This window comes from Sphaerodactylus townsendi, linkage group LG16 (assembly GCF_021028975.2).
Source record: "Sphaerodactylus townsendi isolate TG3544 linkage group LG16, MPM_Stown_v2.3, whole genome shotgun sequence".
Taxonomy (NCBI): domain Eukaryota; kingdom Metazoa; phylum Chordata; class Lepidosauria; order Squamata; family Sphaerodactylidae; genus Sphaerodactylus; species Sphaerodactylus townsendi.
In genome coordinates this window covers 30,268,784-30,555,291 of record NC_059440.1, presented here as the reverse complement: position 1 = coordinate 30,555,291, position 286,508 = coordinate 30,268,784, and the positions used below count along the sequence as shown (strand labels likewise).

The following is a 286,508-nucleotide window of genomic DNA, read 5'->3' as shown; positions in this document are numbered from 1 at the left end:
TCTCCCCCAAACTTTGCTCCTTCTCTGTTGACCTCTAAGTGGCCAAGGCACGACAATTCCAGGCAAGCAAGACACATCTCTGTCTTTAGATTAAAGCACTCATCCTCCACTTAAAGCATGTTTGCATTGTGTTTGGCCTGAGTTGTGTGCATGTAAACCTGGCCTCACTAGAGTTGCTAACTTATTGGCTTTAACCTAAGGTGACCAGATTTTAACATTGGTAAAGTGGGACATCATTGACCGGGCTAAGTAGGCGGGGGGGGGCTCTGGCCCGAACTGGCCTCTCGCTTCTGCTCCTCCCCGGGCCTGGATTGACACGAGGTCGCGGCTCCTCCCCGCCGCGCTGGGGCCGAGCGAGGGGAGGCGGCAGGAGTCAGAGAGAGAGACCGCGGAGGGGGAAGGAGAAGCCGCAGCCGCCTAAGAACAAGTCTTATTAGACCTCTCCTCTAAATCTGTCATTTGCCCAAAGTAAGAACGAAACAAAAGTCAGGAGAGCTCAGAGCATCTGTTCACGCACCTAGCTGGCAAAGCCCTTGTTATAAGCATCTCATCCCCTACAATCTCTTGCCTCCAAATGTGCTTATTCTTTGCACAAAATATGTTGTGTTGATTGGTTTGCTCACACTGAAGCAATTGAGATTCTAAATTCACTTTACCAATGCAAGTAGTGGTCATACATTCTTTTTAACATCAATGCCTCCATTGACTAATCTAAACACTTCTTTGGCTTGCCGGTGAAGAGTCTTATTAAGTTTCTTCCTTTACAAATCAAGTTCTTGGTATTCCAGGAAACTTTACTGTAAAAAAACTTCTATATGTGCTCTCCAGAAGGTAAGTCTGAGGGAACTAAGCAGCAATGACTGGTTTTATTCTTGAAAGTACAAGTGTCCAAGAACAAAATGCTACCTACCTTGTCTGACGTGATTAGCTTGTCCAGGGATAAAGCTCTTGTCTTCTGGAAGTTTGCCCAGGGTAAAGCTTCTATCTTCAGCTTCCATACTCCAACATTAAGCAAGAGCTGAGGGTAGTGAAACTCGTGCAAAGCTGAGCTTCTGTGCAACACTATGCTTTTCCAACCTACTTGATAGACCAAGTAGGACGGATAAGAAGCTCTGCCCTGGAAGGAAAAAAATCTCAGTCACTCAGATGTGAGCTGTCCCAGCATCCAGCCACCTTGGAGAAGGCTTCTGGAAAAGGGATACAGGAGAAGAGAGTGCTGAGTCTCTGCCTCAGGGAGACAGCCCAGATCTGGCTCTGGTAAAAGAGCAGATAGAGGGATGGTAGCTCTCCCTAGTAGTGTGGGAGAGCAGTTTATCCTTGGAAGGGAAATAGAGTGCTTGATTGCTCCACTCCGGCTCTGAGCAGGCCTCTGTACACCTTAGTCTGACTCTGAGGAAAGAGCAGGCTGCTGTAGGTGGAACTCAGGCGAAGAGAAGATCAAACCCAAGTAAACTAGCTCACTAAAATGCATGTTTGATCCAGCTTCAGCCACAAGATCCTAGAAGTCCCTTTTATTAATAAGAGCGCAGGAACCCCCAACCCCGGTTTATTGTCAAAGACTTTCACGGCCAGATTCAACTGGTTGTTGTGGGTTTTCCAGGCTGTGTGGGTTTTCCGTTGTGTTGTGGATTTTCCGGGCAGTTTCTGCTGCACTGCTACACTTTTAGGATTCATAAACAAACGGTTATTAAGCATTCTCTGAAAAAGAGGAGACTTTTCTTGGTTGGGTTACAAAAGGACACAACTAAGTTCTAATCAGTATTCTATAAGAAAGAAAAGAACTGATGAAAAATTCTCCATTTAAAAGTTACTCACTAAGGCAAACAGAATTCATTGCATTCACTGGGTTCTGCAAAATGCCTTACAGGAACTTTCGTACATGTATAGATTACTTTGGACTTTTTAAAGCATTCAGGCAATTTAATGGTCTGACTGGTGTATAAAAGCAAAGCAGTCAAGATTATTGCAACAGGCTGCTTACTACAAAAGTCTGTTTAAAGATCATGACAAACTTTCACAGGATTTGATGACTAGTAAATTAAGCTGCTTAGCAAGGCAATTTCTTGTATACTTACATAGTTCATGCTACTTCACAGAACCTTTTTTCTTACAAGGAAGTTTGGATTTGCAGGGTTATAAACTGAGGAAGGGGCTAAAAGCAGTTTGAGAAAGCTTTCTCTCAGTTGCTCAGCAAAGGCAGAACGCTCCTCTTTCTGTTTGTATTTACTTGAGGTCAGGTGAAATCAGCTATTAAAAGGCATTTGTTTTAAGAGAAAAAGGCTGGGCAGGAGCTTTAAAAGGAAGACAAGCCACTTAAAATGCCAAGGAGCCATCTTAAATAACCTACTAGCCAGCTCCTTTTCCTCATGGATTAGTAGAAAAAAGTATCAGTGGCTGATGGGGGGAGGGGGGAGCCCAAGCGTGGAGATCACGCTGAAAGTCTCTTAGCCGACTGCCCTGCCCTTCCAGCAACCAGCTCTATGCTTCTTAAAGGGGCAATTCCCCAAAGATTGCTTAAAGGGGAAAGCAACCTTTAAGAAATCTTTTTGAAGAATTGCCCTTTTAAGAAAGTCATGATAGAAGCAACAAGCGTCTTGATAGAAAGTCATGATATAGAAGCAACAAGGAAGTCCCGGCTCACCGGCTCACCGCCTCCCCGGCTGCCAGCAGCACTGATTGTTGTGTGTTGTTTCAAAAATCGGGACTTTATTAAAACGCTGCGGGACGCGGGAGGAATTGTAAAAAATCGTGAGGGTCCCGCCAAAAACGGGACTAATGGTCACCCTACTTTAACCCCTAGGCCTTTAGCTGTGGCTTGATGTGCAAATGTTCACCCATGACAGTGACCATCTCCATGCTGAGCAACACAACCCCTTGCAGTTTGGACACATTAAATACCCTTGCTGATCCCATTAGACAAGTGCTGGCCGATCCAGAAACACCCCCCACCCTCCAATGCCCCAGGTCAGTGGCCAAGTATATTTACAAGGCAGAGACAACTGCCTTTCCCTGGCCTTTCATCCGATGTGGTAGCATTCATTTCCCACTCAAGGAAGCGGTGATGTGTGGAGGGGAATGTTGTGGTTTTTATAACAGTATCAATCCCTCCTTCCCGTCACATGAAACCATAACAAAGCACAGTTTCACATGGGCAAAAGTTTCCCAAAGAGATATCAGTAAAAGCGGAATCTCCCAGTCCAGATTGGTGGGAACAACCAAGGACAACACACACACACACAGAGTCTTGACATTCTGCCCCTTCTAAGAACTCCCCCCTCCCGGTTTGTCAGGAAAGGCCTTATGAAAAGCTGTGACCAAAACAGGGGCGTGGACATCCGTAGCATAGACCCACTGGCCAGTGGGAAATCCCACACAGGAAACCAGATATTGAAGATGTTTGCGATGCAGATGGCAGGTGTGAACAGCAGGGGGCGCCCCAAGCATGGGTGAAAAAAGCAACCAGGACTTTCCTTTTGCAAGCTAAAAAACTGAATCCCTCAAATGCTGGCTGATCCAGGAAGCTTTAACAGCCTCAAATGATGAAAAGGTGTTGTTGGTAAAGTGTAGGCCGGCTGAATTTCTGCCTGCCTTTGCAGCTCTTAAAGGCCCAGGTTTCTGGCCAGCACAAGTTCAGTTCTACCAGCATTTTGTAATGGGGTCCTTTGCTTTCCCCTGATGTGACACACAGTTGTGGCACGGACCTTCCACATGTCTATCCTGCCTTTCCTTCAAGGCAACCTCGAAAGCAATTTTATCCTCTCAGGCTGTGCTGAGAGAGTGCAGATTGGCTCCAGGGCTACACAAGGGCTTCAAGGTGGGCTTCTCCAGACCTCAGCAGATCTGCCATCCACTGCATCACACTGGCCCTCTTGGGCTATTCTGGTCGATGGCTCACCTTCAGGGCCACCCTAGCCCTGCTCAACTGTGAAACTCTCCTAGCTCCACAGAGCTCTTTACTAGTGCTGAAATCTGAGAAATTCCCTTGCTGCACCAGGTCTTCTGAATCTAGTCACAGAAAAGCCAACTGGCCTTTCTCTTGCCCTCACAGGGCAAGGCAGAAAACACCTCTTTCCAGGGGAGGGGGCTCCGTGGCCTGCAGTTCTGAGCCCCAACCCCCTTCTGCTTAGCTGGTGCTTTTTGCACCAAGCTCAGACAGCAGGGCCAGCCGCCTTGCACCGGGGCCGGAAACACTCAGTGGCCTGCAGCAGATGGCCATGTGGCCACCAGCCCTTTGTGCTTATATAACCTCACCTTGTGGGTTTTGTGGGGCAGAACTTGGAAGGAGTTTGCAACAACTAAATTTTAAACAAAAAGGTTTACTTTCTTTAACGTATGACAATTCTCAAACACTAACATTTAACTTAACACTCCAAGGTCCCATTCAAGTTTCATTCCAAGTCCTTCTAATTACAGTCTGATAATGCCAAGTCCATTCTTCCTGCTGGTGGTTGGCTCATGGAGACTCCAGAGGCTTGGTGAACTGGATTTGAGATGATGAAGGTCCCCAAAAGAACTCTCACCAATTACATATACTAAAACCCTTATGCTGACCTCCCTTAGAAAAGAAGAAACGAATTACTGCATTTTTGTTAATAATTGCTTTGTCTTTGGTTATTTATTTATTTTTGCAATGACCAAAACATCAAACGTTAGGCTTTTCAAAAACAGGTTAAGCTTTTCACAAATTTAGGTCTTACCTTCCAACGTTTAAGAACATAAGAACATAAGAACATAAGAACAAGCCTGCTGGATCAGACCAGAGTCCATCTAGTCCAGCACTCTGCTACTCGCAGTGGTCCATCAGGTGCCTTTGGGAGCTCACATGCAGGAGTCATGAAAGCAATGGCCTTCTGCGGCTATTGCTCCCAAGCACCTGGACTGTTAAGGCATTTGCAATCTCAGATTAAAGAGGATCAAGATTGGTAGCCATAAATCGACTTCTGTCCAAGCCCCATAAATCTGTCATAAGAACATAAGAACATAAGAACAAGCCAGCTGGATCAGACCAGAGTCCATCTAGTCCAGCTTTCTGCTACTCGCAGTGGCCCACCAGGTGCCTTTGGGAGCTCACCTGCAGGAGGTGAAAGCAATGGCCTTCTGCGGCTGTTGCTCCCGAGCACCTGGACTGTTAAGGCATTTGCAATCTCAGATCAAAGAGGATTGTTTGATCCACAGAGGCATTGAATTTAATGTATCATCTGGTCCGACAACCGCTGTTAAATTGGTAGTATTTTGCTCAGCGAAGATTTTCCTAAAGTGATGCTCTCAGACTTGCATCCGGGAGCAATACTTTTAAAAGAAGTAGTCCCTCTCACAAGGTACCAGGAAAACCTGGAATCATTCTTTAGTGAAGCTTCCCTTAATAATGCCCAAGTATGATCTTGATGGATTTGTTTCTTAATTTTTAGCAATTTATAGTAGTCTTTATTCAAGGTGTAATATTCATCAGGTATTTTAGTAATCCCAAGACTCCTGAGAGAGTAAAAGACTGCATTTAACTTTTCCTTTAACTCCCCGTACTCCTTGTCATACCATTTGGGCCTATCACGTACCATCCTCTTTGTGTTATCAATCCTAACCTTGAGTTTAAACGTCAAATCCATATGCAATTGGTCCATTAAATTCTCATAAGCAATTAAGGATTTTTCCGGGTGATTCGAATTTATAAAATAAGGTTTAAGCTGAATGATTTGATTAGTATTCATGTTTTGATTAGTATTCTGACCCCAGTGCAGAGTGGATGCCAACAGTTCGGGACAGCACCAGTCTGACCGTCGCCTTCGCACGGGACCTCATGTGCAGATTGTGGGAGCCCCGCTAACTTTCTGAGGCTCTTTGGCCAAGGAGCTCCTGTACAAAAGGGATGCCAGCTTCTCAGGGCGCCGGCTTCGCACGAGACCGCAGGTGGAGGTTGTGGGTGACTCTGCTAACTTTCCAAGCCTCTTGGAGCTGGCAGCCTCTTTGGACAATGGAGCCGAGAGCCTAGGGCGGCCTTTCTCAGGCGCCGCCTTCGCACGAGGCCGCACGTCGAGGTTGCGTAGTGTCGGAGCCTCTTTGGAGCAAAAGCCCCTTTGCAGAGTGGCGCCCAGAGTCTAAGACGTGCTTGTCGTTCATGCCTTTGGCCACCGGAGGGCAGCAGCAGCCCTTTTTCCCGCACAAACCATCAGTAATATCAGTGCAAGTGCACCCCCCTCCATGTGAACCAGAAAGCAAAACATGCAAACAGTGAGATAACATGCAAGACCGTTAGAGTTGACCTTGGCCAACACCTGCTGGAGAGAGTGGGCAGAAACACACTACATAATAGGTCACTATTAACCCTTTCCCGCAAGCAACAAGCAGCCCCATAGGCATCCTGACAATAGCCTTTTGAAAAACACATCCCTAAAGATGTTTTTAAGAACCAGCCCTATACAGAAGTTAACTGAGAAACAGGGTGCTGGGTTGGAGCTAGGAAAAGAAGAAGAAGAGTTTGGATTTATATCCCCCCTTTCTCTCCTGCAGGAGACTCAAAGGGGCTGACAATCTCCTTGCCCTTCCCCCCTCACAACAAACACCCTGTGAGGTGGGTGGGGCTGAGAGAGCTCCGAGAAGCTGTGACTAGCCCAAGGTCACCCAGCTGGCGTGTGTGGGAGTGTACAGGCTAATCTGAATTCCCCAGATAAGGCTCCACAGCTCAGGCGGCAGATCTGGGAATCAAACCCGGTTCCTCCAGATTAGATACATGAGCTCTTAACCTCCTACGCCACTGCTGAGTGAACCTGTTGCCCTAGAATCATAACTGTTGGACTGTAATCACTGTGATTGTTATCACTGTGACTAAAGATCTGTGCTATTCGAGGGGGCTCAGTAGGAACACAGTCCCTTTTCCCCAATTTAACGCAGCCAGAATTAACCTTGAATCAGGAGTTAAGAACTGCAGCCTGTTGATTTCTCTTCCCATGAAGCGGCAGGGGAGATGTGTGGTCGCATCTCTTCCAGAAAGGTTCATTCACCAGACCTTTTCTTTTGGTCTTGCCAGCCCAGATGAGACGGGAGCTTCCAGCAGTCCTGCCGAAGGCGATTTACATAAACCCTTTATTAGACAGACACCCAATATAACAACCAGCATTATTCCAGGCGTACGTTCCATACATAAAACCACCACAGGTGTTATCTTCAAAGTTCCTAAAAAAGGAACCCAGCCTAAACGGAAACCAAAATCACAGCTGATGACATGTTTAGTAGGAATGCAACCTTCCCAGCAATGGTTATGAGCATTCCTTAAACTTAGCATGGTACAGCAGTCAAAAGCCGGTTTACAGGTTCCATGGACTGCACCACTATAGCGCCAGGTGGGGCATTTCCGCTCTTGCGAGCCCATCTTTTACAAAACTCCCTTGGATGTTAACCATGGGAGCTGAATGCCAACCATTCCTTGCAATCACCCGTCTAAGCCTTTGGCACTTGAAGTATACTGGATAGTCCGCCACCGAATAATGGTTTTGAATCTGACGTTGTTAAAGAAGGAAACCAGTTTACCAGCGCTGGATCTTGCAAACTCTGGCAGGTCTCTGGCCTGGAGTCGCCTTTTTAGGCGAAAAAAGAGTTCTGATGGAGGTAGCATTTACAAAAGGAGTCCCAGGAGAATCCCCAGGGAAAGTATTTTAATTCTGAACTGCCCACCACCACTTCAGATCCATGGAGTTGTGGGAGGAGCATGATTTGACATGCCTACGCAGTGGGTCCGGAGTCCTGTTTCTGGTTACTGAGGCAAGAGATTCCACAGCATAAGCTGCTTTTATTGATCTCTATAACTCCCAGAACATTCAGTCTTCTAGCATTTCTGCCCCATAAATACAGCAAGTGTCCCTGTCCTTTCCTCTGAGCGTTTTGGAAAGTTCACGGAATCCCCCAGATGAACGCAGAAGGATCCCCTTTTTCCCTTCTGGCTCCTGGTCGGAGGCGCTGACCCCTCTGCCACGGAAGCCAAGGTTTAGAACAGGATAGGTCACCAAGAGGAGTCTCTTAGGAAACCTCTTGCTACTTTCTTAACACTCTCACAAGGATAGGCGCGGTGGCGTACCTAGGCACACCTGAGCCCTGGGCAAAACCTGAGTGTCATGCCCCCCCCATGGGTGCCCACCCTCCCCCACCACGACCAAACAATGATTTTTTCCCACCAGGTCATTTCTAAATCATCATCATATGATAGAAAATGGCTTAACTCGCCAATTGGAACACAGCGATAGTCCGTGCCGCTCAGCAGAAATCAAAAATGTTGACAACATTCTCAGTGTTTTTTAAATATTTATTTACTGCTGTGAAAACTGCTTTAGGAAATAAGTTAATAACTTAGAAAACTTAGGTCACCAAAGGCAGACGGCAGACGCCGCTCCTATTTCCGCCCCCCACCCGCCAATCGCATCTCTTGTCCAAAACTGCCCTTTTACATTCTCCAGTACAAATCCTACAAAGAGGGCTTTCAGTTGTTGCAACTGGGAGGGGGGGGGGGGGGGAGATAATTCCCAGAACTGAATTTGGATCCCAGTCACTGAGATAGCCCCATTCCTAACTGACAGGGATCCTACAGGGGCACCAGACTCCAGTAAGGGAGTGTCCAACTCTGGCACTTCAGATGCTCATGGACTACAATTCCCATCAGGGGCTGATGGAAACTGTAGTCCATGAACATCTGAAGCGCCAGAGTTGAACACCCCTGATCTAATGCAATGCTTGTTCCTGTGAGCGCATCTGACTACTAGGCAGATCAGACAGCAGAATACCAAACGTGCAGCCGCATTTCAACAGGCAAAAAAAATATGTCAGGGCACTGCAACCGCTGACACCAACGCGGCTCCACAACTCAGAGTGGGGCAACTGCAAGGCAATGGCAACGAGCCCTGAACGGAGCCAGGGCAAGCAGGTCTACTCAGAAGTTAGGCGCTACGTTGTGCAAGGGAAATGACTCCCGAGAAAGTCTGCGAGTCTCCAAATTTATGGATCCTCAAAAGGGTAGCCCCCATCTCCTTAGCAAAAAATGGGGGATGGGGGACCCCCTTTGAGAGTCCATAACTTTGGACCCCCTAAACCAAACTGCACCAAACTTGGGGGATCCCATCAGGAGAGTTTCCAGATGATACCCAGAAATTTTGGTGCCGATACATCTAAAAATGCGCCTCCTGCAGGAACATCCCAGAAATTTGCCTAAGAATCTTTGTTCTGCATTGAGTTTTCTGCATTCCTGTCAATGGGGGTTGCAGGCTGGCTGGGGGAGCACATTTCTGAAGGCACAGTCTCAAAACTTTCAGGGTCTCATCAGGAGACTGCCCTGATGATACCCCCCAGGTTTGGTTCAGTTTGGTTCAGGGGGGCCAAAGTTATGGACCCTCAAAACTGTAGCCCCCATCTCCTATTAGCTCCCATTGAAAACAATGGGGGATGGGGCACCCCCTTTGGGAGTCCATAACTTTGGACTCCTTGAACCAAACCTCACCAAACCTGGGGAGTCGCATAAGGAAAGTCTCCTGATGATATGCTGAAATTTTGGTGCTGATATGTCTAAAAATGCACCCCCTGCAGGCACCAATGTCCTGGTGCAAAAAATTGATCGTGGTGGAGTGGCCCCTCATGGGTGGGGGGGGGCATCCAACTCAGGTTTTGCCCAGGGCTACAGTTTGCCTCGTTACGCCCCTGAGTCTATTGGTCAGCTTTGGACTTATGTTTTGGGACCATTTAAATTGGACCCTTGGCCAAAGGGTTGCAAACTTCTGCTTTGAAGTATTCTGTCACAGAATAGTGTTTTCGTAACAAGAGATTGCTGGTCGCTCTCCATTCAGAGTTGGATCTGGAAAGTTTCCACGTTAAGAAACAAATCTTGGTGGAGACTAAACCAAAATCTACTACACCCATGCCATTTTTATTAGCAAAAGTCTATTCACCTTTGTGATCAGTTGTTCCATTTAAAACAATTAGATGTAACCTATGACAGAAGGTAGCCAAACAGTAACTTGCATAATTATTTGGTCTTTTGATGTTCTCCCTAGGGATATATCAGTACCAAAGGATGATAAGGATGGAAAATTTTCATTTAGAAATTTATCATTTGGTCCTGTTTGAGCATTGAGGTCACCCGTAATGGTAAGATCGTGGTTGGTAAATTTTGGAATAATATTGAGAACATATATTCGAATTTATTCCAAATTATTACAGTTAATTGCCTTTAATGGGGGACTATATACTGAAACAATGATATAGTTTTTCTTTTTTAGCTTTAATTCTACACCACAAGCCCTCTTTTCATCATCTTCAATTCTATGTATTAAACTATTTAATTCATAGGAAATTAAAACAGCAATTCCACTACATGGGAGACCATTTTTGCTAAAACGAGCAGCTTTTAAATCATAAGAAGAGTTAGATTTATATCCCACGCTTTCTCTCATGTAAGGGGACTCAAAGGGGCTTACAATCTCCTTTCCCTTCCCCCATCCCCACCACAACAAATACCCTCTTGAGGTAGGTGGGGCTCCCAAGAACTGTGACTAGCCCAAGGTCACCCAGCTTCAACAATTGTACTGATTACCCCCCCCCCCAAATATAATTAGCAAAATAATTAGGAAAAGGACATGAGTGAGCCTGTTGCCCTAAAATATAATTGTTGGACTGTTATCACAGTAAATCCTGGCTCTGTGACTAAACATTTAAGTTATTTTATGCTATTCGAGGGGGCTCAATAAGAACACAGTCTGTTTCCCACAATTTAATGTAGCCAGAATTAACCTTGAAGAGCTGCAGCCTGTTAATTATAACAATCAAAAACTTACTTACAATGAGCAATTTTGAAGCAATTTTGCTCATTGTCAGTAAGTTTTTGATTGTTTATTATTGATGTAATAATAACTCCATGGGTCAGTAGACCATAAATTGTAATTATTGAATAGGTGACTAAACAAAATAATATGTTAAGCTAATATGTATTTTAGGTAAACAACTGTATGGCAGTCAAAAACGTATGATAGATTCCCATGAAGAAGATTCTCATTGAAAACGCAGTTAAGCGAATGCGTTCGGATCTATATTTTGGATCTATATTACAAGCCTAATTGCTGAATGGATTTAATCTTATGAATGAACTTGGATCTGATTCCATGAATGAATTTATGTACATGAATGAATCTCGAAGAGAAGCTTATGAATTGACGGAGGCTTTCCCGCACCACGACTCGCCTTGAGAGGGACGACTCCATTTACCAACGAGGTTTACTTTTAAGGTGGATCCGCAGCAGTTGCTGTGTGAATGCCTATAGACACGAACTCTTATGTGTCAGCTGGTTTACCTTTAGAAATATGAATGATGCTTCAATGATGTATATATCATTTTGAAATAAGAATGTTTGTACTGACTGACTCAGAAGTAATATAAAAGTATTGATAAACATTGAAGAATAGTATTTTCATGTTTGTTTTAGCCTGCCTTCGGGAATTGCTGATTAGTTACATTGCACACCTTTGTGTTTATGGTGTAGTACTTCCCACGGCAGATATGCCACTGGTTGGAGTGGATGGCAGGGCCTTATTGGTGATTTTCCTGCCGAATGGACTGTAAGGTCAACCTTTCCGGTGGAGCAGCAGTGGCTTAGGAGGTTAAGAGCTCGTGTAACTAATCTGGAGGAACCGGGTTTGATTCCCAGCTCTGCCGCTTGAGTTGTGGAGGCTTATTTGGGGAATTCAGATTAGCTTGTGCACTCCCACACACGCCAGCTGGGTGACTTTGGGCTAGTCACAGCTTCTCGGAGCTCTCTCAGCCCCACCCACCTCACAGGGTGTTTGTTGTGAGGGGGGAAGGGCAAGGAGATTGTCAGCCCCTTTGAGTTTCCTACAGGAGAGAAAGGGGGGATATAAATCCAAACTCTTCCTCTTCTTCTTCTTTGGCTTTGGGTCAAGAAAACGTTTATTAATGTACCACTTTTTACTTATTATGGGCCTTGTTTGCATGTGTCCAACTATCTAAAATGCTACATGCAGCACCTCCACGCGCACTGACGGTGCATCTCTCCCTTCCTTTACCTGCAGTGAACAGTTTGCATCCAAGAATAGCGCAGCTCCAACGCCTGGCCTATTGAGCAGACTTTCCCGGAGGTGGCGGAGGTAAATGAGTCCCTGTCGTCTCTCCTGGAGAAGCAAGATGTACTAGGGAAAGGGACTTCCACTGATCAATGATTGGTGTGTTGTGGGGTTGTCTTGTGCAGTTTTATATTGTTGCTGTTTATTTAGTTCTCTGCTGGTTTAAATTTTTTTCAGCTAAATAAACCATTCTTGTTTGATTTCTTGGTGTTATGTTTGCCGAATCAGTCTGTCCCATAGGTCAATGTTCTAATCTGTATTTTCTGCTGGGTGATGTTTCTCACCGTAATTGGCTGGACCATGTCGTGGAAGAGCCATTCCGGTTGTTTGCCAAATCTTGTGACACGTGGTGCACTTGTCGCAGTTCGGGTCAAACATGGCACCATCGCATGATGGTTCTCCTCTATTTAAAAAGCCACCTCTAGGTCAACAGTTACCAGTTCCTTGCAATTCAGGGCTCCCCATTTTTTGCAGTACTGAAATTGCCGCTGCTGGGTGGTGTGGAAATGATTTTGTACCATGGTTGATTCCATACCCTTGTTGGGATAAGTGCTCCTGGTAGTTGGAGATTACCCCTTATCGTATTTAGCAGAGCGCCAGGGGTGGCTAGAACACAGCAGAAGCCTGACCTGTGCGGCAAACTTACACAAAAGAAAGTCGGAGTCAGTTGTAGTTTCTAATCTAATAAAAATAGTATTTATTAGTGAACTCCATTCTGGATAGAAAGGTAGGTAGGTAGAGTCACTCACTATGCTATCCTAATCTAGCTGGATGGAGATGGATGCACGGAGCATCCATCCTCTCTCTAGGCATGGTAGGAAGAAGAAGGGAGAGGGGGTCGAGGAAGAAGCCGGAAGGAGTCCCTGAGAGTATCAGTCTAACATCAAAGGGATAGCGCCAGCATGATAGAGTAAAGGTGTCAAATCCCGAGGTCCCTATCTAGCCACTGGTTCTCTAGTAAAAACCCCTCTGTAGATTGAGGCAGGAAACAGCATAAAGTCCTTCACTTCCAACAACCCTCAGCAACTGCTGTTTATTTTAAGGAGGCCACATCACGCATTTACAGCCCCTCCACAGTGGGAGCGTGTAGGGGGATGTTGTGTTGAAAAATTGTGTGTTCCTGTCAAGAGAGCAATGAATGAGCTATTGGCACCCTCATTTCATGATCTGGTGTGGAGACTGTCCTGCTGACATCACCATGATGGTTCATTGCACATTGCTTAATGGTGTCCTGCATTATGAACCCTCAAGAGAGGAGGCATCATGTACAGGTGGCTTGCATTTTCAAACATAGCAAAGGAAGATAAGAGGAGAGGAGCGCGCAGACGGGAATAATGGGGAGGGGGGTGCTACTTGCAGAAGTTGGTGCCTTGTTTTGGGTCTTGGCTGTTGTGGGAGTTACTGGGGTGCAAAGGGCTTTGGACCTCTCCCCTTCCCTGCTCCTTCGCCCTTCACGGTAGATCTTGGGGGCGGGGAAGAAACTCCCCTTTTCTGTCCTTTCCCAGAGCTGCCCTCTGGTTTTGTTTTGGCCTCTTCCAGGAACAGGATTTTGTTGTTGTTTAAACGGTTTTTTGAACAATCCTCTTCCTCTGTAACGAACCAAGGAAAGTCCAGTCAAAAGTAACTTTAATAGCTGGCAATCAGTTCTGAAAGCATGACAGGCGAATTCTGGCTACCCAGAACTCAAGCAGTAACTTAAAACAGCCCGAATCCCCCTTCCCACTGCATTAAAGAAAACAATTCATTTTCACACAGAGAAAGTTTCCCAGCAGATAGCAACCAGATAGTGAGTAACCAGGTCTGGGCTAACCGCCAAAACAGCATTTTGGCAGGCCAAAGAATAAGATCCAGCACCTGACATCTGTGGCTGCTCAGACAAGAGGGACTTGTGGACTGGTTTGGGCAGCAGGACTTCACATTTTCTGGAATCAGGATTTCAATGTTTATCTCAGAACTCACCCATCCCCGTCAAATGTAAACTCAACCACTGCAATTAAACAGCGCCCCCTCAAAATCCCTCTTCTAGTCAACCAAAAAGAACCCCTTGAAGTGCAAACCTGGAAGCATATACTCTGAAGTAAATCCCACTGAATTCAGTAGCAGTTGCTCCCAAGTAAGTGTGTTTAGGATTGAGCTGGGCTGTTGAGAGGGGGTCAGCTTTTCTCCTTTCATTCTCCCCTCCGTTCCACACAGGGCTACACTTTGTAAGCAACATAAATAAGGGTTCAAATAAATAGACGTGTTTCCCTTAAAAAGGAAAGGTAAAAAAATGTAAGTAAAAAAGAAACACACTGTTCCAAGTGGTTGTAATATAAAATATTTCCACTTTCCCTCTGGGTGAGAGAGTAGAAAAAATTGGATGTGTGGGATCTTGTTGAAGGAAAAACACTCCCAGATAGGCCAAGCTTTCATTTTTTATTACTATTACAGTTCATTCTGTAACTAAAAATCTCATTGCAGATGAAATATTAATTGCAACGGGTCTGCATAGATAAAAGTGAAACACCCACAAGTGGTTAACCACAAGAAGTTCGCATTTAGCATCTTTTTGCTCAGCTGTTGCTAGGCAGATCCTTGGAAAGGATACACATTGGCTGTGTATATATGTGGGGTGGGGGGCTATGTTAACAAAATCACACACATATATTTTTTTTTAAATGTAGGCATATGCAATATATATATTTGTGCCATGCTTTAAAAATAACTTGCATGTGATCAATAAAGTTGGTCATGTCAGCTTGCCACATGATGTAACTTTGCTGGGGGAGGGGACATTTATTGTTACCATGGTACCCATCATTAGCAAAAAATAAATTAAAAAAAACAGAGCCCCCCCCCCCCATCTCTGGGGACCTGAAATGGCCTTAACATAACTTAGACGCAGGCAATTTGATGTGTGATCATAAGAATGGTTTTTCTTTTTCGATCCCTCTGGACTTGAATTCCATTTGGATCATGAAAGTGAGTGGTACTTCTTTCCATATCCTGTTCTACAGGAATCAAATTCATAAGTGCCCAAGAGGCTGTTTTTAAAATCAGAGATGTCTGGGGTGAATAACTTGCCTAAATAGGTTCCACATAAAGCCCCCTGCCCTAGGCCAACACAAATGTAGTTATGCCAGATTTCAATGGGCTAAGAGGGTATAGTGGTCAGAGCATCAAACTTGCACATGGGAAACCCTGGTTCAATTTCAAAACCTTGGCCCAGACCCTCTCAAGTAGGTTCTAGCTCACAGAGGGTTGCTGTGGAAATAAAATGGAAGAAAGAAGGATAATGTAAGCTGCTTTGGAAACCCATTGGGGGAAAATGTGAAGTATAAGTGAAGTAACTAAAAGGGAATTCAGAAAACATAACTAGGTTTCAGAAACCTGCAGTGCCTAGTTATGTTTTCTGAATTCCCTTTTATTTATTTATCCATATCTGTGTCTGCGTAGTTATCTTCTTTAGGAAGAAAGACTTAAATCCTAAGGGCAAAATAAAGGTCGACAAGGTCAAGAATGGTTTTAGAGATGGCAAAGGTGTAAAGGGATTGCATCTGAACATGCAAGCACATCTATCTGTTGGAATGGGTGAGTGGTAGGTTTATGTCAAGCAAAATAAATGTCACACATGAATAAAGCTTGCAATGAATCTGGAGGACTCCTTGCCACTGTTGCTCAAGTTGCTCTTTGAAAAGACTGATGGCTGCTCACAATTTGTTTGAATGAATGTTAACTTTGCCAGAAGTTCCCTTCCTAACAGAATTAGTTATGGCTAACATACATTGTCTCTGGGACTGAAGCCACGGACAGCAGAGAGGCAGTGTTACATGGATCTCTGTCTGTTTCAGGAATCTTCCAAATCTTTTCCCAGAATTAAAAAAAATCCAGCTTTTTTAAAACCCAGGAGTTAATGCGACTTTATCAAGAGACAACCATGATACTAGTGAGTTCACTATTTGACTTACATCTATTTTTTGTCAGAAGCATGCACCATCAATAAAGATAGGCCCTGCCTTCAGCACTTTGAAGAGGAAAATACAAGAATACTTCGCTTCACAAAGAAATGTAGGAACTTTGCGTATGTGCAAGGAGTATGCTTTGTGAAAGGTTCTTGTCAAAGAGTTTTTTCACCTCAAGAATGTCAGAACATGTGTAGATGAGCAAAATCTAAATGACAGCTGGACCCTCCTTCTAGCACTGTTTTGCACATGCAGAAAAGCCACCCCTCACCCCCAATCAGAAGTGTGCAGAAGTCAGGACTGCTGCGGAGTCCTCTGCCTTTATGGAGGGGAAGGAAGGAGAGAAGTTTGGGGGCATGACTCAGTGGAAGAGCATCCCATTTGCATTCAGAAAGTCCCGAGTTCAATTGCTGGCATCTCCAGTTAAAAAAATCAGGTAGGAGGTTATGTGGAAGGTTCTTATCTGTATTTATCTGTATTTTTAAAAGTTGGTTTTCCAGTCTTTCTCTTTTTGTGATGTGCTGATAAATTGGCAATTTGGTCAAGCCAGTGTGTGCGTATGTGTAGTGCTTTGGCTAGGCCAGGGGTAGGGAACCTGCGGCTCTCCAGATGTTCAGGAACTACAATTCCCATCAGCCTCTGTCAGCCTGGCCAATTGGCCATGCTGGTAGGGGCTGATGGGAATTGTAGTTCCTGAACATCTGGAGAGCCACAGGTTCCCTACCCCTGGGCTAGGCAAATGCCCATCCTGTTGGTTTCGTGACGTGTATGAACTGTTCTTGGGGCACTGTGGCATTTGCAGAATGATGCACTTTCAATCAACTTTCACAATTGTTTGCAAGTGGATTTTGCTCTTTCGCACAGTAAAATCCAGCTGCAAAGTGCCCGTTGTACTCTGCTAACTAAGAAAGGAATAATCTCCAACTACCAGGAGCTCTTATTCCCAATACAGAACAGCTTGCGATACAAACAGATCCCACAAATTGCATGCAGAACGATGACCCTTGTCCCTTGAACCAGTAGTAGATCCAACTGTCTTCTTGTTTTCTGTCCAACCCACCCTGACCATCTTGGTGCTGCTGCCTTGTGGCTGGTTCTCAGAGAGAGAGTTGCACTCCAGCCTTCTCCTTTTTTTTTTAACTGAGAGAGGATCCCACTCTGGCTTTAAAAAAAAGCTCTACGGCTGGAGCATCCCTCTGCAAGCCTCCCCCCCCCCCCACATTTCCAGCACACCTCCCTGCCCATGGATCTCAGGGTTAGGGTTAGTGTCATACAGAAAAACAAATGAAAGCCATTTGGAAGTTCCTTTTTGGGTCCTTTTATTTTATTTTAATATTTTTTTCTCAGCAGTAATAAAACATTTTGAAAGCATTTTGAAAATATCTGTGCTACAGAGGTCAGTTCTATCAGTTACAGACCAGGAAAGGGATTTGGGCATCTTAGTCAATAGTTCCGTAGGAATGTCAACTCAATGCATGGCAGCTATGAAAAAGGCAAACTCTATGCTGGGGATAATTAGGAAAGGAATTGATAATAAAACTGCAAAGATTGTCATGCCCTTATATAAAGCAGTGGTGCGACTGCACTTGGAGTACTGTGTTCAGTTCTGGTCGCCACCTCAAAAAGAATATCGAAGAGATAGAAAAAGTGCAGAGAAGGGCAATGAGGATGATTGAAGGATTGGAGCACCTTCCTTACGAGGAGATGGAGAGGAGACGTCTGAGGGGGGATATGATTGAAGTCTATAAAATTATACATGGGGTAGAAAATGTTGACAGAGAGAATTTTTCTCTTTCTCACAATACTAAAACCAGGGGGCATACATTGAAAATGCGCACGCGTGCGTGCGGGGGGGGGGGGGGATTAGGACTAATAAAAGGAAACATTTCTTCACGCAACGTGTGATTGGTGTTTGGAATATGCTGCCACAGGAGGTGGTGATGGCCACTAACCTGGATAGCTTTAAAAGGGGCTTGGACAGATCTATGGAGGAGAAGTCCATCTATGGCTCCCAATCTTGATCCTCCTTGATCTGAGGTTGCAAATGCCTTAACAGACCAGGTGCTCGGGAGCAGCAGCAGCAGCAGCAGGCCATTGCTTTCACCTTTTGCATGTGAGCTCCCAAAGGCACCTGGTGGGCCACTGCGAGTGGCAGAGAGCTGGACTAGATGGACTCTGGTCTGATCCAGCAGGCTCCTTCTTATGTTCTTAAGGCCCTTGCTTTCATCTCCTGCATGTTTGAGGCTCCCCAAAGAAAGGAGGCACCCTGGTGGGCCACTGCGAAAGTGGCAGAGAGCTGGACTAGGATGGACTCCTAGTCTGATCCAGCAGAAGCTCCCTTCTTATGTTCTTAAGGCCACTTGCCTTTCATCTCTCCTGCATGTGAGCTCCCAAAGGCACCTGGTGGAGGCCACTGCAGTGGCATGAGAAGAGCTGGACTAGATGGACTCCTGGTCTGATCCAGCAGAGGCTCCCTTCTTATGTTCTTAAGGCCCTTGCTTTCATCTCCTGCATGTGAGCTCCCCTAAAAGGCACCCTGGTGGAGCCACTGCGAGGTGGCAGAGAGCTGGACTAGATGGACTCTAGTCCTGATCCAGCCCAGGCCTCCTTCTCTTATGTTCTTAAGGCCCTTTGCTTTCATCTCCCCTGCCATGTGAGGCTCCCAAAGGCACCTGGTGGAGCCACTGGGCAGTGGCAGGCAGAAGAGCTGGACTAGATGAGGACTCCTGAAGGGTCTGATCCAGCAGGCTAGTTCTTATGTTCTTAAGGCCACTTGCTTTCATCTCCTGCACGTGGAAGGCTCTCCAAAGTTGCACCCTGGTGGGCCACTGCAGTGGCAGAGAGCTGGACTAGATGGACTCTGGTCTGAGTCCAGCAGGCTCCTTCTTGCCCACGTTCTTAAGGCCCCTTGCCTTTCATCTCCCTGGATGCTTGAGGCTCCCAAAGGCACCCTGGTGGAGCCACTGCGAAGGTGGCAAGAGAGAGCTGGACTAGATGGACTCTTGGTCTGATCCCAGCAGGCTAGGTTCTTATGTTCTTAAGGCCCTTGCTTTCATCTCTCCTGCATGCTTGCCAGGCTCCCAAAGAGGCACCTGGTGGAGCCACCATGCGAGTGGCCGAGAGCTGGACTAGATGGACTCTGGTCTGATCCCAGCAGGCTCCCTTTCTTAGCACGTTCTTAAGGCCCTTGCTTTCATCTCCTGCATGGGGAGCTCCCAAAGAGGCACCCTGGTGGAGCCACTGCAGCTGAAAGTGGCAAGGAGAGCTGGACTAGATGGACTTCCCTGGATGCTGATCCAGCAGGCTCCTTCTTATGTTGCTTAAGGCCCTTGCTTTCATGTCTCTCCCTGCATGCTTAGCTGAGCTCCTAAAAAAAAAGGAGTTGGGCACCTGGTGGGCCACTGCAGTGGCAGAAGAGCTGGACTAGATGGACTCTAGTCTGATCCAGCAGAGGCTCCTTCTTATGTTCTTAAAGGCCCCTTGCTTTCATCTCCTGCATGTGAGGCTCCCCAAAGGAGCACCTGGTGGAGCCACTGCGAGGTGGCAGAGAGCTGTGGACTAGATGGACTCTGGTCTGAGTCCAGCAAGGCTAGTTCTTATGTTCTTAAGGCCCCTTGCTTTCATCTCCTGCATGTGAGCTCCCCAAAGGGCACTCTTGGTGGAGCCACTGCAGAGTGGCAGAAGAGCTGGGACTAGATGATGGGACTCTGGTCTGCAATCCCAGCAGGCTCCCTTCTTACGTTCTTAAGGCCCCTTTTGCTTTCCATCTCCTGCATGTGGCCCAGGCTCCCAAAGGAGGCATTCCTGGTGGGGCTGCCACTGCAGTGGCAGAAGAAGCTGGACTAGATGGGACACTGGTCTGATCCAAGCAGGCTAGTTCTTATGTTCTTAAGGCCCTTTGCTTTCATCTCTCCCTGCATGTGAGCTCCCAAAGGCACTCTGGTGGGCCACTGCAGAGTGGCAGAGAGAGCGGGACTAGATGGACTCTGGTCTGATCCAGCAGGCTCCTTCTTATGTTCTTAAGGCCCTTGCTTTCACATCCTGCATGTGAGGCTCCCCAAAAGGCACCCTGGTGGAGCCACCATGCGAGTGGCAGAGAGCTGGACTAGAGCTGGACTCCTGGTCTGATCCAGCGGAGGCTCCTTCTTATGTTCTTAAGGCCCTTGCTTTCATCTCCTGCAGGTGAGCTCCCAAAAGGCACCCTGGTGGAGCCACTGCAAGTGGCAGAGGAGGCGCTGGGACTAGATGGGACTCTAGTCACAGTCCAGCAGGCTCCTTCTTATGGTCTTAAGGCCCTTGCTTTCATCTCCTGCACGTGAGCTCCCAAAGGCACCTGGTGGGCCACTGCGCAGTGGCATGAGAGCCTGGACTAAGATGGACTCTGGTCTGATCCAGCAGGCTCCCTTCTTATGTTCTTAAAGGCCCTTGCTTTCATCTCCCTGCATGTGAGCTCCCAAAGGCACCCTGGTGGGCCACTGCGCAGTGGCAGTGAAGAGCTGGGACTAGATGGACTTCTGGTCTGATCCAGACAGGGCTCCTTCTTATGTTCTTAAGGCCCTTGCTTTCATCTCCTGCATGTGTGAGCTCCCCAAAGGCACCCTGGTGGAGCCACTGCGAGTGGCAGAGAGCTGGACTAGATGGACTCTAGTCTGATCCAGCAGGCTCCTTCTTATGTTCTTAAGGCCCTTGCTTTCATCTCCTGCACGTGAGCTCCCAAAGGCACCTGGTGGGCCACTGCGAGTGGCAGAGAGCTGGACTAGATGGACTCTGGTCTGATCCAGCAGGCTCCTTCTTATGTTCTTAAGGCCCTTGCTTTCATCTCCTGCACGTGAGCTCCCAAAGGCACCTGGTGGGCCACTGCGAGTGGCAGAGAGCTGGACTAGATGGACTCTGGTCTGATCCAGCAGGCTCCTTCTTATGTTCTTAAGGCCCTTGCTTTCATCTCCTGCATGTGAGCTCCCAAAGAGGCACCCTGGTGAGGCCACTGCAGTAGCAGGCAGAGAGCTGGACTAAGATGGACTCTGGTCTGATCCAGCAGGCTCCTTCTTATGTTCTTAGAGCCCATGCTTGACTCTCCTGCATGTGAGCTCCCAAAGGCACCTGGTGGGCCACTGCGAGTGGCAGAGAGCTGGACTAGATGGACTCTGGTCTGATCCAGCAGGCTCCTTCTTATGTTCTTAAGGCCCTTGCTTTCATCTCCTGCATGTGAGCTCCCAAAGGCACCTGGTGGGCCACTGCGAGTGGCAGAGAGCTGGACTAGATGGACTCTGGTCTGATCCAGCAGGCTCCTTCTTATGTTCTTAAGGCCCTTGCTTTCATCTCCTGCATGCTTGAGGCTCCCAAAGAGGCACCCTGGTGGGCCACTGCGAGGTGGCAGAGAGCTGGACCTAGGGATGGACTCCTAGTCTGGATCCAGCAAAGAGCTCAGCCTTCTTATGTTCTTAAGGCCCTTAAGCTTTTCATCTTCCTGCACGTGGAAGCTCCCAAAGGCACCTGGTGGGCCACTGCGAGTGGCAGAAGAGCTGGACTAGATGGACTCCTGGTCTGATCTCAGCAGGCTCCCTTCTTATGTTCTTAAGGCCCTTGCTTTCATCTCTCCCTGCATGCTTGAGCTCCCAAAAGGCACCCTGGTGTGGGCCACTGCGAGTGGCAGAGAGCTGGACTAGATGGACTCTGAGTCTTGATCCCAGCAGGCTCCTTCTTATGTTCTTAAAGGCCCTTTGCTTTCATCCTCCTGCCACGTGAGCTCCCAAAGAAAGGCACCCTGGGTGGGCCACCATGCAGTGGCAGAGAGCTGGACTAGATGGACTCTGGTCTGATCCAGCAGGCTCCTTCTTATGTTCTTAAGGCCCTTGCGTTCTTAAGGCCCTTGCTTTCATCTCCTGCACGTGAGCTCCCAAAGGCACCCTGGTGGAGCCACCATGCAAGTGGCAGAAGAAGCTGGACTAGATGGACTCTGGTCTGATCCAGCCAGGCTCCTTCTTATGTTCTTAAGGACTCCCTTTGCTTTCATCTCCTTAACGTGAGGCTCCCCAAAGGGCACTCTGGTGGAAGGGCCACTGCGTAGTGGCAGAGAGCTTCTTGGACTAAGATGGACTCTGGTCTGATCCAGCAGAGCTCCCTTCTTATGTTCTTAAAGGCCCTTGCTTTCATCTCTCCTTGCATGTGAGCTCCCAAAGGGCACCTGGTGGGCCATCACTGCAAAGTGGCAGAAAGCTGGACTAGATGGACTCTGGTCTGATCCAGCAGGCTCTCCCTTCTTATGAAATTCTTAAGGCCCTTGCTTTCATCTCCTTAGCACGTGAGCTCCCCAAAGGCACCTGAGGTGGGCCCTCCTGCAGTGGCAGAGAGAAACTGGGACTAGATGGACTCTGGTCTGATCCAGCAGGCTCCTTCTTATGTTCTTAAGGCCCTTGCTTTCATCTCCTGCATGTGAGCTCCCAAAGGCACCTGGTGGGCCACTGCGAGTGGCAGAGAGCTGGACTAGATGGACTCTGGTCTGATCCAGCAGGCTCCTTCTTATGTTCTTAAGGCCCTTGCTTTCATCTCCTGCACGTGAGCTCCCAAAGGCACCTGGTGGGCCACTGCGAGTGGCAGAGAGCTGGACTAGATGGACTCTGGTCTGATCCAGCAGGCTAGTTCTCATGTTCTTATGAATGAGCCTACTTTGTGAGTATGAGTGTGATCATGTGATTGGTAGCCCCCCATTCAGAAAAAGAAGGAACAGGTTTGGAAAATCAGTTAAACTCTATTTACTAATTCAACAATTACTCAAAATAGCGACCCCAAAACCTGCAAAACTCCCCCAAAATCCCTCCACCTGACCATCACAGAATGAACCCAACCAAAATTTACAAAAATAACTGTGCTGGTGGGATCACATTAGAGGTGCAACCATAGCGGTATGCCGTTCCGTCTGCAGTGTCGGATGCTTCCTCAACAGCTGCAAAATATTATCGATTTGCTGTTCAATCTTTGTTACCCGCTGATCTATCTTTAAAATCTGCTGCTTGTCCTTTGCCCTCTGCCGCTCCACTTTGACGACTGGAAGGGAAGAGGGGTTGCTTCAAACAAAGTAACAATCAAACAGATGAACACAGCTATCATTGCTTTTACATTGGTTGTGAACGGATGTGACACGTTGAAAGGCCTTGGAGGGGGCTGCCAGGAGATGCATCATTAACAGACCTCATGCAGCTGTGTGCCTGGTCACAGCCTGCTTGCACCTGCAGCAGAGGCATAGTTCAAAGGGGCGGGCGGGGGGGGGGGTATGCAGCCAAAATTTCTGGTTTGTTTTTTGTATTTTTTAGTGTTTTCAGTTTTTGGCCTGCAGGTGGTGCAATTGTTAGGCTAGCTGCTAGCAGCACCAAACTTTCAGGGAGTTTTAGGGGACTCTCCTGATGATACCACCCAAGTTAGGTGAGGTTTGGTTCAGGGAGTCCAAAATTATGGACTCCCAAAGGGAGTGTCCCCATCCCGGATTGTTTCCAATGGGAGCTAATAGGAGATGGGGGCTACACCTTTGAGAGCCCATAACTTTGGACCTCCTGAACCAAACTTCACCAAACTTGGGTGGAATCATCAGGAGAGTCTCCTAAAGATACCCTGAAAATTTGTTCTTATTTAAGTTTTTTGTTCTAATTTAAGTGTTAATGGTATGAAATAATAAACTACCTTTTGGTATTTTTTTAATACTGAAAACGGTCATTAGGACAGCAAACCCGTCGTTAAATGATTTGAATCCCACCACTGGAAGTTCAGAACCGGTTGTTAAATTATTTGAATTCTTCCAACTCTCCCACCCACACAAAGACAAGCACTTACGACGGTGGATGACCATTTGGCTCAATGGGGTTATGGCACGGGGGGTTCCACTTCTACGGGGAGTTCCACTTTTACGTGGTGTGGACACTGCAGGGATGGCTATCTCTCCTGAGGGTGCTGCGAAGAACAGAAAACTGTATTATGATCAGGTGGCAATCAGGTGAGTGGCCACGCTCTCCATAGTTTCAGTAACAAATGACATGACAAATGCATGAGTGAACACACCAACCCCTTCATCCCCATACCTATCACTCACACACACCCACCAACCCCTTCTTCCCCATACCTATCACTCACACACACCCACGCATGGTCTCAGCCCCCAGGCATCCACTCACCTTCTTCTGGTTTGGATTGCCACTCCTGTGGTTGCTCCTCTAATTCTTGCTGCAGTTCTCTGCGAAATGCAGACCCTGCAAAGAAGGGCAAGGGGAGGGAAAAAAGGATAATAAATGAGTGAAAGCATGTGCTGGACAATTGGGCTCCGGGGGCACATTTTAAACACAGGCCACTCCAAGACACCACTGCACAGAGCAGAGCTTTCCTCCTGTGCCACCAGCCTCTTGCTCAGCCTCCACTGGGCGCTGCTCCGGCCCAAGACGATCCATCTCCTCTTCCAGGATCCCTTCCTTCACTCATTCCCCAGGGAGCCAGGATGCTGGTGAGCAGGATCCCCGCCCGCTTTGCTCCCCTGGAGGCGCACGAGGCTCCTGCCGCTTGCTTGCTTTTAACAGGGATCTTGCAGCTTTGGCGAGCCATAACCAGTGCACACCTGGGGGCTGGGAGGGAGAGAAGGAGGCAGGGGGGCACTTGGGGGAGTTTAGGGTCAGGGAGAGGAGAGAGATGCAGAAATCGGGATTCGGATGTGGGAATGGGAAGTGCCAGTTTGAGAACAGGTTCTGTGTGGAATGGTTGGCCAAAGGCTGGGCCACGCCCCCTCCTTGGCTGAAGGCAGCCACGAGTTTAGGGTAGCAATTGCAAAAGTTCAAGCTTGAGAAGCTCTGATTGGCCCGATATAGCGGCTGGGGCAACTGGCTGATTGTTCCTGAATGAAAACTGCCCCGTTGCTCAGGAGGGAAGAGCCATGCAATGTTTCCCCACCACGGGCTGCGCTTATAATGGGCAAAATGCAGCCAGAGGTGAAAGCAAGTGGTGGTGGTGGAGCCTCGTGGCTAGAGATGTGGGTATACTCAGAAGTAAATCCCACTGAGTTCCGTAAAAATCTCTTTCATTGCCAAGTGCTGATAGAGAGGCTTGCACGAGAGTCCTGCACACTGTATTGTTGAAGGCTTTCACGGTCGGAATCACTGGGGTGCTGTGTGGTTTCCGGGCTGTATAGCCGTGTTCTAGCAGCATTCTCTCCTGACATTTCACCTGCATCTGTGGCTGGCATCTTCAGAGGATCTGATAGGATCTGATACATAGGAACCACCTAATGCAGCGCTCAGACACGAATCAAAGAACACGAAAGGCACTGCAGACTATTTCAGCCAGAAAAATCAGCAATAGCAGAACACATAATTTATTTGGTCATGATGGGGGAGGGCAGCTGTGCGTGGGGGGGCGGAAAACTCAGATTTTGCCCCGGACTCCATTTTCCCTAGCTACGCCTCTGCTTAGATTACTCCTTGGCTATTGGTGACCCAGTATTCAATTAAGTCAATTAAACTCACCCCATCACCAATAATGTATATGTGTTAGGAATAATTGCAGGTCAAAATGTTTCCGCCAGGAAAATAAACAAAATATTTTCCTGAAGTCAGGTTGCCTGGCTACACTGGCTCCATGCCCGGACGCAGAGACTTGTGTGGTTCAGAAGCCTCCATAAGGTTCACAGAGAATGCATATGTATGTTTGTGCCAATGCTATACGGTTTCCCTCTTGTTTATGCCTTTCTAGGATGTAATAAAAGCTCCTTTTAAGTTGAATTTATGATGTGCCTGCAGTTTAGGATGTTAGTTTAGTTAGGTTCTTCAGTTAGTTTAAGGTTTTGTTATTGTTAGATTTAAGAAAGCCATGCCAATAAGTATCTGTAAAGCCTTGCCCATAAGTATAAGTACATGCTTATCCTTTAAGCCTACGCTAAGCTTTAAGTTTAGAAATATTATTTTTGACATTTGTGTCTGATGGCCAAAGCAGTGGCCAGAAAGGTTGATATTAAGGGACAAGGAAGTTAGTCCTGGAATTCAGTTTGGACCAACACCCAGGTAATCCCATCTTCACCAACAAAAGGGCCTTTTGACTAACAAAGGATGTCACCCTGTTTTGCTATTGGACTGTTTGAAGTTTCACTCTCAGGATCCAGAAGCTCATTGGACTGTTCACATCCTTACTTTCAGGATCCAAGAATTCCTTGGATCATTTAAATTTGTCTCTGTCTAACACTCCCAAGGAACCACCTCAGGCAAGAAGGTGCAAGCTTTTCTTCTGGGATTTGATCTCATCAGCATGTGCAAAGGGATTGTTTTCTCCCTTTGGCGTTCTAGGATATTTTCTCTGTATTAGATGGAAGGAGACCGCCCCCTTCCTGGTTTTTGCACTATGGGGGTGGGACTGCCCTACACCCCCTTTCTGGGTTACTGGGGAAATGTATAAAAAGGGCTGTGTTTCATTCTGTGGTGGGCAGTCTGGCCTGGAAAGAGCTTGAAATCACAATAAAGAACCTCTGCTCTGAAGGCAGCCTGCCTCTGCATCCACTCATTGCTGCCAAAGCTGAAATCACTCTGAAATCACTATCGCTCATTGCTGCCAAAGCTGAAATCACTCTGAAATCACTTTCTAGTTACCCCTGGCAGTGGGTAACAAAAACTTATGCTTCATATTAACACAGTATCAGAAGGAACTACAAGAGTTAAGTGGCTTTCTGGATACCTGATACATTCATAAAGCAAATATAGGCAACAGAAGCTAACAGTGTCTTTAAATCTTGGCGAGGGGGCTAGTTCTTAGCTCCTTTCTCAAAGAGCGGTCCGTAGTTTTGTATCTGGGCTACAGGCCCTTGTATCCCTTATATAACTGTGAATTTTGCTCAGAGCAGAGTGGTCCCAAGTTTTACACCTGGGCTACAGGCCCATCTATTCCCTATGGAGGCGTGGCACAGAGAGAAGTATCAGCAGAGTATAAAGCGGAGTCACTCTGGTAAGATGAGAAGATTTAGTCTTCTTGCACTCGCTGCAATCTTCTACCACACTTGGAAAAGAATACTCTCCTTGCAAGATGTTCTTTCCATAGGAAAGCTTTTACTTTAGCAGTTGCAAGGTTACACAAGTCTATCTATACAAGACTATCAAACTATACAGAACACTTTAGCTACAACAAAGTTCAACATATACAGAACTTAACTCAGACTCAACTCGATCTCAGCATATACAAATCCATACATCTGGGATACTTTTCCCCGCCCATGCAACAACCTCTCATTAGAATTAAAGTTGAATTAGTCATATAAGTTCATTATATGATTAATGAACTGAAATTTAAAAATAACTTTATATTAGTGGTATAAAGATGATGATGAACCTTTTTTTTCTCTGACTCACTAACTTGTTGTAGAAACCTAGAATAGATTGAATAAGTAAGACAGAGGCTGCAATAATCATATAAGAGAATGTGAAAATGTAGTTAGCTTCTTGAAAAGCAAGAGAGATCCAAGGTTGAAGGAGAAGTCAGTAAACCGCCCCACCTTCTTTCGACTATCTTATCTTTATACCTCTTTCTAGAAACCTACCTTCCTTCCCTCCCCCCTTCTCTCTCTACCAGCAACTAAAGCGGTTTAGAAAATAAGTTAAAGAAATTGATTTAACATATGCACTGTTCTTGTAAACAATTGCTGGAATATGATATAATGAGTTATTATTAATCGTTAATGTGATTATTTACTACCTTTTGACTCATTTTCCTCTCTCCTTTTTTGTAACTTCTTTTAAAAGTTTTTCAATAAAGTAAAAAAAAAAGAAGAATTACAGTTGAATTCACCAATCATGTTAAAGGTTAATCTTTGCTACATTTTGCCCCCAGGCTGACTGTCTCTGTTCTTGGGTTGGGCAAACCTTCTGCTAACTTGAAATGACCTATCTTGTGAACTTTTCACTGTTTTTTATATATCATGACAAGAAGGGCGTTAACACTGTGTGCCTCTGTGGCCGGCACCTGAGGTTTCCTTACAGAGCAGACCTACCCCTTCTCTTGAATCCCGGATGCAAGCGCACCCATGCCATATTTCTCTCATGAAATGATCTCCACCAGCCAAAAGAAATTCTCTTCTTGAAGCCTAGAAGAAAAATATCTCAATGTTGGTGTATAATGTAGACTCCAGGTATGTTGTGCCTTGTGGGCAGGACAAAGGGGATTAGTGCCTTCTTTCTTTTGCCCTAAATGGAAGAGTCCATTGCTTGTTGGGGGTGATTTTTTTATTGAAGTGTGGAGATCCACTACAATACTGTCTATTTTGTTTGTTAACCTGTGGGCTTAGTTCTATTGATCTTCAAGATAGTTTAATTTTACCCTGTAGAACCCTTTTCCCTTGTTAAAACATACTCATGGCTCCAGCAAGCACAGCTCCACAGAAAAGACACGAGAGGGTTCATTTTTAAGTCAGAGCGACCTAATGGTGATGGCATATCTTTACAGGAATTCAGGCCTTCACAGGGCCTTTTTAATTTCCCCTTTTGTCTTCTGAAATCTGAGTTGCTCTTCAGTTTTTGCACCAGTCAGAACAAATAGCAGTAGCTTTTGCAGTTTAAGCAGGAGATTTGTGGAATAATTTCAGGCAACTGAGTTAGTTAGCTCGTACTCACACAGGGGAAAAACAGTATACTGATCACATCTTCCTGTGACATGCTTCTGAAGATGTGAGCCATAGATTTGGGCAAAATGTTAGGAGCTAAAACTACCAGACCACAGCCACAGTGCCCAGAAAACCCACAACAGCCAGGTGCATGGATAATAAGGGGCTCTTTTTTGAGATGCTTAGATTGTCTCTCTCATAAACAAATGTACTGGAAGAAGAAAAGGCAAATAAACATTCACTGTGTTGAGTTACTCCTGCAGAGTTCCTGGCATTTTATCATGCCACCTCAGAAGGCAAGTGCTGCATCATGCAGGGGCGTAATGAGGCAAACTGGAGCCCAGGGACAAAACCTGAGTTTGGCCCCCCCATATGGGTGGCCACCCTCCCCCACCATGACCAAACAATGATTTTTTTGCACCAGCTCACAAAACACCTCTCACCCTCACCAAAACATACATGGCTCTCTCCCCATCAACTCTCTTTCCTAATTTTGTCCTCACACCAACCCTATGAGGTAAGTTGTTAGCAGTGGTGGGATCCAAAAATTTTAGTAACAGGTTCCCTCACCAGCCCCCCCTCAGCAAAGGGGGCAGAGGCGTACCTAGGCAAACCTTAGCCCTGGCCAAAACCTGAGTTGGATGCCCTTCCATGGGCAGCCACCCCACCACGACCCCCCCAATTTTTTTTGAACCAGGTCATTTCTAAATCATCACATTATAGAAAATGCCCCAACTCACAAATCTGAACCCAGCAATGGTGAAACACACAGGTTCTTTGATAGAGACTGGTGAGATAAAAGGTACGAAAGGCTGAGATTCAATGAATTGCAGTACCTGAAAGGGATTAACCCAGTTCAGGGAGTTACATTATTAGTCGCAATTGCTATATGGAACCTTCACGTTCAGAGGCAGCATGCCTCTCGGGGAGGCAAGGGCGTGGAGACGGAAAAGCGGACCTAATTAGTAACCCCCTCTCGGCACACACAAATAATTAGTAACCCACTCTCGGGAACTGGTGAGAACCTGCTGGATCCCACCTCTGGTTGTTAGCCTGAGAAACAGCTGCAAGCCAGTGTAAGTGGGTATTAAGCATGTAAATCTCTCACAAATCACCCCCAGCAAAACAATGACCAAACAAATGTCAGCATCATCTCTCACAAAACATCTCCAGTGGAATTCACCCCCAAACAGCATCACTTATCGAGCGCTGTAGGGAGTCGTTAGGGATAGAGGCTGTGGTCTGGTGGATCTTGTTCCTAACATTTCGCCTGCATCTGTGGCTGGCATCTTCAGAGGTGTATCACAGAGGGAAGTCTGTTACACAATGTGTCCTCTGAAGATGCCAGATGCCCGAAGCAGGTGAAACATTAGGAACAAGATCCACCAGACCACGACCACACAGCCCGGACAACCCACCATAACCAGTTGAATCTGGCCGTGAAAGCCTTCGACAATACATTGAACACGTCTACAGGGAGGAAATGTTCCAACAGACCCGGAAAATCTTGTTCTGAATTCCTAAGAGTAACATTAAGCCAGCTGCACTTTCATCTGAAATATGTTGAAAGCCTAGAAGGTAAGAAACTCATCCATGAAACTAAGAAGGCACTCCAGATTATCTAAGAAGCCCAATTCAGAACTATTCCATTCAGAAAATTATATCTCTACAAAATGATTTGGTGCTTTTAATCATTTAGTCCATCTTAGCTCCTTCCTGGCCACATATATTCATTATAAAATAATTTTATGCCACTTTTCGAGACAAAAGGTGCCTGAGGCAGCTAGAAAACCAATTCAAAACAACACCCTCAATAATAATAATTTAAAGCAATGTTGTAGAATGAAACCAGTTCAAGTCCACTGAAGATTTTCTCAACATTAATTTAAATTTAAAACTAACTTCCAATCAGCAGCCAACAGAATTCCAATCAGAAGTAATGTGGTCCTGCTTTTACAACACCAAAACCCAGAGACTTCCACTGGGGCCTAAGTTTACTTATATCAAAAGGAAGCACTCTGAACAACACTAAAGCAACCCAGGAACACCCTGCTACAAGATGTGGCCCCTGACATGGCTGTCAAAGAAGGGGGGGGGGCGTTGATGAAAATACGAAGGGGGTGGGGCGGGGAGAGATGCAGCACAGTCCTGCCTCCAACAGTTGAATTTTTTAACAGGATATGTTGGGGATCAGTGGCAAACAGACTACGGAGGAGGAAGATTAACTCCCCCAGTGGAAGTCTAGAACCAGGGGGCATACTTTGAAAATGCTGGGGGGAAGAATTAGGACTAATAAAAGGAAACACTTCTTCACGCAACGTGTGATTGGTGTTTGGAAAATCCTGCCACAGGAGGTGGTGATAGCCACGAACCTGGATAGCTTTAAAAGGGGCTTGGACAGATTTATGGAGGAGAAGTCAATCTATGGCTACCAATCTTGATCCTCCTTGATCTGAGATTGCAAATGCCTTAGCAGACCAGGTGCTCAGGAGCAGCAGCAGCAGAAGGCCATTGCTTTCACATCCTGCATGTGAGCTCCCAAAGGCAACTGGTGGGCCACTGCGAGTAGCAGAGAGCTGGACTAGATGGACTCTGGTCTGATCCAGCAGGCTTGTTCTTATGTTCTTAGGATCTATGCAAGCAACAGGGAGAGACACAGCAAAATGCTGATCAAAATTTCAGTTAGGAAGGCAGAGGACCACTACGAGGTCCTTAGTCTTCTGATTAAACAGCAGAAATGTTGCTGCAACAGGATTTTCCCTAAGGAGCAAAAGCTGAACCTGCAAAACAGGAAGGACTTTGGCTGGGTGAGAAGGAAATGGAGAGTCAAACTACAGGAAGCCCAATCTCCTGGTACTACATAGGCCAGTGATGGCGAACCTATGGCACGGGTGCCAGAGGTGGCACTCAGAGCCCTCTCTGTGGGCACGCACAAACAGTTGCCCCCCCCCCCCACATCTAGGCTGGCCTGGGCCACTGGGCTCGATTATTAGCATTAAACCTAAGATCTAGTTTGGGGGAAGCAGTGTAGGTAACCCTGTTAAGCGCTGTTAAACCCCACTGATTTTCATGCGAAGAACTAAAGCGCAATCCTTTACCTGGGAGTAAGCTCGGTTGCTGGTAATGGGACTTGTTTCTGAGCAAACCCTCCTAGGGTCTTGATTTACCCGTGGGAAGAGTTGCACGGTTGCTTCAAAGCAAAGCCACCGACTACTACCAAGCTTACTCCCGAGTAACACACACCTGGGAGCCAACCGTTTTTTCTAAACTAAAACTTCAGTATTCAGGTTAAATTGCTGTGTTGGCACTTTGTGATAAATAAGTGGGTTTTGGGTTGCAATTTGGGCACTCGGTCTCGAAAAGGTTTGCCATCACTGACATAGGCAATCGATTATATCTACATCCAATTACACAGTAACTGACTTATTGCATTCATGCGTATTGTAGGATGGCAAAAAATGCTCTGCCTGCCCCCTCCCATTATTGTAGGGTTCCTGAGTCCGACAGGGTTCTTGAGCTTTTTAACAACAGTATGATTGTGGGTTGCCATAAGTCTCTTGCAACTTGATAGCACTTTTCACTTCTGTATAATAAATAATAGTTCACCTTTCTCATTGAAACTCAAGGTGGACGACACAGTGTGGTTCTGTGCAATCAATACAGTAAGACATCTGATAGGTTAAGCAGAAATCTGCAGAAATCTGAAATCAGAGCATATGTATTAAACATAAGGTGTTAAAAAAGCCAAACACTGTAGATAACAATAGAGTGAAAGCAAGATACTGTGCGGTGCTGGATCAGACCAGAGTCCATCAGCTGGATCAGACCAGAGTCCATCTAGTCCAGCTCTCTGCTACTCGCAGTGGCCCACCAGGTGCCTTTGGGAGCTCACATGCAGGAGGTGAAAGCAAGGGCCTTCTGCGGCTGCTGCTGCTCCCGATCACCTGGACTGTTAAGGCATTTCTCAGATCAACCACTGGAAGTTCAGAACCAGCTGTTAAATTATTTGAATCCTATCACTGCTCCCACCCACACAAAGACAAGCACTTACTACGGCGCCTTCGGGATCTCCTGCCATGGGGGGTTGCCTTTCCCCCAACCGCAGCACTGTGTGGCTCTTCCGAGGGGCCTGCCAAGGACGGAAAACAGTATTACGATCTGGCAATCCCCCTTATGTACCTATGTACATATCACTCACACACACATCCCCCACGCATGGTGGGCTCAGCCTCCAGGCACCCACTCACCTGCCTCGGCCTCGGCCTCCTGCCCTTGATGTTCAGAAGCTACAAAGGGAAAGAAAAGTAAAAAAGGCATCTTCAGAGGTGTATCACAGAAGGAAGTCTGTAACACTGTTACAAGTCTGTTAGAGCTGTTTGTCTAGATTAGATCTGCATGTGGGGATTTTCAGTCCCCTTCCATCCTTTCTCTTCCCCCCTGCTTTCCCTCGTTCTGCAAACTATTCTCCCTCTTCAATTCTTTCTATCTTTCTTTTATTAACCACGTTTCCTCTCCCTTTGTGTACTTTCCACTCCTTTCCATGTTACCCCAATTAGAGGGAACAGGCTAAGTTACCCAGTTCTTGTTTAGAGAATCAAAGAAACTGACAAAGACAAAGGATCTTAAGAAGTTAGTAAGTTTGGGTGCTGTGTGGTTTCTGGGCTGTATGGCCGTGTTCTAGCAGCATTCTCTCCTGACGTTTCGCCTGCATCTGTGGCTGGCATCTTCACTTAGTAAGTTTATTAAAGAAACAGGTTGCAGTAGCATCCCAGGAGGAAAGACTCAACTTTGGCTTTGGGACTGTCCCTTTTTATAGACAAATTTCACATGGTAAGTCATTAAATTCCTATACATCACAGAATTCTTGACACCTTGGAATAACATACAAAGTCGCCAGACAGACAGACACATGCATATCACTGTGTGGAATTCTTGACAGGTTAAAGATTCCTTGTTCATCGGCACTTGGACTTTTCCACTTCGTTAGGCTTCTGCTCTTTGCACGCTTGCACATAATGACAGAACAAAGAAGCTAAGAAGAAATATTGTGAAGCCCAAAACAAAATGCAACTTTCATCTTCTCCTCAATGCTAATGATCCAACATATACCTCTAAGCTACCTTCCTCCTACGGGGCCTGCCTGATCAACATTCAGCTTAGATATCCATGCTGCTTGACAACTCCTCATTCAGCTCAAATTGAGAATCAGAACTTTTCTTGTTTCTAAAAGTGAGCAGCTACAAGTGACTAATAAAAGTAAGCAATTAATATAAAATGGAAAGATTGGTAAATGCAAGTTGAGATAGGTAATCAATGAATGTGTGCTTTCTGGGATGCTTCCGTTCCAGAAGCAATCTTGTAGTGACTTCCTGCATGAAGAGGGGGAGTCGGCAGAAATCCTCCCCCACCTTCAGCACCCATTATATGAGCAAAGGGAAAGCTCATGTAAGAGGAGATTTTTCCTTGTGGAAGCAATCCCCCCATGCAGTGGCGTAGTGGCTAAGAGCAGTGGCTAAGAGCAGGTGCACTCTGATCTGGAGGAACCGGGTTTGATTCCCAGCTCTGCCGCTTGAGCTGTGGAGGCTTATCTGAGGAATTCAGATTAGCCTGTGCACTCCCACACACGCCAGCTGGGTGACCTTGGGCTAGTCACAGCTTCTCGGAGCTCTCTCAGCCCCACCCACCTCACAGGGTGTTTGTTGTGGGGGGGAAGGGCAAGGAGATTGTCAGCCCCATTGAGTCTCTTGCAGGAGAGAAAGGGGGGATATAAATCCAAACTCCTCTTCCTCTTCTTCTTCTATTCCTGGCATTCCTCTGGCCTTCTGGAGCGTGGGGGGGGAGAGGCCAAACTACAAAGAGACAAAAATAGCAAAGACCTTTTGTACAAACTTGCTCCATTCAAAGTGAACTGAGATAGTTTGCAGAAAGCTTGGATCCAACCCTCTCTGAGTTTATATATAAGGTGGTTGCTATAATAAACAATACAGCACTGAAAAAATATTTTACATGTATTACAAAAATGTGAATAATTCATCTGTGCCAAATACTGGTACTGTCCTCTGCACAATATATCTTGTTTTCTTGTAACCATCAGAGTAACTGTTACATCTTTGAAGTGCTTGGAATTAATTCATTTCACAGCAAAATCTAATGAAACCCACTGGCCTTGCTTCATGTTAATTGCCCTTATACGAAGAAGAGGGCTCTATTCCGGAAAAGCTGAAAGGAAACCTTGTCAGCCTTTGGTGCTTCTGAGCTGTCCTTATTTATGTTGGAACAGACTCATACAGCTCGCCCTCTTATTCAAAACTGGATTGTAAACCTATCGTGAATGCAAAAGTGTGCTGGTGGGGAAAGATCCAAATCAAGCAAGTCTACACCCCAATCCACTTCCTTGGAAGCAACCCCCCTCTAAATGCATGAAGGGGCAGGCGAGGGAAAGCTGTGAATCAAACAAGCCGTGAATCAAACAAGCCCCAGGCAAACAGAGGAGGTTCGCTTCCAAGCATGCCTACATATATTGACCCAGGAGCAGGTGAGGACCAAAAATTTTGACTACTAGTCCTTGTACTTCCGTCTTCCTAGGATTCACCTGCTCTCATGCAGCATCTCACCAAATCCAAACCCCTCCTCCTCTTCTTCCTCTGACAATCTATTCTGTGGTTCCACTAAAAGGCAGTAACTTGTCAGTAGCTTATTGTCATGGGCCAATGTGTCTTGGAACATGTTTGTTTTTCTGCTCCTGCATTTTCCTTAATCTTCCCTGGTCTGTGATTAAAGTTCTGTTTATTTTCTCAATGTGTGGCGTCAAACTCAGTGACTTTGGGAGCCCCCTTTGAAGCAAGCCCAGCTTGCCAACCCACCTTTGCCACTGCAGCGGTTCAGCAGTCAGCACGTCAAGCAACTTAGACAGACCGGCAGCTCTTGGCCCCCATCCCTTCTCTCTGTTGGAAGTGAAGGACTTTACACTGTCACGCTGTTTCCTGCCTCAACCTACAGAGGGGTTTTTACTAGAGAGCTAGTGGCTAGATAGGGACCTAAGGATTTGACACCTTTACTCTATCAGGCTGGTTCTATCCCTTTGATGTTAGACTGATACTCTCAGGGACTTCCTTCCTTCCGGCTTATTTATTTATTTATTGTTTGGATTTGTAGACCGCCCCATTCCCGAAGGGCTTCTTCCTCGACCCCTTCTCCATTCTTTTTCCTACCATGCCTAGAGAGAGGATGGAGGCTCCTCGCATCCATCTCCATCCAGCTAGATTAGGATAGCAGAGTGACTCTACCTACCTACCTTTCTATCCAGAATGGAGTTCACTAATAAATACTCTTTTTATTAGATTAGAAACTACAACTGACTCCGACTTTCTTTTGTGTGAGCTTGCCGCACATTGGGATCCATCACGCGCGCGCACGCACACGAGGTCAGGGCTTCTGCTGTGTTCTAGCCACGTGCCGCTCTGCTAACTACGATAAAGGGATAATCTCCAACTACCAGGAGCACTTATCCCAACACTCTCCCCCCCCTCTGCCCCCCCTTCAACTTTCCAGCGGGATGGGGAGGAATCGGGGCAGACGGGGTCCCTTACCTTCCCCCAAACAGCCCAGAGAGAGTGCCCCGGGGAGTTAGGTGATGTTGCAAGGAAAAGTGAGGTGCGTTTTCACACCATCACATTATACCACATGCCCCAACTCACAAATCTTGAAAGACCTCTACCTTAGATAGGACCAGGGCTGCCAAACAAACATTTCACCTGCACCCCCATGACCTTGTTCCAAACCAAACATCATAACAAAACGTATCACTTTGCTTGCTGTTATAAAAATCTATACAAATAAAGTAAGCATTTTGCTTGCTGTTACTTTTGTGGCCCACCCACCCTAGAGGGAGGGGGAGAGTGGAAGGGGTAGGGAGGTGGAAGGGGGCTGTCATCTTGCTATAGTCCACCCACTCTAGAGGGAAGGGAAGCGAGGGGGAGGGGAAAAGATCCTGCCATGTCACAGGTGTACCTGTGAGACCAGGTGTTCTCAAAGCAGGCCACAGCAAAGGAAAAGTTTCATTTCATCCACCTCACCTTGCCTTCATCCCCCCCACACACTTCTTGTGGGTCATCACTTGTTGCTTGGCCATTTCCAGGCTCCCCCCAGCTCCTCTGAGCATGCGCAGGGTGCTCTACAAAATGCCAGACAAATTGATGGCACCAGATAAATCACACAAACCCTCCTCTTTCACTATGGATTGAAGGGTAAGATTGGTAGCAGGACTGGTGAGCTGCCAGGGCCCGTCTGGTTCTCTGAACTGAGGCAGACCCTGGGAGGGAAGGGGCAAATCAGTTTTTGGCTCCTGTGGCCCTTTCTTACATGCTCAAGGTAATGGAGCTTGCTGCTTTGGGGGAAGCAAGACGTTTTCCTCGAGGCCAGATTGGCCCAGGCATCCTAGAGGATTGTTGCCATCTTCTGGCCATGGAGCAGGGGTCACTGGGAGGAGGTAGTTTTGCATTTTTGCATTGTGCAGCGGGCTGGACTAGATGACCCTGGAGGTACCTTTCAATTCTCTGTTCCTATGAGTCTCTCTTCCAAGGAGTCGCCCCCTGACCAGTTTTCAGGAAGGAAACTGCTTCCCATTAGAAAACTGTTCAACTACTGATTACTCAAGAGCCTCCAAGGGAGGGAGTTTTCAGAGATTCAGAAGTGGCCCTTAGATCTGACCCCCTGGATTTCACACTAATGCACGGAGCCTAGATGGGATCACACAGCAGGAAAGGGGAGGCTCTCTGCACACGCTTAAGAGACACTCCTCTTTATTGCTTCCTCCCTTTTTAAGAGGGCAAAGCACAGATACTAAGGGTTTCTGAGCATGCCCACATCACATTTGCACCACTGCTGAACAACCCCCAGTCCACTACACCCACACCGTTGGCATTAAGAGATGCTGTCTGCCTATAAGAATCCCTTGGCCTTCCCTATCTCACAGGGTTGTTGTGATGATATAAAGCAGAAAAAGGGAAAAACCTGAGGTTCTTGAAGGGAGAGTGGAAGAAAAATGCACCAGATGCATATAGATGTGTGCTGTGATGGAGTTCTTATTTCATTCTTGTTTCAAACAGAAGGGAAAAGAAAAGGGATGCTCTGTGTGTGGAAAACCCCCCCCCCCCATTACTCTGAATAGGACCCTTGAGATGTAGAGCAGTGATTCCCAAAGTGGGCGTTACCACCCCCTGGTGGGTGCTGCAGCGATTGGGGGGGGGGGCGGTGATGGCCACAGGTAGAAACATTAATACATATATCTTTCTGTTTAATTGCTATTAAAATTTAACAAAAAATTAATTTCCAGGGGGCGCTAAGTAATATTCTTTCTGGAAAGGGGGCGGTAGGCCAAATAAGTTTGGGAACCACTGAATTGTAGAGTGTTGTGTTAATCTCTCACCCAGAGGAGGGTTTTCAAACATAAGGTCTTTGTTGTTTTATGGGGCACTTAATGACAGTCGGGAATATTAATAATTTAATGGGGGGGAGCAATTGAGGGAGGGTAGATCAGCAGGGATGTTTAGTCGAAATTTGGGAGGGGAACTCACTCTTTAGGGAGAGACTCTCCAGAAAGATCCTTTTCTTCATTTTCCAGGAGTGGGGGACAATTTCTAGGTGTGGAGAACTGACCAGCCCCATTCTTTCAGTTTGGGGGGACAACCTGAGGGGGGTGGCCACGTTCTTGGAAGGGAGGAGAGGAATCATTTTAGATGTGGATCCTCCTAATCCCTATTGTTTGGGCACTAGGGTTCAACAGCTTAATTCCTTCAAAATAAGAGTCAAGAGAACTTTGATTTGCTTTACTCCAAGTTAAACAATAGTTTGGAGGATAAACCAAACCAGAGTCAGCTGAAGTTGCATCAAACGGGGCTGCTGCTCGCTCTCAGGGTTCCCTATGGGAGAGGTTAAGTTGAAATGAATTTGGCAGTGCTGAATTTGGGCTGGATCGTAACCTAAATCTGTTTGGGAGAGAGTTTTTCCACTGGCTTTATCTTCATTAATATATTTCTAATTTTCTTCCCCCGCCTCCAGAAGTCGTATTTTTTCTCTTATCTTTTTCTATACAGAAAATGTCCTTAGTTTACTATTTTTTAAAAAAACTCATTTAAGGCAATTAAAATAAACATTTTGGTTTTCTGGATCCAGCCGAAGCCACAAAAAAACGCTCATGGGGCAGAGGGGCAAGACTAGTTGGTTGGCACATTAATTGTAGGGCCCAGCTGCTTATGAGTGCCCCGAACTTTGCAAAGGAGGGACCCAGAGGTGCCATCTGAAAATTTGGAGAGAGAGGGGGGAAAAGATTGTTGGGGCTTCTTTCTGAAATTGCCAGCCCTGCAAAGAGGTGGCCTGCCAGGTCTTTTTTAGCCATCAGATGCGAGGCTGCCCTTAAATTGTTCCCACACACCCCTCCTACCATTTATTTCATCCTTTTCCCAATTCCCTTCATCTCCCCTACCCTCCATTAAGTAGAACCTCTTGATTTGCTCACTTGATTTTCACAAGTCTTACTCTGTGGATTTCTTCTTTGTATATGGTCTTATTCTGTGGACTTAACAACCCTTGTTTAGGGTAATGTTCAGAAGCAGATATGATGATATCCTGCTTTTCTGCCTAGTGGAGACCCAAACTGGTGTACAACATTCCATTCTTCCATCCTCCATTTAATTCGCACAACAGCTCTGTGAGGTAGGCTAGATAGTGATTGGTCCAAGTGAACTTCCATGGCAGAGTGGGAATTCAGACCCGGGAGTCCCAGATCCTTGTCTGATATTCTAACCACTACACTATGTTGGCCCTGCTGTTGCCCTTTCCTAGGGATGCAGTAAATTAGACAGGCTGTGTACACTTGGAGTCAGTGGATAGAGGAACTTAACATAGAGGAACTTGCACAATAGACTGAATAAAGTGTTGTATAAATGAAAAGGGGGATTGCACAATAGAGTCAATACATTGTTCATAAATAAACAGGTGAATAAACAGCCAGAATGAGTGTCTCTGTAGATAGAAGATGAATGAGACAGTTTTCAGGGACCGTGTATAATTAAAATTTGCATGCGGCCCCAGCTCTTTGCACCAGAAGTTGGAGTTCCTGATTAAAAAGGCAGACTTTTATTGTTTGCATTATGTCATAGGGAGCTAGCATAGAAAAGGAGTCCCACCACAGATCCAAGGAGGTCAATTTTCTCTCCTTGTGGTTCCACCAGTCAGAACGTTGAATCTTGGGGAGAGCCAGGTGGAGATAACTGTGTGAAGAGCCAGGTGGAGATAACTGTGTGAATCTGTGGAAAAACAGAGTCTGATCACAAATTTGAAAGTTAAAAGCCAGGCTCTTGTGACTAGAAGATGCTGGCCTGCTTCTAGACATGAAGAAGAAGAAGAAGAAGAAGAAGAAGAAGAAGGAGGAGGAGGAGGAGGAGGAGGAGGAGGAGGAGGAGGAGGAGTTTGGATTTATAGCCCTCCTTTCTCTCCTGCAGGAGACTCAAAGGGGCTGACAATCTCCTTCCCTTCCCCCTCACAACAAACACCCTGTGAGGTAGGTGGGGTTTGGAGAGCTCCAAGAAGCTGGGACCCAAGGTCACCCAGCTGGTGTGTGTGTGGGAGTGCACAGGCTAATCTGAATTCCTAATCTGAATGTTAGGCAGCGTGGGACTCTGAAAATTTTATATATACAAGAATCTCGACTGGATTTTTTCTAAGGCAGGGGTCCAACCACTAATCCATAGAGCAGTGGTGGCGAACCTTTTCGAGACCGAGTGCCCAAGTTGCAACCCAACACCCACTTATTTATCGCAAAGTGCCAACATGGCAATTTAACCTGAATACTGAGGTTTTCGTTTAGAAAAAATAGTTGGCTCCGAGGCGTGCTTTACTTGGGAGTAAGCTTAGTGGTAGTCGGCGGCTTTGCTTTGAAGCAACCGTGCAACTCTTCCAACAGGTGAATCTTGACCCTAGGAGGGTTTGCTCAGAAGCAAGCCCCATTGCCAGCAACCGAGCTTACTCCCAGGTAAAGGATCGTGCTTTAGTTCTTTGCATGAAAATAGTGGGGTTTAACAGCGCTTAACAGGGTTACCTACGCTGCTTCCCCAAAACTAGGTCTTAGGTTTAATGCTAATAATCGAGCCCAGCGGCCCAGGCCAGCCTAGATGTGTGTGTATGTGTGTGGGGGGGGGGGGGACTCTGTTTGTGCGTGCCCACAGAGAGGGCTCTGAGTGCCACCTCTGGCACCCGTGCCATAGGTTCGCCACCACTGCCATAGAGGGATCCCAAATAGCAGTTGTTGGATGATTTTTGCATTAAATAACTTTAGTGCCGCTGGGATAAATTTGCCCCCTTTGGTGGCAAAAAAGCTTAGGATAGCGGCTGAAGTGGCCTCCTCGGCATTCTTTGCAACAAGTTCTCTACGTTTTGCCCAGGATGCCTTCTTCTCTTAAGTACGCACAGGAGCACAACGGCATCGAGGGGTACGCAGGGGTTGCGTAGGCTGCTTGATGTTTAGCAGGACAAATGTTCAGCCCATTTGACTAACTGGGAAATTAGAAAGGAACCTATCCAACTTTTTTTTCCAGGAATGCTCTCTTACACCGATTCTTGCAAAGCAAGACGTACCCCACCGTGCACAGAAACGAAATACAAATCCGCCAGGGAAAGGGAGAGGAGGATGAGCAAATGAGGAAAGAGCTACAAGCTTTGTGGGTCTTCTTTAAAAAGTTGCAGCTGGGACCGTTCACTGTGCCTCCCCCTCCTCCATCCAGCGACTAGACAGGTGCTCCCCTCTAACACCTTCCCCAGCCAAATAATTAATTAACACCCCCCAAAAAAGTTTGCCTCCCCGGAGGGCTTCTGAGCACGAAACAGGAAGCCCAAAGCAAGCTGTCAGCTGGCGCTCCCTGTGCATTCCAACGCCATCACAACAACCCTATGAGGTAGGTTTTTAGCCTGAGAAACAACTCCAAGCCACTGCAAGTGGGTATTAAGCATGTAAATCTCTCACAAATCACCCCCAGCAAAACATTGACCAGACAAATGTCAACATCATCTCTCACAAAACACCTCCAGTGGAATCCACCCCCAAACAGCATCACTTTCAATGGTGTTTATTGGGGGGGGGGGGTGCAGCCGGAGACCTTTGCCACGTGGCCCCTCCCCACACCTGCCCCCTCTCCCCTCTGCACAACTCAACGCACTGGCCGCAAGGCTAAGGGGAGGGAGAGAGATGCCGGGCTAAGGCCGCCAAAAGCAGCAGAGGGACCAGCAGCACTGGACAGGACAGGTGAGAATGACGGGAGGAGGGCGAGGCAGGTGGCATCAGAGCCAGTGAACGGGCCCTCTCCTTGGCTCTGCCCCGCCCTCCTCCCATCGTTGTTCTCGCCCGTCTGGCCAACAGCTCACGCACCCGGCAGCACGAAGCCTCCCCACCCGTCTTTTCAGGGGGACGACTCAGCCGCCGTCAGCAATGATTAGCCACCTCCTTCCTGCCCCACCCCAATAATAAAGGCTCCTTCCGCACATGCAGAATAATGCACTTTCAAACTGCTTTCAGTGCTCTTTGAAGCTGTGCGGAATAGCAAAACCCACTTGCAAACAGTTGTGAAAGTGGTTTGAAAACGCATTATTTTGCGTGTGTGGAAGATATTCAAAGTGCTGTGAACAATCTAGGGAGGAGGGTGTGGGTCAGACTTACATTTCTGGTGTGGGTCCTGGGGCTTGCCAGCCAAATTCCAGATCTGTAGCATCGCCTGGTAATGAGGAGGTCTGCGAGCTGGGCTTGGATCGCTGCGACAGACCTTCTTCAGGTCGAAGAACCCCTTTTTAAGACTTTTCCATTTGATTTGGATTTGGTTCTGGGTTCTTAAGAATCCCCCTTTATTCATTTCCCCACTGATGAATTCATAGGCGTCGCTGTGGGGCAGACTTGAACTGCCCATCAGGAGGGGGGCAAAGTTGCCTTCTTTCACCGCAGAAAGCATAACCCCTATTTCGTTTTCACTCCAAACCGCTCCTCTGGCCCGCTTCCTTTTCATGCTGCCGCTGAGAAGTGACGCCTTCCCCAGGACAGACGAAAGACGAATGTGAAAATCCAACTAGCGCGCTCAGGTCTTATCAGTCGCTGTCATTGGAGGGGGGGAAGGCAGCGGGGGAGTCGATGGGGACGCAGCTGCTGCCGCCCTCAGGTGGCCCAAGTCTTGAACTGCAAGCGCAAGCGCAGCTGCCGCCCTCCGGTGGCCCAAGTCATGAACTGCAAGTATAATACACACAGCTGCAAGCTTTTTTGCATGAATTCTTACCATTGAATGTCCAGGAGGTTTCTGGACATATCTTGTAGCTGACAAAAACAATGCTCTTTTGGCTGAAAATACATATAAGCTGTTTTTTTAACCAGAAAAGGTGGGCTTTATGTACCAATAGGTAATAAGTAATTGCTCCCAATGGAAAGGTCATTAAATATTGGTAATGTGAAAGAGCCATCTTTTCTTTTGAGTGTTGTGTAGAGGCCACTAAAGCGTAAGGCAGCAGAATATTCACGACTTAAATACATTCCCAGAAACAGGGACCCATAAGCTGTGAGGGAGAAATGCCTGTTACAGCTCTAAAATATATTAATGTTGAGGAATGTCTCAACATTATTTCTAAAGCTATCAAAGGATCACTCCATACAGGTCTCTCTTGCATTGAAGTTAGATCCAAGTGCATGTTGTCATGTGCACCAAAAAATGTGGGGGAAGAAAGGAAGTTGTAGGTTTGCAAAATAAATGCATCTGTCAGAGGGTGGAATGTTGCAAATCCCATAAACTGAGTTAATCATTCTGAATCCACAGGTAAGAGGGAAGAGATGGTGTCAGGTATGTAGGTATAGATTTTTATGGGGGGTCAGGGGCGGGGCCATACCCCCACCCACCCCTGGGGTGTGGCCACACCTCCCCAAGCCCCACCCCCAGCCTCAGTGCTTATAAAAACAGCTATCTGAGGCCAGGGATGGCAGACTCCGCTGCCCCCCGCCCCGCCCCGCCCCCCACCAACTGGGCTCCCAGCCCGCAGCCAGCAGTCCATTCTTCTCTCCCTGTGTAAAATCTGAGTTTTGTGCCCCCTCATGGGCGGCCACTGTGATGCTGGAATCCACCCCCAACAGCATCACTTTCAATGGTGTTTAGAGAGCCCAAATTCTCCTTTTAAATCCACCTTAAAGGGAGAATCTGGGGGCCCTAGTTAAAACAACATTGAAAGTGATGCTGTTTTGGGGTGGATTATCCCACACCCTGAAACAGCATCACTTTCAATGTTTAAACTGGGGACCTAAGGTTCTCCCTTTAACTTCATGCCGAAGGGGGTGGATTTAAAAGGAGAATCTGGGGAAATTTGGGGATGCCTGCTGTCAGGGGTGCAATTGTTAAGCTAGCAGCTCCAAACTTTCTGAGTATCTTTTGAAGACTTTCCTGATGATACCACCCAGGTTTGGTGAAGTTTGGTTCAGGAAGTCCAAAGTTATGGACCTTCAAAGGTGTAGCCCCCATCTCCTATTACAGTGATGGCTAACCTTTTTGAGACCAGGGGCCAGCCTGCTCTAGCCTTCTGATACCACCCAGGTTTAGTGAAGTTTGGTTCAGGGGGTCCAAAGTTATGGACCCTCAAAGGTGTAGCCCCTTCTACTATTAGCTCCCATTGAAAACAATGGAGAATGGGGGCACCCCCTTTGGGGGTCCATAACTTTGGACCCCCTGAACCAAACTTTACCAAATTTGGCTGGTATCATCAGGAGTGTCACCTAACGATAGCTTGAAATTTTGGTGCTGCTAGCCTAAAAACTGCTCCCCCTGCAGGCCAGAAACCGAAAAAACACTTTATAATTAAAAAAACCCACAAACGGGGGGCGGAGCTTCAGAAATTTAATGGGGGTTTTTGAACCCGAGAACCCCCCCCCCTTACCTACATCCTGTGCCCTGACATATTTTTGCCTGTTGAAATGCGGCTGCGTGTTTTGTATTATGCTGTCTGATCTGCCTAGTAGTCAGATGCACCTACAGGAACAAGCATTCCATTAGATCAGGGGTGTTCAACTCTGGCGCTTCAGATGTTCATGGACTACAGTTTCCATCAGCCCCTGATGGGAATTGTAGTCCATGAGCATTTGAAGTGCCAGAGTTGGACACCCCCGTGCTGGAGTACGGTGCCCCTGTAGGATCCCTGTCAGTTAGGAATGGTGCTATCTCAGTGACTGGGATCCAAATTCAGTTCTGGGAATTATATTGTTACCAGCAGGAAAATAGGAAAAATATTTTCCTGAGCCTGCCACCGAACTACACTGGCTAAGGATCAGAGCAAAGAGACCAGTGTTGTCCAAAAGCCTCCACAAGTCCTGGAAAGAACATGTATATGCAAATGTGCTGATATTTCACATGGTTTCCTTCTTGCCTTTGTCCCTTTTAAGGTTTAATGTAAGCCCCTCAGTGTTGGATTTATTATTTGCCAAATGTTTAGGATTATACTTTAGCTAGGTTCTCCAGCTGATTTAAGGTTTTGTTACTGTTAATTTAGGATACTCTTGCTAATATGTTTGTATGGGCTTGTACTGTATTGGAGGTTCTTTGTTATAAGGTTAAGGGATTCTATAGAGTTACTTTAAGTGATAGACAAGAAGAGAAATGGATTGAAACTATTCTTCTTACTTTATTGTATTAATAGAAGAAGCCTCTTAGGATTTTAGTAGTTTTATTTTAGCTAGGTAACAAGGAAGTAGATCAGAAAATGCAAAAGTAAGCACAACTTTACTTACAATCTGATAAGTTTACATCAACCTCAACAAAAGACAACTTTTTTGGACTTACAAGGAGAGCCCTTGGCCGTTTGGAGGACATCACCCTACTTCCCATTTCTTTGACTATTTGAGATTTTCACTTCTTAGGATCTAAAGACCCATTGGAGTATTGAAGTTTCCAGTGCTAGGAACTCGAGCACAATTGGCAGCCTTTTCTTCTGGGACTTAATCCCATCAGCAAAAACAAAAGACTGTCTTCCTCCTCTTTGTTTTAGATTGTCTGTATTATGTGGCAGGGGACTGCCCCCTTCCTCCTCTGATTGGGTGAATAACTGTATAAAAAGGGCTGTGTTTCATTCTGTGGTGGGCAGTCTGGCCTGGAAAGAGCTTGAAATCACAATAAAGAATCTCTGCTCTGAAGGCAGCCTGCCTCTGCATCCACTCACTGCTGCCAAAGCTGAAATCACTCTGAAATCACTTTCTAGTTACCCCTGCCAGTGGGTAACAATATTCTCTCCCCCCGCCCCACTCCCAGTTGCAACAACTGAAAGCCCTCTTTGTAGGATTTGTACTGGAGAATGTAACAGGGTAGTTTTGGGCAAGAGATGCGATTGGTGGGTGGGGGGCGGAAATAGGAGCGGCGTCTGCCGTCTCTTCCTTTGGTGACCTAAGTTTTCTAAGTTATTAACTTATTTCCTAAAGCAGTTTTCACAGCAGTAAATAAACATTTTAAAAACACTGAGAATGTTGTCAACATTTTTTATTTCTTCTGAGTGGCAGGGACTATCGCTGTGTTCCAATTGGCGAGTTAAGCCATTTTCTATCATATGATGATGATTTAGAAATGACCTGGTGGGAAAAAAATCATTGTTTGGTCATGGTGGGGGAGGGTGGGTGCCCATGGGGGGGGGGCATGAAACTCAGGTTTTGCCCAGGGCTCAGGTGTGCCTAGGTATGCCACTGCACCTGTCCTTGTGAGAGTGTTAAGAAAGTGGCAAGAGGTTTCCTCAGAGGCTCCTCTTGGGGACCTGCTATCCTGTTCTCAACCTTGACTTCCATGGCAGAGGTGTCAGCGCCTCCCGACCAGTGGACTGGAAGGGCCAAGATCCTTCTGCGTTCATCTGGGGGATTCTGTGAACTTTCCAAAGTGCTCAGAGGAAAGGACAGGGACACCTGACTTCCGCTGACCTTGCCGTATTCATGGGGCAGAAATGCTAGAAGACTGGATGTTCTGGTAGTTACAGAGATCAATACAAGCAGCTTATGCTGTGGAACCTCTTGCCTCAAAAACAAAGCAGGACTGTGGAAGCTTCAATCTCATCTCATTTACAGCAAGAACAAAAGAAAAGGTCTGGTGAATAAACCTTTCTGGAAGAGATGCTGCCACACGTCTCCCCTGCCGCTGCATGGGAAGAGAAATCAACAGGCTGCAGTTCTTAACTCCTGATTCAAGGTTAATTCTGGCTGCGTTAAATTGGGGGAAAGGGACTGTGTTCCTTCTGAGCCCCCTCGAATAGCACAAATCTTTAGTCACAGTGATAACAATCACAGTGATAACAGTCCAACAGTTATGATTTTAGGGCGACAGGCTCACTCACTCAGCAGTGGCGTAGGAGGTTAAGAGCTCATGTATCTAATCTGGAGGAACCGGGTTTGATTCCCAGCTCTGCCGCTTGAGCTGTGGAGGCTTATCTGGGGAATTCGGATTAGCCTGTACACTCCCACACACGCCAGCTGGGTGACCTTGGGCGAGTCACAGCTTCTCGGAGCTCTCTCAGCCCCACCTACCTCACAGGGTGTTTGTTGTGAGGGGGGAAGGGCAAGGAGATTGTCAGCCCCTTTGAGTCTCCTGCAGGAGAGAAAGGAGGCATATAAATCCAAGCTCTTCTTCTTCTTTTCCTAGCTCTAACCCAGCTCCCTCTTTCTCAGTTAACTTCTGTATGGGGCTGGTTCCTAAAAGCATCTCTAGGGATGTGCTTTTCAAAAGGCTATTGTCAGGATGCCTATGGGGTTGTTTGTTGCTTGGGGGAAAGGGTTAATAGTGAGGTATTAATTATGGAGTGTGTTTCTGCTCACTTTCTCCAGCCAGTCTTGCATGTTATTTCACTGTTTGCATGTTTTGCTTTCTGGTTCACATGGTGGGGGGTGAACTTGAACTGATATTACTGATGGTTTGTGCGGGAAAAAGGGCTGCTGCTGCCCTCCGGTGGCCAAAGGCATGAACGACAAGCACATCTTAGACTCTGGGCGCCACTCTGCTAAGGGGCTTTTGCTCCAAAGAGGCTCCGACACTACACAACCTCGACGTGCGGCCTCGTGTGAAGGCGGCGCCTGAGAAAGGCCGCCCTAGGCTCTCGGCTCCATTGTCCAAACGGGCTGCCAGCTCCAAGAGGCTTGGAAAGTTAGCGAAGTCGCCCACAACCTCCACCTGCGGTCTCGTGCGAAGGCGGCGCCCTGAGAAGCGTCGTCCCGGGCTGCTGGCATCCCTTTTGTACAGGAGCTCCTTGGCCAAAGAGCCTCAGAAAGTTAGCAAGGCCCCCACAACCTGCACATACGGAGGGGTCCCGTGCAAGTGAAAGAAGTGGCAATATTTTCCAGAGAGCAGCTGTCCTGGCCAAGCTGGCATCCACTCTGCACAGGGGTCGGAATACTAATCAAATAATTAATACTAATCAAATAATTCAGCTTAAACCTTATTTTATAAATTCGAATCACCCGGAAAAATCCTTAATTGCTTATGAGAATTTAATGGACCAATTGCATATGGATTTGACGTTTAAACTCAAGGTTAGGATTGATAACACCAAGAGGATGGTACGTGATAGGCCCAAATGGCATGACAAGGAGTACGGGGAGTTAAAGGAATGCAGTCTTTTACTCTTTCGGGAGTCTTGGGATTACTAAAATACCTGATGAATATTACACCTTGAATAAAGACTACTATAAATTGCTAAAAATTAAGAAACAATTCCATCAGGATAATACTTGGGCATTATTAAGGGAAGCTTCACTAAAGAATGAATCCAGGTTTTTCTGGTACCTTGTGAGAGGGGCTACTTCTTTTAAAAGTATTGCTCCCGGATGCAAGTCTGGGAGCATCCCTTTAGGAAAATCTTTGCTGAGCAAAATACTACCAATTTAACAGCGGTTGTCAGACCAGATGATATATTACATTCAATGCCTCTGTAGAGCCCTGTCAGAGAAGAGGAAATTCATGTCTTAATTTTAAAAAATCAAGGAAGGTAAAGCATCTGGTATCGATATGATCCCCTCAGAATTAATCAAAAGAAATGCCCATTGGTGGGCACCACTTTTGGCGGCCCTTTTTTCATCAGTAAATGCTTCCAGATAGATACCAGTCCAACGGAAACAAGCAATAGTAGTAGGGACGTAGGTATAGATTTTTTTATGGGGGGGGGTTGGGGTGGGGCCAGACCCCCACCCGCCCCAGCATATGGCCACGCCTCCCCAAGCCCCGCCCCTGGCCTAGCGCTTATAAAAGCAGCTCTTCGAGGCCGGTGACGGCAGACTCCCCTGCCCTGCCCTGCCCCCCACCAGCTGGGCTCCTAGCCGGCAGCCCGCAGTTTCTTCTGCCCTCCCCTCTGGGCAGAGGCATAGAGGGAAAATGGAGCCCGGTGCAAAATCTGAGTTTTGCCTTCAAGCAGTTTTGGCAGCCGGCTGTGATGCTGAATCCACTGAAACAGCATCACTTCTTAAATGGTGTTTAAAATCTTGAAGAGCCCAAATTCTCCTTAAACTAATCTTAAAGGAGAATCACGGAATCTGGGTCCCCTAAGTTAACATTGAGCGGAGCGCTGCTGACCACACTGGTGACTTATCCCCCACCCTGAAACAGCATCACTTTCAATGTGTAGGCATGTGAGTGGTTAAGAGCAGATTGCATTCTTATCTGGAGGAACTGGGGTTTGATTCCCAGCTCTGTCAAGGATTGTAGAGGCTTATCTGGGGAATCAGATTAGCCTGTGCACTCCCAATACGAAGCCAGCTGGGTGACCTTGGGCTTAGTCAGCAACTTTTGAGCTCTCTACCCCCCACGCACCTCAGGGGTGTGTTTGTTGTGAGGGGAAGGGCAAGGAGATTGTCAGCCCCTTGAGTCTCCTGCAGAGAGAAAGGGAATATAAATCCAAACTTTTCTTCTTCTTCTAAATCTGATAATCTCCCAACACCTCCTTTAAATCCATGCAGAAGGAGAATCTGTGGAAATTTGGGAGGTGCCTGCTGTGAGGGGTACAACACCTTTGAATTTGAAATGTGTGATTTTTTGCAGCATGGCCGTGATGTTGTCTTAGTACACCTTAGTTCACCTTAGTACACCTTAGTACACCTGCCTTAATACACCTTAGTACACCTTAGTACACCTGCCTTAGTACACCTTAGTACACCTTAGTACTCCTGCATTAGTACACCTTAGTTCACTTTAGTACACCTTTATACACCTGCCTTAGTACACCTTAGTACACCTTAGTACACCTTAATACACCTGCCTTAGTACACCTTAGTACACCTTAGTACACCTGCCTTAATACACCTTAATACACCTTAGTACACCTTATTACACCTTATTACACCTTATTACACCTGCCTTAGTACACCATAGTTCACCTTAGTACACCTTAGGACAACTGCCTTAGTACACCTTAGTACACCTTAGTGCACCTTAGTACACCTGCCTTAATACACCTTAATACACCTTAGTACACCTTATTACACCTGCCTTAATACACCTTAGTACACCTTAATACACCTTATTACACCTTATTTCACCTGCCTTAGTACACCATAGTTCACCTTAGTACACCTTAGGACACCTGCCTTAGTACACCTTAGTACACCTTAGTACACCTGCCTTAGTACACCTTAGTACACCTTATTACACCTTAGTACACCTGATGTTATAACAAGATTATATGATGTTAAGACGGCATTACAACAGCGTTACAATGGCGTTACTACTGGACATAGTGGCCAAATTCTTGGTCACTATTATGAAATAACCTCCTGTGCATTTGGTTCACACACATCAAGTTCAGTTGAAGCATGCTCTTTATGATATAGGAGTCACTGCTTTACTTCCTCAAACTGTGTTTGGATTACCTAGTTTTATGTTATGTTTGTTAATGCCAAATAAAGGCCTTTGAACTTGAACTTGAACATGATGACGTGATGTTATAACACCGTGATGTGATGTTATAAACCATCATGTGATGTTGTAACATCATGACCTGATTTTATATTATGACCTGATTTTATAATATCATAACCCGATGTTGTAATATCATAACCTGATGTTATAACATCATGACCTGATGTTATAACAACATAATATGATGTTAAAACGGCATTACAACGGGGTTACAACGGGGTTACAACAGGGTTACAACGGCATTACAACGGCATTACTACTAGACATAGTGGCCAAATTCTTGCTCACTATTATGAAATAATCTCCTGGGTTCCTCTTTCTCTCTGAAGCATGCACTTTATGATATAGGAGTCACTGCTTTACTTCCTCAAACTGTATTTGGATTACCTATTTTTATGTAACTTTTTAAAATGCCCAATAAACTCCTTTGAACTTGAATTTGAAAATCATGATGTGATTTTATAACAACATGACGTGATGTTATAACACCATCATATGATGTTATAACACCATCATGTGATGTTATAACAACATGACGTGATGTTATAACACCATGATATGATGTTATAAAGTCATAGTGTGATGTTATAACATCATGACCTGATGTTGTAATATCATGACCTGAAGTTATAACATCATGACCTGATGTTATAACACCATCATATGATGTTATGACATCATGGCATTACAACGGCGTTACAACGGCGTTACATCATATGATGTTACAACGGTGTTACAACGGTGTTACAACGGTGTTACTACGTCATTACAACGGCGTTACAACGGCGTTGTAACGGCATTACTACTGGACATAGTGGCCAAATTCTTGCTCACTATTATGAAATAACCTCCTGAGTTCCTCTTTCTCTCTGAAGCATGCACTTTATGAGGAAGGATTCGCTGCTTTACTTCCTCAAACTGTATTTGGATTACCTATTTTTATGTTTTAGGATTTAGGATTTTCTAAGATTTACCTAGTTTTATTGAGATTCAGGGTCTCAATGCGTGGATGAGAAGGTGGTGTAAGGCAGAGGGTTTCAGATTTGTCAGGAACTGGGGAACCTTTTGGGACAAGGCAGGCCTGTACAAACGGGACGGGCTTCATCTTAACCAAAGAGGAACCAGGCTGCTGGCACTCAACTTTAAAAAGGTGGCAGAACAGCTTTTAAACTGAGAGCTGGGGGAAAGCCGACAGGAGCTGAGGTGACTTTGGTTCGGAATACAGTATCTATGGGGATGCAGACAGAGAGGGAGGTTTTTCTAAATCAACCACATACAAGCAAGGAACATAGCAATGTGCATGTGACAAGGGATAGTGTCTACAAAAGACTTGAGGGTAAAGCACATAAATCCCAGGTTAAGGACGGAGACAGGGTATACAGGTGTCTTTATGCTAATAGTAAAAGCCTTCAACCTAAAATGGGGGAGCTGGAGTACAGAGTTTCGAAGGAGGAGTTTGATATAGTGGGCATTACAGAGACATGGTGGAATGAGGAGAACCAGTGAGATACTGTTATTCCAGGCTACAGATTCTACAGGAAGGATAGGACAGGGCGCATTGGGGGTGGAGTTGCCCTTTACATAAAAAAGAGCATAGTGTCACATAAAATAGACAATGCAAAGGGAGCTGGTTCCCCTACAGAATCACTGTGGATATCAATACCAGAGGTGAAGCATAGTTTAACATTAGGAATATATTATCGTCCCCCTGACAAAAGTGCACAAGAGGATTCTGAAATGGAAAAAGAAATTAGAGAGGCCAACAAAAGAAAAAACGTAGTGGTAATGAGTGAATTTAACTATCCTCATATAAACTGGAAAAATGCATGTTCAGGGCTTGGACAGATTTATGGAGGAGAAGTCGATCTATGGCTACCAATCTTGATGCTCTTTGATCTGAGATTGCAAATGCCTTAGCAGCCCAGGTGCTCGGGAGCAGCAGCAGCAGAAGGCCGTTGCTTTCACCTCCTGCACATGAGCTCCCAAAGGCACCTGGTGGGCCACTGCGAGTAGCAGAGTGCTGGACTAGATGGACTCTGGTCTGATCCAGCTGGCTTGTTCTTATGTTCTTATGAGGCAGCCGGGTGGGGTCAGCAGTCGCGTTATAATCGCCATTACCAGCGTTATAACGGCCTTGTAACGGCGTTATAACATGGGGGAATGGGGTAAAAGGGGCAGCTGTCGACTGTGCCGTTTTGTAAAGGCCATAAAGGCGGAAGTGTCCTGGATCCCCATGAGGGAAGCGGCTGGCGAGGAGGAGGAGGAGGAGAAGGGCTTTCTGCAAGTGATGTTGCTGCTGCTGCAGCTGGAGCGCCTGGCTGGCTGGCTGGCCTGAGAGGTGCGTAGTCATTGTCGTTGGGGGGATTCTGGCCGCTCTGATAGATGGGGAGGGGCTGACGGTGCTGCAGGAGCAGCCCTTAGTTGGAGTGGTAGGGAGGCAGGTGGGGTCAGCAGCCACGTTATATCAACCATTATCAGTGTTATAACGGCGTTATAATTGTAGTCCATGAACATCTGGAGAGCCACAGGTTGCAGATCCCTGAAGGAGCTGGGGATGTTTAGTTTGGTGAAGAGAAGGTTAAGCGGCGACATGATAGCCATATTTAGATCATTGAAGGGATGTCATTAAGTGAAAGCACATCAGAGACAGAGTTATCCTAGTTCATCTTACCCTCTGCTGGATTAAAATTCTTTCTTTGGGGGGGTTGTTTTCCTAGGGAAATATTAAAAACATGATCTCCTTCCAGCTTGGAGCGGTGCAGCCTGGTTCACGTGTGGCAGCAAAGCCTCGAAGTGGGAAAATGGGCTTCGGACTACAGGCAGAGGAACCCAGTTTTGAATATTGTTTTGCTGTTGACAAAACAAAAACACTGCAAGCAGAAATCTAGAACGCCAGGGAAGAAAGAAGGTGGCACACAGATTTACGAAAGAAATCCCCTCCCTTTCAGACTGCAGGCTCGCCTCTGGTTGCCCACCTTCCCCATCGTGATGCTTGGTTTAATTGGTGTGCCATAGATACAGATGCCATGACAACTATGACACCATTTCCCTGGCCAGGACTGAGAAGCAAAACACACACAGAGGTTGCACCCAGGGTGACGGTTCCAACCTCAGCTCCGCCTCCCCCCACCCCACCGGCCAGGCTCCCTGTGTGTGAACTGGGCCATAATGGAGGGAGGAGGTTGGAAAATGTCACTTTCAAAGCACATTATGATGCCTTTCATCCCCCCCCTCTCAATTACAGGTGAGTCATTGTCCCCCTGTGTCTATTTCTGACTTGCAGTGCGAAAGACGGGATGGAGAGTTTAATTTAATTCATTTATATCCCACTTTTCTCCCCAATGGGGACCCAAAACAGTATTCATCACTCTCCTGTCCTGTTTTGCCTTCACGACAACCTTGTGAGGTAGGCTTGGCTGAGAGAATGTGACTGACCCAAGGTCACCCAGCGAGCTGCCATAGCACAAGTGGGGATTTGAATCTGGGTCTTCCAGATACTAGTCTGACAACCGCTAAGCGCCCACCTGCTGCCTGTCAGTGGAGATCCGGAGGAAGATGTTGTGGAGTGCAAAAGACTGGGTCTTATAGTTTTATTGGTGGAAGCAAACAAGTTTACATTGAGAGAAAGCCGTTCTGCGTAGTTGAAATGTTTGTGAATATTCTGTAGGGGCTCAAGAGCTCAGCCAGTAGCGAGAGAGGTCTCATTTTACTAACGGACTCTTATAGACAAAGTAGCAGGATTTTAAAGGTTGCAAGCGGCCTTCAGTTCATTAGTTGCCCATAATGTAACTTTTCTTTATTTGATTTTTGTTATAAACTGAGGGAGCTACTCTTTCCAGCAAAACTGTGTTGATAGAACACCTCCATTTCTTAGTTAAGGGCCCTAAAATATTATGCAAAGGATACATGAAGATGGATCTGTTACTCTCTCTCCCCCTGCCTCAAGGCTACTGGTGGCTGTAACACAAGATTTTTCTTTTTTTAAAAAAGAGGAAAGTAAATGAAATGTTTATCTTGATTGGTTGTGGTGGGTTTTCTGGGCTGTGTGGCCGTGGTCTGGTGGATCTTGTTCCTAACGTTTCACTTGCATCTATGGCTGGCATCTTCAGAGGTGTATCACAGAGGGAAGTCTGTTACACACTGGCTTCGACACTTCATTTAACTTTTAATAATACCTTCGACTATACATGTAAGAATACATTTAAGCCTTCGACAATACATTTAACTTTATTGTTTTGTCACCAGACAGGAATTAAATACATTTTCGAACACGCTTCATATTTGCTGTCTCATCAAGTGCACTTGAACAAACACCACCCTGGCCAATAAACTGAAATGCCTTTTATAATTGAAAAAAGCACACAGAGCAGTTGCAGGGGGCAGCTGCTGGGGGGGGGGGAGGCGAAGGGCGGGGGGGGGGGGTTTCTGGTCCCAGGAAAGGGAGGCGTGCATGGGGCTGATCTTGGCTCATTCCGCAGCAGGAGGAGGACGGGAGGAAGGCCTGCTTCTGCTGCTGCTCCTCCTCCTCTCTGGGAGACCCTTGCATGGGCCTCCCTAGTCAAGCTGCCCCCGGAGACACCTGAGCCTGCCTGAGCAGGTGAGTGGAGGTGCGCCCTTTTCCCAGGTGTGCGCAAGGGGACAGTCATTGATTGTGGCATGTAGCTGAGCAGCTGCAGACTCTCAGGCCGGAAAGCTCCACGGGGTCCTTGGGGGCGAATGTGGTGCTGGACTAGAGGAATCCCCATGGAAGAATTTTCTGGAGATCTTGGCAGAGGAGCAAAGGCTGACTTGTGGCACCTTCCCTCCAAGGACCACAAGGTGGTACACATTGGTTGGGGTGATCCCCCTTCCAGCTTCAGCTCCCAGGTTCCCCAGAGCTGACCAAAAGACTCAGTCTTTCTTCCCAAAGCTGGATTTCACTCTGCCCACATGATCTCAAATTCAGGAAGGCTGCCCTCTCTATTGAGTTGGTGCGTCCCCTTTCCCATAACAATCAAGAAAAACAAAGCAATGCTCATACAGGTGCCAAGGCCTGAGCGGAGGTGGCTTTGATTATGCACTGATGGAGTTCAAGGAACATTAAGTAGAACAGAAGATGCAGCTAATGGATGTGGACAGAACAGTCCAAGCCTTAAAATACCTCCCAGTGCAGCCAGCTGCGTGGTTTTGGCCAGTGGAGGTGCTGCAAATCACCATTATCAACCCCCAATGGAAGAAGTACCACTTCCCTTCTTGAGATGATAGGATGCTCATAGCTGGTGGTTGGTTGCCTGAAATACTTAACAGCAGGCACTGCATCGTTTGAGCACTGAATTGGGGAGTCTGCAGGGAACTGGGGAAGGAAGTAATTCCATTTAGGCCTCTCTTTGTCTAGAACAGGGGTCTGCAACCTGTGGCTCTTCAGATGTTAATGGACAGGACTACAATTCCCATCAGCCCCTGCCAGCATGGCTAATTGTAGTCCATGAACATCTGGAGAGCCACAGGTTGCAGACCTCTGGTCTAGAAGATACTAATTGTCTTTCAAGACTTTTTGCCAAAGTTTTTCAGCCAGGTAAAAGGGCTTTGCTCTGCCTTGCATGGCCCAGCCTAGCCTAATCTCATCAGATCTTGGAAGCTAAGCAGGGTTGGCCTTGGTTAATGTTTGGATGGGACAACCAAGGAACTCCAGGGCTGTTACACAGGGGCAGGCCATGGTAAACCATCTCTGAAAGTCAGGTGTTATTTGATGCCCCCCCCCCCTCCAGTAAGGCTGTATGTACTAGAATGGTTCAGGAAGAAGCTTTGGGAAAAGTTGTCAAAGGTTTTCATGGCCAGAATCACTAGTGTGTTGTGGGTCTTCCGGGTTGTATGGCTGTATTCCAGTAGCATTTTCTCCTGATGTGTTGCCTGCAGTGCCAACCACAGATGCAGGCGAAACGTCAGGAGAAAATGCTACTAGAACATGGCCATACAACCCGGAAGACCCACAACACATTTTGGGAAAAGATTAGGAACAATGGGCTGCATGACTGTGTGCCGTCTGTGGCCGTAAGTATGCTCTCACTGTGTAATTTCTGCATCGATGGGTGCATCATGTTTTAGCGCTTATGCCTCGTTGCCACATTGTCTCAGCTCCATCTCCAGTTGCTGGCTGTCTTCACATTTCTGCCGTCCACACCCTGCCGCTTAGTTGATTGCATGTCCCGGCCCTGGGTCGTACCAGCTTCCGTCACGTGATCTGCCTGGAGTCTCCATGAGAAAGGTGAACTATAAATCACATAAATCAATAAATATATAAACCTAAGTCACCAGAAGGGCAGATACATACTGACCCGACACATTTCCTAGACCTAGAACATAGGTGTCAAGCTTGCGGCCCTCCAGATGTTATGGACCACAGTTCCCATAGTCCCCTGCCATTATCATGCTGGCAGGGGATGATGGGAACTGTAGTCCATAACATCTGGAGGGCCACGAGTTTGACACCTGTGACCTAGAACATCATGCCAGTAGCATACGGGGCTCAAATGGCACTTGAAAGCCTGACCACTTTCCAGCATCACCCCCCCCCCCCGTCCAGCTCCCCACACACCCACTTACAGGAGCCAGCAGGGAGGATGGGAGAGGACGGGGCTTGGGTGGCGGCTCAGATGGGCACCACAGCGGCAGGCCAGCTTCTGTGTTCCTGGACCTGGGGAGGGCAGAAGCCGGCCTGCGGGGAGACTGAGAGGGTGGGGTGCCACGGCCACTCTCCACTGAGTCTCGCCCCTGCCTCCCTGCAGGCTGGGAGGGGGCGGGGCTTGGCGGCGTGCGCCCGGGGACATGGTATACGCCGTGTCCCCGTTAGTGGTACGCTACTGCATCGTGCAACATGGTAAAGGATCAGTAACAAGACTGCCAGCCTGCAAGGCCTGAGCAATCTGCTGCATGCGCACACTGGGCATCCCTTGAACCAGATTCCCCTCTGGTTGCTGCCTGCTCTTCTCTTCTCTGCACGCCAAGCCTTGCCTTTGGAGTAGGACCGTCCCTCTCAAGGCCCAGGTCAGGTTCACACGCCAAACATGGCCCAACTCCAAAGTGCTTCTTTTGTCTCGCAGGCTCTGAGATCCGGAGGGCGCCCAGCTCCAAGCCAAGCCAGCAGGTATCCTCCTGGTCCAAGTCAACGTTCAAAGCTGGTTTAATGCTGCTTAATCCAATCAGTGAAAAGGTTAACCAAAAGGCCACTGACTGCCACCTGAAATGACACATTTTAGCTGCAAAATCCTGCTGGTTGCCTGCCTGGGAAGGGATTTTGCAGTCTTCAAACGCTTGGCAGGACGTTCAACGATCAGCATCAATATCTTGTTGCCAAAGAGCAGCACAATGTGTGCTTGTGGGGAGGGGCTAATGGAGGGATCTTGCGAAAGGAAGGAGGAGATGCCAAGCATGGTGTGGAGAGCTGGTGGGGTATGGTAGTTAAGAGAAAGTGTACTCTAATCTGGAGAAGGGGGTTTGATTCCCCACTCCTCCACAAGAATGGCGGACTTTAATCTGGCGAACTTGTTTCCCCATTCCTACAGATGAAGTTTTCCAAATGACCTTGAGCTAGTCACAGGGGGAGAGGCAGTCCTCTCAGAACTCTCTCAGCCCCACCTGCCTCACAAGGTGTCTGCTGTGGGGGGAGGAAGGGAAAAGGAGTTCGTAAACCCCTGTGAGCCTCCTCGCAGGACAGAAAGCCGCCTCGAGCCCTTCGGGGATGAGGCGGCCTAGAAGTTTAATAAATGAATGAATGAATGAATGAATGAATGAATGAATGAATGAATGAATGAATGAATGAAGGCGGAGTACAAGTCCAAACTCTTCTTCTTCCTCCTCAAGATGAAAGTGTCCAGGGGTCCGAGATAATCCAGTGAGGATTTCTGTCTGGTACTGAGAACAGGAAGGGAAATGCTCAGGGTCAGGTGGCAAATCCAACTCACCTGGCCTCCTCTTCACTGAACAAACAAACAAATGAAACCACACCAGGCACCCAGTCCTCATGCTTCACTGGATTATTTTGTAAAAAAATATCCATCCCTCTTTCCCCCTCCATGGCTCTGGAGGTTTCAGCCAGCACTGCCCAGTCAGGTCAGCTCCCTCCGCTGCCCATTCTGTCGCTAACAAGGCTTGTGAGAAACTTGTCCCCACGATCATCCCAAAGGACCATGTGGTAGTATATTTATTGTGTGGTCCCTGATTGGCTGGAGTCATTCTGGGAAGGCTGCATTGCCCATGAGCAGCCACTGAACGTCCCTGGTGAGCTGGGACAGGAGCACTGGCTTCTCTAGCCCACACTCTACCCAAGGACAAGTTCCTCACTTCCCAGGAGCAGCAGTGGCGAAGGAGGTAAAGAGCTCGTGTATCTAATCTGGAGGAACCGGGTTTGATTCCCAGCTCTGCCGCCTGAGCTGTGGAGGCTTATCTGGGGAACTCAGATTAGCCCGTACACTCCCACACACGCCAGCTGGATGACCTTGGGCTAGTCACAGCTTCTCGGAACTCTCTCAGCCCCACCCACCTGACAGGGTGTTTGTTGTGAGGGGGGAAGGGCAAGAAGATTGTCAGCCCCTTTGAGTCTCCTGCAGGAGAGAAAGGGGGGATATAGATCTCCTCCTCCTCCTCCTCCTCCTCCTCCTCCTCCTCCTCCTCCTCCTCCTCCTCCTCCTCCTCCTCCTTCTTCTTCTTCTTCTTCTTCTTCTTCTTCTTCTTCTTCTTCTTCTTCTTCTTCTTCTTCTTCTTCTTCTTCTTCTTCTTCTTCTTCTTCTTCTTCTTCTTCTTCTTCTTCTTCTTCTTCTTCTTCTTCCCCACAGCGGCTCAGCTAAATGTCACCCTTGCTCTCACAAGAGCAGAAATATCTGCTGGTGGCTCCCTGCAAGCCCAGCTGCACAGCAAGGGAGCATCCCAGTCCTGCCTCAGGCTTTAGCAGACAGCAGATGGCAGCCGGAGCTCAGAGAGGAGCTCGCTCTGCAGGTCTGGAGGAGAGCCAGGCTGGGAGGAGAGCAACCGGCTTCTTCTGTGCACCCCGGGTATGAAGAAAGGAGAGCTTGGATGCACAGCTGGCGGTGCTCTCTGCTCTGGGCAGGAGGAGGAGAGGGAGGAGAGGGAGAGGTGGACAGGCAGCAGCTGGAGGACCACCAAGCCCCAACGCCCACTCCGCTGACCACCGCTGGAAGCCTGCCCACAACGGCAGAGCGGAAGGGTCAAAGGGACAGCAAGTGCTCACTGGCCACACGCCAGCTGTTCTGAATTGGCACAAAGGAGAACCGTCTCCTGGCTCTGAAGCCAAGCGAGGAAAATCCAGGATTGTGGTTTTAAAATAAAGGAATAAAGGGGAAATTGCACCCCCCCCCCCCCCCCGCTAGGTGAAACAGTTATCTGTGGCCCCACCTGGGTGGCAGGGCTTTGTCTCCTGGTGCTCAAACAAGAGATCACGAGAAAGCTGCCACTTTGAGTTCAACCGTTTTCACCCTGATTTTGTTTCTCTCAAGAGCCTGACTTCCTTACCAGTTTGTTTTTCTGCCCAATTTTCCCTATTAAACTGAACAATTTTCACTGGTACTTTTTTAAAGACCCTGGCATATCAATGGCACACCGATGGTACCAAGAAGAAGAAGAAGTAGAAGAGTTGGATTTATATCCCCCCTTTCTCTCCTATAGAAGACTCAGAGGGGCTTACAAACTCCTTTCCCTTCCCCCTCCCTCTCAACAAACACCCTGTGAGGTGGGTGGGGCTGAGAGAACTCTGAAGAACTGTGACTAGCCCAAGGTCACCCAGCTGGCATGTGTTGGAGTGCCCAAGCTAATCTGGTTCACCAGATAAACCTCCACAGCTCAAGTGGCAGAGCGGGGAATCAAACCCAGTTCTCCAGATTAGAGCGCACCTGCTCTTAACCACCACACCACTCTGGAAACAGACTCTCTCTGCTCACCCCTAGAGAAAAAGCCACCAGGGGGCGCCCTTTCCCTGCCAGGCAGCAGGAGTCTGCAGTGCATCTCTTTGAGCTCCCTGACCCCCTGTCACACCCAGCAGCCTCCATAACACTGGGCACTCCACGAGGCCTCGGCCACAAAGCTCGCTGCCACCATCTCTCCCTTGCAAGACAGCACATGGCTCCTTTGAATGCTGCGGCGGAGGCGTCACAAACAACAGCCGACTAACCTAAGAGCCTTTTCCTCTGTTAATGTGATTGCACGCAGTGACTGTCATGGAGTCAGTTTATTATTGAAAGAGCCCAGGAATTCTGAAGAGGAAGTTGCGCTGAGTGTTAGGCAGCACAAACAGCAGAGTCCGGAGGCCTAGGAACAATGAGACTGAAGTTTCAATAAATGACAGAACATAACTCCAGACGATAGGAAAAGCCCTCGGGATCCAATTAGGGTGGTCCCTCCGGCCCAGCACCCGCCTTCTCCCAATGGCATACATGCTAGATCAGTGATGGCGAGCCTTTTTGAGACCGAGTGCCCAAACTGCAACCCAAAACCCACTTATTTATCGCAAAGTGCCAACACTTTAACTTGAATACTGAGGTTTTAGTTTAGAAAAAATGGTTGGCTCCAAGGCATGCGTTACTCGTGAGTAAGCTTGGTGGTAGTCGGTGGCTTTGGTTTGAAACAACTGTGCAACACTTCGAATGGGTGAATCACAACCCTAGGAGGGTTTACTCAGAAGCAAGCCCCATTGCCAGCAACCGAGCTTACTCCCAGGTAAAGGATCACGCTTTAGTTCTTTGCATGAAGATCAGTAGGGTTTAACAGCGCTTAATAGGGTTATCTACACTGCTTCCCCAAATCCAGTCGGTTCTTGCATCGGGTAATTATTATGCATGCCTGGAGATCGGTAAAAACACCACTCTAGGCCGCTTATTCGCATCGGGCGAAAGGTAACACAGCCGCCGCCGCCTTCGCGCAAATACTCGCCCGGCCGAAGCAAATAAAATTGAAGGCGGCAAGTTTCCCCAGAGCGCTTCCCAGCTTTTGGGGAAACGCCGGCATGAAGCCACTCGCCGAGCTTAATGGCAGCGTTTCATGTTGCCTCCCCACTCGGCATTCACCTCACGCCTCCGGCTCAAGATACCGCCGAGGTTTGGGATTACGTTTCTATTGGTTCTGCGCTACTTCGAAGCAGGCGTACAGGGCCAGGCGTGGTCCCTGCAGGCCTTCGGCGACGCGCCGGAGGCCCGACAGGCCGGGTATTGGCTGGGCGCTGGCGCTCCGCCGCGCCGCTGCCCAGTTAGCTTCAAGCGGACCGCCTCCCATGCTGACGGTCCCAGCTGCCTTCAGGTCGGCGCTAATGCTGTTAATGCGCCGACCTCGCCGTTTCCGCCGCCGTGCGGAAACGGCCTAGGTCTTAGGTTTATTGCTAATAATCTCCCTGAATAATTACACTATTATCACATTACGAACTCTGTGCACATGTGCCCACAGAGAGGGCTCTGAGTGCCCCCTCTGGCACCCGTGCCATAGGTTCGCCACCACTGTGCTAGATGGTTTCACAATGCCTCCAAGCAAGTCAATGCCTTCCCCCTTGCTGTTACCCACCAGAACTGACATTTACCTGACATGTAATTTCCCCAAACATGGAGGTTCCAGACATCTTTATGGATAATAGATATTGAAAGGCCTAATATCCCTTTAGCGCCACCTAATGACTTCTTGAGGCTGTGAGTTCCACTGGTTAGTCTGGCATCTACTGCCCATCAGTTTCAAGGGCTCCCCTTGCCAGGTACACAATTGGTTATCTTCAGTCAGCTGCTGCACCTGCCAGAGCTCTGAGCCCATTGAAGGACCTTCAAACTGACTTGTATTGACTTTTTCACCTTGTACAAAATGTTCCAGAAACCAGGGGCAGCATGAAAGGAATTCTCAGCTGGCATCCCTCATTTCTTCCACGTTAACCCAGCAGAAAAGTACCACCCAAGGGCTCTGCCAAATCTTAACAGCAGTGTTGTAAGTTGGCAGGTCCCCTGCGGCAGAGAAGAATCCTTGGCCTGCATCCAACCATCCGTGGACTTCAGGGAAAGGGATTTGCCCACTTTTCCTTCCCGTGGCAACCCAATGACCTTGGGTCAGTGGCTGTCCAGGAACTGTACAGCGACAAGGAAGGGTCTGCAACAGGAGGAGGAAAACTGTCCCCCCCCCTCTGCGAATGGAAACCCAGTCAGGCAGAAAACGTGCCTGGCTGGATATCTCACAACGCAGACCGTGGGCCTAGAATTCACAGGAGCCTCAAGACGCTTGCCGGCCACCTACCACGATCCACCGGGGAAGGATCAGAGGCCCAAACTGACGGTTGCTGCCCACAACGCAGCTGCTCTGGGGAGACCTTTCCTGCGCAAGAGAAGAGAAACAAGAAACCTCACCGGCCAGCTCTGTTTGCCTCTGACTTCTCCCGCCTGCTCATGTCTCTTGCTCTGCCACTGACAGACAAGGTCTGTGGGTTGGGGGAGCCCAGAGGGCCTGCCGGTTCCTTGTACTGATTGTTAGGGATCACGGCAGAGGAGGAAGCGTGTCTCCAGCAAGCCCACCGAAGACCCCGGCTCTGCCTCCGCAGCCGCTGCAGCCTGACCTTGCGCACCTTCCCTCCCTCTTCCCCCTTGCTTACCTGTCTTGTTTAATTAGAAAATAAGCTCCTCGGGGTTGGGAATATCTTTTATGAGCTATTTGCTCAGCAGGCTTTGGCAGCCTAGTCATGAAACCGGAGTCCTGAGCGGGCTCTCTTGTTACAAACAGGCAGGTTGACATGATCCGTGGGGGGGGGGGGGCAGTGGAGGGAAGATGACTTCATAAGGGGGGGGGCAGACTGCCTAGGGAAGCTTGTGCTGGCCTTCAGCACTGCAGTGACATCTGTCTTCCCGCCAGGATTCCCATGCCTTTGACAACTGGGTGTCAGGCAGAAAACCAACAGGTGTGGTGATCTCCAGAAGAAGATGGATTGGATCTGTCGAGAAGCCCTCTTTTTCCAGAATCATGTGTCCAACAAGGGTCTCTGGGTGACACCTGATATAGATATCGCAGATATGGAATGGGTGACACCTGGCTAGGCAACAGCACATGTGAAAGGGATCTGGGAGTCTTAGTGGACCACAAACTGAACGTGAGTGAGCAGTGTGATGCAGCAGCCAAGAAAGCCAATGCAGTTCTGGGCTGCATCAATAGCAGTACCATGTCTAGAGCAAGGGACATAACAGACCGCACCTGGGATACTGTGTCCAGTTCTGGGCACTGCAATTCAAGAAGAGAGTCTCAAGGAACTAGGTATGTTTAGTTTGGAGAAAATAATGTAAGGGGGTTACAGGATAGCCATGTTTAAGTATTTGAAGGGATGTCATGTTGAAGATGGAGCAAGCTTGTTTGGTGCTGCTCCAGAGACTAATGGGCTGAAGGTACGGGAAAAGAGCTTCCACCTGAACATTAGGAAGACCTTCCTGCAGGTACGGGCTGTTTGGCTGCCCCAGAGGGTGGTGGAGCTTCGAAACAGAGGCTGGATGGCCATTTGTCGGGAGTGCTTTGATTGTGTCTTCCTGCAGGGCAAGGGGAGGTGGACTGGATGGCCTCGGTGGTCTCTTCCAACTTTCTGATTCTATGATTGAATGAGGGAGGCTGGCAGGAGGGACCAGGCAGAATTGGCACAACAGTCTCGCAGCCGAGGAGAGGAGAGGACTGGGCAGGGCAGGGCACTCATCCGGAGGTCACAGGTGATGGAGGCACATTGCTGCACTGGCTTTCCCAGACAGGGGCTTTATGCTTAGAGCAAACCGGGCTGGACTCCTGGGGCTGCAGGAGGGGGAGTCCCTTCCTGCCCCCCAACACTTCTGCCACCTGCCACCTAGGAACTGCCTCACCCCCAGCTCTGCCCCACACCCTCTCTGCACCCTGCTAGGGGCACTATTCAAGGGTTCTTGGTGTGACTGTCTCTCCTTCCACAGGAGGGCTTCTCCTTTCGTGTGGGAACTTCAGTCTGTGGTGGGAACTTCAACATGGACTCGAGTGACAACTCAGGATTAGGTCAGATATGAAACCCTCAGAATCCTGAAGAGAGAAGGCCAGAAAAGAAGAGAGAAGTCAAGAACGCAAACATCCAATTTAAAATGGGCCCCCGCCCCTATGCTAAGTGCCATTTTGGAGAAAATCTGTCCCAGCTTCTCCAGGGAGCTGTCCAAACAAACCCCTCCTGAATCTTGCTGCCCACTCTGATGATGGCAGCAGACGGGAGACCCCAAGACTGCCAAACTTGTACAAAATGGAAACACAATATGAAAGGCATGAGGAATGACGCCTCCTCCTCCTCTCCGCCCGCCCCCATTCCACCTCTGGGCCCAGCTCTAGAAAAAAGGACGAAGGAAATGAAACTGGCAACAATGCCAGGGAGGAATTAAAATGCCAGAAAATTGGATTTATTTGGTAGATTAGCAGGGAAGTGCTGAGGGTGTGTCAGAGAAGCAGGAAGCGGCAGAAGCTCAGAGCAGACCAACTCCTGGAGAATCAGGAAGGGGTAGGAGGTCTCACGGGGGTCCAACTCCTAGAGTAGCAGGAAAATGTGTGACATCCCTAGACAATAAGGGAGTGATTCGAGGTTTGAAGGTCCTGCAGCTGCTGGGAATGGGAGCGGCTGTGAGTCGGGGCAAAGTCCTACAGCAGCAGGAGCCACTGGAAGGAAGGGCATCTGAACAGGAGGCTATGTCCCATTCCCCCCCCCCCCCACACACACACTGGGCCCATTTTTTCTGGCCCCTCCCAGCTCCATAACACTACTTCTGTATCTTCTGGCACCCCTTTCAAGCATCCTGCTTTCCACATATTCAGCTGAAATCTTTCAGGCAAAGAGTGACGGAGGCGGCCCCTTCCAGAGACGGCTTTTCCAGCTCCCGCCCCCGGCAGGTGCAACGCACAATTATGGGGAGAAAAACAGGAACTCTTGGATGAACCCAAATGTGGCCAGTGGCACCCGAAAGTCTCCAAACATGAAGGGTTTCAGCAGCCTAACCCGAAGGACTGCAGTAGGGCCCTATAAAAAGGATCCCTTTTGTCTTTGATTGCTCTATGGAAGAGGAATTTCATGGCGGGCAGGCTTTCCCCCCCTGGTGTGATCCCCTGCACCTGCCAAATACTCTAACATCCCCGTTTGGACATCCAGGGCTCCTGTTTTCTCTTAACACCTGGTCAGCTTTGAAGTCCATAGGTGAATGGAGGAGCCCAGGGCCAGGATATTTCGTGTTCTGAAGGTCTCAGGTCCCACAGCCGGTATCTCCAGCCGAAAGACTCAAAACAGGGCAGAGAAAGATGTAAAGAGCTGCTACTGTTGGAGTAGACAATTCTGGGCAGGGCCAGATGGACCAATGGTCTAAGTGGAAAAACCCAGGCTTTGCATTCAGGTAGGGTTGCCAATTACAGCTCGGAAAATTCCTGGAGGTTTTGGGTGGAGCTGACGGGTTTGTAAGCAGGAATATAATGCCATAGAACCCACCCTCCCAAGCAGCCATTATCTCTGTGGAAACTGATTTCTGTAATCTGCAGTTCAGTGGTAGTTCCAGATCTCTAGGTCCTGCCTGAAAGTCCTGTTTGCAGGTGATCCCTGGTTCACACCTGGCATATTCAGTTCAGATGCTGGGAGAAGATCTCTGCCTAAAGATCAGGTACAGCCAACTGCAGGTAGCTGGAAAGACCAATGGTCTGACTCAAGCATTTTCCCAAATAAAAGGGGAGGGGAAACGTCCCCGTTTTGACAGGCCGCTGCTCGACTGAGCTTTCTGTCCCGATTCCGAACTAACTGGTTGTTCTTGGGTTTGACCTTTAAGCTTAATGAGGCAGGGCGAGCACATCCCACAAGCTGTTCTGTAGCAAGGGAGATGGATGCTGCAGCTACAGGTGTAAGCGAGATCCGTGCCTGCATCAATGGAGTTATGAAGAAGAGAAACCTATGAGAAGTGACGGGTCCGCGGAGAGGGTGGCAGCCTTCCGTGAAACCCCCATTGTGCTCCTTCCTCTGCAAACCTGCTGCTTGTCACAGGGATGTGAGATAATTGCTTTCCTGTTTCCTTCGTTCCATTTGCAGCGAGTTCAGCCGGTGGCTCGTGCGCCGGAGCCCAGGCAGGCCCTTTGCTGGGGGGAAGCCTGCAGTTTCAGTGGCCAGGATTCCTACAGCTTGTGTCACCTGATGGTCTGGGTTGCACCTGTGGGATGAAGAGGGGCCAGTGGGTGGGCATGACTTGGAAGGCTTTCCTCTCTGTTGGAAAGGAGTACAGTGCCTGAGGCACCCCAAGAGTACTGAAGGAGGAACAGTTGTGGGTGTCAAAGTTTCCCACACAGAGAAGTAGCGGATGTGCTGATTAAAAGGGCAAAAGGCAAATGTTTATTGGGAAGTACATTTAGGGTAAGACGGAGGGAGAGATCGCAGGCTGCTCTCTTGCTAGCTGAGAAAAGGTGTCTTTTCTGACTTCCTAGAAGAAGCAGGATATCGGAACTGAGAGCATGAGTCTAAGGTCAGACAAGAGGTGACACAGAAGGACGGAGGGGTCACTAACTTCACAGCCCTCCCCAGCTGACCACTTGCCCGCCCTCGTCTCAGTTCCTTTGCACATTAGACATCACTACATCCAACAGTGGAGTGGTCTTCCAGTTCAGGGGTATGAACTGTTCCCAACCACCATTTATCTGGGCCTAGTCCATGGTTATAAATCTCTGTTGCATATCAGTTATTGGCATGTTATGTACATTATTACAAGTTATACTTATAAATATCACTAGATGTCAAAAACTATTATTTATCAATACTTGCAAATGAAATATGTGTGTGTATATATATATACTGTGAAGAAAACAATAGAATAGAACTAGGTTTGTGATTTAACCCCTTTAATATGACAAAGGAGCAGCAGTGGCGTAGGAGGTTAAGAGCTCGTGTATCTAATCTGGAGGAACTGGGTTTGATTCCCAGCTCTGCCGCCTGAGCTGTGGAGGCTTATCTGGGGAATTCAGATTAGCCTGTGCACTCCCACACATGCCAGCTGGGTGTGACCTTGGGCTAGTCACAGCTTCTCGGAGCTCTCTCAGCCCCACCCACCTCACAGGGTGTTTGTTGTGAGGGGAGAAGGGCAAGGAGATTGTAAGCCCCTTTGAGTCTCCTGCAGGAGAGAAAGGGGGGATATAAATCCAAACTGTTCTTCTTATTATTTTCATGTCACTCCTAAACATTTAGCCTTAGCACGTGTTATCCCTCTCTTTTCTTCTGCATGTAACCCTCTTCCTACATGATCCCATCCCACACATAAGACCACCTAAGTCACGAAAGGGGGAAAAAGTTGCAAAGGGCTGGAAAGAGACCACGCCAGGGTTTTACCATTGAAGGCCGGCCTCCCAGGGGTGCACAGGGACTCCCCTTGTCCTTGGCTCTGGGCAAAACAGAAGACGGTTCACCAGAGAAAGCCAGGCTGGGAGAGATCTTTGGCCTTTGACCCTGGAGGAGGGTTGCCGGACTCAAGGCGGGGAAAGATGGGCCAAGGGCATGCTGCAATAGAAGCCGGCTTCCTGTGTGAAGTTGAACGAAGCAACTTCTTCAAACATTCCGCTTTGATTATAACTTGGTTTTTGAAAGAACCCACGTGTGCGCGGAGGAGCCGGTTATGCTGCTGAATCCTCTTCTCTCCCTTTTAGTGAAGACACTTAAGGAGTTGCCCGCAGGTTGTGCCAATCCCAGCTGCGAACAGAAGGCCAGACAGCACGCCACCGGCTCCGGCGCATTGCTCAGCTCCGGACTCCCGACCGGCACCAGCCTGGATGTGCTGGCTTGGCAGCTTCCAGCTGGTCCCTCCACATCGCTGGGCCCTTTTGCCAGCAGCCACTCCTCACTTTGTCTCCATCCTTCTTCCGTCGCCCGAGCGCTGGAGAGGCTGCCTGGGAGTGATGAAGCATTGCTGGCACCAGCGCAGGGACAGCTGCCGCTGCGCTGGAATTTGCATAGCTGTAAATACAGCTCACCTGCCATGCCGTGAGGGTCTCCCCGCTCCCGCCTCAAAAACGGGGCCGCTGCAAAGAACTGGAAGATGATCCCAGCATCCTCCTCGCATTCCTCCCCCCCTCCTGGAGCCCAGCCTTCCCTCCTCTACTTTGCCTTCTGAAAAATTTACTAGCACCCCTGCGGTCCACTAATATGTTTTAAACTTGCAGAGCAGTATTTGTGCACAGCTATGGAGCTGCTAAGCTGTATTTTCTGCTCCTGTATGCACATTCTCTTTTTAAAAACATAATTATCACCCTGCTGGATCAAACCGGAGTCCATCTGGTCCAGCAATTTCCAGAAGCATCTGAGCGAGCACCAGGCATCAGATGGCTACCCTGACACTGAACGAAGTCCCAGGGCCAACTTGCTGCTCAAAGAGTCTTTCAGGCGGCCGCGTTCTGATCTCGCCAGGAAGGGCTGGAGCTTCTCCAGGTACTGTTTTAGGCAGGGGTTTTTTTTAATTCCTTGTCTCTGAAATGCATAAGAGCCTGTGTTTCAGGTATCACTGAGATCTTACCTTGGGAGCCAGGAGGTCTCTCAGCGTGGGCCCCGGAGTCCTGCCAGCTCTGATCTCCCTGTTGGAGGTTCCTTCAGGTGACCCTGGATGGCTTAAAGAGGGGAGTCCGACTCATTTGTTACAAGGGCTGGAACGAGGACATAAATGTGACTTGGTCGGACCAGGCTTGTGGGGAGGGGTGTTTCATAATAAAGAAATCATCTGAACACAGAGCCTCTTTCTTGAACAGTCCAGGGTTACGACAGGTGGCTGCCTCAGCAGGTGAGCACCCAGCAGGGTTCCCAACCCAAATCAACACTTCTGGTGGCAGGGGTGGGGGGGGGGTCTGCCTGCCTCAGCTAGTGACATTGTGAGAGCTTACCGATCCCATGAGCCAGCTGAAGCAAGCCCCCTCCCCCCCGGCTTGTTCCCAATCTGGCCTTGTGAGCTGAGCCAACTCCAGGTTAGGACATTCCTGCTGATTTGGGTGTGGGGTCCAGAGAGGGACCTCAGCAAGGTCTAATGCCCTAGATCCGTGGTGGCAAACCTTTGGCACTCCAGGTGTTATGGACTACAATTCCCATCAGCCCCTGCCAATTTGCCATGCTGGCAGGGGCTGATGGGAATTGTAGTCCATAACATCTGGAGTGCCAAAGGTTCGCCACCACTGCTCTAGATCCTAGCCTCCAAAGCAGACACGTTCACCTCATCTGATCTTCTCCTGGGATTCTGAATTAATATTTTGTTTCTGAAGTGAATTAAAGATTTGAATTAAGAAAAAAAAAAACCCCACAGGCGTGTTCTGCAGGGGAAGAAATCCCTGAAGTCTGGGGACCCGTTGTCACCAAGCAAGATGTCCAGGCCCGATCGGGAGGTTGGCAACCCCATCTGGAACAAAATTCCTCCGTCTGCTGGAAGCTGTTTGGCCCAGGGTCCTGACAGAAATCCTTGGCAGCGCCATCTCCTCAGGGCCCTGCCAGCGTTTGTCTGGCGGTGGTTCTGTTTTCTGGGCGTCTCCGGGAGCGCCCGGGCCTGGGCCGCCGGTTCCCTTGCTGTCAAGTGATGTTGATTAGTAGTGGATTTGCTTGACTCTCTGGCAGGAGCACGGATTTTGGCTGGGCCTGATCCAGCCCTGCCACCTCCTGGGAGTTTGCTCCAAGCTCCGGCAGCGCTTGGCATCTTTCCTAAGCCCGTTATCAGCCGTGGCCAGTCTGAGAGTTTCTCTAAGCTCTTCCATTCCCTGGCAAATCTGCAGGCTTGTCTGTTTTGCTTTCCGATTGGATTGACGGTTTTTCTCTGGCAGATAATGCAAAAGGGAAATAAGGGCTTTTCTTCCCGCCTCCCCCTCATAAACCCCAATTCACCTGGACCTCCGGGAGCTTTGTGGGTTGGATGTCTGGAAACGGAGGCATGAAAACTGCATGACTTGACAGATGGGCAGGAGATCTTAGCCCTCTCGCGTGTGTAAGGAACGCTTTACTCACTCGATATTGGGATTGATGTGCCTCCACCCCAGTTTAGTGGAAATGAGACTTATCTGATCATTATTCCTGTGTCAAGATGGCAAACCACCCCATCGACATAGTCTGCCTAGCAGTAAACGTCAGCCCGTGGGTCAGTCATGACCTGGTGTTTGGCACAAGGGACTACCTTGACCTCCAAGTTCTTAAAAAGACATGAAATTGTATTAACAAGTAATATAAATTTAAAAAACGATTGGGAGGCCCTAGTCTAAATGCTTGCCTGCCAAAAAGCTCACTGTAATCTATGGTTTATATGTATAATTTATTGACCCATAAATAATGTTCAATAATGTGTACATTTTATGGGGAAAACATGGTGTGTAAAAGCAAAAATGGTGTGCAAACACGGCTTTATGGGGCTGTTCTGCCAGTGGATAACTCTGTTCCTCTGGTTGAAAAACCCCTCCTTTTTTGTCAAATGCTGTGGGGGCTCTTTCCCTCCCTCCATGGAGGGGGCTACCATTAGAGGGGGGGCTACCATGGAGGGGGGGCTACCATGGAGGGGGCTACCATTAGAAGACAAGTCTGCAGGATGCAACTCCAGGGTTCAATTATCTGCAGGAGGGAGAAATCAGATCAGCACGGGGATTTGTGTGTGTGTGGGGGGGGGGGGGGAGCATTGCAGGAGTAAGAACTGCAGAGTCGCCTGCTGGTTGGCTCCTTCTCCACCGGGGGTCTGAGCGGCTGCAGAGGCTCCAGACCTAAGCGGAGGGGTAGGGAGGATGCAGGCCGCAGCCAGGCAGCCACAGGCGGTAATTACCCATGAAGCAGATTGCTCAGGCGAGGCGCCTGCCACTCAGGTGAACGGCCGCCCAGAGGCCGCTCCTGGGAGCCCTGCCCTTTTGGCCACCGCACTTAATGAGCCTGTGATGGAAAATCACCACCCGTCCCATCCCTCTACAGGTGAAGACGTCCATCTTCCGAGGTGGCTCATTGCCAGGCAGGGCTGCTGGAACATGGGGGCTCAGTGGCATCCGTCAGAAGCCCCACAGGGGCTGGCCACAGTTGTGCCCCCCCTCCGATCCCCCCTCCCCCCTTCACAGTGGAAACAGATGCAGTGGCATAGGAGGTTAAGAGCTCGTGTATCTGATCTGGAGGAACTGGGTTTGATTCCCAGCTCTGCTGCCTGAGATGTGGAGGCTTATCTGGGGAATTCAGATTAGCCTGTGCACTCCCACACACGCCAGCTGGGTGACCTTGGGCTAGTCACAGCTTTGCGGAGCTCTCTCAGCCCCACCTCCCTCACAGGGTGTTTGTTGTGAGGGGGGAAGGGCAAGGAAATTGTAAGCCCCTTTGAGTCTCCTGCAGGAGAGAAAGGGGGGATATGAATCCAAACTCCTCCTCCTCCTCCTCCTCCTCCTCCTCCTCCTCCTCCTCTTCTTCTTCTTCTTCTTCTTCTTCTTCTTCTTCTTCTTCTTCTTCTTCTTCTTCTTCTTCTTCTTCTTCTTCTTCTTCTTCTTCTTCTTCTTCTTCTTCTTCTTCTCCTTCTCCTTCTCCTTCTCCTTCTCCTTCTCCTTCTCCTTCTCCTTCTCCTTCTCCTTCTTCTTCTTCTTCTTCTTCTTCTTCTTCTTCTTCTTCCTCCCTTTCTCCACCAGCCACTGAAGGTCTCCTTTGCAGGCAAGCGACATGCAGCCATGGGCATATACTGGGGTACCAAGCTGGCATTTTGCAGTCAATAACATGAAATCCAGCTCCCCTCCCCTGCAGCAGTGGGACCTTTGGGCTTCCTGCAAATGCCCCCTCCCCCTCCTGAAACTTCCTTTCTCCTCACCAAGGGCTGCTGATGGCTCCGAGGGGCTGGGAAGATGTGGGTTCAAGACCAGGCTCTGCCCTGAAGTTGCCCAGCTGCGCTCCCTCCAATTGCTCCCTCCTCCCTCTCCCCGCTCTCTGCCTGAGGTTGTTGGGAGCCCACAGTGGTGCAGGACAGAGTCATGGAAGAGATTCCCTGGAGCAGGAAAGCCACGGGAGAGAGATTGCATAGAAGCAGGGGGATAATGCCTGGGGAACTGAAGGAAGTGGAAGCCGAGGCCATGTCTCCTGCCCAGCACCCTGGGCAAAACTCCAAAATGAAAAAGGAACCATTCCAAATGCAACTTGGGACGGGGGAGGTGAAAGGCTCACTGGCACAGCGCTCAAAAAACCTGCTGAGAACTTTGGAGGAGGCCGCTCAACCTGAGGTCAGCTGTTCCTGCAAGCTGTTGTGGAAACGAGAGAGTTGATGGCGGCCTTGGTCCACGAGGGGTCATCCCTGCACGTTTCCTGAGACAGCAGCTGCTCCTCGCCTGAATGCGGGGGTCCCGGTGGGTCATTTGTCTTCTCTCGCTTAATGCTTTGGAGGTGAAACGCTGCAAAAAAAGTCCTGCCCCTGAACTGCAGCTCCTCCTCATCAATCCTGCCCCACAACACCCAGCTGGTCCCTTTTCAGACTACTTGCTGCCACAGAAAACAAAGGCTGGGCCTCTGCCGCTCCTGCTAGGCAGGCGGCTGGGAAATCAGGGCGGTTTGACTCAGAGATGCGCCCGTCTCCCGTCTCCCGGGATCTCATTTAGGCTGCTGATGGTTGCAGATCCGTTCATTCCAAAATGTTAATGCCGAGTCTTCCGTGGCGGCGTCTCCGCCATCGTCCCACCGGGCAGGTGATGAAGGGCCCCCCGTTTAGGCTACAAACTGTTTCCAATTAGGGGACGACCGGTGCCACTGTGGCTGGAGTCTCCACATTCATTTATATTTCACGGCAAGTAGATGAGAGAATTGTCTTGGAGTCTGAAGGGATGGCTGTTCAGGGCCCTTCCTCGCACCAGCTCTCCTGTTCAGTCAAGTCGGGCGATCCAGACCACTCTCTGCTGCCGGGAAAGGACTGTCGCCCTCTGCTCAGTGAAATGCCGGCAGATCAAAAAGGCCGCAAAGGGCACGTCCTGGGAAACCTGCAGGAGGAATTTCATTTTGCATACACCTGCCTTCAAAGTTTGCAAAATTAAAGGGAAAAAATGGTAGCAGCTCCAAGGGATTTCAAGGGAAGTTAAGGAGGTTTTGATCAGATTCGCAACAGCCCTCATGGGAGCCTCTCCACATACCGATGTCAGCACCAACTTTTGTCTAAAGTGCAATTCAGACTATTTTAATGGAGGCAAAATGTCCAAGGAATTTCAGGCTCTTAGCTTTGATAAGCCTTGAGTGATTTCTCAAAGGAGTGTTGCTCAGTTAGGGGTGAATAGTCAGACAATAATCAAGATTCAATCCAAATCATTTCCATTCTTTGATAGTTCATACAAATAGCTCGATTTCAATAATTTCTGACATTGTGAAACAACTGGAAACATTCCAGTCTGACCACTGCTATAGTATTTTGCTGCCTGCTTTCAGATCCCTGTGTAGCAGGAGGGGCAATGAGGAGAGAGAGTTGCTGAACAGGTGTGTGTATGTGACAGGGACATTGTCCAACCCAAAGAGTTTGCCAATAGCCTATCGACCAATTAGCATTTCTGTGCTCAGCATTTCCACTAGTCACAGCATCATGTCATTGGTCTTGAAAGAGCTTTTTAATTCCATATTGATGCAGAAGTGGCATAGTGGTTAGGAGCAGGTGTACTCTAATCTGGAGGAACTGGGTTTGATTCCCCACTCTGCCACCTGAGCTGTGGAGGCTAATCTGGTGAACCGGATTAGCTTGTGCTCTCCAACACGCGCCAGCTGGGTGACCTTGGGCTAGTCACAGTTCTTCTGAGCTCTCTCAGCCCCACCTACCTCACAGGGTGTTTGTTGTGAGGGGGGAAGGGAAAGGAATTTGTAAGTCCCTTTGAGTCTCTTACAGGACAGAAAGGGGGGATATAAATCCACCCCCCCCCCCCCCTCCTCCTCCTCCTCCTCCTCCTCCTCCTTCTTCTTCTTGTATGAACTATTTCTTCAATGCTAAGCTTGCTTGGCAAGGGCACATTTGCAAACAAGCGGGGCTTCCAATGGATGGAAAGGATAAAAGTAGAGGTCTCAGCTACGGACCCTGGAAACAGGCAGTGCACCTAACAGACGTGAACTCCTTGCGTGCACTAGGGCTGTGCAGGGTGTGTGTGTGTGTGGGGGGGCAGAGACAGTGGCTGAGGGCTTTGTCCCCTCTGCAGCAAAAGCACACCTCTGATGCCAGGGAAGATGTGAGAGATCAGGGATGAGGAAGAATCCGCACTCTTGGCGTGAGAAGGACCCGCAGGTTCAGGATCTGAGATTTCTCTCAGCGTCTTTAATTTCGTGTCAAAGCAGCGAGGCCTGTTCCCTGTGTGGACGAACCCCTTTTAAAGAACTCCGAAGGAAGGCGACCTCTCACCCCTCCTCCTGCGCCTTCCCCGGCTTTGTTTTCCGCCTTCCGCTTCTTTCAGACTTACCTTTCTATTCTCTGTGTGACCTCACAGTTTTAGCTGGCGGAGCGCATTCCGACTTGGAGATTTAGTCATGAGAAGGGGAACTCCTTCTCCCTTTAGAGACGCCGCACGCACACAAACACAAAACCCGGGGCCTCGGCTGCCACTTTTGAAAGTGTGTGTTTGATTCCACTTCCCATTTAGCGGTTGGTGTTCAACGGCAGAGAGTTTTCCTTGAGGGACGCAGGAGCTTGGTTGGCACAGAAAGCAGAACAGCTAAGCCCAAGATCTATTACACCGATGTGTGCTGTATGGGCAATTGTTTTTCGTTGGCTGATAAACTTCGGCCGGCGTGGCCAGAAGTGGATTTTTTTATGTGAAGAGAGAAATCCTTTTTCGTCCTTTGAATTTGGTTCTGTAGTTAGTGAGTTTTAAAAAAAACTTGGTGGCTAGATTTAAAATAGCTAGAATTTGATGACATTAATAGCTTGGATTGCACAGATGAATTAACATGTAGAGCAAGGGTGTCCCACCCTCCAGATGCTCATGGACTACGATTCCCATCAGCCCCTACTAGCATGGCCACCACTAGGGCCCAAGGTTGTTCACAACAAGGCTGTTCAAATAAAAGCTACCTAGATAACCGTGCAAAATGTGAGGGGCCGCAGGTCAGGGGTAGAGGGTCTGCATGCAGGCAGGCTCAGTTTCACATGATTCAACTTTGTGTTAGCAAGAGTGAGCAGCCCAACTGTTCTCGGACACCCACAAGAAGGCCCGAAGGCAAGAACCCTGCCTCTGGTCTACACTGCCTCTGAACATGGAGGCTTCATTTCATTCAAGCAACATGTTCCTGTTGCTCTGAGCCATGCTCTTCTCTAGCCAGGGTTTTTTTTTTCCTGTCTTCATTACCTGTGTCACACTTGCATTTATGTTCCGGTGGGTCAGTATTTCATACCTGCTGTATTTCAGAGAGTTTCATTCATCGAAGCGACCTTCATAGGCTTGCAACGAAAGGTTGGGATGCAATTGGGGACGGGGGTGGGGGGGATGGATTTCCGCCAGACTCCTTTGTGACAACAAGAAAGATGACAAGATTATTCATCTAAGCAGCAGAGAGAAGATTGAACTGTAAAAAGCCGGGCACTTCTGCTGAGGCTGCAAATTCTGGCAGTGTCGGCGGAGATCACCGACTGTTTCCACCTTACAGAGACTTTGGATTAATGCTGCTGAAAATGGCCAGCTCAAAGTGTTTCACTGCCACCGGCAGGTTATCTTCCTCCTCCTCCTCCTCCTCCTCCTCCTCCTCCTCCTTGCAGCAGCAGCAGCAATCTGATGCCAGTGCCCTTTCCTGCTTTTCTGGGCCCAGCCAACAGCTGGAAGGCGAGGGCAAGGAAATACAGTTGCTCCCTCCTGGGCTGCTGCCAGCTGGCTGAGCCTCGGTGGCCGGTCAGTGCCCTCTCCTCATTGAGCTGCTTGGGCAGAGAACTGGCCCTGCCAACTCACCCTTGGCCACAGCAGCCATGTTTGGGGTCAGGCTGGGATTGCCAGCCTGGGGTTGGGAGACTCCTGGACATTTGTGGGTGAAGCCACAGAATCCACTCCCATAAGCTGCCATTTTGTTTCAGGGAATTGATCTCTATGGTTTGGAAATCAGCTGTTATTCCAGGAGATCTTCAGGCCTCACCAGGAGGGGGGCCATCCCAGGTCAAGCAGTGACCTGGAAGCAGCTGCTGGAATAACAACTAATTTCCAAACCATAGAGATCTGCACCTATACAGTGCTGCACCTTCCCTTGGTGTTCCACAGAGAATCCCAGTGCCCATCCAGGGTCTGTGTTGGCATCTGCAGGCACCTGGACCCCAGGGTGAGAGAGCACCCCCTACAAAACTCTATCCACTGACCGTGATCCTAGGGCCCAGCAATTCATCTGCTGGCCACCTTGGTTGGGCACCGGCCCGGCCCAATCGCTCTGCTCCCAGTTCCCATCCAAAAGAACCTGCCTGACCCACTCAGCATCTGGAGGGAGAACTTGGTGGCCTCTTTCAGCAACAAATAGCATTTAATTGGCCTGGGGCATCACCCGATTTGCCAAACCAGGTGGATTGTGGGTCGCATTGCAGAAACTCCCTCCTGTCAGGACCCTGTCTCTACCCTGCAAGGCCCCCAGTCTGTGTCCCGGGGAACCCCAACAGCCTGGAAGAAAAACCTGCCCCTTTCCATTTTTCTAAAAATGCACTGCAACCTTAAGCCCATTTTTTTCCCCTTCTGGCTTTCACTAATTGCCCAAAAGGACGGGGGGGGGGGGGGGCAAAACCCAGCATCTGGCATTCCTTTCCCTGGCCCAGCGTCCTCCATGCAAAGGATAAACAAACGTGTGTTTTCGTCACCTGGCGGATTGTATTTCTGATATGGCGGAGCACGGCCATCACCACGGCACCAAGGCGCTCTCCCTCTCTCTCTCTCTTTAATGACAGCCGGTGAATCAGACGCTGGTGGTGACTTTCGGAAAGCGGGTCAGCCAGGAGGCGGTGTGTAAAGCGCCCACCAGAGCCAGGGCCTGTTTTACGGCTGCGCTCCTTCACTTTCTGTCCCAGCGCCAGGCAGGTTTTAATTAAACAGTCATCCAGCCCGCCATTTCTCTGCCTTGGAAATCTTCCAAATGGCCCTGTTTGTTCCAAAACCGTCACAAAGGGGGGGCATGTTCCCTTTCTCTGCGCCTCTCTTCTCCCCCCACCACCAGTGTGGTCCCTGCTCCCCCCTCGTGGTTCTCCAGGGTTCAGCTTCTACAAATACAGCTAATTATGTTTGCCTGGCGGAGTTCCAGCCTCCCCGATAGCATCTTTTCATTAACACTGACCTCGCCAAGCTTGGAGGTGCTGGCTGACATTCCCGGAGAATTTCCTTCATGTCGGAAGGCTTTTTGCATTACCAGACAACATTGACACTGTCGACCACCACAGTTTAGGGCAATAGGAGTAACCCCGGCCAGTCCAGGGGGAGTACAAGGGTGTGTATATGGGGGAAAGTGCAAGCACTGGAAACACCTTTCCCCCCTCCCTCACCTGCAGCCTTCCCCCTCCCTCACCTACAGGCTCTAACTCCAAAGTCCCTGTGAACTTCAGAGGCGGCTCAACGCTGTACCAGGTCAGGCTGAGCTCACAGTTTAATGCTGAACTTGGCCAGACCCAGCCCAGGACTGAACTGCAGGCCTGGCCTGGCAGGGTCCAACTTTATACTGCTAGCCCCACCTCCAAGGTCCACATGACTTTGGAGGCGGAGTCTGTAGTTTAAGGATGGACCCATCTGGGCATAGTTGAGTTCTTAGTGGGGAGGGAGCCAGGCGGCCAAGGGTGTCCCCTTCAAGAGGCGCCCCAGGCTCATGCCCTGGCTGTCCCACCCTGGATACACCTCTGCTGTTAGGAAAACTGCAGCAGGGAAACAACCCCAGAGGATTCCTTATGCAACAAGCATGGAAGGCTGCCTTTATCACCACGGGATCCTTATTCACCCTGTGGCTGCAGGCTGAGTGCCATGGCCTCAGGCAGAGAGGGCGGATCCTCTGTGCCACGCTGTCCCTTTGCAGGCTGGGGGCGGGATCTTGTGGGGCCTGATGGTGGTTGCTCAGCAGCCCCACCAGGTGGCTGCATGGGGTACTGCAGGAGCCAGGTGACTTGAGGGAACCATAGCGGCACCCCGCTGGGGCTCGATTCTGGCCTGGCTTCTTTCTTGGAGAGGCCTGTCACCCAGGATGAGCAAATAATTTCCTCTTCTGTTTCTCTGGGTATTCGTTGTGGTTTTGTAGGAATTGAGTGTGGTGGTTGTGGTGTTTAATGCAGTGTGTGGCTCTCCCCCCAGTGAAGATGTCCAGTTGCTGCCTGTCTGAATCCTTGTTGGAAGTTGGAATTTGGACACAGCTCCTGGCTAGCATTCAGACCAATGGAAAATAGCCTGTCCAGAAGACAGGCACAACAGTTTTGTGGACAGCACTGGTGATTCTCATTGACTCTTTTTTTCAGCCTGGACAGGTCATGCAGAATTTAATAATAAATAAATAAATAAATAAATAAATAACAACGAACGAACGAACGAACGAACGAACGAACGAACGAACGAACGAACGAACGAACGAAAGAAAGAAAGAAAGAAAGAAAGAAAGAAAGAAAGAAAGAAAGAAAGAAAGAAAGAAAGAAAGAAAGAAAGAAAGAGTTAAGGTGACAAGTCTGGACTGGGGGGACCCGGGTTCCAATCAGCACTCAGCCACGGTGCTGTCAAAGGGAACCTGGGACACCCACTCTTCTCTCTCAGACTAACCTACATTACAGGGTGGTTGTGCCTGTACAATGGGGGGGGGGCACACACCCATGCTGCCTGAAGTCCCTTGGAGGAAAAGTGAGGCTGAAGAAAACCCTAATGAAGGAAAACCCTAATGACGGAAATGAGTGTCAGTCATGCTCGGATGGGTGGGTGTGGGGGATTTTCCGAAGAGCTGGTCAAAGTCTCCTACCAGCTTTGACAAATGACAGAAGTGGCAGGGAAAGGAACATCGGTGGACATGATCTTCCGCATCTCCGGCCTGACTGTGCAGCGAGGCGCTGCCTGTGAATTACAATTATTTGCCTTATTGAAGTGGAAACCTCTCCCCAAATGCGACATTGTCTTTGCTTTGCGCAGCCGGAGCCACGTTGTGATTCTCCTTGCGTAATTGGCTTGACATTTTAATGGGAGCAGTTCACTTAGCTCGGCGCTGTTTATTGTATTATTTCACAATTTATTCTTGTTTAAACTTGTTTGGGCAGGCTTTGAAGACATTTTCTGAGGATGTGAGATACAGGCGACAGGACTGCGCCGGCTATTGCGTGGAGCTGGAAGCCGGCCTGACGGTGCGGCTGGGAACGTGCCCTCCTGCAGCCAGACACCGCGTGCGCCTGTCCCACACTGAGGGCCCAGCATGCAGCCAGTGGTGGCGAACCTTTGGCACTCCAGATGTTATGGACTACAATTCCCATCAGCCCCTGCCAGCATGGCCAATTGGCCATGCTGGAAGGGGCTGAAAGGGCTCATACTCACTGACTCACAGTGAGTATGACAGGGCTGCTATTATGTGCCCTTCCCTGCTTTTAACCACGATGCATTCATGGACCAATTGGCCATGCTGGCAGGGGCTGATGGGAATTGTAGTCCATAACATCTGGAGTGCCAAAGGTTCGCCACCATGGAGCTAAACAGTGAAATTGCTGGGCCAAATAGTGGGACGGGATAGGACTAGACGGAGGTGGGGGTGGGGGGGATCTTCTTTTAAATACACCACTGATGCCCCTTTCTAGAGCACTTTTTCACCCTCGTATAAGTATCTGCACACAAATTCTCCCAGACACATGCATAGGAATGAGGGAACAGTCCCCATTTTATCTTTTCCTATCAATATATCTATTTCCAAACTACACCATAGAGGACATGATTGACAGAGTTGCAAATGGGAGCTAAGGACAACACAAGCCGGTTTTGCTACAAACCTCAAATCCAGGATTGCAGAATAATCTGAAATCTGGGAGGGAGGGAGGGGGGGGGGGATACAGCAGCAGGGGATACCCTCTGTCCAAAAAAAGCAGAAAAAGCACCTGCAGCTTTAAGAAATGAATGCCCACTAAATTCTCAGTGGCTGCCGGAAGTTGCTAGGAAACCACTACAATATTGTCAAGTCTTCCAAGCCTCAGGTTCTGTAAAGCAAAGCCATCTGCGCCTGCGGTGCGCGGGGAGGGGGGGGGCACGGTGCCAGACTTTTCTCAGGGTGAGGCTGGCAGGGATAGGGAAGGAGGGTAGAAGGAAGATGCTCCCCCCCCCCCCGAAACAGGTAGGTTGTCTGGTGGGTGGGAAGGAGAGAAGGAAACAGAAAAAGGGGAGGGGCTATGGGGGCTGCCAGAGAAGAGAAAGAGGAAACAGAGGGGAGGGGGATACAGAGAAGAATGAGATGCCCCCCTGTAAGTCCTTCAGGCCCCCCCCCCCCCGTTTTCCCTTCATATTTCTGTCAATGTATCTGTTTCACCTAGAATGACTTCTTGTCATTCAAGTTTTGTTTCAAGTATGTACTCATGGTGTACGATTGTTACATGCCATTGAACACACCTTCTGCATGTCATTGGCCTGCGGAACGGAGATCTATCAATGCTCAAACCACACAGATAAAGTTCACCGGACAAATTCAGCCAGGCAGGGTGGCTCAGAAATGAAGAATCACAAGTTCACTGAAGGCAGAAGCAAAATCAGACTGTGGATTTTTAAAGCCAAAACTGCAGGGATGACAATACAATATTGGGCTGGAGGGACCAATGGTTAAGTTCTGTGCAAGTGATTTGCATATGTGCAGGGCCTTAACTGGAGGCTGGAGATCCCCTCTGCATGAAGAAGGGTGCTAGTTCCAGTGTTTAAATTATCTCAGTCAGCAAAGAGACAGAAATCAGTTCCCGTGAAGAAAGATTCTTTGGTGCACCACAGATTCTCGCTGACATTCCGCCTCCGATTCCTCCCCCCCCCCCCGGCCCACAAAGCACCACCCCAAATCTCAGGAATTTCCCAGTCAGAGCAGGCAACTCTGAGCAGGTGAAGGCTGAGCTGTCTAAAGAAGGAGTGAAAACTCCATGGTCAAGAGCAGCATGTGGGCTAGAGGCAGGGGTGGGTCTTACCAGGTGGGATCCTAGTGGGCTGCTGCCATGGAAAGCTGAGCCGAGCCCCTGTTCAACCAAGACCACTGCAGGGGGAGGGGGTCTGCTCACCTGGTGCCTCCTCCCACAGTCCCACCTTGAACCTGACGGGGGGCAGCTTGGGGCAGGGGTGAGCCAAGCAGGGGCGGAGTGAGGAGGAACTACTCCTGGGGCTTGCCTGCGTCCTGCGCCCCTGCCACTCCCCTGCACCGGCATCGTGCCCCGTCTTCCCCGCTTGACATTACACCACTGTAGTTAAGCAGCCCCTGTGCACTGGCAGCCCTGGACCTACCTGCCTTGCTCTGCTCCAAAACCCGTCCAACATCTGACTTTTTAAAGAGATCTGGCTGGCCACAGTCAGAGGCGAGGTGCTGAGTCAGCTGGGCTTTGGGGTCCAATCCAGCAGGACGCTTCTTATGTAGACAATCAAAACCCGCACAATTACCGAGCCTTTATAAGGCTCCTGGCGTTCTCAGTGGGTTGGAAGGGGGGAAATGGCAGCTGCTGGGATCGGCACTCCGGATGAATAATCGGTGGTGCTTTGATGAAAATGCATTCTGAGACCCTTGGCTGTAAAACACATTAATGATTATGGCAGGTTTTGTGTCTTAATTATCCAATCTGAGTCACTTACAGTAATGGAAGAAACCGGAGTGTGTGTTTACGCGGCAAAAATTTAGATTAAAGGATGCAGCAGCGGCTGTGTTTGCTTTAAAAAAGAGGGGTCTTTTGTTGCTATTGGTTTTATTTTCACAGTCAAACTCTGAAAAACAGTTAAGGGATTCGATACAGGTAATAGTTGACACACCTGGACCTGGGTGGCCCAGCCTAGCCCAATCTTGTCAGATCTCTGAAGCTAAGCAGGGTTGGCTTTGGTCGGTATTTGAATGGGAGACCACCAAGAAATTCCACAGCAGCTATGCAGAGACAGGCAATGGCAGCACGCCTCTGCAAATCTCTGGCCTTGAAAAACCAACAAAATTGCTATAAATATGCTGCTACTTGATAGGTTTTTTAAAAAGGTTATAAAACCTTGCAGTTCCCACCCCAACCACTGGGTGAGCTGCTGAGGTCTCATGGGGAAGCAAGCAGACTTCCTATTGGTGGAGACAGACTGTCAGGGATAGAACATGGTCAAACACTACATGTTCTATATGCAACTGAAAGGTCTATGGAAAACTTCATTCAGTAGTTAGGATGGAATGAGTTTGAACAGACCAGGAGGGCAGATTTTCCAGGCAAAGAAGGGACCGAGCGCTCTAAGAAGTACGGCAGAACTCCAGATATCGATTTCAACTAGGCAGCCTAATCTCTGCCTGCAAATCTTTCAAGCTTGTACTATTGATGATGAAAACAAAAGCATTAATAAATGAGTTTTCCAGGCCTTTATGTGGGGACTTCAGATTTAAGAAGCATTAATTAATTATGCCTGTCCCTGCATGGCAGGTCATTTAAACAGATCTCCTTTTTAATCTAGTGCAGGTTGTAATTCCTGGAAGGACGGCTCAAGAAAGTCACACTCACACACACACGCGCACACGCACGCACACGCACGCGCACACACACACACACACAAAGATCTATAAGACCAACGCAACCTGGACAATTCCCAATATATTGAGCAGGGTTTGGTTATGCAGGTGGAAGGAAAGATACTCTACACATGTTCTTACCAGTCAGTGTGAATATGTCCCCTCCAACAAAATGAATTGAGGGGAGGGGCCCTTCCTTATACCCACCCAGGAACTCAGAGATGTCACTGAAGAGTCCAAAAGCCTCGTCCTGATCTGGAATCTGGGGGTGGGTCAGGGTGGGGGTTTCTGCAAATCAGACCCAGAGGTTGTATTTCAAAGCAGGGTGCCAGAGGGCAGAGGATTTAAAAACTATGCACGAGGCATCGACAGCATTCCAGACCATGACGACGTGTGGCAGTATCATATGCCATCCAGCCTAGGCAGAGTTTGCCTAAGTTTGCACTAACAAGGCCTGTATTGGCGACTGTCCAAGACCCCAAAGGCTGCGTTTAATTTGCATGCAAATTTACAAGGATTTAAGTATCTCAAAATAAACAGACGCTGCCAACCCGCTTGTAGCTCCATCTCCCTTGACAGATGCGTGGAAATCAGCTAGCAGGAGGAGACTGTCAGTACAGAACCCGTGGAATTAGCTGGCTTTGCCTCCTCAGGACCCCCCAGCGGACTCCGCTGCTGCCGTCAGACCCTCGTTTGTGCCGCCCCTCTGTCAGGCAGCACGAGCGTCACGGGGAAAAGGGTCCCTCTCGGGGAAGGGAAATTTTGTAATTCCTTGGTCCCAAACCGCGGCGAGACATAATCTGTGAAGAAGCGGATATTGAACTGCCGGCTGATGCAGTACACCAGATTATCTACAACGGTACACTGAAAGCAAGCTGGGAAAGGCATGGGGTGGGTGGCACACTCGTACCAGAGCTTCGCCTTGGCGCTGCAGCGGTAGACGCTGATGCCCATGCTGCGATTCAAGTCAAAGCGGTAGATGAAACCGCTGGAGGTCACCATCTCTGTGGTCCTGTCCTTGCTCCCTCCGGTCAAGCTGACCTTCCAGGCGTCTGACCGGCTGATGTACCTCAATAGCATGTACCGCAATGTACCCCCTGTCACGTAGATCTCCCCATCACACACAGTGGCGGTGTGGGCCACAGCAAAGGTGTCATTGGGCAATGGGGCTGCAAAAGTCCAGCGATCCATCCGGGGGTCATAGCGCTCAACGGTGTAAAGGCATTCTCCCCCAATGGCATAGAGGCAGCCATCTAGGGCTACTAGCTTACAGTGGGGCCTAGCTTGATTCAGAGGACAGATCTCTCGCCAGATGTTGGTCAGTGGGTTGTAGCAGAAGACCCGATTGGAAGGTTTCTGGCTCTTCCCTCGGCCTTCGCAGCCAGCCACCACAAAGAGATAGTTGAACATGCTGCACACGGCGCAACCCCTGGAGACAGCTTCCGTAGGCACGTATGTTAGCGGGTGCCAAGTGTCGCTCTGGTCATCGTAGTAACACAGTCTGCTTGTGCCGTGACTGCGATCCTGTGAGCTGACATCCGCGACAGCCACATACTTCTTGCCCCGCAACCTTCTCTGCAGGATCAGGTCCCTCTCCAATGCATTGAGGCGCCCGTAAATCGCATGGGTTCGGAGCACTTGGAGGTAATTCTCACTCATGACCTTATAAACTGCTTCCTGGACCTTCTCCAATTTCTGCTTCTTGGCCATACACAAAACTTCATAGCAGTTCCCTAGATCCAAGTGGATGTCTATGGAGGACTCCGAGTCCAGCGGGATGTTGAAGAACTTGGCACCAGCCACAAGTTTCACGGTGGGCTCTACAGTCTTGTCTGCCTGGAGGATTGGCATAGACCCGGCCAGGGAAGAAACCGGATGGGAGTGGGTGGGACTGATATCGGGAATGCCACAGTCTGATTTCTCAGGTGTTGGAGAACCAAATCCCTCCATCTGTACCTGAAGCTCTGGGTTTTCTGCAATCTTATGGAAACTCTCCTTCCGACTGAAGCCACGCCCTATCTCTGGAGGCTTCTGGTGGCCAGCTGTGTCTTCAGCAGTCTCTTCCTGGTCTACATGTTGCATGATGTTTGCATTATCTTGTGGGAACAGTGCACTAGGAACTGGGGCTGGGCCTTCCTTAAAAGTAGTGCTGCTCTCCTGTTCTTCTGTTGTCAAATTCTGGGCTGTCACTGGACACGGGAGTGCCTCCAGCTCACCGGACAGGCCACTGCTAGATGGGCTGCAGAATGTTTGGGTGGCTGCAGTCTTATGGGAGGATGTTTCATTCAACACTGACTTTGAGATGGACTGCACATAGTAGTTGTAGACTTTGCCCCGCAAGCTGGCCTCCGGTGAAGACGGCTGTCCACAACTCACTCCTTTTGGCCTCTCTTGGATGATGTTCTCTTCTACTTGGACCTTTGCCACAGAGGAGAAGGTATAGGCAGTGGTGGACTGTCTGTTGTACTGGTTTATAGCCAGGCCCATGTCAGAAGTTGCTTGGAACGACTGGATGGTCTCCCGCCCCACCTGGGCTCCTTGCATCTGCGCTAAATTTTGATTCATGCCTTCTCGCAACACCTGCCCCACCGTTTTTTCTGAGGGGGGTCTGTTCCAATCTGTAGGATCCTGCCCTATTTGCTGGTCTCCAGGATGGGGGCAAAGGTCATCTTTCAGACTAGGCCCCTTGTGGTTACTGTGAGAAGCGCCGCTGTCCCAGCCCTCGCTCGGCAGACCTGGAGAAGCTGGCCTCCCTCTTGGCTGCGTCGCAGCAACCCCGTCCGCCGTCCCAGCCCCACCTGCGTTGCTCAGAACTGTACCTGCAGTTTCTTCTTCCTTTGCCGCCTCCCCCTCCGTCTCGGGCAGTGAGTGCTTTTTGTCTGGTTGCAATCCAGTCCCTTGATGATTAATTTCTTTTCTTTGCTTTCCCTCCTCCTCCTTCTCTTCTTTCCCATTCAGAAACGTCACCTCTCTGCCGACAGGTGTATACTGCAGTGTGGACTTTACCATGGCAGCAGGACTGCCCAGGTGCATGTTTGGATTGGCTGGCCCGCCGTTCTCCTTTACCCCTTTGCCAGAGATACGCCTGTGCCTCAGCTCCTGGCCCGCTGTCTCTCTGTCCGCCCCGTCACATGCCGGCTGCTCTTTTGGCCCTGTTTCCTTGACAGCGCCTGTTCCGGCATGACCACCTCCCAGGGTGCTGGCAGACCCCCGAGACCGATAGTACTTGTATGCCAAAGTCAGCAAAAGCAGTCCCGCAACCGAAAGGGCCAACCTGCCGGCCAGCTGCATTGCCGGTGGAGGATCCCCGCTTCCTTCTCCTCCGTTGATCATTTTCCCGTATCACGCCAGTGCCCAGGAATGTGAAAAATCTGGGATTAATGATTGCCAAGCGGGGACCGGCGCAGGGTGGATAAGACTTGCCTCCTTCGACTCTCTGGAAGGTGACTTTTACCTGTTGGCAGGTAAACGAGAACACCGTATGCTCCCAGCTGGTATCTCAGCTCACCAGGTGTCCTCTTACCATAGGTGGTTTGCATATTTGAACAAGGTAGGCTGACCCGGACGCGGGTGAAGAAAAAGTGCAGCAACCAGACAGACAACCACGAGCTGGCCAACGAAACTGTGATATTTAGGAAGCTCTGTAAACAAGGGGACCTTTGGCAAAGCATAAGGAAGTCCGGAGACAAAGGGGGTGTTTTCATATTGGATTAACTAACAGTGATATGAGACACTGTTCCCCCATATGGATTTCTCTCTGTCACGCTCTTCTCTCCCCGCCCATGTAATTCCTCCTTGTCCATAGTCTGTTGTTAATGATACCCGTTACTGAACTGGAGTTGAAAAACTACGTCTTAAGCTAAGCCTCTCTGCCGCTTCAGAAGAAGAAGAAGAGGAAGAGGAGTTTGGATTTATATCCCACCTTTCTCTCCTGTAAGGAGTCTCAAGGTGGCTGACAAGCTCCTTTCCCTTCCCCCCTCCCACAACAAACACCCCGTGAGGTAGGTGGGGCTGACAGAGTTCCAAAGAACTGTGATTAGCCCAAGGTCACCCAGCAGGAATGTAGGAGTGTGGAAACACATCTGGTTCACCAGACAAGCTTCTGCCAGGTGGAGGAGTGGGGAATCAAACCCAGTTCTCCAGATTAGAATCCACCTGCTCTTAACCACTACACCAACCTGGCTCTCCTGCCCAGGAAGATGCCCCCAAATTGTTATGTTTGGGCCTGGCAGGTCAGTCTCATGAGTATTTCGGCACTCATTCAGATTTAGATGAGGCAAGGTCCAATCCTGAACACTGAGAGCCATTCCCTATTTCTTTGTCTCACCCACCAAGCACAGATACCGGCAGGGTGTAAAACAGTGGTGGGATCAAAAAAATTTAGTAACAGGTTCCCATGGTGGTGGGAATCAAACTGTGGCATAGCGCCAATGGGGCTGGGTGGGGCACGATGGGGGCATGGTCGGGCATTCTGGGGGCAGGACATTCCTGGGTGGGGCTGTGGCAAGGACGCAGCCGCTGCGCCGGTCCTTGGGCGGGAAACGAATGCACACAGGCACAGGCTGCCACGCACGCCTGTGCACCACCTGCTAGACTGCTTCAAGTTCTGCGCACTACTGCTGAGAGGAGGGGCGTAACTAAGGCAAAAATCACGGGGCAAAATCACCAATTAGTAACCCCCTCTCAGCACACACAATTTATTTATTTATTTATTTTTTAAGCTTATATACCGCCCCATCCCCAAGGGGCTCTGGGCGGTGTTTTTAAAATAGATCTAAATGATCTATTAGTAACCTACTCTCAGGAACCTGTGAGAACCTGCTGGATCCCACCTCTGGTGTAAAATCTTTCAAACAGCCCCTTAGTTGCTCCTGCCTGAATTTCAGCTGGCTTCATTTGTGCTGCAAACAGTGCCTTCCATCTCTGAGGGCAGGCAAGCTCCCACTTGCGCTGCATCATAGGTTTTGTATTCTCAGCACTGCACAAAACAGTTCTTCTGTCTTAGACCTGTTCTTCATAGGAAACAGAAGAAAGAAGAAACCAGAGGGGGAAAACATTAAGATGTTACAAGAATGCCGATAGCAGGGATATGGAAAGCTCAGTCCGTGAAAGGGAGATGCAGGAGCCCTCTGACCGAGATAACAACACTTCTGTACATCACTCAGCTTTCCATAAATGAGGAATAATTGAATGAGCCGGAGGAAGGGACCTTTCCTTCTTTCCTTCTGTTCTCCAGCCCGGCAGCGAGCCAGATCTCTGGGGCTACCTTGGCTAATTCACAGCAAATTAAAACGGTGCTTAAAAGGGAAGGGGGGGGGAGGTGTGGAGTGAGGGAGACCAGCGGACAAAATGAAACAAACAAACGAAGACAGGAGTGAGACGTAAAAGATAATTGGAAGTCCATTTCGAGCAGCGTGTGGAGTGCAGCCTGCCAATCTCCGTGCGCTGGGCCAGGCGAGAACTTCTGAAGGTTTGCTCAGAGGGGAGGGTGGATCAAAATAGTAAAATCCGAAGGCAAACATGAGAAGTGCAAACAAACCGGATGGGGTGGGAGAAGAATATTTTTAATGGGATTAGGTCCTTGTTGGTAATTGCTGGACTGCTGTCAGGTCTATGATTCATTCAATGACAGACTCTGGATTCCTTCAAACGGAAGTCTTTATTGAAACGAACACTGAACCCCTGGTTTTTGCAAAGCCAGCTCTAGCCCACCCCCCAAATGCCCATCCCTTTATTCCCTCTGTTGTTCACTCCCTCCTCCTGCCCCCAACTACGTAAAGTAAATGCGGGAAAAGTAGAGGAAAGCGAAAGTCCATTCCCAAGGTCTAGGGAAAGATAAAGAGCCATCTGGCTACCCCGCCCTTCACGGAGAGGCCCAGAAATGCCACTGTTATCTACATTGCAAGCACAGTGAGAAAGAAGACATGAATAGAGAGATTCAGTAACCCAAAGAGGCCCCAGACCAGAAGTGGGATCTAGCAGGTTCTGGCAGGTTCCCAAGAGTAGGTTACTAATTATTTGTGTCTGCCGAGAGGGGGTTATCAATTGGTGATTTTGCTACGTGATTTTTGCCTTAGTTACGCCCCTCCTCTCAGCAGTAGTGCGCAGAACTGGAAGCAGTCTAGCAGGAGGTGCACCGGCGTGCGTGGCAGCCTGCGCCTGCGTGCATTAGTTTCCCGCCCAAGGACCGGTGCGCAGCTGCTGCCAAGGCCCCGCTACACAGCCCCGCCTAGGGAAATCGCCCTCCACTCGGAAATACCCCGTCTGGACATGCCCCATCGCGCTCTCCGCTACCCAGCCCCATTGGCTATGCCATAATGCACAGTTTGAATCCCACCACCATGGGAACCTGTTACTAACATTTTTGGATCCCACCACTGCCCCAGACATTAGGCACTGACAACTGCCTCCCTGCTTGGTGGGGAGGAGCTTGTGGGCTCCGGAAGAAATGAGGACAGGTTTTGAAGGAAAGTGGAGGGGCTGGGAAGCAAACCAGCGACTGAGAGGCCATCTCTGCCTGTGTGCCTGCTAGGATGACGGGCCCTGTGCTGGAAACGCAGATCCAAAGCACCTTTGTCATACCGGCATAGCGAGGCTGTGTGATGGGGAGAGGCTGGCACAGGCACCGTACAGAAGCACAGGATCCTGTGTTGGCTGCAAGATGCACGTTTCAAAGATGAGAAGATAATGCAAGAATCTGCCTAGCTGGATTAGCATCTGCCTGCCTCTGACAGTGTGGCGTTCTTGCGGGAGGGGGGGAGGGGGCGGAGCCATGCAGTCAAAACCACTTTCCTACCACGGTTGGAGGGAGATCCCTGCTGTCTTTGATGCCTCAGTGATGTTGCAGTCACTTGCAAGTCACTCAGGTTGGCAGCTAGCACGGGATGGGAATCAGCTCCGGACTCCTTTGCATGGACATCATATATATCTGGCCGCCAGTGAACGTCCTGCAGTCCTCGTGGTAACAGAAATGGATGTGGTGTGTGGTGTGAACTCAACACTGCCAGAGTCACATTGAGTATTTTTGTCTCCTGCTCTGCTAAATTATTGCCCTGTTTGCAATGCTGCAATAAAATGTGTGAGTAAAGTGCTCTCAAAGTCACAGCTGGCTGATGGCAACGCCAGCAAGGGGCTTTTGAGGCAAATGAGCGGCAGAGGTGGTTTGCCGTTGCCTTCCTCGGCAGAGTCTTCTTCGGTGGTCTCCATCCAAGTTCTGACCCTGCCTCGCCTCCAAGTTCTGATAGGGTTGGGCTGTACCACGCTGCCTTCCTTCCTCTTCAAACGTACCGTGCTAGAAAATTGAACGCATTGGGCTCACGACACCCACCTTCTCTCGAGTAAAGCTGCCCACGTTCTTGTAATCAGGATTTGTCTACAGCTACAACTGAGCAGAATCCTGCATTGCTCCTCCCGATGCTTTCTCAAACAATTTTTTTAGTTAGTTACCAGTTTTATAAACTTTCAGGCTTTAGCCCACAGGTGTCAAACTCGCACCCTCCAGATGTTATGGACTACAGTTACCATGATGTAGTCCATAACATCTGGAGGGCCACGAGCAGTGGTGGGATCCAAAAATTTTAGTAACAGGTTCCCATGGTGGTGGGATTCAAACAGTGGCGTAGCGCCAATGGGGCTGGGCGGGGCATGACGGGGGCGTGGCTGGGAATTCCGGGGGCGGGGCATTCCTGGGCTGGGCGGGAAATGAATGCACGCAGCCGCTGCGCTGGTCCTTGGGCGGGAAACGAATGCACGCAGGCGCAGGCTGCCACGCATGCCGGTGCACCTCCTGCTAGACTGCTTCAAGTTCTGCGTGCTACTGCTGAGAGGAGGGGCGTAACTAAGGCAAAAATCATGGGGCAAAATCACCAATTAGTAACCCCCTCTCAGTACACACAAATAATTAGTAACCTACTCTCGGGAACCTGTGAGAACCTGCTGGATCCCACCTCTGGGAGTAGCCGTTCCCTGCAGGCCGGAGAAGTTCAATCTGTGAGCAGAGGATGTATGTCTATAACCCACAGACATGAACCTTCAGGGACCCGGTAGTGTTTGCCCGGGTACTTCATATCCTGGGGGAGCTCATTTTGATCTGCTGATAGCCGACCATGATGCTTTTAGAGCAAAGAAGCAAAAGAACAAACACCCTTTTTGGCTTTTAAAGAGCTGCAGGAGGAGAAGTAACCGAGCAGTCAGCAAACGCAGCAGAAAGGAGTCTTCAGAAATGCATGCAGGGGGAGGGAGGGGGGGTCACCCAGTCAGCACTCCTTGTTCAGAGGGTCATAATTTCATCCTGACACAAGAGCGTCCTGATTTTCGGTGGAAACGTTGGCAGGTGGGAGAGAGTCGCCGGCTTGTGCTGTCAGCACTGCTTTCTTGTGAGATCTGATGAGAGGAGGGTTGGCTGAGCTTCGACAGCGGAATCTGGGAGCTTTGGGGTGGCTCATGGCGGAGGAACCAGCCCCTGCAAGGAACGGGTGGGACCCAGCAACCAAAAGTGACCGTCTCTTTCCTCTTACCTCGCCCACCTTTGGATTTCGTTCTTGGATGCTGAAAGTCATTTCACCCGTTTTCACTGCAGGCATTCCTCCATTTGTTGTTTATCCGTGTTAATTTAATTGGAAAAACCCAGTACAAGGAAACAGAAAACGACATGAACACTGATTCCTGGGGTCATTTTGCACCAGGGAAAAGCAAAATGGTGAGGATGTGAAATTCACCAGCCTCCCTAACTGGGACTCTCTCTCTGGTGTGAGAGCTCTCTCACCTTGGGGCAGTGCTGGGATCCAAAATTTTAGTAACAGGTTCCCATGGTGGTGGGATTCAAACTGTGGCATAGCGCTAATGGGGCTGGGTGGGGCACAATGGGGGCGGGGCCGTGAATTCTGGGGGTGGGGCATTCCTGGGCGGGGCTGTGGCAAGGATGCAGCCACTGCGCCAGTCCATGGGCAGGAAACGAATGCACGCAGGCACAGGCTGCCACGCATGCCGGTGCACCTCCTGCTAGGCTGCTTCAAGTTCTGCGCGCTACTGCTGAGAGGAGGGGCGTAACTAAGGCAAAAATCACGTGTGAAAATCACCAATTAGTAACCCCCTCTCGGCACACACACAAATAATTAGTAACCTACTCTCGGGAGCCTGTGAGAACCTGCTGGATCCCACCTCTGCCTTGGGGCGAGGAACCTCTGGTGACACACAAAACCACACAACCACCATTAACCTCCTTTATCAAAGACTTATGCGAGGTCCTCACAGTTGAACATACATCTTCCAACTAAAAATCCCAGCTGCTGCCGTAGTTGATGCAGAATTCTGCAGAGACGCAACATCTGGTGTGGCCCCACAGTTAAGACACAGACTGCACCTCCACTACAGACTCACTAGATGGGCTTTATTTATTTATTTATTTTATTAAACTTATAGGCCGCCTATCCCCGAAGGGCTCAAGTGTGCAACTTTGCAGAGGCTTTGGTGTGCAACTCTTTGTCTCCCCCACTCACAACATGGGAGCAATAATAATGACCTACTTCACAGGGTCGTTGTAAAGAGTGCAACATGATAAGGTCATGAAAAGAGTACAGAAGAGCATCTGTGCTAGATCAGACTCATGATCCAATTAGTCCAGCATCCTGTCTGACCCCTTTTTGAAAGGACCCCATTATGGAAAGTGTTTCCCCATCACTGCTCTTCATGCCTAGAGGCATCTGGGGACCACCATGTACACTCTTGCAACCAAGGGTCTGGGGAGCTTCCAATCCCTGCAAGGGCACGGCTGGCAAGCACCTTCCTGGCCTTCAGTGGAAGGAAGCCGAACAGCTCCTCATGTGAAGAAGATGATTTTAGATTTGTCCCCTGATTTTCTCAACTGAAGGAGTCTCAAGGCAGCTTACCAACTCCTTTCCCTTCCTCTCCCCACAACAGACACCTTGTGAGGCAGGTGGGGCTGAGAGAGTTCCGAGAACTGTGACTGGCCCAAGGTCACCCCCAAAGGCTTCATGTGGGCAAACAAATCCAGTTCACCAGGTCAGAATCTGCCGCTCCTGCGGAGGGGTGGGGAATTCAGGTTACAGTCCACCGCTCTTAAAAAACTCCACCAGGCTGGTTCCCCAGTGTGGAGAGGAAGGAGGGGGGAGAGCTGGTGTCTGTAATCTTACTCTCAGGCACTGTAGCTTGAAAAACGGGTTCTGATAAACCGCAAGTAAACATGCAAGTTTGGTCTCCGATTTCCCCCCAGGATCCTGGTGCTCAGCTCCCCAGGCTGATGTATTTATTTTAATCCTGCCCTGCTAAGAATCAGAGGCTGGAGCACGCACTGTGCCGCCTCCAAAGTCAGCCCCAGCGGGGACTGTATGCGCAGCCGGCCTATTCAGGTCAACTTGATCAACCTTGTAAAGCTGGAAGTCAAACAAAGGCAGAGTTTGAAGTTGAAGAGAACTCGCTCTGAGTCCGGGAACGTCTTTCAATGGCTAAGCGCCAGTGGAAAGCAGCTTGGACAAATGGGCACTGTACTGAGGGCTCCCGGGTCCCATTTTTTAGCCTCCAAACTTAAACTGAAATGACCTGCTTGTCTCTGAGCCTGCGCTGACTTCCCTGGGATGTCACGGGGACGCTGGAACAGGGGCGGGAGAGGCCTCTGCATAATAGAACGGTCCCCAAGGCTGAAACTTCAACGTGGCTTTAGTTGATCGATTAATCAACTGCAGCTTTGGGACCCCTGTTTCAATCAGTGGGGCAATCAGCGATAGCCCGGGGCCTCCCTGCCCACCCCACTTCTCTTCCCTTTGGTACGGAGGTGCCCCAGAGAATGACAGAAGAGATGTTAAGGATGGCCTTTCTTTGCAGCAGAGCGAGGCAGATCTCCCTGATTAAATTATAAGCTCTCTCGCATGCCCGAGAAGCTAGCTAAATGGCACTTGTGTGTGTGTGTGTGTGTGTGTGCCCACCCCTGCAGAAGGGTTGGAAAGTGCTGGAGACGGCCCTGCCTGATTGCCAACTCCCTGGAAGCCCACGGCACGGAAGGGCAGCCGAAGGCCAGCTCCGTGGGCTCTGCTACCCTACTCTGCAGCCCTCTGCCCCCACCAGCTGCCCCCGGGGTCATCCCTGCCTCTGCTGCTCTTTCATTTCTTTACTTAAAGGCTGAGACATTCCAGGGCTTGCCCCCTCCCCACCCCCTTGGCAGAAGCTCCACCCCGGAACGAAGGGTCGTCATCAGCCTCCCCCGCCTGTTGTTTTTTCAAGAGGCAAAACGGCTTTGATGCCTTTCTCTTGGTTGCTTTTCCCAAAATCCCCATGCAAAAAGTCAGCAGTTTTGTTCTTTGCTTGAACTCCAGGAGAAAAATGTCTGTTGTGTAAAAACGAGAAAATTAAAAAAAAAAAACAACCACCACAAACAGCTTTTTGATGCAATGTGCCAACCAGGCAGTTCTGGCCTGTTGGTGGGTCGGCTGCTTCTCCCTCTGCCTCCCTCTGCAAGATGCAGAGTGGAGCCCAGGGCAAGAAGGGGCCTTCGCCCTCAACAGTTCCGATTCGGACACTGGGGTCCCAGCTGGTGTTGGGAAAGTCCCTCCTGTGCCCGAGGCCTTCCAACTGGACTGGGCTTTGTGGGCCCCTCTGGTTCTGGGCCAGCATCAGAAAAACAGTTTCCTCCTGAAACTGGAGGGCCCAATATTCAATGAGCGAGATCAGCCAGTCACTGACATCAGCTGGGGGGGGGGGGGGGGGGGGGGGCTCGAGGAATCACCTGTACATCAGAGCAGACCTGATTGGGCCAGAAGCACCAGCGCTCAGAATCTGCATAAGGCAGACTCGCAGGTTTTGGGGATGGAGCTATGTTGCTGGGTTAGCCCCACCCACTCTTAGCCCATGCGGGAGGCCTCTGCTTCGCTCCCAGTAAAGGAACTCATCCGCCAGATGCTTCTCTGCACGAGGCCCCGGGGAGCTGCTGCCAGCCAGAGAAAGAGACTGTCTGGTGGGCCAGTGGTCTGACTCTATGGAAGGCAGCTGTGCTCAAGATTAGGTCCAAGAAAGGAAGTTGGGACAGGATTATGACCACAAAACAGAGGAGTGAGCCAAAGGAACCAGGCAAGGCAAAGAGGAAGAAGCAGAGCAGATGAGGTCAGGATCGCTGGAGAACCCTCACTTTCTGTTTCCCAGAGTTGGCCCCTCTTGTCTGTCCATGAGCAACTTCCAAGACCCTTTACAAAGGCTGCTCACGCTCACATGCTGGTAGGCAAAGCTGAAGGCAGCTGGCAAAGAGGAAGGCCTGACGTGAGATAGATGTTCAGGACTCCATCCAGGAAGCCATGTGGTGTGGTGGTTAAGAGCAGGTGGATTCTAATGTGGAGAACCGGGTTCGATTCCCCACCCCTCCACCTGAGTGGCGGAGGCTTATCTGGTGAACCAGATGTGTTTCCGCACTCCTGCGTTCCTGCTGGGTGATCTTGGGCTAGTCACAGTTCTCTCAGGACTCTTTCAGCCCCACTTACCTCACCAGGTGTCTGTTGTGGGGAGAGGAAGGGAAAGGAGCTTGTAAGCCACCTTGAGTCTCCTTACAGGAGAGAAAGGTGGGGTATAAATTCAAAGTCCTCTTCCTCCTCCTCCTTCTCCTCTTCTTCTTCTTCGGCAAGGCTTTCCTTGGCCTGAGACTCTGGCGAGGGGTTGAACTACCTGGGGCACATTTTGGAGGACGCTGATTCATAGGGTTGCTGTGAGTTGGAAGTGACTTGACTGCACTTAACCTGCACACAGGAGGTCTGCCCGGCCCACCATTCCGGTGACTTCACATCCCCCGCCCCTGCCTCCCCAGGAGTTCAGCCTCAAGAACCAGACATCTGTGTATCCACCTGCTGTTCTGTTCCGTTCTCAGAGGGGCAGCAGCCATTTATATTTGCTCCTCCGGCCCAGTGGTCTGTGGCGCATCTTGCAACCTCGTTTGTATCCAGCACTACCTCATCCCATTAATGCTCCCACACACATTTGTTTTGCTGTTTCGACTGAACTTCCCCCTGATGAAGCTGTCTGGGGAACCGTAAAGCTTGCTGAACGTGGACAAATGCACAAGGTTGCCTCGCGCGGAGACACAGCACCGGGCCCCGTGCAGGTCAACCTCTTGCCGGGGTCTCAGGCAGGGAAGGTTTTTCCAAACAGCCGGTCCCCAAAACCCTGGTCGAATCCCCACTTAAAATTTGCACACAGATCCAAACCTGTTCGTTGTGAAACCGTGTCCTCTTCATAGGAGTTTCTCCCTCCCCACCGCAGTGAGCACACAGCAGATAAACCCGGTTGCAGAACTCTTAGCAATCCCCACTACCAGGCTAGCTCGCTTCGCCAGTATCCCCTGATTGGCTGGTGTGCCTTGATGGGGTGGGACCTTTTCCCACTGCGAAAACGTACATTGTAGGGGTGTGATAAAAAAAAACCCAGCGTGTAAAAAGTTTAACGTTTAACTGTTTCAACTGTGCAAACAGTTAATTGTTACCTGTGTAAACCATGAACGATTCAAAGTTACGTGTTTGACTGTTTAACGCTTGCGTCCCCTTCTGCTGGCCGATCGCAAAAGCAGAAATGAAACCAAGGAAAGGCTGCGTGTGCATCGCAGTGCTGATTGGTTGCCCAAATTCTGCATCACACTCCAGGGCGGGAAACGAGTCAGGGTTTCAACCCTCATCCCTCCCCTCGGATCAGCTCTGAACCGTGTTAATGAGCGGTCTATGCTACTTGCAACCAGGTCCTGCCAGAACGCGGATTAACGGGGAGAACAAGCACCAGAAACGGAATCTGCCACGCAAGCAATGGGGAGGTCGTCCCTCAAACCTGGTTAGTTTGTGTTCTGAAACCTGGCTAAGACGGTAGTGGGGATTCGACCCCTGTCAAGGTTCTGCACACAAAACACGTGCTGCACTAGGGAGCCTGGAATTTTTCCAGTTGCAGATTCACGTTGGAATCCACCATTGATCCAGCTAGCCTAGCCTGGCAGCTGATCTCCAGAGACTCAGGCAGAGGGAAACAGTCCCAGATCCTCTATCAAGAAATGCTGGGTTTCGAATCGGTTTGCATGGAAAGCTGGAGCTCAGCCACTGAGCCACGGCCCGTGCTAGTTTCCGTCTGTTGGGATCATGTTAAAAGAGAATATCTGGCACAAGCGATGCCTTTGGGATTTTTCTGTGGCTCATCAACACAGCCCCCTCTAATCTTTACCAAGAAGTCATACCTGGGGCGTACCTGCCAGAGGAACATGGGGTAACCTATGTCCCCGGGAGCCACCTATGTGGTCACGCCCCCCCCAGGCTGAAGCCTTCCGCAGGCCCATCAGCTGCTGCTGCCCCCCAGGCTGCTGCTGCCCCCTGGCTCAAGTGGGCCATGGTGGGGGGCATGGGAGGTGCCTGGAGCAGGTGTTGCCCCCAGGCGCCATTCCCCCCGGTAAGCCTATGAGTTATACGTGTGTTTCGTATGCATGCATGTGGAGGAAGGGTGCATCAAGAACACATTCCAGGCAATTTTGTGCACAAGGATGCAGAATACCAGTTCGCAGCTTCCTTTCCTCCCCCCGCTCCCGCCCCCCCTCCTGTCCAGATAACAGATGAGACCAAATGTGCTTAGTTGCAGCTATTCCATACTCCTCTCAGATCCATGGTGAGATAAAGCACTTAGCGGCCAGCTTATTAATGACCAAACAAGAGGAAGTGGCGGAGGATCTGCGCTTCCACATCTTTAGGAGTGGCCGAGTTAAGGTTTCCGATGAGGATCTGGGGACCCGAGACTCAAGCCTCCACCCTGCCATGGAAGTTCACTGGGTGACTTTGGTGTAGGCACCCCTGAAAAGAAATACCTGTTTTTGTCTACCTCTGGACTCTTCTTTGGGATTCAGGAGCAGACAAGGATATAAGGGGCTAAAAGCCAGGACAGGGGAGGGGGAAGAGAGCCCCCTCTGCACACCAGAAGCAGGTGGAGTGGGCCCAGAGGTGGGATCCAGCAGGTTCTCACAGATTCCCGAGAGCAGGTTACTAATTATTTGTGTGTGCCGAGAGGGGGTTACTCATTGGTGATTTTGCCACGTGATTTTGGCCTTAGTTATGCCCCTCCTCTCAGCAGTAGCGCGCAGAACTTGAAGAAGTCTAGCAGGAGGTGCACCGGCGTGCGTGGCAGCCTGCACCTGCGTGCATTCGTTTCCCGCCCATGGACCGGCGCAGCGGCTGTATGCTTGCCACAGCGCCGCCGAGGAATGCCCAGCCACGCCCCTGTTGTGCCCCGCCCATCTCTATTGGCGCTACACCACAGTTTGAATCCCACCACCATGGGAACCTGTTACTAAAATTTTTGGATCCCACCACTGAGTGAGCCTCAGTTGTTTAGCTCACCAGTTGCCAAGTAACATCCAGCAACTACCAAATGCTCACAGGCCGGTGTGTAATTCCACTTTGGCTTCTCTGTGTTACAGGGCCGAGTGGCGAGAGCTTTGGTGTCTAAGATTCACCATCTCATCTGTCCGACCACAGTGATGTCTCATTAAGGGTTGCAGGAAGTTGCAGCCCTGCATCTCCGCCCCTCTGCTCCTCCGCGAGGCTCCGCGTGCTCTTTCAGTTGGTCGAGGGCTCCGCTCTGCAGCTGTCCGTTGCAGACCCGCGGAAACAGAGACTGTCCAAGTTCGCCCACAGACTTCGGAGCGAGCAGAGAAGCCAGGCTGAACCCTCAGAAGTGGAAAGAAGCCGCCTTTCCCGTTTTTAAAGTCAAGCCTTTGCTTCCCAGACTTGAAAGAAGAGATGACATCAAAGGACCGATGGCTGCTTTTCATGGGCGTCCAGACTGGGCGGGGGGGGGGGGATGGTGGCTTTGAAGAATCAGGAAGAGGATTAGTCTTGCTTTTGCTGACAAGTGTTTTGCTAAGTGAAGGAGAAATTGAAAGTGTTTGTGTGCCGCACTGGCAGGTGGGATGAGGAAAATGGCAGCGCTTTGAAGTGTGGATGATACACGCTGAGGGGGGGGGGGGGCATGCTGCTAATTTAATTTCTAAACCAGAAATTATGAAGGCAAAATCCTTCTCTACCACCAAGCTGGATACTCCACACCTCCAAATACTAAATGGAAATATTCTGCATATGCTCAGAAACATTCCCCTAGCAGTGGTGGCGAACCTTTGGCACTCCAGATGTTATGGACTACAATTCCCAATTGGCTATGCTGGCAGGGGCTGATGGGAATTGTAGTCCATAACACCTGAAGTGTCAAAGGTTCGCCACCACGGCTTGCCACTCATTCCCTTTGAAGACCCTCACTGGGAGAACACTTCACACACACACGCACGCACGCACGCACGCACGCACGCACACACACACACACGAGATGCTGCCGCCACTGCAGTAAAGGACCAAGACAAGGAAAATCCAGAAATGAATCGGCTTCGAAGAATTCTCCTCTGCAGCTTTTGATATCTAACATCTTTGCAGAATATTAGATATGATATTGGACATTCTGCCTTATCTGACAGCCACTTTTTGACTGAGCATTGGAGAGCTGATAGCCGCCGCTGAGCTCCTCTCGCTGATAGCCTTGGACACCTGCCTTATAATGGCATTAAGATCAGATTGCAGAATTTGACATGCAGTGGCATTTAGGAGCTGAGGAGAGCTCAGATTTCACCTGTACGGATATCTAGATGAGCAACAGGTGCTGAGTACGGGGCAGTGGATAATAGAGCCGGACCTGGAAGGCCAGAATTCAAATCCCTGGACATCCTTGAGGTTCTTGGAGTGACCTCTGGGCTGGGCCATTTTACAGCCTACCCACCCCACAGGGTTGTTGTGAGGACAAACTGGGGGCAGCTCTGAGCTCTCTGGAGGAAGGGAGGGACAAAAACAGAGGTGGGATCCAGTAGGTTCCCGAGAGTAGGTTACTAATTATTTGTGTGTGCCAAGAGGGGGTTACTAACTGGTGATTTTGCCACGTGATTTTTGCCTTAGTTACGCCCCTCCTCTCAGCAGTAGCGCGCAGAACTTGAAGCAGTCTAGCAGGAGGTGCACCAGCGTGCGTGGCAGCCTGCGCCTGTGTGCATTCGTTTCCTGCCCAAGGACCGGCGCAGCGGCTGCGTCCTTGCCACAGCCCCACCCAGGAATGCCCCACCCCTGGAATGCCTGGCCACGCCCCCGCCGTGCCCCGCCTAGCCCCATTGGCGCTACGCCATAGTTTGAATCCCACCACCATGGGAACCTGTTTCTAAAATTTTTGGATCCCACCACTGTCAAAAATGTATATATTCTAAAATACTTTGATAGTGAAAGGAAACTTTTGCAAAGTTTACATTCAGAATTTGACACTGGTGCTACGAACAACGAAACCTGACATTCTGAGGAATGTTTGTTCTGGCTTGAGATTTGTCCTAGAAAGGCAGCGCCAACGCCGAGTCCTGGTGGGTGTCTTCTTCATGCAAATATCAAGTCCGGTTATGTTCAGGGATGGTGCTAATTGGCCAAGCTGGGCTGCATATGTTGGGAAGCCGGTTTTAGTTAACATTTCCTGAGCGTTTTCATTTCTGTTATGTGGCCTTTTATTCTTAAAAAAAAAAAGATTCTGCATGCAGAGCCGGGCTGGCCGCATCTTCTTGGGAAGTGATGAATTATGCATCAAATTGTTAGTGGCCCTATGAACTTCGCCTGGCATTTGCTACTCTTCATAATTATATTGTGGAGGTAGGGAAAAGAAGCACGGGAGAAAACGCACCCCTCTTCCCTCTTGAAATCCTGGCTAATGTTTTGAAAAATAACTCACATCACAGACAGGCAGCTGGTCTCGAAGATCACAGGCGGCGGGGGCTCTGGAGGTCTTCTAGACCCACTTTTTCAAGGACAGGAAGAGCCAAGTGGAGAAGGCTGCAAGCGCAAGAGGACTGCGGGTTTCCATTTCTCACCCCTGCTGTTTCCGCTCCCCAAATCCCCATTTTGATTTCATTTCTCCCTCGTGCAAATTGAAGTTGTCAGTCTTTCTCTTGGCAGCTTTTTTTGTTTCATGGGACTGGCGTTTTTTTGTGGGTGGGTGGGAGGGATAAAAACAAGAGCTGGTATTCCAAACCCACAAGCAATAACAGCCAGTGGTGCCTTTCAGCTGAACCCTGACGCTTAGGTCTTGCGTGGGGCTGGTCTCTCCCCATTTTGCTAGGCAGGTCTGGAGGTTTGCCTTGCCAGGTTTCTTCCTACACCTCTTCGGCTGGCCTGTACCTGGAAGTCATGAATAGTCAGGAAGTTTCTGGCTGTCTCTGGTACAAAGTCCCTTCCCATCCAAGGATAAGATGCACCAGAACTTCAGAGCTGCCGTTTGAGACCACACCTGGCAGGCCAGGTGTAAGCAATAAGGATATTTTTTTCTTGAACCTGATGTAGGAATGTAGCTGATAAATGTCTTGCCGAATTGTTGGGAACATGAGAACACAGAGGCTTCTATGGGGCACGGATAGCTTATTGCATGGGCACCTAAAAGGCACTGTCTGGTATGGAGGGCGTTTGCAAGGAAGGAGGGGGCAGCATGGGTGGGGGCATTCTTAACGTCAAACTGAGCGGGTTTGCAAAGTTTGGGCAACTTTGCTTTCCCTTCCGACAGGTCCTTCAGAGGCTTCTATGACTATGTCAACATTGCCAAGGTTGGGGGAAGAGCCCAGTCAAGGCTGTCCCCAAAGGTCTGCCCGTGTGCACTCGATGTTCCTTTTTGAATTATGGCTTGGCCGTGGGCCAGGGATGGAAGTGCTTCTCCGTGTCTTTCTTGGAGGCCCCCAGCCCCAGGGGGAGGGGCCGTCAGCTGAAAGGCAGTCAGGTATGGTGCGTGATTGCCAGCAGAGTTCTGAGGTTGAACCGTAAAACCCAGACTTCCCCGTCTTTATCTCCTGAAGAGAAGAGAGCTGCTTCCTGGGGGAATTTTCATTGACTTGAAAGAGAAATGGCCAAACTCCACAGGAGACTGATAGTGGGAACGGGAGAGAGAACACAGGGTTGATCCCCCCCCCCCCTCTCCAGATATAGCAGCATTAAGGCCATCTGAAGGGCACGGGATTCTGGGGCATCAAAATATATTGCTGAACATTTCAAGGAAATACAGAAGTTGTGTTATGGTGAAATCCGAGTTGGTGCCCGCTCTGTCTGACGGATCGCCTTCTCCATGCCAAGAGGAGGATGGAATGGAAGAAGATTTGTCCGCCAGCTCATTCCTGGCCTGGATGTGATGCTGCCTCCCTGTTCACATCCAGAGATGGCAGGGAGGGGACAGGGACAATTTCTTCTGCTTTATGCAAATCTGGATCATGCTATGTATATTAACAGTATTATATGCATCAATGAACATCAGCCACAGTGGCAAGACTTTCCTTCCAAGGAAGTATTTATTGGCTCTAGATGGGATGTGCAGGAGGGAATGCAGGCAGAGGGGTCAACGGGGTGGGCAGGCACCAAGCCAGGTCTTCATTAGGCTAGAGGGCATGGGCTTACTGCTCTTCCCCCCCCAGAATATATTAATGGCTCACACAGCTGAGTATCTCTGGCCGCCTCTCAGTCTCCTGGGATTGTCGGCTGTCAGATCTTCCCCTTTCCTTGCCCCCTCTCCCTTCTTGCAGTGACATTTGGGCACTTGTGATCCTAATTGAATTTAATTGTCTTCTCAACATTTTGCTTAAACCTTTTCAGAGTCCCCTGCAATAAAGACACATCGATAACGCCGCTCATCAGGGGCGGGCACGCGCGCGTGCGTTTCATCCCCGTCTTCCCAAAGAGCGGCGATTAATTTTTTACAAGCTAATCATCTCGCCGAGGCAGATTGTCAGTGGAGGACCTGTCATCTCTCATCAATAATGGAACAATGGCAGCGGTCCCTGACTCCCCCCCACCCTGTTGCATTATTCAATCCTAGGGCTTCAAATGTTGGGGATGGTGGCAGGGCTGTAATTGATGTCCTCTCAGTAATTGCCCAGCGAAAGTCATGGGGGGACAGGAGGCTCCCGGCTACCTGAGGAGCGGTCCACGGGGAGTGTGAGACTTGAAAGAGGTGCAGGATGAGGGGAGGCATATTGAGCTGTCGGAGTGGTCAGTGCCTTTTTGGGCTGTAGGTGGGAAGGGGGCTGCATTGAGATGATCATAGTGGTGCAAAGGACCATCAAGTCGCAAAGGACTTATGACAACTGCTCATGGGGTTTCCAAAGGAAGAGATGAAAAGTGGTCGTTTGCCTCTGCTTGTGCTGCCTCTGATTGGCTTGGGCTTCCTTGGTGGTCTCTCAGGTCGGAAAGGTGAGCCAGATCATCTGCCTAAGGTTGGAGACCACAAACCACGGAGGCCAGGAAATCACAAGCTCTTCCTCCGCTGTTTCAGTTCAGTCTACAAAAATTCCCACGGGTGGTGGAGGTGGTGGTTAGGGCTTGCTAGTTACACTATTGCCCAGCAAAGAGGAGGGTATATTTAATTAGGCCAGCAAGTAAATAAGGAAATCCCATGCCCAGATCTTGTCTACAAACTGAGAAAGAAACCGACAGAGGTTGAAGGAACACGCAGTCCTCGGTAAACACCAGAAACAGAAATAAAGGAAGTTGCCTCAAACCATTTTTGTCAGTCCCTGGAATTGCAGAAACATGGCTCATTATTGTCACAACATTTTTAATTTTTTTCCCAGCCAACACTGTTTTCTAAGCACCTTGAGCTGTGAACTTGCCAAGCTGGGACGCTACTATTGAATTTCTCTTCCCTGCTGGTTTGACTCAGCAATCCATCTTTCCATTTTGCTTCTCCGTTGTGCAATTTGAACTCAGAGATCCATTTCCCCACCATTGTCTATTATTTTTCAGCACTGTTTTTATGTCATACAAAATTGTGCACGAGAAACATCTCTATTTACTGCTTTTCTCAGCAGCTCTTCATTTTTTTCGAAAGGCACCTCCTTCCTCCAGAGAGTAGCAGCTAGGTATAAGACGCGGCTAAATACTGTTCCCGGCCGATCAGTGCGCCTGCATTGGATTCCTGTGCTGCTCCACTTTGTAACTTGGCTGGCAAGATTAAACCCCATCTCAGAGGCCTTGCAGACAAAAGCAAGAGATGGTTCGCGAAGGCACGGCAGCCTTAATGTTCCTCATTTCCATGGTTCCAGGCGGAAACTGCCACATTTGCATTTAAATGGAGGTCTGGGAGTCTGTAAATCTCCATTTTCTTAGCGAGTGGGCATAATGGTGGTTTAATCACGTTCGGATGAGACCCCCTTGGAGCATCAATCCAGAAAAGAGGAGGATGAGGAATATCCAGGCTCAGAGAGAAAGAGGGAGAGCGCCATCTCATAACAGGCTCGGCTCAACTCCCCCGGGCTTGATAGAAGACAATAACGGAGAACCGAAAAAAAAGAGATGCCACTTCTTGGCTTGGCGGAGATCCAGGGATCTGACTTTGAATGTCAACTTTGAGCAGAGCTGGATATTGCTAAAGAGGCAGGACGGCCCCTGAAAGCAGCAGCCCCGCCTCCGTGTCATTTCTCCATAACGTTAGCAAGTTAGAAATGCGCCGTAAGTGTAGAAATGTGCTATGTGAGGTGGGGGGAGGGATATAAAACCTGATGAGATCTCATCACGTGTTTTTACTCACCAAATATTACAGAGGATGAAGAGATATAAGGCTGTCAGTTTCGGTGTTAGCCAAAAGTCTAAAGGCAGGATAGAGATGTTGACGTGTAGGTTTTAGTAAATCACGGTCCCTTTCTGCTCCAGAGGTCCAGGGGGGCTTTCTTATGCCTGCCAAACACCGGCGTTCATCAGGAAGGTTCCATCAATCACATAACAACTCTGTTTCATGGGACTGTTGTGGCCTTATGATTATATGTGGGCTGTTATTAGTCGTGTGCTTGTTTTCTGATATTTTCCAATTCAGAGAATGTAAAATTGAAACGGAGTCTCAAGTTCCACTTAAACAGCCTGAGGTCAAGAGGTTGCCGGTTCAAGGCCTGATGTCTCCCGACACCTGCGTTAATTGCACACAGCTAATAACCGCCAGATGCGCAAACGTGTATTGAGAAGTGTCACACACCATTCCCCGGCCTGATTGCCTCCCACAAGGGTTTGATCCCTTTGGATTAGTCAATGTTTGCGCAGCACTTTTGAAAGAGAGAGCTCTTGTGCAAACATTCCCGCTTCATTAGGGCCCTGGCAGGAGCCGGCAATCGTTCCTCGCTGCATTCCGCTGGCCAAGCTCTCTGGTGATGAACAGCCAGGTGTTAAACCGTGTCAGTCGGCCAATCAAACAGAGGTTTGACAGATCTTTTAGGCCTGCTCTTTTCCTCCTCTGCTGTGAAACGTAAAGTCATGCACGCAGCTTTCCTTTGAGTGTTCATTTCATTTCAGAGGGACTTCCTTGCTAGGTTTGTCCCAAGACTCCATGGGAGCTTAGCCCCAGAGCCTACTTTCAAGGATCAGACCTAGATCATCTGTAGCCATGCCAAAAAGATTCTGGGTGTCCTTGGGGGGGGGGGGGGTTCCTCTCCATCAGTTTTGGGAATCCTGTTGCCTCCGTGCTCTGAAGGGATCCTCTTTGCCCCGTGCAGCCCATTTTACATGGTGGTATCAGGATCAGCCAATTGGTGGGGGATCTGTTGTGGAGTAAAGAATGTAAGAACCCGCTGGCAGGATCAGACTAAGGGTCCATCTCGTCCAGTATTCTGTTTCCCACAGTGGCTAACTAAATGTCTCTATGAAAAAGAAGAGGATGAGGATGAGGAGGAGTTTGGATTTGTAGCCCACCTTTCTCTCCTGTAAGGAGACTCAAAGTGTCTTACCAGCTCCTTTCCCTTCCTCTCCCCACAACAGACACCTTGTGAGGTGGGTGGGGCTTAGAGAATTCTGAAAGAACTGTGACTAGCCCAAGGTCACCCAGCAGGAATGTAGGAGTGCGGAAAGACATCTGGTTCACCAGATAAGCCTCTGCCACTCAGATGGAGGAGTGGGGAATCAACCCCAGTTCTCCAGATTAGAATCCACCTGCACTTAACCACTACACCATGCCCGCTCTCAATGAAGCTCAAAGCCCATGGCTTTCTGAGGTAGACTGCCTTTGTCTATAGCAACTCAATTCCTAAGTGTCATGGATCATAGGTCAGCTGTATCCAACTGAGATCACTTCTAATCCCGTTTCCAATCCTGGCCAGTTAGATGTTTCCAGGAAGGCTACTACAACCATCACAGACAGGTGAGGTCAGCCTCTAAATTTCCTCAGCATCCACTTCTTGGAGGTAGATCATCTCTGACCGGGGAGCTTCAATTTCTAGCTAGCACAAGTAATCGGCACTCACAGACCCATTCCCCGTGTACTTACATAACCTTTTAAAACCCTTCTTGTGCCTGTGAACAGGAAGTCCCATAACTGAACTGAAGGGATGGAAAAGTTTACCTGCAGGGGATAAAGGTCACGTGCAACAAGCTCGAGTGTGGATGTGGCCAAGTGGTCCCCCACCCATCCGGAGCACCGGGTCACCCCACCCGAGTCCTGTGGGAACACAGGCAAGACTGCCTGGTGCCAAATTAGACCCTTGGTTCTGCAAACTCAGTTTAGGCTCCAGGCAGCTCTCCAGCAGGTGGAGGTTTTTCACACCAGATTGCCTGGGCCTTTGACCTGGCAATGTGCAGCAGTGGCGTAGGAGGTTAAGAGCTCGTGTATCTAATCTGGAGGAACCGGGTTTGATTCCCAGCTCTGCCGCCTGCGCTGTGGAGGCTTATCTGGGGGGTTCAGATTAGCCTGTGCACTCCCACACACGCCAGCTGGGTGACCTTGGGCTAGTCACAGCTTCTCCAAGCTCTCTCAGCCCCACCCACCTCACAGGGTGCTTGTTGTGAGGGGGGAAGGGCAAGGAGATTGTAAGCCCCTTTGAGTCTCCTGCAGGAGAGAAAGGGGGGATATAAATCCAAACTCCTCCTCCTCCTCCTCCTCCTCCTCCTCCCGCCTCTCCCCCTCCCTCCTCCTCCCTCCTCCCTTCTTCTTCTTCTTCTTCTTCTTCTTCTTCTTCTTCTTCTTCTTCTTCTTCTTCTTCTTCTTCTTCTTCTTCTTCTTCTTCTTCTTCTTCTTCTTCTTCTTCTTCTTCTTCTTCTTCTTCTTCTTCTTCTTCTTCTTCTTCTTCTTCAATGTTCAGGATCGAACCTGGCACCTTCTGGCTGCCAAGCAGATGCTCCACCCCTTCCCCAGACATGCCTCAATTTACACCCCCTGAAACCACCAGTGCTCGCTCTTTGAACTGGAAACGTGGCGGCTTCTTTTCCCTCAAGATGGCCACGCTCCCAGCGCTACCCTCCAAGCTCTGCCCCCCCCCCCCCCCCCCCCCAAGGCTCAAAGTGGATTTTTCACAATCACTGTCATGCACAAGTCATCGGGGAGAAAGAAATCTCCCTTTAGCTATGACAACTGTGAGCATGGAAGGCTGCTTAAATTGGGATCAAGGGCAACTCAAGAAAAGCTTTTTATTTATTTAAGAAAGTCGGTAAAAGCTTCAGAACTTAAAAATAACTGTGCCTATTTAATTTATGACTCTATCAATTCATGGACTCTGAAACAGACAGAAGAGAAGAAAAAAAGCAGAAGGAACATAAACAGATGCTCAGCTTGGCCAGAACATTACAGCCGGCCATGTTGGCTAATTGCATATTTCCTATTCATTTATTTGATGCCCCCCTCGACAAAGTGGCAGCCCTCCCCCTCGGAAGGACGACTGACCCTTTCTCACTGCCTCTTGAATGTGGAGGCACCATTCCTAGCTGGATTTAGCCTCTCCCCATGAATTGGTCGAACATTTCCTCAGGGTCTTGAGAATGGGCTAAGTCACCCCAATCCTGAACTGGGCAAGGTCAGAAGACCACCCTCCAAGCGTCCACAGCAGGCAAGCAGTCTTTTGCTCTGTGGTGGGGGAACATTCCTCTTTCCAAACTGCACTTGGACTCCCAAAGGGACTGTTGATGACTGTTTCCTGTTTTATCAAACACTTGGAATGGGGTTCATTTGGTTTGCAAATATTTAGCACAGGTGCGCTGCCTTCTCACCGCTGTCCCCGGCCCGAGTCTCCCCACTGGACACGCCCAGCAGAACAAACCACAGAGGTGGTGTCTTTCTTGCCTGGAGCTTCCTGGGGGTGGGGTAGGGGGGGAAAGATGGCATCTGAGTGACTTTTCATGTCATCTCACCGAAGTTGGCCTGCTAGACTCCCGGCGCTGAGCAGCCTCATTTTGAGTGCAGATGCTTTTACGAGTTGCCACCTGCGAAATGAGACTTGATCCAGGATGTTCTGCGTGTGCAGCCACAGATGCACACATGCTCAAAATGTGATGGACAAGGGGCAGCAAGTCACACGGCGACCTGGTAGGGCTTTCATGGCAAGACATGGCCAAAGGTGGTTTGCTGTTTGGCTTCCTCTGCATAGTAACCCTGGTGGTCTCCCAACCAAGGACTGACCAGGTCAACCTTGCTTAGCTCCTGCCATCCAACACAGCTCCCCCTGTGAGGAGGATTTCTCTTCCAGCCAGCTTGCTAGTTTTACTGTGGAGATGTTGATTTGGAGTTCCTAATAACTGCAGGAAACATGCAAAGCAATCGGCTATTTTCAGCAAATATTTGCATATGCAAATATATGCAAACAAGCGGCAGAGATAGGCCCCAGGGAAGGGAGCCGGAGCCAGCAAATCTATCTCCGGGCATAGAGATGTTTGAAGGCACGTCTGGAAAATTTGAATGAACTAGGTTGAGGGAACGTGTCCAAATGCAGCCATGTATCAAAATGCATCAGGCTGGGCACCGAATTAATGGCAGGACGCTGGTGCTGTGTGGGCTGCATGAAAGGCGGGCCCAGGGCGGGCATCGGCTTGGGAGGGAGACCCACGGGCACAGAGAGGTTTCTCCTCTTCCCATTTGTTTTTATCTCCTTGTCCATTTTTTTTCTGAGCCTCATTTGAAGAAACAAAACATATTTTCGGTTGACTGGAGAGTTTGCCAGAGCAACGAAAGATGAGATGATCCCAGATAAATATTTGATGATATTACAGCAGCTGCCAGTCGGGCAGTTTGCAGCATCGTTACCACTGTGGCAGCCCGCTGTGATGCTCCAGTGCGCCCGGCACACGCCTGCCGGCTTCCGCATGACCCGCTGGTTTGGGGCCAACACTGGCTCCTCGTGGTTGGCCTTCACTGCCAAGGCAGCAGTCCTGGGAGGAGCCAGCGAAGAGCGGAGCTGTGCTGTTTTTTGAATCTGCCATGTGCTGTGGTTGCTCTGCACATGCTCAAGAATAGGTTGTAATAGCCACAGTGTGAAGTTGGGAGGGGCAGGCACCCCATGCTTGACCCGAAACTGTCTGCATTTTCGTGCTCAGTCCCAAACGTTTGCATCTGTTCCATAGAAATGTTTGGAAAAACCCTACATTCCCCCACACATATCGAGGGGCCTGACACCCCGCTTCCATTTTCCCCTCTTTCCAAGAGATGATCCCAAGCTAAAGAACGGCCAACTGTGAGCTGGTTTTTCCAATAGTTTTTGGGAGGAGAAGAAACTACCATGGGGGAGCGGGGGGGGCGGGAAGAGTAACTGGATGGGAGGGAACGGCCCTGGGTGGTTGGCTGCCCTCCTGCCTTGTCTGGGGCTGCGGTTTCCTCATCCTGAATATCTACTTTGTGTGCCAAGGTGCTCAGTCTCACTCAAGAGAAGCAGCTGCCTTTGAAGGTCAGTTGTTGATTTAAGCTGAGGGAGAGGGAGGGGATTTGGGGAGCATGAAGAACCACAGAATTGGGGGGAGGGTCACTAGGCCCCCCTCAGCCACCAGCAGGGGTACAGTTGTCAACTCTGGGTTGAGAAACCCCTGGAGATTTGGGCGTGAATCCTTAGAAAGGAACCTCAACAGGGGGTAATAATGCCACTGAATCCACCAGAGGTGGGATCCAGCAGGTTCTCACAGGTTCCCGAGAGTAGGTTACTAATTATCTGAGTGTGCCGAGAGGGGGTTACTAATTGGTGATTTTGCCCCGTGATTTTTGCCTTAGTTATGCCCCTCCTCTCAGCAGTAGCGTGCAGAACTTGAAGCAGTCTAGCAGGAGGTGCATCGGCGTGCGTGGCAGCCTGTGCCTGCGTGCATTCATTTCCCGCCCAAGGACCGGCGCAGCGGCTGCATCCTTGCCACAGCCCCGCCCTGGAATGCCCGGCCACACCCCCGTCATGCCCCACTTAGCCTCATTGGCGCCACGCCACAGTTTGAATCCCACCACCATGGGAACCTGTTACTAAAAATTTTGGATCCCATCACTGGAATCCACCCTAGTGGTTGGCAACTCCACCAGTAGTCCATGCAGTCCAGCATCCTGTCCCACACAGTGGCTAAACGGTTAATTAGAAAAACAGCCAGAAAAGGTGAATCCACCCCGCACCCCCACCCCACAGGCCCAGCTCTGATCCACTCAGCCCCTCCCATGGCTGCTGCCTTGGCATAAAAACACCCAACCGTTACATTTGTAGATGTTTCAGTGCCTTATCTAGTTCAGCCCGATGAATAACAAATTGCTCTCCCTCTGAGGAGCTCCTCTGGTGTTTTGGGATGACTCCCCCTTCTGAGGATACCTCCTGAATGGAAGGAGGTCAGCCAGCGCAGAGACTCATGCAGAGACTCTCCTGAATTTAATTCCTGTCTCAGGAAGGGATTTGAGTCCCCAGTGCAGAAACAGCTGTGGAAGGATCTTGCTAGGATTGAAGGTCATGCCTTCCCCCAGTCCTGCATCCATCTTCCCTGCTCAGAAATAAGGTGAGGCGCCAGCGAATCAGAACGAGGCACCACCTGTTCTCTCGTGTCCTTGACACAATGGCAAGATGGCACGAGGACCATCCCCCCCCCTTTTTCCACCCAGGGTTGTGGGGGGAAGTATAGCTGGCATTTTAATATTTAAAATGTGTTTTATACACTTTCTGATGTATCATCTGGATATAAATGGCAAGGCATTTTATGGAGCACATAAAATTTTTATAGCACATCTGCACCATGCTGCAGCCATGTTGGAGAAGTTGCAGGCATTAGAATTAAGTGGCGGGGGTCTGCGCTCAGGCCCGGCGCATCTTTCATCTGCAATAAAGAGATGCTGCCATCACGCGCGTCCCTCAGAAGATCTCCCCAAGCCAAGCTGTGGGTGGGCGGCGCAGGAATGCGGCTCATGATTCCGGCGGAGAGGCGCTCCCACACGGCTTTTGTTATAAAGTTGACATATTATTCAGAGCAATCCAGGTCTTTAGGGCGGACCGGGAGTGCATAAAGCCCCTGCTTCCCCCCGTGATCTGACTCCACCGTTCTCACCTGTCAGAACATCTTTTGCTTCCATAAATGACACCACCCCCTCTCGCGGGCAGACTGCATTTAGAGTTGCCAACTTTGAGCTGGGAAATTCCTGGAGATTTTGGGGTAAAGCTTGGGGAGATCAGCGTTTGGGGAGGAGAGGGGCATCCACCCTCCAAAGGAGCCATTTTGTCCAAGAGAAACAATCTCTGCAGCTTGAAGATCAGGGGTAATTTTGGGAGGTCCCTGGGCACTACAGGAGGCTGGCAACCTTACGTGTACTATCTATTTAGAAATACTAATTAAGGAGAAAAAACATAAGGTTGATGACTCATCTGAGATTCCTTAGTTTTATATGGTGGCGGAGGTAGCACGGGGTTACTTTGGAAGTGGATTCTGAATAGTGCCGTCTGTTGAGCAGGTGTGGATCTTGCTGCAGAATTGGTTGCGGTGGGTTGGAAGAGACCCCCAGGGCCATGAAGCCCAACCCCCTGTAATGCAGGAACACATAATCAAAGCACTCCTGAGAGACGGCCATCCAGCCTCTGTTTTAAAACCTTCAAAGAAGGAGACTCCACCACACTCCGAGGTAGTGCATTCCACTGTTGAATAGCCATTTCTGTCAGGAAGTTTTTCTGATGTTTAGGTGGAATCTCTTTTCCTTCACCTTGAGCCCATCACTCCTGGTCCTAGTCTCTGGAGCAGTAGAAGATGTCTTTTGATATGTATTAGCTGTGGTGGCAAAAGTGGAGCCTCCACCTTCAGAGGTAGTTCACCTCTGAATATCAGCTGTTGGAAAACAGTGTGTGTGGGGTTCCCCCCCCCTTCTTGACGGTCTTTAGGGACACCTTCTTGGGCAAGGTGGGAGTCGGGTTTTGGCTGTATGTTGACCCTTCTTGGTCTTATCCATCAGGGTTCAATTGATGATCTTCAGAGGAACAGCGGAGGAAGAATCACTTGTAGACATGATACTTGAACCAAAGATTCCCTGAAATGTTCCTAGATATTAATATTAATGACCTCTGTACTAATCATATTCTTCCTGCTGCTGCTCTCTTTCTTCCTCTCCCCTCCCTCTCAATATTAGGGCTGCAGCATCCGTGGGGCTGGGATCTTCCTGTTCCGATTCTCTGTCAAGTGGTTTTTCCATCCCTTTTATTTATTTATTTATTTATTTATTTATTTATTTATTTATTTATTTATTTATTTATTTATTTATTTGATTGATTGATTGATTGATTGATTGATTGATTGATTGATTTATAAACCGCCCCATCCCCAAGGGGCTCTGGGCGGTGCACAACATTAATATATATACAATTAAATAAGGTTCACAATAGTGACCACACAACAATCAGTATATAACTAAAATCCATTAAAAACTATTAAAACAGGGGTTAACACATCAATGACAGGCGTCCTATAGCCCGATTCATTAAAATCTCCCCAAAAAGAAGAAGGAGAGGCCAGACTCCTCTCTAGGAGGGTAACATAGATAACCAAAATTCAGATGGTAAAAGAATGCATAAAGCATGAGGGGGGGGGGGGGCGCCACTCAGCGACTGGACACTCCAAAGGCCCAGCAGAACAACTCAGTCTTACAGGCCCTGCGGAACTCACCAAGGTCCCGCAGGGCCCGGACAGCTGGAGGAAGAGTGTTCCACCAGGCTGGGGCCAGGGCCGTAAAGTTCCTGGCCCTTGTGGAGGCCAGCCGCATCATTGAGGGGCCAGGAACCACCAGCAAATTTGCCTCTGCTGACTGCAGAGGCCGAGTAGGGGCATATGGGGTAATGCGGTCTCTCAGGTACGAGGGTCCCAGGCTGCGTAGGCCTTAAAGGTCAAAACCCACACCTTGAAGATGACATGGCAAATCAGCACAGGCAAGACTTGGGAGAGAGCAGAAAAAGGCCCAACAGGAGTGTTTGACCAAGAACTGTGGTCCTCCCAAGAATTTCCCTCGTTTTTACCAGAACTCGGTTGACTCCCTTCAACAGTCTGTGGGTGTTTGCCAGGGGAAAAGCTTTGCATTTTGCTTCAGGTGAATTTTCATTCCAACTGCAAACAATTCTGGGAGAAGTTTGGTTTTGTTCAGCTGAGCTGTTGACTTCCTCCCCTTGAAATTCCCCCACTGTTTCGCCTGACAAAGAACTTCCCATTTGCTTCGGATTTTGCTTTTCCACAGCCTGGTTCCCCTCGGAGCTCTCCTGGGAGAATTCTGGGCTTTGTGAGGCTTGCTGAGAACCGGCTGCAGGACACACCGGGCCTGCTTTCCCGCGAGTGGTCGACGTCTTGCCGCAACCTGGCCGGCCGAGCTTTGGCAATAAAAACTGCTAGTGCAGTGCAGTAAAACCCATATTTTGCCTAATATATGCTAATTTGATTTTAATGGGATTCAGATTTTTCAACAGCGGCACAGAGTTAGCTGCGGTAAGTTATAATCATATCTAATTGGTAATTCTAACATAACAAATTTCCAGGATAAATTATTCGTGGTTAATAGCCCCTGGAGAACGAGTATGGTGTGTGTGTGTGTGTGAGAGAGTTTTATATATATATATATTTGAAAATGTCTGTAGAACAAAAAAAACAAGAGATGAATGAGTTCAAGGTGAAGGCAATTTTTAAACATATGAAGTGTATATTTCAGGTGCAGAATGGCAGGGTCGAGCAAATTCAGGCTATAGGATATGGAAATAACGTGCAAGGTCTATCAATAGCTAGTAGCCATGATAACTAAATGGAGCCTCCATGTTCAGAAGCAGTCTCTCTCTAAATACTAGATCAGTGGTGGTGAACCTTTGGCACTCCAGATGTCATGGACTACAATTCCCATCAGCCCCTGCCAGCATGGCCAATTGGCCACGCTGGCAGGGGCTGATGGGAATTGTAGTCCATAACATCTGGAGTGCCAAAGGTTTGCCACCACGGTACTAGATTCTGGCAGCAAGCGACATATGGTGCACCTTACCTTAAAACTAAAAGGACCAGTCCAGGGGTCCATGCTGGCAGGGGCTGATGGGATTTGTAGTTCATGAACATCTGGAGAGCCGCAGGTTGCAGACCCCTGGACCAGTCGATCAAGTCCAGCAGATGCTTCTGAGAAAGTCACAGGCAGGGAGACGACATCCCTGCCTGTTAGTTGCTTCCCTAGAACTGGCATTCAGAGGTACTCTGCCTTTCACTATGGAGGTTTCAGTCCCCTCCCTGTGCTATGTCCCCCCCCCCCCACCTTCCTCCTTGAAGCTGCAGCACAAATCCATCAACACAAGCGCCTTGGAAGTGCATTCCAATGCAAAGCCTGAAGCCCGGCTGCCCATAAATAAGGGTGGGCTGCCCTCCCAGGTGGCTACTCAGAGTGGAGCTCTTTGTGCAGCCGTGAGCTATGGTCCCAAGGAGGTTTCCCCCCCTGACAAACTCTCGCCCCCTGAAAAATGAGAAGTGCCACCAAGACACCAAAAGGAACAAGAGCTCACAAGGGATTGGTTGAGGGCAGGCATTGAGCAACCAGTGCTGGGCCCTTGGGAAGACAGTGAGAAGGAAAGAGGCAGGCTCAGTTGGGTCTGGTGTGCTGGCGGCTTGCAGGCCCAATGTCCCCCCCCCCCCCGGCACATCCAAGATGCTGCTTGTGGCCGTGGCCTTGAAGTGCTCGGACCAACGTCCAACCCTGGCTAGTTCAGGCTCCCTTTTTGTTTTTCCATCTTTAAACCAAAAGCAGACTCGGCTGCACAAAAGGTGCTTTCAGCACAGCTAAATCCTGGTGCTCCCGCAGGGCACTCTGTTCGGGGGGGGGCTGCCTGGAGGGGAGGGGACAAGCCCTGCCCAGGGACCTGTTCAGAGATTCAACAAGCACCCTCTCCTGAAAATGGGTGCGTCTGTTATGCCTCTGTGTCAAAGATGAGAGAACGGTCCCATCATACCTGATGTAGAGGCGGGGACAGAGGGGCCCTTCCTGCCGCAGAGGGAGAACATCAGAGCTGGCTGGACAGAAAGATGAAGAGCCATGCATGCGACTACTGCGGGTTTTCTGGCCCGTGGTCTGGTACTAGTTGCTCCTAAGATTTCACCCACAACGTTAGGAGCAAAAGCTACCAGACCTCGCCCACACAGGCCAGAAACCCACAACAGTCATGAAAGCTTTCGACAAAACCATTCGTGTCTTCCAAATTCTGAGTGGGCTGGACCCAGCAGGGGTACCCACTTGCCAGACCCACGGCCTTGTGCCCATCTTCTGTGCCTGGAGATGCCACACGTGGCCTGTGCTTCCTTTGAAGCACCTTTCCAGGTACGTATTTTGTCTGTGACGGAACAAGGGATACTGTTTGTCCTTCCTTGCGTGCCCATTAGTATGTTTCTGCTTGCCTCAACTTCTTTCCAGCTTCTTCTCAAAAGCAGCAGAATCACAACAATTTGAAATCCCAGAGTGGTCTATCAAGAGCCCCCCCCCCCTCCTCAGGTCCTCCCCTTCCCCCAAGCAGACTCAGAGCTGTTGCAACATGAAAGGAAATCTAAATTCACCTGCCCTCCAACACCGCTGCTTCACGGGCCCCGGGAAGCCAGCTTGGATAAACAGTCTAGGAGCCCGACTACAGCATTTTGTTTGCTTATTAAGGAGAGCGGGCAAAGGCCAAAGTGGCGGTGTGAGCGTGTGTGAGCGCGCAAAGAGCGACCTTTGAATGTCTGGCTCCTTGGGAAGCGTTGCTGCTGGCAGGGTTATGCGGCTTTCGAATTCTGCCTCTTTACGGCTTCCCAGGTCTATCCCACTGGCAGCGGTTTAAAGATGAATCCTGCCACCGGCTGGCAGGCATCACTGAAATTAAGCACGTTTGTATCGTTTCATCTCACGTTGCATAATTTATTCCAGAACCTTTTTTTAAAATAATATTTTGCAGACTTTCTGCAGAAATGTAATGAAAAGAAGGAAACTAGATCCCTCTCCTCAGCCAACCCTTCTCCGCCCCAAGCACTTCTCACCTGCTTTCTAGCACACCTGCACGGCCATAAGGACTGCCCTCTTAAGCCAGAAGCAGTCTGCCTTTTCCCCAGGTGACCAAGCACAGGCGCCCACAACTCTGAACGTACAGGCAGTCTGGGCCGACTGCACATGGGTTGCCCACTCCAGTCCCTGGACAGGGTCTTTCTATACCTGTCCAAACAGCCACCTTGTTCAGGGGCCATCAGGGGCCTCCGTTCACCCTGTTCTGGGCTACTGTCACAATCAAGACCAATTTTGCTCAGTCTTGAGAGTCCCCCTCTTTCCGGCCCTTTCCCCCTTACCTTAAGCCCTGCGCTACTCTCCTCAAGTAGCGTGGTGTCCCCTGGCACTCCCCACTACAGGGGCGGCGACAACGCAGCCGCCCTGACGCTGCCGCCCTGACGCTGCCGCTCTCGCACCCCCTCAGTGTGTGGCATCCCTGGTGCTCCTCGAAACGGCGCCTTTTGATGGGGATGCCCGGGCGCGTGCCAGAGATGCCGCACATTGAGAGTAGCGTGCAGCAAAGGGCAGCAAAGGTAAGTGGGGAAACGCCCTTTCCGAAGTTCTGGTGGCCGGTTCCAAGACGGCTCTGGCAGTCTGTATGCATAGTAACTCCAGGGGGGCAGATTATTCTGTTGACCCAGACTCCAAGCTTGGTGGCGGTGTGTTTGGAGGGTGGGGGCATGGGGTGGAAGTACTTCATTGTGCTCAGATGGTTGAGTGGAACATTGTGGGCTGCAAGCCCGTGATCACGTTACACTTCAGAAATACTGGGTTTTTCCCCCCTTTGACAATACCTGAGTTCTTATGGCTGGTATGGGATCAGTAGAAAGGAGGAATGGTGTCCTACAAAATGGTCTCGGTGGGACCTCTTTCCACGTGGCTTCTTTGGCAGCGTGTCCACTGTCCACTTGAGCCGACTTAAACTAACAGCCTCCATCCACACTACAAAAAGTTTGTAAACTTCCATTCTTTAAAAATTCTTGTGCAAACTGACACTGTTTTGCCTGGGCTCAGGGATTCTTTGGGTAAAAACCACAACTGCCGCTCCCACCCAAAAGGGAAATAATTGCCACGAGTCTCATACCCGGCATAAGTTCTTTTGGTCATTGTTCTGTTTTTAATTAAACTGGATGATAAAGCCAAGACACAGACAGAAAGAGACCGATAACAAGACTGTAAATAGTTTAGAAAAGAAAAAGGAAAGCAAAGCAAAGGAGGAGGAGGAGGAGGAGGAGAAGAAGAAGAAGAAAGAGAAGAAGAAAAATAATAGAAAACCGATCAAGGGAGATGTGGGGTGCTGCCGGGAGCCATTGGGGGGAGGGGGGTCCGGGGCTTGGCGAAGGCTTCACGTCATTTCGAAGACCACTGTTAAGACAAGGGCCAGAACGAGCCTGGAGCTGGTGAGGCCGGGGTCTGCACCTGGGGGGGGAGGGGGGAGAAGGAAATAAAACCATTGGGGAAAGAGGTCAGGTTTTGAACAGGGCAATCTATTCCACACACAGTCGCCATTTCATTGTACTGTTGAAGGCTTTCATGGCCAGAAACAACTGGTCGTTGTGGGTTCTCCTGACTGGGTGGTCGTGGTCTGGTACTTTTTGCTCCTGTTTCACCCACATTTGTGGTTGGCATCTTCACAGGCAGATCACGGTGGGCCCAGAACACCCACAACAGCTATTCTCCTTTCCATGTTGGAAGTCATAGTCCAGCGCCAACCAGCGTGGTGTGGTGGCTAAGAGCAGGTGGACTCTAATTGGGAGAACTGGGTTTGATTCCCCACTCCTCCACATGAGTGGTGGACTCTTATCTGGTGAACCGGATTTGTTTCCCTGCTCCTCCACCTGAAGCCTGCTGGGTGACCTCCTTTCAGAACTCTCTCAGCCCCACCTCCCTCACAGGGTGTCTGTTGTGGGGAGAGGAAAGGAGAAGAGAAAAGGGGGGGGGGTGGAATAAATCCAAACTCCTCCTCCTCCTCCTTTTTCTAGAGCAGTAATGGCGAACCTATGGCACGGGTGCCAGAGGTGGCACTTGGAGCCCTCTCTCTGGGCACACACACACAAAGTTCGTCATGTGGAGGGCGGAAAATCACCCCCCCACACACACATCTAGGCTGGCCTTGGCCACTGAGCACGACCTGTGCGCACTGTGGTGAGCAGGGAGGACTCGCCTGGCAGGCCTGGTGCCTGTGCTCTGGGTGGCTGTTGACCGAGGGGGGGGGGCGCAGAGGAGGCAGAGATGCTAGGGAGGCACAGAGCGGTGCGTGCGGGACTTGCTGGAGGCTAGAGCAGGCTGGCCCCTGCTCAAGCGGGTAGGGCGGAGGAAGAGGGAGCCAACCGGTTTTTTTCTAAACTAAAACCTCAGCATTCAGGTTAAATTGCCAGGTTGGCACTTTGGAATAAATAAGTGGGGCTTGGGTTGCAGTTTGGGCACTCCGTCTCAAAAAGGTTCGTCATCACTGTTCTAGAGGCATCACCAGGCCCCCTTTGGGCACCTGATGGGAGAGTATTATTCTCAGGGTTAAAGATCACATTTCCATCACCGGAAGGGGAGATATTTGTCTGCCTTCTTCTGGGTGGGATCAGGGGTCCACCTCGCCTGGGGTTGCCCTCTCTGCTTGGCAGTGGCTCTTCCAGGTCTCAGGCCGAGATGGGGAAGGCGTTCCTGGCCGCCCTGAAAAAGGCTCCCTTCTGGAACCGAGAATGTTGTCAAGTGAACCAGGGAACTTCCTCATGCAAAAGTTCAGAGAGTCTTCCTCCAAAGAAGCCAGCTGGCATCAAAGCAGCCCTTGGGCTGCCTGCTGGCAGGAGACGGACTCCGTTCCCAGCACTGGCTGCCTGATATCCTGCACTCAAGAGGTTGCTGAAAGAGGCTCTCCCTCTGAGCTGCCCTGGGAAGAAGTCTTGGCATCAGCTGGAGAAAATGGGCCGAGCTTCTAGCAAGCACAGAAGATCTGGGGTGGGGGGGGGGGCAAGAATGGTGGAGGTGGGGGGCTGAAAGTTCAAGGTGGTTGGTGGCAAAGGGATTGGGTCACTTCCCATGACAGAACTAAGCATCAAGGCCTTTTCTTACCATTTGAATCTTCTGTTCCTCTTGGGATATGTGGATTTTCTAAAGAGGAGGAGGCAAGAAAAATAAATAAAATAATTAGGTGGCAATTCTACATAGGAAAAACAGGCTTTCTGTATGTTTCATGCATCATCTGAAATAACTGCATTTAGAGGACAGCCGATTACATGTAGGTTGGGGCAGAGACCACATTGGTCCAGTTTCACCTCTTGCTACCTCCATTCAAACATCCTTTAAAACCCACACTTTTACAGGTGGTAGGGGAGGTGGAGGTGGAGGTAAACAGTGTCATGTGACTCACAATATTAATTCTGGTTGAAAGACCAGAAGTGACATTTTGCTGAGTCCAGTAGTACCTTTAAGGCCAACACAGTTTTATCCTTGGCAAGAGCTTTTGTATGCATGCCCACTTCTTCAGATACCCGAAGACAGGTGTATGAACATGAATACTTATATCAAGAATACACTTTTGTAGGTTTTAAAGGTGCCTTTTTTCTGCTGCTTCAGACCAACATGGCTACTCTTCTGAACCTATTTCTTGCAGTGTGGTGTTCTAGGAATCCTCTAGAACTCTATGGTAATAAAAATAGAGATCTGAAAGGTTTTTAGAACTTGGGCAACGTGGTGATGCTACTTCCCTTTTTTAAAGCCAGAAGTGATGTTGTGATATGGTTTGATGCGATTCCTTTGTCTCCAGCACCCCAATCCTCCAGCCAGTGGCCAGCCGCCACACAGCGTGAGGAGTGTGCGGGACCAAACCAGAGGGCCTTGTGCCCCAGAGGTGATCAAGTGAAGGCCAAGAGTAGTCCCCGTACCAAATACGATCAGCCTGGTGTGGGTGTCGGTGGAGCCAAGCGGGTTCTGTGCTGTGCAGCGGAACATGGAGCCGTTCAGTTCTGCCGGCACTCGTTCTAAGACCAGCTCTTTTCCGTCGTGTTCGGCACTGCCGTCCAGAAGCCGGCTCCCAACTCGGGTCCAGGTGAACATGGGTTCCGGAAAGACTTCATTCTGCGGTCCAAGCCAAGAAGGTAGAATAAGTAGACCCAGGAAGGTTAGTTTAAACACAACCGAGCCAAATGCGTCTTTAGGGTCACCAGGACTGGGGCTCCAAACGTCATCCTGCCCAGGCTCACAACAGAGTCCTTCCTTCGTTGGCAAAGTAGCTACCACAATTCCCCCCTTCGCCTGGCAGAAGATGGTCTCGCCCAACACCCACCCCCCAAGTCTGGAAATGCTGGGGTATGCACTTCTGCATGCAAAGGACCTGCAGAGTCCCAGAAACAGACAGCTCGCCCCAGCAAGAGCCCCGGGGGGTCTCTGAAGCTGGCTTCTCCCAAGTCCAAACCCTTGGTCCGCCAGGCTGAGCATTCCCTGCTCTGGCAACGGCTCAGCAAGGTCTCTGGCAGAGAAAGGTCTGTCTCGCCATCTACATCCTTCAACTAGCCTTGACCCTGGGGTGGGGCAGGGGGGGTTTGCACCCTTCCCTCCTGTGAGCTCTCACTTGCATCTCTGCTGTCCTCCAAGCCTGGGAGGGGGATAGATTGCTTTCTCCCATCGCTGAAAGCCCCACACTCATCACACTGCACTTCACCTGCTCCAAGCGCTGCGCAGATTAAGTGGCAGCGCCTTCTCTGGCCGCCTGCAGCCGCCTCCTAATGACAACCAACTCGGGTGCTGATGAGAAGGCCGCCAAGAGCCCACAAGTCCCAAATAAGATGCTCGCGCAGAGTTAATGGCGCAAGAGGCGGCCTGCTCCCCCACCCTCTCCCCAGAATCTCTCTCCATTCTCTTGCTTGCATGGTGCTCTTTTCAGCTGTGTATAATGAAGCAACCCCCCCATCTCATTTCTCCTCTGGGAGTCAGTTGGGTTCAGTGGTCAGGGTGTCAAGAAAAAAGAAATCAGGGAGACCTTAAGTCGGTCGATCTCTGCCTCACCGGGGGGTGGTGAGGGTAAATTGTGTTGGGGTGGGGGGGGGGGGAAGCACAGTGGTTGTCCTTTGAGGAAGACTGGGATCAAAATGTGATGGATAAAAGATTCATCTCGGTTCTCCTCAAGGAAATCCAGGCTTCACTTCACCACATCAACGTGCTCTACTGGGAAAGGTCACTCTAAGGTGGCACTTCCTGATATCTCCTTCATCCTCTGCTGGGTTTCCAGTCTTTCATCTCCCTTTCATTTCAACCAGCCCTCCAGCAAGACACAACCCAAGACGCCAGTCGGTCCTGACAGGTGGGATCACGCTGAGATGCTGGCAAAGCTGACCGGAGGCATCACTACGCACCTGAAAGCCCTGCACCAGGATGCGAACCGTGTCTCCAACGCGAGCCCTCGTTGGGGTCATGAGGATCTTGGGTCCCTTGGGAGCCACTGCAGAAAAAGAAAGTGGGTGGGTGGGTGGGTCCCACAAAGCCCAGGTTCCCAGCTGTGATCTCCTAGTCCCACCCACCCCCTCCAGCCATTGTTCCAGAAGAAGAAGGAGAAGAAAAGTTTAGATTTATATATCACTTTTCAGATCCTTTAAGGAGTCTCAACACGGCTCACAACTCCTTCCCTTTCTCTCCTCACAACAGACGCCTTGTGAGGTAGATGGGGCTGAGAGAGTTCTGAAAGAACTGTGATTAGCCAAGATTACCCCGCAGGCTTCATGTGGAGGAGCAGGGAAACAAATCCAGTTCTCCAGATAAGACTTTGCTGCACACATAGAGGAGTGGGGAATCAAACCTGGTTCTCCAGATTAGAGTCCACCACTCTTAACCACTACACATGCTGGCCCTCTGGCCTCATCCCCCCCCCCCCAGTAGTTTCTTGCCCAACCTTTGTGGACTTGTGCCACCAGCAGCTGATTCTAAGCCAAGTTCCAGTAATTCTATGAATTTATTTTATATCCTGCCCAATCCCGACTACAGTCAGGCTTTAAGTGGTTTATAAAATCTAAAACAGGAAAATACAATAAAATGTCACAATAAATATTACTAAAACCTCAGCTGGACTTTAATGATGGCAGTGAAGCCACCGGAGGTTGGTGTGGACTCGGCCAGTGGGACAGATCCAGGAGGAGAGTCCAGTGACCTGGCAGCTAGGGGTGGGCATCCCTGTGACGTGGCAGTGCCCCCACCCCAAGGAGGGGCTCAGGGGGCTTGACTTGCAAGGTTACCCTTGGAGCTAAAGGTCCCAATGACCAAATGACAGATAAGGATGATTCACAAAGCCAAGCCAGCCTCCTCTTAGCTCAGTTTGCTGCGGCAGGAAATTGACTGGCTATTCTTGCAAACATCCACTGAAAATGCAGGATGCGAAAGGTCAAAAGAAAACAAGATCCTTGGAGTTAAAAACCTCGACCTTTGTCTACAGGAGAGGCGCCGCGGCTCATTGCTCAACATATGATGCTGCCTGCTATTGAGATCAGACCATCAACCTGTCAAGTTCAGCATCGCCAACTCAGACTGGCAGAATCACTCCTGGCTCTCAGGCCAAGCTTTTTTACATCACCCGTTTCCTGACCCCTTTTAGCTGGAGATGTCGAGGTTTGAACCTACGACCTTCTGCCTGCAAAGCGGAGGCTCCTCCACTGAGCCACGGCCCCTCCCCCAAACATGGCCTCTGGTCCAGGTGTGGACTTATTGAGCAGGAGAAGTAGACTCAGCAGGTGCTCCAAAGCCTGCCTTCCTCACAAACGTTGACAGTGGGGTGCCAATCAGGAATTCAGCCCAGCAAGGGCCTTCCCTGCAAGAGGGGCGTGTGTGTGGGGGGTAGGGTTCTGGTTATTTAGGGGACTTCCCAGGCAGGCAAGAATGACCCTCTGTCAGTTAAAGAGACCCCCCCTTGCAATATTCTCCAGGAGCCACCAGATTTTGAAGGCAATTAAGGGTCTTTTTTTAAGAACAGGAAAACTGACGATGATGGGAAATGGGCCTGCTCCGGCCCCAAACAGATGACAGAATCCTGGAAGAGAAGATTTTGTTCAGGGCGAGAATATCCCAGATCAGTTTGCCCCTCCCAATTCCCTCCCCCCATTAATTAATACTTCTCACTTCTAGAGCTGGGGCCTTTAACACGCAGGAGGATCCTAGTAGTTGTGGCTGCCATTCTGTCTTTTAATTACACAACCAGCGCTCGATTGCTCTTCCCCTTCAACACTGGGTTTTTGATGCCTTTGCCCTGCATTTCCCACCCCCCACCCCCCACAGCAACTGTACAGCAAGTTTAACCTGCTCGCAACTTGGCTTCACTGGCAGTGTAGGATCGTGTCCCTGAATTTTCCTGCTCGGAGTAACCCTGATTGCAGCAAAGAAACGGTGCACTCTTCCTGCCCTGCCCCTGCCCCTGCCCCTGCCCAGACCTCAAACCCTTTAAAAACATTATTTTTGTCACTCTGTTGATCCTGCAGTGCAAGAAAAGGACCCCGCACAGGTATGTTCCCCCACCTTTTTGTCTGTCGGCAGGAGACAGAGCACTTCCTTAAATTGCGGTTCTGCATCTCATTTGGCTGCTTCTGTCTACGTTGCTGGCTAGGGGTAGCTCCTCGGCTGGAGCTGTTGTGCAGACAGACAGGGGCCTGAACGTGCAGCTGATATCAACAGCAGAAGAGCCACGAGCCCTTTCCCGACTCCCCGTGGTTGCAAGAAGCACGCTTCATATACATCAGATGCAAACTGCACCCCCTGCGGATCCTCTCCCAATTTCTGCATTTGCTGGGCAATCATGAATGTATTTGTGCTTCTGTATGTTACTCAGAGAAAACCATTGAGGGCGTCTGTCAAACAGGACGTGATTGACAGTTGGAAAATGGGAACCGCCGACTTGAGATGCTTCACTCCAGGCAAGGCTGAGCTCCTCAAATCTCAGAAGTCAAGCGGGGCCAGTCACGGCTAGCATTGGGGCAGGTAGCCACAAAGGGTTGCCGTGATTATGGAGTTTCTAAGGCAAAGCAGAAGGACATGTAATGTGTCCAGCAGTGCCTAATCCAGACCCATGGCTTTCCCACAGAAATATGCTCACAATAGGATAGGGATGGCCATCCAGTTTGCAAAATGGTCCCATTAAAACAAGCGCCAAACAGAGAATCTGCAGCGAGTAGTGAGAAGTTCAAGAACAGGGATCAACCAATGAAGAAACGCCAGTTCTGGTGGGAAAGCACAGCAGCCAATAGCGGGAAAGCACAGCAGCCAATAGCTCACTAACACGAGACATCTGAGCATCATGGCAGCATCGAAAATGAGTGATACTACACTGGTTTGTTAGGGCACATGCTAAGGTGTACCGGGGGAGAATGGTGCCCAGGGCAACACCTGCTCAGGGTGCCCCCCCACTGTCCCCCTCGTGCCCCACTTACCTTAGCTGGCAGAGGAGGGCGGCAGCAATCCAGGGCAGCCTGGCAGGGCCAGGCCGCAGGGCACTCGGGGGGCCCATGGCAAGCTCTTGGCCTGGCTGCTCCGGGAGCCTATTGCGGGCCCACCAGGTGCCCCCTATGAGATCTAGTGGGTGTCCCCCGGGGGTCAATTGATGGTGCTCAATTGATGCAGATACGCCACTGCATGACATGCACATAAAAAATTGAAAGGGGAAGGTTGATAGTTGGCACAGGGCGATGATTTGCTGGCATGAACTGCCCATGGATATAACATAACTCAAATAACTACATTCAACCAAGACAATGGCAAGTTTTGGGTCACAGAAGGGAGACGGAAACTGCAGGGGAAAATCTGAGGCACATCTGACATTAAATGTTGCAGCTCGAGCATGTAAAAAAGGAGTAGGGAACGGTGAAATGCGCTCTAAGCAACACCTGGCCCCTTTTATATAATAAGATTTTGGAATTCCCCAATCGCCAGCATTGCCACAGATTGCGACCAACACCATTGGTTGTTCCCCTAAAATAATCCCCCCAAGCATTTGGCCCTGCGCACACCGGAGGCAGAAACCAGCTCCAAAGTTGTGACTTCCATGAAGATCAAGCAAAAGAGCCCCCATTAATGAGTGACTTTCAGCCGTCTTCAAGGAACAAGGGAAGATGTGCTAGAATTGATAAGGGTCACAGATGATTGGATGAGAGCAGTTACCTTGGCAACGGAGGAACAATATATTGCCAGTTTGTGAAGGCAAGGGTGGGGGTGACTGGGAGGGGGGGGGATATGAGCACATCAAGACACTCCAGACTTCCAATTCATGTCTCTGCATTATCGTCACAGCGCAGCCCATAATAGCTCTCATATTATCTCTGACAATCTCCTGCTGGCCTGGTCCTTTCTGTCCTTTGACAACCCATCTTGGTGTCGGTTTTCACAAGCAGGAGACCTTTAAGAGACTGATGCCAAATACACCTGCTTTTGACAAGAGGCAGCAAACAAGGCCCAACCAAGGAAGGTCGACAGATTATCATCCCTCCACAACTCTGAACACACGGCCAGTTGCAGATCTGGATGGGCCAAGGATGCCAGGTTAGGGTGAGTCTGGGGTCACAAGTTATCTGCCCAGCAAATCTGAGGGAACTGACTAGGTAGGGTGTTGTGGGTTTTCTGGGTTGTATGGCCGTGTTCCAGTAGCATTTTCTCCTGACGTTTCGCCTGCATCTGCATCGCCTGCACACCCACAAACAAAGAGGCCTCACATTGAATTGGTCCATTAAAGTCAGTGTTGACTACTGGCAGCGGATCTCCAAGGACTCAGGCTGATTCCCTTTAAGAAGAAATGCTGGGAATCGAACTTAGGACCTTCCACATGCCAAGCAGATGCTCTACCACTCAGCCACAGCCCCTCCCAATTAGCTGCCCTTTGGCCTTCTCTGGGCTGCAGAGAGAGAGGGGCAGAAGAAGTTCTCAAGCCCAGCCCCTTCCTGCTCAAGACAGGCAGGCAGACGGGTACCGGGCTGGTTCAAGCAGCTGTCCTGAAGGACCCCCCCCCCCCCCCCGGTGTTGCCAGAGACCCAGGAGACAATGCCAGTTCTGTCCTGTTGGGTGGAAATAAGCCTCACCAGTGTGAAACATCCATCCTTTCTTCCACTTGGCCAGAGAATGCACTTTTGGGATAATTAAGAAGAAGAAGAAGAAGAGTTTGGATTTATATCCCCCCTTTCTCTCCTGCAGGAGACTCAAAGGGGCTGACAATGTCCTTGCCCTTCCCCCCTCACAACAAACACCCTGTGAGGTGGGTGGGGCTGAGAGAGCTCCGAGAAGCTGTGACTAGCCCAAGGTCCCCCAGCTGGCATGTGTGGGAGTGCACAGGCTAATCTGAATTCCCCAGATAAGCCTCCACAGCTCAGGCGGCAGAGCCGAGAATCAAACCCGGTTCCTCCAGATTAGATACACGAGCTCTTAACCTCCTACGCCACTGCTGCTAAAACATTGAGTGTTCAGGCCAGATCCTGAGACCAAGGAACGCAGCTGGCAGAAAAGGACCAACAATCTGGCTGTAGTGAGTTTTCTGGTGTGGCCGTGGTCTAGTAGTATTTGCTCCTAACGTTTCGCAGGCAAAAGCTACCAGACCATGGCCACACAGCCCAGAAAACCCACAACCGCCAGTTGCTTCCAGCTGTGAAAGCCTTCGACAAAAGACCACCATGCTCTTCACACAAGAAGGGCAGAGAATAAACCAAGAGGACAGTAAAATCCTCGCCCCCCCCCCCCCGCCCTCCCTGTGCCGTGTTCCTTGGCACCAGAGCGTTGGCCAAGTCTGTTAAATTAACGACCGTCAGCTAAAGCAGAAAGATTTCTCAGCGCAGCCTCAATCCAGCCAGTGGAGGAATTCTCAGGAGTCACATACCTTGCTTGGGTATTTTTTTAGAAAAGGAGATGACTAATTTTTACGACCGTGAATAAACACCAGCAAGGCGGTTATGCCTGTTAATAAAAGGAGGTAATCAAACTTCATTCTCTGGGTTGGAAGCTTGAGGGAGGAGGAGGAGAAGAAGGGAACTGGACGTCTCTTGACCCCCCTCCTGCAGTGCCAGGAACCAAATGGCCATGGGGCACAACTGATCCAGGACTACCAAACTGCAGATGTCAACATCTTCAGGTCCTGGCTGTAGCAGTCCAGAATGCAAGGAGAAGGGTGTGAGATTTCTGCATGAAGACATCTAGGTTCTCAGGGATAAGGCTAAGACAGGCCATTCTCCCTGACATGCCAGCTTTCTTTGGGGCAAAGACTTAAAAAACACAGAGGTGCTTCGTCTTCGTCTCTCCCCACATTGTTACCAAGCAAGCACTGAACACCTTCCCTTCAAAAAAAAAATCTGTGGATCAGGAAGATAGCAAGGAGACCTCAAGATGCTGCCTGATAGACTGGTGGTCTCCGGCCCCTCCCTCTACTCGGGCCAGGGCTTTTACAGTTTTGGCCCCTACCTGGGGGAATGCTCTTTCTTTGGCCATGAGGACCCTGCAGGACCTTGGACAGTTCCACAGGGCCTGTAAAACGGAGTTGTTCCACTGGGCTTTTGGGGAGGCTAGCCACTGATTTGCGACCCCTGTCGTCCCCTGCAAACCATATTCGCTGGTTGCCATTATTGGTATACCTAGTCCCCTCCCAGGAGGGTGGGAGGTCTTTTTCTCTGAGGTTTGGTTTTTATCGGCTAACTATTCTGGTTTTAATTATTGTAATAATGTCTTAATGGTTTTTATCTTTGGGCACCGCCCAGAGCCCTTCGGGGTGGGCGGTTTATTAAATGCAACAAAAAACAAACAAACAAATAGATATTTGCACCACTGATCCACTTTGTTCAGATCCACTCTGACTGGCAGAAGCCCTGCAGGCCTCAGGTAGAGAAAGGATCTTCCCAGCCCCTAGCTTGAGCCAAGAAATGGAGCCGGGCGATGTCTTTCCTCCTGCTTCCTGCCTGGTTCCAACCCAGAATCTGAAGGACAGGGCAAGGGGCCAGTGGCTGGCTGGAGTGGACAGAGGAGGTAGCCCTCTCCATTCCCTCTGCCCCAAATGTAGGCCAAGGGGCCTCCAGTGGCACACTCACACAGCCCTGCTTCTTTCTTTAGAACAGCCGTACAATCGGGAAAGGAATGGGCAGTGGATTGACGATCCAGTGTGTGGAATATCTCCTCTGCAGCCCTTTAAAATAAAAAGGTAATTTCTCTTCAGTCCTCCCGACACACAAACACCTGAAGGCAGAGCTTTGCCTGCCCGGCAACAAATCACGGCTGCCGGGGGAATCGGTGCCCCATCAATTATTCACTCTTATTTACAGGTGCCATGAAAGTCTCTCCGCACAAAACTCTCTGGTTGTTAGCATGGCCCCAGGCTGACAGGACAGCCCTGGGAAGCGATGGATCTCGGTGTTTGTGCCGGAGTTCTGCCTGTCGTTGGGCGAGCAAGTTCTTGTCGCAAGGCATCAATTCACCAGGACGGGAGAATGTCAAGATCAGAGGAAGGGGACCGTTAGATCTTCAGACTTGCCACGGCTTTGACAGGAAAAGGATGTTTTTGCCTCAGAGACAGAAGACTGTTTTGCACACGTGTGCCTGTCACTGGAACGCTCCTACCTGGAGACGTGCAGCTTCCCTTCCTCGATTCTTCTGGACTTTCCCAAAGGGCCTCCCCCCCACCCCGCTCACCATTTCTCTTCCATTCTGCTTCAGGGAGCAGAACTTCCCTCATTAATGGCAAGCTTGGACTGTACCCTTTTTCACATGGGTTTGCAAGACCCAACAGTTCGAGCTCAAAAATTCAGAGGAGCAGAATTTGGGAAGCATCCCAAGAAGAAGAGTTTGGATTTATATCCCACCTTTCTCTCCTATAAGGAGACTCACAGGGGCTTACAACAGATGCCTTGTGAGGTAGGTGGGTCTGAGAGAGTTCTGAGAGAACTGAGACTAGCCCAAGGTCACCCAAAGGAATGTGGGAGTGGGGAGACACATCTGGTTCACCAGATAAGCCTTTGCTACTCAGGTGGAGGAGTGGGGAATCAAACCTGGTTCACCAGATTAGAACCCACCTGCTCTTAACCACTACACCATGCTGAATTGTTCTGAAGTCCTGAGATGATTGGGAGAACGGTGGGTGCAGAAATATTCTAAATAAATAAATAGTCTCAACAAAATCACATGACGACTCTCTCTGTAGAGTCTGATCTGCAGTAGGACCTTTGTAGAGGCACACAATCCCTTGGCTTTGCTCTCCCCAAGTGGTGTCTGGTGCGGCCCCCAGCCCCAGGGCAGACTCTCTGGGATCAGCTGGGAGTCAACCACTTGGCTTCCTCCAATGATTTGCGTGATTGAATGGCCTCTAGCTGATCAGGGTGTCATTCTGGAGGGGTCTCTGCTTCTGTTCTCCCCCTCCAGTCCTTCTGCGATGCTACCTATCATTGGGGGGCAGGAGCCTATCTACCTCCCCCCCCCCCATATTGGCAGCTTCTCCAAGGTGTGTGTGTCTGCCTCCTTCAGGGCAGGTAGGTTGAACAGCACAGATGGGGAGCTGCAGCCTCTGTCTTTCCGCACTTCCTGTCTGCCTTTGCTATGATCCTGTGGAGACTGGCTGGAGCCGCTGGCTACAGCGTTTGCTGCCCTCTTTCCCAGCTGGTCCTTTCTCACTTCTAGGCGGGACACACAAAGATTTCCCCCGCCTGCTGACCATGTGCGCAGCCCCAGGGAACAGAAGGCAAGCAGGAGTTGGGCGCAGGTTTCTGTAGAACTGGAAGGCCTCAAACAGAGCAGGGAGTGACTGGAAGTGGAAATTCTCAGCGCAAAACCAGCCACCCCACGGGACCATCCTGTTCTCAAAGTCCCCGTTTGACCCCGCTGATCCTGAGTTGCTGTTTCCCCTCCATTACAGCTGGGAACTTGAAACCAAATGGCAAATTGCCAGAATGAATATTTGATTGGAAGGCTTCTAATCACTCTCAAATGTCAGATATAATTTATTTCTAATGTTCATGTAGGATCCATTTCTGACTCCTCAGCCAGAGCGGCAGATTCTCCTGGAGTCACATGAGCTTCAGCGGGTAAGGGGGGGGGGGGTTGCCACTTTCATTAACTTCACTTTAGGAAGAGATGCTACTCCGGTGCATGATTTGGGGATCTGGGGCGCTAAGGGTCGTGTCCTCTTCTCCCATTTTTGAGGCAGGCCCCAAACCACAGATCTTTGTGTTCACTCAGCAGCCAGTCCAAGGATGCTCCGGGTGAGGAGGGGATGCTTACAAGGGGGGGGGGGGGCAGGGGAGTTTGATAAACAGTGACTTAGGCCGGGAAAGCACATAGCCAAATCTGATTGGCTGTATCCTGCCATGACATCACCACCTAGCTAAGCCGTTCCTGGTTGGTTGGCAAGGTGCAGCGAAAGGCAGTGGAACTGAGCAGAAGTAATTTTAGAGGGGCTTTCTGGAGAAGATCCCCCCCCCTTTTGCATCAGAAAGTGGGTGCCCAGGAAAATTCAGCGCGGCCCCATTTCTGCCCCCCTTGCCTGATGCTCCAGCAACAACCACAGCTGAAGAGACGTGGGAGGGGGGGGGGCTGGAGGAGGCTTTGGACCCGTCTCCCCCAAGCGGAGGGTCTCTTTTGACGTGCCCCATTATCTGGCAAGTGCACGATTTATGTCTCCCTCAGCCAAAGGCGGCTTTTCCTCCGGGATTAACATAAAAGGTATTTTGTCTTTAATATGTAAATGCCGAGTTTGACAGGAAAAGAGAAGCTCTTTGCAAAGACACAACTCAGTGGATTGTTTGATCAGGACACCCTGCCCAGGATTAGCTCCTTACAGAACATGGACTAATCTTCCTCCAGTCTGCGAGGAGAGGGAAGGGGCCAACGGCAGCCTTGGATCAAGGAAGGGGGCTTTAATGACTTCTCTAACATGATTAAGGCCTCCTTTGATGGAGAGTTTTCGCTTAGGCTCCGGATCAGCTCCAAAGGCCGTCTGATCCACCACGCCAGCTAAGCGGCTCCGGGATAAATTCTCCTCAGAAGCGGCTGAGAGAACTCAAGAGCGAGGAATGGCAGCCGAACCTCTTTGTTCCTCACCAGCCGCCGATGAAGTCCTGGCGTGAGGCTGGCTCAGGTGGGGCCGGGCCCCAGGGCCAATTTCTGGGATGAGGCCATGCTAGCCATACCGTACCCCACCCCCTGCTCGTGAAGAACGAATGAGCAGGTGTTACCTACTGCCCTCCTTTTTACACTGCCTGGCATTTGGGTTCTTCCCTCCCATTGTTAGTCAGATTGGCAGTCAGTTTAAGAAAAGAAGAAGAGTTTGGATTTATACCCCGCACTTTCTCTCCTGTAAGGAGACTCAAAGGGGCTCACAATCTCCTTTCCCTTCCCCAACCCCCACAACAAACACCCTGTGAGGTGGGTGGGGCTGGGAGAGCTCAGAAGAACTGTGACTAGCCCAAGGTCAAGAACCTGTCTGGCTCTAGTGCGAAGTGTAAAACTCTATTTCGCACTAGAGCCAGACGGGTTCTTTTCCCTTCTGTAAACTAGATACTGTCTCTGGCTCATTATATATATACATACATTTTACTTGCCCAAGGTCACCCAGCTGGCGTGTGTTGGAGTGCACAGGCTAATCTGGTTCACCAGATAAGCCTCCACAGCTCAGGCAGCAGAGTGGGGAGTCAAACCTGGTTCTCCAGATTAGAGTGCACCTGCTCTTAACCACTAGGCCACGCTGGCTAAAGAGTGATTTTTTTTCACACACCTCTTAATTATCCATGCTAATAGATGCTGATGGTCACAGGCTTTGATGGCTTTGGGAGCAAATCTAATAGATTCATGGAGCATCAGACTATCCGCAGCTGAGAAATGGAACCTCTATATTCAGAGGCAGTATACCCATGGGTGTGAGTTGGTGGCCACGCAACAGATAAGGAGACCTGTTGTCTTCAGGTCTGGACTTCCTGGGGACATCTGGTCAGCCATTAGAGGAAACAAGATACAGAATGAACCTCCCGTCTCACCCAACCAGACAGTTCCCACGAGCCAGCCTGGCATAGTGGTTAAGAGCAGGTGCACTCTAATCTGGAGAACCGGGTTTGATTCCCTGCTCTGCCAATTGAGCTGTGGAGACTTATCTGGTGAACCAGATTAGCTTGTGCCAGCTGGGTGACCTTGGGCTAGTCACAGCTCTTTGGAGCTCTCTCAGCCCCACCCACCTCACAGGGTGTTTGTTGTGGGGGGAGGGGGAGGGAAAGGAGATCATCAGCCCCTTTGAGTCTCCTTACAGGAGAGAAAGGGGGGATATAAATCCAATTTCTTCTTCTTCTTCTTCTTCTTCTTCTTCTTCTTCTTCTTCTTCTTCTTCTTCTTCTTCTTCTTCTTCTTCTTCTTCTTCTTCTTCTTCTTCTTCTTCACCACCACCACCACCACCAGGTTGGTCTCATCCAGAGCCAGGAAATAATGTGAGCAGCTGGTTGCTGCCGGATGAGTCCCGAGACAAGGAAGGGACCGGATTTCTTCTTGATTCTTGTTTAAAGAAGGAGGGTGATGGTTTTTATGCTTCGGGGGTGTAGTTCCAGCTAGCTTAAGTGACTTGAATGAAACAGAGGCTGAGAGCAGAGAGGCGGAGAAGGCAAATCCCCAGTTGCACTTATTTGGAGGGATTCGGGTCCCACCAAGCCTCGTTAACTGGGATGTTGCGCGCGAAGGCTGGGCGAGAGCAGGCCAGGCAGAAACGCTCTGGCCCTCCAGAGAAGGGACTTCTATTAGGGCGAGAGAGGAAGGAAGGAAGGAAGGAAGGAAGGAAGGAAGGAAGGAAGGAAGGAAGGAAGGAAGGAAGGAAGGAAGGAAGGAAGGAAGGAAGGAAGGAAGGAAGGAAGGAAGGAAGGAAGGAAGGAAGGAAGGAAGGAAGGAAGGAAGGAAGGAAGGAAGGAAGGGGAGAAGGAGAGAAAGAAGGAGCCGCCGCGTGGGGAAGAAGGCAAGGCTATCCTTTCAGTGTGACAAGAGAGCTCAGTTGGAAGGCACACTCCGCGCGCCTCAGACGGCTGCTAATGGCCTGCAGAGCCCATTAGACATAATGAAAGTGCAGGCAGGCAGAGCGGAAGGGTGGGGGAAAGGAACTTCATTAATTCAGGAGAGAGTCCCAGCACTGGACGCCTGGAAGAACAACCCCCCCTCTGCCCCCACTGCCGACGTTCCTTCCTGTCACTGCCCCAATTTGTTTCCCCTGAAATTGAGCTTGCCTACATGGTTGCCAAGTCCAGCTTGGGAAATTCCTGGAGAGTTGGGAGTGGAGAGGTTTGGAGAGGAGAGGGGTATGCTCCCATAGAGCCCACCCCCCCCCCCCGCACACACACAGACACACAGCTGCCATTTTTCTCCAAAGGAACTGAACTCTTGTCTGGACATCAGTGGCAATTATGGGTGAAGGTCCACCCGCAAATATCCAAGGATTTCCCACCCCAGAGTTGGCAACCCAAGGAGAGCGTCCTTTGGTTCAGCCCCTGCAAAATGCCCTGGCCAAAGAAAGAGCCAGAGAGCAGCCCTCCCCCGCCCCCCGTTCTCCCATGTTTGAGCTGCCAGCTGATTGAACAAATTCAAGTTGACTAATCAAAGGCACGCCATTAACTATTAACGTGCAAGTAAATCCACGTATTCTGCCACATGTCTGTAGGGGCATTTTTGGGGAAAGTTGAAAGGAGTCTTTTCACCTCTGTTTTTAATTAGGGGTTTTTATCTTTTCCAGCTGTTTTACTGCCAGCTCCTGGGCTCAAGTCTGTTTTATAGACAATTTTATTCTGGTTTTGTTTTTTTATTTTTTAATGACCCTGGGCTCCTTACGCTGGCTTTTTTTGTTTTTACTTTGCTAATTTATTATTTTAATTGTAAACCACCTCGAGCAGGATTCTGGAGAGGTAGCACAGAAATCTCCAAAATGAGCAAACAGAAAAATTTGAAAAAGCACAGGATTCCTTGGATAAAACACCAGAGTCTGGGGGCGGGAGGTGGGGGGGGGGGGGATGGCTGTCTCTGCTATTTCCTTATTCATGCACTCTATCTAGCACCCGAAACCATACAAACGCTCCTGAGGCAATTAGCCTTCACTGATTAAAAAGGGACACGGCCTGCCCTCCCCCCATAAAACAATTTATATTTCCGTGTGGAGCTGAGTTCCATAACGTCTTTTGCTGTCTGGTTGCATTATTTTCACATTTTGTGACCTGTCTTGAGTTGTAGCAAGAAAGGTGGGCTCTTAATGAAGCAAATAAATAAATTACTTATCAGCAAATGTGAGAAATCAAGCCTGCATTGGCTGACTGCGGGAGGGAGGGGAGCTCTTCAAGGAGAGATAGGAAACACCTCACCCCCTCCCACGCCCCTCCCACTCCCCCAGCACCAATTCCTCTCACCCGGAACTTGTTTATGGTTTCAAAGCTCAACTGGAGAAAAAAATCACTCTAAAGCGATGAGGGAAGGTATCAGCACTGCCTCCTGCATAACACCTGAAACGGCCTTATGCTGAGCCACGCCTTTTGGCCGTTAAGGACAGTTTTCTCTACTCAGACTGGCAGCTGCTCTCCAGAGTCCCAGGCAGAGGTCTTTCACATCACAGACCACCTGGTCCTTTTACCTGGAGAGGTGGGGAACTGAGCCCACCGCCGTCTTCTGCAAGCACAGTCTGAGCCAGGGCCACTCTGCTATTTATGCATTGCTCTTGCAAGCCTCCTTCACCCTCTTTCTACCCATGGGCTCAGAAAGCCCAAATTCCCTGCACAGCATCCTCCACCATTTAACATCAGGATCCTGGCCTGTTCCCGCAATCACAGGTCTGTGGCTGGCAACCGGTGCTCGGCTGTGCGGGCAATCTCCGAGCCAGGTGGCAACTTGGTCTGACTCTGCTCTAGTGGCTGCTAGTCCCAAAACTTCAATCCCAACAGTGGCTCATAGCCAGAAAGGGCACCAGGGAACCCTAGGAGACTGGAATGGTCACCACGGGCCTCCTTTGGTCACCACTGCTATGTTCATCCCATAGCCAGGAACCACCACCACCACCCCTGACGTAGGTGGCCAATCTGTATGGCAGTCATTTTAAAATCCCCTCCCCTTTGTTCAGTTCTAGGAAGTGCTTCCCATTTCACCCCTGCGTTGGTACCTATGGTCCATCCTGGAGAAACCAATGTCTGGAAACGCCTGCATTCATGCTAACATTTCAGGGTGATTGACAGGCGACAGCTTGGAACAGACAAAGCGGAGGTGCGACTGCCACCTTGACAGGTGTGCATCTCCTCCTCCTGAGCCCAGCCCACCCGCTGTTCTCCCACCGGCCGCAGCACTCGATCCCCTCCCTCTTACCTAGGGTCACCTCGGACTGCATGGGCATAGAGAGGGCGGGGTGCTTGACCTCACAACTGAAGAGGGCTTCATTGTCTATCTGGGGGTTAAGCGTCCACATGAGCATTGCCCGCACCTCCACGGTCCCGTCGCTGAGGGGGATGTGGGTGTGGTGGAAGTAGTAGATGGGCTCCACATTGTGGATCCAGCGTGGAAACTCCCGGCTCACCACAGTCTCTGGGACCACGTCTGTGGCTGGGCTGAAGAGGAGTCCCTGGTCGGGGGTGAGGCCTTTGAAGGGGTCCTCCGTGAAGGGCCTCCCACCGTGGTCTTCCACGTCCATGAGGGACAGCGACTTCTGCATCTTGGTGTCGTCCAGGTCCCGGTTCAGCAGGTTCCGAGATGCTCGGCCATCTTGCAAGCTAGCAGCGTTGACTGGGGGATCTGCCAGGGGGATCACCTCGATCAGCTCCCCGTCTCTCTTGAAGTACACCTGGAGCGAAGAAGAAGAGAAGACACTAAGAATCTGTCAGAACATGTGTTTAGATGAGCAAAATCTAAATGACAGCTGGACCCTCCTCCTAGCAGGTGCCGTGTGCAAAATTAGGACTGAGTGAACAACATGTACCGTGTGCAAAACTGATAAGGTGAGGGCACCTGATTGGTACCACATTTGTATATAGATAGCACAGACAACAGAGTGATTTGTGCCTGAAAACACCTGTGGTCTGGCGAAGCACTTTGTCAGTAGATAGCAATAAATAGAACTGCACTGGTGACTGTGTGTCTGTCAGTTCTTGTCTACATTGCGTCCTGCAAGGTGGTCTACTCCGAGTAAATCCGCTGCTTCAACAGAACCATAGAGTTGGAAGAGACCACAAGGGCCATCAAGTCCAACCCCCTGCGATGCAGGAACACACAATCAAAGCACTCCCGACATATGCTGATCCAGCCTCTGTTTAAAAACCTCCAAAGAAGGAGACTCCACCACTCTCCGAGGCAGTGAATTCCACGATCAAACAGAAAACTGCAGTGCGGACAAAGGGGCATCCCCGTTCCGTTCCTCCACTGCTCCTGAGTGTCCCTCTGTCTGGCACTCCAGTCCTAACCCTGAACTCAGCTCTAACTAGGAGAATTTCTAACATGAATGCCCAGATGTGGAGCATGCCCCTTCCATTTCTTTCATATCCCCGTGCTCAAAGGCGCACTTAGCAAACATTGCAAAAAGTCATACCCAGTGGTGGGATCCAAAAATTTTAGTAACAGGTTCCCATGGTGGTGGGATTCAAACTGTGGTGTAGCGCCAGTGGGGCTGGGCGGGGCACGACGGAGGTGTGGCCGGGCATTCCGGGGGCGGGGCATTCCTGGGCGGGGCTGTGGCAAGGACGCAGCTGCTGCGCCGGTCCTTGGGCGGGAAACGAAGGCATGCAGGCGCAGGTTGCCACGCACGCCGGTGCACCTCCTGCTAGACTGCTTCCAGTTCTGCACGCTACTGCTGAGAGGAGGGGCGTAACTAAGGCAAAAATCACGTGGCAAAATCACCCATTAGTAACCCCCTCTGGGCACACACAAAAAATTAGTAACCTACTCTCGGGAACCTGTGAGAACCTGCTGGATCCCACCTCTGGTCATACCGATGACCACATCAGGAATCTTTTCTTTTTTGGCAGTGTGTTACTGAGGTACACAAGGGTAAAACAGCCCACACAAAGAATCCCTGGTTCAATTGTGTACATCAAGATGGGATTGTTTTGCACTGTTTTATCCATGGACAGGTCTGTGGGGAAGCAGTAGGCTCTGAAAGCAGTAGCCAACTGTATGCACTGGCGTGCTACGGTCTGTGGCCCAGGGGAAGGGCTGAGGTGCCTCTGTTTTGTAGGCGGAAAATCCCCGGTTCAATTCCTGCAATCTCCTGATTAATAGACCAGGCAGCAGGTGATGTGAAAGACTCTGGAGAGCCACTGTTAGCCTGAGCAGGCAAGACTGCCCTTGATCGACCAAGGGCCGGATTCTGTATTAGGCAGCTTTATGAGTGACCCCTGTGTGTGATGGGTGGGAACAGGAAACACCAGACATGGAGCACTGAACGACGGGGCCGGACTGAGGGATGCTTGGAACCATGGGCAGGTGTGCATCTCAAACACAGAACCTCAGCAGAAATGGAGGAACAGCAAAAGAACTAGGGTGTGCCCTAAGCATGTGCAGAGTGCCAACCCAGCCCTATCCAGTCCCAGAGCTTCCCTACTTGCGAGACCGCTCAGGCATGCGCGCAGAAGATGCTGCTATGCCGGGAGGGGGTCTGCGTGCGGAGCGGGCGGTACATCTCCGCTGCAGAGGTAACGCCTGTTAAAATCATTTTGAATTTGTCTCTCTGAAGAGAAGATTGCATTCCCTTTCCAAAAAGCTCTTTTCAAGCCTCCGATGTCACGGTGTAATGAAACAGCCACCGGAATGTTTGCTGATAAGTGTTGTGTGGGTTTTTTTTTTTAAAAGCAGACAAAGTCTTTCTCCCCCACCCCCCCACTTTTTAGAATTTAAATGCTTCAGATATGGGAATGAATGAGTAGCAATAATTCCACAGAACCCTGGCGCTTCCACCCCGTTTGTGTTAGCATAAAAGGAAGCCATTCAGGGGAGCGCAGCCCAGAGAGACGGCCTCGAAAGGGAAATGAGACAACTACTTGAAGGAATAAAAATCAGCCAAGCCCTGGGTTGTAGGAGAAGGCGTCGTGTCTAAAGCACACATACAGTGACACAGAGAACAATCGGTCTTTCGCACAACAGCCCTACGAGGCCCAGTTCCCACTTCAGAACCCAGAAAATATGGCTCTGCCTCACCTGAGCCCGGAAACCTGGCCTTCCAGTTAAGAAGCCAAACTCAGGTAATGATGAGCCCGGCAGGGGCGGAAACAGGAAGAGCCTCGTCCAGGCTTCTATCAACATTGTAAAGAAGATGGGAGAATCTGCCCACGGATCTCTCAGTGCCTTCTCTCTTTTGGCCCCCAGAATGCTGCAAATTATGGTCTGTATGTGATAAGAGCATCAGAAGAGCCCAGTGGTCCATCTAGTCCAGCATCCCGTCTCACAGAGTGGCCAGCCAGTTCCCCTGGAGAGTGCACAACAGGGCAGAAAGGCCAAGACCTTTCCCCAGGTTGCCTCCCAGGCATGGGGATTCACAGGTTGACTGCCTCTGAACAAGGAGGTTCCCTATGGTCACCATGGCTAGTAGCCACTGACAGACCCCTCCTCTATGATCTGTCTAATCCCCTTCCAAAGCTGTCTCTGCCTGCGGCCGTCACAACGTGCTCTGGCAGTGATTTCCACATTTTAATCTCTGGTTGTCATCACTGGACTGACTTCCAGGTGACCTCCCCACGATCCATCCACCTCTAAACCCCATGATCTGGGTGCATTCATTGATTCTCTTTCTCCATCAGTACTGTCAGCTTTCTGGCACGAAAAAGGAGGAACTGCCCTGTCCGTCTCAGTAGCACAGCTTCTCTGCTGAATGGCAACAGACCAAGATTTTCAATGTATTGTCGAAGGCTTTCACGGCCAGAATCACTTGGGCGCTGTGTGGTTTCCGGGCTGTATGGCCATGTTCTAGCAGCATTCTCTCCTGACGTTTCGCCTGCATCTGTGGCTGGCAGCCACAGATGCAGGCGAAACGTCAGGAGAGAATGCTGCTAGAACACAGTCATACAGCCCGGAAACCACACAGCGCCCAAGACCAAGATTTGTTCCCAAAGGAAGGACTCCCTGGCCACTGCAGTATATGGGCGAGGCTTTGGTCACCTGTCCTGGGAGAGGCTGTGGCTCAGTGGTGGAGCAACTGTTTGGCAAGCCAAAGGTTGCAGGTTTGATTCCTGACATCGATAGATATAAAAGGACCAGGCATTGGTGCTTTGAAGGATCTTTCTCTGGGACCCTGGGGAACCTCTGTCAGTCAAAGGAGACAAAACCGACTTTGATGGACAGGTGCAGGGAGGGGTCTTACTCAGGAGAAGGCAACTCCAAGTGCTCAGGTGAGATGAGTCAGGAGCCCCCTCCCCCGTTGCCCTCGCATGACTCTCTGCAAACTCCAAGTTCACCTTGCTTGTGGCTCAGTGGCAGAAGTAAACTCTGGGGCTCCCTGTGATGGCAGTTTTGAGCCCAAATGCCAGAAAGGGCAGGAGTCCAGGCGCAGATGCCATTCCAGAGGGCTCAGCATCCCCTGTTAGGGGCAAAGGAATCTCCACCATCCCCCTCTCCCGGAGAGGTGACTCACCACAGGTGCTGGCTTCCCACCAGAGACGATGCAGACCAAGGTGAAGTTCTGAGCCTGGTAGCGGCTGAAGGGGGCAGGCGTGTCTGCGGCGATGACCGAGATCGAGAGGGGAGGAGCTGCAGGAAGGAGGAAGGAAGGAAGGAAAAAGCCCTTGGGGTTATTGCGAAAGGATGTTTGCATCATTCCCAAAAAGAGTCTGGCCCCACCAGCACGTCTGAGATTCAGGCTCCAGCTGACCAACACAAATACCCTCCAAACCACAGGTGTCAAACTCGCGACCCTCCAGATGTTATGGACTACAGTTCCCATCATCCCCTGCCAGCATGATGGGAACTATAGTCCATACCATCTGGAGGGCCGCGAGTTTGTTACCTATGCTCCAAATAGTCTTCAAGAAGGGGGCCATGGCTCAGTGGCAGAGTATCTACTTGCCATGCGGAAGGTCACGGGCTCAGGCCTCGAAATCTCCAGTGAAAAAGACCAGGCAGGAGGTGATGTGGAACTCTTGCATGAGCCGCTGAGCCGACAAGGCTGGCTTTAATGGACCCAGCAGGGACTGAGCCGTTCCCAGGCTCTTGTTGGTCCATCAGAATTCGAAAATCAAGACAATGACAGGATAATCTCTTTTTAATAACCGGAGAGTGGGAAAAAAACCCAGCTTGTAGGATTCTCAGCCTGGGTGTTGTTATTCAATCAAAGTAGCAAAGACTGGCACTTTTCAGACATGTAGACATATATCACAGTAATTTAACAATTAAAACTTTTTTCATGGCTCATGAGATGGTGCGCGTGGGATGAGGGATTGTGGTGTTTGCGTGTGTGTGTGTGTGTTGTGGGGGGAGGGTGTTTCAAGTTTGTACAGAGCGAAAATGCTCGGAGCCCTGCAAGCAAAGAATAACAAGAATTCATCAGCAGCTGATACTGAAAAGCCAAAGGCGAGTTACACTCCTCACATAGCCGGTGAACAGCAAGGGAGGGGGTGGAAGCAGGGGCCGTTCCCTCTCTGTAATATCTGCTTACATCTCTGGCTGAGATGGGGCAAACCACCACACAAACACGCCCTTCGATCCCTTTCCGCTCCCACGGGATCTGCTGGCCTGTCAGGTTCCTCTTCTTTTCTTTTCTTACTCATTCCTGGTGGTCAGTATGTTTACAGCCGGTCCTTTTTAGAAGCCCATGAAGGCAGGCCTGACATCAGCCAGGGCTCTGGGCTTTCCCCTCAACCCTCCGCTTCTTCTGTGCTGCTCACTGCAAAAGCTGAATATTCCTTTTTTTTTTTTTTTTTAAAGTGTGTTTGTGTGTGTGTGTGTGTGGGGGGGGGAGAGACACAGACAGTAACTCCGGCACGGTTGTCGGCTTGCTTGACTGGCTGCATTGCAGATTGGAGGATTGGGCTGTTTTTCCACCACACAGAACTGGAGGCAGAATTTCATCCCGATTCATCATTTCCACAGCATTTTTCAGGATGCAAAGCCAGACACTCTTTTCTCCAACACATTATACTGACTTTATCCCAGATGTGGGGAAAACCGTACGGTTGTGCAGGGAAAGGCGGCCACGGTGGCCGTCATGCGTGTGGATGGCCCCAGACTCGTTTCTGGCCTCCCCCATGGAAAGGTCTGTGGGTCACCCAGCTAAGAAATACCTGAACAGGTTATTGCCAGGAAGAGAAGTGGCGGATTGATCTGGAAACAGAGCTGTAAAATGCGCAACTAATTTGTGGAACTCCCAGGGAGGGGAAGGATAGCACCCCTCTGTAGTCTACTGTCCGGCACTAAGCTTGCTGGGTTGATAAAGTGGCCGTGTGGCTTGCCCAGAAGCGGAAACAGGTAAGATCCTCTTCCAGGAAAAATATAAAGTGGGCAGAAAGCAGTTTATGGCTTGACCCCACAAGCAGCCACAGAGACTACAGCCCTGGAGGAGCAGCAGTGGCGTAGGAGGTTAAGAGCTCGTGGATCTAATCTGGAGGAACCGGGTTTGATTCCCAGCCCCGCTGCCTGAGCTGTGGAGGCTTATCTGGGGAATTCAGATTAGCCTGTACACTCCCACACACGCCAGCTGGGTGACCTTGGGCTAGTCACAGCTTCTTGGAGCTCTCTCAGCCCCACCTACCTCACAGGTGTTTGTTGTGAGGGGGGAAGGGCAAGGAGATTGTCAGCCCCTTTGAGTCTCCTGCAGGAGAGAAAGGGGGGATATAAATCCAAACTCTTCTTCTTCTTCTTCATGTCAAGTGGGGTCACCTACAGGGGCTCCATTGAAAAGGAAAAGGAGAATTCTCTCCCACGCCTCTTAGCCGGAGGGTGTGCCGATTTTATTTTCCATTGTTGTCCCAAAATTTTACTCTTTCCTGAAATTCTGTTATTTTCACCTGAACTGCAAAGGAGTGCCTGAATAAATGTTTGAACTGAAGCCCATGTGGCTGTTACAGCTTTCAGCTCCTCCCCTCCCCCACCCCCACATTGCCCATCGGTAAAACACTACAAAAAAGCAGTTTAAATGCGATTACTAGCTTGACTGCATCAACATCTGTTTTGTCCAACGACCGATGCAGGCATTTGCTCCTGTCTATTGGTCAAATGCTCGATATGCCGGCACTTATCACATCAAAATTGCTTTACTGTAGAGTTTTATGCATTCACCTACATCCGGGGCAAACTAGATGTGGAGTGCAGCTCTGCAAGGTATTCGTAATGATCCTGGTCCCCGGTCGCTTCCCTTGAGACGATCAGCAGCGTAACATTACAGATGACAACTGCAACCTACATATCCGGAGACAAGCTCTGGTCCGTTTCCAAGCCATCTACAGGAGCTCAGGCTGCCAGAATGAAGGGGAGATGTAGCCTTCCAGATGGAAAGCGGGTCAGCTTGGCGTACTGGGAACTGCAGCTTCTTGATGGCCGTGCTGAAATTAAGACAGCTCGGCTGATTTATACCAAGCGACAGGCTCTCATGCTCGGAGCTGCGCTCTGATCCTCCAGTGGGATTTCTCGTGCTGCATCCCAAAATCAGCACCTTTACTTAGAAGTTGAGGGTTGGCTTCCCACTCAAAAGCATCAAGCAACTTTTTAGAAATGCACGCCTGCCGTCCCTGCTCCCCAAAGGCATCTTGGGGAATGAATTTTAGAAGCGGCTGCGTTTGGAAAGATCTTTGCAGGCGCCCCGGCTGAAGCGGTCGCTTTTGGTTTTGTGTCTGACAGCAAGTGAGTCAGAGGTTCCACTACATAGTCCCGCTGTAGTTGTTCTGCTCCATTCAACAAGGAGGACAGCACAGGATTTCCTCAGGGAGATATCCTGTCTTGAGAATTGGGGTAGGAGTTTTTGCAGCTCAACCTGTACCTGCTTAGAATATTTTCACGGCTGTGTAAAGTTCCAACCCACCAGGGGAGGTTCTGAAAGCTGGCGGCGAGAGACGCCCGTGCTCTGTCATGTCACGTCTCTGTCCTCCCAAAGGCCCCGCTGAAATATGTCCTGCTTTCTCCTCCCCCTGTATCAATGGGACGTGAGTCCCCCAAATGTAAAATCATAGATCTGCGTCAAAGCGTGAGAAAAATGGACTTGCTAGGAAGGATGAGAAATGGTCCTGGGAAGGCGTTTGCAGGAGAGAGATAGCAGACAGATAAATTGAGAACAGGGAGGTGGAGGAAATATAGATGCCAACCCGAAGAGGGCTGGCAAGCAGTTTAAATAACGGAAGGGGGCGGCTGGTGCCCCACTGCATTGTGGGTGCCTGATGGAAGATTAGCGGTCCTGTCAGGCCCAGGACAATGTTTAATGCATTGTTGCTACAGCCCAGAAACTGAGGTGGTTCGGGAACTCAACCTGCCTGCCCAGAAATAGGGTGTACGTGCAGCTTCCAGATCTACAGCTAGAGTGGAAGCCGTCCCACCAGCATCTCTGGACCCCCACTACCACTCAGTAAGCCGGATGGGGCAAAATAAATAATCATCCTAATGGTATGATGTCACTTCCAGGGCAAACCTGGAAGTGACATCATGCTGCTCTCGAATTCAACAAAAAAATCTACAGTAAAACCACAGAGTTTCCACGAAATTCTAGAGTGGTGTGATGTCAGTTCTAGGTTTGCTCCAGAAATGGCATCATGCTGTCAGCAGAGTGGTGCCGCCCCATGTCCCCGCTGGGCACCAGCCACTGGATGGCAGCTTGTGCCATCTGTAATAGACCCCTTGCACCAGCTGCTAAGTAGTGGGGGCGGGGGGCAGCAAGGTCTGCCCCTCCCCCAAGCCTTATGTTTGTCATTGGAGATGATGCTGTATTTCCTGCTGCCCTCAATGCCAAGGCAAAGGGACAGGGCCTTTTTGGTCCTCTCGCCCTACCTGCGGCACACCTTTCCCACCCCTGGTCTGGCACTGTTTTTATTTTATTTCAGTGTTAAACCAAGATTTCTTATTCAGACCTGCCACGAACTCCTCATTTTTGTAACTGATTAACAGCATGTTTCACACTGTCTCTAATATTATCACTATATTAGGTCTGTGAATTATTTCAGCGCTGGGTTTAATGTGGTTAAACGGGGCTGACTGGCTGGTATTTCTTTATGATATGCAACTGTACTTTGAGGATTTAGTTACATTATCTCATTCTACATACATTGCATGTAATACATGTCCGATACATACGTGTGGCTGATTTACTGATGCCCAGACAGCACTAAAAGATGCATATATTTTACAAGACAAATTCAGCGCAAAGGACAGAAAATGCTACAAAATATGTGCAGCCGAGAGACGTGAAACTGAAATGGAGACGCTGGGGTTCTATACCTTCTCTGGGCCAAGGAAGGCCATGGAGGGGGGGAGGGCTGCACTGGAGATATCTCCCCGGTGGTCTTACACCAAGGACTCTCTGGCTTCTCGCAAGCCCCCAGCTTCTGGGCTCTAAGTCAATTCCAGGCTGAGCCAAATGGCAGTCCCTGTAGCTCTTGGCCAGCTGTCAACACCAGCCCAAAGGGACTGGCGAGGCACCGGGCCAGGCAAGCTGGCCATCACCCCAGCCCCTCCCTCTCAGTTGCCCTGCGGCAGCTCCGTTTCTGCCACGAGCTGGTAACCTTCCGCTGTTCCCCTCCATCATCCAGCCAAGCTCTCTGGACCATGAAGTCACACATCATGACCAATTAAAGGTGCCGTCTGGAGGAAGGAAACTTTACCTAATCCTGAGGCTGTTAAATTTAGACTCCTGCAACCGGGGAGGCGTAAAGCATTTCGGCTGACCTGGGAGATGTCAGAATCTAATGATGTAGCTGCAGGTTTTTCCCCAGCACCGATTACGAGAGGGCGAAGGAGAAAGCCAGTGGACAAGAAAAGCCGGCCCGGCAGCAGTTTTGTTTCCTCCACAGCTTTGCTGTGGGGGAGCCCAAAGCAATGTTTTCCCTACCAAAGGCTGAAGGGAAGGTTTGCTGGAGCAGCCAGGCAGAAGTCTAAGAGAAACAAAAGGGGTTTTTTGTTCCCCTGTCCAGAGCACCTTGGAAGTGCCCTCAGCCCATTCTGTCTGAATCTATCTTTGCCCCCTCCTTTGAGGAAAGGAGGGTTATTCTTCAAGGAACTGGCATTGGACGGCACTGGCTGGTTGGTGCCTCTGGGCATCCCCAAATCTCAGAATAAAATTATAGTGTTGAATGAGGTTTCCATTTCTATCATCAATCCAGTGTCCAAGCCTGGGACTGGCAGTCTTCTCTGCAGCCGAGAGGTGTGTGTGTGTGTGTGTGGGGGGGTGCCACCTATGTGCCCGCTGGGCCTGCATCTTCCTCTGTAGACTCAGGCAGGGAGCAGAGATGCTCTTGGGTGTGGTGGGTTTCCCGGGTTGTATGGCTGTGTTCCAGTAGCATTTTCTCCTGATGTTTTGCCAGCATCTGTGGTGAAACATCAGGAGAAAATGCTACTGAAACACAGCCATACAACCCAGAAAACCCACAACACCCTAGTGATTCTGGCCATGAAAGCCTTTGACAATACAGAGATGCTCTTGTTTGGTCACCCATTCCTCCTTCGCTCTTTCTGGGGGTTGCCCTTTTCTATGACGGGTGACTCAGGAGCTGAAGCTCCTTGAATTCTTCCCTCCCTGCCCCAAATAGCCCCTAACAGCCTGTTTGACCCTCTTTGGGGAAATCTGAACTGGCCTGCTGGAGCAAAGCGCCTTGCAAGTCTGGCAGAGGAGCTGGCTGGATTGACTGCTCCGGACGCCTGTCAATCAAGCTGCAAACCATCCTCCCGCAGCTGCTGGTTTCCTCTGCTGACACCATTACAGTTCTCTCTCATCTTTCCGGCTATATCCTTCCTGCAAAAGCCACACCAAGCGTGAGCACTCCCTCACATCCAGCACATCAAGGTTGCTACAGATTCCAGGGCTTTCAAACAAGGCCTTGTGTCTCCAACAAAAAATATATATAGAGAGAGAAGATTCAAAGTCCTCACTTGCTTATTTCCAGCTTGGGAGATGCATTCATTCTCCAAAATTGCATGAAATCTCATTTCCCACAAATTCTGACTTCAGTTTTGAGATGGAAAGCAGAAGACTTAATCTAGTTTTGTGGCACCTCTTTTCCCCTGTATGCTTCCCTGCTGCCTGACAGGCAAAAATGCAACAGGTGAAGCTTTCTCTGTTACAGCATTCCAGAGCTACTGGATGAAGGCATGACTGGAGCCACTCTAGGAAAATGACTGGAGCCACTCTAGGAAAATGGAACAGGGCGGGGCTGTTGGGGCCAAGATGTAAACACCTTGTTTACATAAACAAGGGGTCTCCAGCAGCAAGTTTCCCCCTTGACAAGAGCAGCTGTAGGAGGATGCCATTTGGAGAGTGGCACCAGTTGGCGCGCTTCCTTTATATGCCATTTTCTGGACCACAATTGTCTGGACCCAGCTTGTGCACCCAAGTTAAGAGACACATCCAAGCTCCATGAAGATATCCCGGGACAGCCAGTGCAGTGTAGGGCTTAGAATCAGATCAGGAAAGAGGACCTGGGCTCAAATTCCAACAACCATGAAACTCCTTGGGGGACCTTAAGCTGGTCACTTTTTCTTGACCTACCTCCTAAGATTGTTGTGAGGATAAAATGCAGGAAAACCACATACTTAAATTTGTTGGAGGAAGAATGAGACCAAGCTGTGAGAGGCGGGCAGACCGACTGTAAGTTTCTCTCACCAGGGCAAATCACAGCTTTAGGGGTCATTTAAGGTTGGGAAATGGTATGGGGGTGTGCTTTGGTGAAACCTTCCGGCTGTGGTCGTAAGATAATAAAACTAAAGGCATCCTTTGGCTACCATCTGCAGGTAACAAGTACGATTCCGTTGCGGACCTTTCCGGCGATTTGCCCGGCCTTTGGTTTTCTCCAGGCCCCGCCTAGATCCAGCGAACCCAGGAGGCAAGTTTAATTGCAGCAATCAGGCCTCCGCTCTCCTAAGACAGTATTTATCAGAGAAATGTACCGGATGCAGCAGAGGAAGGAAAATTAAAAACACGGCATGCTTAATGCAACGCTGTCTGCGAGAAGGGGGTGGACAGGAGCTCCCAGCGGGTGATGGTTTTATGCCCTGAAGCATAAGATTTGATTGCCTTTAATGTCCCAGCTCGCATAGCTACACATGTTATTACCAGGCATAAAATCACCTGAACCCGGCTTCTGGTGCCAGGCGTGGGTTTCACGCTGGTGACCCTTTGGCTGCTTCATTCCCCACAGGCTGACTCAACGGACCGTTTGTTCCCGTTACGGCTCCCAAATTGAAAGATCACTTTTGGCATCTGGGAGGCTTGCCCGTTCTTTACAGTGACGCCGAAAGACAACTCAGGCATGGTCTGGATTGGCCAGGGAGGTTGGGGGGGGGGGGAGTCCACAGCTCTGCACCAAAGCCCCCGCTTGGCATGCAGGAAACTTCCAGTTCGGTCCCCAGAATCTCCTTCCAGAGGATTGTTCTATCATCCCCTGCCAGCATGCTGGAAGGGGATGACGGGAACTGTAGTCCATAACATCTGGAGGGCCGCGAGTTTGACACCTGTGACTTAAAACGTCTCAGGTAACAGCCCAGAGACCCAGGAAAGCTGCAGCCATTCGGAGTGCAGAGTGAGGCTTGCTGGCTGGGGGGAGCAGACACACCTGGGGCCCCATCTAGACAGAGAGCTGCATTTCCGCTGCATGCAGTCCAGAGCATCTGCTTGGCCTGCAGAAAGTTGTCAGCTGAAGCCTTGCTATGCGCTGCTGCAGGAACTCAGGTGAGATGTTTGAGAAAGACCTGCTGCCAACCACACGAGACACCCCCTGGTGAGATGGACCGCTGGGAACACAGGGGTGGGGCGGGGGAGGGGAGGATTCTGCAGATAACTCTTTTGCTGCATGAAGCCCCAAGTAGCCTTTGCTCCTGCACTTTGCTGCTTCCCCAGGGACACCCGGATCTCTTCTGCTGCCTTTCTGCTCTTCCCGTAGCCTAGAGGTTCCCCTCTCTGCCCCTCTTCCTTCCTGGGCTGTTTTTCTGGATCATGTCCTTCTTCACTGCTCAGTCGCACCCCTCCACACCCCACACAGAAGATTCCGGGCCTTGGCCTGCAGCTGCCCCCGGCTTCCAGCGAGCCCAGTGTGTGTATCCCCAGGCCCTGATCTTGCACAGTGCTCCACCCTCGTGTTGCAGACTCCCCTGACAATGCCGGGCGCCACCAGGAAAATAACAGCCTTCTGTACGTTCCGTCCCAGCGCCCTGGCTAAGAGGCTTCTCCGGAGTCCTCTTTCCTGGCTCCCTCTGGGGATCGTTCCACCGGCAGGGTTTCTTACCTCATTACCAAGAGACTTGTAAGTTGAAAGCCACAGAGATTGAACAAGAGGCCGCCCTGGAAGGCTCTTCCCGTTTTAATGGGTGCTGCTGGGCTAATCTGTAGGCGGAACAGCTTTTCCCTGGGTGATTTAACGCAAGTTGCGGGACCGAGTGCAGGGGGGGGTGGGTGGGGGCAGAGAAATGAATTAACAGAGTGTATGAGAGCGAGAAGGAGAGAGAGAAATGGAGGAGAAGGAGCCACGGAGCTAAATCTAAGCCTCTCCGCAGGTACAGCTTGCGGAGAAGGATAAATTCTTGAGGTCAGGACTGGAGTGCTCCTGGGCACCTACCTGGAAGGAAGCCGCACGCTTGGTAACAAAACTCTGCAAATCCTCCCTAGGAGATCTGATCCACCTAGACGCCAAAGCACACCCCGACTGAGCGCCAGCCCAAGAGGGCAATTTGCACAGAGCAGGATTGACACATTCAGTTCGCAGCACACGGGCATATTTATGAGTCTCATTTAGACTTCTGGCTTCGTGTGCTGATTGTGCGTTGGAGCCTAGACGGTAAACTGCAGCTCAGCCTGTTTCTCTTCCAGGGCAAAAGAGCATCAGTAGACCCCGGGAGGAAACTGAAGGTGGGATTCATCTGGGAAGCATTTTTGTTGTCAAAGAGGGGAGGGGCTGCTCAGGGGAATTTGGTGAGAGGCTCTACCCCAGGGGTCTGCAACCTGCGGCTCTTCAGGGGTTCATGGACTACAATTCCCATCATCCCCTGCCACCATGGCCATATTGGCAAGCCTTAAACAGAGGGCTAGGGTGGGCAAATAAGAAGTCCTGGCACTGCCTTCCTTTGGGGATGGGCAGTGTTTCAGGGAGAGGCCGCAGTTCAGTGCTTCTGCTAGGCTTGCAGAAGATCCCAGGTTCGATGCCAGGCATCTCCAGTGACAAAAGTACCAGGCAGGAGGGGGTGATGGGAGAGACCTTTCTTTGCCTGAGATCCCTGGGTCTTAGTGCCTACCTAGCAACGAGGATGATTGAGGGACTGGAGCACCTTCCTTATGAGGAGAGGCTGCAGCGTTTGGGACTCTTTAGTTTGGAGAGGAGACGTCTGAGGGGGGATATGATTGAAGTCTATAAAATTGTGCATGGGGTAGAAAATGTTGACAGAGAGAAATTTTTCTCTCTTTCTCACAATACTAGAACCAGGGGGCATTCATTGAAAATGCTGGGGGGGAAGAATTAGGACTAATAAAAGGAAACACTTCTTCACACAACGTGTGGTTGGTGTTTGGAATATGCTGCCACAGGAGGTGGTGATGGCCACTAATCTGGATAGCTTTAAAAAAGGCTTGGACAGATTGATGGAGGAGAAGTCGATCTATGGCTACCAATCTTGATCCTCTTTGATCTGAGATTGCAAATGCCTTAGCAGACCAGGTGCTCGGGAGCAACAGCCGCAGAAGGCCCTTGCTTTCACATCCTGCATGTGAGCTCCCAAAGGCACCTGGTGGGCCACTGCGAGTAGCAGAGAGCTGGACTAGATGGGCTCTGGTCTGATCCAGCTGGCTTGTTCTTATGTTCTTATGTTCTTATCCCAGAGAGCTGCTGCCAGTCTGAAGTAGACGATCCTGCCCCTGAAGCTCCAGTGGTCTGAGACAGGATAAGGCCGTTTTATGTGTTCGTAGGCATAACGGAAAGCATCCTCAGCACTGGTTCCATTCCCACAAACAGAAACAGTGTGAACAGCTTTGGAATGTCATGAGAAGGTCAGCCAGGCTTCCTTCAAGCCCAGGGTGAGGGAGGGGCACCCAAGGAGAGGGTCCCCCTCCACTGGTGGATGTATCAGAATGAAATCATTGGAGGAAAGAGGTCACAGCTGGGGATCTTTAATGCAGCCCCCTCCCACCCCTAGTATCTTGCAAAGGGACAACATCTTATGCATTTAACCTGTTTTGGCTTCTCTCCAATCTCCTCTAAATTACTTGGGGACGGGCTCTCAGATTTGGGCACAATTATGCTTTGGGCACACTTCCAGTAGCCATTGCCTCAAGGACTGATGTTCCGTCCCTGCTCCCCCTGAAGGAAAGGGCGGACGTGGCTCCGGCAAGGGCCAGTTTTGGAAGGGTCGGCTCTATTTATGAGGACATCTGAAGATGGAAAGGCCTCTCCCAGGAGCCTCGGACTTAATTGCATTCTTTGCAATGGACCTGCTGCCCTATTAGGAAATGAATTATTCTTATCCGCTGACAAGAGCTGGCTGGGAGGTTGGTGGCCTCTCTGCGAAACCTGAGGGTCGTTGAGATGTCCTGGGAGGGAGATGAACACTTGAAGCAGGACATCTCTCTGGCTAGAATGGCTGGGGCCACGCCAGGTTGGGCTGAGGAAACAGGCATTTCCTGCTTTGCAGAATTAAAGTCGTCGATTACCCTTTTCCATTAACATGTCTATCTTTCAAGATGGTGCCCACTGTGTCATTCTCACCTGGGTGAGGCAGTGAGAAAGGGAGGGGGAACTGTGCCCAGGGCATGAACTGACCGCGCACCCCCTCCCGCCCTGCCCTGCCCTGCCCTGCCCTGAAACGCCGCCCGACATGCCCCTGCCCCCTCCATGTGACTGCAATGGCGGCACCCGGGGTGAGCTGTTCCAGATGTCCCCATTGCAGCTACGCCTCTGGGGTGAGGCCCAAGCCAGGCAGCCCCTGCCAGCCCTCTTCCTGCTTCTGCTTGCACTCAAGGCTGTTTTAAAATCCCAATGCTCCCCTCATCCCCATTCAACAGACACCTTCATCCCAAGACAGTAGGGCACCTGAACTCAGGAGAAAAGCCCCGTCAATCAAATCAGGCTTCGGCCTACCAATCCTGTCGCCATGGTGATGGAACCTGCAATATCCGATAGAGCCTTTCCTTCTCAGGTGTTCTGTCTGTTCCTCAAGAAAAGGTCTTGCGGTCCCTCATTATGTGGGACCAGAAGGTAGCATGAGGCCCTCTTGCAGCATTTCCCCCTCCCCTTGTTCTGCCCCCCTACTTAGGGTTCAGGGGGCTGCTAATGCCACGAAACATGGCAGCAGCTGGTGCCGAACCGCCTCCGCCCAACGAGAGAGAAGCTCGTTTGTCAACTCCAGGTTCCTCCATGGCAAATGAAGCTGCTCAGTAAATATAAATCGCAACATCTGTTCCCTGCTGCTCCCTGGCACGGCTCGCCCGGACCTGACACTCTCTCTCGGCGGGAACGACAAAGATGGAGCCCTGCCCTCTTGGCTCCGACACCCACGACCCGCTGACTCAACAACCATCCAGCTGCCTCCCCAGCCCAGAGAGCTAGAAGAGGGGGATGAGGGACAGCTGGTGTTTGTATTTCAGCGAGACCCTCCGCAATGGCCTTTGATTCATTTTTAAAGACCTGCTTGGGCCAGAGTCACAGGCTGCTGGCTCTGCTGTCAAGGGTGTTCACACTGCAAGGGCTCAAGCACATGGCGCTTTGTTTCAAAGCTCTAGCTTCCTACCACTGACTGCCTACCGGGGCCTTCCAGCAAAAAATGGTGCCAGTTACTGGGGTCTGCAACCTGAGGCTCTCCAGACATTCATGAACTACAATTCCCATCAGCCCCTGCCAGCATGGCCAAGGGGCTGATGGGAATTGTAGTTCATGAACGTCTGGAGAGCCGCAGGTTGCAAACCCCTACACCATGCTATGGCGTAGGAGCAGCAGTGGCGTAGGAGGTTAAGAGCTCGTGCATCTAATCTGGAGGAACAGGGTTTGATTCCGAGCTCTGCCACCTGAGCTGTGGAGGCTTATCTGGGGAATTCAGATTAGCCTGTACACTCCCACACTCCCACACACGCCAGCTGGGTGACCTTGGGCTAGTCACAGCTTCTTGGAGCTCTCTCAGCCCCACCCACCTCACAGGGTGTTTGTTGTGAGGGGGGAAGGGCAAGGAGATTGTAAGCCCCTTTGAGTCTCCTGCAGGAGAGAAAGGGGGGATATAAATCCAAACTCTTCTTCTTCTTCTTTGAGGAATGGGACAGGCGGGTGGAAGTCCAGTCGCATCTTAGAGAACAATGACATTATGGCGAATGAGAGTCAAGCTCCCTTCATCCAGTGCCAGTGGGGGGAAACACGTTATGCACATTTGAAGTAAACAAAAATATTCCAAGAAGGTAAGTACTCTGGGCATAGGGACACATCAGGAGAGCCCTGAAGGATCAGAGCACAGGACCACCGGATCTTCCATCCAGATTCCAAAAGTGGGTACTCACGAGGAGCCCACGAGCAGTTCTGTCTCCAAGCAAAGAGGTTCTATTCACAACTAATATCGTGGTTCGTTAACAGCTGCTGTTGATAGAAATGGACAAAACAGGAATGAACTTACACATCACATTGAGGAAAATGTTGCCAGATGCCAGCACCACTTTCTCGCGAGTCGCTCGGTCGTAAATTCCCACGTGGCATTCATAGGGGCCGTTGTCTGAGATCCGGACCTCAGGAAGCCTGTTGGGAGGGAAGAACCGTCACAGTGAGGAAAGAGAACAGGACCGGCTCTTTCTGGTCCAGACATAGCTCAGGACCGGTTCACAGGGTTCTGGGTTCAAAAAAAGCACTGCGGCAAATTGCCTGAAGCTGTAAATGAAGAGAAGAAACAGGGACTCCACACAAATGGAAAAGCTGATGGGTTCAATCATTATGCACAAAGGAAGTAGAAAAGAAAACAAACCGTTGTTAATTCTATCAAGTGCCTTTGCTTAAAAGCTTTCCGCTCTCTTGGGAGCACCGCATCCACCTGCACAGTGGAGACACTCTTCATTCCACACACCTGTGCAATGTGGCATGGGAGGAGGACCACCAAGGCCCATTCACGTGGCTCTGCATGCCCCAGCGTGACTGCAGCCTCAAGCAATGTGTGGAAGGGCCACAGAGGAAGTGTCAGACACAGGCAACCTGCTCATCAGCTCAGCCACACGGGCTTTCTGGGGAGTCCGTTCCCACGTTCAGCTGCCTGGCATCAAGCAATGGCAGGTTGAAAATGGAAGAGTTGCAGCTGCCCACCTGCTTGCGGGAGGGCAGAGTAGGGCAGGTGCTGAGATCACGGTGGCCGAGGAATCTGGCAAGGCCATGCAGGAAATCCCAATATATGGGCAAAGGTGAGGAAGGCTGCTGACGCAGAGACAGCCCCGATGCCCAGTTCGGCTAACAGGGTTACAAGACATGCCCTTCTCTGTTTTGGAAGCCAGTGTGAGAAGGTGCTAGATTGGAGGATGGAGGCATTCCGGGAGAGAGCCCAACCCATTTGCAAAAAGGAACTATTATGGGATCTCCACAATATGAGCAGTGGTGGGATCCAAAAATTTTAGTAACAGGTTCCCATGGTGGTGGGATTCAAACTGTGGCGTAGTGCCAATGGGGCTGGGCGGGGCACGATGGGGGCGTGGGCGGGTATTCTGGGGGCGGGGCATTCCTGGGCAGGGCTGTGGCAAGGACGCAGCTGCTGCGCCGGTCCTTGGGTGGGAAACAAATGCACGCAGGCGCAGGCTGCCACGCACGCCGGTGCACCTCCTGCTAGACTGCTTCAAGCTCTGCGCGCTACTACTGAGAGGCGGGTGTAACTAAAGCAAAAATCACAAGGCAAAATCACCAATGAGTAACCCCCTCTCAGCACACACAAATAATTAGTAACCTACTCTCGGGAACCTGTGAGAACCTGCTGGATCCCACCTCTGAATATGAGGGAGGAGAAAATTGGGCCACCTGATTGTAGAAGGGAGAGGAAAGAAGTCTGGGAGGGTTAAGCTGAGGTTGCATTGATTCCTCGTCAAACACCCCCCCCCCCCACTCAGCACTGACACTTCTCTGGTCAGGCATTAAATTTACCAAGTGACACAACTTTAAATGGGCCTAAGAACAGGGGAGGGGAGACAGAATGGAGGAGGCCACAGGAAAGCAACAGAGGAATCAAAGTGCCCCTCCCTCGTCGCAGCGTCCAATTTGAAAGGGGAGCTAAAAATGGGTCTCCGTGGAGAGAGGGGAGGAAGGCTCCTTGGTCGAAAGATGGATTGACGGAGGCTGCTGGTGGCCAGATAGTGAGAGTTAATCAAAGAAAAGTGGCACCCCGGAGAGCCACACTTTGGGGAGGGCAAACAGAGAGCTCCAATTACAGACAAGCAGCCTCACAAGAAGGCACTTGGGAAGAAGGAGAGCCGCTGGGTTTGCCGGTACAAGGAGCCAAGAAGGGGAGTCTCAACAGAGCTGGGAGAAGGAGGAAGATGGTGGAGGAGGTGGTGCCAGGTGGCTTCAACAGGGAGGACCTTGAAATGAAACCGTCTCCCGAGAGAACACTGGAATTAGTGGGCAACGCAAACCAACTGGCCCGGCCTTCCGAGCAGGCAGAATCAATCTAGTCACGACTATAAGGTGGGACGTCTAAATGGAACCTCCACAGCCTGAAGCCCTCTACCTCTCAGCGACTGAGGGACAAAACAACCCCCCTGCTTGACCTGTGTGTGCTTTTCAGAGTCATCTTGCCGACCCCACGGAGATGGGGCTTTTGGGGGATTTGGAAGGGCTTTCCCGATCTCAGTGTGATGTGGTGCTGAGCCCCAAGGGATGGTGCCCTCTCTGCCCCTTGGCTGAAACCACGGCCTGTGAATTTCACCAGGTTCCTCTTGACGCTTGCTTGTTTCCCCCACCTCCGTAATCTGGCCTCCCCACAGAGCTGCCTCCCACTGCCCACAGTGGATTAAAGAGGCAAGAGAACATTTTTCCCGAGGAATTGAGTGCCATCGATCGGCTGTCTGGTTAGTAGTCAGTATTCAGATAATGGGCTGGGCGGAGGGTGGGGGGGCTGGAACGAAGCTTCTCTTCACCGGCGATGGCGCTTGGGGATCAATAAACTATTAATAAACTGCAGAAGGTTTTTTGGGAGAGATCTCTGTAATGCAGCTTAGCAGCTGGAGTTTACTAACCCTGACAGCTCTTCAGAAGGGTAAGTAATTGTGTTATTGCAATGCAGAAAAAAAACCACAAGGTAAGGGGGGCGGGGGGGGGGGAGGAAGGATCCTGAGGGATCAGAAACAGGGATCAGAAAGCAGGGTCAGGTCTGAACTCCACAGTGACCCAGAGGATGAAAAGTTGTGTTTTTAGAATATGTGAGATCAGAACTTTGATTGAAAAGAAGGAAAGCCCAGAGACCTGTGAATCCCAGTGCGTACCTGTGCACCTGGAGCTTACCGTGGGCACAGCCCCCTGACAGCTGCGCCCCATCCCGAAACTTCCTAGGGAGTTTGGGGCTGGGGTGCAGTTGAACGGTGGCCAGTGGGGTGAACCCATTTGGCGTCAGCCTCAGGTTGCCCGGGTGCAGGTGTAAACTGGAAGCTTCGAGCTGAAACAGGATCAAACTGAGCAGCTGGGATGAACAGCTCCAGCTTTATACTGTTGGCTCCGCCCCTAAGCTCTACTTGACTGTCCCTGCAATGTGCCCCCCATGTGACCCCAAGAAGTGGGGTTCAGTTTGGTTGCTGCAGAAGGCTGTGGCTTGGCTGTTACGGGGAGCTGGACACAGATTGAACGTTACTCCCATTCTGCAACCACTGGGTGCCCATCAGTTACCAGGCTCTCCTGAAACACTGGCTATCCCATACCAAGCCAGTTATGACCTTAGACCAGAGGTGGGATCCAGCAGGTTCTCACCAGTTCCCGAGAGTGGGTTACTAATTATTTGTGTGTGCTGAGAGGGGGTTCCTAATCGGGTCTACTTTTCCGTTAGAAATGCCATTAGGTCCAAAAATCATAAAGTCCTGTTGTTTCCTATGTGGCTGGTTAGCGAAGGTAGAAAACGGGATAATTCTCCCTGTTGGGCTGTTTTAAAAACATATGTTAGAAATATGGTAAAGTTCCTTGTTTAAGGAAAGTATCCTTCTTTTGATTTCTAGAAACAAAATTAAGTATTTGAAAGTATTAAGTATTTGACAGGCAGTCAATTAGAGGTAGAAGTAGTTGTTTCTGTTGGCAGTAGAGGATAGGACTTGCTATAATGAGTTTAAATTATGGACAGAAAGATACCAGCTGGAAATTAGGAACTTTTTGTTTTACAGTAAGAGTTTTTTACAGTAACAGAGAAATTATTAATGCCCCACCCCCGGAATGCCCGGCCACGCCCCTGTCATGCCCCACCCAGCCCCATTGGCGCTACGCCACTGTTTGAATCCCACCACCATGGGAACCTGTTACTAAAATTTTTGGATCCCACCACTGCCTTAGACCCTCCTATTTGCGAGACCGTTTCTGCCCCAATGGGCTGCCATGACAGCTTCGCTCATCTGAGAGAGGCTTTCTGTGGGTGCTAGTCTGCAAAATCCACCGCTGCCCCCCCTCCAGGTGCCTTCACCTGAGGAGGTCAGGAAGACTCCCTCTTCCTTGCCTTTCTGCAAAATATGCAAAACTGAATTATTGAAGAGGGCTTTTCTGTGCTAGCAACAGCGCAGGACTGCACTAAATGTCCACTAAACTTGGAAAAATTATTAGGTGCTATGCTCTATACCACTGTGTATCGTTTTCTGTAAGTTGGATCCTATGGTGTAATTTTGCATCATTTAACAAATCATGTTAACACATGCTTCGCTTCAGTGCTTTTTAGATCTTTGGTTGGTTCTACAACCCAAATCCTATTTCACTGTTTATTGGCTGTGCCATCCCATAGATTGGAGTGACTCACTCGGCGTAATCTGCCTCAAGTCCCAGTGAGACAGGCGGGCTATAAATAGCATAGATAAAAAATCAATATAAAAATTCTTCTCACAATGCAAAAAACAAAAGTTGCCTCGAGCTGGAGACTTTCCACACCCTCCAGTTGCACACTGCGACTTCTCTTACAAAACCCTCACAGCCCTCTCCAACATTCTGTAGCCGAGTAGCAATGCAGACGAGAACATTCCGTGACATCACAACAGCTCAGCCAATGGCCAGGCTGGCTCTCAGCCGGCAGCCAGTTTTCAGCCAAGTGATAAGACACTCTTCTTCTTCCCCCATATCTTTGCAATAACTTGTGATTTAAAACAGCTGGCATTTACTCGGTCTCTGCTCTCGACTCCATGGGACGCAAATCAGCCAGTGTGTCTGATTTAAATATGTTTGGTTGATCCGAGCATCATTGAGTGTGGCCAATTAATCCGCTAGGCAAATGCGGAGACGAGGAACCAGGGAAGGGAAGGCGGGGGGAACGGGCTGCCCGAATTGGAGCGTGTCTGGCTGCAAAGCTGAGCGCCTTTTACGGCAGCTTTTAGCGGGTGTTGAACTCTTCCTCCTCGGCCTTTAAAAACCCATTAACGCCTCCCCCCTCCCCGCTGCCTCTCAGCTTTAGAGCCACCGCAATCATAAAACCATTCGTTGGTTGCACGGATCCGGGAAGTGGGATCAAGGGAGAATACTGCTTAAAGGGGGAACCTTTGCAAAGCAAGACCCCCCTCCAATCCAATGGCGACGGAGGGCCGGGCCTAAGGAGGAGGGGGAACCCGGCCAAGAAGATGGCAAGAGAAGACCCTCCATTCTGAGCAACTGCAGCGCTCACTCAGGCCTTCCACACGGGACACCCTTAAAAGACAAACATAAACTGGTCTCCGAGGCGAAGGTTGATTCGATTGGCAATTAAGCTCTCGGCGCTAATCCCATTATCATTAATTGTGCTGCCATATTCCATTATGAGCCTTCATTGCTCCAACAGCACAGTCCCCGTGACTCACTGCACTGGGCTCCCCCAGCCTACGCTGCATAAGGACGGGGAGTGGGCGATCACCCCCTGGGCCCACAGGTCTAAGAAGCGAGGGAGGGTCAGGACTCCGTGGCACCCACCGATAACTTGGCATCTGCCAAGTGTTTTTAGAAAGTGTGCAAAGCCAGGAGGGGATTTTGCCCACCCTGACTGGCCACTGGAGATTTGACTGGCTGCGGAGAACCTTAAAAAGTTGCTTCGGCAGGAGCTGTCCCCACCGCACAAGGATCTCCGCTGCGTGACTGAAGGTGGGCTACGTGTGTATGCAAGAAAATATTTCCAAACAATAACGTACATTTCAAAAGGCATCCTGTTAGAAGGACCTTCTGGTGGAAATGTTGTAGCTTTGCTGTAATGCATGACCTCAACCCTTCATATTTTGTAACTGACTGTACCTCTCTTGTGGCAGCCATTTTGTATCGAGCTCCATCTCATGTAGTGGACATTTTGTATCTGGCTCCTCCTGTTGTGAAATAGGAGAAATGTGTTCTCTACTAGAATAAGAGAAGTGGGAACTAAAAGGGTTAAAGGTTTTTAATAGGGTAATGTTTGTTCAAGAGTTTCCAACCACAAGATGAAAACAGATGATATAAAGATGTTTGTTCCGAATTATGGGGTGGAAAGTACCAACCACAAGATAGAAACTAATGGTAAAAAGGAAGCGTGTAGGCTCAAAACAAGTGTGAGAGTGATAATGAAATGCACACAGCTGCTTCGACATCAACCGCAAGCAGAAGTGCAGGAGGTCACGTAGAAGAAGAATGCGTAGTTAGCTAATGCATATGAACTTTTACACCCCGGCTTGAATAAGGGGTGTCAGTTATGGACCATACAGGAGGAATTTGGGAGGGGGAACACACCAAGGAGCAATATGTACATAAGCGGATTGGAAGGCTGTAACTCTTAAGTACCCTTAGCCAATGGGGGAACGGAGAGGGTGTGGTGAAACCAAGAGAAGGGAATAAATACGCTGTGGATATGTTGTTGTGGTGGATTCTGCCCATGTACAGCCCCCCTTTCTTTGCAAATAAATCTACTTAAACTTCTCTTCTTTTGGCTTGATGTTTGGTAAGGAAATATTGGGCACCACACTGTGGCAGCCATTTTGTATCGGGTTCCATCTCCTGTAGCAGCCATTTTGTAGTTGCCCACCACCCTGTGACAGACAATCAAAGGTGTCTGCAGGATCATAAAAAGTGGGGACTTCTTGTTTTAGGTGCATGTTTGGAGAACACGCACAAATGTCCTTTTTTGGTTGTATTTTGGGCACGAGTCAATGAATGATCAGGAACGCAAAAGAAGCATGTGCTGCCATGACGTCATTGCATTTGGCCTTTCCCCACCACCCTCCAATAGTCACAGTTGTAGTAACAATAAGAACAACTTCATCGATCCTCTTTCAGCATTCCAAGCACTGATCTACACAGCCCTGCAAGACTACGGCAGGTAGGATGGCTGAGAGTGACATGCTGAAGGGCACCTGGTGAGAACAGGAGAGATTTGAGCCCACCCTTGTCCCCCCCTCCCCACCATCACAATACATTGTTTTCACCACATCAACTAGCACTTGTAGGAGGTGAGAAAATGCAGAACACAAGGCAGTCAAGTCATGTGTTTGTTGTTTTTCTGGAAACCGTGACCTACTTCTTTCTGGGCCCTGTTCAGAAGGCCGGCCAGCCAGCCAGCCCCTTCCCATCCCTGAGCAGCTGGAGGGGGGGGGGCTCTTGGCTTCCCTCTGAGGGGGCCATCAAAGGCCTTCTCTGCTCTTCCTTCTGCCCATTTCAGAGGCAAAGATTCATTTTTCAGGCAGGCTCCCTCCCCTTCCAATGCTTGCCCGACACCAATCTCTGTGTGTCTGTAGCTGGGTGAGCCTATATTTGTTTTCCCGGCCTCTAGGTGGAAGAGTTTCCCTTTCCTATTGTAACATGTTGCATTTCTATGCCTGCGACTTTTCGGAGGAGATGGCTGAACTGTTCATTTGATAGTCTACACTGCAATTTATTTTTATCTCTGGCTGTTTAAGAACATCTCCAAGAATCTGATGTTTTCACTGGGATTTTAATTGCTTTGTAATGCGTTGAGGTTTGTTTTGATTGAGGGGTTGGGATAAAAATAAATATTAATAGGGAAGACATGAGAAGGAAGAGAAGACCCCCCCCCCCAAATTTGGTCCTGTTATCATTCCAGACTTCTCCTCTGCCGCATGCCACCCCTCCTCAGTGCCAGCGAAATTAGTTGCAGGGAGCCCATTTTGCAGCGTGACCCAGTTCCTTCCATGCGCCGGCATCTTCCCCTCTCCACACGACTGATGCTCACATACGTATCAGTAGATATGATCATACATGATTGCATCAAGAAGAGTCCTCTTGCGCCCATGCACTCTGACCAACAGGTGACGCATCACCCGAAAACAATCTTGACACAACTATATCCTGTCCAGGCTTCTTTTTGGCAGTGTTTTATTCACACACTCACACTCCCCACTGCAGTTACAGAAAGGGGGACATTAAGGATGCAAACAAAGGCTCATTCTGCACATGCAGAGTAATGCACTTTCAAACTGCTTTCAGTGCTCTTTGAAGCTGTGCGGAATGGCAAAATCCACTTGCAAACAGTTGTGAAAGTGGTTTGAAAACGCATTATTTTGCGTGTGCGGAAGGGGCCAAAGAATGACACTGAAATGTGGGGCAAATGGTCCAGGACTGCTCTCCAGCTCTGGAAATCTAAAAAACCAGAACATTTATTTATTTATTTTTATACTTTCAACTTTTATACCGCCCCGTCCCCAAGGGGCTCTGGGCGGTGCACAACATACAGTAAATACAATAATAAAACCATCATAAGTTAGATAAAATCTATAAAAGCAGCGAGGACTAGCTAAATGTAAACTCTTAAATAAAATTCCAGGTATAATATGGGTGTGGATGGCGCCCCATAACCCGACATTAAATCCTTCCCCCAAGAGAGGAACGGCTGATCCCGTCAGATGGTACAGTCCCAAAGATAGGCCAGGGAAGGGGGGGGAGGGGGCACCATCAGCGGCTGGTCCCTCCAAAGGCCCGGCGGAACAGCTCCGTCTTGCAGGCCCTGCGGGAACTCACAATTGAGGTCCCTGAGGGCCCTGACAGCTGGTGGAAGAGCATTCCCACCGAGGCCGGGCCAGAGCCGTGAGAAAGGCCCTGGCTGCGGTGTGGGAGGCCAGGCCGCAGATCATCGAGGGGGCCAGGGACCACCAGTAGATTGGCCTCCACTGAACGAAGAGGCCGTGTCGGGACATATGGGGTGATGCAATCTCGAAGATATGGGAGGACACCAATTCCACTTTGGAAACCAGAGAAGGGATTTCCAGAACCCCCAAATCAGAGGATGCGCCTCCTTCAGCCACCTCCCCAATGTCTAGCGAGGCCGTCAGTGGCTACACCCAGTCCAGTACAAGACCTGGGGGTGACTTTTCGTTGTTGTCTGTAAGGGGGGGGGAACCCTGCCCAAGTTTCCCTCTCTCAGGGCTGCGAAGCGATGACGTGTTTCCTTTGCACGGTCTTCTAAAGTTCTCCAAATCTTAACTTTTTGGGGAGTCGGCTTGATTTGCTACGAAATAATAAAAAAGCCCACAGAGAAGGATGCTGCCCAGAGCAACATTTTTTTTCTACCGACGCCTCATTAAGAGAACGCCAAGCGCAGTTTATCTCAACGGGCGCAAAGGGGGCCGGATATTCGCTGCACAAGTTGTGCAGAGACGCTTGCCAGTAAGCGGAGCGGAGTGTGCGCGTAATGAAGTTCGGAGGCATAACTTATCAGTGCAGTGAGCAAAAGGGCCTCCTTGGTGCATAACATAAAATAAAAAAGAACAGTCTGGGTTTAACACTTCCCTTCAGACGGCTGAGCTATGTCCTCTTTTTCCTTGCGAGCAGAAGGCTGGCTGTGGGGCGGAACATTGCTGCAGCGTATGCGCCATGTGGCCACGAGGAGGACCATTTCCCCCCCTCCCCCATTAGCCAGGCCTCTCCCTGTCCTTCCGGACAGAAGGCCAGCATACCTGAGAGGTGTTCTTTGGGAGCTCAGCAGAGTCGGGCATTCCTGTGCCATTAGCAGAGGTGGAAAAACACAAACCAGGAAGTCAAGGGAGCCTTTGCTGCTTGACTCTAGCTAACGAAAGCTGCACTTGTGTCTCAAGCTAAGCCATAGGTGTCAAACTCATGGCCCTCCAGATGTTGTGGACTACAGTTCCCATCACCCCATGCTGGCAGAGGATGATGGGAACTGAAGTCCATAACATCTGGGGGGCTGCGAGTTTGACACCTATGAGCTAAGCCCTTGAAGCAGGGCGGCTCGCAGGCTGGCCCACAGGACTTCACACTGTAGCAGAGGGAGGACATTCAGTTGAATGGGGAGGGGGGCATGGCTTAATGATAGGCAGTTCGCTTGGCATACAGAGGGTCCCAGGTTCAATCCCAGGCGGCAGCTCCAGTTAGAGAGAGGTGATGTGAAAGAAAGAGCAACTGCCAGTCTGAGCAGACAAGACTGAACTCCATGAACAGATGGTAAATTCAGTCCTGTTGCAGAGGATCTCTAAGAAGAAACATGCAGGAGAATACAAACAAAACAGAGACAATCACGCGATTATGTCGAACAGAGAATAATCCTTGTGCCACACTTACATACATTAGTACAACAGCACATACTCAGGCCACCCGAGAGGCCCAGAGAGTCCTCAGAAGTACAGCCTGTATCATTCAGCAAATAGGTGTCCCACCCTATCCCCAGTAAGGTCTCTCATCCCAGAAATAGGCCAGGGACAATTAAAACACCTCATAGGACAGTGATGGCGAACCTTTTCGAGACCGAGTGCCCAAACTGCAACCCAAAGCCCACTTATTTATCGCAGAGTGCCAACACGGCAATTTAACCTGAATACTGAGGTTTTAGTTTAGGAACAACGGTTGGCTCCAAGGCGTGCGTTGCTTGGGAGTAAGCTTGGTGGTAGTCGGTGGCTTCGTTTTGAAGCAACCGTGTAACACTTCCAACGGGTGAATCATGACCCTAGGAGGATTTACTCAGAAGCAAGCCCCTTTGCCAGCAACCAAGCTTACTCCCAGGTAAAGGATCGCGCTTTAGTTCTTTGCATGAAAATCAGTGGGGTTTAACAGTGCTTAACAGGGTTACCTACACTGCTTCCCCAAAACTAGGTCTTAGGTTTAATGCTAATAATTGAGCCCTGCGGCCCAGGCCAGCCTAGATGTGTGGGGGGTGGGGGTGGGGGGGCGACTCTGCTTGCGCGTGCCCACAGAGAGAGCTCTGAGTGCCACCTCTGGCACCCGTGCCATAGGTTCGCCACCACTGTCATAGGAGGATTGCAGTTAGAGGTCACTGTGGAGGCCACCCGCTCAGTGCCAAGGAACACGGGAACAGCCATGAGTGCGACTGTTCTCCAAGAGTGCCAGGACCGTTTCTCATTGATGAAGGTCAGCTGATAAGTGGGCTATTTTTTTTAGACCTCAAGGTGGCTTGAAGGAGGGCCTGCCACTCACAATGCACACGCCCAGCCCGGACTTCTTGGGGGTGGGCCCAGGCAGGCCATTTGCTTTGCATGCAGAAGTCATCCCCCCGACATGTCCGCATGGGGCCTGGAAAAATAACGCTTCTCTTCCTGAAATCCCGAAGGTGGCTATCAGCAGTGCTGGAGGCCTGACGGAGAAGGGGCATTTTTTATTTAAGGGACGTGTTACTCCTTTGCTTTTTTCACTGTTTACAAAAGGCCACCTGTCAGCTTACACCCAAACCCTAAAATAAAGAATGAGCCACATAAAGTATAATCGAGACATTAATGGGACTGACAACAGCAGGAGCAAAACAAGCCCAGAGTACGAAAGTACTGAGCAAATAAATGGAACTGAACAGCGGGGTTGAGAGGAGTTATGAGGCTTTGCAGCGGGATGCCAGGGCTCTCTTTCCCCACACACTCTGTTTCCAGCCGGAGGCTGCAGGCGGAGGGAGGGGCTGATCCTCCAAAGGGGCAGGAAGGGGCTGCTGGCAGAGGAGGCATCCCCCAAACAACGGAGAGGGCAGCGGGGGCCACGCCAGCAAGCCCAGGGTTCTAGAGGCCACCTGATTGCCAGCCGCCCTTCCAAAGCCTTATGTGGCCACACACGCACGCAGGCACTCACGCACCCACACAGACCCATCCTTCCCACCTCCTTGAGGGAAGCATCGGTGAGCAGACTGGCCTTGCCCCTTGAAAGGAGGCTTCTGCCACCTGTTCCTACCTTTAATTATTCAGCATGCAACAAAGGAAAGGCAAAATGGTCCTCCTGGTGGTGTCCTAACAGAGAGGGAGAAGGAACAAGGAACTCTGGAAGTGGACTTCTACTGCCAGACCACTGATGGTCCCTCTTACACTGCTGGTCTCCTCTGTCCAGCAATGCAGAAATAACACGGGCACATTTGCAGGAAAGATTCAGTGTGAGCAAATGGAAGAACAAAGGATCACAGGTATGATCTGCATTGAGGACGTCACATCAAGTGACGTCACCACCCACCTGCAATTCCTTCCCTTTGTTACTGGAGGGTTCCTTTAAAAAAAAAATCCTTGAGGTAGGCAGGAGTGCTAGGCTAAAGCAAGTGGGTTCAGCTTCTTCCACTTCAGTGGAAGGAACCATTTGCTGAGGGGGCTCATTACTCCCAGGCGCACGATTCAGCTGCACGGCCGGAACTCAGCACTCCCAGCAGAAACCCGGCCCTTCCAAGTGTGTTCTCCTCCCTCGCTAGAGAACGGTTCTAGGCAAGCTTGGATACTGGCTTCAAATCCCGCCTCCGGCACTTCCAAACCTTGCGACGGTTCACAACCGAGCCCACGTTTTTTTTGCATTTTTTCCCCATTTCTTTAAAATATATATATTGCATTTTTAAGACCAGCCTGCTCTGCAGCTGGAATAAATAATGCTGTGTGATTTACTTAGCCGGCAACTGTGATTCTAGTTGCCAAGGAAGGTTTGGGAGGGGGCTCTTGGGACGAACCTGTGAAGATGCCTTATGCCAGAACACAGCCCCTCTGGCCCAGAAGGGTCTCCACTGACTGGCAGCCGCGCTCCATCACTCCAGGAAGAACAAAGCCCCTCCCCATCACCTGTTCCTTAGATTCTTCATTTGGAAATGTAGAGCTGTCAGTATTCCAAGGTGATCTGCTGGTGAATTACAGACCCTCCCCTGGTATACGAGGCTGCTGCCACCCAGCCAGCGCTGTGGTCTCCCCCGCCCAATCTCATCACTCCTGATTGGCAGCGGCTGTCTCTCCAGGGTGGCAGCCATAGCTGAGCTTTCCTCAAGACCAGCTGCTAGAACCTATGCAGAGGCCTGGAGAAGGATCTCAGACACCCAAGTTCAAATCCCCGCTCTGCCCCGGAATGCTTGCAGGGTGACCTTGGGCCCGTCACATACTTTCAGCGTAACATACCTCACAGGGTTGTTGGGAGGCTGAAATGGAGGAAAGGAAGGTGATATAAGTGGCTTTGGGCTCTCTCATCCCCACCCACCTCACAGGGTGTTTGTTGTGAGGGGGGAAGGGGAAAAGAGATTGTAAGCCCCTTTGAGTCTCCTGCAGGAGAGAAAGGGAGGATATAAATCCATCCTCCTCCTCCTCCTCCTCCTCCTCCTCCTCCTCTTCTTCTTTTTCTCTTCTTCTTCTTCTTCTTCTTCTTCTTCTACTCCTCCTCCTTCTCCTCCTCCTCCTCCTCCTCCTCCTCCTCCTCCTTCTTGAGATGGTCTAGCTGATGATTCCAGAATGTGATCTTCTGCATAAAATGGTGGTGTCTTCCATGACTCTACCCCATGCCACGCCAAGTCAGATCCTGAATTCTTTGAGCTCTGTATTGACTCCTCAGACAGGCGGAGACTTTTCACCATCGGAGGGAGAAAAGAGTCTTTCTCCATTGTGGGAATCTGAGATCCTTTTACAATGCCAAGAACTGAAATTGGGATCCTACCGAGTGGTTCAGTGGGAGTTTGCAAAGAGAGGAAGACGAGTTTGGATTTATACCCCACCGTTCTCTCCTGTAAGGAATCCAAAGCGGCTTAAAAAACTCCTCTTCCCTTCCTCTCCCCACAACAGACACCTTGGGAGGTAGGTGGGGCGGAGAAAGTTCTGAGAGAACTGTGATTGGTCCAAGGTTACCTAGCAGACTGCATGTGGAGGAGCGCAGAAACAAATCCAGTTCACCAGGGAATCAAACCTGGTTCTCTGGATCGGAGTGCTCTTAATCACCACGCCACGCTGGCTGTGTTCCTGAAATTCCTCTTGAACACTGCCAAACGACATGTTTTTCCTCAAAAATTTTTTACAAAGCAGGACTCCAGCCATGATCAATGGGGAATTCTTCAACAGGCTTGGCAGGGAGCTCATCAAAGTGATCTAAAAGGAAGAAAATGGGAATCTGCCCCCGCAGAACCAACCGGCTCCAACGGCAGCACTCCTGCCGGGCACAGCCTCAGATCTCCGCCGTAGCTTCCTTCTCACTGGAACAGAAACACACCGTTGCTTAGTCTGGAAAAGGAACCTCGCGTCTCTGCTGATGCACCAGGCTGTGCGAATCATATGCCCATTTCATGGAGGCCATGTGGCGGGGGCAGGAGGGAGAGGAGCTGGTGATAGCAGGGTGGGCTTGTGGTCGGCAAGAGGATCTCAGCAGGTGAAACTCCCCCCCACGCCCCCGCACACACACACCCTATGCAGCACCAGGGCACGTGGGGTGGGCGCCAACTTCCTTGCTGCAGCCTCCAGACTTTTTTAAAAAAGGTTTGGAACCCACCAGTGCTAGGATCCAAACATTTTAGTAACAGGTTACCTCGCCAGCCCCCCCTCAGCAAAGGGGGCAGAGGCGTACCTAGGCAAACCTGAGCCCTGGGCAAAACCTGAGTTGGATGCCCCCCCCCCATGGGCAGCCACCCCACCACGACCCCCCAAATTTTTTTCCCACCAGGTCATTTCTAAATCATCATCACATTATAGAAAATGCCCCAACTCACAAATCTGAACACAGCAATGGTGAAACACACAGGTTCTTTGACTGGTGAGATAAAAGGTACGAAAGGCTGAGAATCAATGAATTGCAGCACCTGAAAGGGATTAACCCAGTTCAGGGAGTTACATTATTAGTCGCAATTGCTATATTATTATTATTATTATTATTTATTTAATTTGTATACCGCCCGATCCCCGAAGGGCTCCGGGCGGTGAACAACATTCACTACAACATCAACAGGAGCGGTCGTACAAATATAAACACATAGGCTCCATCCCATAAAATAGCTTAAAACTCATAAAACAGCAAAAAACCATACATACTATAATAAGCAAGGCGCCCCACCCCAATTACTTAAAACCTACCCCTATGAAGGGATGGCAGGACCCTCAACTATGAGGGGACTCCCTTGGATGTACCTGCCCTAGGGGCAGGGCAGTAAGGGGGCACCCTGTCAGCAGCTGGCCACTCCAAAGGCCCGGTGGAATTTCCTCCAACATACAGTCTTACAGGCCTCCTGCGGAATCCTCACCCAGGAACTCCCGTGAGGGCCCGGACAGCTGGAGGAAGGGTGTTCCACCATATGGAACCTTCACGTTCAAAGGCAGGATGCCTCTCGGGGAGGCGAGGGCGTGGAGACGGAAAAGCAGACCCAATTAGTAACCCCATCTCGGCACACACAAATAATTAGTAACCCACTCTTGGGAACTGGTGAGAACCTGCTGGATCCCACCTCTGGAACCCACCCTGAGCTTCAGCAAACCTTTGCTAAGACAGGAACTAGCTTTGTCCTTCAGAAGCAGAGCTGCACTGTGACCACTGGCTACGTCTGTTAAAAAACCCGCCTGCCGTGGCACCTCATGAGGTCATCCAGCCAGTGGTGGGATTCAGCCTATCCGCACCTACTTGGCAGAACCGGTAGCTAATTTTTTTTGTCTAATTCAGAGAACGGTTCTAATCCCACCACTGAGTCCTTTCGGAACCGGTTGTTAAATTATTTGAATCCTACCACTGCATCCAGCTACTTAATAAGCCCACATCCAAGGATGAGGAAGTAGATGGGAAGGGGCTGAGGGGGGGGGGGCAGCAGAAGAGCAGGCACGGGGAACAGGGTAGATTTTTGCACAACACCTGAAAGCCAAACAACTCAAACTACTTGACACAACTTTAGAAGAAGAAGAGTTTGGATTTATATCCCCCCTTTCTCTCCTGCAGGAGACTCAAAGGGGATGACAATCTCCTTGCCCTTCCCCCCTCACAACAAACACCCTGTGAGGTAGGTGGGGCTGAGAGAGCTCCGAGAAGCTGTGACTAGCCCAAGATCACCCAGCTGGCGTGTGTGGGAGTGCACAGGCTGATCTGAATTCCCCAGATAAGCCTCTACAGCTCAGGCGGCAGAGCTGGGAATCAAACCCGGTTCCTCCAGATTAGATACACGAGCTCTTAACCTCCTACGCCACTGCTGTTAAACTAGGCAGTTAAACTAGGCTTCAAGGTCCTTCCTACGGCGGCTTTATCCCACCCTTCCTTCAAGGAGCTGCAGCTGGCAGACATGGTTCTTCCTTCCTCTGGTTTACTCTTACAACAACGCTGCACTTTGGCGAGGCTGGGAGAAGGTGACAGAAGCAGGTCATCCAGTGAGCGTCATGGCCACGTGGGACTGGACTCCTGGTCCATCTGAGGAGGCTTCAGATTTATGCACTGGCTGGCCAGCCTTCCCTGGAAGGCCCAGACTCAGGGCATGGAGGCCAAATCCTCCCTGCATTGCTGCCCCCCAGGAACTGGCACCCAGAGGACTACTATCTCTGAACATGGAGGGTCTCCGATGAACAGGTCTTCTTCAGATGTTCATGGCTACACCTCTATCAGCCCCATGAACATCTGAAGCTCGAGTTGCATGGCCTCCCCGGATTTAGTCCAGGGGTGTCCAACTCCTGACGCCTAGATGTTCAAGGCTAATTCCACAGCCCTATGGTCACCCTAGCTCTCGAAGTTGACACACCCCTGATTTAGTCCATGTGGCCAACAGCCATTGGTGGACGTGCCCTCCTGCTCTGCTCCACCAAGTGTCTCTGTGATTCCACGACTGACAATTGGCAACGGCTGCCTGCCGCGGCCTCCGCTTCTGGCCCTCCCTGTTCAGCTGGAAACAAACAACCTGAAGAATCGGGCAGCAGTGCCGGGAAGCCTTGAGGAGGAGGAGGAGCAGGAGGATGACCACAGCAATGACCCAAAGCCAACGATCCGGAAAACGGCCAGCTTTTACAGGCGACAGATGAAACCGAGCCTGTTGCTGTCCTTGTTAAAACAACAGGCGGAGGCTGCCGGTTTGCTCTCTTCCACAAAAACAGAGCCGAATTTGCGCAAACACGTCGTTCGCCACAAACACTCCACTCCACAGTAATGCAGACAATTTGCACAAGCCCGGCTGACAGTTACGGAGGCTTTTAACTACTTAGCACTGGGCCAGCAGGAACAACAACAACGAAAACAACACAAAATGGTTCTGCCTACAAAGGGTATTAATCCTCCAGGGCTTACAAGAGAGGAGGCGGCGGCTGAGCCCGATCTTTTCTGCGGAGAGCAGGGCCCAACTGGAGGCTCTGGGGCTTGGGGACGGAGAGCCAGGGGGTGTGGGGAGGGGGCTGCAGGCCTACCTAAAAGCTCTGGCCTGTCAGGATACAGGCACCAGCTTCTCCCAGAAAAGGGAACTGGGCTGGCTTTGTTGGGCAAATGCCAGAGACACGGGGAGCCCACCCACCCCATCCCTTCACCTTTCACCTCAGGGCGGCAGTGGCCAGATTTGGTCCCTTGGAAGGTCTACCCTTCCTTAGTGAGTGCATCACCCCCTACAACGCCTGTTCACCTCTCTGACCTGCTGAGGACTTCCCAGAGATGGTTGCCCTGAAGTGGTTCTCAGCTGTGTTCCCCTGAGCCCTGGGCCTTTTCAAAAGTTTATGAGGAAAATCTGTGAAGAACAGGGTTGGGACTGGCAGACGAGGTTCCTCGGAAGATGTCTCCAGATTCACCTTCCACCACAGTGTTTGTTGGATGTAGCCATGTCTAAGGTGCAAAGAAACTGAGAAGAAGACCCAGCAGAGGGCGGGCAAGTGGTCAGCTGGAGTTAATGACCTCTTCGTCCTGTTGTGTCGCCTCTTGTCTGTCCCTTAGATTGATACTCTCAGGTCTAATATCCTGCTTCTTCTTGGAAGTTAGAGCTGGACTCCAGTGATCCCTGGCTTGAAAGAGGTCCAGTCAGGAGAGTTGGGGCTCTGGTCCAGCCTGTCCAAGGAGTCCTGGGCACCATGGGATTTGATATAACTCCACAAGTTGCAGTTCTTCCACCAAGTTTATGATTGAGGTGGAAATGATACAATCAATAACCTCTCCCAATATTTGGCCTCTCTCCTATTCCTTTCCCCAGTTACCACACTGAGATTTTAGTCATCATCTGTTTTAGAGCATTGCGCTCATGTTTTTAAAATGTTAATGAACTGTATTTGTTGTATTTTGGATGATGTTAGCTGCCCTGAGCCCATAAGGGGAACGAGTGGCATATAACTATAATAAATAAATAACAATAACATAAACAAACTGCTTCCAAACACAGAGAGCCCCATTCAGCCATTGTGGGCAAGAACCACTGAAGGAAACCCATCCTCTGTGAATAATCGAACCCCTTCTGAAAATACCTCACTTCAGTCCATCAGCGGTAGGCGCCACAAGTTCAGTAACTGCAGATCCCAAGGGGACACAACAGAGAAGTCCCTGCCCCTTGAGACCCCTGCCCTCGGCATGCTGAGGAAGGCTTTCGATGAAGACCAGGCCTGTTGGGTGGGCTTGTCTAGATAAACAGCATGAGTGGGTGGCACTGAGAGAGCTCTGCCAGTCCTGACCCAAACGCCGACTGAAAGAGGTTGCTAAAGTTGCAGCCTTCCGTTTCCACTCAGAAATCCCCTTCCTGATTTTGCTTCTCCCACGTGGTAACTGAACCCACAAGAAAATATATTTTCTCTCACTTTGGGAGACATTTTCCCCACCACCTTTGTGTGATTTTAACGCTATTTTTTGCTTCAGTGAAAAGAAAATATTGTAAAGAACATCTGCAAGGAAGGCAGAGTAGATGTTAAGTAAACCAGTAAAAGGGTATAATACATGATATAAAAAGGCTATTACAATGAATAAAAAAACATCAGCAATGAAAGTAAGATGAAAAGGCTTTCAAGCAAGGGGGAGGGGGCCATAACAACCCGGGTTTGGACCCCGTGGAATCTTGCTGACGGGAGCTGCGGCATCCAACCCTCTGGGATGAGCAACCCAAGAGATTTCACAGGAGTTGCTGCAACTTTTCCCGGGGTCTCTGGGCAGCTTTCAGGCTTTCACCCAGCACAGCAAACCCCCCCCCCCTCCGCCAGCGTGGCAAAGGCAGCCCCTGTCTGGGACAGGTGGGGGCGGGGCACGGAAACCTCATGCTGCTGGGCAATTATTCCAGCAAGGGGGCCCTGAGGCTAGACTGCTCCACCTCCTTTCTTCCTGCCTTGTAATTGGTGCCCAGGGATTCACACAGGCATCCAAATCTCTCCCTTTCTCCACTTTAAAGACTAATAGAGGGAAGAAATTGTGCCCCAGGGCATGAGCCGAGTTCCTGCTGGTGCACAGAGTGGGGGAGCTGCTGTTGCAGCAGCTGCAAAGAACACACAGAAGCTTTGCCAGGCCCGAGGCATGTCAGGGCCCGGGTCTCGCTTGCCTTCCCCGGCTGCAGCCCTTGGCAGGAGAGAGGAGGTGCCCACCCACCAAGGGGCCACGTCACGGGCCACAACTTTACCCCAATCCCCCCAGCTGAGAGCCACGGACTCTGGATTGTTCCCTCAGGTTGAATCTTGACTTGTAAAATACTGAGAGCCCCAGAATTTGAATTCAAGGACAGCCACCCCCAGATCAGCCTGAGCTCTTTTTGAGCCTACTTCACAAGGGGGTTGTTAGGATAAAACAGAACTCCTCAGAGGGAAGGGGGGGGTTTTAAAGCATCGGAGACAGATAGATGATCACCCCCACTCTTTGGCTCATTCCGCACATGCAGAATAATGCACTTTCAAACTGCTTTCAGTGCTCTTTGAAGCTGTGCGGAATGGCAAAATCCACTTGCAAACAGTTGTGAAAGTGGTTTGAAAACGCATTATTTTGCGTGTGCGGAAGGGGCCTTTGTCTCAAGTACCTGGTATGCAGAGGTAGACAGCCTTTGAACATGGAGGGTCCATCTGGCACCCGTGCCCACCTCTGCAGTCTTGCCATGGCTTTGCATATCCTCCGTCTGTGGTTTTTCTACCACATCCTGAAACTAATTTGTGCATTTTACAAGGACATTGGAGAAACAAAGTGAGTGGGTCAAAGACAAAGGGAGAAACTGCAAATTGCAGAGCAGCCCCCCCTCTCAGCGTTTCTATTCCCTTGCTGTGAAAAATGCACTTTCTGCTGGAGAGAGAGGGAGCGAAGTCAATAACAAACAAAAGAGTGTTACTAGCGGGAGAGGGGGGAAAACCCAACCGTTTTGCATTCAAACAGGAAAAGCAAAATTGCCAAGTCAGGGAATATGTAATCAATTAGTGAAGCCCCAGAAATACTTGCAAAACAATAATTAGTCATGTCAGAAAATTCCATAGTAATCAAACTGGTCGCTGAGCAGTGCAGCCACGGCCGGGAAACAAAGTCCAGCCTTGCTGGAGGGCGAGGGGGGGGGGGATTTCTTGAACTATTTCCTCTGTGGATCACTCACACCAACAAGAGGTAGAGAAGAGTCCCCCTTTCTGCTGCACGCACCACTTGCTTGTTTTCTAGAAGAAGAAGAAGAAGAAGAAGAAGAAGATGATGATGATGATGAAGAAGATGATGATGAAGAAGAAGAAGAAGAAGAAGAAGAAGAAGAAGAAGAAGAAGAGGAAGAGGAAGAGGAGGAGGAGGAGGAGGAGTTTGGATTTATATCCCCCCTTTCTCTCCAGCAGGAGACTCAATGGGGCTGACAATCTCCTTGCCCTTCCCCCCTCACAACAAACACCCTGTGAGGTGGGTGGGGCTGAGAGAGCTCCGAGAAGCTGTGACTAGCCCAAGGTCACCCAGCTGGTGTGTGTGGGAGTGCACAGGCTAATCTGAATTCCCCAGATAAGCCTCCACAGCTCAGGCGGCAGAGCTGGGAATCAAACCCGGTTCCTCCAGATTAGATCCACGAGCTCTTAACCTCCTACGCCACTGCTGCTCCTGCCTGTCAACTACTTCTACCTGTCAACACTCAAACAAAATCCAGGAGTCGTGAAGAATTAAGGCCAAGAATAGACCTTGGATAGAAAACACGGCAGGGCAGATTCTCCGCCATGTCGGGATGAGCCCCCGGTCCCCATTTCATTCCTGTTTATATTCGTTTCATTTTTTCTTACGGGTTTCAATTCTCCCTTTGAAGATAAGTCTGTGTCCTGTGTGTTCTATCCAGCTCAGATCAGAAGTTTCAGATAATACTATGACCAGACTCCAGATGTGAGGTTAAAAAGATAACGTGCATGTATTTTATATGCCTCGTGGATGCACAAAGTGTGTGAGGCCTGTGGATATTGTACACACAGTGCTGACCTCCTAATGACAGAATTATGGCACAGAAATCACACAAAGTACAGAGAAACAGGACAACATAAAGCCTGTAGTTTGAGACGCACAAGGGAAAAGCAAGGTGGAAACGGGGATTTTAAAAAGTGAAAACAGCTGAGTGGGAAATTTGAACCCATTCCCGTTATTGGTGGTTAGAGGTACTGATCAAGGTGTCTCTGCCTGACCTCACCTGCCAGCGATGGGGAAATGGGGCAGAAAATATGATGGAATCCTATTATGAAAGGGATGGTTTAGGTGAAATTAACCAAAAACTGTCTTTTTTATGTTGTAATTTACATAGTTCACGGATCAGATGATCAGTCCCTTTGGATTTGAATGCCCTGCCCCCTTTTCCTTGTCAATCGTTTTGTAGCTTGTGGGAGAGAGCTCGGAGTAAGATCCCATCATGCAAATTAAGGTGCGGTGCGTAGAAAACATCACTCCTGCCCACAATGCATGATGGGAAAACCCAAGGAGCCTCTTGGACAATGAGCTACGTCCCCTTGGCAAGTGGGCAGACCAATTGCCACACCGTGTACATGACCACACCAGCATCCTTGTAGCCACGAATAAAGTACCAGATAGACACAGTGAAACAAAAGCAAATTCTAAAAACCTGCCAGTGCATGGAAACATCAAAATGGCAGCATGGAAAGATGTCCACACAAACAACAGAGTCACACAGATGGTGTTTATCAGGCTGAAGAAGAAGAAGAAGAAGAAGAAGAAGAAGAAGAAGAAGAAGAAGAAGAAGAAGAAGAAGAAGAAGAAGAAGAAGAAGAAGAAGAAGAAGAAGAAGAAGAAGAGGAGGAGGAGGAGGAGGAGGACGAGGAGGAGGAGAAGAAGAAGTAGAAGAGGAGGAGGAGGAGGAGGAGGAAGAGGAAGAGGAGGAGGAGGAGGAAGAGGAGTTTGGACTTATATCCTAGCTTTCTCTCCTGTAAGGAGACTCAAGGTGGCTTACAAGCTCCTTTCCCTTCCTCTCCCCACAACAGACACCTTGTGAGGTACAGAGTTCTGAGAGAGTTCTGAGAGAACTGTGACTAGCCCAAGGTCACCCAGCAGGAATGTTGGAGTGCAGAAGCACGACTGGTTCACCAGATAAGCCTCTGCCACTCAGGTGGAGGAGTGGGGAATCAAACCCGGTTCTCCAGATTAGAATCCACCTGCTCTTACCCACTACACCACGCAGGTCTATCATGACAGATAGGGATGACTCCGAATTTCTCACTCCTCAGTTTCCACCCACAAATCCCTGGAGCAGCTTCACTCCCCTTTCGTGTGAGTCAGGCTTACAATTCTTTATTTCCATGTTATTTTCTCATGGAAAAATGTTCTCAACAAATATGCAAATGTTTCCCTTGTCTCTTCATGAGATAACAAATTAGCTTTAAAAACAGTGCCCATTACATATCCAAATGACACACACACATGTCCATATAAATGGCACTTAAAAACTGTTCATTGTGGATACCCTACAGACAAATCTGCAAAACTGATTATGCAAAACAGAGACCTAAAACCACAGACAGACAAAAGCAGAAGGGAAAGGAGGGAGGTCACCTGTCTTGTGCTGCCCACCCGGCAGCAAAAGGCCTCAGTTTTCAGTGGCAGGGCTGCACCTGGGTTAAGACCCAGACTCAGTTTTTGGGAGCTTTCCCCTCTCTTGGCCTTGATTTACCTGGCCCACCTGGTTACCTTCGCTTGAACAAGCACACTCTGCACGACTCACTTTCCCTGCGTCAAGACCTCCTCTGTGAAAACGCCTCACTTCTTTATGGAGAGATCTAAGCAGGTGAGTTAGGGCCAAGAACCAAAGAACCCTGCAGTAATCTCCCCCTGGGCTTCTGTGCGGCAAATGGGAGAAGACTCCCCCTTCCCCCAGTGGTGACTGAGGAGCACATGAGGCTGACCACTGTGGAAAAAAAGAAGCCATCTAAACTGGAGTCCAGCAGCTCTTCCTTGGAGACCAACAAGATTTCCAGGATATAAGCTTTCAAAAGTCAACGCTGCCTTTTCCAGATACCATCTTGTGACAAAAGACAGATACCCCCCCTCCCCAGGCTCAGGAATGTCACACACTGAGCGCCTCGCAGCTCAGCCATCCGATCTGGATTTGCACGCCTTTGCCAAGGAGCTGAGCCGTCTCCCAGAGCTCCGGCTGGCCTTGCCCTGGTTCTCTCACGTCGCTCTAATTGCACAACAACCAAGGAGCCGATCGTACAACGCTTCGGATTAAACGAGCCAGAAGTGGTCGATGGCATTGATCAGCAAGAAGCCAAAGGCATCCAAGAGGAAGGAGCGCTTCACACGGCGCAGAGCGGACTGAGAGAATTCACTGCCCAGGAACGGGGCGAGGGGGTCACCTGTCTCTCTAAAAACATCAGGCAAACGTGGGGAAGATCACTCCAATTGCGCTCGACTACATACCGAGGCAGAGTCTCCAGGCTCGGAAGCACGATACCAGGTTCAGAAGCAGGATACAAATGCAGTGGTGTAGCTTCCACGGGAAGGGGACAAATGCCCCGGGCGGCCCCTATTTGGCCATGTGGGGGGCGAAAAATCACGCTCCACACCCCTCCCCTCACTTCCCTTGACTGGCCTAGGCCACCCAGGACTGCTGCCGGATCAGGTAAGGGGAGGGTGAGGGCACAGGGGGCGCCATTTTGCCCTGGGCACCATTTTCCCCTGCTACACCTCTGAAAAAATGTGAAGGACCAACAAACCACAGTGATTACTGTCCTTCTTATGAACTTCCTGAGGTCACCTGGTAGGCTGCTGCTGAACTATTTACTTCTTTATGTATGCCACCACTCCTTATCCACACCATGCAAGTGACCTAAAGCCTGCTGGAAGCAAATCACCTCCGTGCGGAAGTGCAATTGCCCCTGTAGGTGGCACTTCAGGCCACAGCTGGGGGTCTGCCCCAGAGAAGGGAGGTTCCCTGCACAACCAGGAAGCTAAGTCAGGGACTCAGGAAGGGCGAGCTGAGCCCACTGTGGGTCGCAGGCCAATTTTATGCTTCCCGGCACTCAGAGAAACAAGCATTGAAATATGTTCAAACCAATTCTCAAGAAATAGCACCCAAAAATAAAGTGCAATATCCCAGCCTTTCTCCTTAAATTAATTCTCTCTTTAACATTTTTATACCTCAGTTTGGGTTTTATACCCCAAGCCATAAAGCCAACGGCATAATTAGTAATAAAGCCACCATGCCTACAAGTGATTTCTTGCTGGGTGTAGGAGGGGTGTGCGGAGGGGGGGGAGCTATTTATTTATTTTGCACGTCTGTCTGGATTCCGATTTCTATTTTTGTCTGGATTTATGTCAACCACCTCCCAGCACGGTCCCATCCCCTGGTGGCGGAACAGACGAGGCTTCCGAGAAAGCCGCGAAGCCAGCCGCTGTTGACTGCCAGGTAAACAGGACCGTCTGTTCCCGCAGCAGCTTTGGGGACTGGCGGTCCCAAGATCACTGGTGGGAGGGGGACGGCTGGCCCACAGACAGGACCGGCCTTAGCAAAGCCCACCAACGGAACACCTGATGCAATCTGAACCACAACACACCTCCAGCAGCGAGAGAGAGGGAGAGAGAGAGAGCATATACACAATGCAGAAAAGTAAAAAAAATGCACCCAGGCGACTCAAGTGAATGAGCCAAGCCACAAATGATATGAAAAGATTTAAATACACCGAGATCGTTAGCTAGGCTGCCATGGGGTGGTGCGGATGGTGGCGGTAGAGGCCCCTTCTGATGCCAAATTTGGCTGTTGGACCTTCACAGGCATCCAAGGGGGAGGACTTTACTTGCAGGCAGGTTCTGACCCTGCAGAAAGGATTGGATGCAAAGCTGTGGAGGGTCCTCCCCGTTCCCTCAGCGCTGAAGAGGAAAAAGCCCCCCCCACACACACACACTAGGAATGGAAGAAAGACCAATATTAATACCCCAGAATGGTGCTGTGAGTCAAGTTGGCAGGAAAGCCAGAGAGATCTCCCGCATAGCAGGCCACAAGAGGGCGCCAAGCCATCTCCCAAGGGAGCAGCAAGTCAACCGGGGAAGGCGGCGGGGGGGGGGGGGGGGGGCACCCAGAATTAGGGGGGCCACTTGGCAAGGGGACAGGAGTTGCACCCAGCAATCCCACCACAGTGCCCTGGGCGGAACCTGGAGCTGAGCCGCTGAAGACAATAATGAATGGGGCGCTGATTAGGACTCTGTTGGCAGCTTTTAAAAATAGGCAAGTGTTGCAGGACAAGGCGGGGGGGGGGGGGACCAGGGGGACGGACCAGCACAAAGAGAGATGCTGGGAGGGAAGGAAGAAAGCAAGGAAGGGAATCAGATGATTCTCAAGAAAGGAGGGTGGGGCTACAGCCTTGCTTTGAAGCGTGCCAGTGCCACCCAAATACACACACACACACAAACCCGGTGGGTTAGCTTCTGCAGCCACATCTGCCCCTCCATTGTGAACGGGGGGGGGGGGGTCAAAGAGGAGGGGAGTAAATGGTGGAACCTGCCAGTGAGGTGGGGTGGCGAGGGAGGGAGGAGGTGCACCTCTCCCCCCACTCACTGCTCAAGGCGGCCCTCCAGGAAAGGAGGCGTGCAATGACCACGGCTGTGCACTGCTCAGGGGGCCAGTGCGCATGTCAAAGGCACAAATCCCTTTGCTAAAAAAACAAACAAACCAGAGAGAACCGTGAGCATCCAAAAGCAGGACTTGGACTTGCTGGATTTTGCCCCCACCAAAGCACATTCAACCAAGGAACAAAAGGAAACATGCCAAACAGCCATCCCTCCACAGATTTAAACCTGAAAACAACCCTGTCAGGTAGGCTTCACTGGAAGTGGTGGCCAGCCCCTGGCCACCCAAGTGCGCTAGAGGAAGGAGCCGGGATTTGAACTGGTGCCTCTCCAGTCGCTAGCTCTGGAACCCTCCAAAGGAAAGGGTCAACTTCATTGAATGGAAACCATCATCACATGAGAAGAAGAGATCTCTGTAGAATGGAAAACTCAGAATGGCTGAGCTACCAGCTGCCGTGTGAAACTTTACGCGTGCGGTGTATATCTTGCAAAGCAGGATATTTGCTGATGGGAAGATTTCCTTAAAGGCCCCTCCCTCGCAAAAATGATGAATTCTTCTCCTCCTAAATTGCCTTTCTGATGTAGCTTTCATTTTGTTCATTTGTTTATCTGCCTGTTTGAAACACAAGCACATCACAGCCAATATGGGAGACAGCATTTGGGAAATGCTACCATTTTTCGAAATGTGAGTTTCCACTTCAGTGCTTTGGCGAGGGGGGGGGGGGACACCTGGGGGAGCCCAGCGCCAGAATCAGACACGAACCAGCTCCCCAACAGCCTCTGAACAGAGAGGCAGAACAATGTGCCGCCCGCTCGCCAAGTCAGAAAAAGAGAGAAGTGGCGGAGCCGGATAATTCCCTCGCCATTGAAAAGAAATTGATGCTTTACCAGACGGCGAAATGAGGCGATTTCGTTTCTGAACGGCATCTCCCAAGCAATTAAGAGAACTTGCCGCATCTCCTCCACCCACAGGCTCTTGGAGAAAGAAACACTTCTACTGATTGCTGTGGGCTTTCCGTGCTGCGTGGCCGTGGTCTGGTAGATCTTGTTCCTAACGTTTACACCTCTGAAGATGCCAGCCACAGATGCAGGCAAAACGTTAGGAACAAGATCCACCAGAGCACAGCCACACAGCCCGGAGAGCCCACAACAACCAGTTGAGTCCGGCTGTGAAAGCCTTCGAGAATACATTAAACACTTATATGCCCGAGAAAATGCCCCGTTTGAAGACAAGAAGGCCTTGCCAAGCTCTTGGGAGCTCCAGAACAAGAACCACAGCAAGAGGCGCGTGGAAAAGGGCACCCTTCGCTGCAGATGCTGCCAGGCAGGTAGAGAGAGGGTCCGTCCAGAGCTGGGCCTGGGATTTGCTCCCGGGACTCTTCCATTTCAGGTGGTGCCTTTTTGGCCTCAGTTGCTCTGCTGCCTTTTAGCCTTGCTCCCCTCTGCCCTGCTGTGACTGGCCCCTGCCCCTACCGCAGCTTCCCCTTCCTGCCACCATCAGCAGAATTTGAGGCACAGGTTAGGAGAGCAGTTCAGAGGATGATGCTGAACACCTTGACCGAACAGGTGGGTCTCTGCCTGCAGAAGACAAGCATGGCCAACCAAAGTGCCTTCGCCAGAGGTTCCTCCTAGCTTCTGGCTGAGCCCCAAAGACTCCGAACCCAAGGGTTTCAGGGGCTCAAAAAATGCTTCCAAGTGCCCCTTGTTGCCTTGGCCCCCTGAGTATCTGAAAGGCAGGGGGCTTCCTCTGCCCACCACCCCAGAGGACCACAAAGCAGAGTGACGAGATACATTCCTAGACCTAACTGAGCAAGCAAACAACTTGCAGACCTAAGAACTGACCTGGGAGAGCTGACAGGGAAACAGATGGCAGAGGAGGTCCTCTGGCCAAAGTCTGAGCCCAAGAGGGTCCGAGGGTCTTCAGAGGGGGATAGAGAGCAGCTGGCGGCGGCAGCAGGGCAGGCGAGTGCCCTATAAGGTCCCTGGGCCCCTGGCAGCTGCCCTAAGATGCCAACTTTAAACCGAGAGCCAGCGTGGTCCTGTAGTTAAGAACAGGTGGACTCTAATCTGGAGAACTGAGTTCGATTCCCCATTCTTCCCCATGAGAGACCGACTCCTATCTGGTGAACTGGATTTGTTTCCCCGCTCCTACACATGAAGCCTGCTAGGGGACCTTAGGGTAGTCACAGTTCTCCCACAACTCTCTCAACCCCGCCTGCCTCTCAAGGTTTCTGTTGTAGGGAGAGGAAGGGAAGGTGATTGCGTGCTGATTCGAGACTCCTTATAGGGAGAGAAAAGCGGGGCATAGATGCAAATGCTTATTCTAATTCTTCTTCGGCTGACTGGCCTTCCTATGTCTGGAGGGCCACCCAGTGGGTAACGCTGCCCATTTTCCTCAGGAAAAGTGCACCTCCCTCTCCCCAGCAAATCTTCCTCGCCTCGTTCTCCCGTTTCCCCATGCAAAGGCAGGCCACAGCTTCACCACCGTTGCTTCGCCAGCTGCAGTGCCGGGACTCTCTCTTGCTCAAAATGCATTAATTTGTAAATATCTTCATTTATATGTAAATGTGGATTTCTGGTCCCTGAAGTGTCCCCAGCCAATCAGGAAGCACAAGCGGCAGCTTTCGCATCAAACTTTGGTTGGAAGGCTTTGGGTTGCTGGGCCGGCAGCTTTTCCCCGTATTGTCTCTCTTCCCCCCACCACCTTTTCTCCCCCTCTGCTTTTGATATTTATTTCAAATGCTTCCTTCCCCATCTCTCCTCTCCAGGATGGATCATGTGTGAAATAACCGTTGTGCATTTTGACATCTTCATTTCCCTAAAAACTCTCTCCTGTGTCAACGCAAAGGAGCTCCCACGACTTCCGAGATACAAAGAGAGAAAAGCAGGAGACAAACTGAAGTGCATCATGAAAAGAGAGCCCGATGGGGTCCATGGTTCAGCATCTCATCCTTTGCCATTCACTACAGAGGCTGCATAGTCGCATGACTGACTGTATTATTTACTTACTTCATTTGTACCCTTCCTTTCTCCACACAGGGGACTCAAGCAACCCATACTGTTTTCAGAGGTGGGATCCAGCAGGTTCTCACAGGTTCCCGAGAGTAGGTTACTAGTTATTTGTGTGTGCTGAGAGGGGGTTACTAATTGGTGATTTTGCCACATGATTTTTGCCTTCGTTACGCCCCTCCTCTCAGCAGTAGCGCGCAGAACTTGAAGCAGTCTAGCAGGAGGTGCACCGCGCGCATGTGTGGCAGCTCAAGGCCATGGCATTCGTTTCCTGCCTAAGGATCAGATGCAGCGGCTGCGTCCTTGCCACAGCCCTGCCCCGGAATGCCCCGCCCTGGAATGCTCGGCCACGCCCCCGTCATGCCACGCCCACCCCCATTGGTGCTACGCCACAGTTTGAATCCCACCACCATGGGAACCTGTTACTAAAAATTTTGGATCCCACCACTGACTGTTTTCCTCTCTGCCATTTTATCCTCACAGCAACCCTGTGAGGTGGGTTAGGCGAGTGTGTGTGACTGGCCCGAGGTCACCCAGCAGGCTTCCATGGCAGAAGTGGTGTTTTGAACCCGGCTCTCTCAGTTTCTAGTCTGACACTCCAATCACTACACCACACTAGCTCAGACTAACCCCCCTGTTCCAGCTCAATTCTCACCCCCAATTCCCAATTCCCTTCTCCCGTACGCAAACCACAACCAAGATTCCAGTCCTTTTTGCTTTTCCTCAAACGGGTCCCATAAACCGAATGCACGCTCAACATGAGTCAGCATCAATTAATCAGCAATACAGATACAATAAATGGTTTATATCACATGCACAAAGAGTGTATAAACCACATATGGATATGCAATAGAAACTCAGCTGCAAATAGAACTCAGCCATAGAAACTCAGCTGCAAATGCAACGAGGCACCCTTTGCTCTTATGCACACAACGGATGCAGAGACCACAGGACTTACCGTACAGTGGACTGATACACCAGGTCTTCCCTCTTCCGATAATTCTCCATGTGCGACTGATTGGTGGAGAACATGGCGTCAAAGGTGAAAATCTTCTGCTTGATGGTTCCCCCGTCGGTTACCTGCCGAGGGGGACAAGGAAGAGGCAGTCAGCGAAAAAGAGCTCCCGGCCGGACTTCTGCAGCATCCGACCCTCACGGAGGTCTCTTCTCACACTCCCGGGGATCACTGTTGGAGCTGACCATTTGTTGGGTGGGAGACTGCGTTACAAGCAAAGGGCCACCCCCAGCGAGTCCGGGGGTGGGGGTGGGGTAGGGGGCTGGCAAGCTCCTTCCTAATGTTTTTGCTTTCCTTACACTGAATTCCGCCCGTAAAAGGTACACACTTTTCAACATGATGGCTGCATCAATAAATAAACAGCATGTGCGTCTGATACATATTAATGATGCGTGTTGTATATATATATATATAAACCATGTGTGTAAAAACCATTCAAAGTGCAGGTATAAGACAACACCCATTAACACCAAAACCAATAGAGGCCTGAAATCAATGTGAAGATCAGTTACTATAAAAGGAAGAAAAGAGGGACCGTTCCCTGACCTCTAGCCACACGGTGCCAGGTGCCCTACTGCTCAATGTGGGGGGAGGGGAGGGGGAATCTGCCCATTTTCCACTCACATGTACCCTCCCCAGGTAGTCTTGGCTCAGTCTGTGGCAGCTCCTGATGTTGCTAGCAAAGGTGCTCTCCTTGGGTGCCAGTATCCTTCTGTGGGAGAAGATGCTCCTTTTGGGTGGGGAGGAAAGTACTCTGCTAGCGGACCAGCTCTGCCAAATCCAACTCACTCTTTTGGCCTAACCTACCTCACAGGGCAGCCAGGAGACATAAATGAGAGCAGAACTTTGTAGGCTACTCTGAACCTTTTGGAGGAAGGGTGGGATAAAATGATTGTGGGTTTCCAGGCACAGGGGGATGTGTCTGGATATAATCTAGCCTCGTGGAAGGCCCTCGGGAATGTAGGTTGCAACCAGCATCTAAGAGACAGATTCAAACACATACTCTCACCAGGAATTCACAGGCATTCACAGGATATCATCAGGAGGGCCTTGCCACAGCACACTTATGGACAGGTGTCCAACCAGCCACCCAAGGAAGATTTCCTTCCTTCCTTCCTTCCTTCCTTCCTTCCTTCCTTCCTTCCTTCCTTCCTTCCTTCCTTCCTTCCTTCCTTCCTTCCTTCCTTCCTTGCTTGCTTGCTTGCTTGCTTGCTTGCTTGCTTGCTTGCTTGCTTGCTTGCTTGCTTGCTTGCTTGCTTGCTTGCTTGCTTGCTGGGACTCTGTCATCAGGCGTAGACGGTGCTTCTTCCAGAGACCTTTTTGGAACGCCGGCTGCCTTTCATTTGCTGCAGAGCATTTTCCTGTGATTTATGGGGCTCTGGCTGTCCTTATTAGTGTGTTTTGTTTCTGTGATAGTGCTTTTAACTTGTATTATTTAATGCATGTCTGTTAGCCGCTTTGTGGATTCTTGAATTGAAAGGTAGGTATAAATATTTTAGCAAGCACACTCACAGTTTCCCTTTGTTTGCCTCTGGCCACTGAACCTGATTCTTAAATAAACTCTGTTGTCAAATGGGTTGTCTCACATACTATTTCTCTCCCCCACTCCCTCTTCCCCCACCCAGCCCCTCAGCCATAAGATTAGAAAATAAATTATTCTTTCTCTTCCCTCCCGCCCTCCCCCAACTTTTTCTTAGGCTTACTTGCGGTTAGGCCATGTTTAAAAATAAATTAGTACAAAAGTTAAGAGAGAAAGAATTATCTAGGGGGTGAGGATTTGAAAACCAGAAAAGAAAAAGCCAGCAAAATAAAGAGACTTTGATCTGCAAACTTCTGCAAGCGGAGAGATGAATCCAGAAAGGATGCCGAAGGGACCGAAAGATGGAAGCGGGTGGGAACGGCTCTGGTGCACCACGGAGCAGGCAGCGAGGGTTCAAGGCTTCGCCTGGCTGTTGCCCACCCCCACCCCAAGAAAGACAGCAATTTCAACTGGGCTGAATTTTTCTCCCTGCTCCTACAACCCGTTCACTTTTTCTGAATAGCCTTGTAGGGGATTCTGGGGGCAGATTAATCCTGCAGGCTCATGGCTGCAAATGTTCCCTTGGGAACCCTTGGAAATGTAACCCCACGGACTGCCATAAAGCCCCCTCTCTCTGGGATTTAACCAAAACAGTTAAGTGGCACCAATCCAAAATTACTTTGCAAAGCACACCTGCTGCAACCTATCTCCCATGGTCGATGGTCAGCATGAAGGCTCAGGATTGGCCAGGCTGTGACCGATAAAGCTCGGAATCTGGCCTGTTGCCTTTGATATGGAAGCATCCTTTTCTGCACTACATCCCTCCTGTAGTGCTGCATTACATCCCTCCTAAATTTTGTTTTAATACGGAGATTTTTCTAAAGTTCACTCAAAAATTGGGTGACCTGTTGGTTGCTTTCAGCTCCTTCGTTTCATCAGCAACTTTCATTCACCATCTACATCACCTGTGTGTGTGAGTCGGTGGCTAAGACGCTCCCAAAAAGCACTCAGGATGCGACTGTACATAAGACCATCTTCCAGTTCTCTTCAGGAGAAAATAAAAACAACTTGGAGATTCTACGCCCCCTTCTACAGGCAGAATAATGCCCTTTCAGTCCACTTTCACAATTGTTTGCAAGTAGAATTGGCTTTATCTTATTTATCTTATTTATTTATTGTTTAGTTTTATATCCCGCCCTATCCCCAAAGGGCTTTGGGCGGTGTACAACAAAGTTAAATCATAATTCAGCTAAATACAATCAAAACTAAACAATTAGATTCCAATATAAATAAATTACTAGATCCCCATTTAAAACAGCGGTTAATACAAAGTTTAAAATCGAATCGGGCGCCCCGCAAACCCATTTTAAAACCCTCCCTAAATGGGAAGACTGCTGGCTCCATCAATAAAAGTAAAATCAGTAAAATCCAGCTGCAAAGTGGACTGAAAGTGGATTGAAAGTGCATTATTCTGCATGTGTGGAAGGGGCCTATGCTAGGTACAATGACATTGGGAATGACAAAATCTTGCCAAAAAACAACCCTGATACATTGCATCAAGATTCTCTCTCTCTCTCTCTCTCTCTCTCTCTCTCTCTTGTGCTTATGTGTTCTTCCACACTGTTAAAACACCACAAACAACTCAACACAAACTGTACAGATTGCTTTTTGCAAGGCTGTAAGTAAACACATAGGTAACAGAGAGGGAGGAGAAAGATGCTAATGCACTGAAGCTGGAAAGTATGATAAACTGCACAGGTGCAGTGCTCTGGCCAAGCCAGGAGACAGATCAATATGAGGATTTCTTACTGCTCTGGAATCAAAAACATGGAGCCAATCCATCAAGTCTCTAATACTTTAACTGTGTTGAGATCAGGTTAACAAGAGATTTGTGTGTGTGTGTGTGTGTGGGGGAAATGGATGGATAACTCCATCAAATAAGAATCTTAGATAGTAAAATATATTGATTATTTTAAAATTTCATTGAGCATCATTTGGCATAAACCTTTATGGTTTTCGGCATCTGGAGAAAACTTCCCTCTTCACCCAGACCTTTGACCTTTGACCCCCCCCCCCTTGATGCTCCCTCTAGCAAGGCTGTCTGGAGTGGAGGAGGGTATGTGGGAGGGTAATATATTGGAAGTGTTTATGGTGTTTTTTATTGTTTTATGCTATTTTTTTATTGTTATCTTAATTTTTATAAGCTGCCCTGAAACCTCAGTATAGGACTGGGTATCAGTTCCAAAAACAAACAATATATATTAACTCTCTCAGTGGCCAGAACTGTAAACAAGATATGTTCCATTTTCTGTTAATGCTGTTCTTATTGTTTATATTGACTTATTTTCTTTCTTTGTTATTACTGCAATTTTTTTTAAAAAATCATCAAAATATATGGAATTTTAAAATCCAGGGAAAATTTTCATTTTTTAAAAAGGTTTATTAGGATTAAAATAAGTACATGTTATATAAATATATTACAATGAATAACTACGTAAGGCAAGAGAGAAGAAAAAAGAAAGAAAAGACTTTTCAGGGAAAATTTTCAGAAGCACCCCTGAGGCTGGGTTCACACTGGATGAGAGCATACCGCCTTACGGAGCAGCAGTGGCGTAGGAGGTTAAGAGCTCGTGTATCTAATCTGGAGGAACCGGGTTTGATTCCCAGCTCTGCTGCCTGAGCTGTGGAGGTTTCTCTGGGGAATTCAGATTAGCCTGTACACTCCCACACACGCCAGCTGGGTGACCTTGGGCTAGTCACAGCTTCTCGGAGCTCTCTCAGTCCCACCCACCCCACAGGGTGTTTGTTGTGAGGGGGGAAGGGCAAGGAGATTGTCAGCCCCTTTGAGTCTCCTGCAGGAGAGAAAGGGGGGATATAAATCCTAAATCCAAACTCCTCCTCCTCCTCCTCCTCTTCTTCAGGTCTGGATTCAAGGGGTGAGTGGAAGCTGCGCACAGCAGCACACCTGTCCCTTCGGTGTGGGGTAGAAAAAAGGATTTGCTCTCAGCGGCTTTTTGCAAAATGTGCCAAAGAGAAGAAGCAGGTGCCGGCCTGCCTACCTGCCTTCCTGCCTGTTTTTAGAAGGTGGGGGCAGATTAACTGCTCTGCTCTCCTTCACGGCCGTCCCACGTCCAAATTGCACACCGCATCCCTGAGATAATACCCGACAAGGCGCGAATCTGCTAATGAAATAACGCACCTGGAGGCTGTGTCAGAATGTCTCTTCCACGGAAAATGTGAAGACACAGATGGTGCTAATAGACTCCAGAGGCAACGTCTGGGGAATAAATATATATATGGAAGGATGTGGGGAGGCAGAGCTCTTGGTACGTGGAAGCAGAGGGAACAGGGGAGGGGGAGGAGGAAGGCCGGCCAGGGAAGAGGCCCTTGGCTTCCCATGGCATTGGGTGCTCTTCCATTGGGCATTCTCCATTGCCCTGGACAGGTGCCTCTCGCGAGCCTGAACAACTGGAAGGTCACCCCCTTTCTGGGCCAGATCAAGGGCACATCTGCTGCCATGACCCGTTTCCTGCCTTTCCTCTGTGGGTTCAGAAATGGGCCAGGCAGGGTGAGGCCTTCCCTCCACTGGCATTCAGCAGCTGCTGCGCCAAGATAGGCTGCCCTTGCCCATGGAAGACAGACAGAACCCACACCTCTTGTGCCACCCCTTATTCTCCGCATTTGAAGTCATAAACAGTACTGCTGTGGAGCTCTCCTGGCTAAGAACCAGAGACAGACTCATCATCTACGAGTCTGTCAAACGCTTTGTAAAAAAAAAAAAAGCAACAGGCATCTTGTGGCAGGGAATTCCACAACAACATCACGTTCCAGGGAGAACTCCCCCATCTCTGCCTCGCCAGTCAGTTTTGCTGAGTGATTCACACACAAACACAACACGCGCACATTCTTGCAACAGGCTCCTGTGAGTGATCCTGCAATGGCCCTGCTGGAAAGGGATGCATTTGGGGAATTGGCAATGGATGAGGTCCTGCTGGAACCAGCGAACTTGCTGACCTCAGCCACCAGCTCACATCCACGCAAGTCTCAGCCACCCAGCTGAAGCCGGGGGGGCTCTTCCTTGGGTGGGCAGGTCCACTGCAGGCACAGGAAACAGGCTCGGGATGGTTCTCTGAGCTTATGCCCCTTTCTCAGATGAGACAGGAAGGAGTCCAGAGAGTTCTGCATGAGCAGCAGTGGCGTAGTGGTTAAGAGCAGGTGCACTCTAATCTGGAGGACTCTAATCTGGAGGAACCGGGTTTGATTCCCTGCTCTGCCGCCTGAGCTGTGGAGGCTTATCTGGGGAATTCAGATTAGCCTGTACACTCCCACACACACCAGCTGGGTGACCTTGGGCTAGTCACAGTTCTTTGGAGCTCTCTCAGCCCCACTTACCTCACAGGGTGTTTGTTGTGAGGGGGGATAGGAAAGGAGTTTGTAAGCCCCCTTCAGTCTCCTTGCAGGAGAGAAAGGGGGGGATCTAAATCCAACTCTTCTTCTTAACACACAATTATGGCTCTACACAAGGCAGGCAGGAGACTCTCTGAACTGCTTTCTTGCCTTTTATCAGATCTGTTGCACCAAGCATCAATTTAACAAATTAATTTTACAAATTAAATTACACAATGCAATAGACATGCTCTGTTTATGCCGCCTTCTGAAGCTACAAAGACCACAGTGGGCTGTAGTTGCAAGCCAGAGATGCAAGCAAAAACAGGGGGCGGGAGGGTAGATTTGGTGTTCAGCTGACACACAACCTGGAGCTGAAGCACGTGCGGTTGTGGGAACAAGATTTTGCACCCAAAATCAACTGGGGTGGCCCAGGAGAAAGGACTTCAGGGTGGCATCCGTCACTGTCCTTCGGGCCTGCAGTGGAATTTTCCTTCCTGCCTCTTTGCCTTCCTGCCCCCACCGCCACCCTGCCCACATGCAAGAGAAGGAAGCAGCAGTTGGCTGCCATTTCTCTTCTAACACCTCCAGAAAAACCTCCAACACACACCTTGTCTCCTGCAAGAGAGCTGTCTGAGCTGCCTTGGGCAATTTCCTCTGGTCGGTTCCAGCTCTGAAGTCACCTTAAAATTTTACTCCTCCCTTGGATTAGAGCTCAGCAGATGGGAGACCCCTCCCCCCCAAAAACCTTGGCAGACCCCCTTCACACAGCAGGGGCAGCCCTTCATCCGGCACTTGAGGTGCTCCCCACACCCCCCCCCCCCCCCCGCTGAAATCTCACCCTAGTGGGGGGTTTTATTGTAGGAGAACGGGTGGAGGAGGGAAGAGAGCCGGGCTGTCAGTAAAACTGTCTCCACAAATTTATTTGCCTAAGCCAAGGTTTTATTACAAAGAAAATACACACTCTCACACACACAAGATAAAGAACCACAGAGAGAATTATCCAGGCTGTAAATCTCCAGCGCTTTGGGGAGACCTGCCGTGGAAGTTTTCAAGGGCACGTCCAGTGGCGGAGGGAGGGGTTTTGGAAAACTCTGCGCTGAGAGGCAGGGCAGAAGCCGCCCAGGTGGTCCCTCCTCCAAATGAGGGAGGCAGAGAGGGGCTTTCCTCCACCCAAGGGTCTTCCATGGAAGAGGCCAGGGCTGACCTACAGCAGAGGTAGCAGATCTGCAACCCAGAACTCCCTGCTTTGTGTAGACCCCTTGGTCCGTCTAACTCCCTGCTGTCCGTTCTGTCTGGCGGACTCTCCAGGGCATCAGGTACAGCAGGCCAAGAAGGGGGAAAACTTCAATCTGAGAACTGCCTTTGCCAACTGGTTGTGGCGGGTTTTCTGGGCTGTGTGGCCGTGGTCTGGTAGATCTTGTTCCTAACGTTTCGCCTGCATCTGTGGCTGGCATAAGAACATAAGAAGAACATAAGAACAAGCCAGCTGGATCAGACCAAAGTCCATCTAGTCCAGCTCTCTGCTACTCGCAGTGGCCCACCTTCAGATCTGTATCCCTCTTCGCAGTGGCATCTTCAGAGCTGTATCCCTCTTCTCTCTGTGATACACCTCTGAAGGTGCCAGCCACAGATGCAGAAGAAGAAGAAGAAGAAGAAGAAGAAGAAGAAGAAGAAGAAGAAGAAGAAGAAGAAGAAGAAGAAGAAGAAGAAGAAGAAGAAGAAGAAGAAGAGGAGGAGGAGGGAGGAGGGAGGGAGGAGGAGGAGGGAGGAGGAGGGAGGAGGAGGGAGTTTGGATTTATGAGATATCCCCCCTTTCTCTCCTGCAGGAGACTCAAAGGGGCTGAGGTAGGTGGGGCTGAGAGAGCTCGGAGAAGCTGTGACTAGCCCAAGGTCACCCAGCTGGCGTGTGTGGGAGTGCACAGGCCAATCTGAATTCCCCAGATAAGCCTCCACAGCGCAGGCGGCAGAGCTGGGAATCAAACCCGGTTCCTCCAGATTAGATACACAAGCTCTTAACCTCCTACGCCACTGCAGGCAAAATGTTAGGAACAAAATCTACCAGACCACGGCCACACAGCTCAGAAAACACACAACAGCCAGTTGGGTCTGGCTGTGAAAGCCTTCAACAATACACTGCCTTTGCTAAGTTTCCTTAGTTCCTTCTGACAGTTCTTGGAGCCCCCCCGCCCCTCCCGGCCCCACAAGCTGCCACCTCCATCTCTCTCTGGACCCGGGCAGAACTTAAGACCGCGGTCCCCCAGTTTGGGAGAAGGGCAGATTATCCCTCATTCATCAGGAAAGGCTCCGTCCATCAAATCTCTGATGCCCACAGTGGACGGCATGAAAGTATTGGGTGGTTGGGGATGGGGGGGGGGGGCTCTGTCAGCTTCGATCCTCATCCGCTCCTGGCACACCAGCTCGGCTGACATGTGCTGGCAGTGGAACTGATGTCCTTGTCACAAATATAGAAGGGGGCCGGGGAGGAAGGGAGGGAGGAAGAGAACATTTTTCTGAACAAGGCTGAAAATCCCTTTGTTGGCAGCGCCCATTTGGAAAGCTGCAGCTTTGGCGCCAGGACGTATGATCTCACCGGCCTGACGGCTGCCGTGATGTATAAGGCGGCCCGTCTGTGTGCCTCAGATTCTCCTGCAGCATTTTAAGGGGAGGGGACAGGCATACCGAAGCAGGTGCCCTTCAAAATGGGTTGGGGAGAGGGACGTTCAAGAACCAAACTTGTCCCAAGTTTTTAAGCTTGTGGGGGGGGGGCATACAAGAATGCAGAGCATCTGCCCCTCAGCCAATCCCCAGAGCTCAGCTTTGGGGAAGGGGCATTCTCTGTGTGACTCCAGGAGATAATGCTGAGATGCCCTGGCCTCTGCCTGGTGGAACGCTCTTCCTCCAGCTGTCCGGGCCCTGCGGGATCTTGGTGAGTTCCGCAGGGCCTGTAAGACTGAGCTGTTCCGCCAGGCTTTTGGGGAGGCCGGCCGCTGATAGCCCCCCCTTTTTTATAACACCAGTGGACCCTGCTGTCCCCTCCCCTCTTAAGGGGTTTAGGCCATGGGACGCCATCTATTGTGTTTTGTAATTAGAACGTTGTGTTTTAATGGGGTTTGGTTTTAATATGTACGGAGCTATAATTTAATTATTCCTGGTTGTTTATTGATTTTATTTTGTACTCTGTTATATCGAAGAAGAAGAAGAGTTTGGGTTTATATCCCCCCTTTCTCTCTTGCAGGAGACTCAAAGGGGCTGACAATCTCCTTGCCCTTCCCCCCTCACAACAAACACCCTGTGAGGTAGGTGGGGCTGAGAGAGCTCCGAGAAGCTGTGACTAGCCCAAGGTCACCCAGCTGGCGTGTGTTGGAGTGCACAGTCTAATCTGAATTCCCCAGATAAGCCTCCACAGCTCAGGCGGCAGAGCTGGGAATCAAACCCGGTTCCTCCAGATTAGAATGCACCTGCTCTTAACCTCCTATGCCACTGCTGATCTCAATACTCTGTGTTCACCGCCCTGAGCCCTTCGGGGGAGGGCGGTATACAAATGTAATAAATAATAATAACAATAATAATGATGATGATGATGAGCTGAACAAATTCAATCTACAAGAGCCAAGCAGGCATGATAGCTAAATGGAACCAGGCCACAAACCACACTCTATGGCAACCCCACAGAGGGAGACTAATGCTCTGTTGGGAGGACCAGGTGGGTTCCAGGACCAGCAGGCAGGTGTCTTCGGGCCCCGGAAGCATCTTTCTGCATGCTGCTGCTGCTGCTGGAAACAGGCTCAGGGGTTGACCGCGTGCCTGCGCAGTTTCAGCAAGGCCATGTTATGTTAGCTGCTTCAGCCTGGGAGTGGGAAAAGGAGCCCACTCACCCTTGCCAACGGCAGCCACGAGCAGCACAGAAGAGGGCAGGGATGAGGCTCCTTCCCTCCACCACACCCCAACAGAAGCACTAATGGAACAATGACACACACCCACACACCCACTTCAGGGCCAGCTACCTTTCTCCTCTCACTCTCCCCCTCCTAGATCAGCAAAAAGGCCTTTTAAAAGCTGAAAGGGGGGTTGGCATTGCCCCTTCCAAGCAGTGGCTAGGAGCAGAGTGTCCATGAGAGCCAGTGTGGTGTAGTGGTTAAGAGCAGGTGGACTCTAGTCTGGAGAACCGGGTTCGATTCCCCACTCCTCCACACGAGCAGCAGGCTCTATCTGGCGAACCAGATTTGTTCCCCACTCCTGGATTCCTGCTGGGTGACCTTGGGCCAGTCACAGTTCTCTCTGAACACTCTCAGCCCCATCCACCCCCCCCCCCCCAGGTGTCTGTTGTGGGGAGAGGGATGGAAGGAGTTTGTAAGCCACCTTGAATGAGCAGAGAAAGACAGGGTATACATCCAAACTCTCCTCCTCCTCCTCCTCCTCCTCCTCCTCCTCCTCCTCGATATTCTGACTACAGCTGCCTGGCAGTTTCCTCGGAGAACATAAGGTTTTTATTTTTCCAGATCATGAATGAAAAATTCAGAAGCTGAGCCTGGACTGGACAGAACATTGTGTGTGTGGGCTCCCCCCAAAACAGTGGAGGGGGGGATCCTTCTGTCCACGCTGGGGAAAACCTCTACAAGGAAGCAGCCGCTCTGAAGGCTTCAAGTCCAACGAAGGAGAGTCCTTGGCTGACATTCAGCTCTGTGTTGTGGTGACACCAATCCAGGCTGGCCCAATCTTGGAGAAAGAGGTGGCGGCGGTGGCGGCGGCAGCGGGGGAGACAGCCGTTTGTTTTCCACTTTCAACCTTTCCAGTCCTCCATTCGCAGATGGGAAACAAATAGCAGGCAGCCTTCTTGGAAGCGGCTCGCACGGGGCCCGGGCGCATTTCCACTTGGCCAGAGAAAGCAAAACAGACCGAGCCCGGCTCCCCTGCAGGCTGCCGGCAGTTGCTCTCCAAAGCCCTCTTCGCCCCCATCTCTCTCCGTGTTCTACAAAACCAATTACAGACTGGAAATAGCTGTAATAAAGTTGATATCCCACTTACGGCCCAATCCCGCCACCGCTGCAAGAAACCGTAATAGCGGCTGGGAAGCGAAAACAGCTCACAGCGGTTTCTCTCAGACTGTTTAAATTGCGTTCCAAGGGGCCCCCCGGCATCCCTTCTGCTCCCCTAGAACCTCTTCCCGAGTCCCCTGCAACCGGCTCCTCCCACAAGCAACGTTCCCTGCAGTCCAAATATCCTCAGCTTCTGTTACCTTGGCGAGGGGGGGGGGGTAGTAGGATGTGTTAGCAGCTGGTTGTTCTTTGGGTGGTGAATGTGGGGCACGTTGACCGGACCCACTCTGTGCTGCCTCGTGAGCCTGCACTTTCTTGCCTCAGCACTGATGAGCAGAGATGCTCGCTGATTAAAGAAGGCACCCCGGTGCCATCAAAAGCGACTGCCTTCTTTTTTGCCACACGGCTTTGATCAAAGGGAACTTTCCTGGGATCGCAGCAGGGCACCAGGGGGCTCCTTTCATGCCACGATTCCATCCATGCGCCTCTGTGCTGCTGCGCATCAGCAAATAAAGATGCCCACTGAAATGAAGGACGCTACCACGTTTCGTTCGCACACGTTTGCCAACTTCCTGACCTGGGATCTCCCCCTACTGGGCCTCCAGTTATGCTAGTCACATTTCAGAGAACTGTCACCCTAAAATCTGGTCCTGAGGCCAAAACATCCCCCTGCTCTTGCCCCCAGCAACTGGTGCCAACGTGGTGTAGTGGTTGAGAGTGGTGGACTCTAATCTGGAGAACCGGGTTTGATTCCCCACTCCTTGTGTGTGGTAAAGTCTTACCTGGTGAACCAGATTTGTTTCCCCACTCCCAAATCCCTGCTGGGTGAGCTTGAGCTAGTCACGGTTTGTTCGGAACTCTCTCAGCCCACCTGCCTCACAGGGTGTCTGTTGTGGGAAGGGAAATGAGTTTGTAAGCCTCTTTCGCACTCCTTGCAGAAGAGAAAGGTGGCATATAAATCCGAACTCCTCCTCTTCCGCAACTACTGCTACAGACCAACCCGGCTACCCTCTGAAAGTCTGGTCAGGCTGTATTCCCAGCCTGGAGAGATCAAGGGCTGATTTGGAGGGGAAACTCTATTGCCTTATCTCACACTGTGGTTCCTCCCCAAGTTTTAGTCCCACATCTCCAGCCTATATGGTACGTCTGGTTGTGGTGGCCTCTCAGCAGAGAAGCCTGGTATCACTCACAGTCTCTTCCTGAGCTCCTGCTCCATCTCTTTTCCATTCCAAAAGCAGTCAAAAGGAAGAGCCACCCCTCCAGGGAAGGAGTCCTGGCTGGTGCCCCTCTGGGACGGCCCGGTATTGTCTGTCAGCTCAGCCACCTCTCCAGCACATCTGCCTGTGCAGAAAACCCTGCCTTGGACAGAGAGAGGCATGTGCTTAGAAAGGTTGCTATGGAAAATGCGGTGGGGGGGGGTGTCTCCTTTTCCAACTCCCCCACTGGCATCAGCAAACAGACTTACGCACGGCCTGGGAACAAATAGAGCATTCAATTTGTTTTTCCGAGAGCAAGCTGTTTCCATCTTGCAGTAGAAATAATTAAGGATAAATTCAGCTCCTACTTTTCTGCGTGCTGGCTCTTTCTGCTGGAGACAGGAGGTTGGCTGCCCCCCCCCCCCCCCAGTCTTGACTCCTGCAGGATTCATCCCCCACCTCTTTCCACACCCTGTCCTGGCAGGTGCCTCTTGGGGACCCCTGGATACTGGGGTCCGAATACAACTGTGTCTCAAAGGTGTGTTTTGAAAAACCTCCTAAGCTTACTCGGCCTGCCTCGAAAAAAAGCGAAGAGCCCGGCTGGATCAAACTGATGGCCATCTGGTCCAACAGCCCACTTCACACAATGGGCCATCAGATGCCCCAGTAGGTCCAAAGTGGTGTGTGTGTTTGTGTGTGTGTGTGTGAGGCCAAAGGGTCCCCTCAAGTGCTGTCCCCAGAGCAACAGGCAGGAAGAAGCAGACTGCTTGTAAACATGGAGTGGTTAAGAGCGGTGAACTCTAATCTGGAGAACTGGGTTTGGTTCCCCACTTCTCCACATGAATGGCATACTCTAATATGATGCACTGGGTTTGTTTCCCTGCTCCAAAACAGGAAGCCTGCTGGGGGACCTTGGGCCAATCATAGTCGCCTCAGAACTCTCTCAGCCCCACTGGGTCACTGGAATCTGGGGCACAGCAGAGCACGGGAGGTAGAACATGTCACAGGTGAGGAGTGTGAAGACCAAACAGATAAGAGGAAGCACCCTACAAACCCTGGACCCCTAGCACAGTGGTGGCGAACCTGTGGCACAGGTGCCAGAGGTGGCACTCAGAGCCCTCTCTGTGGGCATGAGCAAACAGAGTGCCCCCCCCCCCCATCTAGGCTGGCCTGGGCCGCTGGGCTTGATTATTAGCATTAAACCTAAGACCCTAGTTTTGGGGAAGCAGTGTAGGTAACCCTGTTAAGCGCTGTTAAACCCCACTGATTTTCATGCGAAGAACTAAAGCGCAATCCTTTACCTGGGAGTAAGCTCAGTTGCTGGCAATGGGGCTTGCTTCTGAGTAAACCCTCCTAGGGTCGTGATTCACCCGTTGGAAGAGTTGCACGGTTGCTTCAAAGCAAAGCCACCGACTACCACCAAGCTTACTCCCGAGTAACACATGCCTCTGAGCCAGCCATTTTTTCTAAACTAAAGCCTCAGTATTCTGGTTAAATTGCCGTGTTGGCAAACTAAGTGGGTTTTGGGTTGCAATTTGGGCACTCTGTCTCGAAAAGGTTCGCCATCACTGCCCTAGCATCAACCAATCCCACAAACCCAGGCGAGCAGTGGTGGCTAAGACCCTGACCCAGCTACAGCCACGTTTTCTGTTGCCTCATTCCTTCTCTCTGCTCCTCAGCTGACAAGGAAGGTTGAGACGCACACGCACACACGCCCCGCCATGCTTCAGTGGCAAGCAAAAATTGTTTGCACGGTCAAATAAGCCTTAACCGCCAGCAACAAAGTTCTTTGTGCAGAGAAGGGTGAGCAACAGCCAGAAGCGTCCTGGAAACATCCTGATCACCCAGGCAGAGCACACACACACCCCTTGTAGCACCATTCCCCCCTCCCCCAAAAGAGGGTCACTGACAGGCGAGGATGGCCCTGGGGAACAAGGGGGGAAAGGCGTCAGCGACCCTCCTCTTCCTTTGAGAGCAACTGGAGACTTGGGCTTTGCTCAATCCCAGGGCAGAAGAGGCAGCCCACACGGTCCCAGGCGGTGCCATTTCAGACACAGTGACCTGTTAACCAGCAGGAGACGGCGGGGAGGGGGGTGGGGACTTATGGTGGGCATCCCCATCATAATGACATCACTTCCAACGTGACCCAGAAATGACCATCGCACCAGAGGTGACCTTCTAGCAGACACTCCAAACTCTACAGCTTAATCAGCCATTCTCAACCAGGGTTCCGTGGTGTGCCATGAGCATGTCCCAGGGGTACCGCGGCAACACTACCGCCCCCCCCCTCATTTTTGTGATGTCTCCCACCGGCGCCAGCAAGGACATGGAGCTGGCCCATGGGGCAGGACCTGCCACAAGGTCAGCAGCCACTCCCACCCCCAGTGCTTCCCTTCACCCTGGGAGGGGAAGGTGGGGTGTGTGGCAAGCAAGGGCAGTGGGAAGGGACGGTGGAGGGTGGCGGCAGGGGTACCGTGAGATATGAAGAGTGAGGTCAAGGGTACCCTGACCTTGAAAAGGTTGGAAAACACTGAACTTAATCATGGAATTTGGGGTGACCTTGAATATCCCCTGAGGTCACTTCCCAGTGGTGCCTGAAGTGCCGCTGACCGCACCCTCCCTGTTTCGACCAACATTTTCCTCCTGCCACCCAACTGACCAGCAGTGGGGGGAGGGGTGGCCCACAGGTGCCCCACTACTCAACTGGAAGCCCTAGCACATCGGCGTCAAACTCGCAGCCCTCCAGATGTTATGAACTACAGTTCCCATCATCCCCTGCCTGCACCTGTGCCCTAGCATTTTGGGGGTTCAACATCCCTCAATGCACTTCCTCCTTGTGCAACAAACTTGCTTCTTGTGGAAGAGCCATGCGCCAGAGGGAAGGCTAAGCTAGAATGCTTCTCCTGGCCATGCCTACTTTCTATGTGCCATGAAGAAGAAGAAGAGTTTGGATTTATATCCCCCCTTTCTCTCCTGCAGGAGACTCAAAGGGGCCTACAATCTCCTTGCCCTTCCCCCTCAGAACAAACACCCTGTGAGGTAGGTGGGGCTGAGAGAGCTCCGAGAAGCTGTGACTAGCCCAAGGTCACCCAGCTGGCGTGTGTGGGAGTGCATAGGCTAATCTGAATTCCCCAGGTAAGCCTCCACAGCTCAGGCGGCAGAGCTGGGAAGCAAACCTGGTTCCTCCAGATTAGATACACGAGCTCTTAACCTCCTACGCCACTGCTGCTCTTGAGGGGCGTTTCAGAGGGCAGTGGGGTTGCTCTGCGGTGGTGCAGCCAGATTTGAATCCAGGAGTGCCTTTGAGGCCAGGATTTGGCAGTAGGGGGGGGAGGCAATGGACTCTCGAGGGTCAAAGCTCCCTTGTTGGTCTCTGAGGTGCTCTTGCCTGGACTCGAACCTCTGTGCCTGGAGGCTTCTGAATGGAGGACTGTTCCATCCAATTAAGTCTGAAGAAGTCCAGTCCAGAAACAGGTGAACTGAAGCACACGCTTCTGTTACAAGTGACGTTTTCTGGAGGAAGGAGGAGGGGAAACACTGGCGGCCATTCCTCCAAGAAATCTTCTCAGAAGATGCAAGAGCATCCCAGGTCCACTCAGGCTGAGGTAATACAAGCAGGATTTCCATGCTCATCCTCAGGCCTCAGTCAAAGGAAGGCTAGAGTTTCCCAAGGGGCAAATAGACCTGACAGATGGAGGAAAGCCCTCCGATTGCCCCCCCCCCCCCCGCCCCAGCTTCAGCTGAGATACTTCTGTCTTTCCTTTCAATCGTCCTGCCACCTTGGAGACCCTATTTGGGTAGGAAAGGAAGGCTTAAAATACTTTAAGTAAGTATATTCTCAAAATAAAGGGATGCAGAGATCCACACACCCGCACGCGAACACACCCCACTCAGCCCAACCGGAGATGGCTTCTTGTCACTCGTTGCCTGACTGTCCGCTCTCTGCAGCCTCTGGACATCTTCCGAAGGTGTCGAACAGGGTTTTAATCTCTCATTCTCTTAGCAGGTGGTGGCAGGCGCACCCCTGCAGGAATTCCAGCTTGTCAGAGTCAATCAGGCGGGAGCTCAGAGAGTGTGGCCAGCATCTGTAATTCATCAGCTCTGGCTCACCCTCTCTGACGGGGGTTTCACTCCTCGGAGCAGAGCTGCCTCCTCTGGTCGGACAAGGGCCAGGCTGACAACCGCAGTGGCGGAAAGAGCATCGTAGCCCCCGGGGACGGCTGCTAATTAGTCTTCTGTTCCCCACCTTGCTGGCATCCAGAAGACCCAGGGAAATGGTTTCCTCCAGAACTCCAGGAGCAAAAGCAACCCAGTATGATCGTTTCAAGACATCACGGCCCGTCCATCGTGAACTATGCCGGCCAGTTGAGGGAAATCCTCCTCCTTTTGTTACCATGCTCAGAATCATAACGAAATTACCAGTCAACATCCCAAAATGTGCTGAGAGAGTCCCCAAGACCATAGAGAAGTTGAGGAAATGGTCACTACCAACTGTGATGGAACATAAGAAATAAAAACACGAGAAGAGCCCTGCTGGACCAGATCAGTGAGGGTCCACCAGGGATCTGCAACCTGTGGCTCTCCAGATGTTCATGGAATACAATTCCCATTAGCCCTTGCCAGCATGGCCAATTGACCATGCTGGCAGGGGCTGATGGGATGTGTGGTCCATGAACATCTGGAGAGCCATCCAATTATCACGGCTCACACAGCAGCCAACCGCTTTCTCTGGAGGCCCATCAACAGGCCATACGGCTGAGGCCTTCACCTTATGCTGCCTCATGGAACTGGGAATGTGGAGGTTCCCTTTAGACCCCATGGCTAGTAGCCACCAATAGATCTGTCCTCTGTGCGTCTGTATAACCCAGGAGTGTCCAACTGGCACTTCTGATGTTCATGGACTACAATTCCCATCAGCCCCTACTCTGGCGCTTCTGATGTTCATGGACTACAATTCCCATCAGCCCCTACGCTGGCGCTTCTGATGTTCATGGACTACAATTCCCATCAGCCCCTACTCTGGCGCTTCTGATGTTCATGGACTACAATTCCCATCAGCCCCTACTCTGGCGTTTCAGATGTTCATGGACTACAATTCCCATCAGCCCCTACTCTGGTGCTTCTGATGTTCATGGACTACAATTCCCATCAGCCCTTACTCTGGTGCTTCTGATGTTCATGGACTACAATTCCCATCAGCCCCTACTCTGGCGCTTCTGATGTTCATGGACTACAATTCCCATCAGACCCTACTCTGGTGCTTCTGATGTTCATGGACTACAATTCCCATCAGCCCCTACTCTGGTGCTTCTGATGTTCATAGACTACAATTCCCATCAGCCCTTACTCTGGCACATCTGATGTTCATGGACTACAATTCCCATCAGCCCCTACTCTGGTGCTGCTGATGTTCATGGACTACAATTCCGATCAGCCCTTACTTTGGCACGTCTGATGTTCATAGACTACAATTCCGATCAGCCCTTACTCTGGTGCTTCTGATGTTCATGGACTACAATTCCCATCAGCCCCTACTCTGGCACATCTGATGTTCATGGACTACAATTCCCATCAGCCCTTACTCTGGCACGTCTGATGTTCATGGACTACAATTCCCATCAACCCCTACTGATGGAAATTGTAGTCCTTGAACATCAGAAGGCGTGCTCCAGAGTTGGACAAACTGGTATATAACCCCTTTACAGCTGTTGGATTGGATTAGGAGAAAATTTAAGACATCAGGACGACCAGTTCTCAGCGCCTCAGCCTCGAGGAATCTGCCCGGTGTTCCTCTTGGGTTGGCGTGTCCTCTCCCACCTCTGGATCCCGGCTGAGCCTCATCCGATTGCCTTATCATTTGCGAGCGCCACTGGAAGTTGGCCCTATAAGCCAATAGCTCAGGGACTTCACAGTTCCCTGGAGTTTCAGAATCATTCTTCAGGGACGATTACAGACTTCTTTCTAAGCTGTGATTAGAGGCCGGGGACAAAAATAGAGCTGGATTAGAAGCACAGAAATGGTTTTGATTTCTGTGGGATTTGCTCCACAGTTCAGTGGAGGACCGTTCCTCATTGCGCATGGGCCTCCCGTGGCACGCCAGAATGCTGATAGCACATGTGCAGAACTGAGCCGGAAAAACCCAGCTGGGGACAATCGTGCTTAACTCATAATACAGCCAGCACTAGAGAGGGACAAATTTGTCTTCTGAACCAGGTAATTACTACCTTTGTTGTAATTCCCCTCCAGGGACGGAAGAAGATTTCCGCATTCTGTCCTTCTATTCTTCCACCATTTCTCTCTGCATTTTTTTCTACTCCTTCTTAATTCAGGTTTAATTCAAAGAATTTCTCAAATTAATCCCAGGACTGATCAGATGTGCTCTGTTTGAAATCTCAGCTCCTCTGCTTCTTGCCCCAACCCCCACATTGCTAGTGTGTGCACACACACACCGACAAAAGTCTACAACAAGCCAATACTCATGCAACAACTGTACAAACACATTGCATGAACACACATGGAACTGCCTTATACTGAAATAATAATAACAACAACAAACAATAACAATAACAACAACAACAACAACAATAATAATAATAATTACTACTACTACTACTACTACTACTATTACTACTACTACTACTACTACTACTACTACTGTAGATTTCACAGCTGCCAGATCTCTAGCTGGTTGTTGGCCTTCATTACAATTCGAGCCTCACCCAGAGGCCTAGGAAGTTGTAATGTATCGGTGTAGTATTCGTGCGGATCCCAGCAGGGCTGCCTTCTGAATTTGACCAATGTTAATTTTGTCAATTCGAAGATGTTTCAAGTGCTGCCCTAGTGTTTTTGGGATGGTGCCCAGCGTGCCGATTACCATTGGGACGACCTCAGCTGGTTTCGTCCCAATGGTAATAGGCATGCTGGGCACCATCCCTAAAACACTAGGGCAGCACTTGAAACATCTTCGAATTGACAAAATTAACATTGGTCAAATTGTAGATTTCACAGCTGCCAGATCTTTAGCTGGTTGTCGGCCTTCATTACAATTCGAGCCTCACCCAGAGGCCTAAAAAGTTGTTGATGTTGTTGTTGTTATTATTTATTATTTATTAATTAGGTTTATAGACCGCCCTCCCCCAGAGGGCTCAGGGCGGTGATGTTGTTGTTGTTGTTGTTGTTATTTGGTATACCGCCCACCCCAGAAATCAGGCCATGGGTCCCTCAGAGTTAGTCTAGTCTAGTCAGACTGGCCGTGCTCTCTAGAGTCTCAGTCCAAGGTCTTTCACATCAGCTCCTGACGTGTCGCTTTAACTGGAGATGCCGGTGATTGAACCTGGGAACGTTCCGCATGACGGGCTGATTCTCTGCCACTGAGCCACAGTCCCTTTCCAGTGGTCTGTTTTGCTCTGTCACACCGGTAACAGAGGGAGGAAAAAGACGTCTTTGAACAGAAGGAGTGGGGGCCTCTGGCAAGCCGCACATGAGCAACACCAAACAAAAGCAGAACCACGGGGGCTTCCAAATGCTTCCGTTCCCCTTGGGAGAAAATATCAGGCGATGGACGATGAGGTGGCCCATCAGGAATGCATTCAGAAAGTTAACTGGATTAATCACGGCCTGCTTCTTTTTCCCACAGCAAACCCCTGGAGTGCCCTGGTGACGCAGCCGGCTCTTTGACCCTGCCAGGGTGCCAATCCGGCCCCCTTTACCGGCATGGCAGGAGCTGAGAAGCACAAATGCCGCCTTCTGCCACAGTCTGCCAGCCAAAGATCTCGGCCCATGATTTCTGACTCGGAGCCAACCCCCTCTCTTTCCAGCCATGGGTCCAACCCATTCCCTCACCAGTCCCCAGTCGGATCAAAACGCTTGCAGAAATCCAGGGGAGCCAGGCAAAAAGTGGGGTGTGCGTGGGGGGGGGTTGACGTTTGGCTCTCTCACACTGCAAGAGATTCATTTGGGCAGGTACAGTGGCAAAGCCTACTGCCAGCTATGCCAACAGGTCTTGAGCAAGAGCCCCGATCCAGCTGCCATTTGGAGTCAGCCCGACACCTGACCCGTTTGTGCATCGTGAGGGCGACTGCCAACTTGGCAGCCCTTCTGCAGCCGCTGACGACGATCCCAACAAAACCATCTGCAAGGACAGACAGTTCTAAAACCCCGAGACAAGGAGAAGGAGGAGGAAACACCCCCATGGCCATCAAGGAGACAGTCACCTTTTCCTCTAGCCTGACATCTGTCTGGAAACGAAAAGGGCTCTCCCTGGTTGCTAATGCTGGATTCGATGCCCTATGAGAAGCAGCACCACAATTCAAGAAGGACATTGACAAGCTGGAACGGGTCCAGAGGAGGGTGACCAAACTGATAAAAAGTCTGGAATCCATGCCCTAGTGCAGTGGCGGTGAACCTATGGCACTCCAGATGTCCATGGACTACAATTCCGATCAGCCCCTGCCAATTGGCCATGCTGGTAAGGGATGATGGGAATTGTAGTTCATGAACATCTGGAGTGCCATAAGTTCGCCACCACGGCCCTCGTGGGAGAGACTTAGGGGGCTGGTGATGCTTAATCTGGAGAAGAGAAAGTCAAGGGGTGACATGGCAGCCATGTTTAGATATTTGAAGGGGTGTCATGTTGAAGATGGAGCAAGCTTGTTTTCTGCTGCTCCAGATGCTAGGACTAGGGGTAATGGATGCAGGAAAAGAGATTTCGCCTAAACATTAGAAGAAATCCCTGACAGTCAGCCCCAGGTAGCAGATGCAAGAAAAGGCCGTTCTTTGCCCGAGACCTGCTGGCGGATAGAGTAGAAATCGAGAGGCAGATGGATGGAGGGTCTGTGGGCGCTCGTTCACACTGCTCTACAGGCCTCTGGCTCACTCTGCTTTTGACTTGAAAACCCTGCGGAAACAATAGGGCCAACCTGCCCAGTGGAGGATATTCTGGACACCCAACTTGGCCCCATCCCTGGAAGGACCTCAAAAGCCGCAGCAACAAGCAAGCAGGACACAGAGATTACAAAGAATACAGAGCACAGGAGGGGGAAGCCGCACGTCCCAAGGAAATAAATGAAGGTCACTGGGATGAATCCAAGCCCGGCCGGCACCACCTGGACCATGAGGCAGAAGTGAGGCACCGCCTGCCACTCATCTCTGCCCAAGCTCCCTCCTCAGCTCTGACACCTACGAAAGCTCTTCCGCCCCGCCGTGTCCCTGGCACAGACGCCTCCCTGCCTCCTCCCGAACACCGAGGGGAAGAGAGAGGCAGGCAGAGAGACAAAGAGAGCGCTCGCCAAGGACGGGCACGGGGTGACCTTGGGCACAGCTGTTAGGAAGAGGCTGGATCACGCTTGGCAAAGTCACCGTGCCCCTCGCAGGGTTTGGGACGCCGTTGCCAAAGGAGGAGGATGCCAGGGGTGCAATGAAAAAGGAGAGCGGCGTAGCACCAGAAGGTTGGCAGAATCACCTGCCTTTCAAGCTGGGCCGATTCTTGGCCCTGGAAGAGGACTCATCATGTGCCATCCCTTGCCCAAATGGAGGGAGCAATTCTTGACGTCTGAAATGTGGCGTTGCGGTGAAAAACTGGCTCCTAAGTCCAGGCCCACTCGCCCCTGAGGACGGCCCCCTCTGTTCCCTTCCCGGGCCCGGTTCTCACCAAGTCTCTGCTCTCCTCTGAACAAAGGGGGCCTCCTCTCCTTGGGCTCCTCCTTGCAGCTCCAGGTGGGGGTAAAGATCCTGCAGGTGGGGTGGTCCTGCTGGATTGTACCCACAAACTATGGGATGAAGCCACATCCCTTCACGCAAAGCCTGGCCCTGAGGGGACCCCCCTCCCTCCAGACCCCTCTGCTGATGGCCTTCAGTCTGATCACCTGCCCAGGGACGAGGCAGACTCAGAAACTGATGGGGTTGGGGGGTTGGGAGGGGGTTCACTAAAGAGCTCTCTGTGGATGTACGAGGAGGGGCAAAATGACTGTGACAACCACAACCTCCACTGATTAGAAGAGGAGGAGTTTGGAATGATATCCTGTTTTCCTCAACTGTCAGGAGACTCAAGGTGGCTTACAAGCTCCTTCCCTTTCTCTCCCCACAACAGGCACCTTGGGAGGCAGGTGGGGCTGGGAGAGTTCCGAGAGAACTGTGACTGGCCCAAGGTCACCCAACAGGCTTCATGGGTGGAGCAGGGAAACAAACCTGGTTCATCAGATTGGAGTCCACCGCTCTTAACCGCTCCACCACGCTGGCTCTTCAAGTACCAAATGCCCCTCAGCACTGAACCGGGGCACGGGTCGCAGGGTGAGGAGAGGAGACATTCCCTGCCTTCTCCCCACATCCTCTCTTCTAGCCATTGTTCCTAAGACAGATGTGGTAGGCAACAGCTGGCTCCCCACAAACAGCAGGCCCAGTGGTCGGCCCTTCGCCTGATCTCCCTGTTGGTTTGCAGCTTCCACTGGAGTGTCTACTAAGCAAATGGCAAGTAGGAGTCTCCCCCCAACACACTCCCTGGCACGCCTTCCTGAGAGGTGCAGCCTTCCTTCCTTTGTGAAAAGCAGAGGCCCAGGGCCCTTGTCCCCGGTCCACCCTGGAATCCCACCCCATTTTAGACGCCTGTCGGGGTTTTGGTGCAGCAGAGATGGGGCACAGTCCATTACAGCCCATTCTAAAGAAGAGAGGCCAGGTAAAGGAACAGCAGTGGCGTAAGAGGTTAAGAGCTCGTGTATCTAATCTGGAGAACCGGATTTAATTCCCCACTGTGCTGCCTGAGCTGTAGAGGCTTATCTGGGGAATTCAGATTAGCCTGTGCACTCCCACACATGCCAGCTGGGTGACCTTGAGCTAGTCACAGCTTCTCGGAGCTCTCTCAGCCCCACCCACCTCACAGGGTGTTTGTTGTGAGGGGGGAAGGGCAAGGAGATTGTAAACCCCTTTGAGACTCCTGCAGGAGGGAAAGGGGGATATAAATCCAAACTCCTCTTCTTCTAAAAAGGGATGTGGAAACCAGGAGGGAAAACACAAGTCACTTCAGGGTGTCCTGGCAAAAATGTGAAGTTGTTCAAGAAATTGGCCATTTAAACTATGCACAATCGGTGACTCACGAGTGCAGCTAACGGACAGACACAAGGATGCGCCCCCATTTCCAAGATTCAACTCTCCTCGGACCTGGCAGAGCGGCTCAGAATCCTGCCTCACCAAACTGTCCCAGCCGGGAAATACGGCAGCAGCCCTGACTCCTCCTTGGCCAGGCGCCGGATTCAAGCAACTCGGGGATGAGAGAACAGCCCCTACGGTGTTCCTCTTTACAGCCACATTTGCCATTTCTGCTCGCTGTCTCTTTCGGCTCTCCGCTTTTCATCTTCGGTCTTGTGGATTTGTTCGCATTGTGTCTACAAACTGCACGCAATTAATAGGGTCTGTACAATCTATGCCATTTATATCCACTGACGTATTGATGTGTCAGCAGCAGCGCTGCAAAACGTGCTCACTTCACATTCAATGCTCAGGGCGAATAAAGAGCCACAGGACCGAATTGCACCATGGAGGAGAAGTGGAGAGTCATCTCCTGCCTGCACAGCACCAGGCTGGCCAATTGCAGCTGGGATCTTCTGAGATTTTTATTCCAGGAGGCCCAGCCAGGTGAATCTATTGAACCTCAGGCAACAGAGTCCGACGGTGCTTTGAAGGTTTATGAACCTCTTGGGCAGAAGCTATCCTGAACATGGGCCTTCACGTACCTGAGCGGGGGACTCCGGGGGTCTCTGTTCTTCTGGCCTTCAGCAGCTCCCATCCTACTCTTCCTCTCTTGACTGCACTGGTGGCTTCCTTCCTTGACCTCTGACCCCAGTTCCATTTCTTCAGTCATGAACCAGCTTGACGTGGCGTGTGGATCCCACTGAGCCCAAACAGAGGGCCCCTCCTAGCCGCCTTCAGAAGAGACCCTGTAAGTCATAGGTGTCAAACTCACGGCCCTCCAGATGTTATGGACTACAGTTCCCATCATCCCCTGCCAGCATCATGCTGGCAGGGGATGGTGGGAACTGTAGTCCATGACATCTGGAGAGCCGCGAGTTTGACACCTGTGCTGTAAGTTTATCATGGTGGCTAAGTGATCTTGGAAGGCTGATCAGGACCCAAGAATGCCTGCTCTGACCTCTCTCCATCACCCGAGACTTCCTGCCACAAGGATTCCCCTACTGCACTGGCAGAGATGCTCCAAACCAGCGCGCGCCCCCCCACGCCCGTCTTCTGGGATTGAGGCCTGAGCAGCCATGGAGGAGACGGCTCATTCTCTCAGAGTCCTGCGGACGAGGCCGCCAGAAGGTGATCATCACGCTCATAAAATAGAATCTACAAGATGAATAATGACGCCTCCTGCAGAGATGCTATCATGGCGAAACAGGAGCCCGGCTCCCCCGGCACAAAGGTGAGAGAGTTGTTAGACGGGCCCCGGCAAGAGGAACCAATAGACTCTTTGTCTCCTGGGAGAAGGCAGGTAGTTCTGCAGGCAGGCCTGAGATTGCGGCAAGACAGCGATAATGAAAACTCACTTTCCAGACTACAAAAGAAATCCCCCCCCCCCAGTTGTTGTAACAAGAAACAAAGACTCCAGGGAGAACAGATCAGCCAGGGAGGGGGCCAGCTGGCTGAATGCTGTCAGCCAATTACAACTGGGTCGGGATGCAGCTAAAGACTGTCTGGTGTGTGGAGGGCCACCCCAAGACCCCCACCCCACGCCTTCCTGCCCCCTTCTGAAACTGCCACCCACTGATGCTCATCCATGCCCACACCCAACCACCATCCCCGACTGATTCCTTGCCCTCCTCCCACCATCCCACCCCCCCCAACCTGGGGCTTCCTTGGTCTTATAAAAAAGCCTAAACTTGTAAGATTACTGATGGAGCCCTGTGGAGCAATCGGCCAGAATCTTCTGGTCACAAACTGACCAGAAAACTGGTTCTGGTGGGTTTTCCAGGGGGCTGTGGGGCCGTGGTCTGGTGGATCTTGTTTCTAACGTTTCGCCTGCATCTGTGGCTGGCATCTTCAGAGGTGTATCACAGAGGGAAGTCTGTTTGTGTCAGAGGGACACAGTGTGTAACAGACTTCCCTCTGTGATACACCTCTGAAGATGCCAGCCACAGATGCAGGCGAAACGTTAGGAACAAGATCCACCAGACCACGGCCCCACAGCCCCCCGGAAAACCCACCAGAACCAGTTGAATCAAGCCGTAAAAGCCTTCAACAATACATTGATCGGAAAACCATGCTGTGAAAAAATGGCTCCCCCCACCCTGCCTTGAAGTTTGAAGGGAACATTTTAACCAGTCTGAGCAGACTTCCAGCCCCACCCGGCCACCCTTCACACATGCTAATACACGCAGTGAGAGACAATGGGATGGGTTAAGCCCCCCCCCCCCCCCGCCTTCTCCAAGCAGGTCTTTAAAAGGAAAGGGTCCTCTCGGAGCCTGTCTAGGCAGCCTGCCTGCTGTCTTCTCTGCACACCTTTGCTTTCCTTGGCACACAACCCAGGACGTTGTCCATCCGCCAAAAAGGCCCCCTTCCCAACACTGCCCTGAGCCACCCAGGTCCTCTTTGTTCTGTTTATCACTGCCCAGAAGGCTGGCAAGGGAGCCACCGCTGGCGCAAGTGGCGCCGCCGTCTCTTCCGCCTCCTCCGTCACTGGCTTCTCCTGATAAGGCCGGCTGAGAACAAATGCAGGTTTCAAGTCAAGAGGGGAGACGATTGTTTCTCTCTGTCTCTCTTTCTTCGTTTAAAAAAAAGGAAATTCAGGAGCTCTTTTGGGAGCGGTCAGTGCACAGAGGAGGAGGTTTCCATGGCAACCTGGAGCCCCCACCACCTCTGGGCTTTCTCAGAAGGGTGATTAAGTCCATAAAGTCCATGAAGAGTTGGAATCGGGTCCCCCGTGTCCCTCAGTGGTGTAGGAGGTTAAGAGCTCGTGTATCTAATCTGGAGGAACCGGGTTTGATTCCCAGCTCTGCCGCCTCAGCTCTGTAGGCTTATCTGGGGAATTCAGATTAACTTGTACACTCCCACACACACCAGCTGGGTGACCTTGGGCTAGTCACAGCTTCTCGGAGCTCTCTCAGCCCCACCTACCTCACAGGGTGTTTGTTGTGAGGGAGGAAGGACAAGGAGATTGTCAGCCCCTTTGAGTCTCCTACAGGAGAGAAAGGGGGGATATAAATCCAAACTCCTCCACCTCCTCCTCCTCCTCCTCCTCCTTCTCTTCTTCTTCTTCCTCCTCCTCCTCCTCCTCCTCCTCCTTCTTCTTCTTCAGGACACTGCTGTGGGGGCACAATGTCTTCTGGCCAGGAGCGTTTCCAAGTCACCTGAGCCCCAGACCCAGTGGCTTGGGGGCAATAGCTTGGCCAGGGGATGGACCCGGGGGGTGGGGGTGGTATCTGGTTTTGTTCTGTATTCTTGACTCCCTTCCAACGCTCGCATTTCAAAACTGACTGTGATTGCAATTATGATGATTTCACATTTCCACCCCTGCTGTGATGACCCAAAAGTCCCCATTTCAAATTTCACTTTTCTCTCTTGTTTTCAAATTGTTCGTGTGCCGTCTCCCGCTTCCTCACACTGATTTCTCCCATTATTTCTGCATCAATAAATCATTGTTGTACATTACATAGACAGACCACATGTTATACATATAAATACCATCTAAACAGCATTTTTTTTAAAAAAAAACCTGTACAACCAGCACCTGCTATCTCAAAGGGATTGACGAAAGGAAGCGCGAAAGTCTGAGAACAGAAACGATCAGCTCTGATATAAATGATTAGAAGAAAATACCAAAGATGGCTCCTCTTTCTGCTGGGTCACATCTCGGACATTCTCCCTTGGAGGGAAGAAAAAGTGGAGCCTAGAAGGATTTGCTGGGAAGGAAAAGGTGGGGGGCCCCAATCTGAGCAGCGAACTGTTGAGAATAGAGCAAGAATGGGCTTTGTGTATATAAAACAGTGTTCTCTCCGTGCTCCCTCAAGGTAAGCCAATGGCTATGGGGTGGGGCAGTGGTGGGATCCAAAATTTTTAGTAACAGGTTCCCATGGTGGTGGGATTCAAACTGTGGCGTAGCGCCAACGAGCCTGGGCGGGGCACGACGGGGGCGGGGGCGGGCATTCCGGGGGCGGGGCATTGCTGGGCGGGGTTGTGGCAAGGACGCAGCCGCTGCGCCGGTCCTTGGGCGGGAAACGAATGCACGCAGGCGCAGGCACAGGCTGCCACGCACGCCGGTGCACCTCCTGCTAGACTGCTTCAAGTTCTGCGCGCTGCTGCTGAGAGGAGGGGCGTAACTAAGGCAAAAATCACGTGGCGAAATCACCAACGAGTAACCCCCACTCGGCACACACAAATAATTAGTAACCTACTCTCGGGAGCCTGTGAGAACCGGCTGGATCCCACCTCTGGGGTGGGGTGAATGTCAGGCTGAGATCTGAGAGGCTTCAATCCAAAGCCCCTGGGCAGTTGCAGGGGCAAGACAGAGGGATCCCCATGCACCGACCCTGAGCTTCTTGGAGGGAGGGAGAACGGACTGTGCAGGTGGAGTACAGATTCCCCCTGAGCCCCCACGGAAGCTGAGAAGACAGCTGCACGCCACAAAGCCCAGATCAGGGTCCCCAATCTTTCTGATCCCACGGGCACATCTAGAATTCTGCTACGGCATAGTGGACACAGCCACAAAATGGCCGCCACAAGAGGTAGGATTCACCAGTGGAGGGATTCAGCAGGTTCGCACCACTTCGGCAGAACCAGTTGTTAAAATTATTTGAATCCCACCACTGGGCATAACCAGCCACAAAATGGCCACTAAAGCTCACCTTCAGTCACAGAGTGAATATCCTGATGTAGCTGCTGCCGTGGAGTCACAGAAGAGGAGTTTGGGCTTATATCCTCCCCCTTTCGCTCCTGTAAGAAGACTCAAAGCAGCTTACAAACTTTTTTCCCTTTCTCTCCCCACAACCTTGTGAGGTAGGTAGGGCTGAGAGAGTTCTGAGAGAACTGGGACTGCCCCAAGGTCCCCCAGCAGGAACGTAGGAGTGGGGAAACAAATCCGGTTCACCAAACAAGAGTTTGCCACTCATGTGAGGAATCAAACCCGGTTCTCCAGATCAGAGTCCACCTGCTCTTAACCACTCCACCAAGCATGACGTTGGGCCCCCCCTGCTCCAGGTGAAAGCCAAAGGCATGGTTGCAGGACCAGCTGGGCTTCAGCTGAGACACTGCAATACGGAAACCCAGAGAAGTCAATCGAAAGCAGCTTGGCGCTGTCACTCTGTAGCTGGGTGGGTAAACTCAAGCCATTTTGCATGGTCTTGCTTTTAACTTCAGCTGCTGGAGTTCTTCCAATACCTTGAAGCCAAATTTAATAGGACATCCGACTGCCGTCCTGCCCACTCAAACTTGGGTCCATGTCGGGGGAAAATGGGTTAGACATTTATTAAATACAGCAAATATTCAAACGGTGCCAAAACGGAAAGAAAGAGGGCATTCTCCAGGATTAAGTCACAGTCGGTGAATTCCTGAACAATGATTGTCACTCATTACAAAAAGAGGCGTCGGATACGTGATCCTCGCCACAACAAAAGCCATTGATTCGTGACACACATTTTCCAGAACCTGCATTTGTTCTCTTTATGTTCATTATGTTTTTCCTATTGTACACATTTTCATTTCCTCTAAGCAACTGTTTGGGTTTCTGTTTCACATGACCTGTTCTCTCTCTCTCTCTGTCTCTCTTTTTCTCCCTCTGACCTTCTCATGAACGCCTCCTGCTGGTAGGCCTGTTTGACTTAGCTGATTGGAACGCTTCCATGACAGTTTCATCTTTCCTCCCACCTTCTGGCTCTCTTCCTGAACCCTCTGCCCTTCTTGAAGTTTCTCAGTAGACTGCAAGGCACCGAAGAAATGAATGCACCAACGGCTTTGAAGAAGAAGAAGAAGAGTTTGGATTTATATCCCCCCTTTCTCTCCTGCAGGAGACTCAAAGGGGCTTACAATCTCCTTGCCCTTCCCCCCTCACAACAAACACCCTGTGAGGTAGGTGGGGCTGAGAGAGCTTCGAGAAACTGTGACTAGCCCAAGGTCACCCAGCTGGCGTGTGTGGGAGTGTACAGGCTAATCTGAATTCCCCAGATAAGCCTCCACAGCTCAGGTGGTAGAGTGGAGAATCAAACCCAGTTCCTCCAGATTAGATACATGAGCTCTTAACCTCCCAGGCCACTGCTGCTCACCACCACTGCTTTGGTTCAATTCATTCCTATTAATTTTCATTGTGCTAATGAATGCACTAAATTGGGGGTGGGTGGGTTTGTTTTCATTCATCATAAAATCAACACAAGCCGCATACCAGAGCTACCAAAGTAGAAAAAAGCAAAATGATAGGCATTCATTTCAGTGAGCATGTCCCAAGATGGTGGTGACCCCATATAATCCTGTGTTTGGTTTATAAATCCTGCATTCCGCTCCCCAAGACTCGTTCCGGTTCCCCCTTCTGTAGTTACTCCAAAGGCTGTGGATTCTCTCTCTCCTTGAAAGAAAGAAGAAACCGATGCCAGCCAGATAGCTCTTTCGCACACCTGTTTCTTGCCTCCTGCCGACAAGCACTGTCAGAATCATTTACAAATTGTATAAATATAACGCTCCAGCCCCGGCGTCTCTGCACTCGTTCGGTGGAGAGCATCCTTCATGCCTAAAGTCAAGAAGAGACAGCAGCTGGCAGGTTGGGCGTCTTCAGGAAGGGGAGAGAGGCAGAAGCCTGTGTCGGGGAAGGTGGAGAACGGCCACGCTCCGGTTGGACATTTTGATTGTTTTGTTAATTTTTACTCGGCTTATTAATACCCCACCTTTCTCCTCAACGTTGACCCCCAATTGCTTTTCCCTCCTGTATTCTATCCACACAACAACCCTGCGAGGTAGGTCAGATGGCATGTGTGTGACTCGCACAAGGTCACCCACCGAGCCAAGGTTTGAAACCTGGGTCTCTCAGATCCCAGTTTGACATTTTCAGCTGCAGCTGAGGTGGGTCCCCCTCCACTATCTCCCTGCACTCCGCATGCAGCCGGTGAGGTCTCTCTTGAACCCAGAGGGGGGTGGGCTCAGCAGCCAGCCTCCAGGTAGCCCACCAATGCAGCATGTCCCCCCAAGCTTCCCCCACTGGTTTCTTCCTCCATTAAGCCAACCCTCATTCACAACTTGCCAAGACAGGGAAACTGACCAACTGACCAACTCTACTGAAAATTTATCTCAGCCTCAGCCAGCCTTCCCACTAACCCTCCCCACCCACCTCTCCATCCGCACATGCTTGTGAATTAAGGATTAGTGGATCTCCTCCTACCCATGCCCCCATGTTTCTGGAACTCTGCTCTGTTCTACCTGCCACTCCTCTTTCCGCCTGGCTCAAGTCGGAGAATCTTAAAAACAAAATCTGGAATTGCAGAGCGCACAGTTAGCCACACTTGGCAACTCACTGGCGCTTCGCCCCTCCGCATGAGCTGCTGCGCACATGTGCACCGAGCAAACATCACAGAGGCATTGTGATGCAACTGTTCCTTTCTGTGCAACCTCTGACTGATGCATTCATGGGCTCTGGCAAAGCACCACACAGAAAGGGACCTTTATGGAGTTGGCCCTGACGTCACAAGTGTTTCTTTTCCTGCCAGCCTTCTATCAATGCCCCTGTTGGTGTCATGGATGGAAAGGTTCCAGGCCACGAAAGGCGAAGGTGCCACGGGCATTCACAGAGCGTTGCACAGAACGGGCTAATAAAAATTAAAGCAGGAATAAAATGGAATTTTTAATGCAAGGTTACTTGGTTACAGAATTCAGACAAAATTAATCTCCCGAGGACCCCAACCGCCTATCTTTTCATCAGTGGCACACAAACGTGTGAACTGGCACGACTCAGAAAGAAGCACGACACCCGCTTGGCAGCCACCTGGCATCCTGAGATCCCACTTATTGATATGCTGTCATTTATTAATTCAAACATTTATATCCTGCCTTCCCCAGGGCTCAAGGCGGCTCACAATAATGTCTTCTAAGGAGCTCAAGGTCCATGGTTGCAGGTAGTTCCGTGTTCTCCCTCACAACAACTCTGTTGGGTAGGTTTAGGCTGAAAGTGAACGGCTGGCCCGGAGGTCCCTCTTGAAGGCTGAGCAGAGATTTGAATCCTCCTCCTGCCTTTAAGTTCAGCGCTCTGTTCCAGGGCTCGGTCTGCAATGGCGCATTGGCACACGCAGCCCACCCCTCCACACTGCAGCCACAGAGCAAAGAGCGCATGAGCCGGACCACGTGCCCACGATTCTTAGGCAAGATGGAGCCGACTTCTCGGGCTGGACAGGATTTTTACTGCCTGGCCTACTTTGTGTTTCAATTTAGCAAGAGCCCCCACCCACCCACTCACCCCGTGCCATCTACTCTCCAGGGAGAGGAAAGAGTCGGGGGGGGGGGCAGTGCAAAGCCGTTTCCCCTCCACCTTCCAAAAGAGTTATTTCAGAACATAAAAATAGAAATGTGCCCCCCTCCCCCCCCTCCTTCCTTCCTCTTCTCGCTGTTTAGTATCAAGAGCATAATTTGCTCCGTTGCCCCTCCAGAGCCACCTCTTCTTATCGCTCACGGAGCACCACGAGGATTCTCCAAACGGGGAGGAGGATTATGCAAATCGAAAATCAGCTTTTCGGGAAAAGTAGGCTAATCCAATATTACCGAACGGGGCTGAGAATTAGTGGAAACAGGAGAGAGGAAAGGGGCAAATGCATATGGGGGGACGGGGGGCCTCGCTTGTGTGAGTGCACTGAGGGGTGGGAAAGACAGAAGGGGCAGGAGGCATCCTGGAAGGTGAAGCAGGCATGAGAGGTAAAATCTACAGCTGCAGGAAGAGGGACTCGCACTCAGAGCAGCCCAGACACAACGGAGAAGACAGAGGAGTGTCATGGGTCTTACCCAGCCCTTCCACAAAGCTCGGGGCAACATACAAGAGCCTGTCTTACAACAACACCCTGAGGTAGGCTAGGCTGAATGAGAATGACCAGCCCTGTGAGATCACCCTGTGAGCTTCAGAGTCAAGCAGGGATTTGAATCCGGCTCTCTCAGGCCCCAGACCAAGATGCGCACTGCCACACTGACTCTCCACCGAGGAAAGTGACCTCACATCTATGCGCAGAGACTGAGGGGAAGATGATTTCTCCCAACCCTTGGTGAAGAAGACGGCCCGCTTGTTATTATTCAAGGCTGTCAATCTGCTTTGAAGTATCTCCAAAGATTTGCCTGGTCACGTGAACGCACGAAGCCGCCTGAAACTGAACCAGACCTTTGATCCATCCAAGTCAGCATCGTCTGCTTAGACTGGCAGACGCTCTTGAAGGTGCCCTCAAAGGTGCCGCTCTCAAAGGCTTTTCTCATCGCCAACTGCCTGGCCCTCTAAACAGGAGGTGCCCAGGATAAAATCTGGGACCTTCTGTGTGCCGAGCAGATGATTCGCCATGGAGCCCCAGCCCCTGTCCCCGTTCGAATATATTACAATGATGGCAAAATCAGCACTAAGTTGCACATAAGAACATAAGAACAAGCCAGCCGGATCAGACCAGAGTCCATCTAGTCCAGCTCTCTGCTACTCGCAGTGGCCCACCAGGTGCCTTTGGGAGCTCACGTGCAGGATGTGAAAGCAATGGCCTTCTGCGGCTGCTGCTCCCGAGCACCTGGACTGTTAAGGAATTTGCAATCTCAGATCAAAGAGGATCAAGATTGGTAGCCATAGATCGACTTCTCCTCCATAAATCTGTCCAAGCCCCTTTTAAAGCTATCCAGGTTAGTGGCCATCACCCCCTCCTGTGGCAGCATATTTCAAACACCAATCATACGTTGCGTGAAGAAGTGTTTCCTTTGATTAGTCCTAATTCTTCCCCCCAGCATTTTCAATGTATGCCCCCTGGTTCTAGTATTGTGAGAAAGAGAGAAAAACTTCTCTCTGTCCACATTTTCTACCCCATGCATAATTTTCTAGACTTCAATCATATCCCCCCTCAGTCGCCTCCTCTCCAAACTAAAGAGTCCCAAACGCAGCAGCCTCTCCTCATAGGGAAGGTGCTCCAGTGCACATAAGGTGCACATAAGTTAGAGGAGGAAAACGAGTTCTCGTTTGGGACAGAGATGAAGTGCAGCAGCCCAGCCGGAAGACACATCTCTGCACTTCCTGCTGCTTCGTAAGGAGGGATGCTGAAACGCCCACTGCTGCCCGGCCTGTTCAAAGAGCTGCTGTCCACAGCACAGCACTGGATGAACGGCTCCCACACAGGCATCCTGTCGCACAACCTGATGGCTCTCTTCCACCCGCTCGGCCGCAGCTGCGCATCACTTTGATCCAGAGTTTAATCAATTGTCAAGCAGACAGTGCTGGCGAATAAATGCTGTATGCTTTTTTAAAACAAGAATCAGGCATTTCGCTCTTCCTTTCTGGATTCTTTAGCAGCAAGAAAGGTGCCGGTTTGGCTCTGGAGAGCTTTTATGCACAAGCAGTTTTGCAAGGCACCGCGAGACTTGTAGTTCCCCCCTTTGCATCTCCAGGAGCAGCAGTGGCGTAGGAGGTTAAGAGCAGGTGCATTCTAATCTGGAGGAACTGGGTTTGATTCCCCACTCTGCCGCTTGAGCTGTGGAGGCTTATCTGGGGAATTCAGATTAGCCTGTACACTCCCACACACGCCAGCTGGGTGACCTTGGGCTAGTCACAGCTTCTCGGAGCTCTCTCAGCCCCACCCACCTCACAGGGTGTTTGTTGTGAGGGGGGAAGGGCAAGGAGGCTGTAAAGCCCCTTTGAGTCTCCTGCAGGAGAGAAAGGGGGGGATATAAATCCAAACTTTTCTTCTTCTTCTCTTCTTCCTTCCCCCCTTAAAGACTGCATACAAAATAAAAATATATATAATCGAGTGACCCAGTGAGAAACATCCAGAAAAAGGACTTTTTGAAATGGCTTGTGGCCACTGAAGAAGAATCATTATAACAAGACACCAGTTCTCCTTGCCATTGTTTTGAACAACCAGTTCTGTGTGCATTTTGCAAAAAAAATACCTACACAGATCAGTTTGCCTGGAGAAAATGGCTGCTTTGATGGACAAGCTCTGTGGCCCTGCCCTCCAAAGAAGCCCCTCCCCTTCCCAGGAGCCACCTGTCAATCTCCAGGAATTTCCCAGCCCAGACTTGGCAACCTCAGCTGCCTGCCTCCATTCCTTAAGGCTCATCCACTGTGGCCTCAGTTAACCCACTTCAGATTCCTCCGCCGCCCGTTCACTCCGGTTCAGATGATGCAAACTGACTCCGGAGGCCGCTGCACTGAAGTTCTTCGCGCAGGTGGGGAGACAAGGCTGTTTCCCGGCTTCTGAGCTGGCCAGGGGAGGGGAAGGTGACTGGCAGACGCTGGCACAACCACCCACTGCAGCCCCCGACCCTTTGCCCACCGTCCATCCCCCCTCACCGAGGTCTTTCTCTTCGCTCTCTGGCAGGGTCACCTCAGGCTGTGGGTGAATTGCTCTGCACTGGTCGGGGAGATCTGAAACGTCGCTGCGTATTAAGAGAGCTTGACAAGGGATTTCTCTCCCCCGCATGGCATTATTGTTTCCCTGTAATCCCCTGGGGTGTCTGAGACTGAAATCTGCTGGGAATAGAAAGCAAGGCTGTGGCAATGGGTGGGGGTGGGGATGCCATCTACAGGTTGGGGGTGGGGAGGATAGCATCTCTGGCTGCTATATGTGGGGTGGGGGGTGGGATTCCATTCCACATGATGCTGCTGCTTAGAACCTTAGACTGGGCCTCTTTGGTTCATGGGAGGTCTGCAGATCAGGGCTGGGAACCAGGAGCCGTCAAAGAAGAGCAGCTAAAACTCAGCTTCTGGAGTCAACGAACACCACCCTCTACTCCAGAACAAACCTGCTCACCCTTTGGAAGCCCTGGCAGATAAAGGCCTTTTTTTGTGGTGGTACCAGGGGCGTGGAATTCCTTCCCCAGGTAGAACAACCTGGAGCTATCTTGATTGGTTTGCCCCTTTTGCCTGCGGGCAGCACCGTCTAATTAGATGTGTATTCATAACACCACTTTTGGTGTTGTATCCTTTGGTCTGTGGCTTTTCTTTTCAGTCTGAATATACAACACTTGCTTATTTGCAATTTAAAAAGAACTACCCAACTCCTCCTATAACATGTAACAGCTTAAAGAGTCAAACAAATAAGCAATAAGGCCGAGCACTTCAATCAACAACCACCAGCACCAACCGCAGAGGAGATGAAGGCCAAACACAGACAGACAGTTTTCGGAACTTGGATTAAAATTAAATTTTGGAATTTTTAGCATTTCCTTTAAATAGCTCGAGAAGATGCTCAGACACACCCGGCCCTTCCACTAGGCCAGGGGTCTGCAACCGGAGCCGCATGTGGCTCTTTCAGCCTTATACTGCAGCTCTGCTCGACCTGGAGGTCGGAGGGTAGCGTGGGTGTGTCCCCCCAGGAAAGGTGAGTGGAGGGGCCAAACTGGAGCTGCCACTCCAGCTCGGTAGATCTTCGGGGCCGTGGAAAATGGGTCCAAATGGCTCTTTGGGTGGTAAAGGTTGCTAGACCCCTGCACTAGACTGACAGGTCTCCCATTTATCTGCACTGGGCAGGGAATCACACACTCCCAGCCCCAATCCCTCCCCCATCCCTGAGGAACTGAGAAGAGCAGAAGAAGAAAACAGCCACCTTATAATGACAATTCAGGAAAGAGCATAGAGGGTAGGGGAGACATGCCAGAACGGCACCCGGAAGTGACATCACATCATCCCCAAACTCTGCCCTCCCAATCTCCCAGCAGTTGCGAAGGGAGTGGTTGGAGCCCTTCATACTGTTTGCAGTGCCTTTCAAATGCTTCACTAACTTCTCATCCTTAGAGTTTTAAGCAGGGATAGTGAGTTGTGCTCTCTCTGGGTGATTAGGGAGCTTTATACTCTGATTAGCTGGGACTGTGCTCAGGAAGACAAAGACTGTTGGTGGGGGGGCTTGTCTTTTAAATTGCCCCCAAAGCAGCAACAAAGCAGGGAAACAATGAAACAGAGCACAAGGGGTGATATTTGGCAATATTTGACACCCCCATCCAACGTGTGCAACATTCACCAAAACCCTGATTTCCAGACCTATTTTCAGTTTTGAATACATCCAGCAGACAAACTCCAAGCCCAGAATACACTCAAAACAGATTAATGCTTTTTTTGCTGACTACTGGAGGAACGGCAACCAAAGAGATCAGATATACAGGCAGTAATAATTTTCTCCATCTTCCCAGAGCAGATTGGCAGAGAGCAAACAGTGAGGCAGGAGGCAGGGACAGAGAGAGAGAGCGAGAGAGCGAGAGAACGATGGCCATCACGTCCCCCAGCAGGGTTAAACTCCCGTCATCCCCTGAAACGACTTAATGGGTTTTGAGATAAATAGACCTCTGGCTGGCGCTGCTGTCCAGGTGACCTGGAACTAAATGGCGCTTGACACAGTTTGCTAACACAATCTAGGGTTTGAGCGTGGGGTGGGGGTGGGGGTGAGAGAGCTGTCAGATAATTCACTGTCCATTGTGCACAGAGATGCTTGAATTTTAACCCAGCCGTTCACCAGAGAAAGGGTGGAGAACTTTACAAAAGGTAGAAATGCAACTCCCTCAAACAACCCAAAAGGCTGGCCTCTAGGGTAAGTGTTACCCTCCCCTGTCTGTGGAGTCTGCCCATTAGACTTCTTCATGAGTTCTTGTTCTGAGAGTTCCACCGCATCAGGTCTGAAGAAGTCAACTGTGCAGAAGAGCAGGAGAGGGCTTTTTTCACCCTGCTTGTGGGTTCTGTAGCCACTCGGGAACATGGTGCGCTTGCCCAGCGCATGTCTTGGAATTACTGAATACCAGAAATGCATGGAAAGGGGATTTAGTCTTTTGGGGCGGGGGAGGGTCTGAAACTTCCTGTGAACTCCCCTTGCCTCTGATCTCCCAACATATACCAAACAGTGCAGCAGGAACTCAAAGACGGGTGCGACACACTTACCCGGTACCAGACTATCTCCCGCATCCTGCCATCGGTCTTGAAGTTGCATTTCAAAGTCACAGCATCCCCAACCACCACTGGAGGAAGCGGCTCGATGCTGACGGTCAGGTAGCCTAGAAAGAAGAAGGATCCGTGTGAACACAGGAGTGACTTTGCTGGACTGGATTCAAGGTCCACTCAGCAACCAGGTTTCCTCACCACTTAAAGTATATCGTAAGGAGGCAATAGCTCAGGCAACCACTTTCTCCATTACTCAGCATCTGGAAACAACAGGTATCCTGCCTCGCAGCATGGAGGCTCCATTTTCAACATGCGGAAAACGACAAGAGCTAATTTTAAAGCAGCCAGAACTGAAAAGGAGGCATTTTAGAATGAGAAAGGGGCTAGGAGTTATCCCAGGGCTGCTAACTCTGCATTGGGAAATTCCTATAGATTTGAGAGCAGATTCTGTGGTAGGCAGAGTTTGGGAAGGGGAGAGACCACAGCAGGATGCAATGGCAGGTGGCCAGGTATAATGCCAGAGGGCCCACCCTCCAGAGCAGCCATTCCCCCTGCAGGGGAAGCAACCTCTGCATTCTGGGAGGTCTCCAGCCCACACCTGGAGCCTGGCAACCCTAAGTAACACCCCTTGACTCTGCATTCTTCCCCTTGTTTTCTGAATACAATTCTCCGTGGCAGCTGCTGCGTTTCAGATATGTGTGGGGGAGGGGATCACTGCTTTCTTTCTGTCCCATGTCAGGGACAGACGTCCTTTCGGGAGGGCCCTGCCTGCGTGGCAGAACTTCTGCCTTGCCTGTCAATAACCCCAAGATCAGCCTCCGGTTCAAGAGCTGAGGGGGCCGCTCTCGGTCTCAGACCCCAGCAGTCAGAAGAGGCGAGGCTGGGCCAGTGGAACCAGGATTCGGCTCAGTGGATCTCCTTGCCTCCTATCCCTGCCGAGACCTCCCAGCAGGGTCGGCTTTTCCATGCCTGTAACCCAGGAGAGCCACTGCTGGTTGAAAGAGGCTCCTCAGAGCGAGACGGACTCAGAGCCCTGATCTGGCATAAGACAGCTTCACACTGAAGCAAGCTCCTCCCCGGGATAAAAAAGCAGTAGCCAGAAGCCCTCAGATCATTGGGTTGAGAAACACAATCCCTGCTGGCAGGCGGTGGAAGGAAAGAGGTTTACTCAAAATAAAAAAAAGGGGGGGATGCAATTTTTCCTTAGCCATTCATTTGGAAAGCAACTGCTGGAGATGGAAGGAACCTGGAAATTCCACTTAAGAGGAACAGGAGGAGAAATTTTGTATAATCCGCCCCCCCCCCTTTCGCTTTTACAAATGTAACCTGCTGCAGGTGGAACTGGAAACCTTGCTTCCGGCACATTTCTCATTAATGGTGCCAAAGATTCCATTTCAGAGGATATTATAACATCTAAATGGAGCAAAGTCGGCTTACTGGATTACATGGGAAAAATAATATTTTGACCAGTCTTCCGGAAACGGAGGAAGAACTTACAGCGCAGACACTTTGGGGGCTTAATAGCACCCAGGCGCGATCCCGAAACACTATTCTCAATATCAAGGTCCAGCTCTGAGACAGATGGCATTAAAATAACCTCTGAGGATGTGCAGAGTGCCATATCTCTCAAACCACCATGTAACCCAAAGACCAACACAGATTTATTTCTCTGTAAAATAAGATGCGGTCACAAATTTGGTTTCTTCTCTGCTAGTCTGCAAAATGTGGCTCAGAGTGTATCTCCTCCAAGAAGATTCGGGGGGGGGGTCTGTAGAGCAAACCTCCCCCCCCCCATCCACCCAACAAGACTCAGGATGAAAGGGATAACTCCATCTAACCCCTGGACCAAGTGAATGACTCCATCTAAGCCAGCATCCCACTCATCTAAGAAGATGCCCTAGAAAACCCATAAACAGAAGCAGATGCTCTGAATGGACCAATTGTCTTCCACGGCATTGTTGAAGGCTTTCACGGCCGGATTCAACTGGTTCTGGTGGGTTTTCCGGGCTGTGTGGCCGTGGTCTGATGGATCTTGCTCCTAATGTTTCGCCTGCATCTGTGGTTGGCATCTTCAGAGGTGTATCACAGAGGGAAGTCTGTTACACACTGTGTCAGTGTGCCAGCCACAGATGCAGGCGAAACGTTAGGAACAAGATCTACCAGACCACGGCCAAACAGCCCGGAAAGCCCACAAAAACCACCTGTCTTCCATGGGTGGCTCCCCAGCAGTAAGATGGGGGCTGTCAGCCAAGAATCCAAACTCAGGGGCACCCTGTACGGATTAACTACAGGCTCGCAGTTCGAGGCCCACGTATGATCCACCCTCCCTTCCAGACGGGTCCCAGGTCCCTTTTTCAAAGTTTCAGAAAAATCTCTCCATCCGACCAATCCAGCGTAATTGGCTGCAAAGGAGATGAATCAGCAAGGAAAGGCAGATGGCTTTTTTTAAAAACAGCTCCCCCCCTCCCCCCCAATCCGCGGTCCTTGGGAGGCTGGACAGAGCCAACTCCATTAACTTGACACTTCATTACTTTGGACGGTTCCGTCTCCCTCCTTCCCCTCTCTCAGCAAGAACTTTTATGCCTCGCCTATTAAGATACATTTAACAAAATAATGGGCCATATTTAAGAATTAGACAGGGCCACACGGGGCGATGATTGCAAAGATTCGTCTCTGTCAGGCATTCGGAGAGGAGCGTGAGAAGTCGCGCAAAAAGGCACCCTGCCGGGGGAGTCAACGAGGGGCCTGGGAAGGGGTGACTCAAGCAAGTAAGCCAGATTCAAAGGGGGGGGGGGTAGGCAAGCCCAGAACCAGGAGGAGGATTTCGGGACAGGGGTCCTCTCACAGATATGTACGTATAAAGTTGGCTTTATATGTACATCAGACCACTGGGAGGAGCTCTCCAGGGTCCTGGGCAGAGAAAAGTCTTCCAAATCATCTACTACACCAGTGGTGGCGAACCTATGGCACGGGTGCCAGAGGTGGCACTCAGAGCTCTCTCTGTGGGCACACGCAAGCAGAGTCGCCCCCCCCCCCCACACATCTAGGCTGGCCTGGGCCACTGGGCTCAATTATTAGCATTAAACCTAAGACCTAGTTTTGGGGAAGCAGTGTAGGTAACCCTGTTAAGCACTGTTAAACCCCACTGATTTTCATGCAAAGAACTAAAGCGCGATCCTTTACCTGGGAGTAAGCTTGGTTGCTGGCAAAGGGGCTTGCTTCTGAGTAAATCCTCCTAGGGTCATGATTCACCCATTGGAAGTGTTACATGGTTGCTTCAAAACGAAGCCACCGACTACCACCAAGCTTACTCCCAAGCAACACACGTCTTGGAGCCAACCGTTTTTTTCTAAACTAAAACCTCAGTATTCAGGTTAAATTGCCGTGTTGGCACTCTGTGATAAATAAGTGGGTTTTGGGTTGCAATTTGAGCACTCGGTCTCGAAAAGGTTCGCCATCACTGTACTACACAGATGTCAAAGCATGATGCTGGCAGAGGATCATGGGAACTGTAGTCCATAACATCTGGAAGGCCGCGGGTTTGACACTTATGATTTCTACTACCTGGTCCTTTTAACAGGAGATGCCCAGGATTGAACCTGCGTACCAAGTAGAGGTTGTTCCACTGAGCCACCGGCCCTTCCCCTCTCAGATTTCTCAACCCTGTTCTTCTGACCCCAGAATCAGAATTCTATTTTCCCCTCCACAATTCAAAATGGACCAGCAATTCATGATTCGGGTGACATTGTCTGTTTCCTTAACAGGATTTCTCCTGTAAATCACACACGTTTTCCAAAATGATTTCTGCATCAATCAAGTATTAGCATTGCTAAATCTATTGTTGAAGGCTTTGATGGCAACAACCGTTAGGGTGTTGCGGGCTGTATGGCCATGTTCCAGCAGCATTATCTCCCGATGTTTCACCTGCATCTATGGTGCCAGCAGGCAAAACGTCAGGAGAGAATGCTACTGGAACACGGCCATACAACCTGGAAAACCCACAACACCCTATTGCTGAATCTGTTAATTTCTCTAAACTCCAAATCAGTCTGGCTCCTACAGCGGCCAATGGGGGAGGCTCTTGGGCCACCCCACGGACAAAAATTAGACAATTAACTGTGCAATCCTAGGAAAATTTTCCTGGGAGTAATTGAACAGGCCTGTTTAGGATTGCTCGCTGCTTGCACCAGACGTTCTGAGACCTGGATTTTATTTGCAACAAGGCTGCCATTTTTAATGGTAAGATGTGTCCATTCATTTTTACTGGTTTAAGAATATCCACTCTGTGTTTTTGAGCTATTTCATTATAAGCTCCTTTGAGGGCCTTTATGGTGGAAAAGCAGCTTAAAAACTTAAAATTCTGTCTTTCAGCACAGACTGAAAATATACGGACCAGAAACATCTCAGTCTATCTTTGGAAATATTAATCAAGGCACATTTCAAAAACAAGAGCGGGCTTTGGAATCACAGGCTTAAGTGGGGGTGGGGTGGGGGTGGGGGCAGAGAAGAGGCAGCAGAGTTTTAAAAATTTAAGGTCCCCTGTTGGAACACAACGTGGAATTGCCAAGCACCTAAGTTGCCAGGGTGACTTTCGACAGCTGTGGAAAAGCACCTGGAGGAAAATGTATTATGGATGAGAGAGACCGAAATCCCGGCTCTCCTATCTCCCGGCCTGCTAACGTGCTTGCAGTGGCAGGCTTGCGAGGGCAGAGGAGGGCACAGCTTTTCTCCAGTGCGGATCAGGGGTCTTCAATGCCCTCTGCCTGCGAGAAACCCAGGAGGGACCACAGGCCACCAGCTCAAAGGGCTGCCCGGCTGGCTCTCCAGCCAGGGCCCATCTCACCCACCAACTTCAGAACTGCCCTTTCCCCCGTTCTATTAGGGTTGACAACATTAGCTGGGGAAATTTCTGGAGGTTCCGGGGTGGGGCCTGGGGAAGGAAGGTTTGGAGGAGGGAAGGTCATTAGCAGGGCACGACGCCACGGAGTCCACGGCTGAAGCAGCCGTTTCCTCTGTGATCTGGAGACCAGTTGTAATTCCAGGGATCTCTAGGCCCCACTGGGAGGTTGGCAACCCTACAGTCAACCCCCACAGAAATCCTGTGAAGCAAGCAAGGCTGAGAAGGGGTGATCAGCCTCAGGGCACCCAAGGAGCTCCATGACCAACAGAGATGCAAACCCAGTCCTAACCGATTACTCTGCCCTCTGCAACTGGAAACTGAGAGGCATTTTGGGTCCCCCCACCACCACCACCCCATTTGAATGCCACAGGTAGGGCACAATTGTGTAATGCAGGAAGCACACCAGAGGGCAACCAGCCACACACACCTGGGGTCTTCCAACATGGAAAGGGGCTAATGAAGCCCCCCCAAATGTCTTGGAGGAGAGGGCAGGGGACGTCTCTTCCTTCACAGCAGGCCCCGATTGTCAGATCTGTTCTGAATGACCACCTACATGCTTGGGGGAAGGGGACAAAATTCACTCCCCCCTCCTCCTAAAAGTTTTGTAGTATGGAACAGAGTCTTTGCACTCCTCCGTCATGCTAAGCAGACCAAAAATGTGACAGCAGCGGAAAAGCTGGTTGAAATCTGCTCCACAGAAACATCTGGCTGTACGCCTCCATCAAGAGCTTCCTGGACCCCAGACGCTCCCTGGTCACCCCTTCCTCCTTTTGAAAGGTAAATTGCACCTTTCATCTCCGTAACCCAGAAGGCACCTCAATAGGGGCTCATTTCAAAGAGCTTCCTCTTCACATCCAATTTCATCCCCGTGCCACGGAAATGACACCTCAGCAAGCAAGAGAGGCGTTATTTGAGAAATGCAAATAATTTCTTAAATGGAACTGTCACACAAACAAGTAAAAAGCTGTTCAGCCCAGCAAGGAGGGAAGGGGCAGGGCAGGGAGACAGGCAGCCCATGGGAGGCAGGGCGGATGAGCCACCTGCCGGAAGCACAGGAGCTGCGCCCGAGGGTCTCCGGTTGCCAAAAGTCCCAACCTTGGGATCATACATGAGGGGCACTTCTGGATCTTAGCCAGGTGCTGAATCAGACATGCGGTCTGCTGCGACCGCCACCAGCCAGGAGTGAAGCACAGGGTGAAGCCCCCCCTTGCCCAACAAGACCAGAACAAACCTGGAGTTTCCCAAAGATTTGCAGCTTTTGCCCCGTAGACCGTTTCTCTGTTCAAACTGCGTAACATGGATTTGGTCTTTCTCGTGCTTGCTCAAGAAGAGAAGTGCCTCATCTCAGAACAGCAGTCTCTGGATCCACTGCAAATCCACCACCCAACTGGACAGGCTTCGGGGGCAATCCAGTTCCTCTATAAACTACACAACTTCCACCCTGCCTCTCTCCTCTGAAGAGTCAAACCAATACCCTTTCTCTACTTCTCAGGTTTCTTCCACTTTCCTTCAAGACTTTCCTCGACACTATAATCTCCAACAAAAACTTGGTTCAATCTCTCTGTCCCCACATGACCAGCTAGTGTGTACCCGGGAACACGTGACCCCCACATATCCCTGTGTGTGTTCTGCCTCTGGGGACTACCAACAGAGAATGGGTATCATAGCTGTGTTGACTCAAAGGATTTTGATGTAAACCCAAAAACCAAGCTCTGTGTTGTATCTGTCCCTATTTGCCAGAACAGCTCAAGAGAACCTCCTGGCTCAGAGGCAGTATACCCCTGAACACCTGGGCATGGGGGGGCAAACGGGAGCAGCCACCACCATTTTCAGAATCAGCCCGTGGCCCCTGGAAACTGGATGGATTTTAAGCAGTTCGAGGAGTCCTAGATTCTATACAAGCCTCTCATCCTCCAAATTCAACTCCGCTCCATCTCGAGGAAGCTTTGGATGGTTCCTGCAAGGCAGGCCGTCTGGTCCTAGTGCTGCTCTGTTGCCCTGACCCATCACCTCCCACAGTCCTTTCCTTTGTCTCCGAGTCTCTGGGTTAGGACTCTATCACGTTTGCACATTGCCCAGTGCGGGGCTGGCAGCAAAGACGCACCTTATATTAAAAGAGGCAGCAAGGAAAATCTCTGTTTTGTCCTGCAGAGATAACAGGGAGACTAAAAGCCTGCCTGTGTTCGCACACAGATAGTGGCCAACCTTCCAACTTACCAGCCTCAATAATCAGGGACTTTATCTATCTCTGATAAACCAGCGGAATTGGAATGGGGGGATTCCATCCGGCACAAGAACTCCCAAACGAGACAGCCGAGTGCAGGAACCTTATCTAGCAGAGCAGAGGAGTGCGGATAGCCAAACAGTGCTGCTGACATTTGCCATTTCAAACCTGCCTCGTATGTTCACTAACAAAACGATGGAATCCGACATGGCGAAGGCTGCCGGGTTGTTTTCCTTGTTGTTGTGCAGATAAACAGCCCGATTGGAAGCAAGGAAGATGCGGCCGAGGTGAAATTGTCCGTTTGCAAAAAAAGATAACACGCTGATTGCCTTCCTCGCTCACATGCTGGGGGGGGGGGGGGGGGTTTTTTCCTTTCCAATTCGGAGGAGCTGTGAGCGGGCTCCTGACGGCACCAGGTGTTCTTGGGGGCTACAAAATAATAGGTTCCCCAAGGAGGGACGGAACAAAAGTCCTTTGTTTCTCGGGAACATTTTTGGCAGCCTCCACCCATTCCACTCGTTATTGGGAACTGCTCCAAAAGCGAGGGCACATCCCGCTCGCAAAAAGGGAACAGGGGGGCCTATGAGGAACTGAAGTAGAACATCCAGGGTCTTGGCTGCCAACTCTGTGTTGGGGGATTGCTGGAGATTTAGAGACAGTGGGGTTTGGGAGAGGGGCGTGCAGTGGGAACGTGATGCCAGTCTAGGCATTCTCCAAAGCTGCCTTCCCCGCCAGGCAAACTGATCTCTGTAGTCTGGCAATTGGCGGTAATTCCAAGAGAATTCCAGGCCCTACATGGAGGTTGGCCCTACTGGACCAGGCTGATGGTCCATCTTGTCCAGTGTGCTGTTTCACTCGTAGAGTTGCCAGTCCCCCGGGCAGGGCAGAAGAAAAGATCTGTAGTTGTTTGCCGCACACTCCACACTCCCGAAGCATCCTGAATCCCGAACAAGCCACTCTGGGTAAGTTTGTTCTTTTTCTTTTAGTTAATCTATCAGCCAGCAGTTTTGGGCATACTTGAGGAGTCCCCCAATTATGCACACTTTGGGGTAGCCTGGTTTTGCAACTTTTAAGATTGGGAAGAGGTCAACCCAGCTATTTTACTATATTATTAGATATAGTGATTATGAATACACGCATCTCATTGTTTAATCTTATATCACTACTGTGATTCCCCTTTTCTGCGGGTATTCCTTTGTTTATTTGTTTATTTGACACTGTTTTTATGCCATTTATTATATACTATTTATAAATATGTTAACAGGGAAAAATGGTGCCTGGAAACAGAAAATGGCTTGAAACTACTGATTTAAAGGATCGATTCACACAAAATGAAAATGGGGACTTCTACTGAACCAGCAAGGATTCAAAATCAACAGTGATCCAAAATTTGGCAGCATCCCCACTGTTTGGTACTTAGCCCTCCTTTGCAGTTGTATTTTTCCATGATGAGCTCAACCTGCAGCCGAAACCACTCTCAGCAGCTTAGCTATGCAGTGGTGGCGAACCTATGGCACTCCAGATGTTCATGGACTACAATTCCCATCAGGCCATGCTGGCAGGGGCTGATGGGAAATGTAGTCTATGAACATCTGGAGTGCCATAGGTTCACAGGATCCCTAACTGGCCAGGATCCCCCGTCAGAGCAGTCTCTGGATTACAGCCTGCCCTTCCACGGACCGTGATGACCTTAGCACACATTCCGAACATCAGCACCCCCACTACCATGAGCATTCCCACCCTGGTGACAAATGCAGGAAGGAGACAAAAGAAGCAGGGGACAGGTCAGCACCCCCAAGGTGATGGGGAAAGGCAAATATTGTCTGCTCCAAAAAGGAGACTCCCCCAAGTTTAGGTAAACGTTGCCTTCAATGGAAAAGAACCCCACCCGAGGGTGTCCACAATGCAGTCCAGTCTAACAACCCAGGAAATGAAAAGCAGAGAACCAGAATCAGTGACAGGATATAAACCCCAAGGCAAGGAGGCTGTTGCTCCCTCCCTCCTCCTGACTTACAAGGCTGGGGGGACTCAGCCAACCCTCCCTTTTTACTTAACCAGAGCTTCAAACTGCCGCTCGGAAGGAGAGCTGCCTGTGGCCTCCTGCCAAATAGTGATGAAAATTTTATAGCTCCTCTGCCTCTCGGATGTCTGATTGGGTGTGGATCCTCTCCTCAATCCTTTATGGAGGGGAATGGATTGTGAACTTACCACATGATTGGAAGCCCATTGGGGTGAGTTAATGTTTGTGTTGCGCGTCTCTGAAACCCATCATGCCCTGGCTCAGAAGACAAATGTCCTCCTGTCCTCCTCGACGGCAAAAATCAGCTACGGGAGAATTGGAGCCTCATTTGCTCCAGGGGCTCCTCTTTTCTCGATGTGAAAGGCAGAGAGAGTTTGTATGTGCAGTTCTGTTCGGCTCTGGGCCTCCCTCTCTGTGGGCAACTTCTAACGTGAGAAGCACTGAGAGATTCTTTGGGAAACAGATGGGGGTTTGACCAATGTTCCCCCAGAAAGCTTATCACGATGAGAACATTCAGAATTGAGCCAAAGGTGTTCATTGCTCTGGGTTGGCCAACAGTCATCTGTCTCCACCATATGGAGGTGTGGCCACACCGTCCATAAAGGAGAAATAAGACTTATAGCTATAATTTCCAATCACCGTGGGGGGGGGGGGAGGGCTGGAATTCTGCAATTACAACTGGTCTCCAGACCATAGGAAAAAAATGGCTGCTTTGGAGAGTCAAACTGGAGGAGGAGGAGGAGGAAGAGGAGGAGGAGGAAGAGGAGGAAGAAGAAGGAAGAGGAGGAGGAAGAGGAGGAGGAAGAGGAGGAAGAGGAGGAAGAAGGAAGAGGAGGAGGAAGAGGAGGAGGAGGAAGAGGAAGAGGAGGAAGAGGAAGAGGAGGAAGAGGAGGCGGAGAAGGAAGAGGAGGAGAAAGAAGAAGAAGAGTTGGATTTATACCTCACTTTTCTCAGCCATAGGGAGTCACACAGGGGTTTACAAACTCCTTCCCTTCCTCTCCCCACAACAGACACCTTGGGAAGTCGGTGGGCCTGACAGAGTTTGGAAAGAAATGTGACTGGCCCAAGGTCACCTACCAGTTTCATGTGGAGGAGCAGAGAAACAAATTCAGTTCACCAGATAAGAGTCTGCTGCTCATGTGGAGAAGTGCGGAATCAAACCCGCTTCTCCAGATCAGAGCCCACTGCCTTTAACCACTACATCACATCATATCCTACTGAGCTCCTTCCGCTCCCCAAACTCTGCCTTCCTCTGGCTCAGCCTCCAAGCCTCCAGCCCAGAGTTGGCAACGGCCACACAGCAAAACGTTTTCTCTTTGCCAATGAAGGGAGGAAGATATTCTCCTTCCAACTTCCTTTCCCAAACAATGTATATATATATTTTCTAATCTCTCCAGCGGCTGATAGTTATCTGGCTGGGCGCAAGTGGGAAAGAGACTTTGTGTCAAACGCTGAAAAATGACTTTTCAAACTGCCTTTCTCCCTTCTGAAAAGGAGGCGACGTGCGCGGAGCATACAAATCACTCCCTGTTCCAGAGCCCTCAGTGCGGCTTGGCAGGAGGTGTGTGTTCAGACTACAAAGATTTTTCCTCCGGCCCATGCCAAGGTCACCCGGGCAAAAGACTCACATTACAGAAAAGCCAGGAGGGCACAGAGATGAATGGAGTCTCCGAACAGCTCTGGGAGCAATCCGCTTGACTCTTGAACTCAGCATCCTCAACCAAAACCCCCACCCCCCAGAAAGTCACAAGAGCTGGCAGCCATTCTGCCACTGGTGGGGCTGCCTAGTGATTACAGGAAGAGTCTCAGGAGCAGTTGGGATGTATCCTACTCCCAAAGAAAGAACAACATTGGATCAACTTGCCTATCATCCTTAAAGTGCACTGACATTCTGACCTGGGAAATCTTAGCCCCATGATACATACATTAATTAAATATACGAAGTACCCAACAAGGAAGTTATGTCCACTGCCACTCTGCATGAGTTTCTGCTTCTTTCTGTCAAGAAGACTATCCAGAAACATTATTCGCCTAGAAACACAGAGGTGGGCCCCACTATTACCTCTCATCTACACATACAGTCAAGTTGGCTGGTTTACACATGCAGGAGAATAAGATGGCAGGAACTTGGAAATTGTATCTGAAGGTGGAGGACTGTGTTTTGGAAGAACAAGGTTAAAATGTATTGTCGAAGGCTTTCACTAGGTTGTAGAGTTGGAGTTGTGGTTACATTCTAGCAGTTTCTCTGCTGGCTTGCCTGCATCTGTGGCTGGCATCTTCAGAGGATCTCAGATCCTCTGAAGATGCCAGCCACAGATGCAGGCGAAACGTCAGGAGAGAATGCTGCTAGAACACGGCCATACAGCCCGGAAACCACACAGCACCCAAACAAGGTTAAAAACTCGCTGCATCCAGAAAGTCAGCAAAACAAGCACTTCTTAGGGATAGAACCGTTCCCTCTGCTAGCTTTCCACCTACAAGGGCACTTCTGCGCAAAGGAACGATTTGCCTCCCCACCCACACACAGGGGCACAATCAATTCTCCCACCCGGGCACTCTCACCACTCCCTTCCCTTGTCTGCGTGAACCAGGTCTTGGAACAAAGAGGGCTGCGCATTTAAACCCCAGAAGTATGCCACGTATGAAAAAGCAGCCGTGCAATTCTGTGCCCCAAGAACCACACAGGAATGACTGGCAAGGGAGTCTTCCAGATCCCGCTCACACTCACACACATGTGTGCACCAGCACACACAATTCCCTTCTTTGGTGCCTGGATCTGCCACCTCCCAGCGGGCCCTGTGTTAGTTTTGTCAATAGGTGCAGAAGGCGACTGGAAAATAAACACTTTGCACCTCTTCGGGCACTTACACACAGAGAGAGATGTTTACACTCTGCACGACAATCCGATTTTATTGATGCCACTGCAGACAGCCACACACAGGCTGAAGGGAAGGGGGGAGGGGGGGCTTTTTGCTTTTGTTTTTTCCGCACAAGCAACAGAGCAGCATTGAAAGCCACAAGGGAGCCCCTCCTGCCCGCCCCCGCCATGCCTTCAGCTGTGGAGAAGACCCAGCCGTGGTCCCTTTGGGTAGGCCTGGGTAAGTCAACATTGCCTTCCCACAGCAACTGCAGCTCAAACAGAAAACAGTCGGGGTTTCACAAATAGGATGTTCAAAAATGGTGTGCAATGCTCATTTCCTCACAAGTCAAGCATCCCCCACAACCCCGCAGACGATCTGGCCACAGTTCAGAAGAAGCCGCCTTTCGAGCTGGCAGCGTTCGGCGTGGCGGGTGGCCAGGGAGCCCCTCTCGGCGGGTGTTTGCCCAGGTCATGCATCATGTGACGCCCACTCCGCTCAACTGCTTCTGCTCCTGGCAGTTGGCAACATTCAGCATCTTGGCCGCTGCTCAGAACTGGCAGGATTGAACCCAGGCAACGGCAGGAGAAGGCTCCAAGAATTCGCAAACCGGTTTGGAGGACTCGGAAGGACGCAACCCCTTTTGGTATGGAGAATTGCACAGACAAAGATTGAGAGAGAGAGCTTGGAAAATTCAAGGAGCCAGCCCTGCAGCGCCAGCAAGCACAAAACCATCGCAGAAAGCATCTGAAAACTGAGGGTCTTTCTGGTATGTTGGGCCAAAGGGGGAGGGAGGGGTTCAGGGACAGCCCAGAGACAGCGCAAGAGCAAAGCCATTTGTGACACCATTTAGAACTTCACCTGTATGGAGGAAGGCTTTTCGGCCAAGGATTCACTGGGGAATGACAGAAAGGTCTGGCAGCACCAAGAGGAGCCTCGTGTCAGCCATGGGGTTCTCCAATCTCCCAGGGCCCAACCCAAAGGAACTGGAGGGGCTGGGGGAGGGGTGGTCCCTTCCTCCACAGCCTGCTGTGTACGGTGAGCATTTTTAAAGGTTTAACAAAAGTGCTCGCAATCTGCGATTCAAGCGGAGCAGTTTTTGCCCTTCACTAGCAGGTGAAATTAACAGTGACTGTTTCAGAACGCACACCTGAGGCTCACAGAGACCATTTCCCTGAAAAGTTCTAATTAGCTTGCCATGTAAAACAAAAATCCTGCACATCTGCAGAACGGAGCAGGCCATTAACTTAACCCTGTTTATAGCCTAGACCACAGCTCCAGCAGAATTATAAAAACACCCCAAGGGCACAGGTGTCAAACTTGCGCCCCTCCAGATGTTATGGACTACAGTTCCTACCATCCCCCGCCAGCATGATGCTGGTGGGGGATGATGGGAACTGTAGTCCATAACATCTGGAGGGGCGCAAGTTTGACACCTATGCCCAAGGAAGATTGACGGTCTTTGTATCCACCGCTGGACTGCAGCTGGGTGGAGAAGTTCCCTCAAGTCCAACTCAGGCAAATTCGTGGGCCCCTTCACGGTCATCCTTAGACACCCCCACTCTTCCAGTTTGGGGTAGGGATGGGGGGTTGATTAGCTCTGTTGGAGTCACTCTCTCCAGGACTAAAAATAAACCCACAGAATTGTCTGTGCAGGTGTAGACCAGCATTTACCTGGCCAGCCAACGTTGCACTCATTAAACAAGCTCGCCCCAACCACTTAAGCGTTTAGTTTAAATTACAGTCTGATGACCCAGTGGTCTCCGACAGATTGCTCCCCTGCCACTCTCCCGTAGCGGCCGCAGCAACCACATTTTTTGCTACAGCCGATGTAATACTAACCATCGGTATCAGCTAGCAAAGAGGCTGCAGAGGGGGAAACGGCATCAGCAACCATCACCAGCCCAATCCAGAGGGGCCGCTGGTGCACAATCAAAAAAGATGTGCGATAACATTTCCACCGTACCGGTTCCACAAGGGCACTATCTGTCCAAATAGGCTATTCCTCAGAATCTACCCAAGAAAACAGCAGAGGGAAAAACCATTTAACCTAGCCAAGAGAAATACTCGCCGATATTTAGGAACAGTCAATCGATAAAAAACCAGAAGGAAGAGCAGAGGAAGCGCAGAACCCTCTCCCAAGGAGGATGTGCTCAACATGCCCTAAAGGTAGAACCATAGAGTTGGAAGAGACCCCAAGGCCATCCAGTCCAACCGGCTGCAATGCAGGAACACACAATCAAAGCACTCCTGGGCCAAAGTAGAAGATTCCACCACACAGTGCATTCCACTGTCCAACAGCCCTGACTGTCAGGAAGTTTTTCCTTATATTTAGGTGAAATCTCTTTTCCTTCACCTTGAACCCATTACTCCTGGTCCTAGTCCCTGGAGCAGCAGAAAACAAGCTTGCTCCCTCACCAATGTGACATCCCTTCAAATATCTAAACATGGCAATCATCTCTTAATCTTCTCTTCACCAATCTAAACATGCCCAGCTCCCTAAGTCTCTCCTCGTAGTAGGGCATGGACTCCAGACCTTTGACCTTTTTGGTTGCCCTCCTCTGGACCCATTCCAGCTTGTCAATATCCTTCTTGAATTGTGGTGCTCAATATTCCAGGTGAGGTCTCACCAATGCAGAATAAAGAGGTACAATTACATCCCTCGATCTAGACTAGGGGTGTCCAGCTCCGGTGCTTCAGATGTTCATGGACTACAATTCCCATCAGTTTCAATTGGCCATGCCAGTAGGGGCTGATGGGAACCCCTAACCCTATGTATATTCACAGGGGGGGGGTTGCCACCGCCTTCCCCAGTTATCTGAACCCCCCCCCCCAGCAAGCTGGGTCCTCATTTTACTGACCTTGGAAGGATGGAAGGCTTGAGCTGGTCACCTGAAACCAACTGAGGTTGTGAGCAGAACTTTGACTGCACGACTGCAGGTGACCCCTCTGCGCCATGGGGCGCTCCTAATCGGCAACCCAGTTCCAATGTGAGCAAGAGAAAAGCTTTCCCAAGCACTGCATGCAACCCCCACATCTCCACCCACATATGGACCAGAGGTGGGTGCAGGAGCCCCCGTCCTGAAGGGCTCCTCTTTAACACCACATTTCGAGTCTGCTTTTAGTCTGAAAACTGCCAATCCCCTTTTAAGCAGCTTAATGCATAGCTTCTGGCGGGGCTTTTATTTAACAATTTGATGGAGTTGTATTTTATTTTGTCAGCTGCTGCCTTGGGCGGCCTCCCTGGAGGTGCCAAACAGCAAACTTCCCAAATAAATAAATAAAGGACTCACAAATGAGTTCTCCAAAGTTATCTTCTTTTTTTAAAAAAAAAACCTGCTTAAAAAAAAACCTGCTTTCTATAACCTTGAATGAGTTACTTGTGGCCTAAAAAGAAATGAAGAAACCAGCTTTCCTGCTAATAAGTGGGCGGCAATTCCTACCTCAGGCCAGGATGGTGTAGTGGTCAGACTGTCAGAGAAGGGCCAGGGAACCTTGACTTTGACTCCCTGGTCACAATTCCAGCCTAACCTACCTTATAAGGTTGTTGTGCAGATAAAATAGCGAGAGAGAACCATGTGCTCTGCCCAGAATGACAGGTAGGATAAAAATATGTGAGGCTGTTAAAGAAGTCCCTCGCCATCACACCCAGCTTACACACAAAAGGCCAGAACACACCACTGTGTGTGAAAATGAGTGGAGAAAACCCAATGGATCTGATAGTTCATATCTGGAAGGCAAGGGGCAGAGACAGTCAATGGCCCCGTTCCATCTCAGGACATTCCTCACCACCAGGTCCTAGGCCCAGATTATTTTGGCCACTCGACACCACGGAGCTGTGGGTGACATTCAAGTCTCCCCCCTTCTCCCTCACCCCCGTCCTCCCCGCATGCTTCATTTACAAGCCACACTTCTGTTCCACAATGTCGAATCTAAAAGGAAGCCGTTTGATTAGATTACCAACCGGGAATTACAACTATTCTGATTAGACGGCCGCCCAGTGGAATATGAATGTTTTCTGAAGGCAAACTAAGGCAACTCTGATGTCACCCGTTCTAAACACACACAGAGATAAATAAATTTGTTCTTTCAAAACTGGGAATGCATCTGAAATTTAGAAGAAAACCCAAGGAGACTATGTAACCTGTTTTGGTTTTGCAAAACCGTTATGCACAACATCCCCTGCATTTATTTACTGACTTAGTTATACCCCACCATTCCCCACAATGAGGACCCAAAGAAGATGGTATATAAAATCCTCTGAAGATGCCAGACACAGATGCAGGTGAAATGTCAGGAGAAAATGCTACTGGAACACAACCATACAACCCAGAAAACCCACAACACACTATTGCTAGGGATGCTGCCGGATTCCACAGCCACAACATCTCAGTTTGCTTGATCCTCTCTGTTGTGCACATCAAACCTGAGTATTCCCAGACATTTTCTATGTCCCGGCTCCAAATTTAACGTTATTTTCACATCAGTGAATGGCATGAAGAAATTGAATGGAAACACCTGTCATGAAATGAGTGACCTGAAATTATGACGCACAAGAACCAGTAGAACCGGCAAAGGCCAGGTACACAGACACATCTCTCATCACAAGTACACAGACTCATCCTCCTACTGGAAACTGGGCTCCCCAAGGAGTGCCAGTTCTTCAGACTTGGACTCCGGAACCGCCTGTTGCCGATGGATCCAGAACCCAGTCCAGAAAGAGAGCGAGGAAAGAGACAGCACAGCCCAAGAACATCCCCATGCAGGTGGGATCCAACCAGTTCTCCCCACTTCTCTAGAAGTGGTTACTAATTTTTTCTGAGTGCCGAGAAGGGGTTACTAAAGCCACCTCCCTGCCCAATAGGGGCTAGAGGTGCGTGTGTGCAGCGGCGCCACTGTTTGAATCCCACCACCCTCGGAACCTGTTATTAAAATTTTTGGATCCTACCACTGGGTGCACCCCGGCCCACCAAGGGATCCAGGCGTCCCCGCTGGTCTTTGCCATCAGTCGGCCCCTGCTCTTATCAGGACAAGATGGCGCAGAACCGCCAGACAGCAAAGATGACAGAAGCTCCATTTCGGCGCAGCAGAGAGGCCCGTCTCCTCCAGCGGCTCCCACTTCTGCCGGCTTTGATTGACAGCGTGAAAAAGAGGGTGCCAGTCACAAGTACCGGCTGAATGAGACGTTGACAGATGAGGAGACAGAGCCGGGTCCCTGAAGCCCCATTTTGCGCCATCTAAACAATTCCCCCGAAGCATTTTCAGCTCAGCCTTGCATGAGGACCGGCTTGTATCACCAAAGCAGCATGTTAATCTAATAGTCATATTTACCCTCTCGCTCCTTCACTTGTCTCCGTGAAGCTCCGGGGCTGCCAGATGGCCCCGAGGACTCCTCCTCGCCAGTAGGTGAGGCAGCCGGCAACAGGGGCCAGCCTCAACCCAGCCAGCTTTCACCTGGAGGCCAAGAAAACCAGGGAGCAGCTGCGGTGCCGGTTTCAAATCCTGGAAATGCAGCCAAGGGGCACTTTTGACCCGCTCCCCTGAATGCTATGAAGCTGATCACTACAGGACCAAGAAAGGGAAATATCTCTTACCACCATGCAAAATTAGTTTGCAGAATTCACCGCCACAAGGTGAGATGACAGCCACTACCTTGAGAGAAAAATAGGTACATTCACACTGTTGGAGTCTATCAACAGAGCTAACAGAACCTCCATGTTCAGAGGCAGTGTATCACTGAATCCCAGACTATGGGGAAAACAGCAAGGGGAGGTCTCTTGCTTCCTAAGGGGTTTCTGGGCGGGCACTGGAGGCTGGGTACGATAGAGCCACCTTGGAATCCAGCCAGGCAGACCTGTGGGCGGCAGATATAGCACATTCGGCATCTCCTGGACAAATGCTCAGCCAGCCGAAGCCAGAGAAGAGCTTGAAATGACACTTTCTGGGACCAGTACATGGGTGCCAACATCAGATGACCTGCATGTCCAAAATATGCCACCAGGGAGCAGTTGCTGGAAATGTTCCTTCGCGCCTGTGATGGTGTTTCTTGAAGAAGGAGGCTACGTGGCAGCAGATGCGGAGGAACCAGGTGAGGTTCAGACCCTTACTCAACCATGATGTTCACAGGGTGACTGGGGCCACTTGTGGATACTTCCCCAATCTACCTTGCAGGGTTGTTGGTGTGGCAATGAAGATAGCAAAGGACTTTACAGCTAGATTTGCCCAGCAGCCCCTAGGAGACTAACCAGAGTTTGGCAGCAGACAGAGCTCCTGGACTTGAATCTAGCGGTTTTGCTGCAGACCAGCTGCAGAGGCGGACATGATTTTGGAAAAGGATTATACACCTAACAAGGATGTAATGTTTGCAGGAGAGGCCACCTGCCTCCTAGGGGAGCTGGGGAAGAAGACCCGGGAGCGGATATTGCTTCTGGAATGGAGGCAGTTTTCTCCTCTAGTTGCGTGACGCGTAAATAAATGGGCTGAGTTCTCTCCTAAGAGGACGGGTCGGTTCTTCAAGGGGACCTAAAGGATCTTTCTAAGGCTGGGAGGATAAAGTGGAGGAGGGAAGAGCCAGGCACGGTGGGTGGGAGATGTCAATGGGATAGATGGGCCCTCTGCAGCTGTTCCAGAGGTGGATACAGATGCTGCTTTGGTAAGCAGGCAAGGGCATAACCTCTGCTTGAGATGCAGGCGGCCCCAAGTTCTGTCCCTGGCAGCTCCAGTTAAGGACCAGGGAGTGGGCGATGTGCCAGCCCTCTCTCTGCCCAAGACCCTGTAGAGCTACTGCTAGTCAGAGTAGACCAATAATCTGACTCAGTATAAGAAGAAGAGTTTGGATTTATACCCCACCTTTCCTTCCTATAAGGAGACTCAAAACGGCTTCCAACCTCTTCCTCTCCCCAGAACAGGCACCTTGCGAGGTTGGTGGGGCTGAGAGAATTCTGAGAGAACCGTGACTGGCCCAAGGTCACCCAGCAGGAATGCAGGAGTGGGGAAACAAATCCGGTTCACCAGATAAGAGCCCGCTGCTCATGTGGAGGAGTGGGGAATCAAACCCGTTTCTCCAGACTACGGTCCACTGCTCTTAACCACTCCACCACGCTGGCTCTGGTGTGTAAAGCAGTGCGTGCTCCTGTGTGTGATTGCTGTGCCTTCAGAGAGGCTGATGGGGTGCATGCCCTGACTTCCACCTGTGCCAACAGAGGGCTTTGAGCCTGCACAAAGAGCCCCAAGAGGCAGGAACTGGCCCCAAGAGGCAGGAACTGGGCTCCCAGCACTGGGGAGATGTATGGGGCTGGACTAGATGGCCTTCCAGTTCCTTGGGGCTCAGAGAGTCACCTCTGTGCGGAGGCGGCTGATCTCCCCTTCTCCTCCTGCCCTCTCCAGGTGCCTCTGCTCTGTCTCCTCTCTCCTGAGGTGACAGAGATAATATTAACACATCATCATTTTAATCAGTGCCTGATTAACCAAACTTCATGCATTATTCAGGTTTGTTCTGCAAACGGCCTCCATCTCTCCCACCTCGCTCCAAAAACGGCAGCCTGGAAGAGCAGCCGCGGCCTCTTCTCCCGCTGTCCTTTTGCCAGGATGCAGAGACAACCCCCACCCGGCGCCCCACAACAGGCCAGGCCAGATTCTCCGGAATGCCCCAGAGGGCTAGAGAGGAAGCCCCAGGCGGCAGGGCAAAGGGGCAGAAGGCTTTTTGGAAAGGCGGCTTTGCCTCGGATACTTTCCAAATGTGCCGCTCTCTCTCCAGGGAAGATCCCCAGTGAGGTTGGAACTAGGACTGGGGCTGACATCTCAGCTGAGCCTAGGAAAGGCACAGGTTTGCACAGACATTCTGCTTTGATTGGGAAATCTCACGTGTTGCCATTTCTCCCCCCTCCCAGAACAAAATGGAAGCAGCCTTTTGGACCCCCTCCCCCAGGGACCCAGCTAACAAAACACATCACCATTAATACAGAACGAAATGCATAAAAAGGCAGAGCAACGTGGCAAGGTGGAGATCTCAGCCACCAGTGGCGCCTCCCGGAGAGGAACGGCTCCCCAAGAAGCATTCCCTTGTCCAGAAGGGGACCATTAGCAACCCATAAGAACATAAGAACTAGCCTGCTGGATCAGACCAGAGTCCATCTAGTCCAGCCCTCTGCTACTCGCAATGGCCCACCAGGTGCCTTTGGGAGCTCACGTGCAGGATGTGAAAGCAATGGCCTGCTGCTGCTGCTGCTGCTGCTCCTGAGCACCTGGTCTGCTAAGGCATTTGCAATCTGAGATCAAGGAGGATCAAGATTGGTAGCCATAGATTGACTTCTCCTCCATAAATCTGTCCAAGCCCTTTTTAAAGCTATCCAGGTTAATGGCCATCACCCCCTCCTGTGGCAGCCCAGTCCTGCTCCGCCTGGCCCCCTGCTCTGCAACCAGGGGATAACATCCAGAGACCCACTTATTTGGAACCTGACCCTAACAGACCCTGTTGATGCATCTCCCCGCTCTGCCCGACAGCAGGAATCTGTAGTTATTTGGGCCATAAAACCTTACAACGACGCCACCATTTACAACCGCTGCAAGAGCAAGTCTGACTTTCCCAGCAATAAAACAGTATAAACTTTGTAGTAGGATGCAGATGATAAAACTCAGCCAGAAGGACACAAGACGACACTGCCCTCTCCTAAGCAGCTCTCTGGGAAAGGAAGGTTTAGGGCAGCTTTTGGAAGGAGGAAGAGAAGAGGCGGGAACCCGCAGGCCTGCGGAGACTACCCAGCTGCTGCTGTCCACGAGCGCCATCTCTGCAACAGAAGGAACTCAAACAGGACCTCTCCTGAGGACCAACACAAATCGGGCAGATGTGCAGAGGACCCACGACTCACAGATGCAGCGTTCATTCCCTGGCCGCTCCAGCAAACGCCTCCCTGGAGAAAAGCCCCTCCCCAACTGAAGGTCCTGGATAATTTATACCAGTCTGAACAGACAGAAGTGGGCTATGGAAACCAAGGGCCTGGGGACTATCCAGTGGGTACCTGGGGAAGGTGCTGGGGAACACAGAGAAGGCTGATGAGGACCGACTCCATTCAAAGCCTTGGATTTGCTGCTGTGCCGAGTGCATCGGGTAACCCAGGCAGCAGCATCAAGGACCTCAAGTATCCAACAATTATTGGGCAGATAATTGTGCTAATATTTTTTATGTCTCTTGGAAAAAAATAATGTTTAATCCAAAGTAGTCCATCGGCAACGGTCTCTTCACACCGGCTACATCCCGTCCTATTGAATTCATCGGGTGAAGAACACACATGTGCAAAACTGCCCCTTCATCTTTTGTGAGATTTTTTAAAGGACATTCAAATAATGTCTTTTCTAAATAAAATCTACTGAGAGAAGCTCCAGAGTGGGGGCGGGGGAGGAGGAGGAGGAGGAGGAGGAGGAGGAGGAGGAGGAGGAGGAGGAGGAGGAGGAGGAGGAAGAAGAAGAAGAAGAAGAAGAAGAAGAAGAAGAAGAAGAAGAAGAAGAAGAAGAAGAAGAAGAAGAAGAAGAAGAAGAGGAGGAGGAGGAGGAGGAGGAGGAGGAGGAGGAGGAGGAGGAGGAGGAGGAGGAGGAGGAGGAGGAGAAGAAGAAGAAGAAGAAGAAGAGGAGGAGGAGGAGGAGGAGGAAGAGGAAGAGTTTGGATTTATATCCCCCCTTTCTCTCCTGCAGGAGGCTCAAAGGGGCTTACAATCTCCTTGCCCTTCCCCCCTCACAACAAACACCCTGTGAGGTAGGTGGGGCTGAGAGAGCTCTGAGAAGCTGTGACTAGCCCAAGGTCACCCAGCTGGCGTGTGTGGGAGTGCACAGGCTAATCTGAATCCCCCAGATAAGCCTCCACAGCTCAGACGGCAGAGCGGGGAATCAAACCCGGTTCCTCCAGATTAGATACACGAGCTCTTAACCTCCTACGCCACAGGCAGACCCGGCCCAGGCCTGGACCTCGCTTCTCTGGCCACATGGGTCAGCAAAGGTCAGTGATGACCAGCACAGAGCCAGAGCCACGGCAGGTCTCCCGGAGCGATTCGTGTGTCAACAGGTTGGGGCTGGAACATCTTGTTCATGAAACATTCATGCTAGCAGTTGTCCTCTCTCCTGCAAATGCAGTGACGAACACGGCTCCCTTTCGGGTCACTGCTGGCTTCCTGTAAATGCTTTGTGTAGAATCTTACAGCCAATTTACAATTAAGAGGGAGAACCAGGAGAAACAGCGTGAGAGAAAGAAATCAATTCCATTCAGGAGCCCCAGGGCTTTGTGTCCAAGGGTCCCAGTCTCCATTAGGGCCGAGGCAAAATGGCATGCATTTCTTTCCCCCATTACTGGCTGTTACACAATTATGGTGTGATCTCTGTTTGACTGGAATCGCCTACTTGTCTAACCTACCCTGTTTCCCTGAATATAAGACATCCCCTGAAAACAAGACATAGTAGAGGTTTTGCTGAAGTGCGAAATATAAGGCATCCCCCGAAAGTAAGACGTAGCAAAGTTTTTGTTTGGAAGCATGCCCGACGAACAGAACACAGAAAAATAAGACATCCCCTGAAAATAAGACATAGCGCACCTTTGGGAGCAAAAATTAATATAAGACACTGTCTTATTTTCGGGGAACACGGTAGAGAGTCAGCATGGTACAGCAGATTCTAATCTGGAAGAAGAAGAAGAAGAAGAAAAAGAAGAAGAAGAAGAAGAAGAAGAAGAAGAAGAAGAAGAGGAGGAGGAGGAGGAGGAGGAGGAGGAGGAGGAGGAGGAGGAGGAGGAGGAGGAGGAGGAAGGGAGGGGGAGAGGGAGAAGAAGAGGAGTTTGGATTGATACCCCCCCTTTCTCTCCTGCAGGAGACTCAAAGGGGCTGACAATCTCCTTGCCCTTCCCCCCTCACAACAAACACCCTGTGAGGTGGGTGGGGCTGAGAGAGCTCTGAGAAGCTGTGACTAGCCCAAGGTCACCCAGCTGGCGTGTGTGGGAGTGTACAGGCTAATCTGAATTCCCCAGATAAGCCTCCACAGCTCAAGCGGCAGAGCTGGGAATCAAACCCGGTTCCTCCAGATTAGATACACGAGCTCTTAACCTCCTACGCCACTGCTGCCCCTGGGTTTGATTCCTCACTCCTTCACATGAGCGGCGGACTCTTATCTGGTGAACCAGATTTGTTTCCCTGCTCCTCCACACAAAGTCTGCTGGATGACTCTGGGATAGTCACAGTTCTCTCAGAACTCTCTCAGCCCCACCCACCTCACAAGGTGTCTGCTGAGGGGAGAGAAAGGGAAGGAGTTTGTACACCACTCTGAGCGTCCTTACAGGAGAGAAAGGCAGGGTATAATCCAAACTACTCTACCCGGCTAAGACGGCAGCAGCAGCACGATATCAAGCAGGGCTGAAAAGGGTAAAGAGAGCTCGGCAAACGTTTCCGTAGCCTCCCCTGAAACCGTCCTTTCCAACCCCGATGTTGGAGCTGCAGGGCACCCTGAGCAGGTCCTCCGCTCCGTATCTCCATCAAGCAGGCTTGAGGGAAATGAATATTTCAGCACGGGCTGGAACGATGGGAGGGGAGGGAGTGTGATGTAGAAAAACAAGTTGTCATCACACTTGTAAAATGTAGTGATTTTTCAGTCAGAAGTGATTGGGAGGGCGCCTAAGTGTGTGTGAGAGAGAGGCACCTGCAAATTCCACTTCTGAGATCTTACTCTGCATAAAACAGAAGCAAATCATACTTATAAATATTAAGCCACTCAGACAATTGTTTACAGACATAAAACTCCTCCCTGTCATTTACATAAACTGTCAGTATGCAAAGTGCCAGCCCTGCTCAACTACCCTGTGAAGTAAGGATCAGGTATTCTGTTCGTTGACATATGTATCCTCTGCCTTTTCTGTTCGTTGATCCTCTGCAGCTGCCGTTATGCCAGGTTCACAGGGGGTGAACTGAGGCACAGAGGGAGTGGTTTGCCCAAGGCAGGGGTAGGGAACCTGCGGCTCTCCAGATGTACCCCTGGCCCAAGGCAACAGAGCTTTGAATCACTTGAACCCACCAAGCCCAAGACCGTCTCTGGGATCACTAGATCCCTAGCAACTGTCAACAAAAGGGTTAGCTTCAGGAGATACAAAACTTCTCCCTGGGGTTTACCGCCATGTCTGCCTGAGAAATATAAACCAGACTCAAATCTGTTTGGTTCATTTGCAGGGGACTTAAAAGGTTCTCCAACTGGAGTGCATATGTGCTACTCAGCAGTTTTTTGGGAGGGGGCTTCACCCTCAGTGGGCCCATACAAATAAAAGGCCAAGCCCTTCCCAGGGGGCAGAGAGAGCAAGACCATTCGCTGCTGCCCTCACTTGGACACATCAGCAGTACCCAGCAATCTGCCCCACCTAGAAGGGACTTTTCTGCTGGAACCAGCACAAGGATTACTCCAGACTCCAAGACCATGGTTACGAGTCCTCAGAAGTTTGCAGCCACTAACTCTGCAGGTATGTTTAGTCTGGAGAAGCGAAGGTAGAGGGGTGACTTGATAGCCATGTTTAAATATCTGCAGGGATGTCATGTTGAAGAGGGACTAAGCTTGTTTTCTGCTGCTCCAGAGACAAGGACCAGGAGTCATGGATTCAAGGTACAGGAAAAGAGATTCCACCTAAACATTAGGGAAAACTTCCTGACATTCAACAATGGAATATACTGCCTCATAGCAGAGTCTCCTTCTTTGGAGGTTTTTTCAGAGGCTGGATGGCCATCTGTCAGGATGCTTTGATGGTGTGCTTCTGCATGGCAGGCAGTTGGACCTGATGGCCGTGGGGATCTCTTCCAACTCTATAATTCTATGAGAAGGCCAAGGATTTCATGCAGCAAGCTCTCCTGGTACTAGAAACCTTTGGGGGTTTTGTGCTATGTTGGACGAAAAAAGGTTTGGAAGCTTTACTAAGCATGCAGAAGACCTAAAGTAGTGCATGGATAGAAGGACTATCTGGGTTCATGACCAACCCTGATATGACTCAAATTACAGGTGGTTACTATCCAGAAGAGGACACACCAAGCACTGATAGAGCCCACAGCTTCTTGTGAGGAGAAGCCTCAATGTTGGACCTCCACCATAAAGCCAGGGACTCATCTCCCCCCACCACCACAGATGCTCTTTAATTACTCCCCCTCCCTGCCCTACAGGTTAGTGCACAGGTATCAAACTCGCGGCCCTCCAGATGTTATGGACTACAATTCCCATCATCCCCTGCAAGCATTGTGCTGGCAGGGGATGATGGGAACTGTAGTCCATAACATCTGGAGGGCCGCGAGTTTGACACCTATGGGTTAGTGCATTGAATATGCAAGCTTTAATGCGTGTTGAAACAACCTGTCTGCTGCCTCGGAGCTGTCCTTGGTGCTGCAGAAGCAAATCCTACTTCATGGAACTTTGGCGTGGCTGCTCCCAACCCTGCATGCTGCTCCCACAGATAGACTCCCTCCTTCGCCGTTCTTGCTGCTGTACCACCTGACTCTCTCCTGCTGTGGGCCAGGCCAACCACAGCCAAAAGCACTGGCTTCAGGGTCCTGCCCTTTCAAAAAGGGGGTTTATAAAAAGCATGCTGGAAATTCCAACTCAGTATCATAGAATCATAGAGTGGGAAGAGACCCCCTGCAATTCAGGAACATACGATCAAAGCACTCCTGATATGTGGCCATCCAGTCTCTCTTTTAAAACCTCCCAAGAAGGAGACTCCACCACACTCCGAGGTAGTGCATTCCACTGTCAAACAGCGCTGACAGTCAGGAAGTTCTTCCTGATGTTTAGGTGGAATCTCTTTTCCTTCACCTTGAGCCCATTACTCCTGGTCCTGGTCTTTGGAGCCGCAGAAAACAAGCTTGCTCCCTCACCAACATGACATCCCTTCAAATATCTAAACATGGCTATCATGTCACCTCTTCACCTTCTCTTCACCAAACAAAACACCTCCAGCTCCCTAAGTCTCTCCTCATAGGGCATGGATTCCAGACCTTTGACCATTTTGGTTGCCCTCCTCTGGACCCGTAGACCATGGGAACAGCTGTAGAAACAAACAAACCTGTCTGGCAAGAATGGGAAGGCGGGAATGTGACCGAAGAGACAAGAGGAGGGGGCTCATGAAGTTCTCTGCTACTTTATTTCCCCACCAAATTTGATTTGTCCATTCACTGGCGCAACACATTGAAATGAAACCAGCTGAGCCTTCTTTGTTCCCCTCATTCCACCACCTTCAAAATGATTATTTAATGTATATTTATGCATCTCTCTCCGTGACGCCTGAGTGCGCATAAGCCCGCGCAGCAGCTGAGCTCAGAGGCCAGGCCGCCTCTCTCCCCACCCCGGAGCCTCAGGGAACAGCGGAGGACTGTGCAGCCCTCATTCGGTCAAATGCAGTTGCAAAAAGCAAAGTAGAAGAAATTCTAAAGGGAGGAGCAGGAGCCAACAGGGACGGGACTCCTAAAAGCAAGTCTTCAGAGAACTAGAGCCTAAAGAATATGCTTCTCCCTCCCACAGGAAAGGATTCGGCCTTCACAGTAGGACTGTAGGTACGCCACCCCAGCTCAGAGTGTGGAGCCCTCTGCTCCCCTTCCCCATTTCTGCATGTTCTCAGCGACAATCGACACACAACAAGTGCAGCTCCACTGGATCTTTATTGGCATAAGGGCCTCACACCTGAGCGTGCTAATTCCCTCTATAGGCAGGCCCTTACACGAAGCTAAGCCCTCTCGACAATATCATACGTGGCGCCTGGAGCATTTCAACAGTACGGAGGGGGAGGCGATTTCCATTCTAGCCAAATGCAGGGGCCCTGCTGGCACACAGCACATTGTATTAATACTGTGTAAATAGGATATTAACAGGCCAACCAAACAATTAGGAGCTGGTAATTAAAATTCATCTTCCTTCACACTGCAGCGTATTAAAGTACAAACATTTAATTATATGCCTCTTACCTCACTGATCTGCAGAAATGCACAAGAAACACTTATCAATTGCACCTTTAATTATACTTTATGGGTGTTTGCTGGGCCCCAACAGAGGAAAGTGGTAATAGAATCTTGGCTGGGAGCTGCAGCAAAGGGCCAGAAGGCCTGATAGGAATGAAAGACACAGGCCAAGCCATGGCTCAGATGGAGTCAAGCAGGGATGGAAGGGTGGTGAGCTCTCTTTCATGGCCCATCCTGCTATGTGGGGGACAATAGACACAACATGGCATACCAGTTAGTGTGCGGGCTAGAGACATTTTACTTAACTTGAGTATAGGCTGACTTTTTCAGCACATTTTTAATGCTGAAAAATCCCCCCTTGGCTTATTCTCGAGTATATACGGTAATTCCAAGATGGTGACCGGAGCTGGGACTGCTGTGGGGATCCAGTAAGCATGTTGCTGCTTTTTTTCCTAACTCACCAGAGAGCCGTAAAAACAAGCTGTAAGAACAGCCTGCATAGCATTACAACTAGGTTGTGTGTGTGTGTGTGTGTGTGTGTGTGTGTGTGTATGTGTGTGTGTTAAAAGAAACCGAGGCATTTCTCTCCTAAGAGTTATTGGTGCGTTGCAGTCTAGATGAATACAATTCTTCATACAGTAGTTTACTGCCAAATACTAATGTTGCTGAAGACAAAGACTTTCTTTGGAGCAAAGTTTAGGCTGGCATGGCTACGAATCCCATAATTATTCTACATTTGGAGGAAAACAGTGGTTCATTTGTGTTCCTAGTGTGCTGGAAAGCTGCTCATCCCTAATGCAAACTCTGTTAAGCAACTCTTATCTCATCTTGCTCCCAAATCTTCTGTTTTTAGCTGCTACTGAGTCTAAAGAAGGCTTATACTCGAGTCAATAAATTTCCCAGTTTTTTGTGGTAAAATTAGATGCCTCGGCTTATATTTGGGTCGGCTTATACTCAAGTATATACAGCACTTCATTTTTACCCTGCCTCTCTCCCTGGAGAGATCCAAGGTAGCTTACATGATACTTCTCCCCTCCATTTTATGCTCTCAAGAACTCTGTAAGGTAGGCCTAACTTCACCCAGTAAGCTCCCATTGCAAAGTGGGGATTCAAATCTGGCTCTTCAAGATCCTTTGCTTTTGGGCCACCAAATACTACAGAGGGTCTCACAACCAGAGGCACAGAGCCTATAGCCTTCCCCCACCTCCCCCCGCCACACTGCTGCTGTCCACTAAGCCACCAATATCAGTGAAGAGTCTGCCTCTGAATATAAAGGTCTAATTTGGGTATTATGGCAGACCAATCTATACTGCGTCTTGGCCTAACCGCCTTTGAAATCCTCCAAAGCAAGGAGTCCCCACTGAATGCTGTGGCAGGGAGTTCCGCCAGTTAGTTCCACAGTAAGCAAAGAGAGGCTTCCATGGGCTTGTTCCTGAACCTTCTACCTGTCAGTTTTGTGCCCGTCAGGTTCCCACTGAGACCCTACAAATTCCAATACCAAGAAATGCTGCAGCTCCCCAGCCGAACCAGAGAGACAGAGAGAGAAGGGAAAAGAAGGGAAGGGAAGGGACGGAAAGCGCTTGGCTCTTGTGCTCCGCTGAGCTGGAACAGCGGGCCGGCCAGAGACCAGGCGCTTCAGAGGAGCCATGAAGACATTAAGCAGGGGTTTTTGTCTCTGTCCTCGCACAAGACACGTAAGCATTATGGATGATTCTATCTGCGGAGGATCTGTTTTTCATTAGCGGCTGGCAAGCCAGCGTAATAGGCCAGATAAAAAGCAGGTGCTTACATCCCTTTTATTGGTCACTATTTGGTGTCATAATCGGGATGTGATTTATAGGGGTGTCAGAGCCGTGCAACAGGCAAGGAGAGGCAGCAGAGGGGGGAGAAAAGAATTCAATCTGGCTCTTGACTTCAAGAGACAAGGGAGGGGGGCATGCTTGGAAGGAGGAAAATGGCTGAGATGGGTCACCTGGCAGGGCAGAGGAAGAGCCGGAGAGGTATGGTGTATTTAATTTATATACTGCCCTCCCCCAAAAGGCTCAGGTGTATATCCTGTGTACCTGCTTGAGAACCAGATTGGAGGTCCCAAGGACAACTGAGGACAAAGGCCAGGAAGATCCTGGGCCATTCTGTCATGCTGCAGCATGCCTGCTTTGGGATTGTTTTCCTCTGACCAGCATCCCTGGAGAAAGCCAGACTCACTGGAAAAGGCAATAGTGTTAGGAAAAATTGGAGCCAGCAGAAAAGGAGGAGGAAGAAGAGGAAGAAGAAGAGTTGGAGTTATATCCCCTCCCTTTCTCTCCTGTAAGGAGACTTAAAAGGTCCAACAAGCTCCTTTCCCTTCCACTCTCACAACAAACACCCTGTGAGGCGGGTGGGCCTGAGAGAGCTCTGAAGAACTGTGCCTAGCCCAAGGTCACCCAGCTGGCATGTGTTGGAGTGCACAAGCTAATCTAGTTCACCAAATAAGCCTCCACAGCTCAAGTGGCAGAGCGGGCAATCAAACCTGGTTCCCCAGATTAGAATGCACCTGTTCTTAAGCACGACACCATGCTGGCTATATGAGATAGACTGACAATTCCCTTTGCAAGACCTGAGTAAGGATGTTCAGGATCGGATGTTTTGGAGGTCACTCGTTCATTTCGCCACCATAAGGTGGAAGCAACACAACGGCCCATGCACACACAACCTTCCCCTTTTCTGCAGGGGCTCAATTGTGGAATCGTCAGCAGTGGAAAAATGGGGCAAACCCCAAGCCTTGGCAGAGGTCAGTTTCAGCTTGTCCCTTTTTTGCTCCTTGTAATGAACTGCCTTGCCAAACCTGAGTGACGACCCTCCCTTGGCCTTGGCTCATCTGAGGGCTCTGTCCCGAAGGGGAATTCTGTTTGCTTTTTAAATGGAGGATTCGCACGGCATGCCCTGGCAGAGGGCTGGATTTGTGAATGTGAGCAGCAGCAGCATGAGATTATACGACAGACAAGGGTAATGAATCCACTGTTCAAACAAGGCATAAAACTTGGAGTGAAAACACATCCGCCCTGCCGCAAATCGTGGCCGGGAGAGCAAACTGTGTGAGCGGGGGGGGGGGGGGGGAAGCGGGCAGGTAAGGTCTCCGGCGAGACCCGCCAGCTGGCCCCCAGGCCTGGGCTGCAGAGCTCCGCGGCAGCAACCAAGATCCGTTGCCTTGATAAACTGCATTTTATTAGCGAGCTCCAGCCCTCTTCAGACAAGCTGGGAAGCCACGTACATAAATTACAGATTTAATATTTATCTCCCCACATGGCACAGATGTGAGGAATGTTTAGCAGCGTTTACCCCACTGCAGTAAACTTGTGTTTATAAATTTTGCTTCTTCCCTGCCATCAGCGAGGCCAGAGGAGCGCCGCTGGGGAGCTAGCAGAGCCTCCATGGCCAGCTCAGTGAAAAGGCAGCCGTGCCACCAGCGCCTCTTTGGGCTGTGGGCTGGCCCTGCTGGAAAGCAACACCTTGGTGCAGAGAAAGCTCCTATCAGTTAAGCTCAAAGGGGTCTTCAGTGGCCATGAGCCAGGACAGCTAAACGGAGCCTCCACATTCAGAGGCAGTTCACCTTGGGCTGCTGCAGAATGGTTGTTGCCACGGAAGGCTCCAAGTGCAGGGCACAGAAGCAGCTGGGTGGCCACCATCAGGACCAAGAGCAGGGCTGATTCACACAGTCTGTGTTGTCATTCTCCCGGGTTCCACTCAGTTTCTCTCTTGTCATTGCTACTGACATTTCACTGATGGCACATCCGTCCGACTGACACACAAATAATGATGGATGTTCCAAGGGAAAACGTCTGATAGGAAGGTCTGCCAAGCAGTGTGAAGATGAACGCTTCCAGGTTCTTATCCCTCAAGAGAGAAGGGAACCCCAAACAGGGGAAGAAGAAGAAGAAGAAGAAGAAGAAGAAGAAGAAGAAGAAGAAGAAGAAGAAGAAGAAGAAGAAGAAGAAGAAGAAGAAGAAGAAGAAGAAGAAGAGGAGGAGGAGGAGGAGGAGGAGGAGGAGGAGGAGTTTGGATTTATATCCCCCCTTTCTCTCCTGCAGGAGACTCAAAGGGGCTGACAATCTCCTTGCCCTTTCCCCCTCACAACAAACACCCTGTGAGGTAGCTGGGGCTGAGAGAGCTCCAATAAGCTGTGACTAGCCCAAGGTCACCCAGCTGGCATGTGTGGGAGTGTACAGGCTAATCTGAATTCCCCAGATAAGCCTCCACAGCTCAGGCGGCAGAGCTGGGAATCAAACCCGGTTCCTCCAGATTAGATACACGAGCTCTTAACCTCCTACGCCACTGCTGCTCCTCTAGCAACAATAGGTTTAGTAGCAATAATAGATTATTGAGAGCCAGCGTGGTGAAGCGGTTAAGAGCAGGTGCACTCTAATCTGGACAACCAGGTTTGATTCCCCGCTCTGCCACTTGAGCTGTGGAGGCTTATCTGGTGAATTAGATTAGCTTGTGCACTCTGACGCATGCCAGCTAGGTGACCTTGGGCTAGTCACAGTTCTTCAGAGCTCTCTCAGCCCTCCCACCTAACAGGGTGTTTGTTGTGGGGAAGGGGGAAGAGAAAGGAGATTGTAAACCACTTTGAGTTTCCTTCAGGAGAGACAGGGGGAAATATAAATCCAAACTCTTCTTCTTCTTCCTCTAGATGGAACCTGAATGGTCAGAGGCAGACTATCTCCCAACCCTCACTGTTGGGGTCATCTGGCAGCGGGAAGAGCACCTGGATGATCACCACTGGGATGAGCTAGATTGCAGGACCAATCCAGGGAGAATCTTCTATGCCAGGTGCTGCCAGGTAAAGTGGAGCCGGGCCCTTTCTCTCAACCACCTGTGAAAGGCCCTCTCCTTCACTAAAGCCTCGGATATGTCCACTGTTCCATTCTGCTCAAAGTGGAGAGTGACTGTTGTGCTTCTTTCTGTTTCTTCTTTATTCAGGACCAAAAGAATTGCTGCCCAAACTGGTGAGCTGCCTGGGCCGTGTCTGTCCCAAAATCTGCGGGATCCTCAAAGCACCCTCTGCTTGGCAAGCAAAAGGGTACCTTGTGGGGTGGCGAGCCCTGTGCCAGCCTCGATGCCTGCCAGAGCCACACTCTAGGACAGGGGTAGGGAACCTGCGGCTCTCCAGATGTTCAGGAACTACAATTCCCATCAGCCCCTACCAGCATGGCCAATTGGCCATGCTGACAGAGGCTGATGGGAATTGTAGTTCCTGAACATCTGGAGAGCCGCAGGTTCCCTACCCCTGCTCTAGGACATAGGTGTCAAACTCGCGGCCCTCCAGATGTTATGGACTACAGTTCCCATCATCCTCTGCCAGCATCATGCAAGTTTGACACCTGTGCTCTAGGACTACTCTGCAACTCCCAGGCCCAGCCTGGCATTTTGGAAAGGAGCACCCCGTGGGCACGTCCTCTCCGGCAGGTGGCCCTTCTCTCCAAAGTGTGACAGGGACAGCGGAGAACGGGCACACGGCAAGCCAGTAAAACTGCCAGTGCAAAACCAGCTGGGCACCAGCCCAAGTTCAGAGCCTGCCCATACGATGCCATGCCAGCAGCTGTCCAGTGGCCCCTGCCCGCTGGGGAGAGAGGCTCCCACAGACTCAAAACTGGAGAAGAGGCTCATGGCCACCGGCTGCGGATCTGCCACTGCAGAGGACGCTGGGAATCACACACCGAGGAGAGGGGTTGGGGCACACTGCTAGCGTGGCAGCCGATCTGCGGGGCATCCACCACCCCGCCCCTTCCTGCCCATTATGCTGTGACCCTTCCTGTCCTCGCCCACCAGCTGCCTGCCCAGCTGTCTCCTCCATTAATGCAAGCCATGCAGACAGGTCAGCCGAGGCCCCGAATGACCCATTTGTAAATAGGCAGCGTGCTTGCTATTTGCATATAAGCAAATCGGCCTCCGGTCTTTCTAAGCAGGAGGCATTTGCAGAGCTGATTGGCCTTGTTGGGGCGGGGTGGTGGTGGTGGTGGTGCAGAGAGAGATATATGCTGTGCTAGGGAGCCATGGCCCTCTCCCCCCACCCTGTTTTGGAGACTTCAGAAGCTTCTGCGGGGCAAGACATGCAGACAGGCCAAGAGAAGGAGGGGCAAAGCCCTGGAAGGCCCAGAGGAAGGACTCCCTGCCAGTTAGAAAAATTGCAGCCTTTGCAAACAACGTGCTCAGACAACAGCGTTTTCTCTTGGGATTGGCCCCCTCGGCCGTCAAGTTCCTGCTTTCCCCACTATTCTAAAGAATTTGAGCCCAGTCCTCATCCACGTGTCTAATCCAGAGGTGATGAACTCATTTGTTATGAAGGTTGGATAGGACATAAATGGGACTTGGTCGGATCAGGTCCTGGAGTGTGTGTGGGGGGCTGCCTCAGCTGGCCCCAGAATGGCACTGGGGAGGGGGGGTTCCTGGAGTGGTGGGCTTACAGTGGGGTGGGGTGTGTTGGTTGCCTTGAGGTGGCTTGGCAGGCCCCCTTGAGGTCTAGCCACTGCACACGCTGCCTCTTATTCAATCTGGCCACTCCCGCCGAGCCATGCTCAACAGCTCTGGGGAAAGGGGAGGGGCTGCCATCTGCCCTTGCCGCTGCCACCGCCACACAATCCTCTTCTCCATCATGAACCTTTTGTGTTGCTTGTTTTTTTGAGCCTCTCTTCACTCGCACCGCACAGATTTAATCAAGCCGGCTAATTCGCTTGCTGCTCCCTGATTACCTAGCCTACGCCCAGGCGGTTCATTTGGGCACCCGCTTGCTCTGCAGTACACATGTAACTCATTCGTGCTAATTATATAAACACCCCAGCTCAACAATCTGCAGAAATTAGATGCTTCAGTCAGGCAAGGGCACAGCGCGTGCCGTCAGGTTGCTCTGCCACGCTCAGAGGGTCACGCCGAGGATGGGTTGTGCCCACCTAGGGAAGAGTGCAGACAATCCCGGGGCGCACTCCGCAACTGACTGGAGACCTCTTCCTGCCCGACACCACTCTTCCCATGAGGGCTCTCAAGAGGAAAGGAGCAGCCCTGCTCTCGATGCAAGAGGCAACTCTTCACAAGTGGAAGCAGATTTCACTGGCAGAACACAGAGTGACTGGAAAGGTTTTCCACAGGGTTGGGGTATCAAGGCAGGAGAGAAAGGGGGGGGATACAAATCCAACTCTTCTTCTTCTTCTTCTTCTTCTTCTTCTTCTTCCTCCTCCTCCTCTTCCTCCTCCTCCTCCTCCTCCATCATAATGCTGTAGAGTCCATCTTCCAAGGTAACCATTTTCTGCAAGGGAACTGATCCTGGAGAACAATTACATTAAGAAGAGATCTTCAGGTGCCCTCTGGAGTGTAACTCAATGGGAAAGATCATAGAGACTGGGGAAAGTCCTAGAGCTTCACAGAAATGGAGGTCGGAAGTGATGTCATCGTGGTATCATTGCTCGACCCCAGTGTTATTTTAATACAAAGATGGAATAGAAAACTGGAAAATCAAACAGCGAACAAGGAATAAAAGGAGGAAGCAGGCCGCGCCGCCCACCGAGAGCTGGAGACACACCAGATACTTTTGCTCCAGCTGATGAATTTTTAGGAAATCCAATTATTGCCACATTTTTGATGGGTCCCATCTCATTGGGAAGTATTGATCCTTTTTCTCCTGATACCGTTATGTTTAATGCCTGGCCTCAGCATCGATCTGGCAGCCCCTCAGCCAGAAGAGGAGAGGCCTCCCCCGTTCAAAATCCACTGCACAGAGAGACACCGGCTGACCCTCCTGCAAGGAACCTGTCCTATTAAGCAGGATTAATTGGAGAAGGAGGAACTCAGGAAAAGATGGGAGGGGGGGGGGGAAGACACGCAGATACGCCGAGCCCATCTTGCAAGCCCACTTAATATCTGAATCTCTATAAATGGAAGCATTTCTCAGGCGCCCTCATTTGCATGAGAGCTGAAAAATGTCAGCTGCCCAAGAGTTTGCCAAGACATAAGACACGCCGTCAATTCAAGCCGAACGGTTTGCACTCACACGCTCCAGCTGGCGTTGCAGCCCACAGAACTTTGAGCGGAAGAAAAGCAAAGAGAGGCCCGGGCACGACACACCACCGCCCCCATCTGTGCCACCCCGACATGATCTCATTGCCCTGGGAAAGGGTGAGGAGTCACAGGAAGCCCCCAGACCTCCTGAGAAGGGCCTCTGCCAGAGGGCCACAAGGACCCCAGGGCACGATCCTGCAAACGTGGGTTGCTGAGATCTTGAGATGTTGCCAAGATGATGCCAGGGAGTCAGTAGCGCCATCCAGAGTGGTAGCAAGTGTTGCACCAGCCAAGAAAACGTGCTCCCCCCTGTATTTTTCTCTCCCATTTGAACGGGGCCACTTGGCACACTACCTTTATTGCTTAATAAACCCCGTTCAAAGGAGAGCCATAATGCTCGCCAGGTTTAATGTTATGCCTTCTGCCTTGTTGCATGGCAGATTTAATAAGCAAGAAAAGGCTAAAAGATTGTGCCCATGTAACGATGGCTCAGTTGAATCTCTGGCCCACCAATTACTTCACTGTCTCAGATTCAAGGAAATCAGATCCAAGTATGTGAATCTTACTCCTCTACATTTACCCCATCTCCCCGATTTAATTAGATTACACTACTTGTTGGACAATCCTGATCCTTCTCTCTGTATGATAGTGGCAGACTTTCTCCTGGAAATTACCAAACGGCAGTAGATTTCCTTCGACCTAACATTTATTTCCTGTTTTGTGTATGCTTTTTAATCTGTTTTTATTATTCTTGTACTGTTATCTATGCCAATAAAGGTTTGCTTGAGGTGTTGCACCAGCTTCTCATCCACAGATCTGGTGCTTTATCCCAATGGACACATACCACCCACACACCTACTGCAATCTGTACAAGCTGATGAGTATGCCAGCCATCTACACCATTTGGCTAACTGGCCAGGAGCATTTCCCCACTCTCCCCTTTCCGCCAACATCCGGCTGGGCACCAGAAACTCTTTGCCACTCAGCAGGGGCTTCCTAGGTGGGAACATTCACTTACTGGCAGATCCCACAGCTCAAGACAGCTTCATGTGTTGATATGCAGAAACTTGGAAAATGGCAGCCACCGCCCACCCCTTCTGGCACCGCCCCCTTCTGCCCACCCCCTGCCTTCTCCATCCCCCATTTCTTCCTCTGCCTGACCTTCATCTCACCACTTTGGACTGACCTACAGCACAGACCTGCTCACCAGAAAGCTCTCCTTCCCGGGACGCCATCCCCACAAACCGATTTGCACCCCGTGATTAATAATCCCGTCCCTTTCTCCGTAAAACTGCACAGCTAATAAGATTAAAACATATCTCTCTCTTACAGCACCGATCCATATTGCTGATTTACCACTCCTTTTCAGAGGCTACAGAAACAGATGAGAGGAACGGCCGCCTTCATCCGTCTCCGAGCGACCAACAGAACAACGCCCAATTAATACCTTCCTGTCACCCTGTTTTGCCCAGCTATGAAAGGGCTCTCAAATATTTGTTGAGGCACTTACTCGCCTGCTGGCCCTCGCAGCCAATACTTGGGCCCTACAGCCTGGACGTTCCAGGGAAAGGACTTGGCAGAAGGCCCCAGGGGACCCGGAGAAAATGCAGCGCACACACCTCGTGCCAAATTGGTGGAAGGGGTCTTTCACAATGTTTTGGCACCCGTGAAGGAGCCCCCTTCCTTTTCGGCACCATCTGGCACCCTGTCAGAGGTGAACATTGTGGAAGCAGGAATGTTGAGGAGCCACCAAGAAAAGCAAGAGACTTTCTGTGGCCTCTCTTGAGGGCTGGTCACTTACAAGGATGTGATGCCCATAATCAGTGCTTCTCAGAGGGCTGGACTTGAGTCCAACATCCAAGGTTTCCTGAGGATGAGCTTTGGGAGTCCAAACTCCCTCTGGCAGAGACCCCTCAGCAGAGCTCTGATTCTCCAAAGTCTCTGAGATGCTACCAGACACAAATCCATCTGTTCTACTGCAGACCAACAGGGCAACCTCTGAAATTGTGTGTGTGTGTGTGTGTGTGTGATTGTGAACCCTCTTCCAATGCCCAATCAACTCCAACAGGAAATCATGCTGAGGAAGACCAGGAGAAGTCATTTATAAGGCAGATAGTCAGGAGCAGAGTAAGGGGGAACTACATCCGGGACACGCGTGCGACCTGCGCCCCTGCCACACACACCCTTCAGAACGTCCCCAGAACGCCCTAGCCATTCCCCCGCGCCCTGTACGTCGCACACCTTCCCTGCCTCCTTGTGCGCTACCCCACTGCAGGTAGGCCAAGGTTGCAATTTCTCCTCCATTCAAAGTGCTACAACCCACCACACCAAGGTCAGGCTTATGGCTCCGAGTGGAGCAGAGGGGCTGATCCTGTTCCCCCTAAGAGGGTTGCCATCTAACCCCAAATTTTGGGGAGAAGACGAGCATACCACAAATGATGCAACAGCAAAAGGAACTGTTCTCTGTTCATGCTCAGAAGCCTCTCCATCCTTCACTGAGCTCACCCACTGCACAGAGTTCAAGCGTGGGTTCCAGGTTCATCGCTTGGACCAAAGTGGTTGCGGCTTTTAAAACACGGGAGGAGGGGGAGGGGGAGGCCGAGACCGTCTGATGAATGTGGCAGGGGAAAGCTGACACACTGCTTTTAATAAAACATAACGAAGCGTGGAATCGTAAAATATTTCCTTTAATTCAGTACTCCCGTGAGGAAGGGTAATAGAGGCTCTGTAAGGCAGGAGGCCCTGTAGCTGGAAGCTTGTTTGCAGAACAGGAATCCTTTTAAAAAAGAAAACAAGACCCAACCAAAGGCTCGGGGTGGATTCTGGGGAAATAAAATGTGCCTCCAACACCAGGTGCTCCCCCCTCGTCTCTCCTGCATCAGGAAATATGTGCCAGGCCCCCCCCCATTCCCAAAAAAAACACGCCGGCTTCTCAAGGGGTTGTCAGTTTTGCCTGGGCCATTCCCACCCAGGGGTGAGGCCAGATTCAAACTGTTGGCTGGCTGGTGATTAGAAAGTCCCCACATGGAACACGGTTCTCGCTCATAAGAAACAAAGCGAAGGACCCTTTTCTGTTCCACTTTCTCTCTTTCCCTGCCAATTTTTTTCCCTGTTACAACTGACACATATTTTCCCCCAGTGTTGGTTTTACTGCAGTTTCATGCAAATGGTGTCGAGTAAACAAAAGAATCAGAAGCGGCACCAATGCAAACAAGCAGGACCAAAAGCCACACATGACAACTACATCAAAAGAGACACAAAGAAGGTCCAGAGGTGCACCCCCCCCCTCCTCAGGAGCTCAGCCAGCTCTGGGAAAGAAGCCCCACGAGAGGGTCGTGTGCCCAGTCTGCAGAGGAAGATGCTTGCTGCAACTCTGCATGCTGCGCTGCTTCCTCCAACGAACCTCTGCTGGGGATGGTAATTGGGACGCACCTGGCAGGAGGCATTGTGGGGCTCTCTTCTTGTTCCTCATCCAGAGGTGCAGCTGTCTCTGTCAAATGAAGACCTCCTTAGGGACCACACCTGCCTCCAAATGCTACTGCCTCAGAACCTTCTACCAGGAGAGCTGAGAATTGAGGCTGGGATCTCAGCACAAGGAGGAGCCGGCCTGCAGTGCCCCCTGGACAGACACCAGAAGCTGCCTCGTGTGGAGACCCTCCTCCCCAGACCCATCCCACTTGCCCGGGAGGGTCTGCTGTGACCTGCAGAGGCCTGCCTACCAGAGAAAGGACAGGCCTTTCCCATCAGCTGCCACCAAAGAGTCTTGGGCTAAAGAGGCCGGATACGCAACATGGCAAGCTGGGGCCAGATTCTTCCAACGTGGGTCACACGTGAAGCCACCTGAACCCAAGTCTGGTCAGTGGCTCACCTGGCTCAGTCCAGGATCTCAGGCAGAGGCTGGCCCTGCCCAGGTGCTCCTACCTGGAGATTCCTGAGATCTTCTACACCCCAAGGAGATGCTTCACTGCTCAGCTCTTGGCTTTGGCTGAAGAACAGTATCTGCAGCTCCATGCACAGTGGAAGGACAACGACTTTGGATTGATACTTTCCTTTTCTCAACTGTAAGGAGTCTCAAAAGGGGCTTACAAATTCCTTCCCTTCCTCTCCCTACAACAGACACTTTGTGAGGCTAGTGGGGCTGAGAGAGTTCTGAGAGAACTGTGACAGGCTCAATGTCACCCAGCAGGCCTCATTTGGAGAAGAGGGGAATTAAACCAGGTTCTCCACATTAGAGTCAGCTGCTCATATGGAGGAGTGAGGAATCCAACCTGGTCCATCAGATTGGAGTCGGCCACCTGTGTGCAGAAGTGGGGAATCGAACCCGGTTCTCCTCAGAGGATGGTTGGATCCACCTTAGTGATGGTGAAGGACATAGAGACTGAGCCAAGGGTCTACAGCTGAGGAACCACCACAGAAAAGGCCTCTCAATATGTGGATGTCTGCTGAATCTGACTTCAGTCTCCCGCTCTATCTTGGAGCAGAGGCACATGGGAAGGTGACCCTGCAGACAATTAAATGCCGTATCGTTTCTGTGGATCCTGCCACTGTGGTGCAGGCAGATGATGTGTGTGTGTGTGTGTGGGGGGCTTCTCATTGTTCTTCCCCACCTTTGCCCCCACTGAATAACAACCAGAACTTTGCACAGCCGTCTTTACTGCCCAGGAACGGGAAATCTGCTTTTAAATTTCCCCCCACAGGAGGACAGATTCAAATTCTGCACCTAGTAATCGTTTTTTTTTTGCAGCAACCCCTTGGAATTGTGGGCTATAACAACACATTTCAGCAATCCCCAAATGGGATATTTAATATTCCTGGGGCTGTAGTCATTGCAATCTTGGCACATCTGTTTCGTCCGACACAATACGCTAAATATAACTGGAGAATATGCTCCGTCTCTCGTTCTCTTTTGTTTCTAAGAGAGATAACGTTGTTTAAATCAGCCCTTTAAATGTTTAAAGAGTTTGGTTATTTTTCTCCCCCTCCGCAGGAAGCTTTCATCGGAGCACAGAGAAGGGGGAGCGCCGGTCGGAAGACGGGGAGAGACGAGCAATCAAACTTGCTGCAATATCCACCCCACAAGACAGTCATAAATTTTAGTTCACAGGCTGCTTGGAAAATTGCACGCAAGGTGCCTTATTGCTGGGAGAGGCAGGGGAAGCAGCCCTGGAAGCCCAAGATGGGGCAAGCAGAACCCCTCCCTTCCGTGGGGGGGGGGTCACCTCCAGCACACAGGTTCACACAAAGCAAGGGCAGCGCTGCACACCACACCACCTGGCCCTGCTTCTTTGGGGGCTCCATTCGGCCCCCTTCTCACAAACCAGGGCAGGTTTCAAAGAACTGTCTATGGGCAGAATCCCTCACAAAATGAAGAAGAAAAGTTTGGATTTATCACCCGCCCCTTTCTCTCCTGTAAGGAGATTTAAAGGGTCTTACAAACTCCTTTCCCTTCCCACTCCCTCACAACAAACACCCTGTGAGGTGGGTGGGGCTGAGAGAGCTCCGAAGCACTGTGACTAGCCCAAGGTCACCCAGCTGGCGTGTACTGGAGTGCACAAGCTAAACTAGTTCACCAAATAAGCCTCCACAGCTCAAGTGGCAGAGCAGGGAATCAATCCCGGTTGTCCAGATTAGAGTGCACCTGCTCTCAACCACTACGTCATGCTGTTCCATGCATTTAGACACACACACACACCCAGCAAACTATGGGTTCATAACTGCCAACACTTTGTATTCAGCAGATGTGCTTCCCACACACCAGAGATGGCAAAATTCTGAGCCACAGAAAATGGGCCAACAACCACAGCAGATCTGTCCCTCAGCACACACAATCAAGATCATAGCTCCGTGGTGGCACTCCAGATGTTATGGACTACAATTCCCATCAGCCCCTGCCAGCATGGCCAATTGTAGTCCATAACATCTGGAGTGCCAAAGGTTTGCCACCACTGTACATAGCTCATTTCAGAGAGGAATCTAGAAGCCACCCAAACTTTCTGGCATTTTCTGCACAGTGTGAACTTTCATGGGCTCTCATGGAAGACCCCTTCAAGAAGGGGTCACACACACACACACACACACACACACACACACTACACAATCACATCTTGAAAACAAAGGGGAAGAAACAACTCAAATCAATTGCAAGCTCAGCCCATGGGACAGACACAGGGCTCTGCAACAGTTGGAAATTAAATGCCAAATGAAGGGATTTTTATCCGTCAGTTTTACTGTGCAAACCGCACTAGGTAATCTGAAAATCCATAAACACACAATGAAATGTGGAGGAAAAGAACTTTGGAAGCCCCCTTTGGACTGCCCCCCCTTCCCCTCCTGTCTTGGGGGAAAAAACGCAATGGAAAAGTGGCCCCTGACTCCAGTTCTGTCCTTGACAAAGAAAAAGGCACAGTCCAATTTTAGACATTTGCTTCTGCAGTAAATCAATGTGTTGCCATTTCCGCCCGCCTGCTGCCGAGACTCCCTTTGCCTCCAGCCGCTCTTCCGTGTCATCGCTACACCACCGCCATCGATAGGGCACACGGTGCGGATCCATCGCACTCGTCTCAAAGAAGAGCCGCGAGCATCGCAAGCAAGTTTGCAGATATTTATATTCCTCCATCAGGAAGTTTTAAATCTCCAGACGAAAGAGGGAGGGGGAGGGAGGGATGATTTTTCAGCTGTGTTAATGGAAACTATCGTGGCCACGGTTCTTACAGGAAGGAAAGCTGCATGTTTAAGGAAACAGCGGCTTCAGTCAGAGGTTTGGGCCTTTGAACAGCTGCCCTCACAGCCAGAGGGCTGGAAATGCTGAAGCGTCGGGACGGCTCGATGGAGCTCTGTGCTCAGAGGCCGTGTGGCTCCAGGGATTACTTATAGGGAGACAAGCGAGGGGAGAAGGCCCTGTCCGGAAACTCCCAGGGGCACCGGCTGGCCACTGTTGCAGCCACAATGCAGGCGCGGAGGGAATTCCAGGCTGATTTTGCCAGAAAGCTCCGGCTTTACCCAGCCTTCAGACTTGGCGTGAACTTGAGACTTAGCAGCCCCCTCCCATGATTAGCAGAACACACCCCACACACACTGGATCTTGATACCTGCAGAGTCCAAAGACCACCCCTTGGAGTCTCACCCACCGAAGCAAGAGATGGAGGATCGTGGTTCTGGCTCTGAAGAAACCACCAAGCCCAACCCCTTTGCCAGCTCGCTCTATAAAATTTGACCCCAAGCTGTGCAGGGGTAGCAGAGCTGGTCTACAGACGCTTGGTCTGGAGCTGAAAATCAAAGCCCCCATTTCTTCTGACCCTGCTTATTCTTGGAGAGGGCCCTGCCCAGTGGTGGGATCCAAACATTTTAGTAACAGGTTCCCATGGTGGAAGGATTCAAACTGTGGTGTAGCGCCAATGGGGCTGGGCGGGGCACAATGGGGGCGTGGCCAGGCATTCTGGGGGCGGGGCATTCCTGGGCGGGGTTGTGGCAAGGATGCAGCCGCTGCGCCGGTCCTTGGGCAGGAAACGAATGCACGCAGGCACAGGCTGCCACGCATGCCGGTGCACCTCCTGCTAGACTGCTTCAAGTTCTGCACGCTACTGCAGAGAGGATGGGCGTAACTAAGGCAAAAATCACGTGGCAAAATCACCAATGAGTAACCCCCTCTCGGCACACACAAACAATTAGTAACCTACTCTCGGGAACCTGTGCGAACCCGCTGGATCCCACCTCTGGCCCTGCCTCCAGCTGAGGAGGGTTTTGCAGAAAGAACAGATCAGCAGGCCCAGTTTCTGGACACAAGCAGACGGATGTGGCTGTTCCCAGGCCGGCTTTCCTCAAACTGCACCCTCATTCACACACACACCCCATTGGCCGAGTTAGCGGCACCCTTTTCACGGCCAGGCTCCATATCATGGAGTGGCAAATCCACCGTGGTGACCGGACAGAGGGCCAGTTGTCCTAGACTGACCTCAAGGGGTTGTCAGGACACCCCAAGGGCAACCTAGCTCCATGGGCTTCCAAAGAGCAGCCTAGTTTGGTGGTTCAATTATTCCTAAAGATGATGATCCAGCTTGTAGCAGCTATCTTATTTGGAGGCCCCTTGCCCCTAGCAATGAAATGGCTCACGAATTAAAAGGAGCGCCCTTCCACAGGTGTACAGGTGGAGGCCTTCAGAGCGGTGAGCGGATGGGCAGCTGCAGCTGGCGTTTGCTCTCCACTGACTGGCCTGCTCCAGGACCCATCCCTAAAGTCACACTGGGCGGGTCACGCTTCATTGAAAGTCACCTGTTATTTTGAGAATGGCTTTAGCACCAGGAGGGCTTTCCACGTGGGGGTGATGGTGGGGGGGGGGGGGAACTCATTTCCCAGCAGCAGCACAGTGATGCTCAAGGTATTTGCAACCCAGAGCAGAATATTGAGTGCACATAAACAGGCTGGGCTGCAGGAGACAGGCAGGCAAACGGAATGACTTTGGAAAAGGAGAGACAGAAGTCATGCAGCCCCCACCGCCCCTTCCCCACAGACAATCAAGGAAAACTTCTCCTTTCTGTAAGACTCCCCATCACCCACCACCCCTTGGAGTTATGTCAGGTGGATGGGGGGGGGGGTGGAGGACAGAGGCAGGTACCAGGAAAGCAATGGGAGAATCCGTGCACCAAATCATCTGCAGCCCCACTTAGAACTGTTCTGAATGCTCCAAAAAGCAACCTGCCCGCAATCTGGGATCCGATTGCAATCTACACACGGAAGTGATTGTGCCTCTCTGGCTCAAAGCTCTTCAACATCCTGCAAGTTCCCTGGTCCAAAGAGGGATCGGGTGCTACCTTCTGCTACCTGTGGGAACCAGACCTCATGAATCAATCACAGGCAGACCCTTCCATGACTGGGGTGGAGCGGATCGAACTGAAGACCCACCCTGGAATCCCATTCACCGCCACAGACTGCCGTAGTCCGGAAGACTGTGGCTTAACAAACCCATTGGCTGGCTTGCTTGGGCTAGAACAGGGGTCTGCAACCTGCAGCTCTCCAGATGTTCATGGACTACAATTCCCATCAGCCCCTGCCAGCATGGCCAATTGGTCCATGAACATCTGGAGAGCCTCAGGTTGCAGCCCCGGCCTAGAAGAACCCAGGGTTTTCATGGCAGCAGTAGAGATGTTACTCTGCAGCTGGAGTGTTGTGGGGTTTCTGGTCTGTATGGCCGTGTTCCAGTAGCATTTTCTACTGGAACACGGCCATGCAGACAGAAAACCCACAACACTCCAGTGATTCTGGCCATGAAAGCCTTCAACAATACTCTGTAGCTGCCCAAACACTGTTCGGGGGGAGCAGCTGAAACCATTCATTGCCAAACCTCCAACCTACCCTGGAGTTTGCCTCCTCGTTCCTTTCGTCCTCTTTGGGCTGGACATGAGCCACAGGCCTTGGGAAGCCGGACAGAGAGAAGAGGGGTGGGTATGAAGAGGGTCTGGGGTCAGAGTATTTTATGGTCAGCAATAAGGAGAGGTTTTCAAGGGAAGCCGCCTATGAATTTTTTACAGACTTTATCAATTATTTGCCAGCTGGGTCGGCCCCCGGCTAAGCACTTCCAGCTTCTCCTACATGCCGGACGGCACCCACAAATCACGCCACACAACTCTGCGTTGGCAGGCCAGGATACGCCTGTTCCTGACCCCTCACCAAGTGCAAAAGACCCCTTCTTCCTCTCTGGCACAGGGGGGGGGGGGATTGGGTGAGTCCCTTCCTGCTCTGCCACCCAATGGATCCCTGGAAGCTGAAGGGAGAGCAGGATCGAGCAAGGACAGAAATGCACCAATGGAGACCCAGCACGCCATCCAGTGAACTTCCCACTGGATGGTCAGGGTCCGCACTCTTACAGCCTAGCCCACCTCACAGGACTGCTGTGAAAGTGAAATATGGGATGAACATGTGACAGACAAACCAAGTTCAAGCGAGTTCCTTGACGAATCTCAGTTTATGCACAGTTGGGCCTTGTGTAGCCCAGTCTCCCAGAATAAAGGGACTGGACTCCACAAGGGGAAGAGGGCATCAGGGTGACCTCCGGCCAAGATGTCTTCCCTGCCAAACAGTCCAAGAGCACCTTGGAGACTGGTGAGAGCTTTGGGATATTGAAGCTTTCAGGAGCAAAACCCTTTTGTCTGATACCCAGAGAGTTCTGACTGGACAGCTTCTCTCTGGAAAATCCTGCTGGTCTCTCAGGTCTTCCACTACACACTGGCATGGCTGCCCCCCAGCAGCCCCTTGGAGCCCCCCCAGATTCTGAGTGCAGCAGCTTCTGAGAGTCAGGGCTTCTGAAGGCCCCCCCCCAAGAGCTCTTGTTTGACCCTAAGGTGCTCAGAAGCCCCCCAAGAGCTCTTGTTTGACTCTAAGGTGCTCAGAGAAGACTCTAAGGTGCCCCGGAGGAGGAGGAGGCGAGTATGGATTTATACCTGCCTTTCTCTGCTGTACGAAGGGTCAAGGTGGCTGACAATCTCCTTTCCCTTCCTCTCCCCACAACAGGCACCTTTGGGGGTGGGTGGGGCTGAGGGTCAAAGAACTGTGACCTTAAAATGACACCTGGCTGGGTCTAAATCCGGCTGAATCCTGTGCTTGCACCTAGTTGTACTTCTGCAGGCCAACAGGGCTGCCCTCTGAAGCTATGATCATGGTTAGTTTACTCAGCTAGTCCTCCTTAGTGCAGCAGTGAAAGCAAGTATCCCCCGCCCCCGCTCCCCTTCTGCAGCTGGGGCTGTGGGTGCCCGGGGAAGGTACTAGAAAAAACCCAGGCTTCCTGCATCAAGAAGTAACAGCTGCCCATGGTTGCTACCAATGAAGCATCCCAAGGCAGGATGCGAAGCTGGCTGAGAGGAGTCAGATATTGCAGTAAGCTGCAGTTTCATGCAACATCTAAATGGGCTGATCCACGCGCAGGGCTGAAACACAGCCCAAACAGCACCTGAAGGTTCTACGAAGAGCCCTGCTGGGTGGTCCGTGCAGCCCAGCTTCCTGTTTCACACAGTGGCCAACCAGTGGCCCTCCAGGGCCAACAACAGGGCATGGGCGTTAAAGCCCAGATGTTGTATTTTAGCCCTGGGATCCAGAGACTGACTGTGCCGTTCCCTTCAGTCACCGAGGTTAGTAGCCACCGACAGACTTCTGCAGCAGCGTCTAATCCCACCTGAAAGCCGTCCATGCTTGTGGGCATCACTGCCTACTGGCAGTAATTCCACAATTTAACAACTCCTCGAGGCAAGAAGAATTGCCTTTGGTCATCCCGCAGGTTCTGCTGCTATGGGAGAGGGAGAAGAAAGCTCTCCGTCCGTGTTCCCCACCCATCTCATGCCATAACTTTATCAAGTCCCTCACTTAGTTCCTCCCCCACCCCATGAATTGGTAAGCCCCAGACTTTTTAACCTTTCCTCACTGGGAACTGGCTCCAAGCCTTTAATCCTACGAATTCTCTGGGCAATCTCTCTGGAGATACGGCAGCTGGAACCGGACCCAGGACTGCACATGAATCCACGCCATAGAGCCATGGTGGCGAACCTTTGGCACTCCAGATGTTATGGACTACAATTCCCATCAGCCCCTGCCAGCATAGCCAATTGGCCATGCTGGCAGGGGCTGATAAAGTATGATCCATCTGGAGTGCAAATACCACCTCAAGTATAGGTGTCAAACTCAGGCCCTCCAGATGTTCATGGCCTACAATTCCCAGCAGCCCCTGCTAGCATAGCCAGTGGTGGGATCCAAAAATTTTAGTAACAGGTTCCCATGGTGGTGGGATCCAAACAGTGGCGTAGCGCCAATGGGGCTGGGCGGGGGGCGACGAGAGGCGTGGCCGGGAGTGCAGAGGCAGGCATTGCTGGGCAGGGCTGTGGCAAGGACGCAGTCACTGCGCCGGTCCTTGAGCAGGAAACGAATGCACGCAGGCGCAGGCTGCCACGCATGCCGGTGCACCTCCTGCTAGACTGCTTCAAGTTCTGCACGCTACTGAGGAGTGGAGGAGGGGCATATCTAAGGCAAAAATCATGTGGCAAAATCACCAATTAGTAACCCCATCTCGGCACACACAAATAATTAGTAACCTACTCTTGGGAACCTGTGAGAACCTGCTGGATCCCACCTCTGAGCACGGCCCATCAGCCCTGCTGGCATGGGCTGATGGGAATCGTAGTCCATGAACACCTGGAGGCCCTGAGTTTGACACCTGTGCCATAGAGGAATGAATAGGGCCCTGCACAAACAGCAGACTCCAGGTTGTTTGCTGTACAGTGTTTTACCGAAGCATTCCTACACTTGAGAAAATACCACATCAGGAACAATCTGAATGTTTCGATTTAGTGGATGTTGCTTTTTTGCGCAGTGTGGTCTTTAGCCACAGGTAGGGAGGAAACGCAGATAAAATTACGAAGCTGGACTTTGCCGCAAACATTAGGGCTTTCATTTGCAGAATTAGTTTTGATATTTTCCTGGTTAAGCTGAATTAAGGAGGAGTGGAATAGAAGAGACGGAGAGAGAGAGAGAAATCCTAGCACAAAAGAGCAAAAATCCCTCAGCCACAGATTTAGAAAATCCTGCGGCAAAAAAACCCCAAAAGGAAAGCGAGAAAAAGCCGGGGTCTAAACTCTGGGGTGAAAGGCCGGCAGTCTTGCCAATTTTTCAGATGAAATTCACAGAAAGGCAGGAAAGAGAAACCAAGCTCCCTCGGCCTGCTCGTGGCAGCCTCCCCTCCTCTCCCCTGAAAACAGCCAAAGTGGAAAAGCAACTGCAACGCCAGCCAAGAAGAGACATCCTGCTGGGGACACCCCACCCCCACCTCCCCACCCCCACCCCGCTGCTGCAAAGGGCCCGGGGCTATACAGGCACTTTGGGGGCAGACACACACACACAGCCGGGCACAAACGATTCATGCAAGGGAGCTGAGACGCACGCAGAGCCCTGCATCCGGCCTGCCACTGCGAATCCCTCTCAGATGGCTGGTTTTGCAAAGAACTTAAAAGCAGAGCAAAAAGGGCCGGGAAAGAGCCCTGGGAAAGAGCCGGCAATGGGACTCTACCCCCTGCAGCTGTGACCTAATGGAGCGGGTTCCACGGCTTTGGATGGCTGGTAGCCCAAAGTGGAGACTGGGCTGGAACTATAGGGCAGCTATGGGGCACCAGAGACCACGGGCTGAATCCCCACCGCTCGAAAGCTCGCTGGACAACCTCGGGTGAGCCACACACTCTCAGTCCAGCCTACCTCACGGGGTTGTTGTGAGGGTAAAACGGAGGAGCGGCATTTCAGATATGTGGATCTGTGTCCATGGAAGGAGCAGCAGAATAAAATAAAACAGAGAGAGGGGTGGGCTGTGGATGTCACCCACGGAGGAGTCTGCAGAGGGCGGACTCTATGACATTATATTCCACGGAGGTCTCTCCAGCCACCAAATCTCCAGGATTCCCCACCCCCACCCCCACCCCACTCCAGTTCGCAACTCTTCCTGCAGTCTCTATGCCTAGCTGAATTATTCAGAAGGGCTTTTTCCTCCTTTAACACAGCTAACAGGGCTGTACTGTGATAAAATGGTTCGGAAAGTTGCTTTTGTAAAGAAACAGGGATTGTGAACTAGACTGCATAGCACATCCTGTCTATTGCCGTAACTGCGCTCTTCCGATACAATTTCTGCATCGTCTAACATGTCATGTTTAAATGCTTTGTTTTAGCTGTTTCAGATTTCCGCTTGTTTTCAGATGTCCTGTAGATTGTATTGACTTACATAGTGTAATCCACTTTGAATCTCAGCGAGAAAGACAGGCTACAAATAAAATAAATAAAGTATTTGGGGGTTTTTTTTGGGGGGGGGGTGTCTGATGCTGCTTGACCAGCCCAGCTCTGCCCATTTGGGGCCTGCTCGTTCCCTTCTGCTCAACCTGTACATTTTCAAACATCACACAAGAACGCTTTACGTCCGCGGTCTTCTTGCATGGAAAAGCTAGTGCTGCTAAAAGAGAGTGCTGCTTCTAAGCAAAACAAAGAGACAGCAATTGCTCATCCACTCCCCTTCAGAGAGGCCCTCTCCGAGTTTCCCCAAATGTAGCCACGGCCCCTTCAGCAAATGCTGGACTTCGAAGGGGTTTTCTTTCTGCCTCTTGGTGGCTACCTGGGGATGATGTAGCAGAAGATTGCTCCAAGCCAAGGCCCCGGAAGGAGGTGAAAGGAACACACACACACACACCCCACACACACAGATGCTCCATCGTGCTCGATCTGGGCTTCACCCTAGGAACTGGAGTCACCAGGGGTCAGCCCCATTAGCTCACCAGAAGGAAAATACCAACCTTCCAACTCAGGTAGAGAACTCCACAAAGAGACCCAAAGGAACAGCTTCCCTCCCACCAGTTGAAAGGACAAGAGGAACGAGCAGCAACAAGGCCAGGGGGCTGACGGCCTCCTTGGCAAGGCAGGTCCTTTGTGTGGGAGCATCAGATGAACCCACCCCAGGGCTCAGCAGAGACGGTGTGGAGGCCAAGAGGCACAGAAGCAGCCCGACGTCACCAAGGAACATCCTGGCAGTCCAACAGCTAGGGCTCTAGTAATCCAAGCTGACTCTCTTCTTCAGTTGTCTGTATTGTTTGTTTGTTAAATGCTGGCTTTCCTGCCAAATAGACACCCAAGAAAACATCCCACGGCTGCAAAAAGCATCCATTAGAACAGTCCAGGAAACATCAATAAAACCACCATCCAGGCATCACAAGAATCAGCGTCCGAAGCCAAGTCCAAAGTTCAGCAGCCACACTGGCAGTCCTCGGAGTGGCGGAAGGAAAGGAAACACGCGCATCTCGCCGGCTCCAGAGGCCAATGCCCGAAAATGCCAACCTGGCCCACTGTGCCCTTCCCCAAACTAGCACATCCATTTCCAGCAAGGTTCTCTTCTCTTCTCGCCTGGCCCACCGCCTGCCGCACGCCAACACTGGCTTTTTCATACATCCCTTGGTCAGCTGACTGACATATCACATGACCAGAAGCAAGCCTAGGGGTCTCTCCTAGGCACGCACACAGCCTGACAGAGAAGCCACCACCAACCCAAGGATGAGCTGGACTCCGACCCCGACCCCAGACCCCCACTGGCAGCCATGGAACCCTGGGCGGCTGGTGGTGGAATGGGTCTGGCCGCAGCTACATTGCCGGGGCCGAAGAGCCAAGCAAGCAGCCCAGGTGATGCCATGGAAGACAGTCAGAGATGAAGGAAGGGCCAGAATGGCCAAGGGGGATCAAGCGGCAGGCTTGGATGGGGCCAGCAGACAGAGCCAGCTTTAAGCCAATGGGAACAATTGCTGCCTGTTGGGCCCCACGCCCAAGGGGGCCCCATACTTGGGTAATCAGCTCTAGTCTTGTCAAGTACATGCAACAACACACTGCAACATTCACCTAACCTCTCATTGCAGGTTTTACCAGGAACAGCAACTATTATAATTTTCCTCTGAATTCTTAAAAAGTCAGTAGTGTCTGTTTATACTGCTTATATTTTGATTTTTTTTTTTACTATACTTGAATTAAACAACGTGCTAATTACGGGGGGGCGGGGAGGTGGGTTTCCCACTTTTGCATGTAAACTGGCCAGCTGGTTCCAGTCCCAAGTAACATTTATAGTCTAAGTGCATTTTTGCACCTGTAAATTTCATGAATGTGGTGTTACACTGAAGAGGTATTAAAACTGCTTTTGTGGTAATGCTTGATATGGAAATAAAATCCACCTAGTTCCTAAAGTAGATGTGCCACAAAATCCCATTATAAGCTTATTTTACACAGTGTACAGTTTGTAACTGTGCACTTTTCAAAGGTGATCTGCACATTTTTGTTTCTTTGCTTGCAGGCTGACGTATGCAGTCTTACATTAAAATGTAGCTTGGAACTTTCCAATCCATTAACTCACATGCGTTTTTAAGTGCCAGTTTTGATTGCTTTCCATCCCACCATAGAGATACAAAGTCCATCATAGACTTTATTCATATCCCTATGATTCTGGCGACCTTCGCTGTGATCCTGGGGCCCCACCAACAATGTTCCCAACTGGGCCCCCACATCTCCGAAGGCCAACACTGCCGGGAGGTTGGCAACTCCCCAACAGGTTCGTAAAGCAGCCGCGGCCAAAGCGCACACAGAGGCGCCCTCTGCTGGGCGGCCAGGGGATAGAGAGCTGGAGATTTGGGAGCCCCGCAGAAGGCCGCCAAGTCTCGTGCCAGCCTGATCTCGGGGCTTGCTCCCGAGGAGACCTGCACGGGATGGAGAGCCTTTCCCCTCCTCCTTCCGCACACGGCACACGCCACAGGGCCTGGTCTTTGCTTCCCAGCATCCTTCCTTTCTTGGCTTCTTGAGAGAAGTCCTGCCAGGTGGACAGTGGCCAAAGCCCCGGGGTCGGGGGCGTCTGCTGGTATGGCCAACCTTGTTGCTGAAAGCTGGCCGAAGCACATAAAAACAGCCTCTTTTGGGGTCCCCTTTATATGAAATTGATTAACATGGAACCCACGGATTCATTAGTACGAGAACCTGGATGGGTTCTTTCTGGTACGTCTTAGATCTAAATGATATTGCTGCACTTGTGGTTTTAAAGCATTCCTTGTTGCTTTACGACTACCATGAACTGCCCTGGGCCTCCCGGGGAAGGGGGGTGAACAAACTGAAGACACAATGATAGTCTGTGCGGGCCTGGAGTTCAGCCGGTGGGACTCCCTGCCAGGTGATGGCCCAGCACATGAAAAAAACTGACCAACTCAAAAAGTGGACAGGTTAAAAAAAAACCCCACATGTCACAGAAGTGGACTTTCCCACACAAAGGACCCTGCTGGTGTCAATGCTATGCTGACCTGAGATGGCTGCCTGGGCTGGTCTTCTGCCCCCCCCCCCATATGTCTGTTGGGATAGGGCTGGCAGGGGGATCCCCCACAGGCCTGGGGGCACCCTAGGTGGGAGTGCTCAAACTGCCCTCCTCCGCCCCTGCCATAGGAGGGCACCCCCCACCCCAATTCCTCCTGCTGTCCCCACAGCCAGGCAAGGCAGGCAGGCAAAGGGAGGCAGTAGAGCTGGGCTTGGCCCCGGGGCTGCCCCCCCCCCCCATTGGCAAAGAGAGAAAAGGAGGCGGCAGGCCCTCCCTCCACCCAGTTAGACCTGGGTTCTGCAGGCAATTATTTAGGGTGCCCCCGCAGCCTTCAGACAGAGAAGCTTCCTCACCTTGCATCACGCCAATGCACGCCCCACCCGCCCAGACACACACTGTTTGGTTTCTTAACTGCAGGCTGCTCGGGGCTGAGAGCAGAGCCCTTCTCTGCTTCCAGCTGGCCCGCGGGGGGGGGGGGGGCGGCGTTCGGTCGTCCTTGCGCCTTGGGCGGGGAGAGCGCGCGCTCGCCGCCCCCCTGGCCCTGCCGCGGCCCAGCCAGCCAAAGGGGACTCCCGCCGGCCCGGCAGGCTCGGGACAAGGTCCGTCCCTAGCCCCAAGAGGGCGGCGCGGGCGGCCACGGGAATTGGGGGGCTGCACTGCCGGCTCCCCCAAAGTCGCTGCCCACTCCTGCCAGCTCCCGGGCTCCAACCCGCTCCCTCCAGCTTAGGACCGCCGCAGGTGCCCCTTGGCCCATCCTGACACCCCCCCCCCCCATCACCACCACATATCTGGGGCGGGCGGGGGGGCGGGGACAGGCGAGGGCGCGGAGGAGTGGTGCGGCACCCCGGCCAGAGAATGTCCTGCACGGCGCGGTTCCTTGTTCTTGCTGGCTTCGTTGCCGATGGGGGGGGGGGGCAACTTCGGGGTCTGACTGCCGCCCAGAGGAGGAGGAGGGTCTCAGCGACATGCCCCCTCCCCGCCCGGGAATCTCCGGAGCGCCAAGTGGGAGGGGGGCAAAGGCGGGGGTAGAGATGTTTGCTCATCGTGACACCCTCACGCCCCCACTCTTGCCCTTGCAAAAGCTCCCCGCTTTCCTTCCTTTTCCGCGTCAGCCCAAGTTGGCAGGGAGGCGACCGGGTAGCGAGCAGCTGGGCGGGCTCACGCAGCGGCAACGCTCCCGGGTGTGCCGCTTGCACTTGGGCTGAGGGGGCAGCCAGGGACAGGGAGCCACCACACCGCCCGCCGATTCCCCAGCACCAGTGCCCAGCATTACCGGCCGGGGGGGGGGGGCGCCGGCTCAGGGCAGAGCAGCCAGGAATGCCCGATTCCAGCCCGGTCCAGCCCCCTCCAGCTCAAGAGCTCCGCTGCTGGTCCAGATGCAGACCCCCCCTCCCCGCCAAACAAGAGAAGCACAGACACCAGCGCCACCCCGGAGCCGCTGAGGGCAAAGTTGGTCCCAGTTCAGGGGACAGCTCTCTCTCGCTCTCCCACCCACCCCCCCCGCCCCTCGATGGGGACCAACCAGCCCCCCGTCCCGGAGGCGCGCAGACTCACCCAGGGCGGCGTGGAGGAGCCGTCCGAGCAGCAGGCAGGGGGGGCCAGCCCGGGCCGAGGGTCATGGTCGCCAGCGTCCGGGCCGGAGCGCCCATTTGCCGCTCCATGGGCTTTAGCAACGGCCGCGGCGGCACCGGCAGCAGCAGCAACAGCAGCAGCCCCCCCGCGCCCCGCAGCGCCCCTCTCCGCAGGGCCCCGTCGGGCCGGACGCCCCAGCCCGCTCCCGGGCGCCGCCGCCCATCGCCCCCCGCCGCCGCCGGCACTGCGAGACCCCCGAGGGGGCGGACCAGCAGCGGCCCGCCTCGGCCTCCCCCAGCCCCCGCGGGAGCGCAGCGGCGCGCCGGTCCGGTCCGCTCCGGCCCTCAAGACAGGCGGCCACCCCCCCCCGCAGCCTCCCGGCCGGCCTCGCACGCGCGGCCATCTGCGCTCCGGCCCCGGCTGCCTCCGCTCCTGCCGCCGCCGCCGCCGCCGCCGCTGCCTTAATCCTGCCGCGCTCCGCCGCTAAGCCGGGCTGCCAGCAGAGCACAGCAGAGCAGAGCAGAGCGCCGGCTCTCCCCCCCTCCCCTCCCCGCCCCGCCGCCCCTCCCCGCCGCCTTAACCCTCCCCTGGCCGCCCGCTGGGAGGCCTCCCCTCCCCTCATCAGAGGCCTCCCAGCCCGGACCCCTCTCCCCAGACTCCCAGAGGCAGAAGAGGGGCGCCAGGGAGGCCTCCCCCCACACCGAGACCAGGAGGCTGCTGCTTCTCTCCCACAGCCTCACCCCTCCAAAGCTGGAAGCAAGGGTGCCCACCTGCTGCCCAACAGGGGTCTCCAGCCGCGCCACCCTCCGGGAGGCAAGAACCCCCTCCTCCCCACACCTTACACTCTGCTCAGGGTCATCCCATTGTCACTGGAATCCCCAAATGCCCCCACCCCCAGGGACAGACAAAAATACTGAAGCACATCCCAAGAAAGCCATTCAAATAACAACATTCAAAACAAGGGGGGTGAGGCTGGAGGGCCACCAGGAGGGCAGTGCGGGAGGGGTGGGGTGGGGGACTTTCCTGTGTCCTGTTCATGTTCAAAACAGAGATGGGCAGGGACAGACAGCCCACTCCAGGGCTTTCCTCCAGCTCTGGGGCTGCAACCAAGGAGGCCCCGATTCTTGTGGGAAGCAGCATACAACGCCAGGTAGTTGGAAGAGAAAGCAAAGCATCCTGGGGTGATCTTAAAGTACGGGGGGGGGGGGGTTGTAACACAGGGGGGGGGAGGTTCAATTCCACATTCTGCCTTGCAGTTTCTGGGATGACCACAAGTCCCTCTGTCCCCACCTACCTTGCAAAGCTGTTGTGAAGATCACGTGACTGGGGAGAACTTGGACTGCCCTGAACGGCTGGCAGAAACAGTGTACCAACCCTTCCGATGCCCAGGGGGGGGCACCGTGGGGCCCACCAACCCCTTTCCTGCTGCCGCCCACATTGTAGAAAGCGGGCCAGGAAGGCCAGGCAGGGTTTTGTACCAAGTAAAACCTCTAATCGCCCACTGGGTTGTTTCTGCAGAGGAATATCACTGTGCCACTCAAGGTAAGCAGCAGCAGACATTTGGGGGGGGCTGGCTCCACCTCCCCTGGCAGCCATTTTGTGCCTGTTCTTCTCACCACGTTGTGTCTGAATTCCAAAGTGCCCACAAGCTCAAAAGGGTTGGGGATCCCTGGAATATATTAATATGTCCCACCCAGGTCTGAACTCTCCCCCAACTCACTAATCTGTAATTGCCATTCTGGTGGGGTGGGGGTGAGGAGAAAAAGAAGACGAGTTTGGATTTATGTGCCCCCTTTCTCTCCTGTAAGGAGACTCAAAGGGGCTGACAATCCTCCTTCAGCCCCACCACCACACTGGCTTACAACAGAGCACCCAGTGTGAGGGTAAGGCTGAGGGCTGCCACTGAGGCTTCCAAGGGAACTGTAGCGAGGCCCAAAGGTCCTGGAGTGCACAAGCTAATCTGGTTCACCAGATAAGCCTCCACAGCTCAAGTGGCAGAGAGGGGAATCAAACCTGGTTCTCCAGGCTCTTAACCACTACACCAGGAGGGGGCTTTTCAGACCCAAATCCCTTTGAACCTCACTCTGACCTCGAACCCACGGTACTGCTGAGCAACCTTACCAAAGGTCATGCCCAGTCAGATTTTTCTGTGTAAAAACCGAGCAGCAACTAACAATTATTAGACAACCCAAATCATCAGCCACACACCAACTCAGGTCGCGGGGGCCGGGGGGGGGGGGGGGGGTTAGAGAAGAGAAAAATCAATTAGCACTGAAAATTCCTCCACACAAGCCAGACTTCCCAGCCCCTTTTTATCCTCCAGCAAAAACATGGCAGATACTCCGGAGGATGGAGGCAAAGGCCGCATGCATGGTAATCAGGCTCCGGCTTAATTGATGGTGGCCAGGATGCCATTCCAGCCAGCCCCTCCCCTGCTTGAGACGGCTTTTTTCCTTGTACGTTTTGCTACACAAGCTCATCCCAGTGGGAGGAAGCGGTGGCAGGTTGGAAAGCAATAAGCAACCCTAATTAAACCAGGGTTTTATTTTCCAGGTAAACTCCGAAACTCCCGAATGCAGCCTTCAGGCAGAACTATGCACAGCACAACACGGACAGGAATGATGGAACTCTCTCTGGGGAGACATTGGCTGAGCTGAGATGGGCACCAAGGTGAGATGGGGACACACACACCCCCTCTGTCTCTGGGCTGCTGCAATGAGGCAGCTGTTCCAGGAAGCATTCTTAGTGCTAGGAAGCAGTCCCAGGGTTCAAATTTGGAAAAGGCATCTTCCAGGTGGGTCCCTGACAGATGCAGCAGGTAGATTCTCTGCTCTGTTGACTGACCAAAAGCCAAAGGGCAGCAGCTCTTCAACATTTGGAAGTACAGTAAGGATAGGAAAGAGGGAAAGACAGCAGCTGCTCTCTCGCTAGCTAGGAAGAGTCTCTGCAGGCAGACCTCCTGAGGCGGAAGTAGTGGCCGAACCTGGCACTCCAGACTGTTCATGGACCTACAATTCCCATCAGACCCTGCACCAGCGCATGGCCAGTGTGTATGTTGGCAGGAGTCTGATAAGGTCTCAATGGTCATCTGGAGATATCTCCACTCATGGGGTTCCACTACATGTAATCCTAGGGCATGGAGTAGGAGGAGGCCTATGGTCCATGTCAGGTTTTGCCTCAGAGTTAGGGTTCCGGTGACAATTTAAGACTGAATAAATTCTTTTAAAAAAAAAACTTGGAGTTAGGGGTTGCAGGAGTTAAAAGGAGGCAAAGGGATCCGATTGATTGGGTAAAAGAGTTGCGTAGATTTTAGGGCATGGACTAGAGAGTAGGCCTATATAGGTAAATTGTCAGGATTCTGCCCCTCAGAGTTACAGGTTAAAGATTCGGGTGACAATTTACTTGACTAAATAAATTCTTTTTTTAAAAACTGAGTTAGGGTTGAAGGTTAAGCCAATGGCAGCAGGGGGATCGGATTCAGGTAAGGGTTGCATTGCTTTCTAGGGCAGTGGTTCTCAACCTCCTTAATGCCGCAAACCCTTAATACAGTGCCTCATGTTGTGGTGACCCCGAACCATAAAATTATTTCCGTTGCTACATCTTAACTGTAATGAATATGTGTTTTCCGATGATCTTAGGCGACCTTTGTGAAAGGGTCATTCGACCCCCAAAGGGGCCGTGACTCACAGGTTGAGAACAGCTGTCCTAGAAGAAGCAGGATATTAAACCTGAGAATATCCATCAAGGGACAGACAAGAGGTGACACAAAAGGCTGGAGGGGTCACTATGGAGCCCCCTCTACCTGACCACTTGCCTGCCCCCTGCTGGGGCTAGCTATCAGTTCCTTGCCTTTACAGATTAGGGAGATTGCTGGCATCAGCCAATAACAGGCTCAAGGCCAGGCAATTTCCGGCAGGGGACCCCAAACCACCAACCACGCCATTCCAAGGCCATCCCAGATAATATCAGGCTTCCTTGGGGGTCACTCACTGCACTTCCCGAGATCTACTTGAGGGGCACAAGAGATGCAGAACAGACAAAAGAGACACATTTCTGAACATCTTGCATGCTTGGCTTATGGAACTCACAGCCACCAGACAAGGCGGGGCCACCGGTCTCATTGGCTTGAGAAGGGGACTAGGCACATTTGTGGGAAAATAGGTGCACCAGTAGCTGTAAACGGTGGTGGCCGGAGGGACTCCCACTACTCTGAGGCAGCCGTTTCCTCCAGGAGAACTGAGGGCTGTACTCGGAAGCGCAGTTGCAATTCCGGGAGAACTCCAGCTCCCCCCTGGAGGTTGGCAACTGTAGACTGGGGCAGGCCCCACAGGGCTGTAGGTCATCTCCCTCAGACAGAGCAGTCACTGGCTTCTCTCAGGCAGTTTGAGAGACATATATGGGGAACATATGTGGGAGTAGGAGGAGGAGGGAAGGAGTCGAGGTCCAAACACCCTCTCCCCAGCTGAGGAGGGAGAGGCTGGCAGCGAGGTGGAACATCTCTGGCTGCAAGACAATGTGATGCAGCTCGAGAAAAGCATGACTGATCCATCCTGCAGTGCGTGGAAATTAAGTTTACGCTGGATTTCTGCTGGGGGGGGGGGCTAGGACAGACCCCCACCTCCTTCTCCAGTGATGGGGCTGAGGAAGCTTTCATTGCCAAAGTATCATCTACAAAGTGCCCCCCGCCCCGCCCCCCGCCCACCACAGCCCCCTTCATGATATTCACACAGCTGACAAAACACCCTTGGAAGAGAGACACTGGGGAGATTAGAATGACAAAGGAGGACAGCTTTGAAACCCAGAAAGAAACCAGTCCTTCCTTGACAGGGGGAGCAGGATGAAGAAACAGGGCGTCTCCAGCCCAGCCCAGCCTGGCCCTGGGGGAGAGGGCTCTATGGGGGAGTTTTCCACCAGCTGTTCTTCCCACCTAGCTGAGCAGAAGCCCTTGGGGAAAAGCAGAGAATGGTATTCCCCCCCCCCCACAACTCCCCCGGCTAATGGAAGAAGAAACAGCAGCTAGTTTCAATTACACAGGACCGAGTTCGGGTTGCCCTCCGCCCAGCCCCGGCACAAGAAACGGCTTCCGCCTTCCTTCCTTCCTTCCTTCCTTCCTTCCTTCTCTCGATTTTGAGCCTGCCAAGCTTCGGAATATGATTAGAGGTGATAAAAATTACCCAGCTCTGTCTAAGCATTGTCTCCAGTGTCCCGGGGCACTGGTTTTGCAAATTGGCAGGTATTTAAATTCCACCTACTCCATCTTTGCCAGCTCTGCTGCACAAGGAGCTGGGGCTGCATTTGTTATCTTCTCTATGAGCAAAAAAGAAAAGGGGGAAAAAGCCCACAAAGGGACTTAGGAGAAAGCTGGTGGCATCTTTTCCTTGCATGAACCCCTGAGAGTTTTGCACGGGGGTAAAAGTGCGCTGGGCGGGCCAACGTTTAGGACCGGGAGGGCAGGGCTGGTTCAGGAGCTGGGGCTGGTGTGTTTTTTGTTGCCCTTAACAAAGGAGCCCTGCCATCTTCACCTGGACCTACACATCTGGATCCAGGTCAAACCCCTGCAGGGATTTCCCACCTATGAGAAGGACCACCAGGGGGTGGGCAGAGAGTACAATTCATTCACAGGTTAAACAGTCTTGCTCTGCCCTCTCTTCCAGGATAGAGTTTGATGTGTGCACCAGAACCACAAATTGTCACATGTTTTTGGACCCTCCCCACCCCAGGCCCAGCCCATTGAGCAGGGGTGGCCAACCCATGGTGTTCCAGATGTTCATGGACTACAATTCCAAGGCCATGCCTGGCAGGGACTGATGGGAATTGTAGTCCATGAACTATCTGGTACAGGCATTAACCATGGAGTGTTCCTACTACTGCTGAGAGTCTGTCTGCTGACCCCCTCCACTGCCACTGTAGCCAGAGCAACCCATTTCAAGGGGTCAACCTATCTGTTGTGTTATCTGCTGTGCAGAAAACACACCTGAAGATCTGTGCTATCCACTCCCTCTGCTTCGAAACCGTGTGAGCTGTTGAACGCACTGAGGGGCATCTAGTGAGAAGTGAAGAGCCCCGTGACAGCTAACATGGAAATAAACGGTGTCTTTGCTAAAACATGAATTAAACTTGAGTTTGATCGTTAGGGAGACTGGCAATCTGGAGGCGGGGGAAGCAAGTCACAAAATTAAGGACCGTGAAGGGTTAAAAAAAAGTGCTGTGAGCGGCAGCCAGGGAAAGGGAAAGAGCGGAGGCATCAGGCACCGGGTGGGCATAATAATTCTGACACTGGAAACAGAAGCAACACTTCTCCAAGAGCCTCAACAGATACCCAGTGATGTCTGTTCATGCGTGGACTGCATTTCGCCATTGCCCTGAGCAGCTTCCTTGATAAACGAGGGGGTCGCAACATCAGCGTGAAGAACGTGCTCCCCAAGGAATAAAATGAACTGATAGCAGTTACATAATTCAGGGGGCTTTCTGCCTTTGGGTGGAAGCGCCATAGAAAACCCCCGGCCTAGTAGCCGTTCTGACAAGCAGAGGTCAGGATTTTCTTAGGTGTCAAACTCGCGGCCCTCCAGATGTTACGGACTACAGTTCCCATCATCCCCTGCCAGCATGATGCTGGCAGGGGATGATGGGAACTGTAGTCCATAACATCTGGAGGGCCGCGGGTTTGACACCTGTGGTTGGCCACACCACAGAACCCCACAGAAGCAGTTGTTCGAACAGCTGCGGTTGGTCTTCCATCCTGGTCTAGTGGTTAAGAATAGGGGAGGGGGACTCTAATCTGGTTTGTTTCCTCACACCTCCACATGCGTGGCAGGCACAGATCTGGAAAACTGGGTTTGATTCCCCACTCCTCCACAAGTGGCGGGCTCTGATCTGGTGAACTGGGTTTCCCTGCTCCTTCACGTGAAGCCTGCTGGGTGACCTTGGACAGGTTACAGTTCTCTCAGAACTCTCCCAGCCCCACTGACCTCACAAGGTGTCTTGATGTAGGGAGGGGATGGGAAGTGAGTTTGCGAACGACTCTTGAGACTCCTTAGGGTTGAGAAAAGTTGGGTATGAATCCAAATTCTTCCTAAACACTTCTTCAGTGCAAACCTGCCAAGCCGGTGCACACGGACACCCCCCCCGCCCCCATAGTTCTAAAAAGAAATCTCTCCAAAAACAAACATGAGTCACTGATCACAGCCTGCATCTGGAGCCTAACAGTCCGCCAGGATACATCTGCTGTGTTCCTTTTGGCAGGTAGGCGAGTTCGGTCCCGGCGCGGCCCCCTTCCTGAAACGTCCTCCGCCTCTCTTCTGCCCTCTCCCATCCATCCTTCCACTGCGCTCGATTCCTCTATCATCACAGGGCTCTTTCCCTCTCTTTACTCAGCTGGGTGTTTATCTCTCTTGGAAATGCCCTGCGTGCGCGCACTAGCATGGATCAATAGAAATTATATCGTGACTACACCTCTGTGAATAAAATGGACATTCTCCAAGCAGTTCCCATCTACTTCTCCCCCGGCCTCCCCCCGCCTTTCCCCATCCTTTCCATTTTTCCCTCCATCGTTCGCAAGTTCGTTTGCCAAAAAGGCCTCGTGGCAGATGGGAGTCAGAAATCTCCAGCTAGTAACAGGAGGGGCGGGGGGTGGGGGGGGTGGGAATGTAAAAGGGAAAAAAAATTGGCTTTAGAAGCCACTCAGAATTAAAGACGCAAAAGAAAGGAAGGTTTTCACCCTTGGAAAGTCATGCTGTCCTTTCAGAGGAGGCTAATGCGCCAGCTTGCTTGGGAACACACAACGTTATTAATGCTTTTATGATTTCGGGGGAATCTGCCTGATAAACAAGTCTTTTTTAGATCATTATTTAAGCTCCGGTGACATACATTATAAACTCAGACGCAGCAAAAAGAGGAGGGAACATGTACACCCCCGTAGCTGCAACCACTCTCCTAGTGCAAGGGGGGGGGTGCAGGATTTACAACATGGTGTAAAATAGGCCAGGGGATTTTTTCCCCCCAGCATCACCTTCACTTTTGAGTCCCAGAAGGGTGTGGGTTGAGCCCCAGTGGTCCCCTGGCTGCCGGGCAGGATGTCTCCCTGGCCGCTCCAAGTCACACAGAATTATTATGGCGGGATCACGTCTAAAATATTCTGGCTGTTGAGGATTTCCGGGCTGTGTGGTAGTTTTTACTCAAACGTTTCGCCCCCACGTATGGCTGGCGTCTTCAGAGGCACGTCATGGAGATCTGTCAGCTCACCATGACATGCCTATGATGAAGATGCCAGCCCCACACGCAGGCAAAAGGCTCAGAGCTGTGAAAGCCCTCGACGACAAGACATCTACGATATTCCTGCAAAGAGTTCAGAACTAGAAGGAAGTCTCATGGGAAGCTGGGGGTCTGTGGGCTCCGCTTGGAAATCTGTGTGGTGGGTGAGAAGGGGAGCTGGGACCAGGGGCATATCTGCCTGAGGGCACCACCCATTAGATTATGTGGGGGCACAAAATCGCCCCCACACCCCTCCCACAGAGAGGTGCCCTCGCCTCCACTGGCCAGGACTGCCAACACCCTCCTCCATTGGCTGAAGAAGCAGCCCGGCCAGGCCAGGAGCCTGCCGGGTGGGGGTGTGGGGGGGCACTTGATTAGGTGTGGGGGGCGTTTGATTAGGTGTGGCCCCAGGTGCCATTTTCTCCCAGTATGCCTCTGGCTGGGAATCAGGTTGGTAAATGGTCTCTTGCCCTCTGCCTATAATCAGGGAAAAACAGGAAACCTTTCTTTTTTAGAGGGAGAAGCAGTGGAGTAGGAGGTTAAGAGCTCCTGTATCTAATCTGGAGGAACCGGGTTTGATTCTCCGCTCTGCCGCCTGAGCTGTGGAGGCTTATCTGGGGAATTCAGATTAGCCTGTGCACTCCCACACACGCCAGCTGGGTGACCTTGGGCTAGTCACAGCTTCTCGGAGCTCTCTCAGCCCCACCCACCTCACAGGGTGTTTGTTGTTGTGAGGGGGGAAGGGCAAGGAGATTGTAAACCCCTTTGAGTCTCCTGCAGAAGAGAAAGGGGGGATATAAATCCAAATTCTTCTTCTAAATTCCTGGAGATTCAGCAGAGCAGCCTGGAACGGGAGCAGGTCAGGGAGGGAGTTCAGCACTGCAGACCACAGCCCTGCCGGACACGGTTTGTGTCCTACACAAAGTCTAGCAGCCTGGTCCCGTCCACACTTACCGAGAAGTCAGGCTCAAGAGGGTGCAGCACCACCGTGCAGGACTGTTGTTTGTGTCTTTGCATCTGGCTGCTAACTCATAGGAAAAGATAAGCCATTCAAGAGCAGCCCAGAGAATGCAGCCTGGCTGTCCAAAAGGAAGAAGTCAGGGCTATCACAGAGCTCAGCGGAAGCCAAATTTAGGGCAGCTTCTTAATTACCTTGTAGAGATTCTTATTCTCAAGATTTTTTTCCTCTAAAAAAGAAAGATTTCCTGTTTTTTCCTGATTATAGGCAGAGGGCAAGAGACCATTTCTAAATCAAGTATGAAGGAGAAGGAAGAGACAGCTGTGATTTGCAACTTCTGTTTGGGTTTGGGTGGCAACTCTGCTGCAAACCTTACCATTCAAAACCTGCCAATCCACCTCCTAGCAAATAGTCCAGGATCCCGGAGAGCTGAACTTGTCAGCCGTTTAAGGAGCATGCTGAACAGGTAGCTGGTCCCTGCCAAGTCCAGAGGCATCACCTGAGGCTGTCCCCATCAGCCCAGAGATTTCCGAAAAAGCTCACCTTCCAAAACTCCCCGAAACGTCTTCCCCTCCTGGCCCATTTGCTAGAATCCTGTGCACTAATTAGCAGCATAATAAAGGAGGAATACAATTTCCTCATTAGCTGGAGAGAGATTCCCGGCTAACATGACTGATAGGCATCTACAAGAAAATTAACTTCAGCACCCGGCTCCATAATCAAGATTAATGAGGAAACAGCAGACTGGGCCATCTTCACTCTTTGTTTCTATTCCTCCTCCCCCCCCCCCACACAGATTCTTCCTAAGGATTCAAGCCCCCCTGCCCCCCCCCCGCCCCCGCCCCCGGCCCAAGCAGACTTCTGGATAGTGGAAATGGTATTTATTGGAAATGGTATCAGTAGTGATACAGACAACTTTACACAGCCCCAATCGCAGAAAATACCCACTAGCAACCTCTCTTTTGAACAATGTGCATTTTTTCTTATCTTCGGTGCCATTCAAGAACTAGCTTCTTCATTTTAAGACACCATTACAGGCTCTCATCTGACAACCTCGTTTCCTAACTGCCAAAGTCCACGAACATCCCCCCCCCCTCCACCTGCCTTCTGGTTTTCACTCTTCCCCCAGATGTTTCACTGTGGTTTACCTGAATTGAAGGTGCCATCCTGTGTGCCCAGAGCCCACTCAGAGCTTTGGGGCTTTGCCTCCTCCAGAGGATGCCAGCTCTGAGATCCAGGAGTAGGTAAAGACCACCTTCTCTCTGAGAGGGCTGGAGGCAAAGCCCAGGTGAGTCAACAGCTCTGACAACTGGCAGCTGCTGGACAGACTCAGAGGCTCACTCCGCACATGCAGAATAATGCACTTTCAAACTGCTTTCAGTGCTCTTTGAAGCTGTGCGGAATAGCAAAATCCACTTGCAAACAGTTGTGAAAGTGGTTTGAAAACGCATTATTTTGCGTGTTCGGAAGGGGCCTAAGACTGCTGAAGCCTCGGGTGGACAGTATCAAGCAACAGCTGTTGGGTAGACATGGCCTCCAAGGTCAGCTGGATCTGACCATGGGCCCACCCGCCAGCAGAAATGGACTCACCCAGCACCATCTAGGGGTACAGCATGAGACCTCTATCAATTGACTAGGCAACAGGCACACAGAAAAACATCCACGCCGGATCAGATCTAGGCCCTATCTAGCCCAGTATCCTACAGCCGGTGGTGGGGACAGCCAAACCTTTCTAGCAGTGGTCCACAAGAAGGGCCAGAAAGCCACAATATCACCACACGCACCCTTTGGCAGCCAGAAACAAAGTATATTTTAAAGGTACAGCAAAGATATATTTTGTCTTTCAAATTCATTTTATAAGCATTATTTTTTATGTTGCGCTATAAATGTACGTTTTATGTGGCAATAATATGCTGTGTTTTGAAGATTGCTTCCTTCTCAGGGCCCTGATGGATAGAACAGGTCTGTGGAGGAAATAAACTGGAGAGTGGAAAGTCAGGAGCCAAAACAGAGTCCAAAGAGCCCTCGGGGGTGTGTGTGTGTGTGTCACCTGCTCCCTCACCCCACCCAAGATGTGCAAACCAGGAGAAGACAGAGACTGGAAGGGGATAAAGACCAACCTGGCAAGAGGAGGACTTGGCCCACCTGTCTGTCTTGGGGGAGGCCAAGATACCCAACAAGAATGGAAGAAAAACTGTGCCCTCCCCACCCCAACTCTCTTCTGCCCATGGTGCCATTCATTTATTGCCCACATCAGAAAGCACAAAGGGTGGCCAGGCATTTGTGGGGCTTCCATTTTTTACTTGGATATCCCCCCCCCCCCCATCTCAGGGACAAAATTGCAGCCCTCTCTTTCCCGTAACCATACTAAAACAATTTCAATCAGAAATCTACCTTTGCAGTCAGATGCTTGGGGTTTTTTTGTCCCTTTCATTAAAAAGGAGGTTAATGTAGCATATAACAAAATAGCATAAAACCGGAATAAAACCAAACAAGCACGCAGGAACACCACCAGCAAAGCGACAGGCAAGAAAGACGGCTCAGGAAAGACGTCGCGCCAGTTCCTTGGCTGAGCCACACGAGGGGCTTCTTGGGGCGGCCAGTCTCCCTGGTTGTAGTTCTACAACCCTCCCCCCCCCCCCCCCGAGCTTCTCAAAGCAGATTTGGCAGCCCTGCCTAATTTCATCTGGGGGTAAATTTAGGATTTGTGAATAAAAAGCAAGGCCACTTCCTGCCAACTGGTGTAGCCACCATCGATCTTCCCTGTAGCGTCGCTGTTCAGGGAAATAGTCCTAATTCAACTTCACATAGTTTACGAGTCTTCAAACCTGCGCTCATTATCTGGTTGCAGTCTTTACAACAGCCCTGTAAAGCAGGCCATTGCCATCCTTCTCCTGCTATTGAAAGTGGCTCAAGATGAGCAAATGTCCTCCACTTAATTTCTTTCCATGTTTTTATGGGAGTTAGTTTAGGTTTGTTGCTTTTTTGCTTTTGGGTTCTGTAGGTTTCTTTTGCCTGAGCACAGATGGCTTTTATCCACGCAGCTGACTTCATTCATACACATAACTCTATGCATCGTGCTGATTTATTGATCTTCAATAACACTGGGAAGTGCATCTACCTTTTCCCACAGGAAGTAATCAGGGCGAGGAGACAGAAGCCTTCTTGAAAACAATGGATCTTCGGCCTTGATTTGCGGAAGGGACGTTATCAGGTTGAAGCAGCAGGGCCCAAATTCCAAAATCACAGCCCAGAGCAGCTTGGCCAGGCTGTCTGGCGAAGTTCAGGGGAGAGGCGACATTCGAACCAGAGACTTCCTAGCTCAGCTGTTTAGTTGTGTAAAATTTGGAGGTGGTTTACTGGGCGTCAGCTACAAATCTTAGAACCGGGCAACAGAAGCTAAGCCAAGGGAAGAGGCTGGAATTGACAGTCTGCCACGCCCGACTTCCGCTGCCGCATCTTGACAAAGTCACTTTACATGATGGAAGATGCAGCCCTCTGGGGTAATTAACCACCGATAAGTTGCCATTAGCTTAACGGGGATTTGTCTTTGGCTCATTATCTCAGCGTCCATCCTTAAAAATACTCCCCTCCCCTCCAGAAAGAGTTCTTCCTCCTCCCCTCCCGCCCCCCATCATAGGCAGCCCGTAGCAATGGATGCCCAGCTGTGAGGGGCCTGTGGCTAGTGCCGAATACTGTCTGGCCCACAAATCCCAAACCTGCAGCTCCTCCTTCCTTCAACCCAAGATGCAGCCCAAATCGGAAGTGGCAGAGAGCTGGGGGGGGGGGGGGCGGGGGACGGTGCTCAGCCTCGCTACATGCCACGGTGGTGCCGACGTGTCCCACTTTTCAAACAGTTGTTTTTCCAGCGTGGAGGAAAAACTTCATTGGAAATACATTACATTTCCAGTTTCATTCTAAATTTACTTTGGTAGCAATAAACATTCTGTACAGATAACAGATGAGGTTCCCAAAGACTCCTCCTC

At 50.7% G+C, this 286,508-nt stretch overlaps 2 protein-coding genes and 1 long non-coding RNA gene across 4 annotated transcripts; all 3 read right to left on the bottom strand.

Annotated features, from left to right (window-relative positions):
- Positions 1-22,717: 22,717 nt before the first annotated feature.
- Positions 22,718-24,284, bottom strand: LOC125445489. The gene is made up of 3 exons (XR_007246311.1): positions 24,209-24,284; positions 23,871-23,978; positions 22,718-23,090 (listed from the first exon to the last, which is right to left on the bottom strand). It is a non-coding gene; the product is annotated as an uncharacterized LOC125445489 (long non-coding RNA).
- A 58,101-nt stretch (positions 24,285-82,385) lies between these two features.
- On the bottom strand, positions 82,386-86,632 carry KLHDC7A (kelch domain containing 7A). The gene has a single exon (XM_048519207.1). The coding sequence runs from the start codon at positions 86,521-86,523 to the stop codon at positions 83,872-83,874; it is 2,652 nt and encodes an 883-aa protein (XP_048375164.1). The 5' UTR covers positions 86,524-86,632; the 3' UTR covers positions 82,386-83,871.
- A 30,900-nt stretch (positions 86,633-117,532) lies between these two features.
- IGSF21 (immunoglobin superfamily member 21) lies at positions 117,533-273,493 on the bottom strand. Of its 2 annotated transcripts, XM_048519241.1 has the most exons (10): positions 273,297-273,493; positions 219,922-220,034; positions 182,674-182,795; positions 153,100-153,218; positions 139,970-140,085; positions 135,724-136,195; positions 121,788-121,873; positions 120,321-120,513; positions 119,509-119,547; positions 117,533-117,861 (listed from the first exon to the last, which is right to left on the bottom strand). In XM_048519241.1, the coding sequence occupies exons 2-10, from the start codon at positions 219,943-219,945 to the stop codon at positions 117,788-117,790; spliced, it is 1,245 nt and encodes a 414-aa protein (XP_048375198.1). In that variant the 5' UTR covers positions 219,946-220,034; positions 273,297-273,493; the 3' UTR covers positions 117,533-117,787. The 2 variants fall into 2 exon arrangements, with proteins under 2 accessions (XP_048375198.1, XP_048375199.1); XM_048519242.1 differs by lacking the exons at positions 219,922-220,034; positions 273,297-273,493 and adding an exon at positions 194,865-194,956.
- Positions 273,494-286,508: the final 13,015 nt, after the last annotated feature.

Excerpts from the sequence above, each read along its gene's own strand:
- KLHDC7A (XM_048519207.1), bottom strand. The coding sequence starts at position 86,523 with ATGATCAACGGAGGAGAAGGAAGCGGGGATCCTCCACCGGCAATGCAG.
- IGSF21 (XM_048519241.1), bottom strand. The coding sequence starts at position 219,945 with ATGCGGGAGATAGTCTGGTACCGG. Across the intron at positions 136,196-139,969 it reads GTGGGAAGCCAGCACCTGTG|GTGTACTTCAAGAGAGACGG; the intron begins GTGAGTCACCTC and ends TCTTCGCTCCAG. Across the intron at positions 120,514-121,787 it reads TCCTGGTGCAGGGCTTTCAG|AATGAAGTCTTTCCGGAACC; the intron begins GTGCGTAGTGAT and ends CTTGGACCGCAG.